General features: G+C 38.8%; 2 protein-coding genes across 12 annotated transcripts; one reads left to right on the forward strand and one right to left on the reverse strand.

The window, feature by feature from the left end:
• Nucleotides 1-7,797: 7,797 nt before the first annotated feature.
• SACS (sacsin molecular chaperone) lies at nt 7,798-74,063 on the forward strand. Of its 5 annotated transcripts, XM_054820093.1 has the most exons (11): nt 7,817-8,018; nt 26,295-26,839; nt 38,629-38,779; nt 41,738-41,825; nt 44,807-44,892; nt 48,533-48,644; nt 49,676-49,822; nt 50,947-52,429; nt 54,795-54,886; nt 57,590-57,616; nt 59,003-74,063. In XM_054820093.1, exons 2-11 carry the CDS (start codon nt 26,817-26,819, stop codon nt 70,561-70,563), a joined length of 13,770 nt encoding a protein of 4,589 aa, XP_054676068.1. In that variant the 5' UTR covers nt 7,817-8,018; nt 26,295-26,816; the 3' UTR covers nt 70,564-74,063. The 5 variants fall into 5 exon arrangements, with proteins under 5 accessions (XP_054676087.1, XP_054676068.1, XP_054676097.1 ...); XM_054820112.1 differs by lacking the exon at nt 57,590-57,616 and having other exon boundaries at nt 7,798-8,018; XM_054820102.1 differs by lacking the exons at nt 7,817-8,018; nt 26,295-26,839 and adding an exon at nt 38,259-38,354.
• A 328-nt stretch (nt 74,064-74,391) lies between these two features.
• SGCG (sarcoglycan gamma) lies at nt 74,392-228,225 on the reverse strand. 7 transcript variants are annotated; one of them, XM_054820197.1, is made up of 10 exons: nt 228,027-228,219; nt 184,270-184,357; nt 182,211-182,227; nt 152,675-152,872; nt 133,395-133,496; nt 128,867-128,954; nt 112,828-112,947; nt 101,605-101,677; nt 79,673-79,796; nt 74,392-78,088 (listed from the first exon to the last, which is right to left on the reverse strand). In XM_054820197.1, the coding sequence occupies exons 4-10, from the start codon at nt 152,867-152,869 to the stop codon at nt 77,915-77,917; spliced, it is 876 nt and encodes a 291-aa protein (XP_054676172.1). In that variant the 5' UTR covers nt 152,870-152,872; nt 182,211-182,227; nt 184,270-184,357; nt 228,027-228,219; the 3' UTR covers nt 74,392-77,914. The 7 variants fall into 7 exon arrangements, with proteins under 7 accessions (XP_054676172.1, XP_054676162.1, XP_054676153.1 ...); XM_054820187.1 differs by having other exon boundaries at nt 184,270-184,361; XM_054820178.1 differs by lacking the exon at nt 182,211-182,227 and having other exon boundaries at nt 152,675-152,869; nt 184,270-184,361; nt 228,027-228,225.
• Nucleotides 228,226-288,358: the final 60,133 nt, after the last annotated feature.

The raw sequence follows: 288,358 nt of genomic DNA on the forward strand, positions 1-288,358 counted from the left end.
AAACACCAGCCTTAAAGTTTCATTTTTTATGCTAAAAATGCAGTGCAGTGCTGCTAGAAGACACCTAGATACAACTGCGATACAAACCCATCAGGCAATCAGTGCCTGAGAGACACAGGAGTGAGAAGTACCTTTGATGGAAAGAAACTATTGGAGCAGCTACTAGAGATGGCGCTCCATGAAATCAGGTTTTTCTTGTGCACTTGTTTTAGATAACTAACAGAAAGAAAGCTTTTGGGTCTGCCATTTTTGATGGGATGGGTCTGCTAAGTTCACTTTGGGTCAAACCACAGGCTTGAAATCTCATCAAGCAGCTGTTGAGTGCACCTCAGTACAGTGCTACCATTGAGTCTGAGGGCTGTGACAGCATCAGAAATAGGTGCTGCTACAGTCATTTTATTTATTGTTTTATTTATTTTTTTATTTATTATTGTATTATTTATTTTATTTGAGAACTCCATCTAACATCTAATCCCTTAAGAGAATCTAGTCTTCCTGGTAAATAAAAATATTCCTTGACAATGAAAAGGAGACACATAGCATGACTATAACATTATAATGGAAAACTGTTCACTAATCAGAGTCTTCCCATGACATTTGTGCATGTCTTGACATGTGTTGCAGCCACCTCCTGCCCGTTTGTGGATATGTGCCTGGGTGGCAGACTGAACGTGGTGCAGGTGCAGAGGCACCTGGGGCAGCTCCATTTTGGGAGCAGCAATACCGTGGCCAGGCTGTGTTTGGCTCTATGCACTCCTGACAGAAGCTGGCATGAATTCAGGGCTCTCTGTGGTCCATGGCCATTGCGGTCATTGCCCGTTCCTTTCTGTTTTGCCTCCTACGTGTTTGTGTAGCCAGATGATAGGTAGAGGAAGAAGAAGAGCAAGGCTGCCTAGCAGCAAAATCCTAAGAGAAATCTTAGGGCTGAGACATTTCTGCAGATCATGGAGAAATCTGGTCTTCACCCCCTTGGGAATGACGTCCTGAAATAAATGCTTTGGACCCTCTAACTGATTTCAGGGGAAGGGAGAAGAGGAGACGGAGGGGGAAGGGTGGGCGAAGAGCTCCATTTATACTTGACTAGTATGAAATACTAGAGGTCAGCAATAAAAGGCCACTGACTTGTAGGTAAAGCCTATACATAATGAAAGCATAAGAAAAACTAAAAAATGACAGGCAGTAGCTCTTGAGCCAGGCAAAAAGCAGATAAGGGACGATGAACAAGATCTTCCCCATGAGTTATCTGATAGCGAAACCAACACACTGGTGCATGACAGAGATGAAATGGGAGGTAAAAGGCCAGGCTGGTTATCAAGATGGTTGTGAAAACTGATTTAGGAAGGTTGTTTGAGAAGTAAACACTTCTTAACCTTATGCTCAAGGATCAATTTCTGCTAAAAAAAGTGAAAACGAAATGCAGAATAAGCACACAAAAAAGGAAAAATGCATGAAGAAATGAGCAGAGCATTTCTGAATGAGAAATTAATACTGTCCAGTAGCTTCCAAATATCTTCTACTCACTGGCTATCCATGGGTATTGCTGATGATCAGTCATATTTTTTCCTTCGCCTTCCTTTGATAAACAAATTAAGCAGGTTTAGTCTCTTCTTTCAAGGTGAATATTGTTTTTCTAACTGAATTGCTAGGGCTTCTCCGAATCTGTTCTCTGCATCTTCTTGGCATCCTGCTTAACCAAGATTAAATCGGAATCATGTAGACTCTTCCAAAAAACTTTCACTCACTAATAACTGCCCATTTTCTGTCTCCTGTAGGTTCCACTTTCCTTCTTCATGGCTGTACCACACCAGCAGATAAAGGTTATCAACAACCTTTATGATAATGATTATGATTGTAAAACGATTTTATAGATTTCTGAAAGAAACATGAACAAAACACATAATAAATATATAAAATACATAGAATATATATGTAATATAAAATATATGCACATTTTATATGTTATTTTATGATTATTTATTATAGTAATTAATAATCTTTTCGCTGACTGCAGGATGGAGGCAGGGTGCAGGCTTCTTGACACTGCAGTCTGACTCAAACTACCAGTCTGTCTTCAAAACTCAGTTTAACACCCCTCATTTCACACAGCCGGCTCTTCTGTTCTGTCGTGATCCCCAGCGAGCCAGGACAAGAGAGAAAGATGAGAGATTCCTGAAATGTTTTCCATAGCTTTACTTATATCTGTTGGGGTGTGTGGAAATTGTTACATATGGGTCTTTTCACCTTTCTGTCCTGAGCGTATTTCTTTGGCATCTAAATCATGGCAAGTAATATGTTAAACATGACTCTGCTCTGACTGTTGAACATAATGATTAATGCTAGCTCATGCCTATCTTACACTCTGTGTGCTACCATGTTTAAGAAGATTTCACCATTGCTTAGGTGAAGCATCTTCTCATGTAGGACAATATCCTTTCATGAATAAACCAAGACTGGAAGCGACACAGCTCTGAGCTCATTACTGAGGAACAACCTGCAAAAGCACAAAGCTAATTCTACACAGTTTTTCAAACACTTCCCATAAAGTCCTTCCATGGCAAACAAAGAAAATAAGCCCATAGCAGGAAAAGCTGAATCAGTTATTTGCATCTATGTTCACCATAACAGAGCACAGGGACATCTCCATGCTGGCGTCTTTCCAGATGGAAACTACACGGAGTAGCTGCCTTGAAGTGAAGTATGTGTAGAAAGTAGATAAAATGAAGAGTAATGAATTACCAGGGCCAGATTTTTCACCTTGACATTTTCAAAAAGACGTTCATTTAATCACTCAGGAATGAAATACATGAACTTGTAACTTTTGTACATGCTTGTAATTTTTGTTTCAAACACTTTTGGTTCACAAAGGGCTGGAAAGTGACTGATGAAACCAGTTTTCAGAAAGGGTTCCAAAAGGGAGCTGAGGAACTACAGACTGGTATGTTCAATATCTGTACAGGACACTTTCACAAGATTTCTAATAAAGAATAAAATTTGAGGACACATGAATAACTATGACACTGGGCAAAAGTCAACATGAATTTTTTAAGTGCAAATTATACCTCACATACCTACTTGAATTGAGAGAATCAGCATATAAGGATATTGGAAATCCTGTCTACCTAGATTTCCAAAGGCATTTCAGTTCACTGCCAAAGGTTTTTAAGGAATTTTCAGTGGTCACAGGATAAGATCACATGGATATCTGGATAGTTGGTTAAAAGATAGGAAATAAAAAGTAGTGGTAATTGGTCAATATGCCTATATGAATATATATAGAGAGAGAGTACATAGTGTATATATATGTATATATATGAATCCTATCCTGTTCCTAAGAAGCAGTGGAGATGCAATTCTGAGTTTTACAGTCATGCTCTGAGCTCTACAGCCCAACTACCTGCTATGACATGGTTTCAGTCTCCTCTAAGTATCTGCTTCTGCATACCTGGTTCTTCATGGTCCCACCTCCCCAGGGAGCCTCAGCAGAGACCTCTTCCATGGCCTTTTCACTCTTAATGTAGTTTGGTCCCTCCATCGAAGTTGCCAGTATTAATCATAGAAAAAGCCCATCTCCTGAATTTGAACACAGTTTTCCCACCTCCCTCACGGAAGCGGAGAGGGCTGCAGTAGTTCATACATCTACTGCCCTGGGCAAATGGGGTCAGTGAGGCTGCACGGCTCTGGACGGGCTGCATGCTGGGGGCTGGCAGAGCTGGCATTTGCATTTCACTTAGCGGGTGAATACCTCATCGTCATTGTTCTAATTTCCCTGCTTGGAATTCTTACTCGATAATCTAGTCTTTTCATGACTTTTCCTGCCCAGACAATACGTTAAATTTTCCATTATCATGATGGTACAAATGCACCAAAACATGCTTTCCTCATGATTCCATGAATATTTGAAATATGCATATATATATTTTTCAATGATGAAAAGTACAGTTAATGAAAAAGCAGGACGGCAAGCTAATCTGAGCATAAATTAAATTCTCAAAGGACTACACAATTCCACACCATTGGTGGTGCTAACACTAATAGCCTGGGCTGGCAACATACTAATCACTCTGGCTCTAGAAGACCAGGCTGGTATTTTAATCACCCAAGCACTAATAGCTTGGCCTTGCCGGCATTATAATTGTTATAGCACTAATAGCCTGGGCAAGATGGTATTTAATCATCCTGGATCACAGCCTAGAAATGATAATTTTTAATAATTCTGTCTTTTTATCAAGGTTAACAAAAGGTCTACCGCAGATATGATCAATTACAAAATGCAGAAATCAATATTTTAACTTAAAAAATAATCAAACTTGGGAGTTTTGGCACTCACAGTACTGGACACTTTTCAGTTAGATCACTTTTTTCCCATCTTTCCTCTTTTTAAAAATTTTTTCTTGCAGCCCCTTTAAGCCACATGCGAGTCACTTGGGAGAGCTGGAGGGGCTGTGCTGAAGTGTTTGCTGTTCTGAAGTATTACAATGATCTTACTACAACATCCAACTAATGCAGTCCCAGATATTTGACCTCATACAATAAAAACCCTCTCACTATTGTTGATATTTTAAGAAATTATTTCAGATTGTCAACAATTCTGCTTATCTTTAAATGTCACTAATTAGTTATCTGTTGTACATTCATTGACTTCAAAGAGCCCACTTACTGTTTGCTGTTACATAGTGCAAGTCACTAACAGATGGATTTTGCAGGAAGGTTTTATGGCCAAGCTTCATTTTTATCCCCTTTAATTTGAGGTTGGAAGTGCCAGGGGCTGGGGAGACGGATTAAACAGGAAATTGCCAGTTTTCCACTAACAGCTGAGGAGTGTGATTTTGCAGTGCCTGGAAAAATTTAATCAAATTGTTGAGGAGTTAGAGGTCTCTTTATGAACATTAACTGTGGTTAAGATTTTGAATTTCATTTCGTATTTCTCATAACGGCTGGGTCACCTCTACTGAGATTTTCCACAGAGTCAAAATCAGTTCAAGCTCCCTCATAACTTCTGAAACAGGTCCATTACGCAAATGCAATCCACTGCCATTCGAGGAAGATTTCAGCTCCCCTCGTTACGGTAATGACTGTGGGCTGCACAGGGATGATGAAACCACTTGCTCCGCCTGGAGCGTTGCAGTGCCACGATGCACTGGGGCGGTGAGTGACAGGCGCGTGTTTTTGCCTGCCCAAAGGCTGCTGATGGCAGGAGTGTTGTGTGAGAGGGGGTGTCCCATCTGGGGAGATGGGAGGTGAAATAAAAGAGGCAGAGAAGTAAGAAGAATGGTTCTGGCTGAGGGAGGAGGCGGCTGAACTTTTTAAGGTGTCAGCCTCGTGAGCAGCTGGCTGCGCTTCACCAACGTCAGCGCCAATAAAAGTCGTACCAAACTCAGCAGTGGTGAAAAGCCTTCTAATTTTACTTGATTTTCACAGCTGGGATGGTGAATTCATCAGTCAAATACTTATTTTTGCCTTTGTTTTAAAATGTCCCTGGAGGGGAAATTTGCCCTTCACCTGCTTCCCAGGCGGAAGCCCAGCTGCTCTTTCAGGCTCCGTTTCCAGACACAGGGCTGCCCCCAGCTCACGTTCTTCTGTAACAAGATTGCTAATAATGCTAGCAGTTCTCAGTCTATTTTTTCACTCTAGGAACGGAATTTCAAAGGAGGACTCTTCATGCCTGCTGCTTAAAAAGGATTTGAGCACTTTGTGACAGAATATTTTTAAAGCGCTCTCTTTTCAATGTCCCGTCCCCCTCATTGCCCCCTGTCCTTGTGGTGCTTCCTCTGTCATCCACAGCTTCATTCCCACCCCCTTACATGGATTTTTTCCTGCTTTCAGGGTCTGACACTGATAAACAGGTCTGATGCCACCCTACTGACCTAGGTGGCCAGCACGGCCCCAGGCAGTTGCAGCCAACACGTGTGCCCTCCTTGGGAAGCCAGGCGCCGTTCTCAGCGTGCCACCGCATCGCAGCTGATGCTTTCAGCAACTAAACTTAGGAGCAACGCGACAGCTGTGTGAGATCATTGTGCTGCAAGAGCTTATCCAGCGGGGCACTGTTTTGGAGACTGGCACTGCATGTTTTCCTGGCTAAACAGTCTGCTCTGCCTGGTTACAATGTCCTTTTGTTTACTTGAACTCAGAGAGGATTTCTTACCATGACCGTGGTGAAGTTCGGTAAAGCCGAGATGTGATGATCAGAAAAATGTGTTTTCCCCGATCTCCATGCTACAAAAAGCAATATTGTAGGGCCAGTTTTGTTGCTTACTTATGCTCAGTACCTCTTGACCTTTCATGATCAGGACTCTAAATACAAGGATTTGGCCTCCTCCGGTAAATTGCTTGTGGTAACACAAATAATTTCACTATCAGATGCACTTTAACATGAAACAGACTTCCTTAAAGATTAAGATATCCTTTTATGCAGTGCTGCAGATGCCTCTTAGTGTTTGCAGTGTCACTTTAACCTTCAACATGAGAGAAGTCAGCCTCAGCTCCTTGGCAGGAAAACAGGATTTTTAACCAAAACCAGCAGAGTCATAGTAAAGTCCAGGAGTTCTCTAAGAAGTCCTCTGTACGAAGCTGCAATAGCACTGTGTTCTCTTCCTGTCAGTATTTGTTTTCCCTGCCACTGCAGGCATTGCCCTGTAGACAAGCTATTTCTAATGCATCTTCTGTGCAGCCAAGGACTGCAGAGGCAGAAGAGAGCTCCAGATTCCCTAGAAATCCCTAATTTCATACTTGTGGCCAGTCTTGAAGCTCTTGTGAAGTGCTGTATTACTATAGCATTTTAAATGAAGACTGACAGAGGTTGGAAGGGTGCATTTGTGGCGGTGGGGTGCTGGACCATGGGGAGGGACAGCACTGCACTGACATGTGGCATTCAAAGCAGGAGGACTGTCAAGATCAGAGGAGCTCTCAGAGGAAAGGTTTCTTGGTTTTCCTTGGAGGACAACCTGACAGGTTTACATGGGTGACTAAGGTGAGAGATCTAAGGTCTAAAAATGTTAGAAATGCCTTAAACAATTCAGTCTGATCTTTGCTTCTGTTCAAGATTGTATCCGAGATCCCTGAAATTCTTCTGAGGTCTGCTTTATGTAGAGTCGATCACGTGAATAGCAGTATGAATGTGAAGTATGTAAGGAGCTAAGTTCTAAAATGCATAAGTGCTAACAGCTACCTGTGCCAGCTTGGAAAAGAGAAACCGAACTCAGGATGCTACTGGTAGCACATGGACTTCTGAGTGTTGATGTAATCAGCACCAATGAAATTAATCTAAGGCAGTCCTCAAGAGTGCAAGCATTGTGCACTGTTGGTGAAGGAGAGAGGCAGAAGCAGAACGGTGAGGGTATTTACTAAAGCTGCTATAGAGACAGAAGTTTTCAGAGAGTACTTCTTCAAATCATGAGCAGTTTAAACATAAACATTCTTTGACACAGCTGGATAGTTCAAGCATGAAATAAATAGAAAATATGTTATTTCTATTGTATAAGCTGAAATTAATGCAAAAAGGGAATAAATAATGCAGCATAATGTCAGGAAGTAAATTTGAATGAAACAGAACAAAGCATAAAATTGGATCTGTTACAGGACATATTTACTTCAAATACAAGTTATGCCTGGAATAGCATCTATTAAAAATGTATTATTTCTGCCTTCTGTCTCAGTATCCTTCTCTGTGCGACGACCACTCTGTGCCCTCCAGAAGCCTGAGGTTAGTCAGGACCGTATCTCTTTAAAAAAAAAACCAAACCAACAACCCACACACAAAGAAAGAAAAACCCATCCTGGGAAGGGGGAGCTACAGCCTCTGCTGCATTGGGCTGTTCAGATACATCGCGGCTGCAGCAGAGCTCCCGCATCCCTCCGCAGCCTGCTGATTTTGCAAAAGAGGGGGAAAAAGGATCGTTTTGCGGTCCAGATGCTGTCAAACACAAGCAACCAATGGAAGAAATGGCACAATGAGCAGACAAGCATGTGGAAGCAGTTTATGAAGAAATAGTTAAATCCCGAGCTTTGTCCCGGCCGATGCTGTAAGTACAAGCTCAATAGCAGATCCCGTGGTCACTGCGGTTGTTTGTGGGAGATGTTTTACGGGTATCCCGGTGCTTTTAGCACTCACTGGCAGAGAAGGCCTCGACTGTGACATGTTCAATAGTGTATTTAGGCAAATAACTGTATTGTCTGTGTCTCTACAGGATTTTTGGGTGACTCACGAGCTGCAGTGCGCTGGCAGGGTGGGGGAAGCATAGGACTTTGCACATGAGCTTGTTCTCCCTTCCTGATGCCTTGTCTGGGCTCCGCGCTGTAGATGCGCTAGTGGCTTGCTGCAGTACCACCCTCCCTGTGCAAAGGCCTCTCTCTGAATTTCAGCGCTGCTTTCAAGCACTGGGATACACAATACATTTTTTCACGCTACAATGGCTGACTTAATTAAAAAACAATCCTAGAATCACTTGTTACACAAACTTAATTTGTGCCAAGTGCTCTATTCTTTATTTTTCTTATACATGCAGTTGTAGAAAGCTTATGAAATTCCAATAGCTTTACGTGTTACCATTGGGAGACTTTTTTTTAACATAGCTCTCCCAAAAAGAGTGCCAAGTATGATTTATTACTCAAAGGAATGAACATTTTCCTATCTTTGGACTGTTTCTAGTTGAAGGAGATGTATGTATTTTTAAATGTAAACATTTGCTCTTATGGAAATCCAGTATCTTGTTCCTTGGCAAATGATTTGATGCTTTTTATTATGCATATGCTCTAATGATCTAGTACAGCTTTAAAACCAAGTCAAAAAGCAGAGCTAGAGGAAGTTTACTGTACTGTGTTTCTCAGCAAATTTTTTTTTGTAATCAGGCAAAATTCTTTATTGTAGCTAAAACTACGCATGTCAGCAGAGTAAAAAACTAAGTAATAAGTATTTTCTTTGTTATTTTATGAGAGTATTAATTTCGCTTTCATCTCTCTAAGTACTGCCTAAGACCATGGTGATTTGCTCTAACCCAAAGAACATCACCTATTTGATGGCCTCTGCGGTTGTACCTTGGTACTTACCCAGCTGCTGCAGAAACCGCTGGGAGATCTCACTCCAGTAGCAGGGGAAGTAACAGCGGGGTAGTTGTGATGAGCAGCCTGTGCTGGCCAGTTAAGGAGGATGAGTAGATGATGCAAGGAGCAGTCTTCTTTTGTGCGTCTCTTTTGGGACCTGGCAGAACTGAGGCTCCTGATGCTGATGCCTGCAGGCCACTACATGCTTCTGCCCCCATCACGCTGATGACCTCGGTGGGGACGTAAGGCAGAGCCTCCCTTACATTGAGAAACCCACAGGGAAGTTTTCCCATCATTGCTTTTGGAGTTGCCCTCACCTTGTATTCTCAGAGGTGTTACAGCACCATCAGCTGTTTATTTGCAAAACAAGTTCTATTGCTTGCTACCAGATACTTAATTATAAAAGGCCAAATTTAGCCCTTAATGAGCTTATAACAAACTACTGTTACCTAGGGAGTGCTCCAGCAGTGAATGTGAATGCTGAGGCTGTGGTATTGTCAGTGTTCATTCTTGTCCCTTCCTCTCCTCTGTCAGGATTGTCACCCTCCCAACACCAAGCAACATCTCGGGTTGGAAACAGGATTTCCAAAGATTGAGAGAGTAATCGTTTGCATTGTCATGTAAGCATTATAAGAATACAAAAACTCAATCCTACATAGAGAATTTCTGTTCCTGTACTGAAAATGTGCAGGACCCTGACATAATTTAATTAGAGAAAATTGTTTTATAGGCTGCCTACTGTCATGCAAAGACAGTGGGAAAAGTTCAGCTCCTGTGTACGTCCATTGTTTCAGCAGAATTACAGTTTTCCTGTTTCTCAGACATGAATTTTTTCTGGCCTCCAGGGCAACAAGCCTAGATTAATAAAAAAAAATAATATGGAGGATCTAAGATGTCCAAGTTAGGACCATGCTTGCCTGTAAAGTCAATGGAAACACAGGGGCACTTCCAGGAAAACTGATATACCACACACCTGAAGTTGGCCAGTGGTCATTGCGCTTCAAAATGTTTGGGACTACTTGGACCCTACTCCCAAAAGCACAGTTTCTGAAACATTAGATGAGTTTTTATGTTAAAATATACAAAAGTATAGGCTTTATAATCTAAAAGAGCATTTTCTTGAAGAGTTTAAATGGTGTCTAGCTGCCCAGTTTGTATGAACTCTTGGAATAACACATGGTATTGAAAATGCATATCAGATTTTGAAGTATTTGATCTTTTGGAAGATTTAATCTTTTTAGAAATAAGTGTTAATTTGTTCAGCATTTTTTTTTTAATACACACAATTATTCAGCAATTATTTCTGCCTCAACTAAGAAATATAACAAGTCACACATTAATTAGGACTTCTCTGTACATTATATTAAGGTTTTTCTTATAAGTGTGTATTTAATGGATATATTTGCATTTTAGCAGTCTTGAACTAAATCTTTAAATATGGTGGTCTAGTTTATTAGCATTTTTCATCTTCTTTTTGATCAGCTCGATAGAATACAGTCATTGTTTGGAATTTTTAGCAATTATGTTGTTGGTTGTGATGGAGGTACACCAGAGCCGAGTGAGGAAGGAAGGTTTCCCACTGCCTGTGAAGACCTACATGTGTTTGCACACAAAGAAATGTGCGGCCATGAAGGTCAGACTAGAAATAAATGAGGCTTAGTTGTCTTCCCTAAGCTTACCTGTAGAAATTTTCTCCACCCAGGTGAAACCAAAATAAGGCAGCATTTCTGGTAGGCGGTGATTACACTCAGGACATGATGGAGCAGGTGTTTCGAGCTCCTCTGGTGACCTCTCAGGAGGGCATGAACGTGCCCCAGACTCCTCTCAGTGGTAAGGTTTGGCTTCTTTTTTCTTACAGGAGAATGATACAGCTGGTTGCGTATCCCAATCACCACCTATTTGAGATAAGACAGCTGGTGGAAAATAGTAAAGGTCAGAGCTTTAACATTCTGGCCTCCCATGAAGAAGGAAATAACAATGCTGGCATTTAAATTACCAGTTTTCATTAAAGCAAAAGGAACAGCTTGTACCTTGTTTCAGGACAGACTAACTTACCTGGCTGTTTCTTTGTTTGGTATATATGGTACACGGTGGAGCTTTACAGCATTAACAGCAAAATTATTGTCAGGTTTTAACTAATGTAAGCTGAGATCCTGGAGAACATGATAGTAGCTTCAGAGTGGTCTGATGTGCTTTACAAGCAGGCATCAGCTGTCGCCAAGTCCTGTTCCATAAAATCATTTGAACTATGAAAGAAATTGCTAATGTCAGGAGATGTCTGAAAAGCCGTTGGGAGAGAAGGGGAATGGCAGTACTGTGCTCTCAATCCTTGCTTATGCTACCTCCACTTTTTCCTTTAAACTGCCCCCTGCAAACCTTCCCCTTCCTTCTCAAATTTCTCCCTCTGTATTCTTCTTTTTCTCCATCCCAGGCCAGTTCCTACACGAATTACCCCTTCTGATCAACTCATGAGGTTTGTAACAGCAGCGTCCCTGGCCTTCCCCAGTCCTTCAGCAGCATCTCACATTTCTCCTACTCCCCAAGGGTGAATTTGGAGGCCCTGGCCATATCTGTGCTGCTAAATAAGAGAGCCAGGGAAGACAAATCTGCTCAGGTCCTTAGCGCTCTCCTTTGTGCCCAGAGGTGCAGCCAAGCCCATGCCTGCACGGGACCAGCACAAGCACGTGCTGCACCAGGATCTCTGTCCAGAGCAGTTCACGGACGGGAGATGGAGCAGGCTGTGCACTGGAGGGTGATTTTTAGCACCGTAGAGTGACGTGGAGTCTCTTTCCAGGCACTAACAAGTAATTTTCACCTCATTACGTTCATGTTCATACGGACTGACATTGAAAACACTTGGCTCTTGGCACAGGCTCATGTTAGCCCAGCAGTCCTGTGCCATGCAGTATCTCATCCTAACAGTGTTGATCCACCACAGCAAATCAGATTTAAGAGTTGAAGAACTTAGTGCTTTCTGGTTTCCTTTGGTTACCTCTGTCAATGCTAAACACATATCTTTAAATCATATTGGTTTTTTGATGGTTATGCAATGTATGTATATGTAAACGGGGACTTTCCCTGAACAGCGGTAGTGGTGTGGAAAGCTCATCACTTTGGGACATATACAATTATATACCATAATTTATTTGGTCGCATATGTTAGAGAGTACTCCCCTACTGCAGAAAAATGGATCATTAGACCTGAAAGAGCTTTTTCATCTCTTCTGTGATGAAAAACCTGGTTTATTTAAGTTTCTCATTAGCTGTGACAAGGATGATGTCAGACAAGTTGTGCATGCCCTGTCTTATAAATAATAAATGAGAAGGACTGTGGCTCCTCTTTCTCTAATGGATCAGTGTTACAGCTGGATGGAAAAGGCACCAGCTTGCTTTATGGAACATAATGGAGTAATGAAATTGCTCAGACTCAGTTGAGTGTATTGATCCCAGGGGCTCCAGCTTGCCCCTTCATCTTGATCTCTGGCATCTCTCTCATCATGTTGTAAAATACTAATTTGATTAAGAGGAATAAAAATAAGCTCTTAAAGTTTTATAAAAAAACTAGAAATAATAGAACAAAGTGCATGTTCTTTTTGGTCAACCTAAACTCTATAATATAAAAGTCTTACAAATACCCTTTCAGTGGAGCTTCATTTATTAATTATTAATTTAGCAACTACAATCTGAAATGTGCTTCTCATCTTTCTTTCTTTCTTTCTTTCTTTCTTTCTTTCTTTCTTTCTATTGCAGTGCTTGCAGAGAGAGCTTTGTTGTTATAAGCTTCTCATTAATCATAATTTTCACTAATAAGGTGCTGTTTAATCAAGTAGTTCAAAACACTCTGCAAACACTCATGAATGCAGCTTGATGTTATCCCTGTTGCTTAATATAGCTGCTTGTTAATAATGTTATTTCTGCTTCCTATGCTGAAATGTCTATATTCAGTCCCTTGGTCATTTTCTTTCAGTGTTAGGCCACCTTTTAAACCTTTTTTAATTAGAAAAAAAAAAAAAAAAGAGTATTGAAATATGTGGTTAGCAAGTAATATCTAGAATTAGGTATCTTGTGGAGCAACAGAAGAAAAGGAAGAGATGTCAAATCATGAGCACACCAAATCTTGCCAGAGTTCTTCTAAGAATATTTTTCGACAACAGCTGTTGTCATGAATGACACCTGCTAAACAAACAGGCTACACTTCAGTGCTTTCACATTGGTTTGCAGCTCCAGCAAAGGAGCTAGGTATTCTCAGCTTTGAAATTATTTTCTCCCCACTATCTTGGCATGCTGTATCCAGCCAAATCTCTTTGTTAATCTTCTTGCTTCTGCCACATTTGGCATTCCTAGATGAAAATTTTCAGCATAGTGTGTCCCAATTTAGAGATAAGCTCTCCTACTTACGGAGAAGAAATTTATATAGATAAATTCCCTGCTTAAAAGCATACTAGTCATAGACAGAAAATGCCATATCATTTGTCATCAATTTTGGCTGACAAATGGCATTGAGATGAAAATACTTCTGCTCATGTCTGTCAAAATCTATCCATACTTGTACAGGTGTGTAGTGATCTTAAGACCTTCTTCCTGCTGCTTTTATACAAAACTGGGCTTGGAGGAATAGAAGAGAAGAAAGAAAGTCTATTTATTTTCTATTAATATCAGTAACTGAAAATAAAATTTGGCCTTTCAACAAACACTTCAGAAGCATTTATCTGTCGGTCCAAACGACACCCTTTGCCAGGTAGATGAACAACATGCATCGGAGCTTGTCTCACTTCTGAGTCTGTCTGAAACAGCTCCCTGTGCTTTGCAGGAAAATTTGACTGGCTGCCATGTGGGATTTTTCTGGAGAAAGAAGACAGCCTGTAAGATATTCCCTGCTTCTTGCTTATGGACCTGTTTCTCTCCTTGACACTGGTTATGGAGGCATGCAGCATTAAGTCCGTGGTAGTGACTTTATGCTAAGAAAGTAGCATTTTTACACAACCTAACCGTCATTATTTCGGGCCTTTTGACCTAAAAAGAACCCTATGGTTCCCCCAAAACTCCCCCAAATCTGCCAAGCCCACAGGGATGTCAAATGGGGCACAGAGACCCAGGAGCAGGGGGGTGCACTGGGTGCGTGGCCCAGATCCAGCCTGGTTCTGACCTTGAGCACGTGAGGGTCAGCATGCACCGTTTAGACTGGGGACCAAGTCCTGCTTTTGGGGCAGAGGGCTGCAGTAGTGTAGACACAGTCTAAGCGCTGTATATGTTTCCAAGATGGAAAGAAAGACAGTGTCCACTTGGACATCTCTGTAAATGTAAGTGGTCTTTTATGGGCAGGGTGGGAACTCTTCTTAACCCTTCTGCTTTGCCATATGGCTACCTCTGACTTTATCTTGTTGCATAAAGTGAATTTTGTGTATGTCCTGGATCTTAAATATTACAGCATCCTTTTTCTGTGCTTTTGCAGTTACAGTCTTGCCCTGCTGATACTGACCCAGATGCTACTGGGCAAATGATTTTCTTGACTTTCCACTAGAATAAGGCTGCCCTGTTCTATGCTTTTCTTGATTCCTCTCTTTTCCTAAGCACCATGTGTAAGCTGCCTGTCCTTACTTTCAAAGCCTTTGCAGCCCTCATGCATACTCATCTCCAGCACTGTGAAGCTGACCTCCTTTTTTGGGTGGCTAGTAATGACAGTCTCTAATGTTCCCATGTTATTTTTTTCATTTGAACCTCTCAGTATTTTCTCCTACAAAAGTTCAGAGGTTGCTCCATGCTGATCTGAATCAAGTGAGGATGAGGAGGAGGCACTGTGCAGCTTGTGTCTGAAACCACATCGCGTAACGTGGCCATATGTCCCTACCAGCTGGTGCTAATGGCAAGGAAGGAAATTGTAGTTGCCTTTATCTCCTCCCTGCGTTTCCTCATTATTGTCCTCTTCCAAAAATATCTTAGAGAACTCTAGTTTGTCCAATACTTCATTACCAGTCTTTCAGCTACTTCAGTGTTATGGCAACACCATGTCCTGCTAACAGGTACTACAGGCTCTGATTGTAGGACTGCGATTCTGGTGTCGGTACTGGGGTGCTGTGACTGTCATTGATAGGGGACTGGGAACTGCCGTGAAGGGAGTTTTTGGAGACACCAGGCTTCAAGTAAGCCATTTTTTACTCAAGTACTGTAATAACTAAATACCAAGTATTAATCCCACATGCCAGTCAAGCCCTAGGTATAAGACTATAAATCCGATGCTGCCCGGTTGGCCCTGATGGCCACAATCTTTGATGGCTTAGTCTCTGAGGCTGAGATGGCCAGACTTGAGAGCTCTTCAAAGAGGGAAGCCAGAATTAAAGAGGGCTGCTTCTGTTTTCCCCAAGTGCCACTGGGTCTTGCTGGAGTTTATATACACTTTTCCAAAGGTCAGGACCAGTCGGGTCCCAAGTAATACCTATTCTCCTCACAGCTCTGGTCTGTTCGTTCAGGTAGCTTATGTATTTGCAGGCTGGTTGTGATTACGTGATTCCTTCTAATAGTTGCAGATTGAGTACCTTTATTCTAGTTTTGATACTGTTATGCAACTATACCAAACAAATAGCTATTACAAAATATTTTGCTTCCTGCCCTAAATTAGGCAGTCCTGTGATATGTCTGGGTACAAGGCAAAATGGACGTGTTTTACTTTTCAGCCTTAAATTGGGCATCTTGTGGTATGCCTGGGTGCAAGCAAACAGAACAAAATCATCAACATCGACATTGAAATTCCCTGCTGGCTGACTGAACAACAGAGCGAGCTCCTGTTTTAGGAAACTACACCAAAACAATTTTTGACTTAATGTATCTGTTTACTTTTGGTTTAGACCCATACAGTTAGCAAATCTGAGATGGATGAGTGAGCTTTCTTTAAAATAAAGCTTTGCTGACACTATGTTGACAACACTAAAGTATTCCTAAAACATAAACGCAAGAACATTTCATTTTATCCAGTTCTGTTGGAGAAATTAGGAGTGAATGCCGTGACCTGGTAACATGCCCTGTCAGCATAGATGTCCCATGTGATTCCCAGGGCTTGGCTGTGCACAGAGGAGAGCTGTGGGGTTGGAAGGGATCTCCTGGAAGAGAGCAGTGCTCTGATGTCATAGGCTGTGAGAGCCTTTTTTGGAAGAAAGCTGACACTTTTCTCTGCTTGCATCTCCTCTTGGAGGGCTGCCTGAGAATCTCATTATTTTATTATTCATTTTTCCCCACTGTAGGCTAAATTTATTCCAGAGTAATTTAAACCTACATATTTTTGTACCCACGGGATCTAATAGGTTAAAAAGACCTTCTTCCTTTCCATCTTATCCATCTAATAGATTTACAAAGAATAGTCTCACCTTTTCTTTGCTATCTTCTCTTTCATTCTCCTTGGCTAAAGGTGCCAGTTTCTCTTAGTCTCTGCCTAGAGGACAGGCTGTTGATTCCCTTGGCTGTCTCTGTGGTCTCAAGTCATGTCTGTGGGGAACTCTCATTAGCTTCTTATTATCATCTGCCATAGACCTGATTCTGTACCTACCATTATTGTAATTATTTCCATCTTTTCCTCCTTAACCAATAGTTTTCAATGTGTTCAGTGTTTCTAAACTTCAAGAGATGAGATTTATGCCATTTCCTTTATCTGGAAAATATTTTTTTCAATAGAAGATATTAGGTTGATTTTGCATATTTTGTTGTAGTTTAACTCATTTTGCATTTGCTTTCCTGTCTTTAGTCTTTCCTTTCTTAAGCCTTGCACACTGTTGATGTTGGACAAAGGATCTGTAGTTGCCCAGATGACTTTTTCCCATTCATATAATACTAACATCAGTTTGATTTATTAAAAACATTTCCTACTAAAACTGCAATTTTGTGTTCCAGAGTTCTTGGACAGAGATAATCTGGTTTCTTCCAACCAGAGTGAGTTAACTTGAACTCCTACCTCAGTTACAGTGATTTCAGTTTCTACGTGTTTTTTTCTACTAGCCTTGTCATCTTGGTCCCCATATTAAATGCCAAGAATAAATGGGAATGCTTCTTACCTCTGTGACATTACCCATGTTACAGGTTGTACATGAGGAGGCTATATCTCAAATTGTGCCCAGAAATCATTTGGAAGCTGTTGCAGAGTGGGAGACGCATCGTTCGATGAAGCGGTACACTGCGCACAATCTGCAGTCCAAAACTGCTGTGAAGGTCCCTGGCAGAGTGAATCACAGCTCAGTTTTGTCAGATGCAGTTATGTCAGCAATGCACACTTGTCTCACCTGGCTGGCTGCATATCTGATACCTCCCGAAGCAGAGAATGACTTGGCAGGCTGATGATGTTATCAAGATGATGTTATCATAAGCTTTCCAGTAATTCAATGTGAAAAAAGGTTCTTTACAGTAGTAATTGAGGACAGGGTAAGTCTTAGGAGAAGGCTTGGCTTCTTGAATGCCCCTTTGAGAGCTGCTAATATCTTCTCCTCCATGAAAGTATTGGGAATATTCTGTAATTGCAGACTTGAAATTTCCTCATCAGGCAGATTGCAGTTGTAGGACTGGGAACTTCAATCTGCTTCAAACCTTAAAGAAGGAGATATTGCAAAACACATTCATGCCATAAATAAATACATCGCATTTATGTATATCTGATACAGGTTAGTCTTTTGTGGCTATTGATCTTGCCTGAATCCAAATATCTGTAAACAAAAGAGGGAACCTCCGTATAATAATAAATACTTATTTAATCAGAGAAAAAAAATGAATTCAGTACTTGCAACAGCTTTGCTTCTCAGGACTTTCAGATTACTGCGATAAGCAGTTCTTTCCAATCTCCACTGCAATCACAACAATAATAATGAAAATGACCCTGAACTGTCCTGAGAAGACAGAAAGCCCAACTAAGAACACAACTGCTCCTAAGAGCAGGCTAACATCCTTCCCTCCTGGCCATCTGTGCTGCGAGGTGAGGGGAGAGGAAGATGCTAGGCCAGAGAAGGTAGTGAGGCCAGCTATGACATTGACAGCTGAGGTTACACAGTGTTCAGGGAATGGTAATGCCTAAACCAAACATCAATTCATTTGACTGATTGAAGACAATTTTGTTTAAAAATCTGAACCCATCTGCTCTTAATTTAAATGTTGAAGTAAGATCAGCAGGAAAATTTGAATATAGCTAAACCCTTCACTTAAAGGTAAAATAAAAATTATTTTAAAAACATTGTGTAAAAGGGTAACTTTCCATATACATGCATTACTTACAATAATTACTTGAAGTTTGATTTACTTAATAGGTAAGAAATTTTCCTGAGTGTATTTTTTTCTGCTTTACACATTTGAACAGAGACAAAGACTTAATTATTTGTGATCATCTAAAACAAATAACAGCACAAGCTGTGTTCTGATTCAGTATACTTAAGCCTGAACTGCTCGTTAGTAGTTTACAAGGTAGGAGGCAAAACAGATAAAGCTAGATTAGGTATTCAGAATTTAGAACATAACTGACTTTATGGTAAATAAATACTCTTCCTAACTGCTTTAAAAGAAGTTAATTTACTGTTTCATCTTAAGTGCGTTTCTGCAAAGTGCACTTCAGGTGCACTCTTAGACTTCATGTATCTGTTATAACAGTCTTCTGTGTACAGCACTGTAAAGTGCCTTTATGTAACCATGAAGGATAGTTGGTTTTCCTTGTATTTCGGCCACTAGTAACATTGCAAAACAATAATGCGAGTTTTCCAGGTTACTCTTGAAGGAAAGTGCTTGAGGGAGATATTTTTGTAGCTAAAGGATTCATTTTAGCAATCCAAACAAAATCTAATTAAAACAAAAACAAAGAGAGGGAAATCTCTGAAAGTACTCCCTTCCCGCCCTGGGGAATTGTATTTTCAGAACACTTGACCAACTACTTTTCCTTCCAGCCCTGTATCACTTACACAAACCGACTTTAACAAAAATGGCCGCTGGCATGTTTATTCTGAAATTTTAGAATTTTATGTACAAGGGCTCATAACCAGACGTCCTTCATCTGGTTTCTCATAGGGACTCATGAGACTGACATCCCACTGTTAGATAAACTCCTGTATTGGGAAGTCTGCACAGAACAGTGTTGCTACGGTGGATGGTCCAGACTAGCTCAGATACTAGAAATTATATAGCTGCATTTAGCCCAGTGTTCAGGTTGGATTTAATGTACCCTGTTTTAGAGCAAGCTCTGCTTGCTCTAAATATGGTCATAACCCATATTCGGGCTACTTTTTTCTCTGCTTAATAGCCCCATTGTTCATAGGTTTGTGACTGCAGAGCTCTTTAGGTTTCTGTATTACGGTTCATAGACAGCCTGAGTTTCCTGTTTCATTGCAAAATCCATTAAATGATTCAGAACTATCTCTAAGCACAAATGGTTCTCCTTCTGCTTGTCCTTTTGTGTGGCAGCCACTGCTTTCAGTTTCAGAGGAGGGGTCTTAAAAGCTCCATGTGTCTGGAGAACAGCAGTGAGGTTTTAAACATGTGGCGCTCTCCCTCAGTTTTGGGGTTTTTCTTAAGCCTTTTCCCAGCTGCCACATATTGTTGAGAAATCACTTTGAGATGTTTTCATTGAGTATCTCAGTTTAGTTCATCAGAATCTGATGAAAGGATTCTTTATGCATAACTCATCTGCACAGTCCCAGATGGTTACTATAAGATCATCGAATACCACAGGCTCAAGCTGGTGCCATAGCCAGCGGTTTGGCCTCGTAGACCATGGGACTCGCTTTGAGAAATCTGGTCTACTGGGGGTTGATGGGTCCATCTGTCAGAGAAGGGGAAGAGCATCTTTGGTCACAGGCTTGCCAAGCTGGTGAGAAGGGCTTTAAAGTAAAGTTTCCAGGGGCGGGGAACCTCAATCCATCCCACTCCTACCAGTTTGATGCCAGTGCCAGCACTAGATGCCCAGAGCCAGGAGAAGGATCACAGGTCAGCAGGAGAGCACCTGAAGTGCAGCACAAAGGAATTCCAGCCACTCCAGCCAGTCAGTCAGCTTCATCGGGGGCCTGACTGAAATTCCTCTATGCAAACGCACATAGCATGGGGAATAAACAAGAGGAGTTAGAGATGTGTGCACGCCTGCAGGGCTGTGATCTTGCTGGCATCATGGAGATGTGGTGGGATGGCTCCTATGACGGGAGTGTTGGGATGGAAGGGTACAGGCTTTTCAGGAAGGACAGGCAGGGGAGGTGAGGAGGGGGTGTCGCCCTCTATGTCAGTAACCAGCATGGAGCTCCACGTAGGGACGGATGAGGAGCTGACTGAGAGCTTATGGGTCAGGATGAAAGGGAGGGCAGGGACAGAGGACACTGTAGTGGGGGTCTGCTACAGGCCACCTGACCAGGAAGACCAAGCAGATGATGCCCTTTATAGACAGATAGGAGCAGACTCATGTTCGCAAGCCCTGGTCCTCATGGGGGACTTCAATCACCCCAATATCTGTTCGAGGGACAACACAGCAGGACATAAGCAATCCAGGAGGTTCCTGGAATGCATTGATGATAACTATCTTCTCCAAGTGATAGAGGAGCCAATGAGGAGAGGTGCCATGCTGGACCTTGCTCTCGCCAACAAGGAGGGGCTGGTGAGGAATGTGAAGCTCAAGGGCAGCCTTGGCTACAGTGACTGTGAAATGGTGGAGTTCAAGATCCTCAGGGCAGTGAGGAGAACACACAGCAAGCTCATTACCCTGGACTTCAGCAGAGCAGACTTTGGCCTCTTCAGGGACCTGCTTGGTAGAGTACCATGGGACAAAGCCCTGGAGGGAAGAGGGGCCCAAGAAAGCTGGCTAGTATTCAAGGATCACCTCCTCCAAGCTCAGGAGCGATGCATCCCAACAAAGAGGAAGTCAGGAAAAAACACCAGGAGGCCTGCGTAGATGAACAAGGAACTCCAGCACAAACTCCAACACAAAAAGGAAGCCTACAGAAGGTGGAAGCAAGGGCAGGGAGCCTGGGAGGAATACAGAGAAATTGTCTGAGCAGCCAGGGATCAGGTTAGGAAAGCTAAAGGCCTGATAGAATTAAATCTGGACAGGGAGATCAAGGGCAACAAGAAAAGCTTCTATAGGTAGGTCAGTGATAAAAGGAAGACTAGGGAAAATGTGGGCCCTCTCTGGAAGGAGAGGCATGCCATGGGCAGGAACACCCTCCACTAGACCACGTCGCCCAAAGCCCCATCCAGCCTGGCCTTGAACACTTCCAAGGAGGGGACATCCACAGCTTCTCTGGGCAACCTGTTCCAGTGCCTCACTACCCTCACAGTGAAGAATTATGATATTGAAACTGTATGTGATAGAGCAGGAAATCTCACGTTGTGCATAACAGTATAAATGCAGAGCCACAGACTTGGTTGATGGCACTGATTTATATCTGCTGGTGGCCTGGACTACTCATATCAGTTAAATTTGCTGCATGAAAACTGTCTAGACAATAAATATATTATGGACATATCTACCTTACTTCCAGCATTTCTAGCTTCCAGGCACATTATTATATTACACTGTATCAGGTCCATCTCAAATTTCTGCAGAACAGCTATCTCTGATAAGCGACTCTGTACATTTGTGTGGTACCTGCAGTTGTGTGATAGCCTTGAATCTAATTTAACCTTTGATAGAAATGCATTTTAAACCCAGCTAGTATACTTCTGCATTGACAGGAGTAATTTGTATTTAAGAGGTGTCTGACTTCTCAAATTTTTGATACTTAGATGGTCTTTTTTTTTTTCAAGGTTCAGCTGCTTTCTGTGGAATGCCAGCTGTATACAGATAGATCTGTTTCAGCTTGTCTTTAGTGTTTCAGTCATACTAGGTTAGAGTTTAAATTTGCTGAACAGTTACATATGTTAGTATTCATACAGATTCACTTCTATACAAGTTTCTGTATCCTATTCTGCATGTACACATAGAGTACTTTGTCCACAGTGTGCAATAGTGAGAGTGCCAGAGTTCACATTAACATAATGTTAAAAGTTGATGGTGTAACAGCACAAAGCTCTGACAGACCATTCTGTGCAGCAGTTCTTGTTATAGAACAGAATATTTCAGTTGGGAGGGACCTGCAATGATCATCTGACCACTCCAGGGCTGACGGAAAGTTAAATCATGCTGTTAAGGGCATTGTCCAAATGCCCCTTAAACACTGACAGGCTTGAGGCATCGACCACCTCTCTAGGAAGCCTGTTCCAGTGTTTGACCACCCTCTCAGTAAAGAAATGCTTCCTAATGTCCAGTCTGAACCTCCCCTGGTGCAGCTTTGAACCATTCCCACGCGTCCTGTCACTGGGTACCAGGGAGAAGAGCTCAGCACCTCTTTTTGCAGTTCCCCTCCTCAGGAAGCTGTAGAAAGCCATGAGGTCCAAAGTCCTCTGCTGCTCCTCATAGGACATTACTTCCAGCCCTTTCTCCAGCTTTGTTGTCCTTCTTGAGTACCTCCATGTCCTTAAATTGTGGGCCCCAGAGCTGCACACAGTGCCTTATAGCTGTGGTGAATGTGGGACTCCTTTAGACCTACTGCTGCTACTGTGTGGAGTGGGATTTTAATTGTGAGAATTAAACCTCTCATATGTTCCTGCCTAATAAATCCAGGAGAAGGCAGAATTTAGTGAAACAGTGGAGCCATTCTGTATTTATAATGGTATACAGGAGATTACAAATTAGCCCTGAGATGACCCCATACTACTGGAGACCAGAGGTTAGACCTCAGGCATACTTGGTTTCCAGCTTGTTCTGCCTCTGTTGGCACTCATTTATCAACCTTCTGTTTTGCTGGGTATCCTTGCTTTTTCCCTTTTGAAGGGGTGTTTCTCTCACACTCACAGGTTTAATATAGAAGAATGCAAGTTTTTAATTTTACAAGTCACATCTTCCTGTATTTGCTGGTAAAACTATTATTGGTAAAATCACACTTATGTCATATTCATGAGATATGAGTTGTACATTTTCATTCAACTTGCACTTCTCTAAGAAGGCATTTTGGGGGGAGAGCGAAATGTCCTAAACAAAAACAAAAGTGCTTTTCCTCCATCCCCTTTACACATGGACTGTTTGTATCTGAGATACAGCAAGGAGCCGTGGTTAGCTTGAGGTGATTGTGCCACTGCGTATCCTTGAACCTTGAAGAGAAGTGCTGGGTACAGCCAAAGTAACCCATGAGCAGCAGCAGGACACGGTACCTTTGGCTGTGCACATCCCACTAGTGACCTAGCCATGCTGCAGCTCCGGTCAGGTCAGCTTGCTCTTGTGCTATGCTGCTCACTATAGCTCTTCTGCTGAGGGTATAGACCTCCTGTTGCTGTGGTCTTGTTTATTCCAGCAGAAGTCAGCATAAGCAATAATGGTTTTGTGATCAAATTGTGCTTTTGAGCTGTATAAAACTTAAATTGAGGATTTCCTACTGCTGTGCTTTGTTCACAAATTTTCTCCTCTAAATTTTGGATTGCGCTCAGTAATTCTGATGGTTGCATGCTTCCCGTGCTGCTGGATGGAGTATTAACAGCTTTGATTTAGTTGTTATTGTCGAGGAAAGAAACTTGTGTAATACTTGTAGTTTAGACTGATCCCAATATTAAAAGGATGGATGAGGAGTGAACAGATAGATAGTCATCTGACTATCACTAACGGTTTTCACACCAGAGATTTATGAAATAGTACTCATATATATGTATCTACCAATTTGCAGGCAAAATTACGTATTTGCGTAGCTATGCGCTAGCACCCATGCCTGTGGCTTCATCCCTACAGCTAATCACAGGCATCCACAAAACTGAAGATTGTTTTTACAGATTGACTACTAAACCTCCTCCACCAAAATCCAATTACAGACACACATAAAATCCTCCAGCAAAAGGTGCTTCCTTTTAAAAACCAATAAATCCCACAGCAGAGAATTGGCGTAGGCAATGGTTGTAACTGTTTTTCCTCCAGGAGAGATTTATGGTTATGTCTATACCCATAAATTCAGTGACAGAATGTGCTCAGGTGCTGCAGCTCAATACCATGTAAGCTGTAAGGTAACCTATACGACCACCTCGGGCACTGCAGCAGTGTAAGGTCAGGAAGTTAGTGTGCCACGGTCTGTCTGTATCTGGTATCTGACAGCCAAGTTGGCTCTTTTTCTTAACCATGGGAGACAACATAGAGATGACCGTGTCAAAATCTTTCTAGGATTGTAATGTGATCTGGTAGCAAACTGACAACACCATTGGGTCACATCCGTACTGGCAAGACCAAGCGTCTTTGAGGACTATCAGAATGATTTGCCAGTGTAGAGATGTCACTTCATGCTGTGGTGTAACTTGCTTTTCTGCTAAGCAAACTATTTATTGAATTAATAATTCTTAGGCTGTTTTCAGGTACTTTGGACCTATCCATTTTCTGGACAAAGTGTCATTGTCAAAAATCCTAGAAGATATTTTTATTTTCCTAGGGTGTGTCAGTACCAAGAGCAAGTAACATTTGAAACAATGGCCTTTTCAGTGTCCACAGAGAAATACAGCAATTACTGACTTACTGAGATAATGGATTTAGCTAGAACCTTGCCAGCATGCAAGTCATGTACAGTGCTATGTGCGAAATCATGCACAAAATTGCAATGAGTTAAAAAGCTTCCCCGCAGCAACATAGTAAAGGACGATATTTGAAAAGCCAAGCCTAGAAATAGGATGCAGGCTGAGAAAGTGTGTCACTCACTAATTATGGAGAGGCTATCTCTTAAAGTCATAATTAGCTTTCTATTATAAACCTATTTTGCCTTTTTCTTTCCCAAGACAATTGAAGCTGCTCAAATAACTTTAAATATTTTTCACCTCTGATTTTACTAATGACTTTTTAGAGGAAACAGTATAACCTGACCTGGTCTTCCAACTACGGCTGCACCATGGTGTGCCAGGACCCCCTCGAGCCTGGCTTTCCTCTGCGGCCAAAATGCCTCCCCTTGGTGCTCCCCTCCCAACTGCAACAGTTTTACTCTACAGAATCATTCATATCCAGGCAAATGGGGCTGGATTTGCATGGCTGTTTGCTTAAGTCTGTATTACTTAAGTATGACTTAAGTGTGGAACTTTTTTTTGGATTACATGGTATATATACATCTCAGCATGTGTAGAAAGAAAAAATTATATTGAAGCCATTTCATAACACATTATGCTAAGTTAAATTCTCCGTGATGCTTTTCGTGGTAAACATGCATTCAGAAATCATCTTCAGTCTATATACTTCAATATTTCATTTACTAATTGAGTAGATAAATTCCTAAATATTAAAAAAAAAATATTCAAGCCACAAATTCTACCCTCCTTTCTTTCATACCATTTGTATTTCAATATCATACTTAAATAGTTCACCTTTTGCAATTTAGCCACAGTTGTTTCCCTTTCTGGGCCAGGAAAGAATGCCTCTGCATTACTGTTTGAAGAGGGACATACGCAACTGCACATTATGAAAGGACTTGCCAGCGCTGTCAGAGGCTCAGAGAAGGATTTACATTCGCACAGATGCAGAACAATAATGGAATACCACTGTCGTCCTCCCAGCTCTCTCAAACATTATCTTCCTTGGGTAATAATGTATATTGAATGAAACGTTTCCTGCTGCTTGACAGCACATGCTTTGCCTCCCTTATACACTATTCTGGCACCACAAAAATTCTGTGTGTCAGCTTGAAGGAAATAGTTCCTAAAGGTATGTGCAGCATAGGGTAAATGTTGACCTATATATAGCTGGGAGTGGGGATTAGCTGGGAAGACTTTGAATCCTCCCTATGAAAAGTCATTGCAAGCTGGTTCATCTCTTCCCCTAGCTGCTAGCCATTTGAATAGAATGGCAAAATCCTTCTCCATAAATGTTCTGCCCAGCCTGTTATTTTCTTTGATGGCATAATTTTATGTTAAGGCTGTAATATATATCCTAGGGCCTTTTTTTTTTTTTTTTTTGAGCAGATACGGATGCAAAGGAAGACACTGAAAAATTGCCCGTTTATTCAGCATACTTACAGCTACATGTGTTAGTTATTGTACTGATTGTACGATATTGTACTGGGGGAGAAGGAGGAAACCTCAGTGCTCTTTTTCAGTTCTCCATGTGCTTACAAGTACTGTAACGCATAAGGCAGTTTATAATTAGTACCATGACTCACTTAATACTAGTAACTGCAACTATGTCCTCAGAGGAAATGACTTTTCCATACCCTTCGGTTTAATTCTGTTTTGTATTAATGGCCCACCCTTTTCTCTTGTGTCTCTTGTTCCAGAACTCCTGAGCTGATGTTAAGAAGTGGCTTCTAGCAGGTGTGAGGGAGAAGACAAGTCAGACTTTGGCCCTCACAAATACTCTTCAACTGTGCCTGCTTCCAGAAAAACGGAAGACAAAGCAGAAACAGCAGCTTCCAGAATTCCACTCCTTCTCCAGAAGACAAATACAAATCAATTGAACAAGAACATAGCCTGAATTCAGTTAAAGAAACTAAAGAAGACCTCCTTGCTTTGAGACCTGTCCTATTAAATCTGTTCCTGATTATAAGAGAATGAACTTCTGTGAACAATTAAGCAAGAGGCTTTAAAAGAAAACTGGAGAAGTAGCAGATGGTGAAGCACACAGACATCTTTGGGAGTTCAGGGAACACTGAGTTGAGCTTCACATGCTTGGGCTTTCTTGTGTCCCCTGAAGACATGATGAGCCACCAAGCAAAGAAGATTAAAAAATAATTTGCTAATTTATAAATCCAATATCTGCTTCATGTTCCTATTGGAAAGATATCAAAGAAAAAGGGACAATGGAGATCGAGGATAAGAAAAGGTAAAAAAAAAAATCTCTTAAAATAATTTTCTGTTAGGCTGACATGTTCTTGCTCAAACCCCCATGGTCAGTAAGTTAAAGACCAAGTCTGAAACTTGCCTAGTGTTTGTACAAAATTGCTACTTTTAAAGGTGAAATTAATCTCTTAAGTTACAAAATCATACATAGGTGTCAAGGTGTCAGATTCTCCTGCATTTACTTATGAATTGTCTCTGTGAAATTAATGAGAACTGCTTGAAAAAAATTAATCATTCCTGTGAGTACTAGATTCATAGTCTTAACTTTCAATTTATATGTACAGTCTATATTCACTATAGCTTTTTTTGAAAACAAGTGAAAGTTTTCTTCCTGCACTAGCCTAACTGTGAATCCAACATATTGCTTTACTGGGAAGAATGTATAATCTCGCTAACAGCTAAAAAGCAAAGCAAGTTTCTTGTGTGAACAGTGTCTAAACAAATCTTATGAGCGAAATGCCTATTTGGATGTTAAATTGCAATTAGAAGTGTTCTTACTTGCTATCGATGGGCCTGCATGAAGACGACAGCCTCCACCCTCAGCCTTGCAGTCTGCAGAATCCCCCCTGATGTGCACCCCTCTAACGTACAGCCTCTGCTTTTTCCTGCGTGTTAAGGTTGGCTTTGCTTCGTGTTAGAAAGTCATTGATAGCAACAGCTGACTATTGTTTCAGGGTCTGTTCCGCTGCTTTCCTGGGAAGTTTTGTGAGAATTCATGGAAGTCATGTATTTCTATTGCAAGGTGACTGTGGGATAGAAAATTTGGGGGTTTGAATCTCTTTTTCTTCTATGTCAGGTACCTAGGCCCTTCTAATGCAAATTGTGTACATCTGGAAGTCTCTGAGGTTTAGACATTGCACAAATTATCCGTGCGGCAGGCTCGTCTATAATCCAGTAAGACATGAAGGTGTCTTGTAAAGACCTAGTCTGATGGTCAGCTTGGTTGGCACCAAGGACTGAAATGGGACCAGAGATGAAACTAGAGACCTGCCAGGGACAAGAGCTGGAATGTATGGATTGTCCTAGATTGAGCTGCAGGGCCAATGGTCAAGCTGGAGACTGTGCCCTGAACAGAGGTGGGACTGAATAAATCAGGCCAGGGAGTTGTAGCCAGGGAGAGGCAAACAGGCTTGACTTGACACATACTTGACTTTTACATGGGAATGTCTCAATCTGTTCTGCTAAACGCAGATTTCTTGCACTGAACATTATTCGTGCTGCCAACAAGTTAGAATTCTATATTTCAATCGTGACATCCTTGGATACTATTAAATGATGGGCTTTGTTCCATCAGGATCACAAATGACAAATATCTGGTCATGTCAGTTATACAGTGATTTCTGCTCATTTAGTTCCATGCAGTTTGTCGTGGGGTTTTTTTTTTGGTTTGGGGTTTTGTTGTTTTTTTTTTTTAAATGTAAGTCTCAGTTAAATTAAGTTTTCATTAGACTATGTAATGGTATTTCAGAATCCCCACTGGAATTTTTTTATTCCAGTATCAGTCAATTATAAAAAATTACATGTCTCAAAGATTTTGGTACAGCATTTTACCTGAGACTCAACTTCAATACTGATATCATACCTAGATATTTTTAATGGTAGTCAAATGTCAATTTTCAAATCTGTGTGCAAAATTAGGGCTTTAGATGCCTAACCTGAAGTAAACATCTCAGTTTTAGCAGACCCTTGTGCTCTTGTGATGTCACACCAAAGTAGTTTGTTTCTCGAATTTTGGTCCAGCATGTCCTTAGTCCACTGCAAATAGATGTTTTCTGGGGCAGGGACAAGCTTTTATGCTATTTACTTTTTTTTCTGTAGTGTCTATAATAACAAGACTGTGCTCCCAGTTGAAGCTTCATGGAGTTTGTGCAATATATATAAGAACAGTAGCTAAAGTACAGACTTCCAGTCCAGGTTTTGACTTTGAAGTTTTAGAACTTTTCTCTTAATTATATATACTTGGTACTATTATGTTAATTAATGGTAATAGGGGTGCAATTCCCTTAACTTCCCATCCTCATTCCTCTTTTTATTAACATGCAGATGCAATACAAATATTAAAAAAAAGCTTTTCTAGCTAATTAAAAATAACTTCTTTTCTATAAAGGCTTCATTGATTACATTGCAGATGGGTTTTGCTGCAATGTTAGTTTGCATTCAACACATGCTGCCTTTAATCTGGTTACTATGCATCCACAAAATTCTTTAGGTACTGAAGTGCTTTAAACTGGTCCATGACCGGAGGGAGGGAGTGGACTGCAGCTCTTGCAGATGGGATACAGTCACCTACAGTTTTTGTTACCACAACTCACCAGCTGCTGATCCAGTCTTCACTGACTGTGAAACTCTTTACTGCTGCTTTTTTAATTTTTTTTTTCTGCAGTGTGGCTACTTCTGTTCAAGACAGGCACAAGTGGGCTAACCGAAGAGAAGTTAACACAGGCTTTGTTAACTTTGCGCTTAAGTCATACCCATATTTAAATAGAGACTTTGCATAGATTATAATAGCAGACATATTGTGTCTAATCAGCTCTTTCCATAAGTGTGTATGTGTAAATATGAATACAAATGCATAATAAATAAGCATACAGTCTGTTGTACATTTAAAAATCTGATCTATGCCCTCTACAGGTGTCCTGTTCCCCATCTCGCTTTCCTTAACCATAGAATCATAGAATCACAGAATGATTTGGGTTGGAAGGGACCTCACAGACCATCTAGTTCCAACCCCCCCTGCCATGGGCAGGGACACCCTCCACTAGACCACGTTGCCCAAAGCCCCATCCAGCCTGGCCTTGAACACTTCCAGGGATGGGGCATCCACAGCTTCTCTGGGCAACCTGTTCCAGTGCCTCACCACTCTAACAGTAAAGAATTTCTTTCTAACATCTAATATCTAAATCAAACCTCCTTCAGCCTAAACCCATTATTACCCCTTGTCCTGTCACTACACTCCCTGATAAACAGTCCCTCACCATCTTTCCTGTAGGCCCCTTCAGGTACTGGAAGGCTGCAATTAGATCTCCCCGGAGCCGCCTTTTCTCCAGGCTGAACAAGCCCAACTCTCTCAGCCTGTCCTCATAGGAGAGGTGCTCCAGCCCTCTGATCAGCTTCGTGGCCTCCTCTGGACTCACTAGAAAAAACCTTTGCAGAAAACTCCCTTGACTTCTACATTTCCTGCTTCTCTTGTGTCCAAATATACAGAGGTATGCCAAGGGGCATACCATATCTGTCCTGTCACACTGACAGAGATGTAAACAATAATGATGGCATTTTTCAAAAGCACCCTGCCCCCAACTAGTGAAAGTTTTACCATCCACTTCACTGGGAGCAGTTAGGATGTCTTTATGTGTTTGGAGCAGTATTTCCTTGCAGCTGTTACAGTTGTGTGACTGGACTTGTCACGTAACCCAGGAATCCCTTTCACTTCTTCTCTGTGTTTTCCCAGAAGACGATGCCCTGTGTCGTTTCTTCCTCTTTTCCTCCCTTCCTCTCACTAGGCCTTACATATGGCTCATGTTTCTTCCTCTGTGCCACCCATCCTTCTGTTGTCTGAAGGATAAATTGTGGCTTGTATTTCTGTATGAAAACCTGTTATGAAGGAGAGAGAACTGATACAGAGCTGGTAAAGAGCATTATCTAAAGAGATATTACTGGGTATCATCCACTATCTGATGTACAGATACTTGCAGAGGTGCTTGAAGTTGTGGCTTTTCATAATTTAAGAAAATTGCGTATCTTGTATTTCCTTCTGTTTTATGTTCTACTTTTCTCCAAGTACATACAGCTCTGTTCACTGATGCCAAGAAAATATTATGAAGCTTTGGAGCATGATTAGATGCTCTATTCAGAAGCATTAGGGCTGGAGAAATACTTCTTAAAATGATTAATGTATGTATAATGTGGGGCCACTGATCTCATTCTAGTTATTGAGTGGATTTTCCTCATTTATGTAGAAAGATAATAGCTTCATTAAGCACTCTGGAATGAAAATAAGAAAAATGTCGCCAGGCAGTATGGAAAAAAAAAATACCTTTGATAAGCTGATTACCCTGTGTCCTAAATGGAGGCAAAACCCCTGGATTCGTTATAGTATTTAGGAAGCTACATTAGGCACTGAAATCAATTTTCAATTTTAGGCTCTGCTTTTTTGATGTTTCAAGGTTACAGTGGGTGTTCTAAATCTGGCCATTTTATTGGCACCAAAGTCTGTAAGAAAACACCACCAGTAATTTAACATTTTGCTTATTAAAAAATGTATGCCAACAGAAGTTCTTGCACCACTGTAGTCCCTCCTAATGCAATTCTCTAAAGAGCAATTGAGGAGTTTATTTTTATCACTGTTGTGGTTTAATCTTTTGCACATTTTGAAATGCCAAGCATTTTGTACTGGTATTGTGTTACTTGTACCATCTGGAATAGAAAACCTTGTGATTCTTAGCAATTCAAATTTGTGGAGTAATGGTTACTGTACTATAGTTAAGAGTGAGGTTAGGTCCTCTCTCTGAGGACTAAAAGTAGCCTTTTCCTAGAGGAAGATCTAAGAGGAGATTTTACTTCAGCCTTCCAGTACCTGAAGGGGCCTACAGGAAAGATGGAGAGGGACTGTTTACAAGGGCATGGAGTGACAGTACAACGGGTAATGGGTTTAAGCTGAAGGAGGGTAGATTTAGATTAGATATAAGGAAGAAATTGTTCCCTGTGAGGGTGATGAAGCACTGGAACAGGTTGCCCAGAGAAGTTGTGGATGCCCCCTCCCTGGAAGTGTTCAAGGCCAGGTTGGATGGGGCTTTGGGCAACGTGGTCTAGTGAAGGGTGTCCCTGCCCATGGCAGGGGGGTTGGAGCTAGATGATCTCTGAGATGCCTTCCAACCCAAACTGTTCCATGATTTGAGAAGATTTTGAAATTTTATCATTTATTTGTGCCTTCTTGCTCTGCTCTTTATTTGCAAAGAATAAACTAAAACAAGTTTTATGGGTCTTTTAAGTACTTTCCATTAACATTTGCTTAATGCCATCAGGAACTGGCTTGAACATTAAAGCAAATAACTGAGAGATCAAAAATCATTAGATGGAAATACATGGCTGTTCCTGGCCTCTGTGCCCTTAAATCTTTTGGGTTTTTTTAGTAGTAGTTCAAAAGCGTACAGTTCTTCTGATACTTGACATTTAGAAACACATCAGCTTGCAAAAGGAATAAGATAATACTTTCCTCCAGTTCTTTAATATTTGTCTAGGCCATGATAATACAGATATTTTGCTTAGAAGCTGCCTATAATGGTTTCACATGAGGAGTGCAGAGTAGGAGAATTTCTTTAAACTCACTGCACCAATCTATAATAAAATAGTTTCAGCAAATTACAGTGTGTAACAGATTTTAGGGCAAAACTAGGCATTTTGTGTGCTTCACAGGCCAGGCCAGGTTGTTTTGTTTTGTTTGTTTTGTTAGGGGTTTGGTTTTTTTTTTTCATTTGTACTAGATAGGTCTATAGCTGTTTCAGTGATTTCTTTTAAGAAAAAAATTATTTGTTTTCTGTTAATGGAGCTATTCAAATAAAATAGAAGCTTTCCAGTAAGGGGTGGCTTTCCGATGAGAAGCACATGTGTCATCAGCAAATGGCAAGTTTATTCTCAAACTTCTTGAAAAGGCATTAGTAAGCAACGATAAAGCAAGCTCCTGGCAGTGACTACAGACCAATGCCATCTGTAATCTCCAGCTAATGTGAAATATATACGATGTAATGTTTAAAACATCTGCTGGAAACACTTAAGGAATTGATTTAAGAATGAAGGTAAGTGCTTACTGTGTCATACAAAGTTTTGATTTTATGTTTGGCATGCACTGTCTCAAATCTAGATGTAGTTGTTGAGTCACTGGTACTTGCCTGCCAGCACTGCGGAATGCTATTTGCTGCACTGGAAGCTACGGTACTGCAGCGGGATTCCTCGTGCATGAGTGACCTAATAATGTGTGGTTCTTATCAAACCACATGCTCCTACTGCAGACTCCATTCTGTCTTTCTCAGCACAGTGGTAAGGAAGAAAGGGGCTTGCATCCATCTCTTTCTGCTACTGCACACTTATTTTAAATTACTAGAAATATGAAGTCATTCTGCAACACAGAATTTTCTGTTTTCAAGAAAATGTCACTATTAAAGTGGCTTTAATTTCATTTTATAAAAATACTTTAACGCTGCAGAGATTCTTTCAATTTTTTTTAATTGCATGTCCCTCCTTGTAAGGGGTTATATGACCTTATTCTGAACCAAACAGAACTCTTGTTTATAGCCATGGGACAATTGTTTATATGTATTTTTAAATCTAAATGCTGTTCTATTTGGAAAAGTGGTTATTAAAATGTTATCATAGGACTTTCTATATGTAGTACTTAAAAATTCTCAAATCACTCCCAATAATTTTAGATTTAAAAGACTTTTTTTTTTTTTTTCCTAAGTGCCACAGCTACAAAATTCCCACCTGGTCAGGTCTAATGGATTTTTTTACATTGTCACGTACAATCATTAATAGTAGTTCTGTACAACAAATAGGTACATGATACCTTTAACTTCACTAGGATGACACAGCTTCCATAGTTCTGTCTTCCAAAGGGATAAGCAAGATTAAAAATAAAAAAAAAGTTGGTTTTTTTTCCCCAAAAATCTACAAACTGGAACATGTACTTTCAGTCAGACAGTGTAATTTCTATATAGTCACTTGTCTCGGGTATTTTTATTTAGATATCAGGAAAAAAAATAAGGTTTACAAAGGTCACTGTCATAAGCTGTAAAAAAGACAGAGTTTGATAACGGATAACAGGATATGTATAAATCATTTGGTAATAAAATACAGTCCTTGCCGCATGAATGGTCAGGATGTTGCTGATAGAAATCAGCATTATAATTTATGCTGTAGGAGTGGCTTTACATTCCAATTAAGTTTCTGCAAATAGGTTTCTACTGAAACTGTACTTGGAATACTTCTACTCTTTTTTGGGTTTTGTAGAGTTTGAGAAAGGCTCGTTTTTTGCCAATCTTTGGATCTGGGATCAGCTAAATCAGTGCCTTCTCTTGTTAGGAGGCTATCCTATGAAGTTGGTAATTTGAAATTTTTGAACCACTGAAATCAGTGGGAGACTTGCTTGTTATCATCAATAGCAACATCTAGGCAATAAATAAAGTGGGACGGGTCCCCAGAGAAGGAACCAGAACTCAAAGGTTAAGTGGCATAGCACAGCTCATGTCTAAAAAACTGTGGTGGGTTGGCCTCGGCTGGAGGCCAGGTGCCCACCAAAGCTGCTCTGTCACTGTCCATCCTCAACTGGACAGGGGACAGAAAATATAATGAAAGGCTCCTGGGTCAAGATAAGGACAGGGAGAGATCACTCACCAATTATCGTCACGGGCAAAACAGACTCGACTTTGGGAAATTAATTTAATTTATTACCAATCAAAGCAGAGTAATGAAAAATAAACCCAAATCTTAAAACCCTTTACCCCCCACCCCTCCTTTCTTCCCAGGCTCAAATTCACTCCCCATTTCTCTCCCTCCTCCCCTCCAGCGGCACAGGGGGACGAGGAATGGGGGTTGTGGTCAGTTCATCACACGTTGTCTCTGCCGCTCCTTCCTCCTCAGGGGGAAGACTCCTCACACTCTGCCCCTGCTCCAGCCTGGGGTCCCTCCCACAGGAGACAGTCCTCCACCAACTTCTCCAATGTGAGTCCTTCCATGGGCTGCAGTCCTTCACGAACTGCTCCAGCGTGGGTCTCTTCCACAGGGTGCAGACCTTCAGGAACAGACTGCTCCAGCGTGGGTCCCCCATGGGGTCACAAGTCCTGCCACCAAACCTGCTCCAGCGTGGGCTCCTCTGTCCCCGGGGCCACAGATCCTGCCAGGAGCCTGCTCCAGCGCAGGCTTCCCACGGCGTCACAGCCTCCTTCAGGTGTCTCCACCTGCTCCGGCATGGGGTCCTCCATGGGCTGCAGATGGATATCTGCTCCCCAACATCCTCCATGGGCTGCAGGGGGACCACCTGCCTCACCATGGTCTTCTCCATGGGCTGCAGGGGGATCTCTGCTCTGGTGCCTGGAGCACCTCCTCCCCCTCCTTCTTCACTGACCTTGGTGTCTGCAGGGTTGTTCCTCTCATATCTTCTCACTCCTCTCACTGTCTACAAAAGCTGGTCCCAGGTTTTTTTTCCCTTCTTAACTCTGTTATCCCAGAGCTGCTACCACCGTCACTTATGGGCTCAGTCTTGGCCAGTGGTGGGTCCATCTTGGAGCCAGGTGGCATTGGCTGTATCTGACATAGGGGAAGCTTCTAGCAGCTTCTCGCAGAAGCCACCCTTGTAGCCCCACCGCTACCAAAACCTTGCCACGCAAACCCAATACAAAAACTTAACAGCCTTTGGCCCTAATCCAAAATGTCCTTGCCTGGTCTGCCTGTGGGGAGTTGTCCCTGGTTTATGAACCATGCCTAGTCATTGTCCTGAAGACTGGTGGTGGTTATGGGTCAAAGGTGTGCCAAGAAGCACGCCAACAATTAAACAGTGCAGATGATCAAAGGGTTGCATTGGAACACATGCCCTGGCCATGCTTGCTCTATTAATACAGAGGTACTAAGAGCATGAACATCTTGCTTCTATCTGGATGGATAGGAAAAAAACCCAAAAACAAACCAAAAAACAACCCAAAGGCAGAAATTATCAAAAGGGGTGGAAAACACATTATAAAGGAGAGGCAAATGAAAGGTGTCCCATAGTAAATAGGAATAGGACATCAATTCCTGCTAGTATGAAAAAACAGTCTCCCTTGTAACAAGAGGATCAGCTTTATGAGGGGAACACGTACGGCTTGCTTCCAGGAGCTCAGGAGCCCAACTCCTTTTTCCAGAACCTTGCACGCTTCCAGTTCTGTATCACCAGTTCTTCCCAACTCCTCCCCCTCTACTGCAGAGGCCACATACTACACAGAATCTGTGGTACTTGGAGTTTTTTTCCTCCAATATTAATGTTAAATCATCACAGGACATAATTTGGGAGTATTGCCTTGTCATGTGGGGAACTTCCATCAGTCATTGACAGCAGGATTGTCTGTGCCCTTGAATGTGTCCCTCCATTTGAGATGTTCAGCATAGAGAGGTGGCTGTTAGTTGAGATAGCTGTTTCTCTCCAGGGTCCCATTCAAACAATTGTGCACACTTCATAAAATGCTAAATCACTCCTGTGATCCCAGCTGGCAAGAAAGAATTCAATTTTGCCTGCATGGCTTGGTGGTTCAATTGGTCTGGAGACTGTTTTAGTAGCTGATATGGATAGGACTGCATCAGTTTTCAGTTCTGTCCACATTTGTGCCCCTCCTGCCACACCCTCCTGTGGGTTGTATATTACCTTGGTACCAAGACATAAAAAGACAAACATAGAGATTGGAACACAGCCTTCTCGTTCCTTTGGACATAGCATGAAAAAATCCGTGATGCCAAACTATGAAGAAGATGTAACAAAATGGAATGTTAATAAGATGAAACAATAGAAAAAAGAACAAAGTCCTAAACTAAAGCAAAGAGTTAGATCCATCTTGTTTAAGTTACAATAGGTTTTGTATTATTTCTGGTGAAGGCATGATCAGACCCACAAAATTTCTAACATTTTCTCATAATCCTGTAGTATTCAATACAGAAATCTTGCTGATTAATGAAATAAGATGTTGCAGCACTGGCAAAGCTCTACCTACCTAGATACTGTGTTGGATACTGATCCACCTGAACTTTGTTGGTTTTAAGCTTCCTTCCATTTTAGTGGGCTCATCTTTTCTTAGAGTGATACACCTTCTGCAAACAGGTTCATTGTCTTTTCCCCCTTCCACAGAAACTCTGCTATCTGTTGCTGCCAAGTGGCAGTTTTAACTCCCTGTCACTGAGTAAAGTCATAAATGTTTTAGTTTTGTCAGGGACTGGAATTGAGGAGCTGCTGGAATGAAATGGAATTGTTGGCTGGAGGTCTGTAGTCCATCTTCCTGCTCAAAGCAGGAGGATCACCAATACTGGATCAGGTCAGTCATGGCTAAGCCTTGAAAATATCCCAATATAAAGAGAGCCTCTAGACAACCCATGCCAGTACTGTGCTACTCTCCTAGTGACACGTTGTTTCCTATTCAGTGTGAACCTCCCAAGCTGCAGTTTGTTGCCATTGCCCCTTGTTAGTCTTGCACTATTAAGAAGAGTTCAGTTCCATCGCCTCTGTAACTCCCCTTCAGCTACTTGTGGGATGTTACTACATTGCACCTTAGTCTCCTCCTCATCAGACTATACAAGCCCAACTCCCCCATCTTCTTGTAGATCATGTGCTTTGGGTGCCTGACCGTGTTAGTAGTCCTCTGCCGGGATCTGGAACTGTGGAAGCCCAAAACATCATATTCTGGTCACAATAGCTCCAGCCTCATCGGCGCTGAGCAGAAACTCGCTTCCCCATATCTGCTGGTCATCCTCTTTCCAGAGGGAGCATGATGTTGCCCTCATATTCAGCTAGATATCCCCAGCTCCTTTGAAGCAGGGCTGCTAGTCAGCCCATCACTGATGCACAGCCTGTGGTCCCAGGTACAGAACCACATGCAATGACACTTGGAGGTTGCCCCCCTCCACTAGTTTCTCAAGGTCCCCTTATCAAATTGGGATCCCAGATAGACTAAAGCTGTTTTCAGGACAGAGAGCACTTTCCCTAAGTCTTGAATGGCATGAGGACTTACCTTACACCCTATGAGATAAAGTAGAAGATGCATAACAATAAATATTCATGATCAATCAAATTACTGACAGAAGAGCAGAAAAATGAGGTTTCCTTCGCTGTTCCACATCCTTGAGAAACGTAAGGTTTATCAGCTGTAACTCTGTGTGGTGGTGCCCCCTGAATGCTGGGAATTACGCGAAATACCAGGGTGCTTCCCTGCCGGCCTGCCCTGCTGAAGGAGGAATTTGCACGGCGTAACGTCTCTGGATCTCAGCGTTACTCACGACTCCGGCAGCCTCATGCCAGGCACGCACTGCCGGCCAGGGGAAGCTGCAGCCTTCCCCTTGCCCGAGGCGACCGGGCTCTGGCAGGCAGCAAGAGCGACGAGCCCCGCGAACGGGGCACAAGGCCGCGGAAAGCCTCCCCCAGCTCCGCGGAGCCGGGAAATCCCGTCTACGGGGCCTCCCTGCGCGGAGGCAGAGCCGTAGGGGGCAGCAACCGGGCCGGGCCGCCACCCGCCGCGGAAAACCCGCCAAGGAGCCAAGTTGGGCGCGCCTCTGTCCCACAGCCGCTGCCGCGGCTGCTTTTACAGCAGCTTCTCCACCCGCTTCCCCCCTCCCCCCCGCGCCGTTCCCCTTCCTCCGCGGCGCAGACCTCACTGCGAGTCCGTCCCTCTCGCCGCCGTGCGCAGCCCCACCCCCTTCCCCGTGTGGGGAGTGGCGGCGGCGGCGGCCGCGGCAGCAGCAGCTAACGGTCCTTTGTGTGCCGCGGAGGGCATGTGAGTGGCGGGACAGGACAGGACAGCACGGGTCAGGACGGGAGGCCGCGGGCGTGCGGCGCTGCAGGAGCGGCTCTGCTCGTTCACAGGCCCGGCGGCTCCTTCTCTCCCGGAGAGGGGGGCAGGCGCCCGCCCATCCCTGTACCCGCGCGGGCTCCGGCGCCTGTCTCGGGCCTCCGGGGTGCCCGAGGGGGAGGGCGAGCAGGCAGGGGGTGGGCGCCGGGGCAGGGCGCTGCGTGTCTCTCTTCAGCTGGTGTCTCTCGTGTTGTGGCAGGCTGGCCCGGGTGACCGTCCTCCATGACTGCCTGGGCTGCAGGACCTTCGAGCTGCCGCCTTCCGCGGCTGTGGGGGACGTGAAGGCGCGGATTGACGTGGAAGCCGGCTTCCCCCGCGCCGAGCAGCGGCTGTGGCACCGCGGAAGAGAGGTGAGGGGGCGCGGCAGGGCGGGCGGGGGGCGGCGGGGGCAGCTCCCCTTCTCTGGTGGCCTCTCACACCGCCGTGGTGCTGGAAGTCCCCACCCCGGCTGACTTCTGCATCTTGCCGGGTCTTCAGGTGCGTGGGCAGCACAGTGTGTGCGGCCTTAGGTGTGAGCCTCTCATGGGAAGCAAGGAGGTCGTTTGGACACGCGGCTAACCGTCATACTTCTCTTGATAGTGCCAGCTTTTAGCATTTGAGTTTTTGTGTCTTTTTCTGACATAATCCATGTGCTTTATTCTTATTTCTTTTTTGGGGGAGCAGAAGATTCACCTGAGAGTGCCGATGTACTTGTTCTGGCTTCCTTTTGATCTTTAATAGATTTTTCTACCTGCTCGCCAGCTTCAACAGCAGAGTTGACATCACCATGACAGGAAGCTCTTACAAGTTAAAAGCTGAGGTCTGGGTACGGGAGAGAGAGTCATATGAATGAATGACCTTGTTCTGTTGAAGGCAGCAGCCTGGGGTCACCATTTCAGTACTGCTTGCCATGCTTCTAGCCACACTTTTGGGAAACAGGAACCTGGAGATACTGGTGGGATGGGATGAGTAGAGGCAAGAAGGGGAGTGAGAGCAGGTTGGAAATTAGGCTAAATAGGGCAAGGGGACTTGCAAATGCATAAAGGAGAAGAGAAGGCTCCCGGGAGACCTTATTGTGGCCTTTCAATATGTACAGGGGGTTTATAAGAAAGATGGAGAGAGACAATACCAAAGCCTGTAGTGACAGGAGAAGGGACAATGGTTTTAAACTGAAAGAAGGTAGGTTTAGATTGGACATAAAGAAGAAATATTTTGTGATGAGGGTGGTGAGGCACTGGAGCAGGTCGCCCGGAGAAGTTGGGGATGCCCTATGATTGGAAGTGTTCAAAGTTAGGTTGGCGGTACTTTGAGCAATCTTGTCTAGTGAAAGACATCCTTTCCCACGGCCAGGGTGTTTAACGAGGTGATCTTTAAAGGTCCCTTCCAACCCAAACCATTCTATGATGCTAGGAAAGAACTCGATGTTAGTAGTTGTATTGTTCAAGAAGAGCAATTTTAAGAACCTATATGGGGAATATAAGTAATCTTCAAACGCTCAGGTTGGAAACAAACTGCTCATGTAGTTTATCTTTTGTTTTCTTGCCTGGTTTTGTGTGTCCTTGGTTTTGTTTTCTCCAGGCCTTCCTGTTTTGGGAGGAAGGAGATCTGTATATCACTTTCTAAAATTCATCTGGCAGTGAAGATCTGAGCAGCACTCTGGCACAAGAACATATCTTTTAGTAGGGAACAGTCAGTAAGCAGACTGTAATAGCTATTCTGATATTTTTTTTTAATATTAAACTAAAAGACATATGGGAATATTTGTACTGTAGCAATTTTGAAAATCTTTTGTAAACTTTTGAACTCCTGTTTACTGGGATAAAAATATTTTTTAATTTACTGAGGTAGTAGAATATTCATTTCTTCCATTAAGGCTGCTACATGCAATTTACATATGTTAAGTAAAGTCCAGTATCTCTTTCTCTCCTAGTTCCTTACAGTGTTAACCTATTAATTTGCACCTATTAATTCTCCTAGTTTCTACTGGTGTTTAGCTACAAAAATTCTACCTGAGAATATTTGATTATTCTATCCCTTTAATACTTGGTGATGGGTTACAGCATTCTGTGGATTCTTTTTTACTTTAGTGAGTCCTGAGCGGGTGGTATACCCACTTTAAGCTATTTTACATCTTGAGACAAGATCATCTCAAGTATAATGTTTCTGTAGGAACTAATGCACTGATGTTGTAAGTACTGTTTTAAACTGGTTTAAGTAAAAAGGAATACAATTTTTTTCTTATTAATATTTTAAAATTACTGCATACTGTGGACTAGAACTGTCTTTCACTTATTAAATGCGGTTAGATTGTAAGCATCTATGTCTGTTAAGCACCAACTTCTTTCTAGAGATTTGTTTTTACCCATCAAAGTGAGGAAGTAGTCCTGAACTTTGCTATAAACCGAGACTAATATAGTAATATAATTGCACATAATAAAATTCTAATACCGTTTACTATAAATGGAAACTAATTCGCATTGGTTAAGTTTCTAATAATCACAGCACAATTTCTAATTCTACATTTGTTATCGTGATTTGCAGGATAACATCACGTCATACATGACTATTTTAGCATCATATCGTATATGACTGGGACACACATATAATATGAAACTAGAAATGCAATGAGACCATAATGTGCTACAATTACTAAATAGTTTTCCCAATGGCTGCTAAGGAATTTTTTGCTTAGTTTGCCCTACTTTCTCTGTGGTGTTCCTGGTGAGTCCATAGGTCTGCATATAGAGGTAATAGGGAGATGAGGCTGTCCCAATTTTTCAGGGATGTTTCTATGAGATACTTTTATCTCTACACGTTCTGTATTACTAGCTGTTTTGAGCTGATACTACTTGGTTTAAAAGTCCTATGAAATTGCATATCCATATGTACTTTTTGGAGTACGCAGATCACGTACTTCCTGTATATGTTTATTTTCTTTATGGGCATGCATCTTAGAACAATAACTGTTTTAGTTGTGTGCTTGCAGGAGTTCCCAGAGCACAGAACTTCTCAAATGTGAAAACAGGAGGCCATGGCTTGCTCTCTGTATGCTTCTGTGGGCATTTTTTTCCACCTGCTTTGTTTATGGCTGGTTTTTTTTGGTCCTGTCACTGACAAACTGATACTTCATCTGAGGAGTATCATTAGACAAAGGAGGCCATCCTAGACCTCAGGGTCTGAAAGTGTTGCTCAAACTGGATACTGAATGTTTCAGAGTATTTGTATACTTTTAGATAAAACCAGACTTCATAGAGTATGTAGGAAATGAAGCTACAGTAATCTATGCTGCAGAATGTTCTGATCAAGATCTGTCTTATTTTTTATTTCAGTTATCTGATGGTATCAAGATTGTGGATCTTCAGGAGTCTCAAAATCAAGTTTTTCTGAAGCTTCAGTCAAAAGGATTGAAAGGAGGAGGTATGACAAATACTTGTGTCTGTTTATAAACTGGAAGGTCAAAGCATTTTCTACCACAGTCTGGAGTTAATTGAAATTATTTTCTCCTTTAAATAGGAAGCAGATATTTTTCTTGTAAATCCTAGGTATCCCTTCACTTGTTCTTTTCATTCTGCTCCAGGAAAATTAATCTTCTCTTTTTAAGTGCCTTGGTGTTTAATTTTTATCTTTGTAATTTCATGTGTAGAAATAAGAATCTTGCTGTCCTTTGGAATCGATAAGATATGCCTTGCAATAGCGTTAATAGCTGCCTTGTCTCATGTAAGCTTTTCAGATACTGAAAGGATATATTTTCAGTAACCACTGTGTAGAAAACTATACTATTCCTAAAAAGCTTTTAATTTCTTCTGTTTTTTTTGTTTGGTGTTTTGGGGTTTTTTTTTTTGATTCTGTATGTTTACTTACATTATTATTACAAAAATTGCAGGTATATCTGTATGGTATCTTAAATTAGATTATGATACCTGAATATCTTCAGGAATGCTCTATTTAAAATATGTAATGATTATATTACTTGGTTGCTAGCATTAATATTCTTTTAACAATAACTTTATTAGAAGGGAATGAAATAAATGCTAATGGGATGGTAGGATGAAGAAGGAAAGCCTTCTTTTCATGTAGGTATTTTATTTGGTGTCACAAAATGTTGTATTTCTTTGCCTGTGTAAGCCATGAGTGTACTGGCTGATGGTTTTCTAGTGACAGAGGGAAATGAAGCATTTGTATATTAGCCAGAAGTTCATGTGCACATTCTGTAGAACCTGCAATGGTTAGAAAACACCTATGGAAATGGACCCCATGGTTCTATGGCATCAAACGTTTTTCTTTCTCTCATTCTTGACTGTTTGCTCTGATAATTTTTTTGCTGGATGTACACTGTGATAGACTAAACAAAAAGGTTTTTTTCTTCTCCGAGCTTTTTTTGCCATGCAAGTATATGGAGAAGATAGTGTAGTAGCCCTAAGAAATCTTTCATGGGAAAAAAACTGTTGCTATTTTTTGTGCCTAGGAATGGACTATTAGGCTGTGAGATTTTCTTAGAGATACCACTCTAAGCAGGCCATGTCTAGATAAAGCACTTCACTTTTTCTGGCCCGCAACTCTGATATAAGTCAGTCTAAAAGATCTGAAGGCTTTAGTACCAGCCTTTTGTGTTCATTCTGGAGTTTTTCAGTGCTGAGATTTTTCCGTACAGCAGATGAATTAACGAATTCATCAGTAGAGCCAAGCACATTGGTTGCTGAAGTACTCTGAAGATCACCCATGTCGCCTCTGTGTTCATTCATCACTGGTGTCTATCAAATAATGCATCATCTTTTCATATGATCACAGAATAGTTCACATTGGAAGGGACATCAGGAGCTTTCTACTCCAACCTTCTCAGCTCTGAGGTCAGACCAGATTGCTCAAGGGTTGATCTGGTCCAGTTTGGAAAGCCTCCAAGGATGGAGACTGCACAGGCTCTCTGGGTTCCTCTTCCAATGCTTGACTGTCCTTATTGTGGAAAAAGTTTCTCCTTCAGATTTGTGGAACCAGTTTTGTGTTAAATATGACTCCAGAAAAATCAGTTCAGCCTTTGACAGGATGCAGTAAGTTGTGATCTCAAGATAGAGTAATTTTTGTGACATACCCAAAGCAGCTCTGCTCTTATGCGTAAAGAGTTAGAATAATGTCTATCTTCAGTCCTATCACTTAAAAGTTACTTGGCTGGTTTTGTGGTTCATGTAGTGAAACGTGTTGTTTAAACACTTCCGCCTGCCTGCCCAAGTTAGACTTAGAGAAGATCAGTTTCTTGGTTTTAGAGAATTTCTCATTAAGAAAAGAAACACCCAAACTTTCCTGCTATCCATCAGTTCACCTTATTTCGGAAGTTTGTATATTGCATGTTGACTTTCATATACTTCTATATACTGTAAAAATAGTAACAGAAGTTACAAAATACTTCTCACACCTTTAGCTGTGAGTTACAATTTCTTGGGGTTTTTTTTTTATTGATGCTATTAAGTGCCCTTAAATAAAGAGTGGTACAAAAATTTTGTAAAGACAAGATGTTTGATGTTTTTACTTGATGTTTTCTCAGCAAGTAGATTTCTCTTGTCTATCGTTTTTTCCACATTGCTGAGGACTCTGTTTTTTTCTTTGTCTAATTTTTTATTGCCTTATATAGATATAATGTGTGTGTATTTGAATCTGTGTACTTCATAAACATACCTATATGCAGAAGGGTAGGGCGAGAGACAATAGTTACTTTATTAATAACTTTAAGGGGAAATGATAGATGGGGCATCAGCAGAGTCTATTTTCCTTGTGGGGTTTGCATCTTTAATATTTGTTTGAAGCACATGTTTTTGAGGTTTGGATTTAGGCAGCTGCTCTTTAGTCTCAGACTGGATTTTGAATTTAAGAGTATTGATCCTTTCATTCTGTGATAGACTCTTTCTCATAGAGCAGAACGTTATAACGCTTGTTAGTACCTTTCTCTGACTCTTTTTCCTCCTGCGCTAAGCCCAGGTAACACCAAAGCTAGCACCAGGCCCAGCACCACGATATGCCAGAACAGGAAGTGTACTTTAGAGCCCTAGAATACTGTTCTGTGAGTTAAAAAGTAGTAGTCCTTTAGAAGTTGCTATATTTGAACATCCAGTAGTTGGAGTTGAGGTATAGCAAGTACAAAGACTTAGCCCCAAATTTGTTTCATCCATATACCAAACAGCATGCTGACATTAACAGCAAGACTGCTGTTTTATTTTTTTCGATAAAAAGATTTAGAATGTAGTATTTTTACAGTTGATTTTGGAAATAGAAGATTTTACATATCAGGACTTGAGTTAATTTAATTTTTTTTCCTAAATTCCCAGTAATTGTTTAGTTGTTGTTTGTTTTTTTTTAATCTGAAATGAAGTGTGTAATACACAGATTGTTTTTTGTTTATTTGTTTTTAGGTCGTTTTGGACAAACAACTCCACCACTTGTTGATTTTCTTAAGGATATTTTAAGAAGATACCCAGAAGGAGGACAGATTCTTAAGGTATACAACAAATGGTATTTTTAGCAGTCATTTAATATGCATGACATAATACCATTAGTTTAACACTTCCCAGCAAATCTTGAAGTTATCATACTTCATTAGATATTCATTCTAGTACAGGAGATACATGTTTCCATTTCTGTGGACAAGGCAAAGGGAGTTGTGTGGCTTTTTTTCGTGTGTGTGTGTTTAATGTCCCTGTGTGTGCTTATCACAGATGCCATTGTAATTTATTAAAACATAGAGAAAATGCAGATGTTTTAATTAAGTCAGAGACTTCATGATGTACTTTATGTGAGTGAGCTAAAAATGTTTATTTTGCTTTTTACTTTATTGCTCATCTCTGCTATAAGCTGTGGTAAAACCACATAATAATATATACAATTTTTTGGGAGGGATTATCTTAGTATAAGATTGAGATAAACTGGAGACTTTAATACAAGATTTTGCTGTAGAATTTCCTGATAGCTAAATATATTGTCCTCAGTGAACTTTGACAGTGTCACAAAGTTTTATCATTAGATTAAGAGCACTTTTAAGATGGGAATCTTTGAGTGGCTTTTGGGAGACTTACTCTACAGGGATAAGAATACCAAACCCATCAGTTTTGTATGGGCTGAAAAACATTTTTAGTCTAAACGTGGGTTCTTATAACAAATGAATGTCACAGGATTTTCTGAACTGAGGTTAGTGTTCTTTATGGTGCTTTGAAGTCTCCTAGACTAATGATAAAGTATGCAACAGTAGGGCATGTTATGTTGTGATGCTCCACATTTGAATATTGAATGTTATGTGTACAAGCCTAACAATGGAAATGATGACATTGATTTAAGCACTAAAGATTTTTTCAGTAAATAGAATGGTGAACTGGTAGAGTGGCGTTCACCTCCCCTTACTTTAGACATGGCTGGAACATGTCTCCTGTGAAGAAGGGCTGAGAGAGTTGGGTTTCAGCCTGGAGAAGAGAAGGCTCCAGGGAGACCTTATTGCGGCCTTTCAACATACAAAGGGGATTTATAAGAAAGATGGCAAGAGGCTTTATACAAGGCCTGTAGTGACAGGACAATGGACAATAGTTTTAAACTGAAAGAGGGAAGGTTTAGATTGGATATAAGGAAGAAATATTTTATGATGAGGGTGGTGAGGCACTGGAGCAGGTTGCCCAGAGAAGTTGAGGATGTCCCCTTCCTGGAAGTGTTCAAGGCCAGGCTGGATGGGGCTTTGGGCAACGTGGTCTAGTGGAGGGTGTCCGTGCCCATGGCCGGGGGGTTGGAACTAGATGATCTTTAAGGTCCCTTCCAACCCAAACCATTCTATGATTCTATGATCTGAAAAAGTACAGATCATTCTAAATTCATGAAGTCCCACAAGGGGAAAGGTAGGTACCTGTAGAAGATGATTTGTCTGATTTATTGTAGCTTCCTATGCTAATGTCTGGAAGTGCCAGTTTGATTTTTTTGAAGAGCATCTGGGGTGGTTAATTCATAGTTGGCTGTTAAACTTCTCATCCAGAATGCTTCATCACACAGATGTTAGGAGATTCATTTTCTTAGTGTATGGGAGTACTAGGTTCTAACTAATAGAATTTGGTACGGATATATGTATATATCTATCTCTATATAAAACACACCAATATGAATGGTGACAGATCATGAGAGTTCCTGCCAGTGCTTGGAAGGTTTTCTTTGCAACTGTGGAACTTGAAGTTAATTATTTTTAATGTGAATGCTTAAGATAAGCATATCTTCAATTGTTTTGGCAAGCTGCATTCCTGGATATTTCTGAGCAGTATCCGTTCATAGGATGGGTGCTTACATTTTTACTGTTTCCCAGTACTAGCTGAATCTGTAAGATGCATTTAAATCATGAAGGGTTCAGACCTTCTTAACAATTTAAACCAAACTTTTCATCCCAACGTGAAGAAATAAGATCATGTCATTAGAAATCAGATAGACAAATCTAAAAGTAGGAATGTTCCTCTTTTCATAGTTTACAATTTAGAATTAACAGACTTAGGGAGGGATTACTACCAGGAATTTTGCTTATCTGTTAAAATGGATGTCACTGGATTCTTGAAATACAATGCTGTTACAGCTGAATGTAGCAGATGCTCCATGTGCCACAGCGTGAATGCAGGTCTCTGAGTACATGGTGGTTTCCATACTTTTTATTTAATATTTCTAGAGGCTTTGGCTATCTTTCTGTATCCTCTTGAATGGTTGCAATAATTACTCTTTTGGAAGTATTGCATGTTTTTTGTAATTAAATACCTCCTGGAGATTCTTTAAAAACGTATTACGTATGCTGAACTGTGGGTATATTTCTTGCTGTCTCATCTTGCTTCAAAGTTATGTAGAAGTAACAATATAAACAATATATTTTGGTTACTTGTGTGATATGCCTTATAGACTGAACATGCTGTCACAAAGTGAAAAATCAAGGGGTTATAGTTTTGAAACCAGATATTAGATAACAGTGAGCTTATTCTACTGTCAACAGTATCTTAGAATGCAACCTAATCTGAAATACCTGCTGCTAGTTGATGCATTTCTAAAGTAAAGATTCATCTTACTAGCAAGTCTTATTTTTATGCATAATTGAATGAAATTTATGTTGTATGAATACATTGGATGTCATGTACTCAACATAGTTTTTCAGTTCAGCTGAGGTACTTCCTTATGCCACATTTACATATTCCCACACAAACATATACGCATGTGTACATGTGTATGTATGTGTGTATGAGTGTGTGTCTTTGGAACCCTGATACACTTTGATGATTTAGTGTAAATAGAGCATTGTGTGAAGCTCTAATCCTGTAGGTATTTATAATCATGCTTACATGTCTGCAGTGTATAATGCTATTGATGTAAATGGGATTAGATAGGCATATTTTATTAATGGTAGTGTTTACAGAACTAGTTCATTGACATTTTAGTTATTAGAATTTTCCATAGCTCTCACCACTACTAATACTATTTAACAAATACTCAACCTTAACATAAGCCTCTTTCTAGTCTATGGGCTTCATTCAACAGGTGAGCTCTGTTGGTTCATGATTTACAGAGTTACTGGTCAGAACTCTTTTGCAGACCTTTGCTGAAGAGGTGTTAGAATTGAGCACCATGGCTCTTGAACAGTTGGTTCACACTGTGAAATGTTAACTAAACAGAATTCAGCTGATGTAAAGAAGAGTGCTATGTATTGCCCTTCTGTGACTTGTTGCCTCAGTGTTGTCTTACAGCTGTTCCGTGGGCTTAACAGTAAACTTTGTTTTTATTTTTTTAATTTTTTTTTTCTTCTGCCATCTTGCATTGTTTTGAGACCTGTACAATTCTGATTTGGGTTAATGTAGTAGTAACAGTTTAGTAGCATATTTCTAAACTTTATGCTTGTGTGTGGTATTTGAGCTCCAAATTCAAATCACTTATAGTATTTGTCTGAATGTTCCTTTTATAATGATGTCTATTTTCGTTGAGGTAAACTGGATAAAATTATTTTGGTTGAAAAGTATGAAAACAATTACACTTGAGATAATTGCTTATTATTTTCTACTGTTTAAGTTGGAAAGCCATTGCTAGAATCTGTACATTACTTCATTATACTTTGGTTTTGGGGTTGGTTTTTTTTTCTGTCTCAGGAACTGATACAGAACGCAGAAGATGCTGGTGCCACAGAGGTTAGGTTTTTGTATGATGAAACTCAGTATGGAACAGAAACTCTATGGTCAAAGGACATGGCACAATATCAGGGTAAATATAATTTTTATTAATTTTGGCCATTATTTTTCAATATGCATGTGGTTCTGTGTTTTTCTCCTTGCTGTATGGAGATGACCATATAGGGATGAATGACTCCATTGCTACTTCCACCTTACTAGGTGCATATTTTGTTTATGTCTTAATGTTGATAATTCTTTTCCAAAGCCAGTGTTTGGTATTGAAGCCCTTACATTGTCTTCTTGCAGGTTGTCAGTAGCAGCTGATGATGTAAAGATCACCTTAGCCCCTTACATTTCAACACTCTCCAGGCAGTTCTGTTTTCTTCCCCATCTCTTATTCTCTCACCCTTATACCAAACTTTGCTCCATGCAAAGGTTTTTACATAATCTAATACGGCTTTGTGTGATAGAGGGCAGTTATGTATTTATCAAACAAATTAGTTTGCATAATCATCCCAAAAGGCATTCAGTTGTGATGTGAAGATTTCAGTGATGAATGATCTACTGCTACTTGTTTCTGTCTTTTTTTTCAGTTGTTAACCAGCCTCATTATGTCTTCTAATTTGAATTTGTCTCTTACTTTCTAGACACAGGTTACTGTTATATCTTGCCATGTATTCTCTTCCAGTGCAGGTATTAATAGACTGTAATTAGTACATCTTTCAAACACCTTTTTGATAGACCGAACAGATTTAATTTAAGCCTTGTGCCACAGGACACTTCTTCAGAAGTTTTGTCGTTTTCTGCTTTCTGTTCAGTTTTTCAGAATCATTCTGTTAAATGTGGATACCAGAACTAGATACCACATCAGAATATAAATCTCTTAAGTACCATATACAGAGGTAAATCCATCTTGCTTCTGGTTTTGCTGCTACTCTATACCTCCATTTCAATCACCAAATATCATTTGTTGTCAGCTTGAGTCATAGCTTCCCCAATTAAATTTGCACATGCTTACTTTAAAGAAATACTTTCTCAGTTCTGTAAGTCCATTTCCTAGAGATTTTTAACAGTAAATAGTTTTCTTCTGTCATCTTTTTAACACCTGCCTATTTATTATAGGGCCAGCATTTTATGCATACAATGATGCAATTTTTACCCCTGAGGACTGGCATGGTATACAGGAAATAGCAAGAAGCAGGAAGAAAGATGATCCCCTAAAAGTTGGAAGATTTGGAATTGGCTTTAATTCAGTTTATCATATAACAGGTACTCTCAGTAGATATTTTAAAATGAAAATGTCGAAGTTTTAAGTTGCTTAATTATTTTAGATATTCATCAAACATTTCAGATTTTCTTTGTAGTGCATTTTTAAATTAGATACCTGGCTAAGTTTCCTTAAGAAGTGTTCATATTTTTCTAAAACTATGTAAGGTACTCTTTGGATTTTGAAGACTTTTGGAGAAGATTTGTTTCCTCTAGTAACGTCATTATGTACTTAGTCCCTTATATTGAAATGAACATTCCTTTACACTATTTCACTTACACCTGCTGTTCGTTTTATAGAGGCCCATACTATAGGCAAGTAGAAGTTGCGAAGTTTACAGTAGACAGAAACTTTTATGCAGGTTTTTTGCATAATAATCAGTGATTTTATTTCATGCTAGAAAGGATATTCCATAATAGAGGTATATACACTTTTACGTATGAGAGAGATAGTACATACTCTTTCACAAGCTGGTAGTATTCAGTCTTGAAACCTACTATTCTGGCAAAGTGTTTTACTGTTGTACAGAAGAACCATATGGCATAAATAGCGCTTACAGTCTACAAAGTAATTAATATAGGATAAGAGGCAGATTTTTGATGAAATAACATTTTTCACTTGTGAAATAAGTTTGTAAGATGCAGGATGTTTTTTCACAATGTTTTACCTAGTAGAGCATGAATAAAAGTTTAGTTAATATGTTCAGTGGTTTGATAATTCTGGGAATTTATGCTTTTAAATGTACAAGATTACTGTTTGCAAGCCTTCAAGATCTGCAAAGTATGGATGTAATAGAATACATCTTTAGTAAATTAAGTTGGGTTTTTTCCTGAAAATATTGGAAAGATGAAAGTATAGAGTTGACAGAAAATATACTTTTTGTTGCTCACTTTTGCTAAAATTCAAATAGTTGTATGACTATTTATATATTTAATTGCAGAGTAGGGGTGTGCTTGTTTCTTCCTGTCAGTAAGCACTAAATTATATGTTATCAGAATTATACTAGGTTCATCACAGTTTTATAACATTTGGGTTTCTTGCCCTTTTTAAATTTGTTCCCTAAGACTGTATTTTGAAAGCATGTTGTTTTAGGATTATTAATAGTTGTTGTTTTTTATGTATACAGATGTCCCTAGTATTTTCAGTGGTGACCAGATTGGAATGCTTGATCCCCATCAAACCCTTTTTGGACCTCACGAATCAGGCCAGTGTTGGAACCTAAAAGAAGATAGCAAGGAAATCAATGAACTTACAGACCAGTTTGCACCATTCATTGGTGTGTTTGGCAGCACTAAGGAAACCTTTAAGAATGGAAACTTTCCTGGTACCTTTTTTCGTTTCCCACTTCGCCTGCAGCCTTCCCAACTGAGCAGCAATGTGTATGACAAACAGAAGGTTTTGGAGCTGTTTGAATCCTTCAGAGCAGATGCAGACACAGTATTGCTCTTCTTGAAGAGTGTTCAGGATGTTTCATTGCATGTTAGGGAAGCTGATGGAACTGAGAGGCTGATTTTTAGAGTAACTGCTAGTGAGAACAAGGCCTTGAAACATGAAAGACCCAATTCTATCAAAATCTTAGGAACTGCAATAAATCAGTATTGTAAGGGAGTTCCAAGCAATAGCATAACATGTGTGACATACCATGTAAATATAGTTCTAGAAGATGAGAGTGTTAAGGACGCACAGAAAACATCTTGGTTAGTATGTAATTGTGTAGGTGGTCGAGGAATGTGTACTGAACTGGATTGTTTAGCTGATGACTTGAAATTTGTTCCTACTATTGGAATAGCCATGTCTTTATCAACTAATGGGGAGGAAAAAGGAGCTGTAGTAGATTTTTCAGGAAGAGCATTTTGTTTTCTGCCTTTGCCTCCAGGTGAAGAAAGCAAAACTGGACTCCCAGTTCATGTTAGTGGTTTCTTTGGTCTCACAGACAATAGGAGAAGTATCAAATGGCGAGAGCTGGATCAATGGAGAGATCCAGCAGCTTTGTGGAATGATCTTCTTGTGGTGAATATAGTGCCAAAGGCATATACCACCCTTATTTTGGAAGCTATCAAACGAATGGAGACTGAGAAGAATTCGGATTTTCCATTGTCAGCTGAAAGAATTTATAGGTTATGGCCTGATGAGAACAAAATCAGGGTACCTTGGAAACCAATTGTAGTACCTCTCTTTAAAGAGCTGCTCCAGCATACAGTTATTTACTCAATGAGTAATCAGTGGATAAAAGTGGAACAGGTGCACTTTTCTGAAATGGATGAGAGTTTGGACTACACACAGTCTGTTCTCAACTACCTCCAGAATTCAGGGAAACAGATTGCCAAGGTACCAGCAAATATTGCTAGTGCAGTGCATCTTACTATTCCTACTGCTAAAGATGTGAAAAAAGTGACTCCTGCCATAGTACGGCAAGTACTAAGGAAATCTGGACACAGTGGACCTGCTGAAGAAAAGCTTCATCTTTTAGAATTTGTGCTTTCTGATGGAGTCTACAGTGAACTGATCGGATTGGAGCTTTTGCCATTACAGAATGGAAATTTTATTACTTTTTCATCGTCTGTGTCAGAACAGGATGTAGTTTACATAACTTCAGAAGAATATCCCAGGTACGCTTAATATTTTAACTACTGGGTTTTTTTAGTTTTAATGCTAAAACAGAGCTTCAGACTGTTATTTGCTTATCGTCAAACAAGATGATATGCAGTAGCCTGTAATGTAATAAAATAATGCATAGATAGAACTCAGTTTTGTGTGTATATGTACATGTTTGTGTGCATATGTCTCACTTGAAAAGTTTGACAGCTACTTGCCATTATAACTTTATAAAAAATCATGTGATCTCGGCTTTAGGGGAATGCCTCAGGATACATTTCAAATTAACTTCTGAGAAGTATAAATAGGAGGAAGTTAGAAACATGCATACTAGGAAGTACATTAAATTAGGTGATGATAAGAGATTTTATTAAATTTGGAGCTTGAGATTACTCCAGGCTTTTTTTTTTTTTTTTAACACAACGCTCTTACATTAAGTGAAGGGCTTAGTACTAAACACCTATTGGTTTTAGGAAGTAAGCAGATACTACCATGGAAAGAAGTGAGCCTGTCTTCTACATCTGCTCTCCCTTTGTTTTTTCCAGTCCCCTCTCCAATTATTTTTCCCCCCCTTGCTTATTTCCCAGCTGCATCAATGTTCCAATTAGGTTCACATTTCATTTGCCGAAAGAGCTTGCACTGACACTGGAGAGGGGATAGGAAAGAGCAGGCTAGCTGGAACAATCTCTGAAGAGGTACTGCTAGAAGTCACTCTGACACACCAGATGTCTTACCTGTAGCTGTTCCTACTTATGAAGTGTTACCTGTGTGTATGTTCACAACCACCCCTCCTTCTCCTTTCCCTCAGAATTCCACTAATTTTCAGATCCTCAACCTGAGAGAGTGTGACACTTGGCATGTGCTTTGCTGCTTTTACTGTCCTATGGACTATTTATAAGGGAAGTAGAGGTGGGTTGGAGTGTGCCAGTATAGATATTATTAAGGTAAAAAGTGCTCCAAGTAAGGTCCTTATGTAAATTGTGATTTGAATATATATACAGACAACACATCTTCAAGAAAAGCAGTTGGATGCAGGTAACTGGTCTTCCCATGTTGCTTGAGAGGAGTTTGTTTTTGTTTTTTTTCAAGTCTGCTGCTGTTCTTTTCCTATTATATTCTAAAACCGTAATCTTTCTCGTTCTAGACAATTCAGGTTATTTATCAGGGGACTAACACTACTCAGAGTCTGTGATTCTAGTGTTGTCTTTAAAAAAAAAATCATAAAAATTTTTTTGGCATCTGTTGTGAGATGATTTATCTTTTGCTATTCTTTTACTTTGTTTCTCCTTCTAGAAGTTAAGCCAGTATACTAATACAGAAAACTTTCCCATGACGAGACTAAAAAATTACAGCCCTGCTTCAGACTAGTCATAAGATACTTTATTTGGAATTTGATGATGCCACAATATCTTATTCAGCTCGTGTTCTGTTGCTAATGGTTAGTTTGGTTAGTCTTGTAAAACTGATACAAAAGCTTGTTATACCAGGCATAAATCTACTTGCTAGCTATGATAATACAGAAATTTGAAATAGTGATGCTTTATTTACCTCTCTTCTTGCCTACAGTAATTATTTTTAATTCTAATGTTATAAATATGATAAATGACTTATGCTAGATGTTTTAAAACACTTTCAACTTAAGAGTTTGGCTCTTTGTGTATTCAAATTTGGAGCCTGCTTAAAAAGCTGAAATAAGCTCTTATCAATTTCTTTCTGTTAACACCTGTGGAAGAACAAGAAGGATTCCCTGTTGGTTTATGTATAACTGACATGCCTGCTGTCAGAATTAAACTGGATAGTTACTTTTGATTTCAGGAAGACCAAAGCCCTGGAAAAACCTATTTAGTTTTAAGTGCTAACATAAAGGAAGGGGGAGGGAAGGGCAGGATGAGACTGACTCTTGGCTATGGTAATCTTAACCACTGTCTGCAGATCTTCTGGAATCCACAGATCTGTGTGAAGTCCTAGAATTAAATGTTGTATTTTTTATGTGCTTTCAAATAGAATCTTTAAGAGACATAGAACAGTAGGTGCTATTCTACTTTTTTTCTTTTTTGTTAGAATATGAATAGATGAAAATAATTTTCTAATCTCAGTTTTTCTAGCAAAACAAAACTTGCTTAGACCTGCTTTGAAAAGGGAGAGTAGTTGGAAAAAATAGCTTATTACTACTCTCTGCTTCTAAATGTATGATTTTCTCATTTATAAGATAATGCCCACTGAAAGCCCAGTTCTGCATATGTAAGTGATTGCTTCGCATGTGACTCTCTTACCATGATGATTACTGTGTTGCTAATTTCTGTGCAGCAACATAAATAAATTAGATGCTTTGCTAAAGTGTGTTTTGGGTTTTTGTTTGTTTTTTTATGATGTGCTTAGATCACTCTTTCCTGGCCTGGAAGGAAGGTTACTTTCTGATGACTTGAAGCCTGAGGTTTTAGCTGCTTTGAAAGAAGCTGCCAAAAGCCGAGGTAATATGTCTTTTATATTCTCATATAGTGAAACACATTGCTAACGGTTGAACGGACTAGTTCTAAACCCAAGTTTAAAGCCATGTCTTTTCTGAAGTGGAGTTCACATATGTAAGTTGGTCATCTAAAAAAATATGTAAGATATGATAGACTCTGTTGTTTGAATTGGAAATGACACAAATGAAAATTATAAATGAACAAAAAGGCAAAGGCAAGGGAAGAGGGATGAAAATTTACAATAAAAGAATAGATATTCATTTAGTAAAGTATGTATACAAGGTTCAGTAATTTTGTGCAAATAGTATACCTCCACTTAAGAGAGTTTGCATTCTATTTTGCCTTTGTAGTATCTGCATATGCAAAAGCTATGTCATGGTTTTGGTATTGTGGATCATCTCTTATTTCACAATCACAAGTGCATTTTTTTTAAAACCAGACGAAACTAGCTTAAGCATCTAGCCTCAAGCATACTGTAGACCATGTAATTTCATCAAGTGTTTCCTGAGTCTTAATTCATAGCTTACAGTTGTGTCAATGTGGACCTACTGAAATACTTCCAATCTTGGTCAAAAGACTTGGTGAAGAATTTTGCTGTATGTGCAGATAAGATGCTTATATGTGTAACTGCCTTCACAATTACATTTTTTGCCTCTTTTCTACTAAGAGTTTGTCTCTATTTACCTTTCCACCCTTGTGATTCATTACGCATTTGATTGGTAAATTTGAAATCTGAGTCTCAAAAGTCTTTTTGTGTAAACACAATTTGCAAACAAGTCACTCTTCAGCTTATTTTTAGATAGTATGAGTATATGGTGAGCTATTTTACTTTTTGATGTTTGGAAAATGTGCTTGTCAGAAAAAGATCCTTGTCTCTCTCTCCTTTAAATTGCTCAATTTATCAGAATTCTTTTTTAGACTGAAGACATTAGAACTAGACATAGAGTACTATAAATCATTGTGTTGATTTGCTTTTCTTGATACCCTTTATCATCAGGGTCTTCAGTCATTCAGTCACAGACTCTGTTTCTTCAGTTTGCATTCTTACCTATTTTCCCTTTCAGTTCTTTATATGTTCTCTGTTTATAATTCTTCCTGTTCAGTTGGAAACCTATTCTTTTCTCCGTGGTTTGATCATTATTTCATTATCAAAAATAATAGAAAAATTAGGTAATTCTGAGGCTAAGATGATAAATTCTTAAAGTATTGCAAAGCATCTGTGAAAAGATTGAAAGAATTGGGAGTGACTTATTGCACAGAGTAAATAATGTAAATATTTAAAGTAATATACATTATATAGAAGATATGAAATAAATCAGTGCTGGGACTTTCATTGAATATGAAGAACAGCAAGTCTGAAATTACTATAAAGAAAACTTTGTTCTAAAAAGCAGAATTGTCAAAGCCTTGTGGGCATATTATGTGATGAGTGTTGTGTCTATTGTTGCAGTAGAATATGCTTCTGTTAATTTTTTCTTATTGTTAATTTCCCCCAGTACTGTTTTTAACTGCCTTTTGTTTTAATACAGACAATAAACTCTTGAAAGTAGTGACTACTTTAAATTGCGTATATCCAAACTGAATATTCTTAATCTGGGCTGGAACCATAAACAAATACTGTTTATTCTAGTAGTAATTGCTGGGAATTTAAAAGAATGGAAGTATATAGGGATCAAGACAGCCACAGTGAGATTAGATAGATGAAAAATTATATCAAAGACGGGAATGTTAGCTTTGAAAAATACCGATTCCTTGTGAGGATACCTTAAATTGACTTTTAAGATGTATTGTCCTAGATAGTTTCCTCTAAGTGAATATCACAAAGCAGACAAAAACCATGCTTAAATTAAAAACAAAACCAAAAACCAAACCAGAGCAAAACAACCAAAACAAAATACCAGTTTGACAGACTATATGCCTGAATACATCTTAAACAGGAAAAAGCAGAGGTGACTAAAATTCAAAAAAAACCACTCTGTGTATTCATAGAGTAATCCCTCGCTGAGTTCTTCTAGGACATTCCTTCATTTCCAGGCTTGGTCTCTGACTTGCAAGAAAGTCTATCTAGTCTTTTTAGTTCCTGGGAAGATTTTTAGTCACATTGAGGGTCTTGCTTCTGTCTCTCTTCTTCCTCTGGCTGTTTCTTTGAACAACATTTTTCTAGGGACTTGTTCTTGGTTGGTAGTTTGCCTCTCATTGATTACAAGAATGTATTTTTGTAAATGAATATGACAAGTGTAATTCTTCTAAATCTTCTAGAAATGCTGAAGGACTTTTAGATAATCCTTTGCAAGATTGTAGTGGCCTACTTTTCATTCTACTTCCTCCTAAATTATTCTTCATTCTAAGATTTTGCATAATTGTAAAATACAACTGCAGTACCATCGAAGTTGTATGTTATATAAATAATTAGAAGGGGTTTTGGCAGGTTTTGAAACTTTCCCTGTCAAGAATTTTACTTACATAACTGTAGAAATATCAGAGGGAGTCCTGATACAGCTGCAGAAATAGAAACTTACTTCTATTATTTCTTCGAGAAGATGGGATGCAATTATTTTTATTGTGTTGTACAAAGACAACCAGATCTTATTTTTTCTCTTCTAAAATAAGTACTGTATTTTTCTAGTTAATAACTGTTTCTGTATTTAGTGTGTTAATGTGTAACTCACAAGATGTTTTCTAAAAATGGATTTGATTATATTCTAGCCCAGCAGCTTCTCTGGGGATTTTCAGGTATGGTTATTAACTGAAGATGTCCTGGTTTGGATTGAAGCTTGATATTTGTGTGAATTTGGTGATTAGCTATTCTCATTACCACAGCTTTTTGTAAACAAAACTTGGCAAATAGAGCTGCCAAAAGATAGCTACGAGAGGTAATTATGAAGAGTTCTAAATACAGTTGAGGGGAAAATGCATAGTGGTGAAGAAAATCTTGTGGTTATGTTACACAGAAATGATCAATATTTTCATTGTTTTTTAATATATATTTTTAATAAATTCCCATGCTGTAGGAACATTTCCAGTATTTTAAGATCATATGTATAGATTTTGAAACAGTATTTCTAAACTTCTGTGCTCAATTAATGGGATTTAAGCTTAGCTTTTAAGTAGATTTGTATCTTGCTGGCCCACTGCTGCAAGTGTTTCTCACTTTCACAAGGCTGCTGTGTTTACCTATGTTTTCTGTTCAATAGAACTAACAGAATGTGTAGCTTTGTAGGCATGAAGTGAAATGAAAAAATTTTTTTTTTCCAAAGGATGTCTTACTACCAGTTTCCAGCAGAGCAGGGACAGTAGATAATATCTTTAATTGGACTGTTGCTTTTAAGGAAATGACAGTGCTATCTAGGTGGAAGAAAGATCTGAAATTCAAATAGATGTCTTGCTTCCATTTCTGTCTTTGTTTTAGATGTCGTTGGGAGGTATTGGTATTTTTATATTCTGTACCGTTTTCTTACCCCCAGATATTCTGTAGTTTTTAAGTATAAGATGTCTTAATGATAATTAAGACATGATTGTTAACATATATTTCTTTTAGTGAGGACTTTGCTAGTAAGAATAAAAGCATATACATCTAAACTTAGTTTCAGTACTCCATGCACAACTGAGGTTTGTTGCTTGTCAGTTTTAGTCTAAGATCATCTGCACCTGAGCTGTTCTTCGCTATATCTAATAAATAATCTTTCAAATCTATTTGAATCTTTGCAATTATAGACGAATAAATAATGGATTAAATTCTTATTTACTGCTAGTTGAGTAGTGTAATGAGTCAACCTAACAAAAAAATATATTTGAACCTTCTACTTTGATTGTAAGTCCATAGTTGCTATGTACACCTGAGAACTCTTGTGTCAAACTAACAAATTCAGTAACGTATTGATAATTTTCAATTTGTTTTTATACTAATATGGAATGTATTTGCTTTTGATTAACTTCTAAAAGCAAGAGGAGCTGGTATCTGCAGTTCTCTTTAACAAATATTTTCCACAAAAAGAAAAGGCAAGGCATGTTAGATTAGATTTTTTTTTCTTTTTTTCTCTCCCCCCAAACAACCAAAAGCACTTTGTTATGTAACTCTGCTCTGATTTTCATGGCTTTGCCCTTTTGCTATAATTTCAGGAAGGCCATGCACTCAGCTCCAGCTTCTGAACCCAGAAAAATTTGCCCGACTCATTAAAGAAGTTATGAATAGCGTGTGGCCTGGCAGAGACATGGTGGTACAGTGGTATCCAGGTTTGGAAGAGAAAAATCACCCATCAGTTTCCTGGCTTAAGATGGTCTGGAAGAACCTATATATACATTTTTCTGATGACCTGAGTGTGTTTGATGACATGCCACTTATCCCCAAGACACTGCTGGAGGAAAACCAAACGTCAGTGGAACTGGTTAGATTCAGGAATCCATCACCTATCATTCTGGAAGACGAATCTGAGACTCAGCTCCCGGAATATTTAGCTGATATTATTCAGAAAGTTGGTGGAGTTGTACTTAAGAAGCTGGATATTTCTATCCAACATCCACTTATAAAAAAATACATACATCCACCATTACCAAGTGCTGTTTTACAAATAATGGAAAAAATGTCCTTACAAAAACTATGCAGTCAGGTTGCATCATTCCCATCAACACATAAAGATGCTCTTAGGGCATTCTTAGCTAGTTTAACTGATGCAAGTGAAAAAGAGAGAAGAATTATTCAGGAATTGCTAATATTTAAAAAAATCGAAAAATCATCTGATGAAAGTGTCCCTGTTTTTACTGGGCTAAAAGGTAGTAAGGTATTACACCACACTGCAAAAATTCCTCCTGGTCTAAGATTTTCTATTCCAATAATTGACAGCAGCGATGAAGCTACTATTCGCTTAGCTAACCTGCTGAAAATAGAACAGCTAAAGAGCACAGATTGCTTGAAGTTTGTTTTACAAGACATAAGAAGTGACTTTTATTCATACGATGAAACAACACAGATAATGCAATGGGTTCTTGAAAATCTGACTTTTCTGAAAAATGAGAATACAGATGTGATAGATTGGCTGACATCATTAAAGTTTATTAAGATTTCACAGGAAAAGATAATGTCAGCAAACGAACTCTTTGATCCTGAGGTAGAACTTCTGCAAAATTTGTTCTATGCTGAAGAGGAAATTTGCTTTCCCCCTGTTATTCTTACATCTTCAGATATTCTTCATTCTCTGAGACAAATAGGTTTAAAAAATGAGGCCAATCTTGAAGAAAGTGATATTATGAGAGTAGCAAATAAAATTGAAAGTTTGCATGCTAACTCTAATACCAATCATGATTTACTGTTAAGAAAAGCTAGAACTCTCTTGATGATTTTGAACAAAAACCATAAACTGCTTCACTCATCTGAAACAAAAGCTGCGCTGAAAAAAATAAAATGGATTCCTGCATGTAAGGAAAGACCTCCAAATTATCCAGGATCCTTAGTTTGGAAAGGAGATCATTGTAATCTGTGTTCACCACCAGAAATGGGTGATATATCTCATGCAATTTTAGTTGGTTCCTCAGTTCCTCTTGTGGAAAATGTGCTGTTGGATATAGAAAAAGCACTTGGCATCCCCACCAAGCCCAGCATAAAAGCAGTCTTAAAACATTTCAAGGTGGTGGTTGATTGGCACAGTTCTAAAACCTTCAGTGATGAGGACTATTATCAATTTCAGCATATCTTGCTTGAGATTTATGGGTTTATGCATGATCATCTAGAAGAAGGCAAAGAAGCTTTTAAAGCCCTGAAATTTCCCTGGGTTTGGACAGGTAAAACATTTTGTTCCCTCACACAAGCAGTGATAAAGTCAGTACCTGATCTTGATCTCCAACCTTATCTACATTATGTGCCAAAAACGATGGCAAAATTTCACCAGTTGTTTAAATGTTGTGGTTCAATTGAGCAGTTAACGCCAGACCATGTTTCTATGGTCATTCAGAAAATATATCTAAAAAGTGAGCAGTCTCTCTCGGAACAAGAAAGTAAACAAAATCTTCACATTATGTTGAGCATCATAAGATGGCTGTACAGCAATCAGATTCCTGCAAGTCTGCACACACCCATGCCTCTATACAGTGGCAAACTTCCGTATAAACTTGCAATGAGGCCAATTCATGAGTGCTGTTATTGCGATATCAAAGTTGATGACTTAAACGATTTGCTTGAAGATTCTGTTGAACCAATAATTTTGGTGCATGAAGACATACCAATGAAAACTGCTGAGTGGTTAAATGTCCCATGCCTTAGCACAAGATTGATTAATCCAGAAAATATGGGATTTGAGCAATCTGGGCAGAGAGAGCCTCTGACTGTGAGAATTAAAAACATTTTGGAAGAATACCCTTCAATTTCAGATATCTTTAAAGAGCTTCTTCAAAATGCTGATGATGCTAATGCAACAGAATGTAATTTCCTGATTGACATGAGAAGAAATATGGATATAAGAGAGAATCTTCTGGATCCAGGAATGGCAGCATGTCATGGTCCAGCTTTGTGGTCATTCAATAATTCCGAATTTTCCGACTCTGATTTCCTAAATATAACTCGATTAGGAGAGTCTTTAAAAAGGAGTGAAGTTGACAAAGTCGGGAAATTTGGACTGGGATTCAATTCTGTCTATCATATCACTGATGTTCCTATTATTTTGAGCCGGGAGTTCATGATTATGTTCGATCCAAATGTTAACCATATCAGTAAGCATATTAGAGATAAATCTAACCCTGGGATCAAAATCAACTGGAGTAAACAACAGAAGAGGCTGCGAAAATTTCCCAATCAGTTTAAGCCATTTATAGGAGTTTTTGGTTGCCAGCTGCCACTGACTGTAGAATCTCCTTACAGCTACAAAGGAACACTTTTCAGGCTGTCCTTTAGAACTCAGCAGGAAGCTAAAGTGAGTGAAGTCAGCAGTGCATGTTACAATACAGCAGACATTTACTCTCTTGTAGATGAATTTAGCATTTGTGGTCATAGACTGATAATATTTGCTCAGAGTGTAAATTCAATGGTTTTGAAATACTTGAAAATTGAGGCAGATGATCCTGGGGTGGCACAAGATGTTGTGACTATAAAAAAAAATCTGTGTTTTTCCAAAGCCTTGACTGCACCAAATGTAAGTGTTTTAAAGGAAGCGGCTAAACTCATGAAGGTCTGCAGCAGCAGTAATAAAAAGCTTCCCTCTGAAACACCAAAGTCCTCGTGTATCTTACAGATAGTAGTAGAAGAATTTCACCATGTATTTAGGCGGATTGCTGATTTACAGTCTCCACTTTTCAGAGGTACGGAAGATGATCCAGCTTCTTTCTTTGAAATGGCTAAATCAGGACAGATAAAAAGATCAGCTGATGAATTGCCACAGAAAACAGTAGATTCAACAACATGGCTTATATGTTCTTGCATGGACACTGGAGATGCTTTAAAATTTTCATTGCATGAAAGTGGACGAAGGCTCGGTCTTGTTCCCTGTGGTGGAGTAGGAGTGTTGCTGTCTGAAACCCAGGATCAAAAGTGGATTGTGAAACCTAATTGCAACAACATAGGTGAAGTATTCTGCTATTTACCTCTACGAATAAAAACAGGCTTACCTCTTCATATAAATGGCTGCTTTGCAGTTACTTCAAATCGGAAGGAGATCTGGAAAACAGATACGAAAGGAAGATGGAATACGATATTCATGAGGCATGTTATTGTAAAAGCCTACATAGAAGCACTTTGTGTTCTGCGTGACATGGCAATCAATGGTGAACTAGTTGACTATAGTTACTGTGCAGTGTGGCCAGATCCTGATTCAGTTCACGATGATTTTTCTGTTATTTGTCAAGGGTTTTATGAAGACATAGCTCATATGAAAAGCAAAGAAGGGATCAAAGTGTTTTCTGATGGTTTCTCATGGGTTTCCATGAAGAACGTAAGGTTTTTAGATGACTCTATACTGAAACGACCAGATGTTGGACCATCAGCCTTTAAGATCTTTCTGAAGTACCTTAAAAAAACTGGTTCCAAAAATCTGTGTGCTGTAGATCTCCCATCCTGGGTAAAGACAGGATTTGAAGAAGCAGGATGCAAATACATATTATTGGAGAACACTTTCTCTGAGAAACAGTTCTTTTCTGAGGTATTTTTCCCTAATGTTCAGGAGATTGATGCAGAGCTGCGTGATCCTTTGATGCGTTATGTTCTCAATGAAAAAGTTGAGGAGTTCTCAGGAATTCTTCGTGTTACTCCATGTATTCCCTGTTCCTTGGATGGACATCCATTAGTAACGCCATCAACACTGATCCATCCTGAAGGAAGAGTTGCAAAGTTATATGATGCTGAAGATGGAAGATTTCCTTATGGCACCACTCAGGATTATCTTAACCCAGTTATTTTGGTTAAACTTGTTCAGTTGGGAATGGCTAAGGATGATATTTTATGGGAAGATCTGATAGAACGTGCAGAGTCAGTAGCTGAAATTAACAAGATTGATCATGCTGCAGCTTGTCTCAGAAGCAGTATTATACTGAGTCTTATTGATGAAAAACTAAAATCTAGGGACGCTAGAGCTAAAGAATTTTCTGCAAAATGTCAAACCATCCCTTTCCTTCCTTTCCTTAGCAAACCAGCAGGCTTCACACTGCACTGGAAAGGCAGTGATTTTCAACCTGAAGCGATGTTTTCAGCAACTGATCTTTTCACTGCTGATCATCAAGATATAGTTTGCCTAATACAACCAATTCTCAATGAAAATTCCCACTCCTTTAAAGGTTGTGGTGCTTTGTCATTAGCTGTCAAAGAATTTTTGGGTTTACTGAAGAAACCAGCTGTTAACTTGGTCATAAATCAGTTAGAAGAAGTTGCAAAGTCATTTGATGGAATCACGTTATATCAAGAAAATATCACTAATGCTTGTTACAAATATCTACATGAAGCAATGTTACAGAATGAATCAACAAAAGCTATGATAGTTGAACAACTGACAAACTGTAGTTTTATTCTGGTTGAGAATGTGTACGTTGATCCAACAAAAGTGTCTTTTCATTTGAATTTCGAAGCAGCACCCTATCTTTATCAGTTGCCTAATAAATACAAAAATAGTTTCCGTGAGCTATTTGAAAGTGTGGGTGTAAGACAGGCTTTTGCAGTTGAAGATTTTGCTGTAGTTCTGGAATCAATAAATCAGGAAAGAGGGACCAAGCAACTAACAGAAGACAACTTTCAGCTTTGCAGGAGAATAATTAGTGAAGGAATATGGGGCCTCATTAGAGAGAAGAAGCAGGAATTTTGTGAGAAAAAGTATGGTGAGATTTTGTTACCCGATACTCGTCTTGCACTTCTGCCTGCAAAATCTTTGTGTTACAACGACTGTCCATGGATTAAAGTTAAAGACACAACTGTTAAATATTGTCATGGTGATATTCCAAGAGAAGTTGCAGTAAAGCTTGGAGCAATACCAAAACGCCATAAAGCTTTAGAAAGGTATGCATCCAATATCTGTTTTACAACCCTTGGAACAGAATTTGGCCAGAAAGAAAAATTGACAAGTAGAATTAAAAGCATTCTTAATGCCTACCCTTCAGAAAAAGAAATGCTGAAAGAGCTCCTTCAGAATGCAGATGATGCAAAAGCTACAGAGATCTGTTTTGTGTTTGATCCTAGACAGCATCCAGCTGATAGAATATTTGATGAGAAATGGGCACCGCTGCAAGGACCAGCACTGTGTGTTTACAACAATCAGCCTTTTACAGAAGATGATATTCGAGGAATTCAAAACCTTGGAAAAGGTACAAAAGTAGGAAATCCCTGTAAAACTGGACAATATGGTATAGGTTTCAATTCTGTTTATCACATTACTGATTGCCCTTCTTTCATATCTGGCAATGATATACTTTGTATTTTTGATCCTCATGCTAGATATGCACCAGGTTCAACATCAACAAGTCCTGGCCGCATGTTTAGAGATTTAGATGCAGATTTCAGAACACAGTTCTCAGATGTACTGGACCTCTACTTAGGAAATCACTTTAAATTGGATAATTGTACAATGTTTAGGTTTCCTCTTCGAAATGGAGAAATGGCAAAAGTGTCAGAAATTTCCTCAGTTCCGTGCTCAGATAGAATGGTCCAAAATCTTTTAGATAAGCTGCGTACAGATGGAGCAGAACTCTTAATGTTTTTGAACCACATGGAAAAAATTTCTATTTGTGAGATAGAAAAAACAACAGGCGCACTGAATGTGTTGTATTCTGTACAAGGCAAAATCACTGATGGGGACAGACTGAAACGAAAGCAATTCCATGCATCTGTAATTGACAGTGTAACTAAAAAGAAGCAGCTAAGTGAAATACCTGTGCAACAGATTACTTACACAATGGATACTGAAGACTCTGAAGGAAATCTTACGACTTGGTTAATTTGTAACAGATCGGGCTTTTCTGCCATGGAAAAGGTATCCAAAAGTGTGGTTTCAGCCCACAAGAATGAGGACATTACTCTTTTTCCACGTGGTGGGGTAGCAGCTTGCATTACTCATAATTACAAAAAACCTCACAGAGCATTCTGTTTCTTACCGTTATCATTAGAAACTGGGTTACCTTTTCATGTGAATGGACACTTTGCTCTGGATTCTGCAAGAAGAAATCTATGGCGTGACGATAACGGTGTTGGAGTAAGAAGTGACTGGAACAGTAGCCTAATGACAGCACTGATAGCACCAGCCTATGTTGAACTGCTAATTCAGCTGAAGAAACGGTATTTTCCAGGCACTGATCCTACAGTATCAGTGCTGCAAAACACACCTATTCATGTTGTGAAAGACACTTTAAAAAAATTTTTATCCTTTTTTCCAGTTAATAGGCTTGATATTCAGCCAGATTGGTATTGTTTAGTGAAAGCAGTTTACAGTTGCATTTATGAAGATCTGAAGCGTCTTCTACCTGTTATGCGAGCTCCAAATATTGACGGCTCTGATTTGCATTCTGCTGTTATCATCACGTGGGTTAACATGTCTACTGTGAACAAAGGCAGGCCATTCTTTGACAATTTACTACAAGATGAATTGCAGCATCTCAAAAATACAGAATACAACATCACAACGCGGAAGACAGTGGCTGAAAATGTTTACAGACTCAAGCATTTACTCTTAGAAATTGGATTTAATTTGGTATATAACTGTGATGAAACTGCAAATCTTTTCCACTGTTTGGTAGATGCAGATATTCCTGTCACCTATGTGACACCTGCTGATGTCCGCTTGTTTTTGATGACATTTTCTTTTCCAGACTCTAATTGCCACATTGGAAAGTTACCCTGTCGTCTTCAGCAGACAAATTTGAAACTCTTCCATAGTCTCAAACTCCTGGTTGACTACTGTTTTAAAGATGCAGAAGAAAATGAAATCCAAATTGAGGGCTTGCCACTCCTTATTACTCTTGACAATGTTTTGCAAATTTTTGATTCAAAGCGACCGAAGTTCTTAACAACATACCATGAACTGATTCCATCTCGCAAGGATCTCTTTATGAACACATTGTATTTGAGATACAACAATATTTTACTTAGCAGTGAAGTAGCGAAAGTCTTTGATATCAGAAGTTTTGCTGAATTGTTATCGTCTGTGTTGCCTAGAGAATACAAAACTAGAAATTGTATGAAATGGAAGGAAAACTTCGCAAGTGAATCTTGGCTTAAAAATGCCTGGCATTTTATTAGTGAGTCTATAAATACTAAGGAAGAGCAAGAAGATACGCAAGCAAAATTCAATGATGTTGTTGAAACTTTGAAGGACTGGACTTTGCTCCCAGGTGTAAGGTTTACTGTCTCGGCTAATCATCTTGTTGTGCCAGAGTGTGATGTTTTGCTGCCCCTCAGCATTATGCATATAGCTGTTTTTCCAAATGCTCAGAGTGATAAAGTCTTTCATGCGTTAATGAAAACAGGATGTATTCAGCTGGCATTGAACAAAATTTGCTCCAAAGACAGTGCTTTAGTGCCTTTGTTGTCAGGATGTACAGCAAATATAGATAATCCTTCAAGCATTCTGAAAGCCATACAATATATGGTACAGACATCAACTTTTAGGACTGAAAAGTTAGCAGAAAGTGACTTTGAGGCTCTCTTAATGTACTTCAATTGCAATTTATGTCATTTGACATCTCAGGATGACATTAAGATTTTAAAGTCTCTTCCATGTTACAAATCAATTAGTGGCCGATACATCAGCATTTCAAAATATGGCACGTGTTACGTCCTCACGAAAAGCATCCCATCAGTAGAAGTAGACAGATGGACACAGTCGACTTCATCAGCTTTTCTTGAAGAGAAGGTTCATTTGAAAGATTTGTATACTGTGCTTGGTTGTGTCTCTGTGGATGATCTCGAAGTGTACTTGAAACATCTTTTGCCAAAAATTGAAAATCTATCTTATGATGCAAAATTAGAACACTTGATCTACCTAAAGAATAGGCTAAGTAGCATTGAAGAAACTTCAGAAATGAAAGAACAGCTGTTTGAAAAGCTTGAAAGCATTTTGATCATTCACGATGCAAGCAATAGATTAAAACCTGCAAAATATTTTTATGACAGGACTGTAAAAGTCTTTGAAGTTATGCTTCCTGAAAAATTCTTTATACCTCAAGATTTTTTTAAGAAACTAGAACAACTTACAAAACCAAAAAATCAAGCTGCTTTCCTTCCATCATGGGTAACTTTTCTACGACATATTGGATTGAAATTCATCATTTCACAGCAACAGTTATTACAGTTTGCTAAGGAGATCAGCATGCGAGCGAACACAGAAAACTGGTCTAAAGAAACACTACAGAATACTGTCGATGTTCTCCTTCATCACATATTTCAAGAAAGAAGTGACCTTTTTTCAGGAAATTTTCTGAAAGAATTGTCATTGATTCCTTTTCTGTGCCCTGAAAGAGCTCCAGCAGAATTTGTTAGATTTCATCCTCAGTATCAAGAAGTTAATGGGACACTTCCTCTTATACGATTCAATGGGGCACAGGTGAATCCTAAATTCAAACAGACTGATGTGTTGCAGTTGCTGTGGACTTCGTGTCCCATTCTTCCAGAAAAAGCAACACCTTTAAGCATCAAAGAGCAAGAGGGAAGTAGTCTTGGTGCGCAAGAACAACTTGAGCAAGTTTTAACTATGCTGAATGTTAATTTGGACCCTCCCCTGGACAAAGTTATCAATAACTGCAGGAACATATGCAATATAACAACTTTGGATGAGGACATGGTGAAAACTAGGGCCAAGGTCCTAAGAAGCATTTATGAATTTCTTAGTACAGAGAAAAGAGAATTCCGCTTTCAGCTTCGAGGCGTTTCTTTTGTAATGGTGGAAGAAGGTTGGAAGCTCCTTAAGCCTGAAGAGGTGGTAATAAACCTTGAGTATGAATCTGATTTTAAACCTTATCTTTACAAACTTCCTTTGGAACTTGGTACTTTCCATCAGTTATTTAAACATTTGGGTACTGAAGATATTATTTCAACAAAGCAGTATGTTGAAGTTCTAGGTCGCATATTCAAGAACTCAGAAGGAAAGCAATTGGATCCTAATGAAATGCGCACAGTTAAAAGAGTAGTTTCTGGCCTGTTCAAAAGTCTTCAGAATGATTCTGTCAAGGTTAGGAATGACCTTGAGAATATGAGGGATTTTGCCCTTTACCTTCCCAGTCAAGATGGTAGGTTGGTCAAGTCTAGTATCTTAGTTTTTGATGATGCACCCCACTACAAAAGCAGAATCCAAGGTAACATTGGTGTGCAAATGCTTGTTGATCTTAGCCAGTGTTACTTAGGCAAAGACCATGGTTTTCACACTAAATTGATAATGTTATTCCCTCAGAAATTGAGGCCTCGCTTACTTAGCAGTATTCTTGAAGAACAGTTAGATGAAGAGTCTCCCAAAATTTGTCAGTTTGGAGCATTATGTTCTTTGCAGGGAAGGTTACAGTTACTATTGTCTTCAGAACAATTCATCACAGGACTCATAAGGATTATGAAGCATGAAAATGACAATGCTTTTTTAGCTAATGAAGAAAAAGCAATAAGACTTTGCAAAGCTTTGCGAGAAGGTTTGAAAGTTTCTTGTTTTGAGAAGTTGCAAACCACATTAAGAGTTAAAGGTTTTGCTCCTATTCCCCACAGCAAAAGTGAAACATTTGCTTTCCTGAAGAGATATGGAAATGCAGTAATACTGCTTTACATACAGCATTCTGACAGCAAAGACATAAATTTCCTGTTAGCATTAGCAATGACCTTAAAATCTGCAACTGACAACCTGATTTCTGATACCTCGTATTTAATTGCCATGCTGGGTTGTAATGATATTTACCGGATCAGTGAGAAGCTTGACAGTTTAGGAGTGAAATATGACTCTTCTGAGCCATCAAAACTTGAACTACCAACGCCTGGCACTCCTATACCAGCTGAAATTCACTATACGCTTCTTATGGATCCAATGAATGTATTTTATCCTGGTGAATATGTTGGTTACCTTGTTGATGCTGAAGGTGGTGATATATATGGATCATATCAACCAACTTATACCTATGCAATCATTGTACAGGAAGTAGAAAGAGAAGATGATGAAAGTCCCAGTTTCCTGGGGAAGGTTTACCAGATTGATATTGGATATAGTGAATATAAAATAGTGAGCTCTCTTGACTTGTACAAATTTTCAAGACCAGAGGAAAGTTCTCAAAGCAGGGATAGCACACCTTCTACCCCAACCAGTCCTACAGAATTTCCAGCACACGGACCGAGGACGATTCCACCTCTCTTCACTGGCAGAGAGAGCCACAAATCAATGCCCTCAAAGCATCATTCTCCAAAAAAGATAAAGTCAAACTCGTTGCCAGAAATATTAAGAGAAGTGACATCTGTGATTGAACAGGCTTGGAAGCTTCCAGAATCTGAAAGAAAAAAGATTATTAGGAGGCTGTATCTTAAATGGCATCCAGATAAAAATGCAGAGAATCTTGATATAGCTAATGAAGTTTTCAAACATTTACAGAATGAGATTAACAGGCTAGAAAAACAGGCCTTTATGGATCAAAATATGGACAGAGCCTCAAGAAGACCATTTTCATCCTCTGCTTCTCGATTCCAGTCAGATAAATTTTCATTTCAGAGATTTTATACTTCATGGAATCAAGAAGCAACAAGCCACAAATCTGAAAGGCAACAGTATAAAGAAAAGTGTCCATCTTCCACAGGGCCATCTTACTCGCAACGCTTTTTTGTCCCACCTACATTTAGGTCTGTTGGCAATCCTGTAGAGGCACGTCGATGGCTTAGGCAGGCCCGAGCTAACTTTTCAGCCGCAAGAAATGATCTTCATAAAAACGCCAATGAATGGGTATGCTTTAAATGCTACCTTTCTACTAAACTAGCCTTGATTGCAGCTGACTATGCTGTGAAGGGCAAATCAGACAAAGACGTAAAACCGGCAGCCCTTGCACAAAAAATAGAGGAATATAGTCAGCAACTTGAAGGGCTTACAAATGATGTTCAGACATTGGAAGCCTACGGAGTAGATAGCTTAAAAACCAGGTATCCCGACTTACTTCCTTTTCCACAGATTCCAAATGATAGGTTTACTTCAGAAGTTGCTATGAGAGTGATGGAATGTACTGCTTGTATCATAATAAAACTTGAAAACTTTATACAACAAAAAGTATAAGAGGTTTGAAGAGGTGAGGGAACTGTTTTGTCAAGAGCTTAGGTATTTCATATGACAGGATACAAATGTGATTGTGCAGATTACTGAACATCTAAGAGGTTACACGTTGCTAAGCATAGTGCACAAAGGTGGGTGGTAATGAAGTACTTAGAATTGAAATTTATTTAAATGGGATTTTTTTTTTTTTTTGTAACTGAGCCTGCTGTATAAGCAAACTGTAAAACATGAATATTTTTTAAAATTTGCAAGGAAATTGAGCTGCAAAAATTAGCTGTATGTACAATATTAATTGGCATATTATTGAATTGCACTTTATATAACCAAAGCTTAGCTTTCTGTTAGATGAAGCCTGTAGTTATAGCTCCTTATTAGATTTTATTTCATTTAATATAATGTTTCCAAAACGGTAATGTCAGTTTTCAATGTACTAATCTTCAGACTGGACATACTATGAAATGGGAGGTGGGATGGGAATTAAAATAACTTTGGAGGTATTGCTCCAAAGCATTTCTGTATTCTTTTGTGTTCTGTGGACATTCGTATCACTCATAGTAATACTCTTATCAGCTGGATCTGATTATAAATTTGCTGCAGCATCACATTGTGAACATTTAAAGGATAGTTTAGTACCTATGAACTGGTACAGTTATTTTAATGCTGAATTATGATACTTGATTTAACATGCAACTTCATGTCATGCATTGATTGCATTTACTTTATTATAAAATAATTATTTAATTTACTTTTTTTTCCCTAGAGCCTGGCATCTTTTGTTTAATGAAAAATGCATGTGGGTGATACAAAATTGGTGAATATTATTATACGGTGTTTTATGATTAATTTTTTCCCAACACCAAACCTCAGTTTTCAGATGTCTAAATGCTTGAGTTTCTTTTTTTTTCCTGCTTGCGTGCCTTTGTGTGTGTACATATATATATATATATTTCCACAAACAAACATTGATAATAGTACAATTCAGTAACCCATTTTTGGTGTACACTGAGCACTGTTTTTTGTTACATGTTCAAAGGTGCTGCAATGTAATGCTCTTTTTATTTTGTTGTTCACTACAGCCCTAGAGAAGTCTGATTTTTAGTTCACACTCTTTCTTTTATAGTTTGTAATACTTTTGGTAATGTCATGCAATATGTTCAATGTTAGCTATTTGTAAAAAAATTGAAAAAATAAAAAAAATATGGAAGGATAATGCTACATGGAAGGATTTTTCTTTGCTGGATCAGCCACATTTAACATAAATGTTAAAACATTTTCCAGTGACATGCTATTACAATTATTTAGTGACAGCACAGTGAAACTGTAATTTAACTTACAGAATACAAAGGAAGATAAACAACATTGAGCTTACAGGGCTGATACAGCTGCAATTAGTGTTGTAATCTAAAAATAAAAAATCACGCTGAAGGCCTATTCAGTTTTGTGCAAATTATAAAGGACTTGTTCTCTTCTGAAAAATCTTGCAAATTGTAGTGAGAAGAAATGTGATGTTTGGAAAATGATACTGCTTCTGATTGTGAAGCCCTATTATTATTTCTGATATTAAATATTAAGTGCCATAATTTTAATAAAGAAAAATGCAAACATATATTTCAGTCTGATGTGTTTTGGTTTTATATAGACGACTAAATTTACCTATTCTTTTATATAGGTAAATACACAATCTCTTTTCAAGTCATTCTAAATAATTATACAAATATTAAAATACTACTAAAAAGGAAAAAAAAATTTCTTGCAATGACAAATGTTTGCAGTTTTCTCAAATTGTACATTTTGCTGATTTTTTGCAATAAATAGCATGTGAGTAAAACACAAATCCTGGTGTGCCATGAAATAAATCAGTTTAGTTAATTCCCTATGTTTTTAAATAGATTCCTTTGTGGCTCTTCCTTTGTGCATTGTCAGATGAATAGTATTCAGGGTAAGCAAAACACTAACAGAAGGAAACAGTTCTTGTTGTGTTTTTCAGTTTAAATGGAGCTAAAACAAGGTAGCACAGTAGCATGAAAATAACAGAGGAGCAACATGAACACTTTCCCATTTTTAGGTGAGATCTTGAGGAAGGAAATCTTTTAAGCACATAACTGTGTTTTGTAAGGAACTTATGTTGCCTTCCCAATATTATTATGAACCATTAAAATGTCTGTGCAGAACTACTAAACTATTTTGTTATATTTTTATTTTGTATATATTGTTGAGTGCTGATGCTGTAAGAAAGAAAATGGTCCCAGTTCTTAGGAAGCCAGTGGTCTGAAGTAATTTTAAAGATGGAACCAGTGTGAGCAAGAAAACCTGAATGACACAGAAAAATTCATTTATTATATTATTTCTGGGTTGATACCATCAATCAGTTGCAATAAAATGTACGTATGGATGCAGAGAGACAGGCAAGAGTGGTGTCTCAACTGGAAGTCTCTTATTTTCTTTTTTGATGTGCTTAACACTCTGTAACAGATAGCCTAAATAAAGAGGCCCTATGAGACCAGGAAACCATATTGTGATAGAAACTGATTTCATAAGTTCCATTTAATCCCTGTTTAAAAATAAATAAATTTTAAAAATGCTTAATTCATCCTTTTGGCTCAGCTGGGAGCCTTGGAAAATGCAGAATAACATATTTGTTCTTAAGGTGGGCATGGAAGCTCAGAACAGTTAGTATGTAATGATTCCTTAGTAAGGGTCTGTAGAAGTAAATGTTAGCATGTAGGTTCCACAAAAACACGTTACAAGTAATTCTGCACATTACACATGTTCACATGAGAGAAGAGGTCTTTTCAGCCAGGTATATGTCCTAGTTATCTTCCACAGGTACCAGTAATGTGTCTAGGAAAAGTAGCTTCAGGATTGTCTCCCAGGATTATAGCTGTGAGGTTTAGCAAAGATCAGTGGTACAGGAAACTGATTTAACTGTACATTTAGTAGCTTAAATCTAAGGAACTGCAGTTGTAACAAGCCTTGGCAGGTTTGTTGCTATTTATCTTCTTGTGGAATCCTTAAAGGTTTTCGTCTAAAACAACAGCAATAGCACATGTTCTTAAAGGCACTGGTCACTTGACTCAGCAACTAGTGATAAGACTTTTTTTTTTTTTAGGAAATAGATTTTTGTGTAACCAGCTATCAAAAGAAAAATTATTCGTTGTATAAACAAATGCAGTTTTGCAATATTTGTACTCAAATCATCATCAAAATAAAGTTACTGTGGTGATTTGAAAACTAGGATTTAAGAACTGTTAGTATAAGGGTTGCATTCGCTTGGTACTTGGGTTGCTTTAAATGAGGCTTTAATGAAATCTATTGTAATTGCTCCAATTAAAGGATGGTAGTACCAACTTCGAGATTTCCTGTTGCTGGATCTGAATGCCTTGAGGATGGCTGGATTGGTATTGTGGAACACAGGCAGAAGTAATAGTTCAAAAATAATTAACCATGACAGCCAAAGTAGATGTTTTCATTTGAAGAAGACACACATTTTTGTCATATGGAGGTATTTGTCAATGAGCTTTTCATGAAAATTGTTTATCTTTTTGTTGATTTGCTTTCTGGATTATTAATTCAGTAGCACTGGCATAATTTTTTGCTTACTTTGACCTACTACAGATGAAGACAAAGGAATTCTAGATGTCCAATGAAACCTAGTTGTAAAGTATTTTCTAAATTCTGGAAAATAAATTTTTAGTTCGGGCCAAGATTTTTGTTCATATTTTACATATTGTACATTTCACATTCTTAGAGTGTTGGGAAGATAATTTTGCTTTAAAAATGAAAACATTCATTTAAGCTGTGCTTCATTTGAACACAAAAGGAGAATCAGACTTTTCAAAATGTATAAAGTTTATTCAAGAACTCAGTTTTCAGTTAATTCTTGCAATTTCCTTTTGCATAAAGCTATATAAAGATAGACGAATGTCAATGTTAAAGGACTGAAATGGAAACAAAGAGGGTTGTGTTTGGGCAATGAAGTTTTACTGCCATTTTGATAATTTTACTTTTCCACTGTGTAACAATCCCAACCAGTTACAAGAACTGCTGTAAATAATTCTTTTTGAGGGAAAAAATATGCAAACAATACAGTTCACTATGCTGGGTAGTGAGTTTTGGGGGATTTTTCCTCCATTTGGGTAACACTGTTGAAAATAAACTAGAGAAGTGCGTACTCTCACTTTCCTGTGCCATAATTTTCTGTTAATCTGTAACTATTTACTGAAGTTTGATTCAAGTAGAAACAATAATTTTGAAATATTAGAGATGGAAAGACATCCATATGGAGATATTGGAAATGATAATTTAGTGGCGTGCGAACTATATTGATATTAACAACAATTCAGATTATAGCATCAGCTGATTACACTGTGGTAATTTTAGCATGAACTTTGTTTCTCCACTAACCACAACTAAAAGACAAAATCCCAAAAATGTTCTTCAGTGAGAAGAAGTTGCCATCCATGCTTTATAAAGCCTGCGCAACTTATATAATGCAACTATATTTTCAATGTCAAGTCTGTAGCATAATGAAAAGAATAATTAAGTTTAAACAATGAAGAGGGGCCTGTTGGTGATTCGGATCCCGGCAGAGCTGAGGATACGGCAGACCTGTTTAGTTTTCTGTACTACTCAGAATCCACCCGTGAACTGAGGCAAGTCCAAAAAGATGATCTCCACAAGAAAGGCAGCAGCTATTGCAATGTCTAACTGAGGTGCCATAATGTGTCACCAGCCAGGGAACTGCACCCTGATTTTCCTGTATAACTTTGTAAAAATGTTAACTAAACCAGAGCAATTTCAATGCAAGAAGCTGCAACAGAAGTGGCTTCCAAATACCCAGTAGTTTAGGGGTTAGGTTACTCTTGCGGTCCCAAAAGTGGGATTGTTAACCCGGTGTGCAGTACGCCAATACGTGGAAAGTCTGGGTTCAATCCCTTACTCTGTATTAACTGGCAAATCACATTTGAAAATGTGCCTCCAAAACAAAAGCTTAAAATGCATAACTTAAAATGTTTTATTTCCATTGCCAGCCTAATAGGCAGATTGTACCTAATGTACTTATTTACGGTATCTGGCTAGCATCTAGGGATTAGATTAGGTGAATGAGTAGTTTGGTACCCCATGGAAGTGGGCCTTGATGTCAGAAACATGGGTATGATGACAATATAAATGCCTTTGAAACTAGGTAGTGGCTGAATCCTCTACGGACTGAAGTCCTGGTCTTGCTGTGGTACTACATCTATAAAAGACTCTAGCTGCTACAGCCCTCCAGGTTACATGTAGCAGCAGTTTTTAAGTATCTGGCATATGCAATGGAATTTGCTGTCCTTTATTTTAATACACAGACTTTCTATCCAATGAATAAGCCAAGACTGTTCGTAATTTGGATTGTAAAAACTTGCACATGGAGCTGGAACTACCTAAACTGACTTTAAAGGAATGCTGAAGACAGGTTTCCGTTTAAGCCTGTCTTGGCTGAGGGCTTAGTTGTAGAGAGAGATACAATTGAGAGAGAGAGTTGTAAAGAGATATATTCCTTTCTTTAGGGCCAACAGCCCTGGACTCACTCCTGAAAGTAGATGTCTAAGCCCAGGAAAAGGGAATTTCAGAAATGGAAGCTGTGTGGCTTTCTACTTCTCCTTGAGGCAGTATGTTACTAATCAGAGCACTCTCCAAATAACATGGGAGACCTTGATTCACTTTCCTCCTTTGCCTGAAGGGACCCAAAAGCTCACCTTAAGCATGTCTCCTACTTTTCCTATTGAAGCTCTTCTAATTTGCATGAATTGCTGAGGGCTCCACCCTGCTAATGAAGGGAAATTTCAGTATTGTAATTAGACTCATTGCATTAATTACAAAGGCAGCCCTTGAGGCAGGGACTACCCAGGGTTGTTTGTCCACCACAGCTGAAGTAGCAAGTTTAAAAAACGGCATAGTCTTAGTCATTCTTTTGTTCTGATTCTCTTGCCTTAAGGATGACGATTCTTTTCTCTGAAGGATGGACATTCTGGGGTTTAATAATCATCATGGGTAAAAATCTTTCTGTAAATAGACACCAAGGCACTATGTGATAGCAGCTCCAACCTGGGTAATAATATCAAGTATATACAAAACAGCATCAAAAGAGTAAAAAACCCATGAGGTTCAAACAACAGACTATTAAATACAAATCCTGCTACCCAGAAGTGTGCAAACAATTTATTTGTGTTCAGTGCAACACTGTACAGGGGAATGGGTCTGCAGTTGTGTTTCTCTACAAGGTCAATTAATGGTTTGTCGACTCTGGTGAACATTTACTTTGTATCCAAAGTCCTAATGTAAAAAATAATAAAGAGCAGATTTACTCCCTCCGTTTGTGATGAAGTCCCACTCTGACAGGATCCGAAATATCAGTCAACAGCTGCAGATGGAAATGAAATAGTCCTCTTAATTGAATCCTGTGGGCTGCAAAAAAGTATTTGTTTTTTCCCCACAGCCCAAACAGTTCCTTGTTTCAGACAATCTGGAGCCACATTAAGGATTTTTTTCCTTTTTACTAGTCCAGCTGGCAGAGCAAATTGCCTTGTTGAATTAGCATGTCCTAAAATATAAAAGGGTGTAAATGAGTATGATGGTACAGGCAGTACAACAAACTATTGCTATTATAAAATATACTAACATATTTCTCTGTTGGATAGTAAACAGATTTGAGACACAGGGAGGTGTAAATGACTCCTGGAGCTTTTTGTATTAGTTATTTTTATATGAATCTCAGTAATAAGCAAATCAGCATATATGTTGCCAAATTAAAATAGAAAGCTATTAGCAAATTAACACCTTTTACACAGAATTTATACAAATACCACATTTTTCATATCTTGTGTTATTGCAAGAACAAAATTGCATAGACCATTTGCTGGCACTTTCTGAATTCCCGAAAAAATGCTTTGTCTTAGCAGATAGTTCAAGTAGTTCCCTCAATTTAATTTCACCCACTAATGCAGTAAGTGTTTCCATGTAGTGAGAGAAAAAAACCGCGGAGCTCAAAAATATTAACAATCACATAATCATCTGACTGAATAGTAGTTCAGCAAGGAAACATATTCCTTTTATTTTTCTTATGCTTTCTGTAAGGCTGTTTTCAAAGTGTTACTGACAGAACATATAATATGATTCAAGTCATTCTTCTGAAGTTGAAATGTCATTTGTGCTCTTCTTCCCCTTTCACCCTGTAGTCCAGAATTGTAGATACAGATTTGTTTCCTAAACTGAAGTACTTTGTTTTTAAAATTCTGAAAGTTCTGCTTTTAGTAACTCTCTTTAGCAAAATATAAAACTCAGACTAGCAAGGGGATGGGCGGCCTTTTCTGGTGCCTCACTGGCAGACACGGCTGTATTCTTGGCAAGTGGAGCCCACTCCGGCCACTGACAAGTAGAGCTTTCCGTCCGGACACACGCAGATTTCGTAGAGCCCCTGAGAAATACCGGATGAACCCCTTGTACCCTCAGGCAATTTGGGCAGCCGCACAGTTTCAGCATCGAGCAAAAGCTGCATGGGAGAAAGCAGGAAAAATGGGCTCGTTAGAGATAATAATGCCATAGCGTGCCACGAAATGACTTTGCCTAGGCAGTGGTTGAAGAATAGCCACCTACCCAGACTTGTTACATACAAAGCTGCTCTGAGGCTTAGGCTCTTGGCAGACACTGGAACGTGGGACAGTGATAAGCTGGTGCCCATCCTCTTCCTTAGCAGAGACCTCATGAAGTTCAACAAGGCCAAGTGCAAGGTCCTGCACATGGGTCGGGGCAATCCCAAGCACAAATACAGGCTGGGTGGAGAATGGATTGAGGGCAGCCCTGAGGAGAAGGACTTGGGGGTGTTGGTGGACGAGAAGCTCAACATGAGCCGGCAGTGTGCACTAGCAGCCCAGAATGCCAACCATATCTTGGGCTGCATCAAAAGAAGCATGACCAACAGGTCGAGGGAGGTGATTCTCCCCCTCTATTCTCACGAGACCCCACCTGGAGTACTGCGTCCAGCTCTGGGGGCCCCAGAACAAGAAAGACATGGAGCTGTTGGAGCGAGTCCAGAGGAGGGCCATGAAGCTGATCAGAGGGCTGGAGCACCTCTCCTATGAGGACAGGCTGAGAGAGCTGGGGTTATTCAGCCTGGAGAAGAGAAGGCTCCAGGGAGACCTTAGAGCAGCCTTCCAGTACCTGAAGGGGCCTACAGGAAAGCTGGAGAGGGACTGTTTACAAGGGCATGGAGTGACAGGACAAGGGGTAATGGCTTTAAGCTGAAGGAGGGTAGATTTAGGTCAGATGTTTGGAAGAAATTCTTCCCTGTGAGGGTGGTGAGGCACTGGAACAGGTTGCTCAGAGGTTGTGGATGCCCCTGGATCCCTGGAAGTGTTCAAGGCCAGGTTGGATGGGGCTTTGGGCAACGTGGTCTAGTGGAGGGTGTCCCTGCCCATGGCAGGGGGGTTGGAACTAGATGGTCTTTGAGGTCCCTTCCAACCCAAACCATTCTAGGATTCTGTGATTCTAAAGAGACGAGGCCCCTGCCCATACACCTAATAGCAGAGCATGGGTGCTGCTGCTGTTGCTGGACCCAGATCTGTCCTGGCCTGAGTCCTGAAGCCTCGCAGCTGTGCCAGCTGGTTAAGGATGGACATACACATTGCCTGGAGTTCCTCTGTGGAAGAACTGGCACCATACAGCCTTGCAGAGGGGATAAATAGGCTGCTGCATGTGGCATGCTGTTGCTGACGAGGCAGCTCTCAATGATGTCTGTAGAGCTTCACTCCTTAATTTAGCAACTCTGGGCTGAGTGTCTACCTGTGGGCCAAGGACCCTGCTGGGGTGCGTGGGGATCACTGTGCTAGTGGGGAGCTGAGTGCTATCAGAGTTTTATTAGAAAGTATTTCTCTAAGTTAAAACAACATTATATCAATTGGTAGTATTATTTAAGCTGACCCATAAATAAAAGTCTTATTATTGGCACCATTAGTATCCTGTCTCCTAAAATCTGAAGAATTAAATTAACAGAACTTGAAAGAAGACTTGAAGTTATTAGTTATATTCCCACAGCAAGATCAACCATAGTTATGGAAACAGAAGGGCTTGTACTCACCACACCATCACTGCTGTGTAGTTTGATATCCATCTGGGAAAGAGCTTCAATATTCCCAGCTTGCGCTTTGATATTAATTCCTCGTGGTGCATCCATACTCAAAGACCGAGTCGGTGATTCCAGCCTGAAAGCAGGAGCAGGAAATCTGACAGTAGAGTAGCATTCTCATATGTTCCTTTATTTTAGAAAAACAAGTAAACTTTGAACAAGCACTTGAAGGATCTCGCCTGAAGTCACATAAAAGATGCAGCTTCTTTTTTCTTCAGGTGGACTTGAAAAAGGAGGTGGCTATTTAAAAACACCAAAGTATCCCAAATGAAAAATAGAGATGAATTCATAGTACAAACGCAAGGTATTATTTCAGAGATAACTTCAGATTATTTCAGTATAATGGTAATTTATTCTTTAAAAATGAACCCCATTTTTACATTCTGTAGTTTGAATTTACTTTCATTTTTGACATAATAAGAAATTGAAATTAGTACAATTAGTGCAGTCTGGAAGTTTTTTAATTAACAAGAATTTTGACACTGCTATCAGTCGGACCAAGATTTCACTCAGTGTGCATGTGTGTTGTTTAACTGGATGGCATCTGAAACTTAAAAACCAATAACTTCATTTGAAATAAAAATTATGCAATATAACAGAAAGTTGCAAACCCTGCAATGCCACAAGATGGCAGGAAGGTACTGTATTAGCTGAGTAACCACCTCATCGGGTCAGCTGTGCAGGACTAATGTTTTTTATTTTTATTGTCTTCAGAATTTTGGTATAATTTCCACAATAAGTAGCAGGGATAGAAATATTAATTAAAAATCATGAGAAGAAAAGAAAAAGCACAAGCTCAGCAACAAGCTAGTGATCACATTGCTTCTTTTGACCATTACCTAGAACAGCTTCATCTGGAGGCACTGGGAGCACTGCAGAATCGAAGTTGATACCTACTGAGTTTTGTTCCTGTATATTGGCTCACGCTTCCTGATGACACCAGTCTGAATTTTACACTATCAACCCACGTTAAACAGGTGAATATTAAGGCTAAGGAAAATGAATCAACTGGTGGTCCCAGTTTACTTTAGATCTGTGTTACCTTCTCTATTCTGTACATTCCCTGGAATGGGGGCTTCATCCATAATGCGGAACTCAGATATGTGTCCCCGTTCCCAGGTCTGCACGTGCTCACCCACTGGAAACGTGTGTATGTGTGTGTGCAGGCGTATGCACACACACTCCCAGCAGATGCTGTGGTGGCCCCATGCAGGCTCCACAGCCACTGATCTGGATGAGTGGAGGGCTGTGTCTCAGGACGTCCTTTACTAGGTATGTGTCAGATAGTGAGTCTAGACGCTCGCTGCCAATCACATGCTAAAGGAATGAAACAATTTCACACACAATCCTGATGTAGCTGGGTTTCATTTACTCAGACTGCTTCAGTTCTTCCTTTTTTTTTTGCAGTTACTTCATTAAAACTAGAATTTAAAAGCAGTCAGTTTGTGCTTGTGAGAAACTTCAGTTGTATCTTAGTTCTGAAGAAGCTAAATCCAGCTGATATCTTAAAACCTAAACCCATGATATATGAGCACAGTCAAACACAGTCAATGAAATGTCATTTTTTATCCCCAAATCTGAAAATAACTCAGGCAATATTGGCTTATCGCTGCTGTCCAGAGGTAACAGGAGATTCTATCTTCTTTGATCTTCAAAGGTCCCTTCCAACTCAAACCATGCTATGATTCTATGTTTCTATGATCTGCCTCTCCCCGACATCTCCTGGGTTAGTCACCTTCAATTAGTTTCAACTCTAGATTGGGAGTTTAAAGTCCTAGCAATGGGTAATTGCATCATGGTTGCATATTAGGACCATATCCATAAAATAGTTTGTTGCCTTATCCCATGACTCTGAGGTGGCACAAACTTCTGCCATGATCATGCTGAGTACAAGGGCACGAGTACAAGTCTGTTCTGTATCAGCTGTCTATGCAGTATTAGTACTCTTCATTAAGCAGTGTTTGTGATTTAACTTTTCTGTGACTTTTTGGTTTAGATCCTTAGATTTACACTTTTATGAAACTGGAAATAATTTTTTCCCTGAGTGATCTACATGGGAGGTCTGCTTCATGGGACTATTTTCCAATGCACATTTGTATGTATTATATGATGAAAAATTAATCAAAGTTTGTATTTTTAATATTTAAAATTTAATATATTTTCCTAAGTTAGTGTCAAGGTAGTTGAATACAACCGTTGCCTTTGTTTGTTTTAGCAAAAAGCTATAAACATTGAAATAGCTTATGTTTTTCTGTAAAGTATTTCATCTAAGTAATCTATGCATAGGCATAAATTTTTATTTTTAAGCTCTACTGAATATTACAAGAAGGCAGACTGGGACAGATTTTTGAAGAACACATCAGACGTGGAGTTTGAAAAGCAATCAAACACCGGAGAAGTATTTCATACTTTCTACCAAAATTAATGCTGGCAAGAAGCCTACAGACTTCGGAGGCATTTACAGATTTATGATATGACTTACATATAATTTAAATTACACGGCAGAATTACATTTGCTATATTAATCACAATCCTAAATTTCTGCTGTTTATACAGGTCCTATTTCTAGATTAACTAAGGGTAGATTTAGCTAATTAAGTCATTGGAGCTTCCTGGCAATGGAAACTGCAGTGAAGCTTAAGCAGTGATTTTAAAGCCTTCTGGAACTATTGTATGTGAGATTTTAGCAAAGGCAACATTCAGTAACACTAACGATATATTTCTTCATACAGCATTCAAGGTTCAGTGCCTCAAGTTGAGATGCAGCAAAAGGGAAACAGGCACCTAGTGTAGGAATGACATGACTGAGTCGAACCTTGACTTCGAATGTCCTTTCTCAGTCCCCACTTGATCCTGAAGACACATGACTTCCTCAGCCCCTTAAACATTGACCTTAAAGTCACCTAAAATTCTTCAGTGGTCCTGGCCCTTCCTGGTCCAGGCACTTCCAGTTTGACACTGGTGGGCAGTGAACTTCTGGTGAACTTCTCCTGTATGCTTAAGGGTCTGGGGACCACGGAACTGCCCTAGCAGAAGAGCTGATTGATGGAGATACTTGCATGAACTCAGGGTGTCTCAGAAAGATATGAATAGAGCACTGCAATTATTAACACTGGTTTTAACACTGATGGTGTTTTAAATAGACATTAATAAAGCAAAATGTGCCCTGTGAATGAGTTGGTCAGTCATGAAGAAGATACGTGAGTGCGTGCAGATAATGGCTGATAAGAAAGTTTCAAGATCTATTCCCTAGGCAATACAAGGAGGAAGAGCAGGCTGAGCAAAATGTTGATGTGCATCCCTCAAAAGTCTTGGCAAAACAAGAATTCAATTTGCTTGCAAATGTTGGAGGATGCATGGACACTCAGAGGACAGAAGTTGATTGTCTCAGAGGCTTTGGTCCTTTTTTAGTGTTTGTTTGAATTCTGGTAGTAGAATGATGAGGGAATACATTGCTGCCAGTCACTTTATCTTTTTTTTAGAATTACAGGCATATAAATTACATTTAACAGAATGGAGTGAGGACCTTTATCATCTAGAGGAATTAATCTATGTAATGTGCTGTCCTAAATGAGACATCTGTCACAGTCTGTATCTCATTTGGGAAGATGGATTCTGTACTTTCAAGTAGCTTCTACATTCTGTGGTAGCTATGCCAGGGGTCTGTTAGCAAGTGGTGTGGTGCAAGAGGAATTGATTGGGACAGCACAACATTTGCCAAGGACCTGACACCCCCATTATACGTGTTCTGAGGAGTACTCTGGACTAGCTGTTGCCTGACCCCAAAGACTGGATGCCCAGAAAGGTTGGAGCATGTTAGGCATTCTCCAGGAGAGCATAGCTTTCGGGTTAATTTAATCCAAGTGGAATCCCTGTTCATGTGCCCCAAACAGTTCCACAATGAGAACCAAGATTCAGGGAGCTCAGGCAGTTGGGAGATTTCCCTCAAGAGCATGTTCCTAATTTTAAATGAAAACACTCATGTAGATGTATCCACAGAACTGCACTGTCTCAGCTAATGAAGGGCAGGGAAGGGTGGGGGAGTACGTGGTCCCTGCTAATACTTTATAGCTCTGTCATCTGCTGGATATTGGTCCTTCAGCCATCCATTGCAACTAAAGGAACTGACTACAAGGAAGATAATATTTTTACCACTGTCTTCTTCCTTGTTGGTTAGATAGCTCCAGAAGTCAACTATGCTGTCTTGGCTGGCTACCAAGGAAATTTGGTGCTGTGGTGTGCAGAATAATTTATGAAGGACTATGTGAAAGTCTTCTGAGGGAATCTGGACATCATCCAGGCTCTGGATCTGATACCATCCCAACAACCTACAGGCTTGGAGATTTCCAGCCTTTCCTATAAGCATGTTTGTAACTCGTGGAGATACCAGATCACCAGAAATTGCGCAGTTGGCTCTGTTTAGAGAGGATGTGAGAGGAGTGTCAACCTGCTGTGGTTGTAGAGAAGCAGCTGAGTTGAACCCTGATTTTGAATGTCCCTTCTCAGCCAGTGCATGCTGCAGGAATATCGATCTCTTATTTCATCCTGTTCTGGCAGGAGACAGAAGGGTACCTTGGTGATCTTATAAGTACCACAATGCATTAGAAAGTTGGTTTTAGTACTGCAGAAAGAGTACCACAGTCTTCTGGAGCCCAAGTTTCCTGCTGCAGTGTGGGATTGCTTGACTCAGAGGAGGACAGAGGAACCAGCTTGCTCTTGTGAGTTTGGGGAATAGTTTATTCCTTCCTTCTGGCCACTTTTTGTCCTTCCCATCTTATGAGTCAGCATCTCTCCTGAATTCAGTGGGGATGAATTCCTGAGTATGACTTCAGATAAAAGTTCCCCAAATGTATGTATTCCTCGCAGCCCCTACCTGAGGAAGACCAGGGTTTCTGTCAGCAGACTGGATAGGCAGATTGATACTGCCTCTAAAATCGTGGTGCGCCCAACAACTGATGTGCACATACATACATACAGCTAACTGGGTTTCACTCCCCGCCCCCCCCCCCACCCCCTTGCTTTTTGGTTAAAATAGCCTCATCCATTTTAGCATACAGAGAAGATTTTATGAAATGTAAACCTGGCACTAAAGCGTTAAAGGTATGGTAAAGAATTCAGCAGTGTATAGTGTATGAAGTATTTGAGTTACATATCTTCTTGTATCAATAAGAGAAACACGTGTATTTTAGCCCTGACTCAGCTGTAATTAAAAACAGGGCCCTTGTACACAGGAGAAAATAAAATGTCAAATATACCGGACTTGCTTTATTTTACTTTATATCAGATTATTTCACAGTATGTTTGTTTAGATCATTTATAAGATATTGGTCTGGTGTTCACCTATATGGTGGGTTTTTGTTTGTGAAGTCCTTTTGAACACTGAAAGAACATGAGGTGGGTCCAGGCAGAACCTAAATGCTAGCTACTTCATAATGCCTTTTCATTAAAAGTTTTTCACAAAGCTTCCCGGTATTGATTTTTATGAGAGTTCATAAAATATAGTAATCCATCACTTCCACTTCTCTAATATGCTCAGTCTTCCTCCCATAGTGCTTCAGTATAATTAAAATAAAAGGATCCATGCAAAACGGCCAAATAAATTTCTATATTAAAGTTTGATTTAAGAAGAAAGTCATATGAGGGGGCAGAAGACAGTGAAAGATCCCACGCCCCTTTCCTTCTGCCATTTAGTCTTCATAGGATTGAAGATGCTGCTTCACATGTGTTCCTAGGCATTGATATGGGAGCATGCATGGGAAATACAGTATTAGAGAAAACACTGAAGAATATGAAGAAAAAGAGGAGATATAGAAAAAGTAACTCAGAGGTGCTGGAGCTGGAATAATGGTACTTTCTCCACTGGTGTGCATTTGCATATTGTTATTGTTTACCTTGAACTTGCCTGAAAATGCTAAAATCAAACTTGATAAGGATGTCTCCCACTCTTCTGAGTACACAGCTGTTTGACACACCTCTCAGTAAATGATCTCTATGACTTCTCAGAGTTAGAAAACATTAAAAAAAAAAAAAAAAAGTGCTTTGACTAAACTGTTCCAAGGCCAAATAAAGCCATTACAGTGAGTTCAATAAGGTTGCCAATAAAGCTATGGCACTGAAGATCAGACCCTGCAAGCCCGCATTCCTGTGAAAGTAATCATTGTGCAACTTTGCCTGTGCTTCTGTACTTCCAAGACGAGGCTCATCTTTTTCTGAGATTATGAATAACTTTTTATTCCTACTTTATTTCTTTGAGAGAAACAAGAAGAGTTAGGAGAGCAATGGCTACAGGTCTTATTATGGTTTATAAAGGCACAGAAGCACTGAGGTTGCATAGGGGACAGGCTGTGAAAATGGGGCATAGAGCATCAGATGCTGTTGGCACATAACCAAAACAGCTTTTTCACGTTGTTAAGCAAGGAAGAAACTCTCATATGTCTCTGGTGTGCAGAAAGGAGTCTTGCCATGAACACCTGCCCTTGAATTCAAATCTGACTTTGGAAAGGTGAAAGGGGAAAAGAAATTAAATTAGGCAGTGATTGGAGGTCATGGAGCAGAGGAAGAATAGAAAAAGTAAGAAATGAAGGGAAAAAATGAGGAAAAAAGGGGGAAAAGGAGAATCTTTAACCTGTCAAGGAGCTAATGTCTTGAAAGTCAAAAAAGCAACCTAGAGGATTCTGTGGGCTTAATTGGGCTTGGTTCTCTGTAGGTGTCTGCTTTCAGCTCTGCTCTTTGAATGAATGTTAACCTTTAAAAGGCAACAGGAGTATATTGGCTTTTTGATTAGTCTGAAAGCAGTCTAATTCACTGGCAATGCAGCTAGACATCGCAAGAGAGTAAACCATAGCCCGTGCATGCACTAGTTACACAGGAAAAAGAGATTGTCAGTATTTATTTATGCCCCAATATACGTAATTTCAAACCATATTCTCTTTTTATGAGAAAGCTGGATTCCTGTTGACACGAGCGGAGCAAAACTTAACCTGGAGTTGTAGAGGTGGATAGTGAGCAGCAGGCACACAGTAATGCCGGCTAACGGTTCCCACCCATATTCACTTATCTCCCAGCAGCTTGCTGGTTTGAGGTCAGGCAAGTGGGGAGGGTGATCGGAATGTAGCATGAAGAACATTATTACACAAAGCTATGGATCTTGGTGTTCTGCCTTGTGGCTTTTGGTTGTTTGCCAGCAGGCCCAAAGGCAAAGAAGGACAAAACAACAGGACTGAGATCTCAGTCTCGGTATATGCCTCATTTCTGTTTTGTTTTGTAAAATTATTTTCTTTGGAACGGCTCCTGGAATTACATCTTCTTGCAAACAGGAAAGATGAGTTTCACAGCATGTTCCGACAACCGTGTATATCTTAAGGACATGGAAGTATTAGTATTCAACAGTAAACTCTGATAGCTGTTACTGAATGTCAAAAAATACAAAATACTAATGACTCATTAAATCTTCTTCCTTGATCAGTTTCTGCACAGTAATGGAAAAATAGCAGTTACTTAGTCAAATCTTGGCACAAAATTCTGATTTGACATAACTACTGTAAATCTTTCAAATGCTGACTGATTTTTCTTTCTAAAATGTTGCATTTGGATCACACATACTGAATTTCTTCATTTAAAGGTGGAATAATTGCTTCCTACCAGGATGATGCTGTCTTCCATATTTCTTCCATTCACTTTAATATTCTTAAGTCTGAGCTTTGCTGAGTTAAACTAAATGTACTATAATGAAAAAAATTTGAAAAACAGCATCCATTTTCCCCTGTCAAGTCCATTAGTTGGTCAACGGTTATATAACATCATCCCAATTTTTGTAGTTTAGTTCAGAGAAACCATTTTCCAAGGGTTATTGCTCCTGGGAGTTGCCTGCTGTCCTGGCCTTGCCAGAACCAGGACACCTGCTTTAGGACACATACTCTGTTTCAGTAAGACTAATGTCAATATCTACAGCTCCCTTACACTGAATCCCAAGTTAGTCTATTATTAATGCCACGATAAAATGTAATATGCAAACCAGTACATTTTTGATGAATCAAAATTAAATAAAAATTATTTTAAATGAAAAAAGAACTTTTCTGCAGTTTCCTCCAAGTGCATCTGGCTATTTCATTGCAGACAAATGTACAAGAAAACTTAGAGTAGCACAAGATACAGCTTAATATTAGAACTGTACCTTCAACTTAAGTATGCCAAGGCTAATGCCTCTCCAAAATAAAGTGTCCTGGTTTCAGCTGAGATAGAGTTAATTTTCTTCATCATAGCTAGTATGGGGCTGTGCTTTGGATTTGTGCTGAAAACAGTGTTGCTAACACAGGGATGTTTTTGTTACTGCTGAGCAGTGCTTACACAGAGCCAAGGCCTTTTCTGCTCCTCACACCACCCACCAGCGAGTGGGCTGGGGGTGCACAAGGAGTTGGGAGGGGACACACGTGGGACAGCTGACCCCAACTGACCAAAGGGATATTCCATACCATATGACATCATGCTCAGCATATACAGCCGGGGGAAGAAGAAGGAAGAGGGGGGATGTTCGGAATGATGCCATTTGTCTTCCCAAGTAACCGTTACGTGTGATGGAGCCCTGCTTTCCTGGGGATGGCTGAACACCTGCCTGCCCATGGGAAGTGGGGAATGAATTCCTTGTCTTGCTTTGCTTGCATACGCAGCTTTTGCTTTACCTATTAAACTGTCTTTATCTCAACCCACGAGTTTTCTCACTTTTACTCTTCCGATTCTCTCTCCCATCCCACCAGGGCAGAGTGAGTGAGCGGCTGCGTGGGGCTTGGCTGCAGGCTGGGGTTAAACCATGACATAAAGTCACTGCGCCAGTAATAAAAAAGATCATCATCATCTTGTGAAAATACAGAAAAGTTGTCTGATAATATGAGAAGAAAATAAATAGGGTACAATTGAATTCAGAGAAACTTACTGTGAGGGTGTGTATTTAAAGGCAAGTGTACATACATAGGAACTGCATTAAACAAAACCATAAAGCACCTCATTTTTCTAGTAATTCTGGAGCATTTTTTTTAAATCTCCAGTGGCACTATGTTGCAATGTGGACACTATAAAATAATGGAGCAATTTGATTTTAAAAGTAATTTTTTTCTTGACTCCCTTCTGCTTATTGCTTAAATGCATTGATGAAAATGTCATTTTGGAAGGTCTATCATTTTGTCTTCAGTCACTTCGTAAAGTCTCAAAATGTGCTGGGCTTTGCTGGCAGTTTGTAACATCTCTGACCTCTAAAAAACAGACACAAATGCATGTTGTAATGCACTGAAACTCCCCAAACACTTCAATAACAGCAGAGCTACTCTGAAATAATTACACAATGATGTAGTAGGCTCTGCTTTTTCTGGTAGCCTTCTTTCTTGGGACAATAATGTTCTTGACATTTACGTACATACATATACTGACAGTCCTAATGTGTGAAGCACTAGCGGTTGTTACAAGAGGGCGACTAATAGCAGTACAGGACTTTTGTATGGTGTGTATAATATTGCCGCAGGATTCTTTCTTTTAAAAAAACTAATTCCTTTGGAAAAGAAAAACAAGATTAAGTCAGTTATTTTTGTCTGATATCAACAAGGTGTAAAGTATTAATAATGTATGGTTACTGAGCTTAAAAAAATAAACTCTCAAATCTGTGATGGATTCTGTGTGATCAAGGAAATATCTTTTAAAAAGCTGCTGTTACCTTTATAGCTAGATTTTCTGGAGGGCACAAAGTTTATTAGGTTCCCCTCCCAGATGTCTGCATTGCTAAGGGCTAGGAGCACTTTCCCCTCTCAACTCTGGAGGGGGAAAAAAGACCATTGAACCACTTTTGTATTTCCCTTTCTGCCAACTCTCAGGAGGGAGCTGTCATCATACATGACACAGCTGGGATTATTGTGCTTGGCTGGAATGAAGGGGAGCCACAGTGAAATGACCAAATCCCGTTGATACCAATGGAGCCAATATTTCATGAAAAGCCACTTGGTGGTGGAACGGAGAAACAAAAACGTCAGATCACAAATACTCATTAGGCTCAACTAAGCATAGCTCACCTATAGGAAATACATTTTCTAAAGCAAAAACAATCTTATAATGACCTTACAGAATCTTGAGCTGCTGCAGTAATGAATTCTTAGACTTTTTGTGTGTTTTACATTAGACCGTCGTTGGGAAGAAATAAAATCATAATTAATCAGAATATATGGATAAATTAATTTTTCCATAGATAAATTTATCCATTTATCCATGTATCTATATTTAAATGATTTTATCCATGGACTTATCATAATCTTATAACTCAAACAGCTTGGATATGGAGTCAAGTCTGTTACTTGCTCTACTGCTGAATCAGGGTGCCTAAATTTTAAGTATTGCAACCTGAGAGGTGAAGGACCCAAGAAACCAAACTGGATTATGTTCCTCTAAAGACTTCTTTATTAAGAACTCCATGAAAGAAAAGCACAAACAATATAAGGTTTTCATCCTCTCTTGTGCTTCAGGCTGTGGGCAATCTGATGATCTGAGATTAGAAGAGAGATTGTGCTGTTTTCCTCACACAAATTTGCAGATTTGTAAGCTTTAAGAAAGAAATAAATTGCAGGAAGACATTGGAGATGAGTGGTGCAGAGCAGTACAGCAAATCAGAACAGCCCTCAGAACAAGAATTGCTATAGAAGATAATAAATGTACATGTAAATACACGCATGGGAGGCTGACGCACAATTATTAAGATTAGTATAAAAAAGAAGTCTAAATTCGATGCAGAAGATATGCAGAAAGCTTTGAAGAAAGAAGGGTCTTTAGTGAGTGTAAGACTACCATGGATTTTTACCAACTTAGAAAGAAAAGACACTTATTTTAGGTAAATATGATGGTGTTATGACTTTCCTGAAAAGATAAAGTTCTAGCATGGCCAGGGCCTCCAGGCTAATTATTAGCTTGGAAGGACTCATTACTGCGTGCCTGATATCAAACAAGAGCCAGTAATTGGCAGCATTTGCTAATCCTAGTTACAAGGTTATATAAACTATGATTAACAATTTAAATGAATTTATGGAATATAGGGTTACAAGTGGAAAAGCTTTACTCTGGGATTTGAGCATTTCCCAGCACAGTGCGTGGCCTTGTTTCTCACGATGAATTTTCATTTCTTCAGAGCTTAACCAAACGTGGCGTAGTTGATAAGCACGCGACTCCTCTAAACAAATGTAGCTGCCTATAGTAAGGAGTACAGGTGATCCCCTGTGCACCCTTCAAAATGAATAGAGAGAAATAGGCACTGCTAGGGCATAATTAATCTGATCTATTTTAGATGTCTCTGTCAGGATAAAATGTAACATGCCCTAACAGTACCTGTTGCTTTCCTCCAAGAGGTGATGAAATCTGATGTAGATAGCTACACTCTAAATGTGTTGAGAGCAATTGCACCTGAATGTCTGCCTGAGCAGCTGTAAACCCCTGGGGCCATGCTTCAGGTGTCTTAGTCTCTCTGAAAACGCATCTGTGTGGGTGGTTTGTGGGAGGATCCCTTCCCACTTCAGTGAATGAATGAATGAATGCATGAATGAATGAATGAATTGTGAGTGTTTCTGCTTGTAGAGAGAGGGCAGTTCTAAATCTGGATGAGCATCATCTGAGATGCATCTGCTTATTCTGGATGCACAAAGGTCCTCTAGGTTAGGACTCTGTTCTATGAATGCAGCCTGAATATTTAAAAGCTGAATGGTAACCAGAAGTGTGTGCTGAATTATCAGCTGAATCACACACATGAACAATGAGAAATCATTTAGGATCAGCCAAAGTGTTAGGCAGATATCGATGAGGGTTTTTCTGTTTGTTTTCGGTTTTTTAACCCTATTCCATATGCATACCAAGTGTGGTTGATTTTTAAATAAATGTCTATTGGGTTTGTTTTGGTTTTTTTGTTTAGCTTATCTTGTCTTATGCTAAAAATGATCAAAAATAAGGGGAGATTACTGAGGCACTCCAGTCCTTTCGGGTGGTATTCTTAAATGTTGGGAGTATTTGCTGTTCTTGAAGATGTCAGCTGGTATTTTCTTCAGGATATTTTCCTTTAATTTAAATAAAAAAATTCTCATTGTATTTTTATTTCTTGAAATCGTCTGTGTTCCAAATTTGTTCTGTATTTATGTTCTAAATCTGAAATGAGTGGCCACAGTTGATTCCAGTAAAGCTCAGTTATGAGATTCTGGATTCAAGGGAATTGTTCAGCATAAGCACAGCAGGCACCGACACTGCTTATGGCTTAGGGGTGATCTCTGTGCACAAGCACAATTGCAAAGCCAGATTTGAATAACAGATGTTTCCAGTTCCCAAGGTTTTGGTTAACAGAACTTATTTTATGTAAGCAATATAAAAGAAATGTTCAAAGTTCTAGGACAAATGCACTTATGTGTTCTCTTAAAAAAAAGAATAAAAGCGACCCCAGTTTTAACGGTATTTTGAAAAGACTATAAAAGCAATTTAAAACAGCACTTATAACCCATTCAAAACCATAGCAGATATGATTATTACAGTGTAGTTATTTGTTTACTAGTTCTCCATCCATCTTAAATATCGCGGTGGTTTTGCCTGTTTGTCCACTGCCACTCAATGCAGAGTTGTTGAAGGAATGAAGACTAAAGATCAGAACTGAGATACGATTGAAATAGAAGCTTCTCTCAAGACTGACAGTTGTGATAAAGAGTGGTAAGCAAAGCTAATTCAAAAGAGGTCTCTGTGATGACCTCAATTTTATGATGTGCTGACTCTCCAGGTAATTAAACATGGCCAAGGCCTCAGTGAATATGATTGAATCTGGCACATCACAGATGTTTCCAACATGGCTATCTTTCTCACATGACTTTAATGATATTATAAAACAGCTTATTGTATTATAAAATTTTACTCTCATATAATAACACTTTCTGTATCACTGTTGTAAAAATCTGGTTAGTATTTTAATTATGAGTCTTTATTTTCACAAAATTATCTTCCAGGTTGAAATTTGCCATGCTTTTCTTTTATATACCTCAAGCAATTTTTTTCTCTAATATGCAGAAGCATAGAAAGATTTCAAGCAACTGGAATTCTTCAGTACGTGCTGTTCATAGTGTCCACTTGCTCTGCATGAAAAGAAACACACAAGTGAAGAGGTCTTTGCTGACAAGCAGTCATACCCTTCCCCTCTTGTGATTCATTAGTGCAGTGGCTGAATGTGCCACACTCTCCTCAGTCTCCACACAACTGAAGTATCGCAACTGCACACACGGGCTGAGGGAGAGGGGAAAGAGTGCGAGTAGTGACTGTGCACATGTACAATATATCTTGGAAGAATTACTGTTATTACAAAATGCTTCCCTTTCTTCTTCCGGTGGTTGCCATGTGCACATTCTTGTGGGTGACTCCTGTTTCATGCCTCCCCCTCCAGCTCCCTTAATATATGTGCAAACAGGTATGTAGGTGAAATATAATGTAAAGGGTGCTCTACCCAGCTCAACATTATGTCTTAGATCAGTGACAGCACAATCATAGACTTACAACTGGAGCTCCAGGTGGTCATCTGCAAGGTGTCTATAACTGCGACAATCATTAATGAAATTTTCACGGTAGCTTGCGCTCTGGTGGAATATGGTGTAATCACTAATGACAAGTTTACTTCAGCAATCTCACCGAGCACTGACATTGTCAGGTACCCAGTTCAAAGTGTAGGTGTAGAAATCATTACACCTTTGCACTACTGACATCTATGGATCTATGCACCTTTGCATCTATGGAAAACAGGTAAATGGCTTGGTCTCATACAAGCAGCAGAAACAACTCCTGTGGATTTTAATGTGTTAAGTGACATCTCTGAAAAACTGAGGTTTTAGGATCAACATCAGCCACCTGACTGGCTTCAGGGAAATTCAGTGATGACAGTGGGCAGAAACCTGGTATGTGTTCTCAGGGAGATCTTACCCGGCAAAAAGGCCACTGACATCGGTGCATGGACTTCCTCTCCTCCTGTCACTGAGGTATCTGTCTCTCACTCACTGGTTTCAGAGGCCAACAGTCCTTCGAAACAGGAAACGTGTTGTAGGTGCTCAGGAGAGCAGCTCTGGCTGCCAACCCATCTGACTGCCCACACAGGCTCACGAGGAGACCTGAGGCTCCGTTCCCACCAGTCAACAAACATCCCTCCTACCTCAGGTGGAAACATCTTCTGTGAGAGCAAAACCAAGTCCCTCTGCAGACTCAGAATTACAGAAAGGAGGATGATCTAATCAGCAGAGGTAAGTCTATCTCCTAAGGTCATATGGTCCATACATATACAACGATACATAAGCCCTGCAGGTGAAGCACTGTAGTTTGTAAGCTAAATTACAATGAACAACATTTTGCAAGAACATGAGTGCACACAGATAGCTAGTAACACAAGACAAAGAAATCAGATTGTATTTGGAAAAGTCTTTTCACTTTAAGATTAATATTTTCAACAAAAATCCCTGCTTAAAAGAAGACTAGATGTGAAGTAGTACCCAAGCCTTTGCTAATAAGCTATTTTAAAATATCTGAGTCAGAAATGTTTCTGAAGGATTGATAAACACCATGTCCTGTACCATCTGATCCTTTTAAACTATGACTTTTCATAGATTTGAGTCCCTCAGATGAATGGAGAGAAATTCTTGCTTCCAAAAGAAGTATTTGATGCTGTTCTTAGTTAACCTGAATGCAGTAAAGTCTATGAATGCAAATTTATATCTGGCAAATTAATGCCAGGGCTCATAAAGTTACATTGCAGTAGAAATATCTCACTAGTCAGGGAGCAGAGACGCTTCACAAATACTGACTCATAACTGTAGACTTACTTTTCCATTACATAATTAATTCTCTTCTGACTGACTGGGCTTTTGATTTGCATAATGAATGCAAATAAAAATAACTGTACTTCAATTAGTCAGATGGTATTTTTAGGCAATTAGCATGTAAGCATTAGTATTACAAACAAGATTAAGCAATGATTTAGCAAATGTTTTTACCCTGTTTGGCTTCTATACATCTCTTTCTAGATTTCCTTCATAATTCTTATTCGTACACCCATAAAACCCCACAACTTCAGTTTCCAGCCTTTCTCTCTGTCTTATTATACAATTTACCCTAGCAAATCTATACTTCAAGTGCAAAGAAAAATCATATAATGAATGGGGAATGGAAAGGTTAAAAGTAAGCTTTCACAAAGACTCAGAAAGAAGTAGAAGCCCTAAGAAAAGTGGAGCTATTGGATGCCACAGAACAGATGTCAAAATTAAAGGGGACATACTTATTCTGAATATATAGACAGGGAGGTCTACCAGAAACCCATCAGTACAGTAATTTACAGTAACCAAATACCTAGAAGGAGCATAGTTATGCCCTCAAATTATCAATATTCTATAATATGTAAGTCACCAGCTAGTAAATAAGTGTTTTGATGCTTTTCAGTGTTGCACATAGGTATTTGGTGCAACACGGACAGTGGGATCGAGTGCACCCTCAGCAAGTTTGCCGATGACACCACGCTGTGTGGTGTGGTTGACACGCTGGAGTGAAGGGATGTCATCCAGAGGGACCTTGACAGGCTGGAGAGGTGGGCCCGTGTGAACCGCATGAAGTTCAACAAGGCCAAGTGCCAGGTCCTGCACATGGGTCGGGGCAATCCCAAGCACAACTACAGGCTGGGTGGAGAAGGGATTGAGAGCAGCCCTGAGGAGAAGGACTTGGGGGTGTTGATTGATGAAAAGCTCAACATGAGCTTCAACAGTGTGCGCTTGCAGCCCAGAAAGCCAACCGTGTCCTGGGCTGCATCAAAAGAGGCGTGACCAGCAGGTCGAGGGAGGTGATCCTGCCCCTCTGCTCTCCTGAGACCCCACCTGGAGTACTGCGTCCAGCTCTGGGGGCTCCAGAACAAGAAAGACATGGAGCTGTTGGAGCGAGTCCAGAGGAGGGCCACGAAGATGATGAGACGGCTGGAGCACCTCTGCTATGAGGACAGGCTGAGAGAGTTGGGGTTGTTCAGCCTGGAGAAGAGAAGGCTCCGGGGAGACCTTAAAGCAGCCTTCCAGTACCTGAAGGGGCCTACAAGAAAGCTGGAGAGGGACTGTTTACAAGGGCATGGAGCAATAGGACAAGGGGTAATGACTTTAAGCTGAAGGAGGGTAGATTTAGGTCAGATGTTTGGAAGAAATTCTTCCCTGTGAGGGTGGTGAGGCACTGGAACAGGTTGCCCAGAGAAGTTGTGGATGCCCCTGGATCCCTGGAAGTGTTCAAGGCCAGGCTGGATGAGGCTTTGGGCAACGTGGTCTAGTGGAGGGTGTCCCTGCCCATGGCAGGGGGATTGGAACTAAATAATCTTTAAGGTCCCTTCCAACCAAGAAAATTCTATGATTCTATGATTTTCTTAAAATATGAATCAATGCTTCTTAAATGATATATTTAAAGTTTTGCTCAATGCCAACATTTTACATTTGTTTAAAATACGTCTGTTTCCCTGGAAAATGCTGAAATCTTTTCAGAATATACCCATAAACTCTTAAATGTTATGTTAAATGATAACATTATATATATATTTATAATCATAGTCTGACAAATATTGACTGTTTGGAACAGTGACATCATTCCTGCTATAGCGCTTTTCAAATGCAAGAAGGGTGGAATGACGTGGGTCACTTTAAACTTGGATGTAAACCGTCAGTTGAAGAACTGGCAAAATACCACAAACTGACTGTACTAAACGTGATTTCCCATGGGATTTGTGCTCAGCCAGCACAGTTGTTGGCTGTTGGACATTTAGTTATTGCAAATACAAGAACAAAGCTAGTACTCATCTATGAGTGTTATATTCATTATGCATAATATACAGTTAATAAATGGAAAGATATCACTTTTGTAAGCACATTTCCATTAGTTTGGGAAATACAAGTGCTCATTTCAGAAACATTGTTTTGAGATTTACACAGCTTTTCCCTCAGAAAACTGCAAGATGTGTAGATCACAAGAAGTGAACAGTATAAAAATGACAAAATTATGTATGAGTTACATGTTATTCAAGGATATGAAACATAGGAGGAATAGAATAATATGCTAAATAATATTCCAATGTGCTATAAATTATCAGAAAAATATTTTAGCATCAGACTGGAAAAATGTCTAAACTGAGACACTAGTTTTTCACAAAGAGATTGGTATTTGGTAACTGGGGATAAAGGGTATGTGTGCTGGCATGAAACTCTGGATAATATCAGAAGAGGCTACTTCCACTACCTAACATGGAACCTAGGGAGAAGCTGGCTTTTAGGGAATTGCTAAAAATGTCTCTCTACAATGGCTAGTTCCATTAGTTGCTGTTATACATTTTCCACCTAAATTTTGGATCACAAGTTATGTGCTGAACATGGGCTTCTGTAATTCTGTTTAAATTCCTTCTTTTGGAAAACAAGGTACCTGGTTTCCATTAGAACTTTGCTGTGATCCAGTTAGAGGTGGCAGCTAAAGTCCATGGAAGCCCCCCAGAGACCTGACTGAGGCAAGTTCTCAACATGCCAAATACACCCCAAAGCACATGGGCTGTGGCCACTTTCATGGAAAGCCATGGAAGAGGTAACACTTTCCATCTTTTTATAATATTCTAAATAATATATAAAATACATATTATAATATATATAATGTTATATTATATATAATACAATCCTATTGATTTTGCTGTTCAGCAAGGAATTATGATGCACCGGTTCAATTCCCTCCTCATCTTGAGGGGAATGAAACCTGTGTCTGTTACCTCTGTTTACCAGACTATAAAACAGCTTGATGGGAGTACAGAGCTGGATTATGGCCATCCCTGGGTTGAATGTCAGTCTTTGCACAACCAAGTAATCCGGCAAGAAACAGAGCAACTACAGAGGAGATAACCTAGTGGCCAGGACATTCATCTGGTTCTTCCAGGGTACTTTTTAAATAATAACTGCACACGCCATGCCTCCTCTGCTCTTGGCTGAATGCCCTAAACACAAGACTAACTTGCTTGCTCTCCTGTGGTCCCATGACCATACAGAAGAACAGGTTCAGCAAAAGGAAAGGAGATATGTCCCAATAGACAGGCACTTGCTGTCAAAGAAGCATTCCTGCACCTGGAAGCTGTGAAGGCACTTGCCTGTACCAGGCAACTGAATTGCAGAGGGAAGTAGAAGTCCAGACATGTTTCTGCTCTCATTAATTACAACTGGCTAATTTTAACCAGGTACTTCCTCAGTGGTGTTTGTCTGGGGAGGATATTTCCTGGATATATCCAAATCTTCTCATTGACTGTAGCGCTGCCATTGAGATGTTTTTTGGACGCTTCTTATACTTGAGACCCTGTTTTTAGGTGTCCAGTATGTCCTAAAGTCTTAATAAATTTTGTAAAAGGAAAATAGGTATTTAATTTAGAGAAGACAAGCTGAGAGAGTTGGGGTTGTTCAGCCTGGAGAAGAGAAGGCTCCAGGGAGACCTTAGAGCAGCCTTCCAGTACCTGAAGGGGCCTACAGGAAAGATGGAGAGGGACTGTTTACAAGGGCATGGAGTGACAGGTATAATGGCTTTAAGCTGAAAGAGGGTAGATTTAGGTTAGATAGTAAGAAGAAGTTCTTCCCTGTGAGGGTGGTGAGGCACTGGAACAGGTTGCCCAGAGAAGCTGTGGATGCCCCCTCCCTGGAAGTGTTCAAGGCCAGGCTGGATGGGGCTTTGGGCAACCTGGTCTAGTGGAGGGTGTCCCTGCTCATGGCAGGGGGGGTTGGAACTAGATGGTCTTTAAGGTCTCTTCGAACCCAGGACATTCTGGGATTCTATGATAAGAACTCCAGGAAAGGAATTCAAAAGTAGGAAATGTTACTTTAAACCTAGGAATGCTTCAATTCTGAAATGCAGATTTTGTTATTATAATTCTTCCTACCAGTTGGAAGTAAGTGCAAGCACATCTCTTCTTCTTTACAGGTGAGTCATGAATTCAATCTATTAAACTGAAAAGGACTCTGTATGTTTCCTTCAAATTATGGGATGAAAAGACAGTTACTGACCACAGTATAATTGCATTACTCTGTCTCCATTACTTAGCTATAAAAAGATATGTTCTAACACACTTATCTCTTTGGTTCCAGAAAAGCGGTCTATCTTGAAATTCGGCATCTGGACAGGAAAGCCAGCAGAATGTGTAATTCAGAAGGCCTTTTGTGTCAGCTTTGTTTGCAATACTGCCCTAAATCTGAATGACAGAGAAGGAATGTGGCCTCCGTTCATATAACACCAGCCAAAAAGTTATGAGCATTAACAGCTTTCCAGTCAGCTCCTTGAACCATACAACCACATTTGAAGCGGTATTCCCTATATTTAATGCTGCATACCGGGGCACTTTATATCACATTCACCCAGCTTATCACATTCACATGGCACAGCACAACCACTGAAGGAAATATAGGGGAAAAACAGCAGACGATTAATAGATGGTGAAACTGTGGAGATAAGGCTCGAGGTGACCAAATAGGTTATATTACCTATAACTCGATACTCATTAACTTAATCTGGAAAGGAAGCATATTCAAATTTAAAATAGAAAAGTAATACTTAAAATTGCATTTTAAATTTTCATATTGAAGTGCTTTTCAGTAGGTAGCTTCCTATATTTAACAGTGTGGAATGAAAGAGAATATTTATAAAGCATTCCAAAATTGCCATTCATTGGTAAACTTGTCTCAGCCCCTTCACAACAGAATGCATGAATTTTGTTTACACTGACATTTAAGGTTACCCTTGAAAATAACCTTTTTCCAGCATGAGCCTTGTAAATTGCTGTTCTCCGTCTACGTCTTAACTTAGCATCTGCACTGCAGACAAGCACATTTGCGTCTCGATCCTCCCCAGGTCCTCCATTGCCATCTTTGCTTTCAGACTTGACACTTATTACGAGTGGTAAAGACAGAAAAAACCAAAAATATTAAAGGAATGAGGCATTTTCAACTGCTCTGGGTAAGCTTCAGGTCTGCAGGGCCAGCCAGGACATGAGTGAGTGCTGTACTCATTGCACAGCTTTATGCCCCAATATTCAGCATTTTTCTTAGGGTTAAGCTAACTCAGTTTCTAGCACGCGCAGCTGTTTAGCAGCTCTGGATTTACATCAGATATTAATGTCAGTCACAAGTGTCAGGCCATGTAGGTACTTCCTTGACATTATAATAATAATTAGCATAATTTATGTAAATTCTGGAATAATCTGTACCTCCCACTATTTTAAGTTAATTGAAGACAGAACTGAATGGGATCTTAACTATTACACTCGAGCTCTGCTATCACATAGCAACATTCAAGATCAAAGCACGTGCTTATAGTTGACATCGTAAAAATCACTGAAGAGAGAAGCCACGAGGTAAACTCATCCACGCAGCAGAACTTTACAAACACTTTGAATTAATCTCAGTATTTTCTTTCAAATAATATCCTATTTCAAAAACAGATGAAAAATTTATAATAACAGTAGTTGCATGTAGTCTGAAACAGTGTAATTATTTTTAAATGAAGCACAGATAAGAAATTAAAATGTAACATAGCATAATGGCTGTAGGATGAAACGATTAGCTTTAAGCCTATTAAAATACTATTAATTGATGAGGCATTTGAAGCAAAGTAACAATCACAGAAAAGAATGGATATGTATCCAAATAAAATTTGCAGAGAGCTTCTTGGCTTTGTAATGACAAAATTTGATGTCCTACTTTATCAAAATTGAGATAATCAGAGGAAAGGACACATTTACCACACAATGAATCCACTCCCTCCAAAACCAGACAATACAGAATCCTACATATTGGTCAAACTCTGTCACATCCAAATTCTACCATAGTAGAAGAAACACATTTTTGAAAGTGGACATCAACATGTAAAAACTAATGTCTTGAGCTCATTCTGTCTTCAAATGCAAGCACAAGGTATCTTACTGTAATTAAATCTTAAATATCAAGGAGAAAATTGAAAGAAGTTATCGTAATAGTCTCCCTCTCATTTGCCATTCTCAATTTGAAAATTCAGTCACCAAGATACAGACAGTTCTCTTGAAAGCTTTAATTATCCACTACTCTCTGTAGTTATCCCTACTGGAGAAGAAACACTAAGAAGAGAAATTATGACAGAAAGTAGCGAACTGCCAAGATACGAAAGGACAGAAGTATAATTGTTAAAGAGATCCTCTTTAATTTCAAATCTTTCTTTGAGCTGGCTTATAAAATGAAACATAACATGTTCATGAACACAACATAAATTGAATTTATTACCTCATCATAACCAACATATTATAAACTAATTTTGGATACTCAAAATTACATAGAATAATGCACAAAGAAATGCTATTCCAGAGTTAAGGAGCTCTGAAACATACACAGTACTTTATAATGATTTTCTCACCCCAAACTGCTCTTTAGTTATACAGAGCTTTCCACATTTCCAAATTTTTCTTATTAGTCTGTTTCCTCAGATTGATACTAGCTTCTAAAAATCTTGACTATTACAGGTTGATGACCTGCTGCAGACAAGCAACTTCTATTGTCACACAGTAGAAAAAGTCATACTTAAGTGTTTCAAAATTGAAAAACAGTTTACAGAAAAACTTTCCATAGCATGTTATGTCACTTTAAATATTCACCATCAGCTATAAATCATTCATAATATATTTCAAAACTGTAGAGCAATGTATAATTTTCCTTCAAAACAATAATTTGTCCCATAAAATAGAAAAAAGTTGTTAGTAGTTCTGTAAATGCTGGTGAAAATCCCTTCAGAAAAATTTGCATATCTATAGCAAACAATGTTTACTTACTAGATTTATGCTTTTATGTATAAATTCTTACCTAAGCTGTTTAAAAGCTTCTGCCTTCACAAGTGGTGTTTCTACAGAATGTTCAAAAAGTGCTCCTTCAGGCCCTGGAAAAAAAGGAAAAATAATATATTGTAAAAGTTCAAATGTAAAAAAAAAATACAGTGATTTATATGGCCACTTTAATATCAGAAATTAACATATGAAAACATATATTAACAATTAATGAGACAAAATATAGATACAGTCCTACTATTACAGTATTGATTGGAACAAGACAATACACACGTAATATAAAAGTACAGGTCTAAATGAAATCTAAGAAGTCTGAAGACAAAGAAATTTTAAACTACTTGGGACAAAAAAATAAGTAAATAAGATTTTTTACAATGTAAGTTCCATGGGAGTTAATAGAGATAATTAAAATCCCACAAAACCTTTGCAAATATTACAGACTTAAATGATCATATATATTTTAGACTATTCTATTCATAGCACAAATTCTGGCATGTAGCTTCATCAAAGATCCCCCGCCTATTTTTAGGTAGACTTGCTGAACCTAAAACGGTATTTATGCATGTGAAATGGTAATCACTATGAGATCAGATAGTTTACCTCTTGAAATAAGAGTAGTTTCATCCCAGTGGAGAAGAAACTGATTAACTCTGTGTGGTGGTTCATGTGTAGGTGGGGCAAAGCAAGTCATCAGTACAAAAGGATCATTTGTGTTGTGCTGCTGCAAGCAAATACATCTTAAAGCCTGGACATCCAGGACCCAGATGAAGTTCATGGCTGCAGATTCTTGAACTGTTCATAAGATTCTTCCTGTAAAAGGGCTACTATGTACCCTCATCACCTTGATATCAAAACCCTCCTGAAAATCAGTCCATGGCTTTGTTGTCACATCATGATTTTAATTTGTCTTTGTAGCCTACCTACTTTTAACCTTGCTCTTTCTTCTTTGCATCTTGTGTTTTCTCCCTTGCAATGTACTCTTTCTTTGTTAATTTGTGCAAGAAATGCTATTATAATAAAGGAAGTAAATTTCAAGACTGGAATTCATAGCACAGAGTGCAGCATGCAAGAGATGCTGATCATCCTCTGGGAATTTATAGTGTGAAATAGCAGCAACAATGAATGCTTAGAGGATAAATCCAAAGAAGGACTTACATGAATTTTAAGTCCCAGACAGGTAACTTATTTAGGAATTTGGGTTGCCTATAACAGCACAACAGTCAATTTTCAACCCTAGGTCCAAGGTACTGAGGTTCAAGTGAGCAAATCAGATTGTAAAGAAAATCATGGTCAGGCAGTTAATGAAGTGCCTAAATATTGCATTTGCGCATCACCAATTTCCACACAGTAACACCCTCCAGTTCCTCTCCAAACATAGCTGCTGGCAGAAGAGAAGGAGGTAGCAGTACCTAAGTCTTGCAGAATAATGTGATGATGATGAAGACTATCTGTCTAGAAGGCAGGACACTTGGTTTGCAAACCCTCTTTATCAGTGTGAATATTGACTTGATAAATTCATCCACTGCACTGAACCAGGCAGTGGATCAGGTAATTGTTGGTGTAACTGTCCTGGTTTCAGCTGAGATAGAGTTAATTTTCTTTCTAGTAGCTGGTATAGTCTTGTGGTTTGGATTTAGGATGAGAATAACATTGATAACACACTGATGTTTTTAGTTGTTGCTAGGTAGTTGTAGTGCCAACACCAAGTCAAAGACTTTTCAGCTTCCCATGTCCTGCCAGGTGCAGAAGGAGCTGGGAGAGCACAGCCAGGAGAGCTGACCCAGACTGGCCAAAGGGATATTCCCTACCATACAACATCATGCTCCATATAGAACTGGGGAAGCTAGCCGCAAGGCGGGATCACTGCTCGGAAACAGACTGGGCATCGAGGTTTTTTTCCCAGGGGTGGTGAGCAATTGCATTTGTGAATCACTTGTTTTATATATATTTTTTATATATTTAAATATATATTTTAAAAGCATATATAAATATAATTATTGTTATTATTATCATTCTCTTCCTTTCTTATCTTATTAAACTGTCTCCATCTCAACCCATGAGTTTTTTTCCATTCTCCTCCCCATCCCACTGCGGGGGGGGGGAGAGGTGACCGAGCAGCTGCGTGGTGCTTGTTTACTGGCTGGGGTTAAACCAGGACAGCAACATTTTTCCCTTCTGCAGCGCCTCCTTGTTCAGTGTGTGCTGAGCTGCTGGTGTATATGGTATAGATGTGGTACTAGATGGTATTGGATGTGGTATAAAGGGAAAAGGATAATAAAAATTAATTGGGGCAACCACAGAGAACATGATAAAAGGAAAAAAAGTGAAATGAAGAGATACTGTTAAAAATTAATACATTGCCAAGCCAACTGATAGGAAGACTGTCATTTCTGGAAGTGTTCAAGGCCAGGTTGGATGGGGCTTTGGGCAACGTGGTCTAGTGGAGGGTGTCCCTGCCCATGGCAGGGGGGTTGGAACTAGATGGTCTTTGAGGTCCCTTCCAACCCAAACCATTCTACGATTCTACGATTCATGAGAGCTGTGGGAAAGTTCTCAGGATGTCCTAAGAAAGCAGGAAATGTGCTGCTTTTTGAGAAGAGCTCTAGCTGAAATCATGATTGCTTAGAATGAAATCGTATTAGCTTGAATGGAAAAGAAGTGCACAAAATGTAAGAATTATCGTACTGAATTACTTCACCACTTCAAGCAAGCATGGATTTCTAAGCTTTTATTTAAAATTTATTTAACTGTTGATATCCTCATCATGACTTTAAATAGATGAGTCTTTCTGGAATCTGCTAACTGGCATGGATATAACACTGGAAAATATAAAATTCATTAATTCAGACAGGACTTTAACCCTTCTTCATTAGCATTAAGATTATTTTGCAAGATAAAACGTAATGTCTGGTCGGACATAGTTAATTATTCTCCTGTTCTTCTATTTATGCTGGTGGGTGTTACAAGGTGGCAACCTTACACATTGGACATGATGAAAAAAAACCCTAAGGAATTAAATAAGTTTGTCAGAAAATGCTGATTTGGTACAAGTAAGATATTTTGCAGGAGTACACTGATCTGTCAAAGCTTCTGACTTAGTTTACTTGCCAGCTAGAGGTGGCAATGTATTCAAAGTTTTTCTTTGAGCAGAGACTGCCTCAAATGTGATTCTTCTGACGCTGTGGTCCTTTGAGAATACATCATGATCCCTCAGTGTCCTTCATTCCACTATGTCTGACCTGACAATTCTTAGCAAAGCAAGCATTTCACTGTGTTCCTCGCTCAGATTTTCAACTTGGATTGCAGGGAATGAGTTGTAATGTCAGTGAAGTATATACTGTGACAATACTACCTGTGCTAACAAAAGACTTATCTCATCAGTAACTTTGAATGATCTCCAAACACATGATTTATCAGGGGAGATGGCCTGATCCTAATGGCTTCCAGTTGTAGTTCTGGGAGGTCTTTGGGTATGTCTGCGTTAGGAGGTGCTGTGACCTGAAGAGGATGGATTTATAAGGTGACAGTGCTGAAGATCTGCTGCTCATACTATACAGATTTAGGGGATCTTACTTTGGACCAACTCTAGTCTCATCCTGTCGATTTAAAGCATATTTGCAATTTTGATGAAGGAAATACATTCTTGGAGCCCATTTCTCAGTTCAGTTTCATCCAAAAGGAATCCACTGCATTCACTCCCTGACTCCTGCATGGTATAAACCAGCAGGATGTGAGATCTGCAGCAAAAGTACAGTCCTGACTGAACAAAATACTATTGTGGATGCATTATTTTTGCTTGATGAGCTTGGAAGGCATTTTTAAATTTCCTTTATTTTCCCCTTCCTTTTTCTTACTCATACATGCATCTACTATACCAAGATACATTCTATGGTGTGCTCTTCCACTTGGGTATGGTTTGGAAACCATTTCCTTTTCCATTAGACAGTTGTTAAAATTTTTCAGCATTTTTCAGTACCAGCTTAGCTTTACTGTGTCATAGGATGAGGTATAATAAAGATATGACAGAAGGGAATTCCCATTCTTAGATAAGCTGCATAGCTTCTTATAATGCCAATTGTATCAAACTATGTAGTTTGAAATTTCATGCCTTGCTACATTGCTGCATATCCTTACATATGATGGCCATGGTGGTAGAATTTGACTTTGTGCCAGTTTCTTGATATCTAAATAACAGTGTCACATGGTGAGGATCTTGGTGCAGTTCCTGGATACAAGATCCATTTCCATCTTGTTTGAAGGTCATAGGAAAAGGTGAGCATTTGATAACACTGCTATTTTGGAGAGAAAGACGTATCATCACCTGGCTTCTTCCAGTTGTCTGAAGAAGGCCTCATCTGCTTCTTCCCCATGAGGTGCCCTGCAGTACACACCCACCACAACGCTGTCCGTGTTGATCTGCCCTCGAAGCCTGACCCATAAGCTCTCAGCTGGCTCCTCATCCATCCCAAGGCTGAGCACCGTGCATCCCCGCTGCTCTCACACATAAAGGGCAACTTCCCCCTCGCCTTTCCAGCCTGTCCTTGAAGAGCCTCTATTCTAGCGAAGTATTTTGAGTGGCACATTTGTAAATGTCATAGTGTGTTATTACTGCAGATACAATCCTCAGATTGAAAGCACTGAAACAGACAGTGCATACTGGAGCAGCTCCATGGAACCTAATGCTATGACACTTTTACTGCTATTAAAAATTTAATCTTATGTTTGCATTTTTATAATTTTTCCTGCTATGTCCGTGTGTAAAAAACAATTTTTTATTTAGTCCACTTGCTATAAACCATATAGTTTTAATTATTAGAATTATTAGGGAAGGAAATAATCTCATTAATATTTTGCAAAAGTAACATTAATGGCTATTTACAGAATCATGAAATGACATAGCTAGCTATCAGAGTAATAATCAGAGTAATAAAAGGCAAGTGAAACCTAGCAGTTTAACTACATGAACACAGTCTATTATCTGTACCACTGACAAAATAATAAATAATGACTTCAAAAGGAACAGATGTGTCTCTCAAACTCAGCTGGTGCATTATGTCTCCACATTAGACCTCACCAGCTTGGGCAGACTCTGAAAAGCTCTGCTCTGTGTTCTGCCTGATTTTCATGTAATTCCTCCGTCATCTTTAGGAATCCATACAATCACTATAGCTCATCATTATTGTTTTGTAGTTCCAAAACTGATTAAAGGTGGAATTAAAGGTTCTAAGTATAAGTATCATTGGCTTCAGGGAAAAAACATGAGAAGTTCAGTTGCACTCTTTCTCGTATACACTCAGGTGAAAGTCAAGAAACTGAGGTACCAGAGTATGAAAGGCAAGCACAATGTACTAAGGTCCTCCAGCAGATCAATTAAACACCACCTTCTGTTCTTCCTGCACCTTTTTTGTATGCAGTATAGTACCGGGTATGACATTATTAAATACATTTATATCTTTGAATTGTTAATGAGATTACAAGCTTGGATGATAAAGGTAATAGTATGGGTGTAATAAACTTCCATAGGCATTTACTTTGATGCCACATCACATTTTGATTAAGAGATTAGAGCCTGGAATGCATTACATGGATTAAAATTGACTGACAGGTCTTAGAACATAATTGCAAACAGAGAACGATGAGTGAGGGGACGTGTTACTTGTGGGACCAAATGTGATGTAACATTTTATCGTGGACTTGGAAGAAAAAAAGTAATTACTGATGATTTCAGATGACACAGACACTGCGCAAGAGGTGACAGGAATGAAAAGGACAAATCACTAATAAAGGGATATCTCAATTATTTTGCAAATATGACTTTATCAGGTCATCCAGGTTTAGTCTTACCTCTCTATACATGAGCTCCCTTGTCAATTATTTAAGCTGAAACTAACTTGTCTAGGAATATTTTATGATCCTGAATGCTTTGCCTTGACAACATTCCTAAACTTTATTACGCAGAAAACTTCTCTTCTAACTAACATTCAGAATGCCCAACTGAGTCTTGAGGTCACTTTTGAGGCCATCCTGAAAACTAGATCTGCAGCCTGCTCACGAGTGGGCTGACAGGCTGCTGGGGGCACCTCGCAGCACATGTGGGATGCCACGTACCAAAGGTGCCCTCATGATGTCTTGCTATGGGATGTGCAGAGCTGCAAGGCACAAAGAAGGAAAAATCATGGCTGTGAAGGGAACTCTTCTGTCTCACAGGCTTTCCTAATTTCACTCTGGGACCTTGTTTATATACAGCCTTTTGTATTTATCCTACAGCACCTTTTAGACAGAAGTTCGCACTTGGTGATATAAAAATGAATAGTTTTTGTTTGTGTTTGAGATGTAGCTTGATAAGATCATAAAAGAAATTATAGGAACCTGTATGTCTGTCTATGAAAGTGATGTGAGCTGATAAATCAGATGCCTCTTCTAGTCCAACTTTAACATTTTTATCAAGGTTTGGACTTGTTGCATTAAAGATGACCAGATATGCACAGAGGAATGTCACAAAGAGAGCCTGGCAAAACTGACAGGAGGAGGGGAGTAAACATCTATACAAGGAGAGATTTGTGAGGCCTCAGTGCAACCATGGTTGCTGAAGCCTTGTTTGAAATAAAGCAGATCCTTGTTTTAGGGTTCTGCCCCTGTCTCTTGGCCCAGGATGGCAGGTCTCTTGGTTTAAGTACCACTGTGGCTCAAAAACAAGGCAGAGAGAGCAGAGAGACCAAACTCTCCAGAGAAGCCCAACTGTATTGCTAGTTCTCAGCTTGTGCTAACCAAGAGCATTGGAGTCAGCACTAAAACCCAGCAATTACAGCATTTTAATTAAAAATAATCTTTCCGAATGCCTTTTTAAAACAGCATTGTCATTGGAGCATTCCCTCCTCACTGGAGGAGACTGAAGACCACGCTCAGCAGTGAACAACTCTGGGGATCTCACCCTCTCCTTCTCTTTCTGAAGGCGCACCATGAAAGAGGATGAAATGAGACAGCTTGTAGCCAGAGGCCGGGCTTCACTTTGCTGGCAGACATCAAAAGTGCTTGCTCCCAGCTGTCCTCTCATGCTGGGCACCTAACATTTTGTATGGCGTTACAGAGCACTGTCCTGGGAGGTGGGACTGCAGGGTTGAAGTCTCCTGGGCCAAGGAGAGAATTCAGCCCAGGTCTCTCACTCCCTAAAATGGACACCCTGCTCTGAAAGCAAGGTGGGTGTTGGTCTCTTCTCCTACGTAACAAGTAATAGGACAAGAGGAAACAGCCTCAAGTTGTGCCAGGGGAGTTTTAGATTAGATTTTTAGGAAATATTTCTTCACCGAAAGGGTTGTCAATCATTGGAACCAGCTGCCCAGGGAAGTGGTTGACTCACTATCCCTGGAGGTATTTAAAAGATGCATAGATGTGGTGCTTAGGGACAAGGTTTAGAGGTGGACTTGGCAGTGCTAGGTTAATGGTTGAACTCGATGCTCTTAAAGGTCTTTTCCAACCTAAATGATTCTATGATTCTGTAAAGACAGGTAAATGGTAACAGAGACAACACTGCTTGCAGGCAAATAGGGGCTAATGGGAGAAAGCCACCAGGAAACACCAGTGTTAATGCTCTAGAGAGAGGAGTGGTGGTGGTGTAAGAGGGAATGAAAAGGCTTATTTGCATATTCTAGAGCTGCCAGCTCTGAGCAAGAATAAAACCTTGCCTTCCTGTGAGAAAAAAATTCTTCATCAAACAGCATTGTTTGAACAGTATGACACTAAAAAAACATAACCTCAGGGCAATTTTTTTTAACATAGCCCTAATTTGATTTCTTGTCTTCATTACCTTATCTTTTAAACTGTAAAGAAATAACATTAATTATTATATGAATATTACTATATTTACTATTTTATAGACTATTGTTTATAAATATAATGTAATTTAATCCTAAAATATAGAAGATCAAGGTATTAATTTTCTTAATGAGAGAACTGAAGTCAGCAAGGGTCTTTAACACCCTCTCATAGCCTATGAAGCAAGGACTATCTGCCTGTTCAAAGTCTAACAGAATGTTTATTCATACCCTCAAATTGTCTCCTATTTAACTTACCTTCTGAGCAGAAGCGTTTAAATTAAACACAGATCTTCACATTGCACTTCAGCGTTAGCTACTCAAACTGAAAACCTTTCCATAGAACAGAGCACTAGAAAATCACTGACAATACTCAGCACATACTTTAAGAGATTATGAAAGACAAGCAAGCAGAAGGACAAGTAGTAAACTGTAGAAAGGGTGATATGATATGTGTCTCCATAAAGGTACTGACCCCCCTGCTCTGCCAGCTTTTCTTCAAGAGGAGTGGAGGTAAAGCAACTGCATTCTATTCATTCTTACGTACTCATCACCGAAATATTACCCTATACAACACTCATGATAGAGAAATTATTTTGTGCAATAGTTGAGACCATTTTTTATCTGCTGAATGCTAATTATTTTTCAATTGCATATAATTTTATTTACTTGAGCCTATATCTCCCTTCTATGAATAGCCTTCTAGTTTGCAGGGCAGGCAAAAGAGTGAAAAACAGGACTCTCATAGCTGTGGAATCTAGCCATTTGTGCATGAGAATTCTGTTTCCAGCCAGTGCTGTGACTTCACACCTTCTGCCGTGACAATATTGTTAGTCATAAAGCAATCAGCTCTTTGCCAGGCAATACACCATTACAGGGTGGGTTTCCCTGTCAGCAACTGGATCTATAAAACCCTACCAGAACAAAATGCTGATGTTCGATACCTCCGTAGCAGCATAATAAATGTCTGCAGAAGATGCAGGTCATTACTGAAATATTAAAGAGGATGTAACTGGCGTACATGCTCCTTCAGGTAGCATTAGTTGTCACGAAGGGTTAAGCTGAACTTCAGTTGCATACACTTAAATTTAAGTGTCTATGATGTAGGTGTCACAGATGAGCTAGAGGCAGAATTTAGTTGCCTAATCATATGTACCTACTGTCATCTAAAATACCCTTGTACCTTCTGCCTGGCCTCCAGCTGCCACGATCAAAGGAAGCGTCTTCTGTAGATAAAGTGATACCACGTGGTGTCTCACACACCCTAAGGTGTTTCAAACACTGCTGGATGCTTACGTTTTAGTGTCTGAACTCAGACACTATATTCAAGTGAGCCATTGATCTCATCCTAAAGTAGACAACTGCATTTGGTCAGCAGAAGAGCTCTCCATGTGTCTCCTTCACGATCTAGGCTGCATTGCTTGTGTTGACTGGAGGTTCAGTTCAGTTGTCTGAACGTGGGCATCTAGACCTGACTGTGACCGTGTGGGGTGTCCGGGACACTTTGCTGATCATGGCTTTCCCCAGGCATTTGCTCTTAGGAGAACAGAAAGAGTCTGCCACTATTTTATTCTACCACATGGTCCAGGAAATGTCTCACTCCAATAGTATGAGGTCAAACATACCAACTTGTTGGAAAACGACAATTCCTGAGGTGTTGGGTTGGATTAGCTTATTCTTAGACTTTTTCATTTTTCCTGAAATACTGTAAATCACAGACATTTGGTCTCTGTTACAGTATATTTTAGTTGAAAACTGTCAGGTTTTCTTACAAATTGTTACTGAGCTTTTCATAATTCACATAAATAAGTAAAAGCAAAATCAAATAAATAGTTCACTATATTGTACATAAAAGCTGCAAAATGTTCTTTGTGTATTTTAACCCTGAAGTAATCTGTTTCTTAGGGTATGAACTTTTCAAAATTTCTTTCACATTGATCTTGTTCTCTATCTAAAATGTTTAAAAAATTATCTCAGTATGCAAAGTACTACTAATTTATCCTTCATGCTAATAGTATCATTTAAATCACAATTTTAATAAATTAATTTGAAGCAAAGTAGACATGAATCTCCTCTCACTTATATTAATTTTACACTGAAATAACCTCATCAACTTTAATGGATTTGCTATTCAATTGTGTTACAGTGTAAAAAAGAAACAGGCAATGTGTCTTTCTACAATATCTCCTAAAGTAAACAATTATCCTTGCAGTGTAAAGATTAGTATTGGACGAGTCAGAATACATGTTTTACCATAACAATTTCAACTCGTGTATGAATGATTTTTACTTACTTTGAGCAGAGATAGACCTTTTCCAAATCAGTTAACAATTATGCAATTTTTCATATCTTTGTTAAACATGCTTTTCTATTAAAGTTTAGCATCCCTTGGGCAAACAATAATTATTCGATATGGTTTCCTGGTTAAACAAAGTTGTAATTTCAATTAGGTTAAAAAGTAAAAAACTTAAGATAAGACCCTTAGGCGTAAACAAAATTTATTAACACATTTATTATAACTTAACTTTGGCTGTGAAACACTAATTGTATAGTTACTAACACATTTGTAGTTTTGCACAGTGAAATAATATGAATATATCCATTCAAATTAAGACCTCAAGATTTCAGAGGACCAATAATTAGCAAAAGCTAAACATTATGATTGCAATCAGGTTAAAAATATTAAAAATGTAATTGAAAACAAGTTACAGGATAATTTCAGTATTTTCTTTGATGGACACTTCGGCTTAAAGAGAAATCACACCTTGATGTAACCGTTTTAATGCAACCTTACACCTGGAAAATGAAGGTTGGATTTATCAGGTAATATGAAAAGAAATAGCTGTTTATGTGATAACTTTGACATCTTACTTTGTAAATGAATACTTTGGTGATTTGCAGAAATAGCCTAAGACAAACTTGTCTTTTGACAGATGACATTTTAAATATACAACAAATACCATCCTGTGACATATGTGCTACACACAGAACAGAAATACAGTGGCTTTCATTCTGAAAGATAAAACCATATAAAAATATCAGAGAGAGTCTAAAAGGTTTTCACACATAAAACTCAATACAACTCAAAATGGAATATCTAGAATTTTTTCCACCTCAGTTAACAGTGTGCACTGGAAACGTTAAATAATTGGGAAAAACAATGCACCAGTTCAGTTCCAATCACTATTGGCTTTAAAATAAAATACAGACATACAGACATTTATATATATTAATATAGACATATTGTTATTTTGCTGTTAAAAGTTCTTACCGATTATTTATTGAAAAAGGTCAGAATATCTTCAGATTTCTATTTCCTAATGAGGTAAAACCAGAACTTGTGTTCACACACGATGACATATTTAAAAATGCCATTATTATTGTGCTTTTCTTGTGGCTATTATTTGGGTATTACTTAAACTCTTACAAACCTGTGACTCGAAGTTTATCTGTGCCAATTACAACCTCATTTTCATCCACTGTAAAAAGTGGCTTGCCATCCTTCGAGTTGATCTGAAATTGCTGACTGTGGAATTCTACCATTTTAGGACCTGTAAAGCACAGTACAAAAATGGAATAAGTACATCAGCTTTCTTCAATTTTCTACACAAATTGCTAATAATTTGAATTGTGGTCTTAATAATTTAATGATTCATTTAAGTACATTAAGGATCATGAAGCACCCAGATATTCACAGGATAGTGGCCCTGTAAGTACTGAAATTGGATAAGACTATTTACATGATCTAATTTCTTGTTCAGAACTGTGCCTGGAGTCATGCTTTCAAGTTGGGTTTCCAGGGAATTTAGGAAATCCCTCACAAATTGATCAAGACAAACATTCATGTTCTTGGTGTTGAAACTGCTAAGATTCTTTGATCAATATGAGTATTTCTTTTTTTTTTTTTTTTAAAAAAAAGAAACTAATTATCAAAGTCTTTGCAGCGTCACTCCTTTTGATTAGGGAGCCTCAAATGCTTTAAAATTACAAACATCCCATGTAAGAGCAGGACTCAGCTCTTCGTAACAAATGCCAGTTTAGCTCCACATATCTAGCAAATGTTACTGATCATGTTCTTAGAAGACTTTCAAAAAGCTACAAATGTATTTGCAATTGGATTTGGTACTCCAAAAATGAAAATAATTGTGTGCAAGAGTCTTTACATATTACCAGATCCTAAACTCAGTAAAACATCCTGTTCTACAGTATTGGCTTGGTAAGCGGATATAAATGAAATTAATATTAATCTTTCTAACAACCTGATCAATTAAAAATTCACATCACATAAGTTTGAATGTCTGTTTGATAAAGTCATCATCTAAATCTATGTTCAGAATTAAAATCACAGAGAATGGTCAAAGCAGTTAAGACTCCTTTTCAGCAATTTTTAATAAAGGTAATTCCCAGTCTACCCATGGGACTGCAAGGCACTGAGATGCTTCCTTCCCAGTAAGAATTTGTCTTACCATACCTACTCCTATAAATGTTAAATATATTCTAGGCAGTAATTCAAAAAAGAAATAGGATTTTTTTGTTAGATCTTATGTTAAAATGTCAGTAGGTGACAGATGATTGGTACTGCTAAGAAATACATTCAGGTGTTTCCTAAAATCTGCATGGTAGCTGATGCGAGAGATGCATACCGTAAAGTTCTACACAAATTGCTCACTGCTTCACTCAGCAGATGCAAAGTATTGCTTATAAGTACCCACCAAGCATGGAAAGGGTTATAGAAGCCATAATGTCCTAAACCAAGGCAACAATTTTAAGGCAAATCCCCCAGTATTGATTCTACTTGAAAATGGTGAGGAGAGAGGGCTGAACTCTGCAGTACATGATACTCTGTTGGACACATGCGCCCAGGCACAGCCTTACTGATCTCAGGTCGGCTCGTCTCTAAAGCTCCTCTAAAGCACATGACTTTATTTCTGAGTAGTGTATTGCAAAAAGCAAGGTCAGAAAATTTATTCATTTAATGAAAAAGTGTTAAACAGGTTTGGGTTTGCTTTTTTTTTTTTTTACAGCAAAAGAGGCAGTTCTGGGTAAGTAAGGCAAGGATGGATCCCTAGCAATGCTTTCCTAGAAAATCTTGGTTAAGATGTTTTATTGCTCCTGTTTCTGCCCAGCAGCAGTAATGAAACTACTCATTTTTGTAGTGTAGGTAGATCCTTGTTTACTCAAACGAATCAAAGGCCTCCATAAACTGGCTGTCATCAACTTGACTGGTGCTGCAGGGGCCGGTTCCTCATCCTTCCCATTCATCCAACACCATGACTACAGTGCTCAGCTTGAGTGTGGGAAACACAAATCAAAGCCTCTGCTCTACTACACGATACAGATTGGGTAACTCAGGCACACTGAGGGTACCACGTTTTTGCTGGAAGGGATTTAGGAGTGATTCTTTGTCTCTTTTGTTGAAGATGTTTTACACTGTATAGAAAAGGAAGGTACTATTTGGAGCCTTTATTTCCTACATAAGACGGGAACCCAAGTCTTCAGCTTCCAGGGTCAACATGTTGGCTGTAGGACTGCTGGAGAAAAGTTGTATTACCACCTTTTCTTCTCCTGATCCTGCTTATTGTCAGACCTCATTCTAAATAGCATCCAATAAAATATCTGCTGGACTAGACATAGAAGGTAAGATAGAAATGGGAATGCTTACTCTGTAGGCTCTAACAAGGTTAAATATTCTTCTTTTCAGTGCTGTCAATATTTTAGTAGGTCTGGCATGCTGGAAGAAAATATTTTTATATAGCAATAGAATATTTATTTATTAAAAGAATTAATAAAATTAATAACCGAATGAAGATCCTGAAGACTTACATTTTAGGTATACATACTTTAAAGGAAAGTAGGTGGCTCCAAGACCTTCCACAGATTTAGTTCTAAACTGTGAGGTTTTATAGTGTGGGTAATCTTTGAAATACTAATTAGAAACTTCTGTAAGTGTATTTGAACTATTGTGCAAGCCTACAAACAATATGCAGCAATATCTCTAAAAGACTCAGAAATGTATCTTGTTTATATGTAATTGTTAATTATTTACACACGATCACAGAAAAATACTTCAATGTGATGAAGATACTGTGTGTTTAGAGGGAATGCTATCTACTGATTTCCTTGGTACAAAGACAGTCATTTTTGAAAATAAATTGCTGGGCCTGAACAGTGGCACTTCTGCTCTTTCCTTCTCAGCACCTTGATAGACACAGAAGTTTTCATTGATCATACAGCATTGGGAAAAATGGGTTTGAACGAACTGGAGAAGCGTGACGTGATTTGCACCAGGCCAAACTTGATCTCTTCTAGGAATATATTTATCTTCTCAATTTGCTAATTTGCTGAATCTACTTCAGAAGCAGTCTTGTGAAAGATTTTTCATGTTTGTCATAGTAAGAACAGGAAAGACCTACCTCGAACAGTATGAATCGATTAATGTAATTTGTACCTCTGCATATTGCCAGAAAATTGATAGGTTTTTATTAATTGGATTGTTATGGAAAGTAGATAAATTCACAGAGAGATGTGACATGACAAAAGAAAATAGTTATAAGATATAGGAGCTGCTTTAACTGTTTGAATTTAGGATGAATATATACACACTAAATAGCATTTAAATACCTTCGACCAAATTCTGTTTTCTCTCACTTAACCAAAGTAAACAGGTATATATAACAAATGCATGTTGTGCAGGTGGACTTTCTTATTTGTCCTCTCCAACGCAAATTTCAGGCATGGTCTCCATACAGAACTTTATACTGAAACAACCGGAGATGCAATATGTACCAGTTTAATTAAACTGGTCCACGTATGCACTGACTCCATTCCAACAGTGACTGGAACAAGGCTGGGATTCAGCCTTCCCACTCCCACCTAATTGTTTTTAACATTAGACCACATAAGCACATTCCTGGGCTCTCCTCTTTTCTTCTACTCAATTAATATCTGATTATTCCAGGCAAGGCAGAACACGTTCAACATGAGAAACTGAGGGAGTTCTACCCTAAAATAATGAGATACAGAAAAAAAAACAGAGAAAAATCTCCTTAGATAGACGAGGAATGAGAGGCATAACAGGATTTGTAGAAAAGTGCTCATCCTGGCTGGGCAGTAAGTTTTGACAAGCTAATGAATCCATCTATATCGATAAATTAGAGAAAGCCAAGGCAGAGGAGACACTGTCAATTTCTCCTAACCTGGTAGCACGCGCATTGGCACCGTCTTGACCTGTGCCACACAGCAACCTCCCAGACACTGGCCCTGACCAGGGGCTGTTCCTCACAGACGAGATGGACGAAGCTCTCCCGTTCTGGAGGGAAGTGGGTCTAGCTGAGAGCTGTGCCACGTCATCTGCCCCTGGGGCAGGCTGTGGGTCCTGGGTTTGGTTGCTAATGTAGATGTAGTCTATCCTTACTTGCTAAACACTTTCCTACTTTAAATATTTCTGGTCATACTGTGAGTCATTCATTAAGGTGTTTAGTGATTTTTATTGATTAAGAAAAGTTTGGTGCCTATTGCTCTTAACTTTTCTTTTTCCTAAGCAAGAGTTAGCAGAATGCAAACATTCAATGTAAGCATGTAGAGGGCAGTTACGCAGGATCTAAGATGGGTGTATTGTGAACAACACCCATTATATTTTAAAGCTAGATTTAAATAAGAAAAAACTCTCCAAGCACTGAGAGCACTCACTGCACAGTATATAATTCCCAAAGGAGTCTTAACTGGTGGCTCTTTGAAACTACAACTCATGGCCTTGACCATGCTGGGTTTGCAACCAGATTTCTCTCCTGTTTGATCCCGGTCCTTGCATGCCTGAATAAATCTTTAACAAGAGTCTTTAAGTCCATAGTTTTCTGAACACAAATGACCCAGCAAAGTGGGACAAGGATTGTCCTATAGATAATCTTCATTATCAAAGAATGGTATGGATAACAACTGATGCATTTTAAATCTTTAGAGAGAATGCCAGGGTAAACCAAATTCAAGCATATGTTTTATTCATGCTAGAGATGAGACATCTCATTATATGTGGAACAAATTTCAAAAAGCAATAATAGGCTTTTAAAGAAATGGGAACAAATTTATGTAACCAAAAGTAGCCATTAATTTCTCTTAGTTGTATTTCACAATACACATACACTACCTATAGTGCAATAACACTAATTGTATTGTGATCCCAGTAAGATTAATTTTCAGCTCATAAACAACAGCCAAATTCAATATCTGAAATTTTAATCTCCTAATTCCTAAATGCATTTTGTTTACAACCCTAGTATACTAACTACATTTAAGTCAACTAATACTATCTAATCATATTTGTTGATAACATAACAGGACTGAATGCAGGTTATCGAGAGCATTTGAACTGTTTTCCCATTGCTGCCAGAGTTGTCACAGGAATTCCCATGTTGATCAGTTATCTTTGCTAATCAGGCTGACCAATAATCGCCCATTGTTTCTTTACACTTGCTCTGTTAACACATGTAGTTCTGATAGAGACCTTGTATGTGATCATCACATGACATCACATACCTCTTAACACTGCAGATGCCACTTTAAATGATGAAAAATTGTTTCAAAAACAATTGATCTATTGCCTGCAAAGGATTACACTGCTAAACAGTCTTCCTTTTTTGTTTCTCCTCCTCCCTCTTGACTCCCCTAGGTGGTTTTCCAGAGAAGGAAAGTCTTTTGTTTAGTGAGTCCATTTCAGTTGAAAAACATTTAAATAAATTCCCTTTTACTGCTACCCAACCTTTGAATTCCAGGCCAATACAAATGGAGAAGGACAAGATGGCAAAGAATCTCCTATCAAAAATAGGGCCTGCCATAAAATACATATCTACAAATCCTTAACATCAATGAAATTGGTAACATGTAGACTGACTCTTCAAATCCAGTTAGTTCTGCCAAGTACTGATCACTTTTAGTATGTCTTTAGATCTTTCAGAAGAAAAGGCTTTCCACCACTGAAGTTATTTATTTAATTTCAGATCTTTTCTTTTCTTACTCTCTTCTGCTATCCATCACTTCTGATAACCTATGGCTGTCACCTACTCTATATGCTTCACTCTTCCCCTACCAGCTAGAATCATTGAAGTGTTGAATATAAGCCAAACTCCTGAGTGTTTTGGGGTATTGCTATGCAATTTCATTTTGTAGTTAATTTTTATTATATTAAAGCACCTTACTTAAAATAAGATCTCATTAAAAGTGTATTAAAAATGTAATACTCCTACAGATTCAGTTCTAGTTCCATGAGTAATACAATACCAATAAATGTAAAGCCATTACTTTCAGAAGCATAAAATTAGTCAGACATTCATACTGAATGGTATGGAAGTACTTGCTAGTCTTTTATTAGAACCTATGCGTTATTACAAACAATATGCAGCACATTGCATATATACATTTTATGTCCATATCATACATCTCTCATCACCTTGAAAAACATCTCTAATACATGAATAGAACACTTGCTGCTCCTGTTTCCTCTTTTTCTCTCAGTTCTCCTTTTATGCAATGGATGCAATAATTATGCCCTTACAGATCAAAGTAAGGATGCCTTACTGTCAGCAATTCTTATACTTTGTTGTTCTCTATGGTTGAATACAAGTCTAGAGATCTTTAAAAAATTGGTTCTGAATGATCATTGCTGACACTGATCATGCAGACACTGGAAACCCAACCTAGTGTTAGGTATTTAGGTGGTAGTACTTTCCCCTCTCAGAGCTAATTAAATGACTTTGTCCATCTAGGCATTATCCTTATAAAACAGTCTATTCAAATATAAAAAAACCCCAACCATTAAATATTTCACTGTAAAATGGATCATCGCATGTAGAATCCATGGCAGTAATAGGAGATCGTGTTTCTCCCACATGAGTTGACAAATAGGCTATGGTGTCACCTTTTCTCTCAGGCCTAATGAATCCAGAATTTGTTGCATGATGAATAACTTCAACAGGAAAAGGTGAAACACACAATCCTCAGACAGGTAAGGTGAAAAGGAAAGTACTAAAGGAGATGAGGCATGATAATTTGAAACCCCGTATGCAAAGAGGACAGCTGATCTGTCTCTCATCCCTGAGTGAATACTTTAACCACTCTTCTGTATAATGGATAATTCTTCTTCCTCCAATTATTTTTTTTTTAAGGAAAGCCATGAGTGTATTTTCATAAGGTCAACTCCAGCACTGTGTTTCAGGAGTATTCTGTGCATGCCTACTGGATCTGGGCAGAGGACAATGTGAGAGGACCAATTAAACAGATGGGGCATGACTCAGTTGCCAACATAGCTGTCTAGTGCCATTATGCATGCTTTGGTGTTCCCTGCCTGGCCTTCAGCTTATTTCAGACGCCCTAGAGTGTCTAAGACTTCTACACCAGACTAGAAAGTCTGACATGGGGTCTGTCAGCAACCTGAGCCCTTCCAGAGTGTCAGCTGAAGACCGGGCAAGATGGATTCACAGAAGAATGCAAGTCAGAGGTCACCTCTGGAGGTCACCTAAATCCTACCTCCTACTCACAGCAGGGTCAACTTGCTTGGAAGTTAGATGAAGGCGCTCAGAGGTGGAATTTTAATACCTCTGAGGAAGGGGATTCAACAGCCTCCCTAGGTCACCTGTCCCCATGGTTAACCACTCTAACAGTGATATTCCCCCCCCTCCTTCTATTCAGTTGCATTTTGCCTCACTGCAACCTATGACCATTGCCTCTTGCCCTTTTGCTGAGCACCTCCGAGAAGAGTCTGGCTTCATCTTGTCTCTAGCCCTCCTAGTAGCAGGCTGAAGTTAGAAGCCCCCTTTAAGCCTTCTTTTCTGCAGGTCAAGCAAACACAACTTCTTCAGCCTCTTCATGTGCTTCCACTCCCTGACCATCTTAACTGCTCCCTGTGTGAGTGTCCTCACTTTGCTCATAGCTCTGTCATACTGGAGAGGGCTTAACACGGTATTCCAGATGCAGTCTCCCAGGAGTGGAACGATGCAGCCCAGTATGCTATTAGACCTCATTGCCACAAGGGTACACTGCAGATACATGTTCAAGTAGTCCACCAGGACTGAAGGGGGGGGTGTCATCTTCTGGAGACCTGCTGCAAAAAGATAGGGATCTAGCTCCTTTTTCAGCCACTAACTGCCATTGTGAGTCTTGTTAGCTTTAAGAAGAAAGTACTGTTACACTTGAAATTCTAGGATTTTAGGTGTACTTAATTATCCAAATTCTATGATAGATTATAGTTACAATAAATTTCAGCTATTTTAAGCTAACCTTCATAAAGTCATCTAGCATTAACCAATGCCAATAATTCAATCTTCTTATTACTTTAAAGGAAGGAAGTACAAGAACTGTCCTCACCTTTAGCAATAACTATTATCTTCAAATTACCATCCAACAACTTATGTTAATGATTACTATACCTTATGAACCAAAATATGTTTGGGATTGCAAATTTACTGAAGACTGTGAAAGTCAAGGTTATAAAATGATTAATAATTCCATTTTATTCACTTATTTTGAATTCCTTGCTCCCATTGAAATAAAGAGAGAATGGGACTACTCAGAGGAGTAATTGCTCTCTGATGAGAGACAGGTATCCACTATCTGGTTCTTTTTCCAAATAAAAAATGATTTCCCTAAAATTAGCCTTTTTTTCAGAGGTAAGCTCTGTAGACTTAGATGCATATTGCTTTTCTCTTTTAGACACAGAAGAGAAGTGACAGCACAGGATTCAAATCCCCTTGGCCAGGTTAAATTTCCCCTTAATTGTGATGCTGGCATATTTAAGCAAGTTGGCAATGCACATAACTACCTGATTAACTTCTTGAGGATGTTTAAAGTCTGGCTTAAGTCAGCATTGCTGACCCTGAACATTACCACAAACTTCTTCATAAAGATTATCATATTTGGGGACAGGGTGTGTAAATCTTGCCATGGTAAGCACCTTACTATACATGGTACATAGACATCAATTATTTTTTGGCAGAAGAGGATACTTTTCATTTGAGTCTAAATATTAAACTGTAGCTGTAATGACAATTACTTTTTTCATAAATAAGTTTTCATGTCGATATGTTTAGCTAGCTTTAATTTAAATGTATATTGATTACTCCTTACTTTTTCCTGCTATTTGTTTTAGTTCTTTTCAACATTATATCAATTTAAATACACAATGGTCTCACAAAAGACTGCTAGCATATGCATTTAATATAGAAGAAAAACACATCTGCTATGGATTAAAACAGGAAATTAGAAAATAAGATCGTTTAAAAAGTCTGTAGGATGTTTTAGCAGCCACCTGTCATTCTCTAAATTTTGCCTGATCTAAGTCAACTGAATTTTACTTTTAAATAAAACTGGCATGTATGTCTTGATATGATCATTGGTAGCTAAAATTTTTATACTTCTGGAAGTAAAAATCCCCACTTTAATCCCCTTGGAATAAATATTGTAAGTTCTTGATTGTAGGAAGATTTAATCACCTCAAAAACATTTCAATGAAGTTTCCAATTTATCTTTCTATTAATTACTCCTATGTTGTATCTTTCCTTCTTATAACCCAGCTGGACAGCAATTAAAGTTGTGCAAATAATCATCTTCCTGCAGTACAAAGATCTTCAAGAAATATGTTCTGGCTTTTATCTTAAAGATAAGAAAGAACTTATTTGGACAAAAATGCAGTTTTTAATGAAAGCCTTCTGGGAAAAATAAAGAAGGAAAAGCTAAATGATTATACAATGTCATTAATTATGTCAAGTTTATGAAACTGGCTTCAGGGTTTTCCCTGTAAAAACACCATCAAACTCTTCTTACTCACATCATGCTTCATTAACACTGTTTTCTTCCTCCGATGTCTCCGATGAAAAAATACCATCACTTGAAAATGAAATATCAAAATGCTGATAAGAAAATCAGAAATTATTTGACACTGGAGAGTAGTAGTTTATAGATGGCAATTAATGCTAATGAAGCAATATATTAGGTACTGACACTTATCTGTTTCCTTTGAATGTTGTTCCTGTTTGAAAAAAGAGGAGTGGGATAGCACAAATGCTCTCATTATAACAGCTGTTCAGATTAATGTGATGGACGTTAAAATAGTCTCTAGGCAGAATTTTGACTGTAATGCTGTTTTCAGAGTGCATAAAACATTTTGACTTTTACCATATTCCCATGCTTTGTGAGTGGTGCTGATTTCATGTTTCAAAGTGCAGAACAGCTTCATAATACAGCTATCTAAATAAATTCCCTCTAGCTTTAAATACTTTAAACTGAACCCCTGACCAGAAGCTACTGATGGTACTGTTCCTCGGTGTAAATGACTGAACTAGGAGGAGGACCAGCAGTCCACCGTACTGGAATCTGTTCTCACAGACCTTGCATGACTTTGCAAGTCCCTTTCCATTGTGGTATTTTTCTCCTGAAAAAGACATCTTACAAGCAGAACTTAGGGTCTTCTGCAGGTTGAAGCTTCCTTACGTGATCCTTCAGAAATAGATCTTTTCAAAAACTGGCCTTACTTTTCAATAAAGATAGTTGGAAACTATGCTGCTCTTCATCCAGTTTCTTAATATTCAGCACTGGAACACCACTGTGTTATATTCATCTGCTGGTAGGCTGTCTATGTAAGCATATGTTTACTTAGGTGAAGCTTCACCTACTGTTTGATACTAAAGCTGCTCTTAAGTATTTGATAAAAGACTATATCATCTATACGTTCTCTTATATATATTAAACATTTGTTAGTATTCATTAAAGTTTGACAATTTTTTACGCTAAGTTGCTTTGCTATGACTCGGTAGAAATCAAAGGTGCTACATTTCTTTTTTATTCTAGGATTGAATAAGGCTTTGAAGTAGTAAGAACAGGAATTTTGGACATGATGGTTAGCAGCTTTCTTCAACTGCTTTCTTGGATTGTAAAAAAAAGTGCTAGATATTTCAGTTTTGAATGTTGATGAGCAAGCTGTGATAATGACATCTGAATCTTATTCATGATTTTAAAGACAGGAGCTATTCTAAAGAAAATAGTTACCATCTGTTCTGTAGACATCCTTGCTATGCCTATAAGCATCTCCCTCCTTGTTCATATATGAGTTTTATATGATTTGAAATGACATCTTTGTCGGTGACATGGACAGTGGGATTGAGTGCACTCTCAGCAAGTTTGCTGATGACACCAAGCTGTGTGGTGTGGTCGACACGCTGGAGGGAAGGGATGCCATCCAGAGGGACCTGGACAGGCTGGAGAGGTGGGCCTGTGAGAACCGCATGAAGTTCAACAAGGCCAAGTGCAAAGTCCTGCACATGGGTCGGCGCAATCCCAAGCACGGCTATAGGCTAGGCAGAGAATGGATTGAGAGCAGCCCTGAGGAGAAGGACTTGGGAGTATTGATTGATGAGAAATTCAACATGAGCCGGCAGTGTACACTTGCAGCCCAGAAAGCCAACCATGTCCTGGGCTGCATCAAAAGAAGTGTGACCAGCAGGTCGAGGGAGGTGATCCTGCCCCTCTACTCTGCTCTTGTGAGACCCCACCTGGAGTACTGCATCCAGCTCTGGGGGCCCAGAACAAAAGAGACATGGAGCTGTTGGCACGAGTCCAGAGGAGGGCCACGAAGCTGACTGGAGGGCTGGAGCACCTCTCCTATGAGGACAGGATGAGAGAGTTGGGGTTGTTCAGCCTGGAGAAAAGGCAGCTCCGGGGAGATCTAATTGCGGCTTACCAGTACCTGAAGGGGCCTACAAGAAATCTGGAGAGGGACTGTTTACAAGGGCATGTAGTGATAGGACAAGGGGTAATACCTTACGCTGAAGGAGGGTAGATTTAGATTAGATATAAGGAAGAAATTCTTCCCTGTGAGGGTGGTGAGGCACTGGAACAGGTTGCCCAGAGAAGCTGTGGATGCCCCTGGATCCCTGGAATTGTTCAAGGCCAGGCTGATGAGGCTTTGGGCAACGTGGTCTAGTGGAGGGTGTCCCTGCCCATGGCAGGGGGGTTGGAACTAGATGATCTTTAAGGTCCCTTCCAACCCAAACCATTCTATGATTCTATGATTTTGAAGAGTAACTCAAACAAAATGGGTATCTTTGTCATCCAGAGGGATACTGAAGTCAAAAAAGAGTAAAGCACAGAACTGGTTTGGTTTTTTAGTTATGATCCCTATTATTTTGAAAGTATTCTTTTCCTGGCAAGCAGTTAAATTTATTTGCATTCAGTGAGGCTTCTGAAAGCAGTGTAATTATGGAACACATCCAAAACACAACAAGATCTACAGCATTTTTAAAGAGCTACAACATCCAGATAACTCCTATAAGAGGAATGTCATGCAGGTAAACTGGGGAGCATGTAGAACCTTTAAAACAAGAGTGCTCATGGTGGAAGTTACTTGCATTTGATGTCATTTTAGTATGCCTGTGGTTCAAGAGGAAAACCTTTTTCATTCTTGCGTAATAAATGCCTGTCATCCTCATGTGAGGAATTTCATAGAAACTCCTTAAGTAAAGATTTGTTTCATATCTTTCTTGTGAATTCTGTTGAAGACTGGGTATTTAAATCACTCTTAGTAACTTATATTAAAATATTTTAACGGAACATTTGAATCATAATATTTTGTGAGTTAAAAAGTATTTTTGTTATGATCTTTTGAGTGATACTATATAATGTTGTCAACCTTGGAATGATCCCAAACTTATCTACACAGCTCCTTCACAATGGCAACTATTCATATCTATAAGATGAATAGAGTTTTAAGACATAATTCCAGCATGCTGGCAACTGTGGAAGGCATTAATTTTTTAGGAAAAGCTTGTGCATATGAAATAAATCAGCCACACACCTATTTTTCACACTTCTTATACGGGAATATCATCTTACATGCATGCATGCTATGACTAGCTAAGGACAATGGCTAAAAATATTAAGCTATGTATAGATAGTCATTTACTTTAAGACTGTCACTTACCCCAGTCACTGTTGTTTGATCATATCTTTAGTTATTAACAGAGTTCTTTTCAGTTTTAAGTTTTTACTGCTCTTTCAGCACTTTTCTATCAGTCTAAAATTAGTATGATTTAATATTAGTATTATTTCATGTTAGTATTTACAATGGTATCAACTACACCACACAGCACATAAGACCAATTATTAATGAATTCAGTAAACAGAATTGCCAGTCAAAAAGAGATTACTTAAACATCAAATATTTCAAATAATATGCAAATGCACTTTAGCGCTACCTTTTAATGTAGTTTTGATTTTCCCAGGCTTAAATCATTATTTGACCCTCTTACCTAAGGTATTTCTTGTACTGCAAGCCAGAGTGCTGTCAGAACTTTCCTGCTTCAGTGCTGAATTTGAATTGCCTTTATATACTGAATGCTTTTAAAAGATTTGAGATGAAGATCTTCCAGTCTACATTCTGCTCCTTCCTACTGGTTTCCTCATATATTGCCTAAGCTAGATACAGCCTCTCCGCATAGTCAGGCAACTTTTTGTCTGTACAACAGTAAGTATTTGGCTTTCCCTTAGGAAAAGGTTAAAGACGCTTGAGACCATGACGTACAATAACACAGAACTGCACATTACTGGGAATAGGGCCAGAAAAGCCAGGTGATGAAAAGTGGAGAAACGGAATTAAACTACCAATAAGAAGGGAAAATACTAAATATGGGTGGTACTTGCTATAAATGAGTCACTACTGACAAGACAGTTCCCATCCAGAACTCTTCCCCCTAAACACCACAGTCCGTATTCTACCACATGGGTTTGTATTGACCCTTCTCTGTCTATCGGGTCTTCAGTTTACAAGTTTTCTTCAATCTAGAGATCTCTAGCACTACAGAGCAGACATTTTTAACTTTCTATTTATTTAACACAGCACATTCCATCTCACTTTTCTGTACTGCTTTTTGTTAACATTCTCAGAAGACTACGTTGTGACTGGGAAAAAGGAAAGAAGGAATGGCTGGCACAACAGCTGAAATATCTTTCCTTTCAGTAAAATAGGTCACACAGGCTGGACACAGCCTGTCAAACAATTCATCAGGCCTTTGGGCTACTGTCTGATATGATTTTACCTGTAAGTTTCTCAGATTTCAGCAGGGATCAGGTTGGACGTATTAGTGTGGTGGTCAATGATCTGCTCTGTGGTCTGCCCTTCCCAAAGGACCTCCTGAGAACTTCTTCACGTCAGGCAGGATAGGCACATGACCACAGTGCAGGTACACATCTGGTCAGTCAAACAGTATGGAGCAGAAAAAATCAACAGCACATATGCCATTTCATGGAAATTTTGACCACGAGATGCGTATGTTTTTGGTCATGTGGCTACTGTATGGTTAATTACTGCAAAACAGTTTAATAACTGTATTAATAGTAGGAAACTAGAACTTTGCATATTTCATACCCTTAATTATTATCAAAATGAGATATGAATGCTACTATCATGTTTTGATAAATATTTAGAGGCATTTTTTTAAGAGGAATTAATAGCCTGAATTAAATTAAAAAAGACATCTTAAAACATTTGAACGCCAAATCGTGATTAATTATATAATTACACATTTTTAAGGGGAACAGCAGGCTTTTTTATAAGTTATAAATTGTATTTTTTATTTGAAGTTTGTTTGAAAACAGTGAAGCTTGCAAAATGTTCAATGAATTGATATGATAATTCTTCAGACAGGAATTGTCACAGAAGTTACACAGTTCCATCAGCATGGAAAAGTTGCGCATCAATGCTCATCTGGGTCCCAGTCTAATAAACTACTTAAGCATATCAGGTTAGTCTTACAGTTAAATAAGTAGCAATTTATGCTTTGCTGCATGAATGGCATTCCTCAGGGGTCGGTACTGGGACCGGCACTGTTCAACATCTTTGTCGGCAACACGGACAGTGGGATCGAGTGCACCCTCAGCAAGTTTGCTGATGAAACCAAGCTGTGTGGTGCGGTCAACACGCTGGAGGGAAGGGATGCCATCCAGAGGGACCTTGACAGGCTGGAGAGGTGGGCCTACACAAACCGCATGAAGTTCAGCAAGGCCAAGTGCCAGGTCCTGCACATGGGTCGGCGCAATCCCAAGCACGGCTATAGGCTGGGCGAGGAATGGATTGATAGCAGCCCTGAGGAGAAGGACTTGGGAGTGTTGGTGGATGAGAAGTTCAGCATGAGCTGGCAATGTGCGCTTGCAGCCCAGAAAGCCAACCATATCCTGGGCTGCATCAAAAGAGGTGTGACCAGCAGGTTGAGGGAGGGGATTCTCCTCCTCTGCTCTCATGAGACCCCACCTGAAGTACTGCATCCAGCTCTGGGGGCCCCAGTACAAGAGAGACATGGAGCTGTTGGCACGAGTCCAGAGGAGGGCCACGAAGCTGACTGGAGGGCTGGAGCACCTCTCCTATGAGGACAGGCTGAGAGAGTTGGGGTTGTTCAGCCTGGAGAAAAGGCGGCTCCAGGGAGATCTAATTGCGGCTTACCAGTACCTGAAGGGGCCTACAAGCAATCTGGAGAGGGACTGTTTACAAGGGAATGGAGTGATAGGACAAGGGGGAATGGCCTTAAGCTGAAGGAGGGTAGATTTAGGTTAGATGTTAGAAAGAAATTCTTCCCTGTGAGGGTGGTGAGGCACTGGAACAGGTTGCCCAGAGAAGCTGTGGATGCCCCTGGATCCCTGGAATTGTTCAAGGCCAGGCTGATGAGGCTTTGGGCAACGTGGTCTAGTGGAGGGTGTCCCTGCCCATGGCAGGGGGATTGGAACTAGATGATCTTTAAGGTCCCTTCCAACCCAAACCATTCTATGATTCTATGAAGAAACAAGTTAATAAATTGTTACCTTTTTTCTTCAAAGTCGAGTAGAGGTTGAAAAATATTAACAAATCTAAGAAAAATTCTGTTGCATCTGACACACATTGTTACCATTTTTGCCTTAAAAATATGATTTAAAGAGTAAGGTCTGCTTATTCTTGCTGCCAAGATCTATCACCTACATCTTTCTAGATCTATTGATTTTACTCAGTAAACCGATGTATCTTACTGCTACCAAATATAGTAAAATACGTACATTTTTGAGTTGTGAACTGGCAGGTTTTTTAGGACATCTGCTTAAATGTATTAGTCTCTGGAATACTAGGAAATGAAGAGGGACATACAGACCTCTCTACCCATGTTCTCCTGTTGCGTTTTCTTAGAAAATGATTTGCAACTATCAATAGATATTTACACAAGAAAAAGAGTAACTTCTGCAGTGACCTTTCCTGCATAACTCTGAAATAAAAAAGTACTTCAAATATTATTAACTGACAAATTGAAAATATACTGTTGGTACTTATTGAGTGGCAGCTGGACTATTCAAATATGGTCATAACAGTAAAAAATAATCATGTATTTAGTGCTTTATATCCTCCAAGCTCCTTGCAAATATTCATTAAAATGTTTCCAAAACAGTGAACAAGGAAAAATCACTTAGACTTACCCACATTTAATCTGCCTGTGACTTCCCCATGTGAATTGCGAGCATTCACAGTCACATTGTGAGTAGACTGGAGAAGCAGTGATGAGTCCTGAAGTATGGAGAAAAAAAAAAAAAAAGATTCAGCAGAATAATCAGAATTGTAAACAATGAAAAACCCACATGTTCTCATGAAAGTTTAAGGGGATCATACTCAGTTCCAAAACTTTGTGGCTAGAAAATTATTTAAGGAAAGATATAAAGTCATAGGGTACAATAGGACCTGGGAAGCATGTAATTTTATGTTAAAACCTAAACCAAACCGCAAAACTACACACTTGCACAGAAGAGAATATGACCAACAGGAGGATGATTTGACCATTCTGTGCTGAGTCGAATGAGGTATGTAGTTGAGAGACAACTGCCAAACCCCTGGTGACACATGCCCTTGCTACAACAGGCTAATTCTGAGTTTGTTGTAGGAAAGCCAACAAATCATGCAACAACTTTCAATGCCTTCTCTAAGCCTGAAAGCACTGGAAAATAAACTTAGCCACATAAAAGGCTGACTATGGACACCTCGAACCTCTTCCACTTTCACTCACTTCTTTGCCTGGGCCCAGGAGAGTTCCAGTGAGTGTGAGGAGTACTGGAAGGAGCAGGAGGCAAGAGAAGATTTGGCCCAGGGAAGGGGAAGGATGTAGCTCACCCAAAGAAAGGATCCAAGAAGAGGGGCTGCAGCAAAGCATACTGCCCTTGAAAGGACACCCACCCCATGCCATTTATTTAAGTCCCTGTCAAGGCTTCTCATATCTCACTTCTCAACCTCTTTTCCAGCTCTACCCTTCCTCCCATACCACTGGCCTCGACTTCCAATCTTGCATCTGTCTGATAATAAGTATGTGAGATGGTCTATTGAGGCAGGGTAAGTAGCCAAACACACTGGGCATTAAGGTTTTGTCACAGATCGCATCATAGGTGGGACTTTTGCAGAGCAGTCAGAGCTTCATGCCTACCCATCATTCTGTGTCACTTACAGAGGCCAGGGCAAGCTTAGCAGGTGCAATTGGTATCTTTTTTGATCCCTACCACACCTCACCACAATCCAGGCTAGCTATGGTAGGCAATTCAAAAATTCATGTCATTCTTGGACTGCAGCCAGCATGGAATTACTTCACCAAAACCAAAACATCCCCTTGTGTTAACTCAGAGCTTGGTGTTGTGCTTGTTGAACTCCTTCCAGGTGACGTACCATTTCCATTACTTATTCCCAGACCTTCCACTCAAACTTTCTGTACTTCAGGCCCATTGGTGCCTCCCCACCCAGTGCTTCTTGTGAAGATCAGATGAGTAACTGTTTTGAAAGACCTAGCTGCCCATTGTGCTCCATCAGACTAGATATACGGAGAGTAATGAAACAGGCTTATGACAAGAGAACTGGGAGGGATCATTTGGAAGCATCCTAAAACTTTGTGAAGAGGGAATTGAGTGGGTTCTTCTTATGGTTTTCTTTGATTTACCACCTGAATTGTCTTTAAATGCAGCTGATTTTCAGGGAGATCATACAGGCCATTGTTTTTACCTGATCTTAAGTATCAGAAAATTATCTGGGGACAGCAAGTCCAATCCTGTTCATTTCCGTCAGCAAATTGTAGCCACACCGGTAGACTTATTAAAAGAGGGGAAAAAATTTTTGCAGTACAGGTTCTTTCATACTAAAGCACACTTTATAACTAAAGGACAGGAACCTAGTAACTGACAAGAGTGCCTAAGCACATCTCAGTTGCCGAAGTAGCAAGGAATACGTGACATGAAGAGGGTATTAGCAAGCTGCCTGCTTGTGAACTCAAAGGGGATATGCATTCCTAGATAAATAAGTGAGTTTCTGAGTACTGGAATATTGTTAAAGATCAGTCTCTCTCACATATATGGCTTCTGGTACTTTTTCTGGACTCAAGAGAGACTATGCAGCACCTTGAAGGGCTAATCCCTAAAAATCACTCCCAAATCATGTTCCTGTTGTAATTTGATGCTTAGAGTATGAGATAACCCAAGAATTTGAACACATTTGATGTGAAGAATTTTACTATAAAAACTTACCTAATAACAGTGGTAGAAGCAATACACAGTTTTGAGTCCAACTTACCAATTTTTTTTTTTTAAAGTATATCTTACAAGTAGGAAGATAGGCTATGTCAAAAAAGTGACTAAGTGAGCACAATAAATGAACCACATTTTGTAAACTATATCAGGAAAAAGTGAAAGCTAACAGAATTAACACAAATAATGAAAAGTCTTAGGAAAAAAGTAAGCAGCATGTTAAAATGAACATTAATGGTAACAAGTTAGTATGAAGTGGGAAAGGAAGGTCAACAAAGATCAGGTAAATATATTACATTTAAGTACATGTACTAAATGACCCACAAATCTGGGCATCTCTATTACAGTTATTTGACTGCCAGTGGTTGATTTAAAAAATGTTAGTAATCTGTAATACCAAATTTAACTGCGAATAAACCATATGCTAGATCTGCAGCTTCCACATGTGTGTTGTTGACTAATTAAAATCCAGTAACATATTTATAAATGGTCATCTTTTATCTTTCCATGAATATGTATTAGCTAAGATGCAATGGTATTGCCCACAACTCTGTGTCGGACTCATAATGAAGGCATAAACTTGTAACAGGCTCCAGAGATGAGGCACAGCAAGTAGATTTTCTGCTGCATATTTTCTTAGCACTTTGGAGACCTCATTAGGTGAGAAAAGCTGTTAGGAGACTGCAAGGAGAACACTATTAAGGCAAGGGAGAAAGCTGCTATGAAAGCTGTGAGTGACCTAATTCTCTAACAGACAAACTTAGAAAAAAGAAATCATAACAAATAAGCAACTTCATGGGAATAAATATATAGATGGTACTCAGGAGATCAAGCTACAGGCAATTAAGCCTCTAGAGAGTTCAAATATTTTAAAAAGCAAGCAAACAAACAAAAAACCTCTGATGAATTATCAGTTTGTAGGGGGCACAGACATGCGGTAGCCTGAAGGCTCCAATTAATGCATGCTACTAATGATCATGGTGGGTCATTAGACAGCTAAGCTTGTATTAGATGCTGCCACACCTCTTTGTTCCTATATTGTACTAAACATATTAAGAGCTGGAAGGAACATTAAAAGAACACGAATGGTAGCTTAACATTGCATAACGACTTTTGGGGGCATTACGTGTCTTATTGCATCAACAACCTCGAGGGAACTCATTTAAGCACATAAATAATTTTCCCACTGCCTATGAGCAGAAAAGAATACAGCATAAGAAACAAAATGGAAATATAGATTAGGAATGGAATTTCACCATCTAAGTATGAGTTCCTGCTGCTGGAAATACTTGTTGCAGAAAGAGAGAGAAAAAAAAAGGCTTAGACGTAAAATATGTTGGCATAACTTAAATTTCAGTAATCAAGCATTTTAACAACCTCATCCTAAATTCTCAATCAATCATGCCTTCTGATAAATTTATTTACATTTTCTCTTGCTATAGCAATACAAACACTAACTTTTTCCCTACTTTCAGAAAAGTCTCCTAACTGGCTATTTCTTTGTGGTAAGGATGATTACATGTTTGAAGTAACGAAATAGCCGTATTCAGCTTTTACTCACATTGAATAGTACTTTATGCAATGAAATGTCCCATTGGTTGATGACAATGTTCATAAAACATGGCTTTATTTTGTGAGAGTTTGGATTATAGATGATAGTTCTGAAAAATATTCATTTTCTTGGCCAGAAACAGATATTGCTCTATAAAAAATTCACTAGAATAAGTTTCAGAGTTCACCTGGATAATTAAAAACCAGTTCAGATTCTCTCTTCCTTCCTCTAAACCTACCATGCCAATTCTCAGTGCCATTGTAAAGTTAAACTGCTTGATAAATATTTTCTTTCACTAAGTATGTTATTCCTTTTTTACCTCAATAATAACAATAAAACAATTTTCTGTCTATGTAAACAAGATGAAATCCAAAAGTCTTTCTCTTTGGTCTGGTAGATATCATATACATAGATATATAAAGATATCATACATTTAATATTGCTGTCCTAGAAGTGACAAACCCTGAACTTATTAGAGAAATCGTAACTTTTCCAATAGGATCCACTATATTTAGAGATATTGAAACTATTCTGTAACGGATGAATAAACAAAACAAGCAGTTTCACAGGGAAGCCTGTGTTAAAAAACCAATCTCAGTAAAAATAATGAAAAACTTTCTACACTCTTAAAATTTTAGCATTACTTACATACAATGACCTTTATAATTCCTTTTTCAGCTACTTCTTATCACATGTCTAAGAGAAAAATGTTAATTCTGCTCTAGCATCAGAACATTGACCTAATGATCATGCTTGTAAAGTATACAAAAATATGTGTATATACACACACACACATATATATATTTCTCCATGAGAGATGCCTGGACTTTGCCTAAAGAAGTCAGCTGTTTGTAAGTGCTTTAATTTTATTTTAGCATTATTGAAAGATTATCTGCTTACCACTCGAGAATGGATTTCTTTGGCATAAAGAGGGAATAAGAATTCCGATTCCCCTTCTAGACGAAGGCCTTCTTTCGTAACACGCAGGTGTCCCATTCCAGTCTGAGGACAAGATGCAAGAATTATTCATATTTTGTTATAGTTGCTGTATTTATTTTTTGTTCATTTCATAAACTGAAAATTTCCAGAGCTGTCTGCCTCCAGTCTATTAATAAAGATACCCATAGTAATGCATTTAAAATTTTGAGAATTCCTCTTTCAGGAGTATTTTTCTTTAAGAAATTGTAACTTTCAAGTAAAAGTTATTAAAGTTGGATTATTTTGTATTTTGAGGAAAAATACAATATCACAGTCATTAACTTAAAAAGAAGGGCATTTGTATTGGCTGTGCTGAAATAGCCTTTGTACTTGCCTTCTAAAAATGTCATGAACTTTTACACGAGTACTCACATAAACCAAGCCTTATGTTAACATCTCAAGGTTTATTCTATCAATAATGTATTTTAGAAAGAACGTAATATTTCTAAGCCTATTGAAGAGACAAAGAGGGATTTTTATTTGCTTCCTTTTTCAGTAATTACTTCTTTCTTTTAAATTCATTTTTCATTCCTTTGTTTATTTTTTTCCTCCTTTAGTCATAGGTCAGGGCTCCATCTCTCACTCTCATCTTCCTCTCTGTCACCTGCTTCTCAGTTTTTCCCTTCCTTATTCTTAGTCACTCCCTCCCAATTTTAGCCAAGCTGTGCTTTCCAGCCAATATCTTATTTCATTCTTTTTACTTTCTCTCATCACTATTACAGAATTGATAATGCGAAAAATGAGTGAGGAATTACTTCAGTAAGTACATCTGAGGACTTGCAGACTTCAGCTGCAAGGTATTTCACAGGTATTTAGATAATTTGTAAAGGATTCACCCCTCCCCCTGCCATAAAAAGTGAGAGAAACCTTGGCAAAAAATACGCATCCTTACAGCTTGGTCACACACAAAAATATTTCAAGTCAATTGCCTCAAACTACAAGCAGTAGGTGGGAGGGCTAAATAAAAAACAATAAATCCAAAAAGTATTTCCACTCCAAATAATTTTCAGGTTGTTCTCTATGTACACAGAGAATAAGAGTCGTGTGACAGGCCACTGATGATACATTAACAACCTGTTCATCTAATGAATTACGCCTACCATTGAAAAAAGTTGTAACTTTAAGAGACTCTAATCATTTTCAAATATGGTATGTTCTCACCAAGGAGATCATATCTATTTTATATATATAACATTAAATATATATATAATCCTAAACAACAGGTCTAATCAGCCTTCAATGAAAAACTGTAGCTATTTTCTTTTAACAGGCTTGAAGAGAGACAAAGAGAGAAACAAGCTTTGCTTAAATTCCACAGGGTAAGAAATATTCATGTCAGCAGTTCACGCCACTGGAGAGTACAACTGTGATTCCTCCTCAGCAAGGATTTATTTCTGAAAGAGGCTTTTAGAATAGCTATTTATGGAATCTGTTATTCAGTGTCGAATATTTTACTGCTTTGAAATACATAATGTACTGAATTTTCTCAGTGGAAGTAGATACAATTTCTAAATTCTAGAGCATTGCAAGGCTTTTAAAAAGTACCTAGTATATACTGATACATCTCATGAGGCAAAACTAAAATAACACCTATGATGAGCCCCCCGTGGCTTTCATAATCACACGTCCTAGGCAGCGCCGAGTGACTTAGAAATACGATTTTCTAGTGAAGAATACGGACAGTTTTTTTCTAACTTGTAACACAAAACAGAGATCACTTCAACACCATAAAACCACATAGGTTTTAAGACAAACACTTTTGAAAAATATGACATGAAATATCAGGATATTCTATAAGAAATCCCACTAACAAATGGCTCTCACTGAATTAACTAAATTTAAGATCTCATTATTGCTCTGATCCATGTCTTTTTCTCATCAGGTGAAAGTAGATTATATTAGCCAACAGGTTTAAACACAGTTTGCATATTTTTCCTGTAATATAAAGAAATAAATAAACAGTATATTATAGAGTAAGTATAAAAATGACATTGACAAATCTGAAATTTAAGAAGGCAGAGGAAGAAATAGCAATTAATTGTTGCTCTGAAGCAGATTGGGGAAAATTAACAAACTCCTGGATGGCAATCTCTATTCTGCCTTTGGCTTTGCTAGGAAGAAATTTTTAGTAGAGACAAAAAACTATAATTGATGTTGAAACAGAAGATTATGCAATTTACTCAGCACACTCTTTCTAATGGATTCAGATTTTTCAGCAATGATTATTCTAAAAATGCTATATAGACAAAGGAATGTCTTTGACATCAAGAATAATATGCCATGTGACAAAACTTAGCACTTTAACTTGTCTCTAAGTTCTTATTTTTCAGTAATGCAGTCATATCACTCAGGATTACTTTGTATAAGTATGTCCTCAAGTATGTCCTATTTTCTTCATCAGATATTTCATGTAAGCGTTGACACAAAGCTCACATCCTCACATACTTGAATAAGAGCCTCGTTATCCATTCTCACTGACCAGCTGGGAAGTGCAAAAACATGGAAATTTAGATGGGTTACCTGCATAACTGATTATCTGTGATGACTAACAGTTAACCTCTAAAACATGCATGAGAACAACAAAAAAAAAAGTGGATTTCATATAGTGATCCTCACTTCTATTACCATTGTGACTGTAAGCAATTACTACTTTTTTAGTACCATGATATTTAAGCATCTCAAGATTGCAGAATCTTGAGTTATGCAGTACTGTGAGATGGGGAAATTCTATTATCCCCCTTTTATCATTGACAAATTTAAGTTACACGGAATATAAAAGAGAGGGATTTAGGATAAACAACCACCCTAATGCACTGAGACCCAATGCTAAGTTCTATAAAAAGGAAGAGTATAATAGTTACACGTAATGTTCTCTCAACAACCACTCTGCTGCTTACATTACTATTTACGAGATGTCAATTATTATTTATTGAGTATTGCGACTTCCTCAATAATGAACAACCTTGATGCTTTCAGTTTCAAGGAGTTAATTCTATTCCTATTCAAGTCATTGAATAAAAATATTTCTATTGACTTGAGGAAAGGGTCCAAATATCAGTTAGACACAGACTGTGATGCAGTTATACAATAAGGTATTGATTAGGGAAAAAAAAAAAAAAAGTGCTTCATTAAACATAGCAGATGTATTGCAAGTCTGGATTCTTGTTATCCCGATGCTGGTGACTGTCACTGCTTGAGTTTCTGGCCCTGAGCTGTAACGCACTGCTGTGCATATAACCCCGAGACTCATGTTTTCTAATTGCTAAAAGCCCTCAGCGAGGCAGGGACTGAGCTTTATAGAAGAGGAGGATGAAATGGTACCTCTGTAGACACTGAACAGATTTTGCTATTGCTGAAGGAGCTCACTGGCATGGGAACTGCTGGCAGCTGCCAAACCCTTATGCACCAAAGATGCAATTTAGCATTAGCGTTTACAAAGGTGTGACCGGTTTTCATTTCAAAACTGCTAGGCATATTCTAATTGGAGTAACAGGATGTCTTCAACCACAGTAGAAGCATTTTTCATCATCTGAAAATGCTCTTCAGGAGGTCAGTGCTTGTAGAAAAAGACAAAAAATTCAAGCTCTGAGTGAGTTCAAGCCTCATAAAAGGCTTTTTGATTCAGAAATCATGGTCTAAAGAATGTTTGACAGGTATTCAGTGAATTGCCTACATAGGGATACGCCAAACCACCTGAAATGAGTAGCCACCACTACTAGAATCCTAGGTAAGACTCATTGTGCTATGCAGCATCTGGATGGGAGTACCATCTGGAATGGGTTATCATTCTCTTAGACTCTAGACACAAAAACTGTAAAATATTTTTCCTCTGAAATAAGGGGAAGTAGTTCCATTCTCCACAAACCAATAGAGAAGTGCATCATGTCCACAAGCCATGGAAAGGCCCTTAAGTTTCTTACAGAGCACTGTAAGACTGAGTCCATCAGGACCAAAAAGTTCCAAAAGTCATACTGATGCCTCTGGTGCTATGGCCACCTTCTTCTGGCTATGAATATCTGTGTTGAGAAAAATGGAAAAATGACTGGATAAAGCAAGTTTGAGAGCATCGGTATGGCTAGCACTAAAGGCCTGTCTTGTTAAAACAAGATGTAAGAACTTTCCCTCTTTCACCCGTTGTTATAGTGGGACCTGCTGCTGTGGCTCATGACCAAGAAAGTCACATGGGAAGAGGTGAACATTGCACATTGCTGTGGGGCTACTAGGAGTGGAAACAAGCAAATGTTGCTCTAGGGCTCTTACACTCAGAGTGACTTGCTCCCAGGTAGCTGAGCCTCATCCTGTCTATGGCTTACGGAGTCAAGAGAACATCAGATGATATATTTGGGATTTATCTCCCAAGCCAATATAATAATATAGAGGACTACTGCTGTAGGCACATGGCCCTTAGAAATGAGGATGAGGCATGAGGAACAATTGTTCAGTTAACGATATTTCTAGTCACCTACATTCATTCAATAACTGTAACTTGCATTTTCCTTTCAACATAGAAACTGATACACACGGGGGCTCACTATATGGGGTCAACCACTCTTCATATTATTCCACACCATCATGATATGTCTGTTTACAAGGGCATGTAGCAATAGGACAAGGGGTAATGGTTTTAAACTGAAAGAGGGTAGATTAGATGTTAGGAAGAAATTCTTCCCTGTGAGGGTGGTGAGGCACTGGAACAGGTTGCCCAGAGAAGCTGTGGATGCCCCATCCCTGGGCCAGGTTGGATGGGGCTTTGGGCAAACATGGTCTAGTGGAGGGTGTCCCTGCCCATGGCAGGGGGGTTGGAACTAGATGGTCTTTAAGGTCCCTTCCAACCCAAACCATTCTATGATTCTATGATCATATCATCACTGTTTTTGCACCTTCTCAGCATTAGACTCAATTGTAGTCCTCAGACTCCTCTGAACAATAGAAATTAAACTTCTGGTCTATGTATCAGCTAATAGCTGCACAGGAAGATTTATATGTTCCTCTTTTTGGGAGAGATCAAATACTACAAAGGCATAGCTGTATGTTAGCAGGGTTACAACAATAAAATCTCTAAGTTGATTCAAACATTAGGTTTAACATGCACTCAATTCAAATCAAGTAGGTCCTGTCTCAGGAGTTAATAGCACGTTTGATTTGTAATATCTGCTCCCTGAATATTCAAATTTTCCAAATAATAAAAGTCCACACATGTTGTAGCTGATTGGAACTGAGAATGGTATTAAATTCAGAGTAGAGAAGATGCAGCATTTCCATTCAGATAACACTTTTTCTTACTTATAGGATACTTACATCCTACTTCTAGGCCAGCCCAGGGAAAGACCTTGGCAAGTTCAGACCAAGACATCATTTGTTGTGCCCCAAAGCTAGTTCAGTTAATGGCTTTATAGATCCAGCTTTCACTGCAGTACTTCTTGCAGCAATTACTATTTAGAGAACTTGCTTTGCAAACAAGAGCGTACTGTTTCATTGAGATAATAGGGCTGTGGGTAGAGATTGTTAAAGAGCAATCAGCAAAACAGGATTGGTAATGAATCTGATGAAACTCTCTGTTTGACTTACAATATCTATTTTGGAGCTAAGTACGTGCTTGGTATAATAACATTACGGATGCCTCATCTCATTTTCTGTTGCAAGGACTCTATTTCCTGGGCTCAGACAGAGAAGGTTATCCGACTCCTCTTCTTGGGTGACAATGGAGCCTTTTCTGTCAAAGACATTGGTCAAATCAGAGCCCTTAGCAACAGCAAGCACTCCTGGTATAGAAGTTAGTCTCACCTGGCTTAGGGCTGGATACAGACTGAAACACCCTTTGCAGACATGGCTAGAAAGTGGGTAGGTAATATTCCATGATTTAGAAGAGTAGAGGGCCAATTTGAATTCAGCAGTTTTGTAAGGAAATGGCTACAAAAGATGCAAATTCATCATACCATTGACATTTGCTTAGTTTTGATAAGATTTCTTTCATAAAACAGAATTAATATTTAAGATGCATACTTTCCAGATATTTTCAGGTCCCCTTTGTCCTGATATATAGAATAACAGACTTACTTAAGTAAAGAAGGTATTAATTATAACAAGTATTACTCAAGAGGAAAAAAATAGCTTCTCAAAACAGATTCAGTTCCAGCTTCATTTCCTTGTATGGCAAGGAGCAAATTCTGTCTCTGGTTCTGTACTGCACAGACATTTCAAAGCTGGATAATACTTGGCTAATAAAAATGGCATTACATCTAGCATTACATCTCCCGTGACCGATTTAATCAACATTAGAAAACCAGACTGCTACTCCCACCGCTACATGTATTTATTCACGAATTAAGTTTTTATAAATTGGCTAATTCATTTTATTATATTAACATTTGTAATTATACAACTTAGCTAAAAAAAATAGAATTCAGTCTTTTCCTTTGATTTGTAAAGGTTGTCAAAAGGATTTTCTTCAGAACGACAGTGCATGCTGTTTATTTCTTGAATTTCTCTGAGGAATCTGGGATATTTGCATGGCGTATATGATTACACAGACTAGGTATTTATTCAATATTGTAAATCCTATCATTTGTACTAAGGGACAATTCATCTTATGGTCTCAGTGCTCTGCGCCTTGTGTGAGCACACAGTGACACCCTGACAGAATTCGCTGTCTAAATAGTCAAGATGACAAAAATGTGAGATGAAAAAAGGACAAAGAGACGTTGCATCCCTCACACAGCACTGCTGAAGATGTCTCCAGCTCTGTGCGAAATGGATGAATTAAATATTTTACCTTACGTTTTGTCTTGCAGCTATCATGCAAGTTTATTTTAAAATGATATTATCATATTAAATGGCAACTACTGCAGTATATTGCAATTAAAACCAGATCACCTCCAATAACGAGCCAACCTCATTTTGAATAACTCAGCCTTCCCCTCATCTTAGTACTACTGATTAAATAAACTTGAAGAGCAGAGTTTTGGTTACCTTTGCTAAATGCCATTATGACCACTTTTTTATTCATGGTACAAAAATTTGTAGTGACCACAGAGATTTTACACATAAAAATATAATCACCTATGATGCCTCTCTAATGATATTATTGATAAGTGTATTTTCGTAACTCTTACCAAGCAAAATGGAAAACAAATCTTTTCAATTTTCCCCATCACAGCAAGCTCTACTCTAGCACTGACAATAATATCATCTTTAAAAGGGCATAAATATATGCTATACATCAATAAAATGGTAGCTTAACATGTATTTGTATAAACTAATTATACAATATACCTAAAAAATAACAGCAATGACAAAGAAATGAAATATAAAGTTGGAAAGAGTGAGAATTTTTTGCAATTCCTGTTGGATTACATTTAGAATTTTTGAAAATTCTCAATCTATGCCCTACTCCATAGCTAGGACCCGATCATACATTGTCAATTTTTTTATTTAGTTAAAGATGAAACAAGAAAATAAAAAAACCCAAACCAAACCAACTATTTTGCACTCATGTATTAAATTTTTCAACATAAAAAGTAAGGAGAAAGTTTTAGGGCAATTTGTGTATTTCCCAGCACAAGTAATGAGGAGTTTTTAATTCAATTACATTTTCATTCTATATTATTTAATTATTATTACACTTCATTCAATTGCATTTTCCCCACAACTTTATGTATACAGAAATGTATATTTGGAAAAGTTTAGTAAGCAGTCAGTACACCTATATATTAGGAAATTTATAATAATTATAATTTATAATAAGTATGAAGAAACATGAATTCTCATAATTGTTTTGTCTGAGCAGACATGAAGGCACAGACAAGCCTTTTAACTGGAAGACATTTTAAAAGTCAAAAAAGAAATAACTTAAAATATGTAAGACCATTGTAAGATGTACACAGAAAATATATGCAGATGTCACGTGGACACTCACTAAAAGGAAGTAGGATAACTTAGAGAAAAAAATGAGTAGACAAAACAGGTGATGGAAGTTTGGGGTCATTAAGTAAAGGTGTGAAGATCTGATACAGAACTGTGGAAGGCCTTTGAGGAACCGAGACTATAACGACTTTACATTTACTTCTGTGGACAGGGCAGGTAGGTTTCTTAAACTGAAGGACTAACAATGGGAAAATGTACGCTAGATAAAAAGGAATGGAAGAAATCATAGGAGTGGTCATGTGCTTCTAGAATTTACAGGCTCAGGGATTTGTAAAAACAGTAGTAAAGCTACTAGTAAGATCTTTATTACGTATCTGGAAGTCTTCAAAGACATGCAAAAAATCACAGAAACAATTGGATTTCTTGTTAGTTCACACCAAGGCAATTGTACGATTCTTCTGAAGAATGATACATCCAGTTCTGACTCTGCCTTCTACAGGCTGATCCTCTCTCCTTGAAAGACCTGTATGGAAACAGTTTCTGTGTGGGGTAAGAGAGAGAAGCAACAAAACAGCAGAACTCCAAAGGTCTAATTCAATATTAATAGTCCCTAAATTTTCTGGCAGCCAGATCTCTACATTTTAGGAGAATGGACTTCTAAGTTTGGATTAATCTTATCAAAGGTTGTATCTATTTAATGGGAAACTGCTTGTTACACAATATTTACTGTCCTTTCCTAGTCTTGTCGTGCTCTCAGGTCCCAATCTGGACGGAGGCCCTTTTGTGCTATACGTTGCAGAAATAGACAGAAGGTATTTATTAGCTGCAAGTACTAACACGACAGATAATACCTGAACTGGAACATGACATACAAACAATTTAAACAAACGTATGTTTTATGAAGCCATTTCAGAACAGTGATTACTTTTCTGTCTCACTGATTTCTACCGGAGCTTGGCAGGCTTAGGTCATTTTAGTGTCAGTCTCAAAAGAGATATGTCCTAAGAGTCCCCCATGGAAAAATGGCCGTTCAGAAACTCTGCATAGTAAATGTTTCTGATCAGATGGTTGGATTTCATGCATGAATGCGTATGTAATCACTTGTATATGGAGCACAGAAATAGCAATTAAACACAAGTTGTTCAATTTCTCCATCTCATGGTTATTTCAGTAGGCTGGGCTTGATCCTGGGGCTTGACCCTGGGTACTAAATTGCAGAGTAGGTGCACACCATGGTGTGTCCGCCATCACCCAGGTCAGCACCCCTTTGGAAAAGTGGATTTTGCACAGGAGAGGGCCTGCAGGTATCACTCCTGTAAGCAGGACAGGACTCCCGGACACCTGAAATCAGGGGTGGAGCTCACACACACGCAGGGCACAATCAGGATGTGCACTTGGAACCAGGCACTGGGAAGTGCCTGGGTCTCACATTTTGGAAATGCTATGCATCGGTGTCCTCAACCTCAACCATTCTGTGTCAACTTGTATTATTCTAAGGAATGTTACAGTAAATTTTCACTGGCTATGTGAATCTCTGTAATAATATTGTTGAGTAAATGATGATCTAAAGAGATATAATACGTCTTTAGGGAGTTTTAACATCTTTTATGAAGTCAGCTGATAGCACTATAAAAAATAGACTAAGTTTGATGGATAGAGACCTTTTTCAGGTCACACTTGAGCTACTCAAATTGTAAATTTTGCCATTCCTACTTCCTACATTAGAACAGCTCTGCTTGCTCCTGGGAGCAAAAATACATGCCAAAACCCCAAGAAAATGTGCATTTGAACATTACTGATTGTGTCTGGACTCAGAAAAGAAGATGGTACATCAGACCATGAGATCAGAACATCTGGTTTTCTTTTGGCAGAGGATTTGCCAGGAGCAGCTTCATTTAAGTTTCCCCAGCTTAAAACTAGCAAAGCAGAATCAGGAGCTGCAGCCAAGCCCTTATGAGCTCACCTGTCCACAGTTCCTAAACTTGCATGTACACTATAATCTCACTGTATGCAGATTTTTTAAAAACTCTTTATCAATACAAATTATTCCAACAATTATTTTAAGTAAACTTAGATAGTTTTCACTTAAACAAGTGTTCTTCCACACTCTTTTACATATACATAAATTCATAATATAATTCAGATGAATCAAATGCTTTAAGAAAATACATTATATATATATGTAAGTATATATCACTACTGAGAAGTCTTAATTTCTTTGATAACAGATTTTCTGCAATAAGTATCTCAATATCTTTCTTTTCAGCTATGAATCTTTGCATAAAATATTTAAATATTCACTGTCTGATAGAGACAATGGGAATGACTGTGGCCTGGTTGGAGACAAATTATATTTAACTTAATGGAAAAATAGCAAAATACAGCTGTTCAACATTATTCAGAGTAGAAACTATGGAATACGTATGTCCTATGAGGACAGGCTGAGAGAGTTGGGGTTGTTCAGCCTGGAGAAGAGAAGGCTCCGGGGAGATCTAATTGCGGCCTTCCAGTACCTGAAGGGGCCTACAGGAAAGATGGTGAGGGGCTGTTTATCAGGGAGTGTAGTGACAGGACAAGGGGTAATGGGTTTAAGCTGAAGGAGGGTCGATTTAGATATTAGATGTTAGAAAGAAATTCTTGACTGTTAGCGTGGTGAGGCACTGGAACAGGTTGCCCAGAGAAGTTGTGGATGCCCCATCCCTGGAAGTGTTCAAGGCCAGGCTGGATGAGGCTTTGGGCAATGTGGTCTAGTGGAGGGTGTCCCTGCCCGCAGCAGGGGGGTTGGAACTGGATGATCTTTAAGGTCCCTTCCAACCCAAACCATTCTATGATTCTATGATTTTATGAATACTGGTGTTCCGACAAGAAAATATTTTAGTAAAGTTTAGGATGAGAATTTGTTAATAATTAAATAAATATTTTATTTAAAAATGTAACATTCTCAAAATGGCAACTAATTCCACGGAGCATAAACTGTTACTGATAAAATGCATGGAAAGGCTGTACAAGTCCATTAGTGTGTCTTTGCAGTGAAGGAGAACTCTTGCTGTGAATGAGTGTTCTTTACCATACATTTTTATTGCTGTCTAGTCTGGTTTTAAATGTTCCAAATGATTGGGCATGTCCAATTTAATAAGGCATGCTATTACACAGTCTAGTAAGTCTCACTGTCAGAAAGTGCAACTTGATTTTCAGCTAAAATTTTGCTTTCCTAATTCATAACATTCCTAGTTTCATATTTATCATATTTCCCGAAGTAATCCCCTCCATCTTCAATGCTTGAATTTTTCAAGTGCTTACATAGTTGTTTACATAAGCATTTGATTATAAAATACATATAATATTTATAGATCTAGACCAATGTAATTATCAGCCAACTAATGTGTATATATAGCCATTGGTTGTAAGATTATATATAGGTAGATTTTCAACATTTTCTTATACAATTAAATATAAATGAATTGGCATTGCCTTATAGAAAACTTTGGAAAATAATTAAAAAATGATTTTTTTAATACTTTTTTCCTATTCATTATTAATTGCCCATGAGAATCCAGGAAGATTAGCAGAGTGGTATGTCTGTGATAAAAGTTTCTGGGAACAGGTATATGGGTAGAAGCACTCCCTAATTACAAGTAAGCCAAAAGAAGAAAATAACTGTGAATAATATTTGGAAAACCCTGTGTTTGTTTGTCCAACTGTAGCAATTGTCCTAGTTATTTCAGTGCCAGAAATAACTGCACGTAAAAGACAAACTGGAAGTAAAGACCATACTCTAGTCTAAATGCGCAGAGAGCTTCCCAGTTCTCCTTGCCTGTGTCTGCATGTCCAGCTGAAGTGCAGGCATGAGAACAGGCACCACATTTGTCCTGTTCTTAGGAAGAACCATGCTTAGAATATGCATCGATGGACTGGACATTGTGGGCTTGGCCCTCCATATACAAAGTTCATTCCTGTCATGATAAGATGATCCAAAAGTTGTTCTAAGGCTTAGTATTAGGGCTTAGTATTAGGGCTTGCCTTTCCTCTTGTTAGTGACTCAAACCCAAGAAAGGTTTAACATGGATGGCAGAACATGGGAATGAGTGCAGATTCGAATCACGTTGACTGGCAGTGCATCTAAAACCTGTCTGCCTCTTACTCACACTGTGCTTAAAATTTTATGTCAGAGAAAAACCTTCACGCCAAACTCCAGATTGGAGAAAGGCAACTAATTATCCTAGAAAACACTCCTCTTTCATTACTGGCTGTCCTTATCAACATGAAACAGGACAACTGTCTTGACCTTTCTTATTCCAGGAGACTCTGATAGCTGTGGTATCCATGAAAACCCAGGGAAACATGGGTTTCTCCATCAGAAGCTAAAAAAAGTTAGGAATAATCTTTGGCACATGACTGTTCCTGGCATTACAATAATGTAGCATAACCTCAATGACAGCATAACTGAATTAATGTGGGGTTTCTCAACAACATTACCTATTGCATCAGAAATGGTAATCATCTGATCAGATGATTCCAATGAGATTCACACATGAGTTTTAGAATACTATCATGACAATCTATAGAATCATAGAATCATAGAATACCCTGAGTTGGAAGGATGATCGAGACCAACTCCTGGCTCCGCACAGGACCAGCCAAATCAGAGCTGGGAAGACTGAGAAATTCAATAGTGACCTAAAGGTTTTGGTCCAAGTCTTCACTGATTATAATGTAGACACAATGGATCAGTATTACGGGTGAAGTTCTGAGGATGTGAGTACTAATTCTCTGTGTGACAGCAGGATAGGACAGCTGAAGCCTGTTATATTCAGGAGAAAATGTGAAATCAGTCTCATGAACTTAGTTTTCCCTAAGGAATATAAAGATAATGGAAAAGTAAAAATGAAAAAACCCCAAACAATCCCACAACAAAGCCCTCAGAAATCACTAGTCTGCAGCAATGCAAGCGAAGGATTATAGTTGTGAAATCCTATCAGTTATGCAACAAACTGAGAAGCCAAATATCTCTTGTTAATGTCTCCTACTGAGCAGCTAATCTCTATAAAGCTTTCAAATGCTCAGTGTTGTATAAAACGTTTTTATACAGATTAGCCAAACACGGTCCAACTTTTTCCAAATTGTTTGCAGTCATGCAGCCTTCCACAATCATATCAATATGGAATTTGTACGTTGGGCAATTAGTATGGAAGATAATTCAGTAATTTAAGAATTAAAGTCCAAAATACAGATTGTCAGAAGTCCTCCTCATTTGTCCAACGGATCTAGGCATACTAATATTCTTGCAGTTAAATTATCTCATCACTATTGGACACAAACAAAATCAAAATTTCCTAAGTGACCATCTTACGAATAAAGTCTACGAGGATAAAGAGTGGCCATGCAAAGAGGTACTGATGTCATTCTACCTAAGAATAAGTGTTTGCAGGACTCAGCTGGGTTGTTGCGCTCCCAGATTAAAATTCCTCCTTTCCCTGGGAAAATCTGTTCTCATATCTTCTGCCAGAGATCCATGCTCTAACTAACATATGATAGTACATTTGATGCTGGGAATCTTTTCTCTTTTCATGTTTGTTCTATTTCATATAAATTCATTAAATATTAATTGGAGCAGAAGCTACAACAGAAGCTTCTGTCTCCAAGGTGAGTGTCATAATCATCTGACAGCTAAAGCATGTGTTATCTCCAGCCCAATAAAAAAATCAATTATTTGATATAAATTAAACCAGTTTCAATTAAAAATACTGAGAGATGCCCAATTTATAGTCTATATGAAAAAAGAATTTGGAAAAGAACAATGAGAGTAAGGAATATTCTTGCATTGAATATATTAAGTATTTTTCTAGTTAAATATTTTAGGATCTGATAGTGTCTAGAAGGATGAATTTTCATCTCATATGATAGTGTCTAGTCTAGTCAAAGTGACGGCCTTGAAAATGTTACTAGCTGAGTCAGTGGACCATTTTAAAATTATGCAGTGATTTAATCAATTAAAGACAACAAGGTAAAAGGAAACTAATATATATTTTCCTGTGAAGCATTTCTCTTCTCTTTGTCAGAAGCATAAGAAAAATTAATAGTAAGATATTAAAAATAACAACAATCATTTCAGAGGAAATCACTAGTGGAATATTATTTGTAGAAAAAAAAATATTCTCTCTTGGCAACATGGGATGGCCAGCCACAAGATAAAACTTCTTCAAGACAAAAATGATTCTACAGTTTGTCAAAATCTCTCTTCTGTTGGGAGGCTCAAAACTGGAGGCAGTATCATATGTGCGCTCTAATGAGTGCTTTGGGAAGGGAGATAATCACTTCCCTCAGTCTCCAGCTCTGCCCCTGTTCACGCAGCCCAGGATGCTGTTGGCTTTCATTGCTGCCAGGGTCACTGCTGGCTCATGCTCAGATGGCCGCCCACCAACCCCCAGGGCCTTCTCCACAGAGCTGCCCGCAGCCAGGCAGCCCCAGCCTGTGCTGGTGCCAGGGGCTCTTCTGCAGTTGTCCTTGAATTTCATAAAGTTGGACCATTCCTCCCGTCTGTCTAGGCTCCTCTGAATGTTAGCCTGAGCTTTGAAAGTGTTGAATGGTACCCCCAAACTGGTATCATCTGCAAAGTAAGCAAGCATTCTGCCACCTCTTCTAAGTCATTGCTAAGTTGTTAAAAAGGACCAGTCCCAGGATAGGCCCCTGCAACACTTATTACTAGCCTCCATGTAGACCTCAACACATTAATAACTACCATTTGAGCCTGACCATCCAGACAGTTTTATTTTTACTTGTCTGGTTGTTCACCTGTCATGGCTGTAAAGTCTAACTAGGGTACAAGAATATTGTGGGAGAGTGTCAAATGCCTTGCTAAAGTCAAGGTAAATGACATCTTGTGCACTCCCATTGTCTATAAATCCAGACATTTTATCACAGAAGGTAATCACATTGGTCAGGCATCATTCACCCTTGGTAAATCCATGCTGACTGTTCCCCATTACCTTATTGTCCTTCATGGGCCCTGAAATGTCTTCCAAGAAGACTTGCTCCATCATTTTCCCAGGGACCTAAGTGAGGCTGAGCAGCCCATAATTCACCAGACTGTCCCTTTGGCCTCTTTTTTTGAAGACAAGTGCAACACTTGCGTTCCTTGTATCATTGAGGATTTCCTCAGCCTCCATAACCTTGCAAACATGGCAGAGGGTGACTGCAAGGGAATCAGACAGTTCTCTCCTCATGTATGGATGCAGCCCATCTTGTTGCCCTTTGTCCCTCTTAAGTCTTAAATAAAGCTGAGCCTTGGCTTTCCTGACACAGGAAACCTGACACATTTCCTGGCCCAGAGAACGTTTATGAATTTCTTCTTTGTAGCCTGTCCTTGCTTCCAACTCTTCGGTACTGCTTTTTGCACTGGAGCTCTGTCGCAAGTAACCTGTCTAGTTAAGCCAGGCTACTTATCTTCCCAAGTATCAGGATAGATCATTGCTATATTTAGAGGATACTGTCCTTAAACACCAGCAAGCTCTCCTGAGTAACTTTACCCTTCAGATCTTCCTCCCATGAGTAGCAGATCCAGCTGTGTGCTACCTTTAGTTGTCCCATCCAGAAGTTATCACTGACACCCTCTAGAAATCATCACTGCTTCCATCCTGCCACATTTGTCCTTTCAGCAGATGTCAGGGACGTTAAAGTTCCCCTCTTTCAGACCTATCGGACCCTTCAGAATTGTTCACAGGACTTCCGACATCCTTGCCCTGTTGCAGCCCTAAATTCCTTAAGATTCTTAGTTGCTAAACTCTTTGGAGTAGTAGTCTCCTTTAGTTCTCAGAAAGCCTCAATGTGTTAAAAACAAAACCTGGAATTTCCATTTCATGCAGAATATTGATATGTTATGTCCAGGGGAAAAAAACCCCAATCTCCATTTTTTTCAAACTTTTTAATTTTCATGCAAAACTAACTGTAGTTTTTAAATTACTCTATTTCACCTTATCGACCAAGCTCAAGGCATAAATATTTGATCCTATCTTCTCTAAAACAGCCGTATATAACAAATCCACAGCCTGATTCTCTCACACCTCAAAAAAAACCTTGAGACCCTGTCCCCCCGCCCCGAACTTTGGGAGAGAAAAAGAAAAACAAGAGAGACATATCCGATAGCTGTGAATCAATCTGCACAACTTGCGGATGCTCATACGTTATGTAATTGGGGCAGTATGAGAAAAGGAATATATTCTCTGTTCAGGTTGTTCCCTTATAGTTCAGATTTTATAAAATGAAATGAAATTAAATTCTGTTCAATTTAGTCATGTTCATTTAATGCTGAAGGCCTAAACAATAAAGTTCTCTAAACAATAAAGTTTTCTAAACAATAAAGTTTAGAAAAGTCTCCATGTTTCACCATCCTTCCAAATTTCTACAAGGAGATTAAAATCTATTCATCTTGCAGCATGTCTACGCCTGGCTCATGTTCTCCTTTATCAGCTTAGCTTGTTTGCTAGTATTTATCACACTGTCTGGTTTTTTGGATTGAGACAGGAGATGTGTGCATGGATTAATTCTATGCCAGACCTTGTTGAAAGTCTGTTCATAGTTTCATTATTATTTTAATTATGAATAGACATAGCATGTGATTTTTGTATACTGCAAGTTATTATTTAATGAAAGATTTAAGGAAACAGAAAAAGAAAACAATTTTTATCTAATAAAATAAACTTTGAGGTCTAAATAACAATTTTGTCACCTTTGAGTGGGCTCATGAAAGGACTGTGCTACAGAAATATGTCATTCAATTACTAAAGCACCAATACCCCTATGCACTATGCTGCAAAACTGTTTTCCTAATAAAACTACATACTACAATCATGTTATGTTTAAAGTTTTCTTTGAGCATAAACTCTCTTCAGAATTGTACTATAAAAATACCTTTTAAAATGTTTATCAAGTTTTTTTTTAAATGTTTATCAACCTTAGTAAGAATACAATTTGCTGCTGGTATTGTTTTACAGAGAAACAGTTGTTAATACTTTATTAGCTATTAATATTCTAATATTGCTAACAGGGATAACATTTTAATGTATTTTTTTAAAACTAGGGCCAAATACTTTTAAATTATTAGCTAAAAATACAATATATATTATTAATATTAAACATAATAAGTAGTATAATCTCTACATAATATACCTAGAACACATAATTAATAAATATAAAAAGTGTCATCACAGCTGACAGACTAATATTTGCCATATGATTTGCCTGATGACTGCACAGGATATTCACAATTACTTTTGAACACTTCCCAATAATGGGAATGTTTAATTGGATAAGTAAGATATATATGAATCAACTGATTTCCTAAAAAGCATATACTTGTCAAGCTTGGAACTCAAGAACCACAAAAACTATTTCTGAGAATATATTGTTACCTCTCTTTTCCAAACAATAACCAAAAACGTGGAGGCATAAATGCTTAATTCCATCAGGAAAAGACTTTGATGATAGTGTTGGTTATTTCTATGACTGTTACCCTCATTCTTTACAAACAGTGTTTCCTTAGACACAGGAAAGGACTGTGATGCTTCAATTATGCTTCCAGACTTTGAACATGCAGTTAACCCCCATATTCTTTCTTAGGCTTTCCTTAGAGACTGGCAGTGCTTCTCTGGATGCTGTTCCTGTTATCTTCAGAGTTACTTCTTGTCTTGACAGATATACTCTATTAAAACAACACCCAGCAAAAAAAAGTTCTCTGGTCTTAATGACCTCACACATACTTTTGCTGAGGATTGTGACATACGCATGTACTTTGCACAAATGTTCTTACAGCTGATATTTAGCTGAAAAACAGGTATTTCCCTAGAATTATCTCAAACGCACAAAGGCATTACAGTTAAATCACTATTTAACTGGGTATGTCAGGAATACAGATTCTTTAACAGAGAATTAGGAAGCCCCTTATAACCACGGCATTGAGAGCCCACCCTGTGACAGGATGTCAGCCTGCACTACGTGAGCTGTCACCCCACTGCTCCTGTTGCCAAGGTCACTGTGCCTCAGCAGATCAAGGCATTCGGTGCCTTCCTCACAGATAACTACTAGGAGATAGGAGTTTCTGATGCTATTTTTTTAGTCCTGACTGATATTGGAGAAGAAATAACCAGTTTCATACAGTGAAACCAAACCAACAGAAAATAATTTTTCAAACTCCTTAAAAAAATATAAACCTGAGACACACAGAAAACAATTTTAACAGTTATTCATGTTCTCTGTGATTCACGATGTGCAGTCACTAAGTGCACATCTTCCATGTGAACTGCATAACAGAAAAATTACATGTGAACTAAGATGTTCTGCCTTGTAATCTGTATGACAGTAACAGTGCTGAAAAGAATTTATGTGGAGGAAGAAACTTCATGGGAATTCAAGCAGTAGTAACTATATTAGTAAGTAGCACTTAAAATTAACCTACTTTCTTTTTAGTAAGAGAAAGCAGAGTATAGAAATGCTTCTCTGAAGATAAAATGCCCCTAATTTAGGGACAGAGGCATAATAACAATAGATAATGGGAACTTTAATATAACACTTTTTTCAGTAGCAGGGGCAGAGCTGTAGGAATTTACTATTATTGTTTTTCTTGTAACAAGTCTATTCAAATAATCTGTGTATCACAACTGCATGTTAGGAACAACTTAGCTTAGCTTCAATATTCACCGATGCATTTTATTGCATTCTGACTAAAGCTACATCTTGCAGACTTCTGAAAGTTACCCTTTAATCTACTACATGCAAAATTACATTACAAATATTAAAATATGTATGACAGTTGAAAGTTATTAAATTTATTCCTGAATAATATAGCTGCTTACCCTCAAGCATGAAGTATTAATAATTACCTCTGAGCTATAATTAATTGGGCAAATAAATTGTTAAATTTTAGATGCTGATAAACAGGAGAAGGAAGCTAAGAAAAACCAGCAACTGTCAGCAATATTTTAACACTAAGGAATTCTGTATGAGGTAAAATTACAGCAAACATTTATAAAATATAAACTAAACAGAGACTATGAGACAACAGTAAAATACATTCTCTTAGAATGGTTAGAATTCACTTCAATGTAAGGTATCAACCAACTCAGTATTTTAAAGATTATTACCAATACAGGAAATACAGATCAGTAACTATGTTCAAAGATAGATATTTCTTATATACTTTCAACCAAAGTACAAACTACAGTTGAGAAGGAAGAAAAAAGAACCACCTATTACATACAGAGAAGCTGATGTACATATGAAATCAGTGAAGTGCTGAGGCAGAGAAGAGAATATGAAAAGAATGGAAAATTAAAGAGGACACTTACTGGAGAAAACCACATCACTTTAAGAATCCAAATTGTCAAAGAAAAATTCACAACTAGGATGATAAGCAGGAGGAGAACGAACAGGTAGAGGCAACGCTTTCTCCAGCCATAAATTCCAATTTTGTAGACGTATTCATTCTTCGGCCTCTCTAGGCTAGTGCCTGGTGTTGTTGTAGTGTATTGTTCACGTACCATCTGCTATGTAAAGAAAAAAAAAGGGACTGCTTAGATGTTTGAGTTAAATTAAAAATATTTATATAAAACCCCAAGGAAAAAATGAAGATATAATTGTAATAACAAGTTACTAGAAACTAGAAACTTTTATTAAGTTTTACCTGGAAAGCATTTTCATCATGTCCCATTCAAATTACACTTACATCTTCCCTTTTGGTACACACAATGTGATGTTTTAATATATGAATTGCATCAATTGCTATTTTCAGGAGGCACAATTTTATTTTATCCTATATAGAATGACAACACTTTCCTCCCATTTTTCACAGTATTCAAATTCTCCCATCACAAAATATTTCATAGGATCATAGCATAATCTGCATCTCACAGAACAATATTATTTTGCTGTAAAGTAGTTGCAAGTGGTAATGGTACCTTGTAAGCACAGGTTTAAAAACACTTCTATATATTCTTTCCTCAATTCAGTAAGAAAATGCATTCTTTGCATTGCAAAACTTAACTGTGTATCACTGGAATGCCCAAATATGTTAAGCTTCAGAATCTGTATATAAAGAAGTTAAATGGTTCTTAATAATGTAAAGGAAATAATGATGCCTCAATTGATCAGATATTCATATTTAAAGATGTATTAGCAATAAAAAACATTACTTACTGGGTTTAAGCAACTTCTTAAAAAACTTTATATTATAGTTCTTAAAGAAGCATTCTTTGAATTTAAAGAAATCTCACTAGATCGCACTTCCTTAACACACGAGGATATTCACTAACTTTCACCTTAACAGCACAGAGATCACCAACAATTCAAACCATTCATTAAAGCTTACAATTTCAGCCAAGAGAATAAAATCTCAGCAGCTGAACCTGTTTATCTAGAACAACAGTGGGCAGCACCTGTCTCATTTCCACTGATATAAACCAAAATAAACCAGCCCAACCACGGATGTCAAAAAGAAAATACGTATTGCAAGTTCCAGCACTTCCCATGAGCCAGGTATATCTGCAGGCATCTGACCAAAAACCGGTCAACTTTCCTACAATATAACGTTCCCAAATGAGAGTGCCTTCAGACAGGTTTCACACAAGGTCCCCTCTCAATTCTGGATTTACTCCTGGGAATGAGATCACTGGGCTCTGCACACACAACTTTCAAAATGTGATTAAATTACATCCTTGCCCAGTTGCTGAATTACTCTAAGTTGTTAAAAAAGCTTTTTTCCAAGTCTCTTGCAGGCCATCCTGTGTCTGTAATAAGCTTGTGGCTCTCAGTTCTGACCCTCAGCTTTAGAAAAATGTCATCTTTTGTTCCTTTAGCTCCCTATCAAACCACAAGGCAGAGAACGCAATAGAACTTTACAACTGAATAGAAGTTCATGCATTATCTCTTTGCACATATGCAGTATTCATCTTACTTCTGTACTTCCATTCAAAAATCTTTTAATTTGTTGTTTATTTATATTAAAAAATGAGACTTGACCATCAGCAGTTCATAATGAAACTGTGCTACAGCCATTATAGGACAATATTCTAATTAATTTGTTGCTATCAGTCTCAGTTGCTCATGATACTATGTATATAAATCTTTTCATCTGCTGAAAATACTTAAAATAGTATAATGATTTATTAGTGGAGAATCATAGATTCTGAAATAACTTGGCTTAACATTACTGCAAAACATTGCAGATTTACAAGACAGTACTTAATATTCACCACATGAACTACATTTGTTTAAGCTATCAGATTATATTTTTCAGTTCCATGTATTCCTTAAGCACCTAGTACTGATTATAGGATACTGTTTATATATGAGTTGCTACTATTTTTTTCCTATTTTCCTGCTAACCATTGTAAAACAAACCATATCACTCACAGAAGTTGCCCTTTATCTTAAACTTACTTTACCATGCTCTGCCAAGTAAGACAAATTGGGACATTTATACCTACAATGGGCTTCATAAAATGCTTAGAAAAACCTTTACCTGTACTTCCACACAGATTTTTCCTGAACACTGTAACTTACTGCACAGGATGCAGCAGCAGTTATCTGGTGACACCAACAGATACACTTTGAGAAATAACCCATGCAGTTCTTGCTCAGGTGTAGTACAACTATCTAGTAACCTAACTTAGGGTATCCTCTCCATTTCATACTGTTTCCTTCATTACACAGACTTGTTAAGTGTCAGTATAACTAGATAGATGACAGCTACAGAAATTTCTGTAGTAACAGAAGCCCCCTTCACCAGATAGATTGCTTTTTTTGTTTTTTGAGACAAATAACATCCACTTCTAAGAACACTTAAGAGGTTATTTCAATAGGGCTGTGGGAAAACGGACCATTCTTCAGAAACTGCACAGTCTCATGAAGTCAGCTGAGCCTTCGACAACAACATCTCTAGCTGTGGCATCTCAGCTTCGCCTGTTCCTTGTGTGGCTGTCCGCTACATCTTCAAGGTAAATTTTGCAGTAGAAACTAAAGAGTAAAGGAATTCTCAGATCTTCATGTTTTTATGTCAGCCTCATCACAGTGGTCTCTGAGGTTGGGATTCATCTCACAATGTTAGATACCAACAATTTAGCCTTCCATATCTGAGCCAGTCAACCTGGGCTCCCTTTATGGTCAATGGAGATAAACCTACCCCTGCTGGGAATTATTTATCTCACTTTAGATGTATATTTTAGACATCCAGTGAGCTGCACCTTAGATGTGTTTAACTTCTCTCCATAAAAAGAGAAATAAAGAGAGCCTGAGACAAGCCTACATGTTTTAGATGTAAGCATTTGGTCAAATTAATTCCAACCAGAATGATGTCCAGAAGCACGTAATTTAACAAGAAGACAGGATTCTTTTGATTCCTGTTCTCCTCTGTTCCATTTTTAACCTGTTGTAAAATGTTTATCGTGTGAGTTGAGAGTTTTATACATAATGTATTATGTACTGCTGTTTAATGAGATGAGGTCAAAAGCCTATGAGTTTTGTGGTTGTTTTCAGACCTTCAGAAATTCCACATGGGATATCTCCCAATGCAGCACTGTTCCCTGCACAATTTTTTTTTTTTACTGACAGAAAAAAGTTCTGTTGCTCCTGAGCATTATTAATACTGCCAAAAATTGCTTTGGTCCTAGCAACTGGGTAATACTGGCCTAGACAACTGACTGCTTTGAAAAGGATTAAGCTTTTCTACTTAATATAATATTTCATGATTTTAAAGAGAATTAGTGGCCCAGTAGCAAGTAATTGCAGGGGAAATCCTTTAGGAATTTATATGGTTGGACTGTTTCTTCTGGAAGAATCAACCTACCGTATAAGTAAGTTATATGTATACCTTCACAAGCTGAAATTACATAGGAGAATAATCTCAGACCTGTCTGGAGAAATCAGAGAAAAATTCTTTTATAGGTTTGGGCTGGTTTAGGTAGCTGGGCTGAAAGGAAAGCCTTAGACAGGCAGATCTCATACTTGGCTGGTGAAGTCTGCCAGGATTCAAGAGAGACTCTTAGAAGGAAAACAACAGATCTTTAGTACTATGATGAAAAATGTGATTTGTAAATGGAATAACCATGAAACTGTAAGTTGGTTGGGTAGGAGCGCACTAAACAGACACCAAGAAGGAAATGGTTACGTAGACACCTGGGTGTGCACAAGTTAGCTGGAGAAGCAAGAAGTCTGCACAATGAACAGTGACTTCAGTAACTGTTATCTTTATATTGTTTTACAGGGAGGCAGCACACAGTGACGAACTGCTAGTTCTAGTAGTAGTGACTACTACTAGAGTAAGAACAGTCCTGGCAAACTATAGTGCAGATAAAATGGCAATTTAGTTTCAGAATGAAAATTCTGACATCATTCAAATGGGCCATGAAAACATGTATTATTTGGTTCATGTCAGCAGTACCATAATAATAATAAAACTACTTAACTGGAAGTGGAATTTCTTGGTGTTCCTACTCAAAGGCCCACACAATCAGAAGTCAAATAGGATTAAGGTTAACTACTCACATATTGCTTATGGATTTTTGTATATGTGGCCATAATTCACGTGATCGAGCTCAATCATGGTAACTTGCTATTTGAAAGCATTTTCCAGTTGTCATCATCTGTTTTACTGGGATACACTTTTATCTAATTACTTCTTGCCCATTTGCTGATTTAAACCAGCTGAACGCTAACTGGCTGCCAAAAGACTTGTCATAGATTCTCAATGATAGATATAACTTGTGAATTACTTGTATACTGCAGACATTTTGACCACGCGAGATTTTCTCATGTGTTCAGGGGTTACTTGTAAGTGTTGCACATAAGGCATGAAACTCCTGCCTACAGGAATACGCATATGAGCCGGCAATGAAAAAGCTGTATGTTCTTTACACTGTTACTAAAGCTGCCCTTTAAAAATATGTAGCCATGACAGAACATTTCCTTGGATCTACTCCACCTTTTTCCATGCAAGACTTGGAGACTGGCCTCTGTGATTTGCATGATTCAGAGGTCCAGGAGATTTTTATATTATTACCTAGATATTGAAAAACTGTCCATCAATAATCTTGCTGTTGGATTTAGGTTAGTTTGGGCTTCAAGTTCAAAAAGCTATTCTGATGGCTCTGGAATATTCAATTAAGACAGCTGTGTTTTGAAGAAGGAATCTGCAAATTTATCAGTAAGACTGCTTGGGAAAGCAAGCCTGAGTACAAGCTTGTTAATTGTATTATTTTCAGGAATTATTTATCTGTAGGAATTACTTAAGACAGAATACTATTTCAATTAAAATAAGCAATCTCACTTTATTTCAACTGTAAAAATACGTTTTAACTGTTTTTATTCATAAATAGCTATGCTATTTTCTTGAACGTAAATAAAATTCTCCGTAATGCAAGGTTCAGAAGTGTATTACTCAAGTACTTTGTCATGTTGTCATAAAGCAACTAATAATAATAAACTATTAGCATAATCTAAATATAAAACTACTTAGCTGGTTAATACTAATAACCAACTATAATTCCAGTAATAATTATATAATTATTAGCATTTTATATTCTTGAACTGTTTCCAACTGTGTTGGGATTTTCAGCAAAGACAAAAAAGCTTAGCACTCATGAGAACCTTTTCAAGTCAGAGTTAAGATGAACTGGTGAGGTTCCATGAAGAAACTTGCACCACTGATGCTCATACTATGCATGTTCTTTTGAAAGGGAACTTCAGTCATCAGTGCTTCTACTCCTCTCTCTTTACATTAAGCATATTCATTCACATGCAAGAAAATTCACAGTATGTATGGGGATGAAAGAGGTGATAGTGCTACACTAAAACAATTCAGTAGAAAGACTATTTTAATCATTTAAACTAAATTCTTGTGCCATTATAAACGAACTGTTAACTGAAATAACCTGTCAAGTCAGGCAAGTGAGAACTACTTTTACGATCTGCATATAGTATCTTCATGGAACATTACGTTCAGTAATGTTCTTATATAATGCATTGAGCTAGATGAGTATTATTATATATATTATATATTATTATGAGCATCGGAAGTACATTAAGACTTCACACTTTTGTGACGTTCAGGCATGCACACTTTTGTCTTTGTGGAGGACAGAAGCAGGAAATAGGTGCAGCTGGAGTATTTTCCTGACAGAAGAAAAACAGTTGATGCAAACCTGTTGTTCAAAGAAAAAAATTAGAAAAGAAGGGAAACTTTTGGAATCCATATGAAAAAGCTTTCAAGACAAAATCAGAAACACAGGGAAAACTAAAACTCTCATGACTAAATAAAAATTTTCTAATTCCTTTCAACCCTCCCTCATTCCAACATACTGTATTTAGCTCTCAACTAATACAAATAGACAAAGTAGAAGGAGACTGCTTAATCTGCTTTTTTGTCCTCTACAGTATGACAGAAGACAGGAGTTTGTTAAGGAATGATGGTATACCTGTGTTACTGTGTTCAGTTGTTCATGAGGTGATGAGAGGTAATCTCTGATTTATCATGTAACAGTTTTCCCAGAACAGAATCATAGAATCACAAAACATGAAAGTTGGAAGGGACCTCTGGAGATCATCTAGACCTATTCCCTGCTCAAAGCAGGGTTACCTTTGACATCAGAATTGGTTATTTGTTAGAAAAAAAGGTGCAATCATACATTATCAGGAATTTATTTTCTTCAATAGCCTTAGTGTCTCTGAATAGTCCTGCTAAACTTTGTCTAGAGTCTCTCTGGCAGCCTTACATGCAATTTGAAAAAATATTTATGTTCTTAAATACTGCTTGGAATCTATTGTGTTGTTACATTTAGCCTGTTGGAATTTTGATTCTTTTTACCACATTTGATACAACTAACATGTTTTTATGAACACCTTCCTGCTTCTAACAACTTCTCTTGTCCTGCTTTTTAGCTATACTGGTTTGGCCATGTCTTTTATGTATATATTCCTATATATTAATTTCAAATACAGTTTGAAATAGTCACATGCAGAAATTTGTTTCCTTTTCACAGGCTGCTTCCTTTTTACATAGTGCCCTTTTTTTAAGTTAAGAACAATGACTAAGATTCTTTGGTTCTCATTACTCCATCAAAGATATTTACTCTAACATCAACATGGCTGATGTTACAATACACTCCTTGACAACAACATGAAAGAGACCTTGTGCACTGCTCAGAATTAAGCCAGGAAATGACTCTGCTTCCTGAGAAACTGCTCCCCAAACCAGTCATTTATGAGATCTAAAAATGTGGTCCGAATGTTGGACCTAATTACGACATTTATACTAAAAGGGTAAAAGAAAAAAAAAATACAGTTTCCTCTCATAGTGTTTCTGATCCACAACAGCAAGTCACAGTCATTGTAATCACTCTGGTCAGGTCATTGGCAATACAGTCTTTAGTATTATCAATCATATTTATACTATTAATAATATTATTATGTTCAGATTGCACATTTCAATCCATGAGCGTGTTGATATAACTGTTGAGTTGTTGATACAACTGCTTTATCAATCTGTCTTTACAGTAATCTTCTGTCGACACATGGCACCACTTGCATGTCCCACTGTCTTTCCTGTATGTTTTTAACTTGGTGTTACCCAATGACTGTTTTCCTTCTGTTATGTTTTCAACATGACTATTCAGGTTCATTTAGTTTCTTAGCTCCCTTAAAGCGAAGCATTTTAATTTTCCTATCTTATTTTAAGGCTATAGAAACATGTATTATAACTTTCTTTAATTTCCCAGTTTTCAACCTTCTATTTAAGTGAGACTTTGAATGTTCATCATATCCTGCTGCCAGGTTCTTTTTTATCCTGTATCTGAGGATGTATATTTTTTATGATTTCCCTCTTCATTCATTCCAAATGTACTCCTTCACACTATTCAGCTTTCCCTCAACCTCAAGTATGAAAAGCTCTAATCTTTTTAAACTGTCAGGTGCCTGGTTCTAGTTCTGTTAAAATGAAGATGTCATTCCTATTATTGGTTCCCTCTAGTTCAAAAATATTCCTAGCTCCTAACGAATTTGAGCCTTTTCCTTCCTCATGTTCTTTCCACATGGTCTTGCATGTGGTAGTAAAAATATTTCAAAGATTGCTACCATGGAGGTCCTGGTCTTCAGTTACCCATGCCTCAGTCTAAGCTTTGTCTTCAGAACCACTCTGCTAGTCTTCTAGGCTCTCAGTGGCTTCAGTGATTCCATCAGTTTCAAGGTTGCAGACTTGCACCCTCTCCTGGGTCTAGTTGACTGAATCAGCAATTTTCCACAAAACACTGCTGCCTTCCTTTACCTATCAGCCAAATAGATAAAGTTTCCTAAATACCGATGCTAGGTATAAATTATCACTAATGTTAGTCAACTTACATCCAAGTTACTTGCTGAACAGCGGGTGCAACTACTTCTGATACAGCTTCCCCTGCCTTGCATACAGTGCTGGAATTACTGGTGCTATAACTGCATTCAGAGTTAAGAAATGTGCTGCTTTCTTCCATCTTTGTTAAAATTCTAGATATATGGATCCTGCAGATCTGAAATCCAGTTACAGTAGCTGGATTTGGGAAGAAAGGAAGGGAAAAAGATAAATTAGCCAGCTATGTATGGAGCAGAGTTTAAGATGTGGTTTTGTTGCAGTAACAGAGGGATATTTTATTCCTGTTCACTTGACTAAGATTCTATGCTTAATGAGAAGCTCTGCTTCCAGCATAAAAATATATTACATTTCCTGGACCTGCAGAAAGTTTCATTCTACTTAAATGTTACCAACATATATACAGATGAGAAAATGGTGATTTCCAGTTTAGTATATCAACTTAATTTTTCTTCAATATGACCTTCACTCTCCTAAAATTTTCTTTCCTTCCCCCCTTTCTCCTCCCATACCCCTCAACTTCAGGACTGTACTAAGGAAGTTATAGAATCATAGGATCATACAATCTTAAGGTTGGAAAAGACCTCTAAGATCATCAAGTCCAACCATCAACCCAACACCACCATGTCTACTAAACCATGTCCCGAAGTGCCACGTCTACACGTTTGTTAAACACCTCCAGGGATGGTGACTCCACCACCTCTCTGGACAGCCTGTTCCAATGCCTGGCCACTCTTTTGGTGAAGAAATTTTTCGTAATAACTAATCTAAACCTCCCCTGACGCAACTTGAGACCATAAAGTTTGTTCTCTATCCCAAGACGCTGCTTACTTTAACTACTGTATTTGATTATATTCTTGCCAAAATTGCCTTTTTGCAGGGATGCAACTTGTTTCTTTAAACACTGACCCTAGTAGCTGCCTGTCTAGGAAATTAAGAGGTTAGAAAAATTAATGAATCAGCCAAGATAACACATGCAGAACTTCCCTGATATCCTCCTCTTTCTTCCTCCCCTCCTAATAAAGGACTATTTTAATTTAAGGTGCTTCTACTGTCTTGCAAATTGAGTTGGGATGAGATTAAATCATTCCAGCTCTCAGTAACATTTAAGCATGCAGAAACATTGCAGTAGGGACTCTGGTATCAGTAATATGTGTTAAGCCTTGCAGGACTTCTTAGTATAACTTTCACTTCCTCTTAAATGGAGAAGGAGGAAACCAGGGATCTACACTTGCTCAGTTCCCAACTACAGAACATGCTATACACTGGCACCACCTCCCAGACTGGAATTCTCTACCTGTGCAGCTTCCAGAGATTTCTGCTCTTTTGCAACTTGTCTGCTACTCCATGATTCCTTTTAATAATATTTTAGGGAAATACTGCTTATAGTTCACCAACCTGAAAGAAGGTCAATTTAGAGGTCACCAGTGGAGCAAATTTTAGAAAACTGAAATTAAGAATTCTTGTCTTAAAGTATTTGGTCAGTATGGGAGAAACCCAAGGGACTCTGGTGCAGTCTATTGAGACAATGGGAGTCAAATTCAGGATAGCAGTCAAGCTCAGATCCTAAAAAGCTCCTTAGCTCAGGATCCAGCAACAGTTCAACCAAAAGCAAACTCCCAAGCTTGAAATGGCTTTCCTATGTTCTAGTCTAGGGTAGTTACATATAATAGGTGCAAAAGTCATGCAAAAGCTGATAGTGGCAAGCACATAAAGACTGTTAATTCCACTGCCATAACTTCCATCCTTTACTCCCTGACTTGGTGCATCTTCTCCCCTTCCCTACTCATAATGATGAACAAGTCAAGAAGGGAAGAATTAAGATTTCTGCTGAAGAAGGAAGGATGGTGTGAGGATGGTGCGACACAGCTTGCAGGGTAAGAGGGAAAGGCAACTCCCATTGCTCATGCTGGGAAGGGATGCCTGAAGCATGGTGAAGACATTCCCTTAGTCACTACCTCAGCTACACCTGCTCCACAAATTGAGGGCTGAAAGGTAAACATAGCAATTCACATACATTTACTATTTTAACAGATAAGAGTTGTACAGACCTGCAACTTAGCAGTGCCTTCCAAATACTAGAATGAATCATAGGGGGATGATTATCCACTCCTTTTACTCATGTATGAGTGGAAATAAGAATGAGGGTAAATAAGAAAGAAATATGAATGCAGAAAATGCTACTGTTTGAAAAATCTTTCTTGGTAGTGCTAATAAGCCTGTTTTCTGTAATTAAAACCTCAAATATATTCCTGAATGATAAATAAGACATCATAAACTTTAAAAATCCCACAATAAATACTCTTCTTAATCAATAAACAATATATTTTGACATGGAAGTTACGAAATAAAAACAATGAAAGAAAACTAAGTGGACTGGAAGAGTGAGTAACACCATAATTAAATCCAACCCTAATGTTAAGAATTGTTTAACTGGCTATGTTTATATCAACAAGTCTTTAAATGATTATCTTGAGCTCTACAGCACCTATCTTGAGATAGGTGGAAGAAAGCAACAATTTTAGGCAAGGAATGCTGAGACCTAGTTTGTCCATATAGAAACGCTAGCAGAACTGTTCTTCTTCCTCTCCTTAAAATTTAATTAAAATCTTGTCTTTATGGAAAATAAGAACAGTGCGTATTTAGTCTACTGTGTAATGGGCTTTCTCACTGAGAAGGAGAAAACAAAATTAAACACATAAGGATGACTTGAGGATCTAATAAGTTTTCCATCTATAAATTATAACATGATAGTCTTTACAAGATTAGAAATTACACTGAGAGCTGAATACCGCATTCTCTCTTATTCTGATCATTTGATCCTTCTGGGTATCAAAAGGCTTTTCTTCAGGTGAAAGTGGAAGGTTTCACTTCGGGTTGTCATTCTTTGCAAGTAATATAGCTTTACAATGCAATCTAGGTATTATCTGACACTCCAAGAAGAGAAATGCAGAGAAGATGGCTGGCAAATTTACAGAATTTTTACTGTAATCTACCAGAGGTAGTTTTTGTTCACCAGGATTTTAGTTCTTTTATTCAGTGACAGCTAAATGATTCCCTTATTCAGAACAGACATGCACATTACACTGGATGCAGATAAGACCTTTCTATTCAGTCCTTATTATAGTAATTTACTGAAAAAGTCTGGCATTGAATTCTTAAGGTAGTTTGCAAGTAACTTGATGGACAAAATTCTGAACAAAATATCAAATTACAGAATTTTGTATAATTTTAGATACGTGAAATCAAACAATTGTTTTAATTACCCAACAAGATTGTGATAGTTACTGTCTATAGTACATAAATTATGTTCTTATGATCTGTGATCCCAGATATCCAATTTAAAATTATTTAAAAAGAAGAAAAAGAATTAAATCGGGCAACACAAGAAAAATCAGAAACTAAACATGAGAATTAAAACCAGATATTTACTCGAACCAAGATTTAGCAACATAGTTCTGTATATCTAACTACCCAAGTCAGCCAATAATGCAAATTAGTAACAGTACCAGAAGCTGTGAACACAACTTGATATAAAAAGTTGATTAATTTCAGTACTTACGAACACCTTTGAAAGTATTCTGAATGTTTAATAATTATAGGGATTAAAGTTCAAGGAAAATATTTTTTTAACTGGTTAACATTCATGGCAATAGAGAAAAAAAGAAGAAATAATTCATCATGAACTAAGAACTACAACATGCTTCTAATGAAAAGATACTTATTAAGATACATGCAGTTGTATCATTACAAAGTCTTGTAAATTGTTAAAGTATTATATAAAAATTAGTTGGTTTTTTTTTAATTTATTGATTGGCTTCTTTATACAGAATCACAGAATCGCAGATTGGTAGGGGTTTGAAGGGACCTCTGGAGATCATCTAGTCCAACCCCCCTGCTAGACCAGGATCACCCAGAGCAGGTTGCACAGGATCCCGTCCAGGCGGGGTTTGAATATCTCCAGAGAAGGAGACTCCACAACCTCTCTGGGCAGCCTGTCCCAGTGCTCGGTCACCCTCAAAGTGAAGTTTTTCCTCATGTTGAGATGGAACTCCGTGTGTTCCAGTTTGTGCCCGTTGACCTTTGTCCTGGCACTAGGCACCACTGAAAGGAGTCTGGCCCCATCCTCTTGACAACCACCCTTTAGATATTTGTACGTGTTGATAAGATCCCCTCTCAGTCTTCTCCAGGCTAAACAGACCCAGCTCTCTCAGCCCTTCCTCATAGGAGAGATGCTCCAGTCCCCTCATCATCCTCGTAGCCCTCCACTGGACTCTCTCCAGTAGTTCCCTGTCTTTCCTGAACTGGGGAGCCCAGAACTGGACACAGAACTCCAGATGTGGCCTCACCAGGGCAGAGTAGAGGGGAAGGATAACATCTTAAAATGTCACTTCTTCTTTAACCCTCACATTTATTGGTAGCTCCAGTCTCTTTGTTACATCTGTCCCTAGCATTTCTTCCAAATCCAACACTCTTGGCTGACCAGGCTTAGTTCTAGTTTCTCTGGAGGACTGCCACACTGTCTCTATCTATTTCTTTCCTCTCTTTGTTTGGCTTTTATTCCCTCTGCTTTAAAATAAATTCTTCCTCCATCTCCCTTGCAGACACCAGGAGAGGCACAGGAAAACATCTCACTGAGAGCAGAGATTCTTATGGGAGACAGGATCTCATCTCTCATTTCCAATTTCCAGACCCAAAACCATAGCAGGAGAAACTGTGCTTCATCTCTATATACCCGACAGTAATAGGAGGAGTCATTCTGTGGTGATAGCACATAAATCTGGTCTGGAGAAAAGTTGTGAAAATACTAAAGTATGAGCAGAAACTTATCAGACTGGCTGAAACATTTCTCTCAGGGATGCCAAACTAACTGTGATTTTTAGGATTTAAAAATTAGTTACAGTTGGACAGATTTTTACAGAGTCATAAAACGCATACTTTGGTACATACGGTCCTTGATTTGCTGACTCGGACCGTTTTTTATGCTAAGCGTTTTCCTACCTTACATCTAGGACAGTAAACTAAGCAGGGTGAAGGCATGTGCTGTGAGCATCCGTGCTGTTTCACTGGCAGCACGCATCCTGGGGACAGCCCGGCCAGTACCACCTGGCACTCTGCCAGATGTGGCCGCAGCTGCTTTATGGCCTGGAGATAGCATAGAGGAGGGCTCCCAACAGGGCACTCCGTTTTGCTGGGGATGAGAATTAGTGACACAGATGCAAGCTGTGTCATGCCATTTGCTGTGGATTAGCCTTTGCTAGCACGTATGTGGCTTACCCCCCCCCCCCAAAAAAAGAAAAAAAAAAGATAAAAAAGAAAAAAAAATTCAGCTCTGTTCAAATGAACATTATCCCATTATCCTCATCTTCCACTTAAGCAAACTATTTCTCCTCCATTAGTTTGTGTTAATAAGAGCTTGTGATACCATTTAAGTGGTCTAAATTAAATATATGGAACAGAATAGTAATGAGTTCTAAAATAGTAAGCAACAATAATTTTCCTATATAGATTAAATTTAATTGACATTTCACTACCTTTCTTTTGAGGAGATTACCAAGATTATAAAATCCCTGTGTGGTGAACAAGAATGCCATCTGTTACACAGTTTCAAACCTACTCAGAAAAATGTTCTTCCTTTTATAAAAGGGAATAATTCCTCATTTGAAATAGAAAAAGTTTTATCAGCTTGTGACAGTCCAGAGGAAGTGAGCTATTTTGCACCATGTGGTAGCTCCATCGGGCTATTTAACATAACTACAATTTATGTTTTTACTTAAATTTGCATGTAATTTGCACAAAAAAAGTCACTGTAACTGACAAAAATTCTGGAATATGCTCTTGTTATTTATAGGTTCATTTTTCTTTCTTCCCTGCTACAGCCTTTTTAATAACTACACCAAATTGTAAATTATTTGAAAATTCTACCAAAGGTAAAACATACTTGTGCTCTTCAAAGATGTATTTCTGTGTTGTATTTGAAATTGGAAGCCTGGCAAACAATTTGACATTTCAGACATTTCATGAAGTTTAAATTCTTACTCTTGATACCATATTTTTACACTACAACCTGTTGTACCTGCAAAAGCAATACATTCAGATCTGGAAGAAAGTGCCAGACAAAAAATAAGGACATGTGAGTCTGCCATTCATTTCCAGACTGCTCTACTGAACTATTCCTGTATTCTCAAGTAAACATTAAAATCTCTACTGTCCTCCAGAGAAAAGCTCTTTCATTTGGATTTACAATATCATTGGCAAGTCCAGAAAACTACAGCACTTGTGAAACAACTACAGAAAAAATGTGGTTTTAAGACACTGACTTTGTTCTTTAAGTAAAACTCCTTCATATTGCATTACAATGGACTAGGAAGATGTCCACAACACCTTCAGAAGTCTAAGCTTATGGGACATTATCCTCCTATTCAAGGGCTGTAATTTAAAACATTCTTCCCCAATTGCTTGCAAACATCTGATGGTCTCTGCCTACTTTACATTTTACTTATTCATAAGAGACTATTCCTTTAAAATCCCTTTATAACCATTTATAAACAGAATGAAGGTCACATTTTGGCTTAAACTGACATTATTGCTCTTTTATTTGTTCAAAATATCAAGGTAGGGATAATCTGCCTGGGGTATTTTACCCACTCTGACAATGCTGAAATTCTCTCTGTTTGCATACAAAAATTAATAGGAATTGCATAATATTTGAAGATTTATTTGTGTTTGTCATCACTATTCAACACCGTACTCCAGCTCTTGGAAGAACAGACAGTGGGAATATATTGTTGAAGCAAAGCTAGAATCATGCAGTTAGCAACACCTAGATATATCGGAAGCTCTTGGGGCAGAAAATGAAGATGAAGTAATGTTTGATGCTATCTTGCTTCTTTTATCGGAAAGGCAGACAAAGAACTTTTTTCCTTCATAAAATGAGTGAATGCCATCTGGTCCTGGTGACAGAATAATTATTAATTTTATTCATTTGTCCCAAATGAATATCTTCTACTGTTATTTTCATTTGGGACATTTCTTCAGAGTCATCCTCCAGAAAGAAGGGGCACATACAGGGGAACACTGATGCTAACTCCTTTAGGATTTTCTTTTTGATATCTCTGTTCAGGCACATAAAATATAAATCTTCAGTGTATATCAAGTACCCAAATGTACATTATTAATATACACAAATAAATACAAGTCAACAGAAAAAAACTACCAAGGAACTGAATGCATACTGTGGACTGCATAAACATACTTCAAAACACTCCTGTAAAGTATCAGGTTAGCTACTTGCAGTATCAATCACCAAAAATATTATCCCCCATATTTGATCATTTTTAACACTGATTGTGACAACTGATTGTGAGAAGGTATCTAACCTTGCACATCTGCTCAAGAAGCTACTCAGGTCTACCTTGACTGGCCATTTTGCTAAAATGCATGGAGAAAAAAAAAAAAATCACTGTCAAGACAGTTATTCAGGTATGGCTATGTACAGAGAAAGTCTTTTAGGAAGAACCACAAAGCAGAACTTGTATCTCTGTGGTCCCCTGATGAACCAGTATTAATTTAACACTTAATGAAGCTGACTTGTGATACCCCAGAGTGATCCAACACAGGAATTCTTAGATGTTACAGCCAGCCACAAGACATGAAGGACTGGTCCTCACTACCTCTGATCATGAAGCAGTTCAGACACGGTATTCGAACAGACAGTTCTTCTTTTATGATCACAGCAATAATATTTTGAAACAAACTCAGAATTTGTGTTGACAGGTAAGTGTTTCATCTAGGAGGAGTGCTGGGAAACAGCAAACTAGGAAGCTCAGTTTATGCTTACCACTTACATCAGCAGCAAAGATGAAACTGAAATTAGCAACAGTGTACAAAGGGAATAAAAAGAGAATAGGTATGTTTGCTGTTGCTTTCAGTTGTGCCTAAAAATTCATTAAAAACAAAGAAAGCTTAATGATTTGTACTATAAACAAAAGAAGTAATGAGGCTTAGTTTTATACAGATTTGTACCGTTTGTTCTTCAAGTATCTACATCAATACAGTAACCTTGTTACTTTTGCTCTCTCAAAGCCCTTTATAAAAATTTCTTGGGCAAAAGATAATACATCCCAGTACCAGCTAGCTTGAATTGTCTGTTCTGACCCAGTAGATACCATTCACATGCCAACAGAATCTACCAGGACAGTTTTCCTTTAATGAGGGCATTACCTCATAAGAAACTTTCACTAAACTTGAAAAAACTTAATTACCCTGAAAATCTCTATGCCTTCATTTTATCGTACTCCAATTCAGCTGTGTCATGGTTTAACCCCAGTCACTAACTAAGCACCACAAGGGGATGGGGAGGAGAATGGGAAAAAACCTTGTGGGTTGAGATAAAGACAATTTAATAGGATAACAAAGGAAGAGAGTCATCATAATCATAATTATATATACATACACACACACACAAACACATGCACATCTACATCTACATCTATATATACATCTATATATAAAACAAGTGATGCACAAATGCAATTGCTCACCACCTGTGGAAAACCACCCTGATGCCCAGTCTGTTTCCGAGCAGTGATCCCACCTCCTGGCTAGCTTCCCCAGTTCTATATGGAGCATGATGTTGTATGGTAGGGAATATCCCTTTGGCCAGTCTGGGTCAGCTGTCCTGGCTGTGCTCTCCCAGCTCCTTCTGCACCTGGCAGGACATGGGAAGCTGAAAAGTCTTTGACTTGGTGTTGGCACTACAACTACCTAGCAACGACCAAAACCATCAGTGTATTATTGACATTATTGGCATACTAAATCCAAAACACAGCACTATACCAGCTACTAGAAAGAAAATTACTTTATCCCAGGCAAAACCAGGACAGGATGCAAAGTCAAAAAAAAATGGGGGGGGTAGGGGAAGGCTAGCAACTCTGAGGTGAACAAACAGTAAGTAGAACTCCATCAGTTTAATTTAAAAAACAAAAAAAAGAAAAAAGAAAAAAAAGAAAAAAGAAGGAAAAAAAAAGAAAATTAAACCAGAAAGAAATACTGATAGACAGAAACAATTAACAGGGTAATATTTTACATAGCTTTTAGAAACAGGTTTTATTTTAAAATGCATACTTTTCCTACAAGAACAGAACATGTGATAAAAAATAAAATTAAATCAAATATTCAAAAAATATTAGGAAATGTAATGACTGATGTAATTAAAAAAAATTTTCAGAAGTATTTTTTCAATTTTGTTTCAGTTGCTTTGTGTTACTACATCCTATTCAATCAATAGATCCCATTTATTACAACAAATTGACCTACACAAATAATCAAAGAACATTTTTTATGTTTATTATCTTATATATGAGGTTAAAACCATAAAAGGGACTATACCAGAGCAGACCAAAGTCCATTTAGCTCAATAGCCTCTCTCTGATGATACATCTAAAATATGATACTGATGAAAGAATGGAAGCCTTCTTACAGACATCCACCATATTGTTCTCTTGATCCTGGTCAGTTCTTTTCTAGCTTGTATTGTCCTTGTACAAAAGCAGTGCTATTCCTTTGGCTGTACTTATTACCCTCCTCTTAACTGACTCAGTTCAGAGATGGAGGAGGAACAAAACCAGCACATAGGATTTGAAAGGCCGGTAGATTATAGAGTTGTACAATGTACTCTCTTTTGATCTCTATCATTCCCCATGAATTCCAAATGTTTTATTTTCTGAAAACTAGTGGGCACTTTGCTGGTGTTTTCAGTGAATCATCCATCATAACTCCATGATCTCACTATGAAGTTGTAATAGTTCAGATACCATCAATTTGGATTTGAAGGCCTTTTTTCCCCATGTGCAAAGCTTCACATCTACCTAGACTGAAATTTATCTGCCATTTTAATTTCTGATCATTCAGTCTTGAAATGCCCTTCAGCAAAGTCAAAAAAGATGGAGAGTAGCAACCTGCACAGGCAACTGGTAGGTGACAGTCACTGAAGACTTCCTTTACCGGGAGACAGAGGCACCAATCCGCTGACCTGACTTTGATGTCTTGGGAGTTCTGCTGCTTGCTGAGTGATCAGACACAGCACATTGCAGAGACTTACGAGGCTTACCCAGCCCTTGCTGCTCATCACATGGACAGCAATGATACTCCTAAAGGTGAGCACATGAAGAGTGATGAGGGAGCTCTGGGGAGGGGTAAAGGGTATAAGGGCCAGCTGTTTTTTTTCCTCAATCTTTCCAGTAAAAGAAAGGTTCATATAGAAGTGGATATATCCAGCATGTTAACACCTTACTACTTAGCTGGTGTCAGGGGCAGAGCTTTGGCTTTTATGACCACAGGAGCCTCTTTAAGGAGTGAGAACTATTGAGAAGAGATAGGATCCATCTGACCAATTTGGGTAAGAGCATCTTTGCTAACTTAGTAAGGAAAGCTTTAAACTAGGTACATCAGGAGAGGGTTGCTATAGCCTTACAAGAAGTGAATGCATGGGGGGCAGCAAAGAAGCATCCAGTGGGACAGCATGATGGAGAAGGCTCTTTCCCTTTCCTTATACAAGCGGCATGACTGGGGTCCATCCGTCTCCAGTGTCGGTACATGAATGAACACAGCATGGGAAACAAGAGTAATCCATGCACAGCTGCAGAGCAATGATCCCACTGGAATTACAGAAATACATTGGATAGCTCATGTGACTGGAATGCTGCAATGGATGGACACAAGCACTCAGGAAGGAAAGGCTGCGAAGGCAAAGAGGAAGAGGGTTGCGCTGCGTGCAAAGGGCTGAGTCAAATGCATACAGTTTTGCTTTGAAAAAGAAAAGGAGACATTCAGGAGGTTATGAGAAAGATCAAAGGACAGATCAAAGGACAAGTGATGTTCCGTTAAGTCTGCTACAGACCAAGTACAGCTGGAGGGTGGACTAGATGATTTCCAGAGGCCCTTTCCAATCTAAATTAATCTAGGATTCTGCAGTCTTTAGAGCTGGCCTTTTATCACCTTTAATAGTTCACTTATTTTATTCTTGAGTACCTTCCAAGGTCTTTGGTGAATATCTTCTAATTTTGAACATTACTATATATTTTACCTACATCTCCCCTATAGATAAGCTTCTTCTGTAGTCCTTTTATTCTGAAATAGATCCTTTCATGAGTAGCCCAGAAAGGGCTCCAGCTTCTTTCACAATTAACGGAAACACAAATAATTAATTTTGTATACTTCTTATATCCTTCACTTCTCTGATCACTCTCTTTAGAGTCTGATCATCCATTTACCATACAAACTACCTGGCAGGTTTTAGTCGTTGTCATATTTGAAGAAAGGTTTATCGTCCCTTATGATTTTCATTGTTCCTTAAAAATTTTTGCCCAGCCGTATTGTTTTTTGATTTAACCTGCCAGCATTCATGACCTTTTCTATTTTGTTCATTTGCACACAACTTGAGATTTGGGAAATACAACTTCTTGGTTCTAATTATTTCCCTTAGTCTGCTGATTTGCCATGCTGAGTTACTTTCACCGTGTCTCAAACTTTTTTTGATATATCCATATATTCAATCTGTCCTTCCAATATAATACTCTTAAACATTTTCTGGGATGCTTTCAGCTTACTTTTTGGCAAGCATCTTCATCCTTATGCAGTTATTTTTAAAGCTGAGCACAAGTCGGGTGTGGATTTTTTACTTGAAATGTACACACTGAGTACATTTTACATATTTGACATGCATAATGAATTACCTTATTCTGTGTTGGAAAGAAGGTGAACCTAAGTTAAATCTTAGATTAAGTTTTGCCAATATAAAATACTGATAATTTTGTATTGCAAGAACACCTTTCCATGAAGAATAGGTAATCTGTATTATGTGTAATTTCACAAAAATTATTTTGCCTATAAACTTCAGAGTTTACTTATTTGTCCAAAAGACAAACAGAATCATAGAATCATAGAATCACAGAATCTTTAAGGTTGGAAAAGACCTCTAAGATCATGAAGTCCAAACGTCAACCCAACACCACCATGTCTACTAAACCATGTCCCAAAGTGCCACGTCTACACGTTTGTTAAACACCTCCAGGGATGGTGACTCCACCACCTCTCTGGACAGCCTGTTCCAATGCCTGGCCACTCTTTTGGTGAAGAAAGAAACAGAATTTGCTATGTGTTTTTGATCGCAATTTAAAGTGCTTCAAAGGAACTAACTTGTTTCTAATACGCACCATTGCACCAAGTATTTCTGGTAGTAGTTAAAAAACCCTGTCTTCTCTAGATAAACATAGTAAAGTCATACTAATTTGAATTGAAATGATATTCCTTCATAAAAAGGGAAATAAAAACAACATCACAATTTTAAGAAATAGGAAATCTGGATAAATAGTTCAAAGAATAATCTTAATACACTTCTTTTGCAATACAAGGTGTACAGTTTTTTATCCATTTCAAGCGTATTTATTTAGCACACCACTTATTTGGAAAGAACATCTAAGAACTCTCCTTAAGTCATCACATTCAAACTTTTGTTATATCAGGTCAGCAGTAATACTCCTAACCTGGCTGATTAAATAGAATTCTGGCTACTTTAGAGTGGTTTGTACGTCTCTGGGTATCATGGACATTAGGAGAAGTTGTTTATTTGAGTAGTTGACAAAATGGATACATCCCATGCTGTTTGCATTGATATTTAAATTGTTGCTCTCAATTACTTTATTGCTTGGATGCTCTCAATTACTTTCATTTTCTCCTTTATCATCGAGTACACTATCTTAAGCAAAGAGTTAAACTTTGCAGACAGGATCTGGTATCTTGTTGCTTTGAGTTGCATTGAAGATTAGGTTTCTGTGTACAAAATTTAATTTAAGGACCATTAAATACATATAAGAATTGTTTCTGTGGCCTTCAATTTTCCTTCACAGAAGACACCACCAGGAATCTCAAAAAACTGCTAGGCATAAACTTTTTACAACCTTTTTTGTCATTTTTCATGCTTTTTCTGGTTATTTACATAGTTAGGGCAAGTGTGACATTTGCCACAATTGCAAAGCTAACTCAGGGGGAGGAATGGGGAAATAATCTTCGTTGGAGTTACTGAACATACTGAAAGGCTTGAAGTTCTTTATAAATGTGAAGGAAATGAAAGCAATCCCTCTGATGGAGACAAATCATGAAATAATCTCTGCTATCATAATCTCATGTGGATGTCTACCAGACAAAGAATAATTTTAGATACTTTTAAAAAATACTTAAAAAAAAAAGCAATTACATCTTTTTTCTATTTAAAAATACTTTTTTAAAAAAAATATATCTTTTTATTTTCTAGGTCTGTGATAGAGAAACCTTTATATCATACAAAAATGATTATCAGCAAGACCAAAATGTATCCTGTAGAAATATTGTTCCTAATGCAAGTGCTACTTGGAGAGAGCTTTTAGGAAAAGTCCTTCAACATTATCCTTAATGTTGTTCTCAGGAAAAGTATTTCATGTCCCTAGTGCTGGGAAGAGGTACTCTCTGTGACAGCAAAAAGAAACAGCTCTATTTAAATACGTAAAGACGTATGCATTGGCATAACCTTTTCTTTTTTTTCTGTTGTTGCTGCTGCTGCTTTTATGAAAGTGCTATTTCCAGGTAGCATGCTGTTATCTCTTTAGAGGCATACCTCCAGTTCATAAAGTAGACTTCGGCACAATTACAAAACAGGTAACAACTCCCTTCTGTGGTGCCTTCCTAAGTTGGTTGAGGACCTTGAAAAGCTGTTTATTTAGCCTTGCTAAAAGATTTCACATGGTAAATGGAGTTATACTGCTATTCTGTGAAGCTTTTTTTGAATAATGAAGTGAAAATACACCAAAGAAACAAGGAATGGAACTAGACACAGAGGCTAGAGCTGAAAATTAATCCTCATGTCTTCCCTCTCTCATTCAAGTGATTGATCACAGACACGTTTCAAAAAACATGAAAGAAGAACAATTTGACCTTGCATTTAGGAAGTCATAATGGTACCTTTATTGAAAAGTCACATGAAATGAAATTAAACATTCAAAATTCACTTTCTTTTTCAGTAGCAAGGGAAGCAAAATGCTTTCCTATGTGTACTGTGTCTCATGATATATTTTAAATTTCTGCCCTTATCTGAGGAATTTTAAAGGTCAATGAACTCAAACTGATCTGCTTCTGTTGCACTGCAGTCCTGGTCATACCAGCTTTATTGCTCATTTTTACTTACACAGGGGAAAACCACATTAATTTAAGTGTGTATTAAACACATAAGGAAATCATCAAAAGGCATGTACTACAGAAGCCTTTTTTGGTGATGTTGACTTCAACTGTTTAGGCAGCAACCGACTCTAAGTTTTTTCAGCGACCGTGACAAAGCAATAATGCAATGCAAGAAACACAGAAGATGAAGAACATAGCGAAATGTATAAATACTGTTTTTGATCAGCATGCCACTTCTTGGATTAAAACCAATAGGAAAGACATAGCTGATCTTTCAATTAGCTGTAAAAACAAATGAAGCACAAACACAATCCAGAAGTACATGTTAAGTATCTATGCATTCCAAAATAAACTAAGAGCAAAATCTCTCATTCGACATAACATATATACTCCTTGTATCTCAAAGTAGAAAGTATTTAATCTGGAATGGAAATAAGCAGTTATTATTAAAATTCTTAACTTTCAATTAAAGTTGATTTACTGATGTAACTCAAGTACTGTAATCTGAAAAATAACAGTTATTTTTGGCATAGTTCTTCATTTTAAAGATCCTAATTTGGGAAACTGGAAAACAATTCCTATTTGGATCAAATAACAAGCAAAATACATTCTCCAGGAAGTATGTCTGTAGTTTCTAAAGTTATTCTTTGAGCATACACAGGAAAAGATATTCATAGAGCACAAGTATAACTTGCCTTTTAAAACTGAAATTAGACATTATTTGCTCATCAAATATAGACAATAGTACCTGACATGTCAATCGGTTTTTGTAGTCTGAGATCTTACCAAAGAACCAACCCAGAACATAAAAAAAAAAGGAATATTGTAACAGGAAAATCTAATGACAATCTCAGTATGCTATTTGCTACCTATGCATCCACTGCAGTATTATTTGCAGTTTTGACCATAAATAATGAGCAACAGACTACCTCCAGAGCTTTGAAATTTTTAACCATAGTTTGTGAAAACAGAATTAAAGACATTAAGACCAATTCCCTAAACTGTTCCTTGTAGGTCCAAAGAAAACTGCAAATTAGGCTTTCCTAAACTCAAAGTCTGGGAAGGTCTATGCAGGTTTCTAATGGCGAAATAAAGATAAATGATGCTGATCTTAGTTTCTTCAGGTTCACCCAGTCCAGGTTTGCAGGTGGTTTGGACTGTTTTCTACCATTTGAGCAACTAAACTCTGCCTAAGATAGATTCTGAATCCTTAATTGGCAGTTGAAAAATAACCTTACACACATTTCTGGAAGGTAATCCTGCACCAGAAAGGCTTTAGTTCAATATAAGGACAACTGAGAGATTTTTGTTAGCCTCTAGTGTGCAAAAGTAAAGAGTATCTTCATAGCTTCAAAATCTATTACTTCAATCGAGAAGAAAAAGCTGGATAAAATTCAGCTGAAATTTAAAATAATCCACCACAATGTTGAAATCTATTTCCAGATGGGAAAATTGTCTTGTAAATGTTTTCATTTCTTTTTAGCTGTGAATCTGTAGCAAAAAAAGATAGGCCTGTAATGAAGGCCTCCTTACATGTGTTAAGAAACTATTCATTACTACTTTAGGTAGAAGGCTAACGATTCTTAGAATGAGCACTTGCTACACATCATGATAAAAAGAAGGAGCTACAAGACACTTCAAGGCCCTTATGTACATACTTTTCAGAAAGGGAGGACACTAATTGCCTCCAGGAGCATCCTTATCTTCCTGAGGCATATAGCAAACAATTACCAACACCGAAGTATTGAGAAACTAGGGGAAAGGTAATTTGGGGCAGGGTCCCCATGACCACCGACCCATAAGCCCCCTACCCAAATTATACCACCTACTCAAAAGATAGAGGCAGAGAAAGGAACTGAGCATGCGTTCTAGTTTGCATACTAGGCGAAGAAATATGAACCAATTATTGTAACGGGGAGTGTACCACTTTGTAATCTTTGTAACATTTGTGTATAAATATGACAAGTGAACCAGCATTAGGTGTGCCTGATTAGAGGAACTATCCTCCTGACACCCAGCGCTGCAATAAAAGGAAATGCCTGCTTCTTAATGATAAATTGGTGTTAAGGAGTTTTCTTTTATTCCCGAATTTTGGTGACAAATTAACAAAATATGAAATCAGACATGTAACAAAGAAAAAGCCTCCACAATATAATTTAAGTACAGTAAATTAAATACTGTGAGTAGACTCTTGGGGATAAGAGAAAAAGTAGTGGGTACACTCAGAAAACAAACATGAGAAACATAAATGGAGATTCTAAAATATGGGGAGAAAGTGCCCGGGGAATGCTGAATAAAGTAACGAAGAGAAGGGAAAGGTAGCGAAAGGTGGAATCTTCTGATAAAGCAAAGTAAGAGAATAATTTTGCTTTCTGCTGCCTTTGTTTTCATTATTTTATGTTCTATCCATTTATATGCTTCACTTACTAAATAGCCCTAGATTAAAGCTTATTTCTAGATAATTTTTTGAATGCTGGCTTTGAATTTTTTCCTGAGTTAAAGTCATATGTTACTAGGTACCTAAGGATTTCTGATAGAGAAAGACAATAATTTTAATATTCTTAATTTAAATAGCAATTCAGATGCTTTCAATATGGCTAAGGGGATACAGCTTTGTCTTCCATAAACATGACTAAAATCAGTTAAATCACCAAGTGTGAATCACAACACTATCAGTTCAATAGATGTTTAACTAAAGGCAAAATTAATAAAATATATGAATCTAAATGTAAAAAAGCAAGTACTTTTCACAGATAATGAAGATTGTTACTAACAGAATTTCAGTGAAATATACAATTCAAAAAGAATGTGGGGTACTCAGATAAACACAGTGTCTTTATCAGATATAGCTTACAAACTGTTTCTTCTCTGTTATGACAATACATTAATAAAGTCTTACACTACTTCATGAATATAAGAACTGCATTTCTAGTTGAAAGCATTATCTTCACACATGCATTGAACATAATTATTAAATGACTCATGAAATCATGCAGAATGAAATATTCTATTTCATAATGCAGTTCTGTGTTTAAGCAAGATAACAGTTTTCAGAAGCCTTCTTCAGTACTTTCATTAAATGGAAAACACCTACCATAACACAACAAAACTAAAAGTAGAATGTTGCAGGGAAGAAAAATTTTGTGCGTAAAATAAATATCTTTTATTATACCAAACAGTATGACTGAAAAAGCGGACAAGTTTTTTGGCATATAGGCCCTTCACTAGGTCTATCTGAGCATCTGAGACCAGGAAAATAGTCTGAAAAGTAGCATGGGCAGCACAGGACTACCATCTCCTATCCTGGTCTTGCTGCCCATCCTACAGAAAGTTTGGCTCCATCTCCATAAAACTATACTACATCCATCCATACTACATAAAACTTGACTCTGGGTGCCCTCTGGGCAAACTATCACCTCTTTGGACCTCAAATATGACCGTCTTTTTGTAGAACCAGAATATATGATAGAAATCTTGGGGTGCGATATGAAGGTACAAAGCTTATCAGGATACTATTAAAGGAATGTGGAGGGAACCAAACCTGAAGCAGCCTTGTCTGCCCCATCTGTGCTGACTTTTGGAAGTGTTCATCATGTTCTCTCTCTCTTGTTTGGCACTCAGGTCAAACCCCAATCAACCTCTTCCTCCTCCACATACTGAAATCTATCTTATCATTTTCTTACCCCTACTACGAAAACTTTCACTCAGGCAAACAACATTTTCTGCCAGTCTCCCAAATATACTCCTGTGACTTTTCAGCTCATAGGGAGTGTTGATATCAAAATAATGCCGTTAATTTTTTTACTTTAAACTCTGAATCCATCCATTTCCTTCCTCGTATTTCCAAGTAAAATTCAAGTCCAATATTATAGTCAGTTCTTACTGATATAGGAACTTCATGCAGGTCCAACAGGGACTTGAGAATACTGCTATCTACCAATCTCCCATGACACATCTTATTTGGTAAACTGTGATACTGAAAGTAGACATAAAATCTGAAACTCTGACGATTGGATCAGCTAGTAGGACAACCAAGAGAGTAATCAAGACCAGTAGGTAAATAATAATAGATGGAATATTCAGGAAAATTTTTCTGAACAAATTCTGAGAATCCCTGAAAAAATTAGGCTGCAATGGACCTCTGCAGATCATCTATTCCAGTTCAAAGCTGGACTGGAACAGACCTTTGGATGCAGCTTGTCATCTACAGCCTCGCTAATGCAGCCCGGTCTGCAGTTAGGGTCCATTGCCATAGCTGCCCTCTGCTGACCCAGCTTCATTCCACAGCATTTCTTTTTTAAGAACCACTTCCATTTTATTCTGCTTTCAGCAGTATGGAGTCACCAGAACATGGTTTTTATTTACTTATTACTGGTCCTCACTTTAATCTCCTTTTCCTCAAAACTGAGAAAATTGCGTGCAGTGGAGCTTTGCAGACACGTTTCCTTCCACCAGCAGCCATGACTGGCAGAGGCTGCCTGCTTCTCATAGCCAGGTCTAACAGCTTTGAAATTCAAACCAGGACCTCCTTGAAATGGAGGTTGATATACCCTACACAGCCAGCCTTTTCTGAAAGCCACTACCATCCAGAACTAATAAGCCAATGATGCAAAGTCTGTATAAAATTTATTATCTGCCACTCACACTACTGGAAAAAGCTAAGGCCAAGAAAAGGTACTAAGACTTCTTTTGTTCCTCAGAGCACTGACCACACAGCAAATAAACAAGGAGGAACTGGACAGTTTTAACAGGCATTACTACAAGACGATTCTACCTCTACATCCCATTATTGAAAATACAGATATACATGTTTCTCACAGACAACCTTCAGGATATATGTATGCACACACGCAAATAAACAAACATATTATATGTCTTAGTGAAAAACATGTGTCTTATGGCTAATACCAGTAATATCGAACACTTAGCACATACTATTGTCCATTTTAAAAAATATTGATGTACTTTAGTTTATATTCCTCTCCACATTCTTATACAGAAGTAGTACTTCATCCAGCACAGAAACATAACCAACCACGGCATGAAATACAGCAGCTGTTTAACAGCTTTTGGTAGATATACAGAAAGGTTTAATGAGAAGACTGGCCCAAGTAGCCAAAGTTTCAGATGAATTAAATAGTGAGAATATTGTTACCCAAATTGAAAATTTGACCAGGATATTGAATTAACCTGTTACCTAACTGCCATGATGCTTTCAGTCTGGTTTAATAAATAAAAAAGCAATCACACTCTATGTCACTGTCTAAATCATCTGTCATTTTCCTCCCTCCTACAATAGCTGTTGAGTTTCTTGGCCAATTTCAACCAAATTCAACAAACAGAGGTCTCAGAAATATTACATTCCTCAAAACTTTCTGAAAGTGAGACAGAAGAGAGAAGAACAAACCCCATTTATGTCTCCACTGAGAGACCACAATGGGCAAGAAGACCTTATTAGGTATCAGAAAATCTGTATGAGCAAAAGACCTCGTAAATGTCTCTGTTACAGAAAACCTTCAGTCACTGCTCGTTAAACGTCTAACACAATCAACTTTGAGAAGTAAGTCCACAGGAAATCCAGCTTACTTAATTCTAAGTCATGAAAATAATTAAAAACTGTAAGAGGTCAGGACCTGGGATTTTTATCTCATGTAAAAGGCATTACTTTCACAGGAAGGAATAAATCTCACAAGTTTATTCAACCAAGAGGATCTTTGTACACCCAACTTTTCTGTGCTTTTTGACAGAGGCTTGGGTTTGTATGATACATTATATCCATTTCTGTCTTTCAACTGTTCCTCCAAAACTCTTTTCCCTTAGGTTAAAACACACATTCTTGCATGAGTATTCTCAACACTAGGTATAGTCACACATATCTGTATAATTACAAACCTATTACAGTAAGGATGAATATTGCAGCTTCAAATTGTTACTAAAGCCTTATGATTATGAATAAGAACTAAAATATATCCTGCTTTTGACCACTGATTTTTCAACCAGGAAAAAGTTGCATGTTATCAGCAAAAGTGTAAAGATTGAGAAGAGAGATTTTAAACGGCTCCCTCTAATGCTGGGCTTAATTTAGATCCTTTTATTTTTAATTTAACTCACGCAGTGGTTCTTACCCTTTGGTGGTATTCTAGGACCATTTGCTCTTCCTTACGTAATAGAAAGGAGGTCTGTATCTAATATATGACTATCACATTTCTTTAGAAGATAAATGGACATTCAACTCAACCAAAGTGGCATCAGTTGTGACTATGCATCACAACCAAAACTTCCAAAATCTTAACTCACTGCAAACTTTCAGAACTCCATGGCACAAAGTTACTATAGTTAACTCATGTGGATTACCCATTTGGACGTGGCTATGCAAGCCAGAATTCATCTCACCAAACACAGATAACATCGACCATACTTCCCTAGGCCCCCTCCACAGACAATGGAGACAGGCAGACACTTCTAGGACGTGATTCATCTCCTCCTGAAGTAGGAGGAGTAAGATAGATGTGGTGAAACCACCCATATCGCTATAAAAGTAGCCTAGTTGACTGGTGTTGATACAGTGGAATTCAACATTCCTACACTTTGGCACTATCCTGTTTTAGGAATTCATGTGCTCATTCTTATGCATGATTAAATATTCAGTGTGAGCACCTGTTGGTGGAGAGAATCCAAGTATCATCCAATAAATCATTTGATAATGAGTCAGTAACCCACTGATACCTAGTTAGTCATTTTCTTTCAGTTAGTGAAATTATCCAAGACAAAAAATATTTGAATTTAAGGAGATTACAAACTTCTAAAAGGAGTTCTGTATACACATAGTTGGATGCATATTAATTCAAGTTCTCTTCACAGAAGTTAGAACTGATTTTGTTAACAGTTCCTCAGATGGAAGGTTATTATCACACTGTCAAGCCAAAAAGAAGTGTTCTGCAGAAGCATGGATCCATTCTTGACTAAATTTAACTTTCAGTATGTGATAGGTAAACTCAGAAAAATTTAGAGCTACCAACATCAGAGTTTTACCACTGCAAATCAGATATTTATACAAGTACAGTAATATGATATTGTAAAAGATTTAAAAAGTACTAAAAGTTATCTTCTTAATATTACAGAAGTGCAAGTTTAAACTATGCAACTTAATACTGCATTTAGTTGTAAAAACAAGTATAATTAAAATATCAGAATCTAAAATAATAATTGTATATACAGTAATAATTGTATATAAAAGTGAACACTTAAATTTAGGTCCTAAAATAAATCAAAATGATCCTTACATGAGGACAGAATCAGCCTGAAATGTTGCACAGAAAATCAGATGGGGGAGAAGCTCAATACATCCATGTAATAAGTAAAGAACAAACAAAAAACAACTCAGTTAATAATTTGCTAATATTTTAATACAGATATAAAAAGAAATTTTAAAAATTTGTTACTTACCTTAGAGATCTGAAACAATGTGGACTTCTGAATAAACTACAATCAGTCTCTTCCCAAGAGAGATTGTCTAACTTTTCCACTACTTTCAAATCTGGAGTGGAAGATATTTTAGGCCTGGCCAAATACCACTGGAAGAAAATTCGTTCACATGTTTGGCTGTGTTTTGCATTCCGTCCTGTTGCTTTGGCATACAGACGCTGCTAATTATAATCTGTGACATAAGCGGCTAATTCTACTGCTAAAATGGTTGTGTACTGACTCCAGAAATGAACTGACCCACTATAAGACATAACCAATCCATAATGCATACTAAAATGGCCCAACCTGTCACATAATGCCAACAGCTTTATTAAAATCTGAGAATATGCAGCGCATCATAGAATCTGCACGTAAAAAACTACTAACATAGTTAGCTGCTAACAGCACGCAATGCAAAATTAGAAACAAAAGAGTCTTCTGGTTTCTCTTCTGAATCCATATGTAACAGCCAACTGAATTCTAACAATAATTTTTCTGAAAACTTTTAATTTTCATGCTAACATTATTGTAACTATAATCTATATTGGCTGGTATAGAAAGTTTCTTTAAAAAAAAAGGACACACATATAGTATAGTATACCTAAAATAGCACATACGAATTTTATACAATTACCAGCCTTTCAAAAAACTTAAGCCATTCTTGGTATTGAAGAAAGATGCATATAAATACCAAGAGTTATATTAAAAAAATTTGCATATATTACATATTTTAAGATGATTACAGAAATTACAAGACATCTTTTTTCGGTGCCATTTAAGCTTTGAATTTTCAAATGCAGCAACAAGAATTCCAGCCCAGCACTGCTTACATTAGACTGACTATACAAACACTGACCAACAGACTTTCTGTTCAACCTACCTACGATATTTTAGAATATGTGCTGGTAGCTGTCTGCAATCTAAAAAAACATTAAAGTATACATTTGTAAGATCTACAGAATAAAAGTTTCGTGCTATGTGAAGCATTGCAATCATCATCCATATGTTTGGACAATTTCATTTCTCAAAGCACAATGTTTCCTTTTTTCTAGCCATGCACTCACACTGTTATCATGCTTCAGAAGATGAAGCTCCTAGCAGACATTTAACAGCTGCAGATCATAAATTTAGGACTGACACAAATCCAACTGATCACAGGCTTACAAGATACTTTTTTCCCTTTATGAATTCTGTGGCCATTAATCCTTTATCAGACTCTGTTTACATATACAAATGGAGAAGTTCTTTTCTATAAAAAGGAATTAATTCACTGGTATCTGGCAAAAATGACAAATATTTTTCATAATAAAATATTTATCAATACTTTTAAAACAGCCTTTATATTTAATCTCATGGATTTATAAAAGATAAACTGGGACAAAAGCATTTGTACATTGTGTTAACACCAAAGCTTTTCTTTAATTTAAATTCTCTGTAAGTATTACAGGAAGAAACCTATAAATGCCAGATAGTTTTGAAGGGTTCATTATTTAGTCATTATTTAGGCAATTGAGTATTCATGTCCAGGGATTTCCTGCAAAATCTTTTGTCCATTCTTAGAGAAAAGCAGAGGATCAGATACAACTGGATAGAAGACTCCCCAAAAGCGACATTTTAACTGTATTTTAATGTTTCCTTTTGTCATATTTGTAATTATTCGATTTATCAATTTATAAAAAGATTGACTACACAGTGCCTAGCTACAGAAAGAGATTAGATTGAATCAGCCAGTAGCTCTCCTTATGGACAGAACTTCCATATTATTTTCCACATATGATCATTCTTCTTGGTCTAGATTCATGATGTCTTTTGTCTGCTCTCCTACCTATCTAATATGTGCAAAGAAAAAATAAAAAAAATGAAAGAACAAATAAATACCTCAGTTAGTATCTTCTGAAGTTCTCATGAAGTAGGACTGAAGCAAGAGCAGTTGTCAGTGAATTCTGTATCATCTGAAGGCAGCTGTCTTCCTTTTTAAACGCAAAGAATGGAAAGAGAAAGGAAAAAAATTCATGAGTATGGGGAAAGAACACAATACATTCCTGAATTGCTCTCCTGACTACTTTAACTGACAACATCTTACAAGTGATGGACCAAAATCCACTGAGATTAAAATTGTGGAACACAAATGAAACACTGGACACTCAATGCCTGTTTGGACTACAAATGTTCATGACAGCACAGATTACAATAAATGAGAAATAAATATTAGTCAAAAATCTATGTGACAAATAATAAAAAATATTTCTGTTGCAATGTTAAAATTCCATCTAGCGTTAGAATGTATTAGTATAATGAACAATGACTTCAGTTAGAGGGTTTCTCTCAGTCAAGTAATTATCTTCACAGATCAAGAATACTGATGTCCCGTTCCTCACCAAAAACTGCCAACCTCCTTTTCAATTGGATTTTGAAAGTCAATGACTGACAACTTTGTCCTGGAAAGGTAACCAAGCAAACATACTTATGTTCCACATTGTCAAGAGTCCACTCATACCGGCACTTGACTAACTAGAAGTACTTGCAAACTTATGCCATGAAAAAACAATGGAAAAAGATACGCAAATTGTGGTTTGAATATTCTGCCATTAAAAAATGTCACTAAAAAATTTCCAGAAATTCTGTGTATACCTACAAGATTTCAAGAACATCTGCTTATCCCTTAAAGTACAAGACAACACAATGGTGGAGAAGACAATGACTATCTGTGTTGGGTTTGCGTGGCAAGGTTTTGGGTAGCGGGGGGTCTACATGGGTGGCTTCTGTGAGAAGCTGCTAGAAGCTTTCCCTGTGTCTGACAGAGCCAATGCCAGCCGGCTCTAAGACGGGCCCGCCGCTGGCCAAGGCCAAGCCAATCAGCGCCTCTGTGATAACATATTTAAGAAGAAGAAAAACACTTAGAGAGTGAGCTTTTGCAGCCGGAGAGAGGAGAGAGAAGATGTAAGAAACTCTGCACACACCAAGGTCAGTGCAGAAGGAGGGGGAGGAGGTGCTCCAGGCGCCGGAGCGGAGATTCCCCTGCAGCACGTGGTGAAGAGCATGGTGAAGTAGGCTGTCCCCCTGCAGCCCATGGACGAAGGATGAGGGGGTGTAGCGATTCCACCTGCAACCCGTGGAGGACCCCACACTGGAGCAGGTGGAGGCACCTAAAGGAGGCTGTGGCCCGTGGGAAGCCCACGCTGGAGCAAGTTCCTGGCTGGACCGGTGGACCCGTGAAGAGGGGAGCCCATGCCAGGGCAGGTTTGGTGGCAGGACTTGTGACCCCGTGGGGGACCCCACGCTGGAGCAGTTTGCTCCTGAAGGTCTGCACCCCGTGAGAGGGACTCCATGCTGGAGCAGGGGAACGATGAGAGGAGTCCTCCCCCTGAGGATGAAGAAGCGGCAGAAACACCATGAGATGAACTGACCATAACCCCCATTCCCCGTCCCCCTGTGCCGCTGAGGGGGGGGAAGGTTGAAGCCGGGAGTGAAGTTGAGCCTGGGAAGATGGGAGGGGTGGGGGGAGGTGTTTTAAGAGTCAATTTTATTTTCTCATTCCTCTACTCTGTTTTGCCTAGTAATAAATCAGATGAATTCCCTCTCTAAGTTCGGTCTGTTTTGCTCGTGACAATAATTAGTGAGTGATCTCTCCCTGTCCTTATCTCGACCTACAAGCACTTCGTTATGCCTTTTCTCCCCTGTTTAGTGAATGAGGGGAGTGAGAGAGCGGCTCTGGTGGGCACCTGGCCTCCAGCCAGGGTCAACCCACCACACTATCATGTATCAATTTAAATAATTCATCTAAAACAGACATAGAAGCCATTTGGTCCTATCTATATCAACTTCTCTAACTGATTCAGATATTTTCCAAATCTGTGACATGTTTAAAGAGTGTGGTAAGGATTTGTTAAGCAAAGGGCATTTAGGGCAAAAGAAGAATATTCTAGCCTCTACGGAAAACAGAGTTTATCTTAGAAATAAAGTACTACACAAGAATTTTACAGTTAATAATCAGAAATTTTAGGAATAGAATAGAATAGAATAGAATAGAATAGAATAGGAATAGAATATTTTGGTTGGAAGGGACCTACAATGATCATCTAGTTCAACTGCCTACTCCGGGGCTTATGGAAAGTTAAATCATGCTGTTAAGGACGTTGTCCAAATGCCCCTTAAACACCGACAGGCTTGGGGCATCGACCACCTCTCTAGGAAGCCTGTTCCAGTGTTTGACCACCCTCTCGGTAAAGAAATGCTTCCTAATGTCCAGTCTGAACCTCCCCTGGTGCAGCTCTGTGCCATTCCCACGTGTCCTGTCACTGGGTACCAGGGAGAAGAGATCAGCAATTATTAAATTAAAAATTTAATTCTCCATGATAGACATTTTCTGACTATTTGTCAAAAGGCAGTATGTGTCCACAGAGGCTTATATATTGTAGTCAGAAAACAGATTCTTAGATCATCTGTGCAGTCAGAAGAGTATCCGGCTAGTACTGGAATCATGATTTTACTTCATTTGCAGTATCTTTCTCTTTGTGGCCTAAAATCAGTCAGTCACACTCCCTCCTCAGAAAAAAAAAAAAAAAGAAAAAAAAGATACCCCAAGCCTCTTGCATCCCCAAAATTGCATTACAGGAGATAGTAACGAAGTTAACTAAGAATAGAAGTCCTCTACTGCTGAACAACTGTAATTATGTAGCAAATAGTAAATATAGCTAAAATTAGGTTCTATGGATGTGTAACACTAGATGAAACAGAAGTTTTGCCATATGAAATATTAAAAGATACCATGATAAAGTTTCAGAAAGGTCAAGTATTACAGCAAAAGCAATTTAATGATAGAACGGCACATACTTTGGAAAAAAAGTAAAATTCACATGACAATATATACCTATTAGAATTGCTAAATGTAAAAAAAAAAAAATCACATAGAAATATTGATCTGTTAGAATCACTGAATGCAAAAATCAAACCCAACCAAATTCTCAAGCAATTAAAGTGGGGGTAATTTTATTAATGGTCAGAAAACATAAAAAATAATTAGTTACTAGACAGCTCTGGACTTCCAAGATCTGAGGGGAAATGTCTAAGTCTTCTCAATTCTTGTTCTTGTGCATGTTAGTCACTTGTGAGCTTAAATAACGATGCAATAGAAAAATCACCTTTTCAAAAAAGATTTTTTTCCAGTTCTCCTGAATTCCCACTGCTGTTAGAGGCTCTAATATGATATGAAACAAGAACTGTTGGAAACTTTTTTTTTTTAGTGTTTCCCTCCAAAGCATTTTGAGTTGGCTATGTTTGATGTGCTTTTTAAATTTGTAAGGGATAGGACAGCAGACCATTTATTGATAGACTGAGACCTTGCCCCTTCCTAAGAATAGGGCTATGGTGAATATCTAGAAAGGGATGTCATCTTCTAAACCTGAGCAAAACAGTGAGCCAAAGGAGGACTTAATCCTTCACATATAAATAGAAAGAAACATTTGAAAATTACTGTTGTGCCTATTAAAGCTATAAAAATGTAATTGTTTTAAATAGTTACTTAAACACGGTGGAAAATACTCCAATAGGAACCTTTTGGAATACAAACACAGAACCCCTGAATATACAAGATTTTAAAGGAGATCTGCCTAGACCATTTAATTACAAAGATATCTATAAGGAGGTTCAAAACAGCTCTGAAAGTCAGAATATTTGCATTTTGCTAGAATATGAACAAGAAGAAATTAAACCATAAAAATGTGAAAATGACTATGCAAGATAAGACAAAAATAAGAGGACTTACAAATAAGTATCCAACTGCCCAGCATGTCAGTGCACAGCAGGTCCTTCTGTCTGGTTTCTAGGAGTTTTTTCCATCTGTGAGCACGAACAGCTGGCTGTGGGTCTACTGCCTGATCATCTCAGCAGTACTTCAATCTCTGCTTCAGCTGCTATCTCCCAGCTCTTTGCCGCCACACTCCTCCTTCTCTATCCCTTTTTTTGCCACATTCTGTCACCTGGACTCTCCTCCCCAGTACAGGCAGTGGCTCCAGAACAGGAACCTTTTTCACCTCCTGTTCACCTGCTCTACTCACTCTCTTTTCTAATTAACTCAGGCACAAAATAAATTTATATAAAACAGATTCAATCTGTCACAGAGGGCTAGTTGTTTGGTTTTTTTGGGGGGGTGGGTGTTAAATGGTATCTTCTGCTTGGATTGCATCTTCACAATTTGATTAAAAACTATTTAACTTCTGTGGGTTTAATTCTGTATGACCCTTTAAAGAGGTTAAGTAGTGAAGCAGCAAGTGAAAAGCTGTGTGTGTACTTTGTGCTCGCTGCTGTACTCTGTGTGAAGATGAGCCTGACAAGTGAACTGGAATAGATGTAAGATGGGACAAATTGCTTTTCCAAGAGCAAACAAGCAAGCTCAGGTTTGTAGACCCTTTCAAAGAGTCCAGTTGAGGAGGGAAAGACTAAATTGGAGTCTGTGGCTCGTGTGCAGACTGGAAGACACAATGGAGAGACCTTGCTGTAGTAGTATCTTAAAAGCAGAAGATGTTGCTTACCCTAATACTGGGGAGAAAAAAACCCCACCAAACGTTAAATGTCCAAGCAGATTGGGAACGATTTTGTCCTTTTCAATGGTTGGTACAATTCAAGCATTGTCCTAAGTATGAAATTCAACTGTTGTTGGCTTGAGGAAGTTAATTAGCTTTTTCTCAGGAAGAAAACCAGAAATGTGTACTTCGGTTTATATGAAACTCTCCTATATTCCGGACAGGAGAGTGGAGTAAAGCACTTTTTAATAGGTTCATTACTTTGTACATTGGGATTTTTATTTTAGGGTATGATTCACTACTCACAGCTCCACCTGCAAGCACTCTGTGACAGGCAGAATAGTATATTTACAGTTGTATTCTGTACAGTATGTCAAAACACTTCTACAACAGATGTCAACAGCACTGACAATCAACAGAGAACCCACTAAATGTCCAGAGCAGGACAGTCTAGTCTTCTGCCTTGGGATATCTGAACTCTGAAGAATTCAAGTGAAATACATGGATATCACCCAGTATAGGTGGCTGTATAAAACAGAAAACTGAATGACTGTCCCTCCATGGTAGAACAGGTTTAACAGCTACTGGAAGCTCTGCATCTGTATCTGTATTCTCATATTGCATAAAGGTTTGTACAGCTACAAACCTTAAAGAATATGTCGAGTTTACCACTCTCTTTTGCTTTCTTCCTATTTCTTTTATGTCCTTTAATTTTTCTTGTTTCCTTCCCTACTCACATATATATCATAAGTATAGCTGATCGAGAGATATAAAAGCCCTCCCATTTTCTTTTATCATTAAATGTTATTTTTCAGTAACATAATATATATTTAATCCTGACATAATAAAGCAGGTGTATCTAATCTGCATTTGAAATAAAAGCATCTAAAACTCTGTTTAAATCCTGTGACTCAGTGATTAATTCATGAGTTAGAATAGTTTTTTCATTCAATACCAACATGCATCCTCCCAGAAAAGAAGCATCAGAGGAGAAGAAAAGAAAAAAAAGAAAAAAAAAAGAAAAAAAAAAGAAAAAAAAGGAAAAGAAAAAAAAAGAAAAGAGTTAAGGCACACAACAAAAATGTTTCCTGTTCCAAAAGATTTAGAAGTGGAAATATGAAAATTACAGTGCTCTGGACAGGACACTGCAATAGAAACCATGGTCCCAGAGCTCTTTCTGACAGACTCAATGCCCAGAAAATTTTAGTGGATTGCAGTTTTATATTTGGAACAACTGACTATTGAATTATTTTCATAGGAGGAACCTGCATTAATTGAATTTTCTTAAAACTGCAGTAATTAATAATAGTGATAAAAAGATGGAACACTAGTTAAGTATTTAAGAGAAAAGAGATAGTGTTAATAAAGTTCTTCTTCCCTGTTAAACAACTACAAAAAAGTATTGTGAGATGGTCTACTGCAGACCAGCATGTTTGCTCAAAGAGAGAGAATGAGTAAGACTGGCTGTTTAGCTAGTGTAAATTAAATGAATACATTCTTAATAATTTGTTATGAGTCCTAAAGAGAGCTTCTTTAACTTCTTTTGTTGCACAGGTTCAGCTTTCAAAATCTCAGAAGTACTTCCAAAAATGAACTAAAATTTAAAAGCTGACAGAATAAAACAGAAGAAAATTTATAAAATTGAAGGAGGAGTACACCCAAAGGTATGTTTTAGCTAATATGTAAAATGTGGTCATTTGCCTAACTAAATCTTGTTCTAAGAGAAATGAAGATGCTAGTATAAATCAATTAATGAGCAAAAGAAGCATATACTGAATCTCTATCCTGAATTGTATTTAGCAATAATCTAGACAAAAAGAAGTTTTAAATATTTTCATTTTACACAATTGCTCGTGTTCACACATTGTGATGAATATTCAGTGTAAAAGACAAAGAAAGTTACATGAGTTTACATGATCTATCTCTAAACAATTTGTCTTTATATCTACACACATAAACCAGAATTTTGAAGTGGATCTGCTTAAAACTTTCCCTTACAGTGAGCTCCTCCAAAGTAAACCAGAAATTTTTAAATCTCAATTACACTACAAAATATAACTTTTTTTTTTTTTAAATAGAGAATCTGGAAGCAGACAGGTAAGGTAGAATATAAATAGAATAAAGCTTATAAAGAAGTCATTTCCTGCCCATTTCTCTTTATTCAAATAGAATACTTGCTCAAAGAGAATCCTTGCTTTCAGACTCCTCAGTAATTTTATGAGTTGCAGAAAACTGTGCAGTTTCCTCCAGAATCAAAGAGGTTTCCATTTTATCACCTGTAAATCTGACTTACAGCTTTGTGGCCTTTGCAGCAATTTCTCCTCTTGATTGTTCCTCTGGAGCTGCAGGCTCCTAGACCCTTGCTGTGTTTCTCTCTGCCTTTTTACTCCTTGGTAAATTTGTGTTTTCTAAAATCGTCTTTTCTGGAATATTTTTCAATGCCCTTAAGTAATGAACAACCTTCTCTGCTTCTGTGAGGTCTTACCTGATTCAGTCACTCTTATTAATGGCACACAGCAAGTAAGAAGAACAAAAAGCCCCCAAGTTAGGCAATCTGCCATACCCACCTATGTTTACATTAGCATGGTATGCAGTAGGATGAATTAGTGAATGGACAAAAGGATACATTTTTCTTCAACAGTTTGCACAGTATATGCCACATTATCACCAAACCACATGTGCTTTGAAATCAGACATACTTCCACTGTTACTGAATGAAATAATTCCTTGCAGACAGTGTAGGAAAACCTTTTATCCAGTACTGATTATCTCCTGTGTTTTTTTTAGTAGGCAAGAAGAAACCATGTTCCCAAAGCATTTTACTTTTCCTTTAAAACTATGCTATAAAACACTGAATAATGATTTTCCATTTTACAAGTTGCCATTGTAAACCTGTTCTGAAGTAGATTACTCTCAATTTTGCACTCAAAATCATACTACACCCTATGACTCACTAAAAGAATGTCACGGAAAAAAGCCTTAACATTTTAAAGTATCAAAAATGGGGGAGGGGGGAGAGAAAAGGCACAATAAAAAGCATTTTTAGTGCTATGAAGTAAAGCAGCCTAAACCACATAGATATTAGCTATTATTTTGGAAACTAGAAGTATACAGTATTTTGTAGCGTTTCCATTTTTCACTCTAGAACTGAGCCTGAGTCCCTCACTTCTGAACTGCTAAGGTCAGTTTAGATCCGTACCACACGGGTAGAGAGTTAACCCAGCAAAACACTTCACAGAAAGAATTCCTCACCTTGAAGGCCTGGACAATCTTTGGTTAACAAAGTGCAGTAACATTTAAAAATATTATTTAATTGATGACTTCCCGAGATCACTCCATGCAGACTCTGTACTGAACCACATTTAAGAATGCCAGACTGATGTACTTCATCCAGAGTCACTTTTCTGGATCACGATGATCCTCTTCATCAGGCAGACAATGGAAGCTCAGCATTTAGCTGAGATCCTCAGGAGTTTTTACCCCTTCTGATGTTCAGGAAGACAAAAGGCAGCCAATGGAAAGGAAGCAGAAAAAGGACAAACAACTTTTCTCACCAACGATTGTAATAAAACAGCAATTCATGCTCCGACCTTCTGTGGAAGAAACTCAGACAGCCTTTAAAGAGCAAGAGTAGAAGTGTACAGAAAATAATTTTTAAGGATGTGGTTTGAAGATCTGAACTTGTATAGAAGTAGAGCCTTAGTACCAAAGGTTAAGTCACAGCCCTTGACCCATCAGATCTTTTTTGAGCTACCATTCACTATGAAGACTGTAAAAATAACAATTATTAATGTTAATAATATACCCCAACAATCTGTTGGATCTACTGAGATTTTAGCTTTGCCAAAATGCAAGCAGAAGAATTAGGCACATCAGAAGTGTATTTAATTAGGAACTTGCCATCTGGCATAAGCAAGTAAATTGTAAGTGTAGCTCTTTTAATACAGAAGAAGCTATAATCAACCAGGGAATAGACCATAAGCTATCTCTTGTTTGATTGAAATGCGTAAATTAGGTGTGGGAATAGTGTAATTATTTAGTATTTTGAAGGGTTATCCATGAGGCTGAGCTGTGGGCAAGCACGGCAGGCAGAGTAACCATAGTAAAAGTGTTTACTTCAAATTGACAGATATAAATCGATAATTTTTGCAGCCTTTAAGAATCTGACACCCTTATTAAGCAAAGTTAGAATACACTCGGAAAATAAATAGCTGAATTAGTTTAAAAAAGAAATAAAAGCATGCCTAATATACTTTCTGAAGTACTATCTGCAGCAATGTTTATTATAGTTGGGCATCCCATTCTGCCTATTTTGAAAAAAATAAACAAAAGCCAAGTACAGAAATGGGCAACAAAATGAAGTAAGTTCTACTCAGCTGCTCTCATTGTGCAAAACAGGAGAAAATTAGTTTGATTTTAGTAATAAACATCATCAACAAATGCTTAAGTTTCTCCTTTAGTGAACTTGTGATTCAGCAGTTTCAGAATTACTAGTCAAAGTAACAGAAGTTATGGTTAAAAGTCCTTTTCCCTGTTATTTGGTCACAACATTTTACTTTACATCTTTACTCCTCACACTTAGTTGGCTTTGCATCAGCTAACGTGAGAACAGCTACATCCTACTTCGTATGATCATCTCATTTACTGTCTGGATAACTACACTACCCAGGCAAGCTGCTTCATTTTTAGCTGTGCAGTCAAACACCCAGTCCACCACAGTTGTAGTACCAAACATAAAGCCAAGTCACAGATCAGCCCCTCCAGCAAGAAACAATTTCCAGAAATTCACTGACCATTTCCTAAGATAAAGGTGTCTGACAGCCTCTGACCTACTCTGTTATGGGGTTTTTTTGTAATCCATGAGAGCACATAAGCACCAGAATCAGTGTAAAAGTGTGTTGTCCTAGTCAGCTACTGGACAAAACAGAATGTACCCTTTTATTCACAGTATAATTACCTGCATACCCAGTTTAACCACGACTTACAGTATCTGTACTATCTCATAGAATCCTAGAAGGGTTTGGGTGGGAAGGGACCTCAAAGATCATCTAGTTCCAACCCCCCTGCCATGGACAGGGACACCCTCCACTAGACCACATTGCCCAAAGCCCCATCCAACCTGGCCTTGAACACTTCCAGGGATGGGGCCTCCACAACCTCTCTGGGCAACCTGTTCCAGTGCCTTGCCACTCTCCTTTTCTAAGGAAGTATCCTTGATGTTTCCTGGAATATTGATAGGAAGAGCCCTTGAAGGATGACCAGTAATGTATAGTCAGTGCCAAGCCTTTCAGATTTTCAGAATGTGCACTTATCTCTGGGGATCTCTTTCCTTGATTGTGGTTGTTAGACTTTATAATTAACTGATTTTACCTGCCTCATAGGATCCTTAAAATTTGATTCTGGGCTTGGGAAAAATATCAGACCACTTAATTTTTATATTCTCAAACAAACCTTAAGGTACTTCTCTTTCCCAATTAACTGTGCTTGATGTGCCTGGATTTTAAGCTTTTTCCAGAATCAAGGACATACTGGTTTACTATCAATAGCTAATAGTTCTTATTTCTTACACAATTCAGTACTCCTTGGCCGCCTCCTATATAATAACCCCAAAAGAAGAAAAAAAATGAATGATGTTGCATTTTAAAAACAGACATATAGCTCGATACATACCTGGGTGCATGTGACAATATATACAGGTATCTCCCAAAAGTCCCCCACAAATCTCTACTGGTTGCCACAGGACAGAGCAAACAAAAAGGATGGTGTTTTTTTAAACTACTGAAATAGTTCAGGAAGAAAAGTTCTGGCCAATACTATATTCAGATTTTCTCCAGAGAATGGTACAGGAAGAGAAGCATTATTTTTGGATACTTGTGTTCTCCTTCAATTTTTAAGACTGAATCAAGGAGGGATTGGCACTTTGACACCCGGGGCTAGAAGAGAAGTTGCCTCCAGCCATACTAATTTTCATGATGGGGTCCCTGAATATGTCATTAGCTGAAGACTAGGAAGTCAGGAAGTCAGAAACCGAGTGTTGCACTTGTGATATTCAGCATCCAGCAGCACAAAGGAATACTCTTCCTGGAGCAACATGGATAGCCAAGTGACTGTGAAAAAGTGAAGACAATGACTCACCTTCAGGTTACGTATTCAGAAACTGTTTGGAAGGAGTTGAATGAAAATGTGTTTGGACTGTTGCTGAGGAAGCTGTTCGATCCTTGGGGCAGATTGTAACGGTGCCTCATGTGAAGGCCATACATAGACAGACCAGGACAAGAGCAGGTGGTAAAGTACTGCTGGAAAATTTGACCTTATTCTGAGATCAACCAATGGAGGTAATCTCACTGCCACAAGAGACAGACTCTGAACAAAGGAGCATTCTGAGGCTGCTGGTGTAGTAGCCAATCTGCTATAGGCAGAGACCGCTTCTGCTCTTGATGCTTAACATGGATGTTACAGGATGAGGAGAATGGCCTTTAAGATTTGGAAGACTATCTCTCTGAGCAACAAATCTGTACGCACTGAATATTTTCCAGTAACGCGTTCCCCAAGATGATACAGGAAATCAGTACATCCATTTAATCATACAAAGTAACCTCCACAGCAGAGGCCAAAAGATAAAGAGAGATTCTTCTGCATTTAATTGCATGTCTTTGCTCAAACGGTATTTTATATCTTCATATATTGCAAGGATCTTGTATCCTTCCCTTGTCTTTCACTGCAAGAGAATAGATTAATACATCTCTCATTGACAGTCAGTGGTTCTCTGGGGAGTACCAGCTGCTGTATTCTGTCAATGAAATTGGTGGTGGTGATGGTGTTTCTTCACTCATGTTCAAATAATCTGAGATAACTATGCAGGCAGTCTTGGGTAGATACTTGGTTAATCCTCAAACCGTGACTTAGAATGGACAAATCACATAAGGATCTATATATTGGATCTATATATTTTAATCAAACAGACATGGATCAGGATACAGAGATATATATGAAATGGTCTGCACTGAGCCTTGTGATATGTAGGCATTGTGATATGGACTTTAAAGAAATATGCAATCAATTTCTGAGTAGCTAGGCTACATTCCGTTTGCTTCAAAAAAAAGAATAAAATAAAGAAAACATCTACTTTATGTGAATACCCTCTAAGATTTGAAGCATTCTGTTAGATTTTTCTAAATAACATAAAGAAGTCTGTCTATCCATACTGCATGCTGGTACTTCACACCATAGGCCGGACAAAACACCATAGATCACACGCCTTAAATTTTAAACAGTTTTAACATTCGCAGATGCATTAAATAATTTCAAAACTAAGTAGGCAGCTTTTGTTGTTACACTGTGTTACTCCAAATTACTCACAGTGACAAAATTAATTTCTCAAGCCAGTCTTGTAGAAATACGCATGTGAATGAGACTATATATTTTTGTACTTCCTAGACTGCAGTGGGATCACTGGCAAACATAAGCATAAATTTAAATTTTCACATAACTGCAGTCCATTTAATTATCTGTTTGGTCCATATCGGGCAAGACAATTTTCAAAAAGATACACCAAATATATTAGTGTGGATTTGTTTGATTACATCAGTGGGTTTTGGTTGTTTTCTACTATTATTTCTACTTGTGGCATATTCTTAAAGTAAGCCTGTACCTTAGATGGCTTGCTCTCTTTTCAAGCAATCATCAACATTTGGAATAATGACTTGCATATTGTCTATACATTCTCAAATAGCTCCACTTTAAATCTTCTTCTTAAACTAGTAAAGATAAGCAGGTAATTTGCATTTGTTAATTATTTTATGGTTTACCAAAAAATATGGAGGAAATATGTCAATGTAATTCATATTTACTTACAGCATGAGTGTTATACACCCATTTATAACACAAAAATCAACATAATTAACAGAAAATATTTTTGGCAATATAAATTTTTAAATGGCATATTAAGAAAATAAATATGAAAAGCAAAGTTAGTAAAAGGTAAAATTAACATGCTTATTTATACTCCTCTCTGAAAAATATAACTACCTTAAAATCATTTTTTTCAAATGCTCTTACTGGAAATGCCACATAATATCAACTGCTTGTTCTGTGTAGGCCCAGGAAAGAGATCCAGAGGAGGGCAAAGGACCCAATTAGCAAGATGAGCTAAAAAATAGCAAGACAAACAGATGGACACATATGGCAGCTCATACTGTGTCAATTTCTTATGAACTAAAGTTTAAAAAAAAAACCCTTACACTTATTTATTATTCCCAAAAGATAACTAAGCATAAATGAGCTGTGGGTATTGGGGTTTTTTTGTCTTATTGAAACAGTAATTTTAAATTATCAATATGGTGAAGGTTCTGTGTCACTCCCTCAGAACCAATAATCATTTCAAACTTTGAGATACATATTTAAAGTGTTTGGTGCAGAAGTACTACTGTGAACTGGCTACCTCTGAAGGATGCTTCCCTGCATTCAGTAGATTGCAATGCAGCATCTGTAACAATGTCAAGTAGTAACAAATCTCACACCTCATTCCTAAACCAATCCCATGCAATTAATTACAGTTCTTGGTTTTACCTGCTTTAGTAAAGATTCATAAACATTCAATTGCCCAAATAAATGCTTTCCTGAATGTGAATACTGTAAGTTTTTCAGGGATTTGGGTCCATCTCAGTTACCACAGATCTGAGGACCTGCCTTTGGAGAGATCTGTAACTTTTCTTTTATTAGAGATGGATGCCTTAGTCATTTTGCTTCTTTTTAGCCACTGTGAAAGTAATACTCAGTCTTAAGAGAAAAGATAGAGATTGAATTTAAGGCAGAATGTTCGCAGTCATTATAAAATCCTGACTTCTACAGAACTGTTAACACAAATAACTCTAATAATAATAAAAATGTAAAGTATAATTTTGTGAGTGAAATTACCAAAAGTCTGCCTAGTGCATTTGTGTTAGTCTGGGCTAATAATCAGAAACAACAGTCTTTTGTATAAACTATGTAAAAATCTCAATGTTTCACATAATAAATTAAATAATAATTAAAAGGAGGAGGGTATTGATTTTATAAGGAAGGAAGCTTATAAAGCCACTGAAAATTTACACTAAAAAAGTCTCTGAAAGAAAATTTTACAAATTAGCATATGTTGAAAAATTTACAGACTTCAAAGCAGTTAAAGCTAAAAATTTTCATAAATTACTCAAACTATAGCAATGCAGAGAATTTGGCTGCTATACACCATTTGCCGCATGTTTTCCATTTTCTTTATGTCACTTATGAAAACAAGATGAAAGCACAAAAGGATTTTATGACCGCGAGGCAGTCACAGAATCTCCCATCAACAACCCTAAAGAAACAGAAAGGGCCCAAACAGAGAGAACTGTGCATGTGCCAGGTGTTCTGCCTGGAAAGAGCAACTGCAGTCAACCTATAAAGTAGAAGGAGTAACTATAGACAAGTTTAGGGCAAAAAATTAAGTCCTGGTGTACCACATCAATCCTTCTGCCAGAGTTCTCTCACTGCCTTAATAGCTACTAAGCATGTGGCTAGAATCTAGGTCCCTAGGAACAACTAAAAAAATTCCAGGATCCTACATAGCTACAATATGACATCAAGCTTTTTTTTTTTTTAAAATAATCAGAAAACAAGCAGTCTCCTTATAAAGGTATTTAATTCTTAGAAAAGTTTCTTTAAAAAGTGAGTTCACTGAAGTTTCCAAAATTGTAAATAGTATATTATCTTCCACCGTCTATAAACTAAATTTTACTTTCCACATTAAAATCTGATTTGATGAGTAGCTATTGAACTCCATTTGAGATAAAATTTCCTCACGTCATATTTACGCTTCAACTGCTTCAACTAATTTACAAAAATATGCAAAAAATCTAACATAAAACAAAAATATTCACTATCTACCATGCATCTGTCACTAAAGTAAATGATTTTACAGCTTCTTACCATAGGGATTAACTCAAGACACAAAAATAAATTCTCTTTTCATCAAGCTCCTGTCTGTGAAACTCTAATTCAGCATTACATATGGGAATTCTCCCATCAGGATTCATAAACACAGCACATTGTACCTAGGCAAAGAAAGTTTATCTCCAATGTTGTTTTTACCCTTATCCAACATCTTCTATAGCTTCTTGACTGAAAGGGCTGTTATATCTCCAATCCCTTCTTTACCCTGATACTCCTGCTTAGTTGCATTTTTGAAGCTCCTTCTTGTGACTATAGTTTTCAAAACCAAGGGGGGAAATTCTCCTTACTAGTAATGGTGTTCCTTCCTTGGATAGTTCACATTTTAACAAAGGGTGTATTTATCCTAATCACAAATGACTGAAGCAGTGTCCACAGGAAATACGCTCTAATCCCTCCCCCGCTAATATTGCGTAAGACAGAACATACCCACTGCCATTTTTGTACCACTGTCACCTTCAATCAGTTCCTTTCAGAAGCAGAGACATATGTAGAAAAGACTTGCCTTTTCTATCTAATGTATGTGTAGACTAGAAAGCACTTTCTTCAAGGGGCTCATGTAACTGTTCTAACGACAGCTGACAGCATGAACTACCCAACCATCAACCAAACAGTGGTGGTGGTTCCATTATAAAGTTCCATTAAAAAGTTCCATTATAAAAGTGACTGTAGACTTTGGGAATGGTGCAGTGCTTGATATGTGACCTCATGGCAAGATGTCTGAGATGAGATGTTAAAGAACACAGCTACTGAGGTCACTCAAGTACCAGTAAAATGCTGGTATCATAACAGGTCCAAACATAACAAACAACACGTAAGTTAGAACAAATTGCTACACTGAAACAACACAACCCACTTCCCACAGTGGAAATGAAGAGTTTGGGAAATTCTGTACAAAGGTAAAATAAGAACATCTTTTTGATGTTGAGTATTTAACAATCCAGAGCTAGCTCAAGAAGCAGAAGGCCAACAAGTAACACCAGGACGTGAATCTCCTGGATTAATTTAACAGCATTTTGATGCAACGAAGAAAGCATCAAGAAATCACACTCAGGGACTTTCTGTCTTTCAAAAGGACAACATAGCACTTGGACTAGATAATAGTTGAAGGTTCCTTCCAACTGAATTATTCTCTTCTATCATTTCTAACACACCTTACATTTCTGTAACCTGGATTTCATTTGCCATTCTACTGTCTCATCATTCAGCATCAGAAGGTCCTTCTGAAATTATACAACTGATCCTAATTCTTACTTCTTTTGAAATATCAGACCTCCAAACTCCTACATAGCCCTTTTTCCAGGTCTTTTCTATGACAGTACAAGTCACGTGCATTGTTGCAGATCTCCAAAGACAATATTCCTCCTCCACTGCAAAAATTTAGCATATATTCCTACTCTCTGTTTTTTAAGTTTTAGTCATCTGTTTATCCTTTCAGTACCCTTCTACTTGTGCCACGGCTGCTTAGTTTCTTAAATGTCTGGTTAAGGAATCTCTTTAAAGCTTTCTGGAAATCTATGGAACCTAAAATCAATGAGATAATTTTTACTGACGTAATTTTCCATGTGCAGGGACACATGATGTCATACATCTAGAATGAAACTTAAACTGGAATTGCTCAAAAGGCTGATCTAAAGTTTGAAAGCAAAAACATCTATGCAGATTTCAAATCAAAAGTATACAATACTTTACTTTATCTGGTTCTTTTCATTGCTCCTTTGCCTTCATGGCACATACTTCAGAAACTTAAGAATTTATCTCTTTTTTTACTTCTTAGGGTACAACAACAACAAAATCAATGTCAAAAACTGCATCTAAAACTTCCAGATGCATCAAAGAACAGAAATTACACATGACAATGCTAAAGACTGACAGAATACAAAGAAGCTTTTATTTTAGCATGCAATTTTCTGAGACTTAAAGAACAAGTATCAAAGTGGTAGCAGTATTAAAATGAAGGTTGAAAACTGTCAACTTTTGATAGGAAGATTATTTCTAAAGTGTTAGAAACTAGTCAGATGTTCCAAAATCAAATGAGAGCAAATTAACAGCTTAAATGTTCAGGTTTACATGGAATGGGTACACACTAAAATACAAAGAGAAAAGTCTTTAAAAAGAAGCAGCTTACGGTTTACAGAAAGGCAGAAGAGGCTATTATACCAACCAAAATTCCAGAAAACTGAAATAGCTTCTGTTGTAACGAGAATTATTAATGTAAAGGAACATGCTATTTTATTCAGGCAGAGTTAAGTTACCTATTTCATGAGCCAGTGCAAGGAATTCTGAAATCTACTTTGGCAACTATGCATGGTGTTTCAGGCACTCATCATTCTTTTAGCAAACAACTTTGTAGATGATCTGCATGGCTTTAGACTCTATCCAAGCATTATGTAACACAACTTGGTTTCAAGGGAAAACAAAGGAAAGACAAAAGAGAAGGAACGATACATCTTCAAGAGGGTTCTGGGTAGTTCTACTGAAAATTAAAGTACTCTCAGAATTATTTAGAAGTCCTGATATAGAAAAATGGAAGGAAGCTATAAAGATGTATTCCGAGATGTAAAACAGTCTCTAAATATTCCTGAAAAGAGAATGTTTCTATCAAGGAAATATATCAGGTAGTTAAAACTGAAGGCTCTTATTTTGTTGGCTATACCTTTTAACAAATCTTTCCTGACTTTCAGTGTTTTTTCCCTATGAAGCTTTTTTACCTCCTATTCACAATTTTTTTTTTGCATATGATGAAAGAAAAATTACTCACATGTATATTTCTTTGAAATAGGATGCTTTACATTCACACTGTGTGCACACTTTCTGTGTGTTGGTATCTGCATACAGATGTAGGTGAAGTATCATCATTGTATTCTGAATTCCTTCTAACCCCATGTCTCCTAATAGGAGGAATTCTAAACGAGAGGAGGAGAGGTAAAGGAAGGCTAGTGAATGTGCACTTAAGCAATACATACATATAGAGCAACTTTCTCCATTTCTTTCTTTTAGGTACTTTCTAGATGTACATTCAGAATGTGAGCAAGCTCACAAAGCTCTGCCATACTTAGTAAGTGGAAGTTGATTTTAAAACCCTCTGAGGAAACCTGCTCTGCCAAACAAATGCAGCATCGGTCCTGCATGCCTCCGCAATAACAAACTGGTTACTAAAAATGTGAATGGAATTAACAATAGCCATTCTACAAATCTTGGGTTTAGTATCTTTTTTAACAATTCCGCTGATGTGGTGTGAACACAGCATAGACTCAAACTGACAGAGCCGCTTGAGAACCTTTTAACCATTTGGACAGCCTGTGAACAGACATGATGACGCCCTTTTGATTTCCTGGTAACAGAAACTGCTGTGGAAAATAATCAGAAGGGTCAAGTAATCCTATCCTCCTTTTGTTGTAAAACCCAGACAAATACTGTATGAGGAACTGTTTTCCCATCTCCCCCCCAAAAAACCCAACCCAACCCACAAAACCACGAACAACACAAACTTCTGAGGTTTGGGCAAGAAAACAGATGTATTAACATCCTGATTCCAATTTCATCCTGTAATTCCAATGCAGCTTTGCAACTTTGAAGGGATTCTGAGAAAATCCTGGCCAGGGAAAACTAATGAATACAAAGGATGAGGCGTAAGAGATCTTACATACCTCTAACTCATCCTGATACAGAAACTGAAGTTCTGTAAACCAAACTGAAACCAAATTTCAGTTGGACATGGGATTCCTGATAGGTGGAAAAATTAAAGCAATTGTTTACACAACTGTAGCTATAGTATCACTCTGTTCACTCCTTTTCTACTTTACAAGGCTGCCATAGCCCACGAGGGAGGTCCTGATAGCATGGGGTTGTAGATGTAGGGGTTACAGAAGAATATGAAACTAGATTTGCCATTCACCGCAATTCCAGAAGCCATGTAATTCACAGCAAATAAAGCTCAGGTTTTGTAAAAACTGACATCATCTGCTTCAAAAAATGATGGAGAAAGAGCAGAGAGAAAATGAAGCAACACAGAAAGGAGGTCAACAGCCTATCTTTTTGTCACAGACTGTGGTAGTCTATCTCTTTAAAGAAGAACTTCACAGGTGGAAAGAGATTAAGCTACCATCATGGCTTAATCAAAGACCTACACTGATAAAATGTTCATACACAAATAGTTGGCCAAAGTAGGTTGATGATAAGTGGGTATACTGGTTTTACCTGGGATGGAGTTAATTTTCTTCAGAGCAGCTGATATGGTGCTATGTTTTGGATTTGAGACCAAAACAGTAGTTTGGTCTGTGTTTCAGCTATTGCTCAACAGTGTCGTGGCCTTTGCTGTTTCTCACACTGCCTTGCCAGCAAGTGGGCTGGGGGTGCACAAAAATTGGGAGAGAACACAGCCAGGACAGCTGACTCCAACTGAACAAAGAGATATTCCATACCAGATGGTGTTATGATCAGGAATAACAGCTTGGGGAAAGAAGGAGGAAAAGGGGGGGTATTTGGGTTTATGGCATTTTTCTTCCCAAGCAATCGTAACGCATGATGAAGCCTTGCTTTCCTGGAAATGACTAAACATCCACCTGCCAATGACAAAGAGTGAATGAATTCCTTATTTTGCTTTGTTTGCATGCACAGCTTTTGCTTGAGCTATTAAATGGTCTTTATCTCAACTCACAAGTTTCCCCACTTTCACCCTTCTGATTCTCTTCCCCATCCCACTGGGGAGAGGAAGCAAGCAGCTGTGTGGTGCTTAGCTGCCTACCGGGACTAACCCATAAAAATGGGAAAACCAGTAACTCCTGGATGGGATAGCCACTCTCAACTATTTAGGGAGAGGTTTCTTTTTAGAAACCACGGCAGTACCCTCTGTCCTGTACATGCTCTGCCTTGTGGCTAGCAGCATTGTTCTTCCAGTAGATACTGGGATAGTTAAGAACCCCATGAGTAATTGGTTGTGTGATCATGTGGCTTCTCCAGCTGTTTATGTAGAAATATAAAATAATATTCATACCTTTCTACATATTGTAATTATTTGTCTGATCTTCTGACTGCAAGAATGCATTACTTATCTTTACATCACTAGTTCTCTACTATACTGCAGCTGTTAATTCTGAATTGTCAGGCAAATGAGACAGTATTTTATATCCACAGATGTGAAAATACTTCAAAATGTAACAATGGCCAGAACTTCATAATATGAGAATATCCAAGTGAGGCGAATGAAGGATAAGAGAGAAAGGCATGTAAGCTGGCTGCAAGTCAGCCACAAAACCTCAGGAAACATCTACTCACATTTCTATGCTCTGAGGACTTTCCCAGAGCCAGTCTTGTCTCCAGGCATGATCTGGTCCAGGGAGTGATAAGTTCACACTGTTGGCACAACCGACATTTTAGGACAGGGTGACGGACTTTTCTGCTAAGCAAAGAGGAATGGCACTCTACTGCTCATCTCAAGGGCCTGATCTGTTTTCCAAAAGACATCTAAAACACCACAACTTTTTGATTTACTCAAGGTAGACTACAAAAATACAAATGACTGTTAGACCAGTGCCTCCCAGACAGCAGACACAAACCAGTTCTTTCCTTCTCTTTTCTTCCTTCACCTGCAGAGTTTCAGAAGAAAACCCACCTCAAACTGACTTCTGCCATCACTCTCAGGATCATAGATGGACATTTACCACCAGCTGGCATGCAGTCCTGGTCAAAGCAACGTCCAAGTTATCATGATTTATATACGTGATCTGGAATGACTCCAGACTACATATCCACATAAAAAACCTGCAGCATTTGTTCTTTCACTGTGCGTGCTTCAAGGTGTTAAGCCTGGGAAACAGAGTCCAGCTACTCTGGACTGAAGTGTTTGATATCATTGCTTCCAGCAATTCTGATCACATTTCAGACCATGGCTCACCAGTATCCAATCTCTATATGCTAGTCCATCTAGCAGAAGATACTTGGCAAAGGACTTTAGGCTGAATTACAGTGTAACTTCCAGGGGAAAATTTACTGACTAAAGGAGGATTCTTTGACTGAACTTTAGGCCCAAGGCAAGGAGGAAGAAAAGGACTGGGCCTGACTTCCTTCACTGTGAAAAAAACCCTAGTGAAAAACATGTCACAGTACAGTATTATTTCGGAGCTAAGAGTAGACGCATCAAATACAATGATGCCTCTAGACAGTACATATGCTAAGAATTTAGCCAGATTGAAAAAGGAAGGTGGACAAATTCCTGGAAGAGAAATCTGTCTAAAACTCACATACAAAGGCATGGCATCCAGCTCTGATAATTCAATACAATGTACAATGATAATACAATGTACATTGAGCTGATTGAACCAGTCGGGGAATCCACAAGTCTTTACTGACATTCAACAAATCTCTGTAGAGAGCTATGCAGTGCAATTGCCACCGTTAATGAACATTATGTAGAGAAAGCCATATAAACAGACCTCATCTACTACCCAAAGAGAGATGGGAAGTCCCTTTGAACATTTTCACTATAAGCTTGGTTGTTTTCAATACGGATGATTTGCGGACATATTTTCTACAATTAACTATGAAAAGACTCATATTTGACTCACTTAGGCTGAAGTCATTCCCCAGGTATGAGCTGGGGGTTGGCACACTCCAAAGAAAAGTATCATGCTTCTATTCAACAGAGACAGGTGCCCAGAAAATGGAAGAGCATGTGTCCGATATCCTAGGCTTCTACACAGAAAAATTCCAGACCCAACCCTGATCTCACCTCAATAGCACAATCTAGTTCAATTTTCTCAACCAATATTCTGTGCAGCGATGGCTGACATTTGATGAAAGCAAACAGGCAAAGAGAATCATCCTTTGCAAGACAGCCATTTCCTCCAAACTCTGCAATACAACACCATCACAGTTGCCAAATTACAACATTTCATGTTACTCATGCTGCTGTTCCCCATGAAACAGAATAACCCTAAATAAACACTCTGGGATCACAGCTTCACCAACGGTGACCGTTACAGCAACATCATGTCTAGGCAATTACTGCAAACCAAAGGCTTGTATAAACATACTGATGCCATCACGAGGCATTCAAGAACAAAGAAGTCTATGTTGTGCAAATCCAAAGTGTTCTGAAGTAGCTGCTACACCACGGTACACTCCTGCTTAGATGCAGCAGGGATGCAACTTAATCTCTCCAAAGAGTCTCAGACTCGAGAAGAATGGATATGAGCCAGTCCCCACTAATCGTCTCACGGAACAGTAGTCATCAGTGGACATATTTCTCTCTGAAGTTCTTTTCTGATTATATTAAAACATATGTTTCCTGTTACTTATTCTCTGTTATATCTAAATGTTTTATTCTTTGCCGCACAATGATCCAGCATGAACAGTCTGGCTTGCAAGTGAACCTATCTAATATTAGTCTACAGTCTGGCTGTTAGGGCATTCTCTTGGAAGATGAAGTAGTATGCTCCAATAGCTAGTAACTTTCTGAATCTGGTTTCCCACTTCCCTGTCCCTTTCTCTAGCCTATGATCAAAAAGGTGCATAGCTCATCAACTACACCTTTTTTCAAGCTATATTAAATAAAATTCAGTACTCTCCAGTGTAAAATAACTCCTTCTGTTCTGGAGAAAGAAATTTTGACTTCTAAGATTTATAGTGACTGCACTATATATGTCTATTTTACATTAACCACATGTGTATTATACACCAAGTCATATATTATTTTAGTATTTGAACTATGTTGAACTATGCACAGTAGGTCATATTTAGCAGAGGCAAATGCCTCCCAAAATATTATCAATAAGAAGTACCCTTGAAAAAAGGGATACCTTGCGAGTAATTCTGAAAAGATAAGCCCTCATTATGAGACTGTATTTGGTTTTCTATATACGTTTGTATACAAAAAGCTCAATGTTACACATATCCTTTCTTATAATGTAGCAAGATTTAGATTGTATTTAGTGTGGTTTTACTTAGCTTGCAGTGGGTAAATTGCAATTCTTTGCGGTACTCATATTTAAAATCTTTCAAGAACTTTAAGAAACATAGTCCATAAATACCACTTAAATTCTTAACATAAAATCCTGAAAACAGTCTGCCAAAACACATCAATATAAAGAAATTTACATTCATTTAGTTGCAATCTAAAATTTTTCAGGATTAGAGCTTGGGCATGTGATGTACTTGCAAACATCATGTATTCCTCTCTCAGAAGCCCAACGTCCATAACATTTAAATTGTTCTTATCATAGAATCATGGAATGGTTTGGGTTGGAAGGGACCTCAAAGATCATTTAGTTCCAACCCCCCTGCCATGGGCAGGGACACCCTCCACTAGACCACATTGCCCAAAGCCTCATCCAACCTGGCCTTGAACACTTCCAGGGAGGGGGCATCCACAACCTCTCTGGGCAACCTGTTCCAGTGCCTCACCACCCTCACAGGGAAGAATTTATTTCTAACATCTAATTTAAATCGACCCTCCTTCAGCTTAAACCCATTCCCCCTTGTCCTGTCACTACACTCCCTGATAAACAGTCCCTCACCAGCTTTCCTGTAGGCCCCCTCAGATACTGGTAAGCTGCAATTAGATCTCCCTGGCGCCTTCTTTTCTCCAGGCTGAACAAGCACAACTCTCTCAGCCTGTCCTCATAGAAGAGGTGCTCCAGCCCTCCAGTCAGCTTCGTGGCCCTCCTCTGGACTCGTGCCAACAGCTCCATGTCTTTCTTTTACTGGGGCCCCCAGAGCTGGATGCAATACTGCACGTGGGGTCTCATGAGAGCGGAGTAGAGGGGCAGGATCACCTCCCTCGACCTGCTGGTCACACTTCTTTTGATGCAGCCCAGGACACGGTTGGCTTTCTGGGCTGCAAGCGCACACTGCCAGCTCATGTTGAGCTTCTCATCAATACCCCCAAGTCCTTCTCTTCGGGGCTGCTTTCAATCCATTCCTCGCCCAGTCTACAGTCGTGCTTGGGATTGCGCCGACCCATGTGCAGGACCTGGCACTTGGCCTTGTTGAACTTCATGCGGTTCTCACAGGCCCACCTCTCCAGCCTGTCCAGGTCCCTCTGGATGGCATCCCTTCCCTCCAGCATGGCGACCACACTGCACAGCTTGGTGTCATTGGCAAACTTGCTGAGGGTGCACTCGATCCCACTGTCCATGTCGCCGACAAAGATGTTGAACAGTGCCGGTCCCAGTACCGACCCCTAAGGAATGCCACTCGTCACTGTTCTCCACTTGGACATTGAGTCGTCGACCACAACTCTTTGAGTGCGACCATCCAGCCAATTCCTTATCCACCGAGTGGTCCATCCATCGAATCCCTGTCTCTCCAATTTAGACACAAGGATGTCGTGCAGGACAGTGTCAAATGCTTTGCACAAGTCCAGGTAGATGACATCAGCTGCCCTTCCCTTATCCACCGATGCTGTAACCCCATCATAGAAGGCCACCAAATTTGCCAGGCACAATTTGCCCCTAGTGAAGCTGTGTTGGCTGTCACCAATCACCTCCTGATTTTCCATGTGCCTGAGCACAGTCTCCAGGAGGGTCTGCTCCATGATCTTGCCAGGTGCGGAGGTGAGACTGACCGGCCTGTAGTTCCCTGGGTCTTCCTTTTTACCCTTCTTAAAAATGGGGGTTATGTTCCCCCTCTTCCAGTCGGCGGGAACTTTGCCAGACTGGCAGGACTTCTCAAATATGATGGCAAGTGGCCTGGCCACTTCATCCACCAGTTCCCTCAAGACCCGTGGATGCATCTCATCAAGTCCCATGGATTTGTGCACCTTCAGGTTCCTTAGATATTCTCGAACCTGATCTTCTCCTACAGCGGGCGGTTCTGCATTCTCCCAGTCCCTGCCTTCTGTGACCTGCGCAGTGTGGCTCAAGCATTTGCCAGTGAAGACTGAGGCAAAGAAGTCGTTGAGTACCTCAGCCTTCTCCATATCCTGGGTAACCAGGTCACCCGTTTCATTCCAGAGGGGACCCACATTTTCCCTCATCCTCCTTTTCTCACTAACATACCTATAGAAGCTTTTCTTGTTGTCCTTGACATCCCTGACCAGATTAATTTCTGTCAGGGCTTTGGCTTTCCTAACCTGATCCCTGGCTGCTCGGACAGTTTCTCTGTATTCCTCCCAGGCTACCTGCCCTTGCTTCCACCTTCTGTAGGCTTTCTTTTCTTGTTTGACTTTGCCCAGGAGCTCCTTGTTCATCCATGGGGGTCTTTTGGTGTTTTTGCTTGACTTGCTCTCTGTTGGGATGCATCGCTCCTGAGCTTGGAGGAGGTGACCCTTGAATATTAGCCAGCTGTCTTAGGCCCCTCTTCCTTCCAGGCTTTGTCCCATGGTATTCTACCAAGCAGATCCCTGAAGAGGCCAAAGTCTGCTCTCCTGAAGTCCAGGGTAGTGAGCTTGCTGTGTGCCCTCCTCGCTGCCCTGAGGATCTTGAATTCCACCATTTCATGGTCACTGCAGCCAAGGTTGCCCTTGAGCTTGACATCTCCTACCAGGCCCTCCTTACTGGTGACAACAAGGTCCAGCATAGCATCTCTCCTCGTGGGCTTCTCTATCACTTGGAGGAGGAAGTTGTCATCAACACATTCCAGGAACTTCCTGGATTGCTTGCGCTCTGCTGCGTTGTCCCTCAAACAGATGTCAGGGTGGTTGAAGTCCCCCATAAGGACCAGGGCTTGTGAGCGTGAGGCTGCTCCTATCTGCCTATAGAGGGCTTCATCTGCTCGGTCCCCCTGGTCAGGTGGCCTGTAGCAGACCCCAGCTATGATGTCCCCTGCTCCAGTGCTCCCTTTAATCCTGACCTACAGGCTCTCGGTCAGCTTCTCATCCATCCCCAGGTGGAGTTCCATGCACTCCAGCCAGTCACTGACATAGAGGGCGACGCCCCCTCGTCTGCCCTGCCTGTCCTTCCTGAAGAGCCTGTACCGTTCCATCCCAACACTCCAGTCATAGGAGCTATCCCACCACGTCTCTGTAATGCCAGTAATGTCATAGCCTTTCAGGCGCACACATGCCTCCAGCTCCTCTTGTTTATTCCCAATGCTCCGTGCGTTCGCGTAGAGGCATTCCAGTTGTGCCCCCGTTGAGGCTGACTTATTGGCTGGAGTGGCAGGAATTCTTTTGATGTATCTTCCCAGTGTTACCCTGTTGGTTCCTGCTGCATCTGGGGCCCCTGGCTCATCTCCTCTAGGCTTTGAGCGTGCTGTAGTGCGTCCAGCACGTCTCTGAGCAGTAGGCTGAGGGCCCTTACCAGCACCCCATCCCTCCAACCTGGGCACGTCGTCCCACAACATGTCACTGGCAAGCCTGATGTTATCCCCCTCCCCCTTCGAGCCTAGTTTAAGGATCTGTCGATGAACCCTGCTAGTTCCTGGGCAAAGATCCTCTTCCCCCTTTGAGAGAGGTGAATCCCATCAGGGTTCATCAGGCCTGGTGCCGTGTAGGCTGTCCCATTGTCAAAGAACCCAAAGTTATGGCGTTGACACCAGCCACGGAGCCATGCATTTATGGACTGTGTCCGCCTGTTCCTCCCAACATTGCTGCCCTCAACTGGGAGGAGGGAGGAGTATATTACCTGCACTCCCGAATCCTTCAGTGACTGTCCCAAGAGCCTGAAGTCCCTTTTGATAGTTTTTGTGCTATATGTCTCTGCTTTATCCCCACCCACATGGAGGAGCAGCAATGATCTGCTAATGATTATTACATCCACTGTTACATATATATATATCCTGTACCAAATATTTTCCATAAAACTTTAAACAGGTGTGATATATTTTAAGAATATCAGTATTCCTAACTTCTAATATTTACAAATATATAAGATTTGTTATAAGACTGTGACTTTCATTGAACTCAACAATAGAATTTGTCCTTTTACCTATGCAACGTATGTGAGATATCTGCTTTTACAATTTCTTGTAAAGGGTGCTTGCTCATTAGCAGTGCATGAGCATAATTCACTTGATACTTAGCCTTCTGTCAGCTACACTTTTTTCCAGAGAACTTTCAGTGCATGGCTATAGGATGAACTAAATGTATCAGCAATAGCAGGGCCAATCCACTTCTGGTGATTTCTTTTCTCATGATCCTTGGGACAGAAAGTGAGGAACACTCTACTGGACAAGCTGTTCTGGTGGTGACACACTTTCAGTGGGCTGATTTTCAAAGGACCAAAGAGCCCACTTCCAGTGACAGTAGCAAATGCAATCTCATGCCAAAGGAGAGGTGATAAGTCTTCAGAAAAAGACAGTGACTGGAACTCGACAGCCATCACAGAATGATCCACAGCCTTTTCCCTGCTATTGTCCCACAGAGATTTTTGCAAAAAGAGTTCAGGAGTAGGACTAATCAGCTGATTTTAATGGCAGCAGCTCACTCCAAACTACTTGGAGTAGCACACATGGAAGTCTACAGTGAATATGAAGTAAGCCTAATATTTCTGGAGCGGGGAAAAAAATTTTTTTTAAAGATGACTCTACTTTTTTTTTTTTTTTCAGTTTTGCAGCAATATAAGGGAAATGCTTAGGCCTGAGAAGTTTGGTAAATGTTCTCCCCTTGGCCAGTTACTGTGACCTTGTTTCTTACTTATAAAGCAAAACAAAGATATGGTATTTTTGCTCAGTTGAAATATCTGAACCACCTGCTAGGATTGCTTTTGATTAGTAATCACACACAAGGTCAAGCTGCTTTGACATGATGCAGTTTTAGTAAGGTGCTTACATGGTTAAGCTACAAAAACCACTGTGACCTTAATGTTACTATCAAGTTTAACATAAATGTAAAAAAGTGATTTGTGTAGCCAGGAAACATTAAATACCAAAATGTATCAGCAAGTCTAGCTGAGAGTAAATATGTAAATAAATATAAAAAAGTATATGTGTGTGGTTTTATATATATATATTTAAAAATATTATTTTATATATACACATAACAAAAAGGGTGTTGTTCCTTGAAGCTTCTTCTGAGGTAACGTTTACTGTATTACAGGATTCCATTCTGCCATACCTTGCTAAAGGTAAACAAGATAATAGGAAGGACTTGTGATAAAACACAACAGCTTTTATTCCAGTTATAAAAACATTCATTCTGCCACCCATCTGCTGAAGTAAGTCTGTGAATTCTCTTTAAAATTTCAGCATGGCTGGTCATAAAAAAAAAAAGTAGCAAAAGTTAAAAAAAGATAATTGGATTCTTATGTGATTGCAATATAATCTGACACTTCTAAGTAACACTATACTTTCTGCCAGTGAACAAAAGGTTACATGGCATGGCAAGTGTCTCCTGTCACTAAATAAGCTATAAGCTAGATCTACTTGGAAAACTGGGCCCTATTTAGTTTGTTATTTACAGAAGTTAGAACATTATGATTTTATTATAAAATTAGACACATAACCAGAGTAAAACTTCTCAGTAACATATTACTATGTATTCTCTGTATTTATATCAAATTTATGTTAGATCTGCTACTAAAATGTAAGGTCAATATTCTGAGAGACACGAGGCACTAATGGCATGAAATAGTTCCGTGTCTTATTTGAGTATTTACTTCTATAGACAAGAGTGAACTATTCAACGTCATATGAATGTACCCCCATCACAGAATGCCACCAAATTTGTCAGGCACAATTTGCCCTTAGTGAAGCCGTGTTGGCTGTCACCAGTCACCTCCTTATTTTCCATGTGCCTGAGCATAGTTTCCAGGAGAATCTGCTCCATGATCTTGCTGGCCACAGAGGTGAGACTGACCAGCCTGTAGTTCCCTGGGTCTTCCTTCTTTCCCTTTTTGAAAATGGGAGTAACGTTCCCCTTTTCCAGTCAGTGGGAACTTAACTGGACTGCCATGACTGATGATGAATTCATTTTCCAGACTGTCCTGGTTTCGGCTGGGATAGAGTTAATTTTCTTCCTAGTAGCTGGTATAGTGCTGTGTTTTGAATTTAGTACGAAAATAATGTTGATAACACACTGATGTATAGCTGTTGCCAAGCAGTGTTTACAATTAAGTCAAGGATTTTTCAGCTTCCCAGGCCCTGCCAGTGAGGAGGCATGAGCCTTCTGCAGGAGGTGCACAAGAAGCTGGGAGGGGACACAGCCAGGACAGCTGACCCAAACTCGCCAAAGGGATATTCCATACCACATGATGTCATGCTCAGTATATAAGCTGGGAGTTGGGTGGGTAGGGCCATGACTTGGGAACTAGCTGGGCATCAGTCAGCCGATGGTGAGCAACTGTGCTGTCCATAACTTAGTTTGTATATTCTTTCATCATCATTATTGTTATTATTATTATTCTCTTCCTTTTCTGTCCTATTAAACCATTTTTACCTGAACCCATGAGTTTCACCTTTTTTTGATTCTCTTCCCCATCCCACTGGGCAGTGGGGCGTGAACGAATGGCTGCATGGTTGTTTTAGCTGCCTGCCAGGTTAAACCACAACACAGTTACTCAGAGAAAGTCAGGGCAATCTCACCAAATGTTATCAGGGTCAAGCAACTTCTACGTGATGTCTGTGGCAGCTGATTGCAGAGACAGCTTGCTACTACAACCAACTTCAGTCAATCCACCTACTGACAGGTATGCGTTTTCTTCTTTTTTCACATGACTGCAGATAAAAATATTCTCACTGACTGTTTTAGTTAACTTACTGCTTTCATATAGTCATTGTCTTTGGAGAATACTGCAGTCTTTCTACCACAACTACCGGCCAGATAGGACACCATAGGGCCCAGATGCCCATCTTCAGTCAACTGAATTGTGCCCTAACTGTCTACATTTAAAGTAGTCTTGAAACTCTTTTTCTGAAGTTATCAGCTACAAACACAAGCACAGTGTTTAAAGAATCTGCATATTGACAATTATGCTATTCCTCTGCTAAATAAGAAGCAAGCTGACAGGAAGATTATTTGTCAGAAAGAACACTACTGCAGATCAAACCTGAAGACAGTATGTGTGATAACCTTTGAATCTTTCCAAAGTTTTAGCAGGTCTCAATAGGTTGATATTGGATTCAAAATTCCTTCAGACTAAATTAGCAATTCACAGGAAGGATCCTGTTTGTGCAGACAGTTACACTGGTTAAGAGATGAAGTTTCAGTATGATCTTTATCCCTATGAAAAATCCACATATGGCAGACACATCAAAAATATTTGTAGCTTCTTTAGCCCCTGTTAATAGTATTAGTCCAATTGTTGCAACTCGTAAGTAAGAGACAGAAAAGCCACAAAGGAGCTCAACCTGCCACAACAAATTCAGGTTCCAAGGAGTAATCCTCTGCTAACTAATAAATCTGTATTATTGTATTGGGTTTGCGTGTCAAGGTTATGGTAGCGGGAGGGGCTACAGGAGTGGCTTCTGTGAGAAGCTGCTAGAAGCTTCCCCTGTGTCTGATAGAGCCAATGCCAGCCGGCTCTAAGACGGACCCGCCGCTGGCCAAGGCCAAGCCAATCAGCGCCTCTGTGATAACATATTTAAGAAGGAAAAAAAACAGTTAGAGCTTTTGCAGCTGGAGAGAGAGGAGTGAGAAGATGTAAGAAACTCTGCAGACACCAAGGTCAGTGCAGAAGGAGGGGGAGGAGGAGCTCCAGGCGCCAGAGCAGAAATCCCCCTGCAGCCTGTGGTGAAGACCATGGTGAGGCAGGCTGTCCCCCTGCAGCCCATGGACGAAGGATGAGGGGGTGTAGAGATTCCACCTGCAGCCCATGGAGGACCCCACGCTGGAGTAGGTGGAGGCACCTGAAGGAGGCTGTGGCCCATGGGAAGCCCACGCTGGAGCAAGTTCCTGGCAGGACCTGTGGACCCGTGGAAAGAGGAGCCCATGCCAGAGCAGGTTTGCTGGCAGGACTTGTGACCCCGTGGGGGACCCCACGCTGGAGCAGTTTGCTCCTGAAGGTCTGCACCCCGTGGAAGAGGCCCACACTGGAGCAGTTCGTGAAGGACTGTAGCCCGTGGGAGAGACTCACGTTGGAGAAGTTCATGAAGGACTGTCTCCCGTGAGAGCGACTCCATGCTGGAGCAGGGGAACGATGAGAGGAATCCTCCCCCTGAGGATGAAGAAGTGGCAGAAACACCCTGTGACGAACTGACCGTAACCCCCATTCCCCGTCCCCCTGTGCCGCTGAGGGGGGGAAGGTTGAAGCCGGGAGTGAAGCTGAGCCCAGGAAGATGGGAGGGGTGGGGGGAGGTGTTTTAAGAGTTGACTTTATTTCTCATTCCTCTACTCTGTTTTGCCTAGTAATAAATCAGATGAATTCCCTCTCTAAGTTCAGTCTGTTTTGCTCGTGACGATAATTACTGAATGATCTCTCCCTGTCCTTATCTCAACCCACAAGCTTTTCGTTATACTTTTTCTCCCCTGTTTGGTGAACGAGGGGAGTGATAGAGCGGCTCTGGTGGGCACCTGGCCCCCAGCCAGGGTCAACCCACCACAATTATATTTTTATAACTTTTTGCCACGTGAATAAAAACATAATTGCCAGGAAAAATGAATGAATCTTAGACATAGCTGTGAGCTAAGTTTGTAGCAAACCCATCCAAAGCTGTATTCCTAAAGCTCCACTAGGTATTCCAAAACCTCATGGAGCTGGGATTCAAATGAAAACAGGACTTTTTATGCAGCCATAAAAATTATTTTAGTCTAATAACTTCTGCTGCTAATTACGATTTTCTTCACACTGTGCAAAAAGACTCTTTGAGCCTATGATCATCATTTACACAGTAAGCTGGAAGCCGCAGTACTCATGGTAAAGAGACTGACCCCGAGTCAGAGATTATACCTGAAAATGACAGTACAATCAATAAACCCTAATGATGGATAGATGAAAAGCAGATTTCACAGATGGCCTCAACTCTTGGATATTTGCATAAGGAGCTGATTTCTGGATAGGCATGGACCTTGAAGTAAGCCTGCCAGCCAAGAGTGGATGCAGCAAATGTCTGCTGGAAACATGGGCTGGAAAAATGAGAAAAATTTTCTTGTTCACTAGCTTGATGATAGGACTACAGAAAACACATGAATCAGCATGCATGTCCAAAAATGATTATCTGGCAATATAAGGTCTTAAATCAGTTTTGCATTCATCACAGACAGAAGTCTGGCATGCTCAAAGACATATATGCAGGTGCCAAGTATATACGCAACCTGAGACAAGAATTCACTGGCATGCTTAGGCACACTTGCATTTTTTATTGGAACAGGGGACTGAATGGATTTGTTATTAGCACATTTTTGGACTCAGCTGAGCAAACAATAACAATAGATGCTGGTTTTGGGTTACTGACTGAACTGGCTGCAAGTTAACCTATCATTCGGACACCAAAAAAAGATAAAAAAAATCCTGAATACAGATCCGGACAAAAAATGCCATAATTTACACATACTTTCAAAATATTCCAAAGAATATCATTAAGTGTTGTGTAAGAGCCATTGTATAATGACAGTAACAATTCCAAGAAAACATGTTAGATACCCCCTGTGTCTTAGAAAGATTACCACAAGATAATCCCGAAACTGAGAACAGTTCAGCAATTACTAGGTTTAACCAGAAGATAATACAGATACACAGCACCATACTTAAGGGGAGGGAGGGATGTTTTCTTTTAGTATAGATATTTGATTTGTCTCAGATTTAAGATTAACCTTCACTTAAGGAAATAAAGCAATTAGAGTGAAAATTCTGTAATCATCCATACTACTACCTTTATTGCTCAAAAGCTATTGTTTCAAAAAATACGATATATTCCTATTCTCATGAAAAGAGTCTCTAAGTAGGGATTGGAAAGGTAGGTGCAAGCTGGACAAAGAGCAGAATCATACATATATCATAATTATACAGTATTAAGAACCCAATAACCCATGTTGATGGGTTACCGCAGATACTTCAGAAGTAGTATAGTAACTTCCCCTAAAAAGGCAGGTCTGATGAGACTGCTATTCTGCTCTCAGCCATCAGTCAAATTTGCTGTTAAGAAGACAGCATATGCTAACAAAAGGGTATTATTAAAGAAGAGAAAAAAGACCCTTTCCCCTAAATTTATGCGTTTTCCCTGAAGCCCTGTTATTTTAATTGGGGGGCTAGAGGGGGGGAGGGGGGAAGTTTCACTGCTGGCCTGAGTAAAGTTGACTTTAACTTTCTTTTGAGAAGTTAGACTTCAAGATTTCAGTAGCCTCAAGTTTGCTATGATCCTAAACATGCAATGCTCAATATTAACATGAAACCAATTATACTTCTTAAAATGTAGTATCTTTAATAGCATTTTCAATTTCTTAATGTATGCCCTTGCATTAGAATCAATAAAGACCCATGCAATACTATAGTATTGTCATAGATTTCAAAGCAATGTGCAGTTGCCTCAAGAACTGAAGCACATCTATCATGCCGAACCTGAAATAATCTTTTGAAACAGGGAAAGTCCTTATCGAAATCTTGGGTAAATTCTTTGCAAAACTTGCCTGAAACATCCTGGTAATTCCACCCTTCAAAAAGTGTCTGCTTATTCCCCAAATCACAGCTTTTTTTGGCCTTTTTTAGTGGTATTTAAATCAACTAGTACCACAACTTAATGTCGTAACTATTAATGATGTTTTAGTTCAAAGGAGTAATAAGTGATTCTGACCATCTAAATTTCGTGCTGTAACTTTCTCTACACGGACTGAACAAGAAGAAAGTATTGAATGTTCTTGAATTAAAACACTACATTTGACAAGATAATTTAATTAGACTTCAGTAGAAGACTATCTGAACACATTTCTTTGAGACAGATGTCCATTTGCAGCTGAACACAGCATCCATAGCATAGAGCTGAACACAACAGTGGCTAAATTTTGTATATCAAGTCGCTATTTTGTTTCTGATAAAAAGGATGCTTATGAAAAAAAAAGCAAGAAACAGGTCAAGGATTGACACTTCCATCACTGGCATGTTCTTCTACCTCTCTGCACCTGAGACTAGACCTCCTAGTGCAGAAATTGCCTCTGGACCATCTTCACCTGATGGCTACCCGCAAACTCACAGCATTTATGCCCACTATAACATCCTGTGGCAATGAGTTTGACAGCTTAATTACTTAATAATTTGTTTTCTTTTATTGCTGACTGATAATTGCACTGAATGTTCTCACACAATGAGAAATGGTGGATAATGAGCTCATCTTCACCTGTTTTCATGCCACTCAATGTCACTGACTTCTGTCACATTACATTTTAGCACCTCTTTTACAAGCTAAGGAGCTGTAATCTGTTTGATATCTGTCGAAGAAGGTATGGCACCTCCCTGACATGTTTTCTGCCTTTCCTTAAATTATTTATAAACTTGTATCTTTTTTTGAGATAGAATAACTGCAACTGCCTACCTTATTTAAAAGTAACAGAAATATATAAATTTTTTCCATTATGTTTTTTATATTGCTCGTTTCCTATTCTACTAATACGTAATACTCCATTCACTTTTCTGATCATCACTGAGCCATGAACTCACATTTTCAGAAAGTTATATTCAATAATTCCAGTATTCCTCTTTGAAGATCCAACCGTATGCAGAAACGGCCGGCTTCAAGACAGACTTTCTGCTGGCCAATGCCAAGCCCAGCAGCGATGGTGGTAGCGCCTCTGGGATAACATAGTTAAGAAAGTGTGCGGGGGGAAAGACCAGTAGCAATTGCAGCCAGAGAGAGGAGTGAGAAGATGTGAGAGGAACAACCCTGCAGACACCAAGGTAAGTGAAGAAGGGGGAGGAGGTGCTCCAGGCACCGGAGCAGACATTTCCCTACAGCCCATGGCGAAGACCATGGTGAGACAGGCTGTCCCCCTGCAGCCCATGGAGGACCCCATGCCAGAGCAGGGAGATGCACCTGAAGAAGGCTGTGACCCTGTGGGAAGACCACGCTGCAGCAGGCTCCTGGCAGGACCTGTGGACCCGTGGAGAGAGGAGCCCACGCTGGAACAGGTTTGCTGGCAGGACTTGGGACCCCATGGGGGACCCATGCTGGAGCAGTTCATGAAGAACTGCAGCCTGTGGGAAGGACTCACGTTGGAGAAATTCATAGAGGACTGTCTCCCATGGGAAGGACCCAATGCTGGAGCAGGGGAAGAGTGTGAGGAGTCCTCCCCCTGAGGAGGAAGGAGCGGCAGAGACAAGGTGTGATGAATTGATTGCAACCCCCCCATTCCCCATCCCCCTGTGCCACTTTTGGGAGGAGAGAGAGAAAACTGAGAGTAAAGTTAAGCCCAGAAAGAAGGGAGGAGTGGGGGGAAGGTGTTTTAAAACCGCTTTTTTTTAAAAACACCTTATTTTAAAAACACCTTTGGTTTTAAATAAAAAAAAACAAAAATCATTTTTTAAATTAAAAAACCACCTTTTTTGTTTTGTTTCTCATTGTCCTACTCTGATTTGGTTGGTAATAAATTAAATTAATTTTTCCTCAAGTCAAGTCTGTTTTGCCTGGACAGTAATTTGTCAGTAATCTCTCCCCATCCCTATCTCAACCCACGAGCCTTTTGCTATATTTTCACTCACCCATTCAGCTGAGGAGGGGAGTGATAAAGCGGCTTTGGGGGGCACCTGTTGTCTAGCCAGGGTCAACTCACCACAAGAAGTTACTGGGCATCTATTGAGAATGAAAGTTACACACTCAGGAAATAATGCTGCTGTTTCATCACAGAATGGTTTGAGTTAAAAGGGACCTCAAAGATCATCTAGTTCCAACCCCCCTGCCATAGGCAGGGACACCCTTCACTAGACCAGGTTTTAGCAGCAACCACCTCGATTAATTCACTATTATTCAGCTAAAGCTCTCATCTTCCTACTAGCTTTCTTCTTCAAATAATTTATGAGTTCGTTGAACAGCATATGTTCCAGTATCTCTTATCCCAATACCATACTCGTAATCTATCTGAGGAAAAAAAAATAACCATTTATTCCTACTCTCTCTTCACAGGTTTTTAAGTAACTATTTGCCTTTGAGAGAATCTTCTCTCCTACAACTCAGGCTCTTTGGGAGTTTTTGGAAATAAATATTTTAATAACTTCAAGGAAATAGTTCTTTTTATCTCAGGAGATAAAACCCAAACAATTATCTCCTACCACACTATTCAAGAACTGTTTATGACATATCATATGTCAAGGAATAGGTGGGTATGCTGAAGCTTTTGACAAAGAGACTAGGCATACACATAAGTATATTCTCATTGCTAGCAAAGGAGACCTCAATCACATTTGATACAGGCAACTTGGAAAGCCTATTCCTTTAAATTTTAAAGCAGGTCTTTAAAAGCATACACTCATTGCACGTATGCAATGGAAAAGGAGGAAAACAGCAGCAAGAATCAAAACCACCCTTTATACAATAGAACTTTCAGCAGAGAAAGGGGAAGCAATAGATGACAACATGACAAGGGGCTTCTGTAGGGAATTTGTGTCTACAAACAGTGCCTCTAGAATGTACTGATCCTCCAAAGTTTTCAAACCACAGCATGGAAACAAAGAGTGCAAAGTCCATAATACCAAAAGATCTGAATTTTCACAATCAGTAGAGGACCTAATAGGAGCTGCTAAGATTCATCTTCCACTTGGATTCAAGAAGTTTTCGGAGTGCCTCCTGCTTTTTTTATTTTAAACATCCATTTCTCCTGTCTATTATAGAATAACTGGAACAAAGATGCTCACCATCCTTCCTGCTGAGGCTGGTAACAATGTAAAGCAGAAAGTGAGCTTCATATAACCAGCAAATGATTCATAAATACGTACGAGGTAGTTCTGCTCTGTCAGCTAAAAGTGGAACCTCCCTTACAGCATATATTTTTCACTTAGAAAATATATAATTTATTTATTAAAAACATTAAACAGTCTTGAAATAAAAGGATCCTCCCTCCTCTGCAGAGTGTCAGAATTGCTCTTCATAACTTAAATTGTTTAGGAAACTGGGTGCTGAAACAAAAGCATCGAGTGCTATGCTAAAACTAGACGTATATATACTTTTACGATTGCAATGATAGTTAGTTGCTACAAACATCATGAAGTGATCCATAATGCTTGCACCATTCTTCCAGGTAACAACAGAAATTATATTATTTCTCACCTTTCTTTTTCCAAACTAAGGCTTTACTGTAGACTACACTTTCCCTAAAGTGAAATCATGAAAACATGCAAAGTAAATAAATCATTTTTGCCTGGGACAAACTGCTAAGGAAATTAATCTTTCTTTTCTTGTAGAAAAATTGTTCAACTGTATTTTGAATATATTACTACTTTTTTCAAAACAACAAACTCAAATGATCTATGGTCTTTCTTTATAACACTTCTTGGGATGGAGGAGAACTTCCACAATTTCCATTAGCTCATTCCACTTGCAAACATGCAAATAGCTGCTCTTTAGAAAAGCTTTTGTATGCTCAACGACAAAATTGGTTTCATTTTTTCTAGCCTTTTTAATTAATATTTTTATTTAAAATTTTAGAATCTCCTTTTTAAAGAATTAGCCTGACTGCAGACATCTAGCTCTAAGTATTTCCAGACTGGTTGATCTCCGATTCTTTCTGCGGGTGGAGATCCCAATATATGTGACAAAATAAAATTTTTCCACTTTGGCAAAAACAGTAGGAGGAAATAAAATCCTGTGAGGAAAAAAGCCGTAACCAAAATAAGGTAGTTTCCAAAGACACATGATTATAAAAAAAACCCCAACAACAAAGCAAACAACAAACTCAAAATCCTGTTGAATTCATCTGTAAGAGTTTGAGAAACCAGGTAAGCTAACTGACAAAAAGTTAATTTCACTGGTGATATATCCAAAACACCATCATGTTTTCTTGACAGAGGAGACCAGGTTCCTTTTGCTTTTTGGTTTACATAGTACACAGTACCATCAAGAGCTGCTAATTCCTATCAGCAGTTCCTGAAGTTGATGTAAGAATGATTTGCATGCATTTTGGACTTCCTGAAACTCAAAACGCTGAAATGAAACAACTGCTTCTCTGAACACCATTGATCTTGATTCAGGTTATTCCCAACCTATGCAGTAAGCATCCATATTTTCACTCAATGCTCAAGCAGCTGCCATCTGAGTAAATGTACTATAAAATGTTAGCTGGAGAATATGAAGCACCAGGAATATGTATGCTATATATGTATACAGTACACCTACCAGACACTATCATATATACCATACATACATATATAAGTAATTCCCCAACCATAATGTTTTTTCCCCACCAATGTCCACTGGTTTCAAGCCACTACAATGAATTTGGTGGAATCACAATATGGGTGTCTGTAATTGCCTCAAAGAATTTTATACACTGATAGGAACAGGAGCACACTGACAAGACCATTAAGGCTGTTCAATTTGACTTGTCTTGCACTGCCCAAAGGAATTAAAGTTGTTCCTGGGATGACCTTGCATTACCCAACCAGTGAACTAAGGGAAGAAGGAGATCCCACTGTCTACAAGGCTTAGTGAACTCACCACATGCCTGAAAAGATCCTGAGGAAGACCTCTAATCATGTAGGCAAATGGGCTTGACTGCCTTCTAGGTCTGTGAAGAACACAGGTCATCCAACAATGAATGTTCCAAGAGAAGTAATAATGTGACCTTGCACTTCAGACAGAAAGATGGCTCTGGCCAGTGCCAAGACACAGTAAATGGTCTTCCAAAAACTGAACCTTCTTTCTAAAGAATAGAAGGCTTTAGAACACAGTGTCAGCTCAAATAACAAGAAAGAGGTGGCAGGCTGTCTCTGGACTTCCACAATGGCTGCTACCATACTCTTTTCAAGACTGGTTACAACCTTCTTTCTCAAATGATTTTGAGGAGTCTGTTTTTGAGAGTAGAGTGTGAGAATCCAGAAAAAAAAATTGTGTAATCAGCCAGACCTTTCAATTTTGTTTCTCTTTTCTTGGTGTTTGGTTCAAATACTTGCAGGTTTTGAAATCAGCACCAGGAAAAGACTGAGTACTTTTTATTTGTGTGCATGTGCACCTCTGTGAAAAATATATATAAAAATATAAGAGTCTGCAAATCTCCTAGCAAAAATCTTCATGCAAAACTTCACAGCCTGAAGAAGTGTTGTGTCTAAAGAAAGCAAGCCAGGGAAACAGTATTATGCTATGATTTTTTCACATATTACATTTTTCACAAATAATGTTGCAAGTAAGTTTACAATTCCTCATTAACAAGGAAACTTTATTTTGGAAAAATTGCCAGACATTTATGCAAAGAATTTCCTTGTTTCTGAAATGAAATAAATTGCTACATTTAACGTAAACTTATATATGTGCTATTTTGTCATTGTTTAAATTAGTACTTTTTTGTTTTGTACACATTGTACAATTTCTTGAATCTTGAAACTTTTTCCTCAAAACTGCCCTATTCTACAAGCTGTCTACTTTTCTACAACACAGAGAAATATGTTTTTACCAGTAAATTTTTTATGATAACAGAGTAATGGTATTCACTATACAAAATCCAAATTCCACAGATCAACTTCTAGAAACCAAATAGGAGCGCTCTCTTCAGGTTTATACAGACACAATATGATGAGGTTTTCAGAACTGTTTATAAGAAATGTTAATCTTCAGAAGTAGTGAATGCTTAATGCACAACTACAAGTTAGTAATTTATTTGGGTGTTGTTGTATGATTTACATATGTTGCAGTTTAAAAAAGTAATTCTTCAATTTCAGAGGCTGATACGTGTTATGTGACTTAAATTAACAGCAATATTGACAAATATATTAATTTGGAACATCATGGTGAGTCTCGCCGCTGAAGTGGAAAAAAGATAATTAGATGTTCAGTATCACTCTGTTAAACCTAAACCTCCACGTATTAGCAGAAAGCAGGTAAATTTAACATCAAATTTAATATAATGACAATTTGTTAAGAGACATTAGTTTGCTAAGATTTTCAGGCGCGTACACCCCTAACAGTAAAACACTATTTTTGATACTATATGTAGTTTTTCTCTAACGTTTTCATAAATATGTACAAATGTTGACCTTGCATGACCTTTAAAAATTATGTAAAACAGAGTAGTTAATCAAACAGCTCAGTAATTTGACATATTATTCCCCATTATTTGCTGACTAAAGTCACTTACTATGAATAATTGTCAGAAACTAAAAAGTAAAACTAGCACTTACATTACCTTGGTAATGTTAATGAGGTTTGTAGACAGCATTTTAATTACAAACAGTATATATATGATATGATTGCAAGGTACATTGCCCAGGAGTATTTTGACCTGACATTCAGGTAAAGGTATTAGGTTGCTCAGTGAAAACTATTGTATTAAAAAGAATATCTAAACTAGAAGCCTCAAAAGCATTTTCTTTCCTTGAAAGCTGTGATGTTTTGTAACAAAACCTTTATAACAGAAATACATACTACTCCTGCTTTGGGCTTTATAATAGTTGGTAGGAGACAATAATATCCATATTTATGCACTCATATAGTGCCTACAGACTGAAACCCGTTTCATTGATTTTATTTTAAAAGTAGGTTACAATACCATATTCAGAGAGTAATTATTACCAATTCACTGACAAACTGGAAGACTTTCTTAAGAGGGGCTCCTCCAGTCTGTACTGATAGATAAAATTTATCGCTTTATTAATAACTTAAATGACAGAGTATACTTGTTAAACTTGAGCATGACACTAGCCCAAGGAGAGCTAGGAGCCAGAGTATACAGGACTAAAACTCAGAATGAACATGCTAAATTGAAGACATGATCTAGGAGAAAATTAAGATGCAATTCAAGAAGGTCAATAGTTTAGCTAAGAATAATCAACTGAGAAAATACAAGATGAGGACAAATAATATGTAGCTATTTTTCCAAATGGTATTTTGGTGGTTAGAGTTATTAAGAGTTAAAAGTGATCAGCAATAGAATATTCTTGCATAAAAGACAACACGCTGCCTTGAACTGTAAACTAATCTTTACAGTTGGTAAAGCTACAGCTTTAGTTTTTTATAGAGGGTACTCTACCTAAGGAATACAGAAGAACTGAAAGGAATTCAGCAGAAAATATTAAGTACCAGAGGTCTAGAAAAGGTGACATAAAAGGAAAAATTAAAGAATTTGGATTCTTTCAGTTGAGAGGAGACTGAGTGGAGATGCAACAGAAGACAGGGAAAAACACCCAGAATGGACATGCAAAGTGAAAGTTCACTCTCCTCATTCCGCAGGAATACTACTTGTTTGTGGCCACCAGAAGGAATCCTTTCCCAAAAGGTAGCCCTCACTTTCTACAGATTTATAGTACGCACTCCTCAGTGCCTGGGTGTTGAACTTGTAACAACGATGGAGTTTTCTTTAATCAGTATTCTATTTTGTATCAGTCTCTTACTTCTACAGAAACACTACGCTCAGTTAACTAGTTTTCACCATGATTTTATCTAGTCCAACCACACCAGAGAGGTTTAACAATGAAGTAAAATATTTTCTATCATGGTTCAAGAGAAGCCTTCTAGAGAAGGCTTTAAAGTATAGCATTACAAGGTTTGCAAACAGAAAAATGCTGTATATGCAACCATAGTTTTCAGGTAAAAGCAAATACCTCAACTGTTTGTCCAGGTATACCTTTACTCCAAATCCTCAAGGCATGGATTATCTTTCAAAGCTGGTAACTTAGTTTTTATGGCAAAAGTTCATGTCCAAAACACTCTCAATTCCTAAATTCCTTTTTTTTTCCTTTTACCAAACTTCCCACACTTCCATACCTTAATGGCATTTTATATGCCTCCCTTGCTTCACCTGGCCATTTTCATTGCTTAAGATTTCACATGCTGTAAAAGAATATTTGTTCAACACACAGTTATATTTAAGCTCCTGACTTCTAACACGAGCTCAGCCTTTGATTGCAATAGCTGCATACAATTTGGACATGTTATCAGAAGAGAAAGCTTATTAGCAAACAAAGCATTTTGTTTCAGTTCGTTATAAAACGGCAAAATTCCACACTCCACCTCTCCGTAGCTTAAGCACTGCTGCATCAACATTACTGTTGTGAGTTTAACTGAGATGAATATGAAGAAAATTAACTCACATACCTGTTTACAGAACTAAGCACTAAATCCATAGGCATCCAAATATTAAATCTGTACTCAAAATCTTAAATTAGACCCTGCATCACTACATTGATTTGTTCTTATCTCTTAGTAACATCCTACCAGTCATTTTATAAGCAATATATTCACTTTCACAAAAACACATTGAAAAGTTAGTCAATGACAGTTTAGAATGACACCTTCTTTAAATGCACTACACATGCTCGCTCCTATGCAAACCAAGTTTTAACTGTCATGCTGTCAAGAAAAATGATAATTCCCTAGTCTCACCTATCTTTTTAAGGAAGTAAGAACTACAGAACATTTTACAATAGAATTTTTTAAATGTTTAATAAAATCTGCCACTTGCATGAAAGTGCAGAGAAATGTTATATTTGAAGCTGACAATGGAAAAAACCCAACAAACCCCATCACCAAAGAAGAAAACACACAAAAGTGGGAAACATTTCAAGTTTTATACATGCTTATACTTCTCTTTTCTCAGCCCTCTCTCAGCTTAATGAAATATGAAAGTCCATTAATGAAAAACTGAGCATACATAAGGTAGTCTCCAAGCTGCATTGGGTCATTAACTGTGCATTTATTAAGAAAAGTCACAATCTGAAAATCACCATAAGTATAGTGCCTTATCAATGTCCAATGAACAACCATAGGCATTACCTGCAGAAACAGATTTATGTTGTTCAATCTAGTCTGCTTTTGAATGCCCCCCTAAATGTGATTCCAAATTTGTTATATTAGTAAAAAAAAAAAAAAAAAGCCCCCAAACCAAAAAGCTATACAGGCTTTTCTGATCTAATGAAATTAAGCTTGTTGCGTGTAAGTATTTCCTTTGGCTTTTGCAACAAAAATTGTGGAATTACCTTGGTTCTTGAAAATCTGAAAGTAAAACAGAACTGCAGATGATCATTCTTAAGGTAGATTCTCTGATTTAACCAAGGGAGTTAGTGCAGAACATTCTCTACGAAAGGGACTTTGCCTTATTTGAAATTACTGAAATTTTTTCACTCTCAGGGCAGTTTGCAATGTACAGTTCTTTGTCTGGGCTGGTAAGGAAGGGGGCTTTTGAAGGTGTACAATTTTTTTGTTTGTTAGTCTTTAAGGTGGTTCGATGTTGTTGTTGTTTCACTTTGTAGCAAAGGTACCTAGAATCTCTGTGGGGCACTCTGTTCACTTTTTATTCCTTAAATAATTTTAGAAGAACTAGACAAAAAATACAAATCTGACTTATTGTCCTTTATATAAACTATGAGCAACGGGGAAAAAAATAATTGTGAAATGTTTAAAGTGGGATTTAATCTCCAATAGTGTTAATGACATCCACATATTTTATTAAAAGTTTATACTTAATCTACGAATGTTCAGTTAAAAAGCCCCAGCAAAGTGTGATTCAAAAAGAACAGCACTGCATTTACAGTTATGTCACACAACACATACGCTGAAGTCTCAGGTGTACTGCTATGCATTTCTTTCCGGTAAGATTTTGCTATTTGTTTCCTTTTCCTAAACATATCTAAACCGACACAAAGATGTAAGCAAATTCCACGGGAGAGACTATTAAAGATGTCAACGTTACACCTCTACGGATACTTAATCCTTCCTCTCCGTAACAAACGGCAACTGAGGATGCAAGAGTGAAGCAAGTTCAGTGAACTGCTCGCGAAGGGAAGCAGCGCTGCAGACCTCTCAGCAAAACGCTGCGCCCCCTCCCCACGCTCACCTCCCGCGGCGATCCTCTCCCGCTTCTCTCTGCCCCTCACTCCCGCTGGAAACTTTCTGCCGGCCGCAGCACCGCTGCCGAATCGCAGGCGCTGAGCAAGGGGATCCCAGCGGCACAAGCGCCACGCTTCTCAGCCCTTCCCCGCCTCAGCCCAGCGGGAAAAGCATAGCCTGAGGCACCCGACTGAGTTTCTAGAGCACGAAGCTGTCTGTAATAAACCGACGTGCAACCCTACACCGAGGACTGCCTCCTCGCCTTCCTCCTCTGCCCTTCGCCCCCCGGCAAGCGGTGGGAGGATAACTTTTCGGAGACACTTGCCCTCTCCCTGCACTTCAGGCGGGTCGGCTGAGGGGGAAGGCGCGCGGGGCTGTTACCTGATGTCCCCGCTCGGTTCCAGGGCAGGGCAGAGTCCCCGCGGTCCCCTTCATGCCCGAGGGGCCGGCCAACCCGCCCTGAGGAACAAGTCTTCATCCAGCTTCCTCCCCGCAGGCAGCGCCTCCCTCCTTCGTCCCGGCGGGGCGGCAGCCCCGGGCGCTGGGCGGGCGCCGCTCTCACAGCCTCGGTGATGCGGCGGGGAAGGAAGGAGGGACAGTGGGAGGGAGGAGAAGAGGCCGAGCAGGGGGCGGGAAACGAGCCGTGCCCTCCCTCTCTCCTCCCCACGCCGCCGCGGGGAAACACGCCGGCCAGGGAGAAGCCCCTCTTCCCGGGCCGCCGGCTCTCTCCTCGCCGGGCCGCCCTCTGCCACACGCAGTTCCCGCCCTCGCCGTCGCAACAGGCGCCCGGCGCGGCCCCGCCGCCCCACCGCAGCAGCTCCATGGCCCTGACAGAGCCCGGTCACGGGAGGTGCAGGGGACTCCCTCCAAGCGCCGCTGCACCGCCGCCTGCTTCACCAAGTCGCAACCCGGTCTTCCCGTCTTTCGCGGGCGGAGAGTCGCCGCCGGCAGCGAGAGGAGGGCAGGGCAGGGCAGGGCAGGGCAGGGAGCAGCCAGCGTCTCTGGAGGGCGCTCCCGCCCCGCCTGGCGCTCCGGAGAATGCGCCTGCGCCAGGAGCAATGGCTGGGAGACGTGGCCCCGCGGCGGCCTCCTCCTCTGCTGGGGCGTGAATTTGGGGTCGTGGCGGGGCAGGGCGCCTTCGGGGACAGTCTGGGAGGTGCAAGTTTGGGAGCGATTTTCCTGCAGGGCTCTGAGGTGTGTGGTAGGAGACGGGACAGGACAGAGGTTGTGGAGGGCCCAAAGGGAGCAGGGGATGGACAGCAGGGGAGGTTGGGGGAATATGGGATTGGGAAGTTAGGTAGAAGAAGAAGGGATCTGGGAGTTAAAGAGGGAAGTTTTTCATGACAGAGAAGAAGAGTGACTTGCAGATTGGGAGGATAAATGGTAAATACCTTTTTTTTTCTGTCAAATTTTACATCAAGGATGTCCAGAAAGGCTGAGAGGAGTGAATACCTATGGGATAACTGAAAAGGAGAAGGAAAAGGTTGTCGGGCAACAAAGGAGAAAATGTGTTATGTAAGTGGACAAAGGCAGGGTTTAGAGGGTGAAGAGAATGATAAGAGGTTTGGGGAATGCAAAATTTTACAGAGCTTGAGAGGAAATGCATGTGAAACTGAGATGGTGGGTATGGAGGAGAAGTTTGGCTGCCTTATCATGGACATTAGAAAATGAGCTGTTGAGGAACGGATTTTAATTTGTAAGGCATTTTAATTAGGGGAAATATGCATGAGTGAAAGCATTGGAAGAGTAGGAAATAAGCACTGCAGGAGTTGTTGGACAAGAAGGGAATTGGAGATCAAAAGAACAAGTTACAGCTTGAAAGAGCTAGCAAATCTGACAGAACTCATGGAAGTATTTGGCTGAAAGGAGTGAGAGTATTGGTTCTACATGGAATAGACATTACACTATCCAGAAACTTTTGTTTGTGGATTTGTAAACTTTTTGTTTTGGATTTGTAAGATTTGTACAGTGAATCTTGCCATTTTCTGGCAAATCATCCCAGCCCACATGCGTAGTGGAGAGTTGGATTCCTGCTCTCCAAACTGAACTCACCTTTACAACCAGCATAGCAGAGTAGCAGTAAAATCAATATTGCCTGCAGACTTGATGTCACCCTAGCCCTTGGAGAGCTGAATTAAGTTTAAACTTTTAGTCAACCCAATTTGAAGCGTGTATGAACACGTAGATTCATTGCTTCTAATGTTTGCTAATGGCAAGAGGTCATGCTGCTGGACTGAACTGATGATGGCAGTTCATGAATGGCTACTGTCCCTAAAATGGAAAAAGACTGAAATATGAAATGGAATACACACTGTGATTAATGAAACAGGATTACTGGTTTTACACTGAAGTGTGTCATTGAAGTATTTACTGCAGAAATGAGACGAGGAAATGCTGAACATCACATTCATGTCTTCATCCAGATTATCATTTATGTGTGGAATAACCTCGTCCTCCATTGACTTCCTGCAACTTTTTTGGCATAACCTACAACACTTTAAAGTGTTTCTCTTTTTTTTGGTCAGTCTCATTCTGATCTTTTCCAACCCCTTGTATCTCAGCTATTCTGGGACAGCTGTAGTGAACTGTGGTGAACTTGTGTCTGGCACAAGACTTGTGTTGTATGAGTGATTTATAATAATCAAAGCATTGTAGGCACAGACTAGTCAGGGGAGAGATTGGATTAAAAAAAACAAAAACAAACAAAAAACCCCCCGAAAAGCTAGGCTGCTTTAGTGTAAGACTTTGTAATCCATATCTTTCCCTTTGGTTTTCTCCATTATTCTTCCTGCCCTCTGTTGTGCAGAATCTTCCTTCTTCTTGTGGCTTATCAATCCTATCACTGTACCAATGTCTAAAAATAATTTTAAATATTTTGTATGTATAGACATTTTTACGAAAGTTGTTACCAGAGATCTAGAAAGTGATACTTCAGTAGCCATCTCTTGCATAAAAAAGGTGTGTCAGTCTGGACTTCCAGGTGCTGTTGTAGTATTGGTGAAAATAATAATGGTTAATAATAAATGTTTAGCTGGTTGTTCATAGGAGTTGGAAGGTCCCTGGGAGTTCCCCGTGGAGCTGCTGCTCAGGACTGGTGAAAATTCTGTACATGTGAAAGAACGAGAGATCAACATTTTCAAGTTACTTCTGAGATTCGTTGTCCTTGTTTTTTTGGTGGTCATTATGAAGCAACCAAGATCCGTAGCTAATTGTGAAATCTTCTGTGAAAGGCTGCACTCAGAGGTGCCTTTTGCTACCAGTTTGTATTGTGTGTAAAAAAATCTCTTCTGCTCCCTTGAACTGCTATGTGTCTGAATTTGAGATAACATACTGCAAATTATTTTCTTGGATACGCTAGTGAGTTAAATCAAAATCAGTGGAAAATTCAGTCATTTTCTTAAAAAATAATTAAGAAAATATGTGCTTTATATCATGAAAAACACTGTTAGTGATCAAATGAAATCTTTCTTGCAGAAAAGGTTATACAGAACAAGAACGACATGCTGGTAAGTGAAACTAGTTTAAGAACATTTGACCTCATAGAAAATGGAAAGTTTTGCATATATATATTTAGTGTATATTTTCAGGTAAATATACCTTCATAAGCTGTAGTTTCTCATAGTTATATACAAGAATATTTTTCTACAAGAAGCAAGTAATACTTCATTTGCTCTAGCTTGTTTCAAAAACTATGTACCTGCTAGCATACCATAATACACATGGATTTGTGCATCCAAAATATGATTTTAAAAATAATTGGTGCAAGTAAAATGTTTACAATATGTTTTAATCACTGGGACAGCAGTAGAATTTGATATGTTGATCACCTAGACTTAAAGGTAGTAATAACTTGCACATAAGGGTCTGTTCCATAGAAAATAAAATATCATATTATTGATAGCAGCTATAAAATCCCAGAAGAAAACTCATTTCTTTTGAGCGACTGTGTGTTCACTTGTTTTTGAAGACAGCTTGCTTATACAATAGAATAAGCAATGAGTGAGATATGAATGTAAAGATATTTGGGTTTGTAATGAACTGGCTAACATGTTGATTGATTACGTTTTGTGGCATCTATACCATCATATAAACAGTTGAGTTCACCTTCTCCTTCCTCACCTGTCCCCATCCCCCATCCATTGGCCGTGTTGCTTATGTCTTTTTTTGGATTCCTACTCAGCTGTAACAGAAGCTAAATGACTTTCTCAATAAAGAAACTGAAGGTCAGAGTTGGGCATAGCTCATGCTGACAGCATGGATCCACCTGTACTCAGCTGGCTCATGGTAGCTTATTCATCGTGCTCCAAAGATACAGCCTTTAGGTTATTGCATGACTTTTCACTGTGCCATCATGCACCATGCTACCATTAAGCTGCCAATGTAGCCCTGCCCTGAGTGCCCAATTTCAAAAGTATGTATACTGGACTGTCAAATAGCCACGTTGTTTCTGGGAAGTCACTCTGGATCACACTATATATCCAGTTTGAGCGCTTTGAAAAAGAAAAAAAAGTGTTCTTAATGTTTTGAGGGATTATGCCTGAGTGATCAGCTCTCCTCTGAGAAAAAAATCTTACGTAGTTTTATGCGGCCATCTTCCTGGACACCATCCAAACTGTGTAAGTTCAAGGTCCAGAAAATTCAAAGTGGTCTACCTCAGGACTAGAGTGTGCAACAATTGTTCTGAGACTATGTATCATCACTTGCTGCTTCTGTGAGGACCTATACAAAATGTAAAGCAGGTGCCTTCTAGCAACCTCTTGACAGCATATTATTCTCTCCAGGAAAGACAGAGCTTTATCTGAGCTCCATGATTAGGCATCAATAATAGCTCCCCTCTTGAGATTAGAGGACAGAATGAGAAGGTGTTTCATTACATTCATATCCAGTATCGATGGAAATGACCCAGCTTAGGTGTGAGCTCCAGCGGACTGAAGCCCTTGGGGGACCTTTATAAGTACACTGACTTCTGTTATAACCCAGTAGCAATGAGTATAACACTGTGGAGGCTACCTTTCTCCACTGGTGCTAGGGCAGCACAAAGGTGTGTAGGCTCTGGCATGGGAACTTTTTTGTAATTAAACACTAGTTGGTAATTAGACACAGTTGGATCTGGCAGAGGATGTAGGAGCTGTGGTGAAACATTTCTCAACAGCTAGGTTGGTTACTTGAACATTTTAATTTGGAGTCCACACAGTTGTACCTGTGTTCCCATATTTTTCTGTAGAATCTTTAGTTTCTGTCCCTCACTTCTGCTGTTGCACTTAGATTATAAGTTCTTAAGGACAAAGACTACTCTTTTTTGCTCATTGTACAGCATCTAGCACAAAGTGGTTGTATTGGGTCTGGCTGAGATGGAGTTAGTTCTCCCCACAGCAGCCCTCATGGTGCTGTGCTGTGTATTGGTAGCTAGCAAACTGTTGATAACACACCAGTGTTTTGGCTACTACTGAGCAGTGCCAGCACACATCAAGGCTGTCTTTCCAACGTTTCTTTTTCCCCAGCAGCAGGCTGGGGGTAGGCAAGATCTTGGGAGGGGACACAGCTAGGACAGCTGACCCAAACTGACCAAAGGGATATTCCATACCATATGACGTCTGCTCAGCAATAAGAAACTGAGAATAGGGGGAGGAACAGGGCGGGGGCATTAGTTGTTTTTTTTTTTTACGATGTTTGTCTTCCGGAGTAAGGGGTACGCATACTGAAGCCCTGCTTCGCAGGAAGTGGCCGGACATCGCGTGCTGATGGGAAGTAGAGAATAATCTTTTGCTTTTTGCTTTGCTTCCGCACGTGGCTTTTTGCTTTAGCTACATTAAACTGCCTTTATCTCGACCCATGAGTTTGGGGTTGTTTTTTCCATCCTCCTTTCTCCCCTCCCTGCCTTACTGAAGAGGGGAGTGATAGAGCAGCTCTGGTGGGCACCTGGCCCCCAGCTAGGGTCAACCCACCACAGTGGTTCTGGTTTCTGTCTAGGACTCACAGTAACTATGGTAATAAAATTATAATACTGATATTATACTGTTATGATAGCAGTATTTATACTACTAGAAAATTATATGGAAAGCTAGAAGATACACGATTTCTATCATTCAAAGTTCTGTGACAAAAAAATAATAGTTTTTGCTCATACTAGCAACTTGTTGCACACACATTTGTATATTATGATCTCTTCTAATAGTTAAAAGGATAAGCATCTGAACTTATAGTGAAACATCCCTTCTTTTCCAAGCATCAATTTGGTTTCGCAGCTCAGTAGTTATTGGTAAAAATAGGAAACAACAGACAGTTAAAAAAATCTAACTTGAAATGTCTTTCAGCTGTCATTCTTTATTGTACTTGATGTCACAAATATACAAGTTATCTTGGAGACTCTCACATAAGATTTTAAGCGATAGCATTAAAACACTAGATCCATCCATCTTGAGCACACTTTTTGTCTAAAGAAATCAGATTTTCAACTTAGAAAAGCAGAAGGGAGCAACATTTTCTTATTTGTTCCATGGTTTACATTCAAACTGTAACCGTGTAAGCTACAAAAAACGTGGTATCACCTCTGAAGAAGTGTCATCATTCAGAACCCTCAGTGGACAACAGATGCCTAAGGCTCTGTGAAGCAGGCACCAAAGCTCCTGAGGCCTGTAGAAATTCGGACATACTCCTCCTCAAGTTTTTGGTTGGCCATTGTATTCCTCACACAGCATCTGGAATCCATGATTGTCTCTCACAGTCATTTAAGCTCTTTATGTAGCCTGCAAAAAGCTACGTGTATCACTTGAGCATTCTGGAGAACGTTTTTGGAGATTCCTGTATACAGCTGTTAAATCTATTGGAGCTTAGGCAATAACTTGAGGAGTCATTTTTAAGTAACTGGTTTGCAGCTTTTTCTGGCACCTTCTCCACTGAGAGGCCCCACTGTATAGGTACTGGTTCAGTCCTAGGCTCCTTTCAGTGCAAACCTACTAGGTCCAACCAAGAAGAAACGCAGACAGGTTAGCTTCCTTGGTGTTCATTCCTGGCAGGCAGTATGGACGAGGATCATTCCTAATTGCGTTCCTCTGTCTAGAACAGTTCTTCCAGATTATCCCTTCAGACTTCGCATGCCTTCTTTGCTTCTTTGTTTTCCTTCATTCCTCTTGCTTTTTCCCCACTAATATTTTTGAATGTGCACTTTCAAAGATTCCCGGCTTCAATGGAATTTTACTATAATTAATTCAGACTACATATTTTGCTTGTCTTTTTATACCTTTTAGATCAGTCCAACATGAATGCCCTGTTAGCGGAGCATACGCAGTTCTCATTTCTACCGGTTCTATACCAGTTTATATTGTATTATTTTCTTCTCAGTTGCTATTTTATCTTTTCTTTTTTTTCTCTATCTGTAGAGAAAGGGACAAACTAATTAGGTTTTAAATGCCATATTGCAGTTCTAAATAAGGAATTGTTCATTAAAAATAACCTTTTATTATGACGTGTCTTGTTACAGTAGGACACATTGACTGTAAGTTAATTTTTTATTTAAATGTTTTTAAATTTTTTTGAATTCTATCTGTAAACAAAATCAGTCAGTGATATAGTTAGATAAGTGTTTTGGTAGTATGATAAAGGTGGTTCAGAAGCATGAGTGTTATTGTAAAGCGATTGTAGTAGGGTGTCAATTGCTTGAAAAAGTAATTTTTTCACAATGATATATGTTAAATACTGTATTATATTTAAACTGGCTAAATACAATAACTAAGACTTACTTGTCTTTTTTTGGAAAAATGGATTTATCTCCTGAACTTAATAGAATCTTTATTTCTGTGGTTGTACCAAGAAGATAAACCTATTTTATAGGTATTCTAGCAGTGGTTGTAAACAAGCCTTTTAATGTCCTTCTGAAAAGTGGGTTTACAACATTGTTAACAAGGGGGTTTTGTTTCTTTGGTTTGTTTTTTTCTATCGAAATTGTACTCTGCGTCTTGCCAAATTGCTATGGACATGCATGTGGCATAACAATTTTATTTTCAAGTCTTTACTGTCAGCTTAACAATGTCCTCCCAGGACACTATATAGGGAAACGTGAATTCCTTGGGGTCTTCATAGTGGTAATCAGTACTTTTGAAATTCCTTTTGCGCCATTATTCAAACTTTAGCAAGAACGTCATATAGTCCTGAAGAGAAATCGTTTTGTTAACTCACTAATTCTTGTGTCATCCACGTGAATGCATGCCCACTGTACGTCTTTTGAATGTAACAAGTAATGGGTAAAAGTAATGGTAATAATAAATCTAGTGCTTCAGCTATGTTACTACATTGAAATGTTATCTTACATCATTCTTTTACTGTGCAGTAGTTGTGCTGGAATTACTTCTGCTATCATGTGTTATATCTGTCATAAAATTTTAAGTTTAGTTTATATTGTTATGTGCATCTATGTTTCACTTTTTACTTTTAAGAATATAGATAATACATGTCTCTGTAGGAGCACAGGGAAAGTGAATAAAAATAAATCAAATATTGTTCATTACAACAATTAATACAGAGACAAATTAATACATAGCAGTACCAGCATGAACATGTCACGAATTCTACCATATTTGTAGGCTGTTAGGAATATATACAACTCACTTCAGCTGTTCTACTGAATGTGTTGAGTTATATACATCATTAAGTATTTACAGAATGGACCATTCATTTATGTACAGTGATGCACAGAGAAGTTCTTTGATAGTACCTAAAGATAAAAGGATTTAGAATAGTTTATGAGAATCAGTATAGGATTTGTTACAAGTGCATCAGGTCTTAAGCACAGTCTCACATGAGGAATAGCGATGTGCCATCTGTCCTGTGCCATTGTTTCTGACCTGACTAAAACAAGAAAAATTTGGATTGTTATGAAATCCTCCTATGATTTGGGCTCTTTCAGAACTGATTATACCTAATTAAAGCAACTTTCACCTTTTAATCTACAGGCTACACTGATATTTAGAGGTGTATTCTTCCATGAGAGGTGAGTGACACAATACACTCTAAATTTTCCCTTACGTGCTTATAGAAGAATTTCTACTATATGTTTTTACAGAAGTTCAGAGGGATTCCAAGTCCAGATCATGACTTGAAGGAAAATATACTAGCTTGTGAGAGCCCTCAGTCTTGTGTTTCTGCTGTTCTGAAACACAATAGACAGACATATTTTCCCAATGAAAAAGAAGGAATAGTAGCAAATGGCAGCCAGAATAAAATAGCTACTTTAGAATTGCAGCTACCTCTGCAAAATTAAAGCCCAGTTCCAGGAAAATACAAGAATTTTCAGTAACAGTAATTGAGATGAAATAGTCATGAGGAGCGCCACTATTAAATCACAGAATTCTTTATCATATTTTCTCTGCTTAAAAAAAAAAAGTATCTCAGCTTTAATATTAATATTAAACATGTTTTTTCTTAAACAAAAAACAGTAAATGACATCAAAAAGGACAACCAAATAGATTTTGCTTCTGTGTAACTAGCAGGATATAAAGTTTCTTTGCAAAATATAAATTCATTTAGGATGAATATAATAAAAAAGGTAAGAGTTGCTTAGATAGGCATAAAGTCGGAAAAATGTTTCAAAATCTCCTATAAACCCTCACTACTCCCAGTTCTGCTTCAACTTTTCAACCTTCAGTGTTATGAAGGGCATAAATGTAGTTCCTCATTAACTTGTTATTTCTAGGATCTGTATTTCTAATGTTGAGTTTGTGAGCACATTAGTTTCATTCTTTACAACTGGTGAACAGTGAAGGAAAGAAAGGTTAGTTACCCTTCTGTGGGCAGTGGTTCTTAGCTCTCTGCTTAACCTATGTGTTATTTTGGATTTCATTATGGGAATCCTATCTTTGATTGTACATTGTGTATAACTTAGATACCTAATGAAGGTTCCTGTATTTCAGACTGGGAACTAGGGTCTCCGTTAGCTATGAGGATTAACTGAAATCCTATGCATTCTAGTGGGAATTAAGTAGATGTATATCTGAAGCTGTATGCTTAAAATTACCTTCATAGAACCATAGAATAGTTCGGATCGAAAAGGAGCTCTGGAGGTCATCTTAGTCTGTTCTCTGCTCAAAGCAGGTCTAATTAGGTCAGGTTGCTCCGGACCATGTCAGTCTGAGTCTTGAACATGTCCAAGTCTGTAGACAACCTCTCTTGGCAACCTGTTCCAGGATTGCATAACCCTCAAGGTAATTTATTTTCCCTAATACCTAATCAGAATTTCCCGTGTTCCAATCTGTGTCTGTTTCCTCTCATTCTACCCCCCGTGCACCTCCAAGAAGAGTCTGGCTCCATTTTTCCTCTATCTGCTGATGAATTCAACTTTATTTGCATAAACACATTATTGTATATATTCCTAAGTGTTTAGGGAGCCAACTGTCCATTTATTTCTATAAAATACTGGTAGAAGCAGAGCCACCGCTTTTCCTTTGTGCCTTTAGTAGCAGCACTCGGAGTGCTCTGTGCAGAGGTTCCATCTTGGGCCCTTTGGGCTGCTGATTTATTTCACTTCAGCTCAGGTGGGATCTTGACACTGAGCTGTGGAAGCCAAGTTGTTCTGAGTACGTGTAGGCACAGAATTGTTGGTGACTAGAGAGCTTTACATCAAATCAGGAACCCCAGAAGGTTCGTGCACCAGAGATACTTTTTTAGTCACAGTTTTATTTAAGGCACCTAATACCATGCAAATGTTGTTTGAAGAGTCAGGTCAATTGGCTATCTGTAGGGTCCAGTGCTCTTTGACGTGCCCTGAGGGTATCTTGCCTGGCACCCAGCTGCCGCACCAGCAGTGTGCAGCTTCCCTCTGTGTCCTTTGTCATTTTGCCAGCCACATACGGATTTCCTGGAAAAGCTAAGACACCTCAAATGACATTACACACTTGTATGTGGGCATATGCTTATCCCCATTATTTGTTTTTTGCTCCTATTCTAAGGGTGGGATTCAGTTTGAGATTAAGAAACCTTCATGCAAGTGCCCACATATATCTAACTGTAAACTAAAGGTTTAAGCTTTCATTATCATCAAAGGGGAAGTGTGTTGTGGTCTAGCATGTCCAAGACAGCCACCGGATCTAGCAGATGTGAGGTAGGATTTGTGGGAGGCCACTGTCCTTTTTGGGCGGCGCATGGAGGCCAGTTAAAACGCCCTGCAGGATCTCAAATTGCAGTAAGTTTCCTAGTTAACTGAAAACTTGTTACATGCTTATTTCTTTCTTCATTTCAGGATATATAATGGAAACTTTTTCCCCTTTCTGCTGCTTCTGCTTCACTGTGCAGTAGTATGTCACCCTGCTGTCACCATTCAATTATCACTTAATTGAAAACTGGCTTGATTATGAATTGCATGCTTTATTAAAATCAATTTAAACAGAAATTGCAGTTCAATAACATACTTTGATGTCATTCAGTGTTATTAGCAAAGATGCTATGCTTTTTCCATACTTCACTGATGCTTATTTCAAACCAATGAATAAATATTACATTACATATTTTATAAAAATGTAATGAAAAGTACAACTCCTTCCTTACACCCAGTTTTTGTAGTACATGAAATGTGCTTCGTAGATTTTTCTCCAGTTTTGTTAGGTGTGGTTGCTTCTTGTTTTCCTGTCTTCCTTTTAGTCATCTTTCTTTGAAGTCGCAAATACATATGTATAATGCATCTACTTATATATAGTCATACATTTCTCTTTCACAGTGTATACAACAATAAATCATCTCATTAAGTAATTTGAGGGGTATATAATGAGCATCTTTGGGATATAAACTTTATTGTATATATGAGCTGAAGTCTTCATAACTATTCTTGAAAGTCTTCTTTGACTAGTGGGATTAATTATATATCTCACAGATGCCTGTCATGCACTCTGTTTACACTATAGGGAAATGAAATAGGATAGTTAATTTTCTTTTATTCTGTTAAAATGCCAAGGTTTAATTAAACTGCTTCAGCTTAAGTATTGCACAGCTACTTTCAGCTGTCATGAAGCATACTAGAAATTGATTTGCCATTGCCTACATGCCCAAGAAGGCGTTCAGCAGGCATTGTAATTTCACTCAAAATTGTTTTTATTAATCATAGCTGCTTTCCGATTTCTAAAATTTGTATGAGAAACAGAGTGTATTAAAATAAGTTTCATCCATATGTTCAGGGAGTAAAAACAATGCAAGTGCCAAGTATCTGAAATTTACATTCAGTTTTGAATTAACAGCTGGGTTTTGCTTTTATATGAGATTTTTATAATATTGAAATTTCATGCATTTTTGAAGATTTTATGTAATTATTTCAGTTATATAATAACAATTAGGCAGTGTCATAAATTAGCGAGACAATTGCAGAGCAATAAAGCCACCTTTGTTACAATTATGAGAAATAAAAACATAGCAACAGACAATTGAAAACTAAGTACCTGCTTGAAGCAATACATATTTATATGTAATGTATAATAGCCATGATATAGAGGATTTTCAAAAATGTTGGCAAAAATCACATTAAGGTTGCTCACTTCAAGAGCTCCACACCCAGCCTTCAGTGATCTGAGACAAACAGCAACCGTTCTGAACAAGAGCATGCAGCAACTACTGCATCTGCATTTCCATTAAAAAAAAAAAAAAGTACAAAGCCAAAAGCTAGATATCTAAGGAGGCCCTTAGTGCTCTCTTTAAGCACTCAGGCAAAACTGGTGTTAACAAAATCCTTTTTCCCCTACCACCCTTATCGCATAGGCTGAGCTTCTGGTGAAAGCTCTAGCTGAAGCGTGTACGCAGCCTGCACAGGACTGCCTAGGATTTGGCAGTATTGAGTTAAGTGTTGGCTTCTGCACTAATGAAAATGTAATGATTTCACATGAAATGTAATAATTTGCATAGGAATAATTGCATAATAATAATAATAACAACATCATCTAGTACTGTCTGCATGGAACTTACTCCCTAGGTTGGGATCCTGTATTAGGCCCATTATTGGGATTTCCGTTTTGATGCAACCTTCCTGTTTTCCATTCCACAAGGGTAGTTAATTTTTGTTTTGTTTTTGTTTGGGTTTTTTTTTTTTCCTGTGGCTATGATTAACATGGGGTCATTTGGAAAGTTCTGTATCTCAGATGCCAGGAAAGTATAAAAATTCTGAAATTTTCAGTCAAGGTACTGATGGGTCTTGATCCTAACCTGTAATTTAACTATGGATAAAGTGTTTTCTTGAGTGGGAAAGTGAGGTTCAAATACCTGATTCAAATCAGAGAGAAGCTGATCTGAAGCTGTTTCCCAGCCAGTTCCTTTCAGCACAGTTAGAGACATCTAATTCTTTTTGAAAGGCTGAGCTTGGATTCACTTCCCTACTTGCAGTTTGTGCTGCCTAACTTAGTTTGTCTCTTGCTTGTCGTATAAGCAGGTCTTTCTTCTTGACTACTCCTTTCTTCCCCAAGCATTAAGCAACTGATCTGAGGACATGATTTACAACTAGCAACAGCTTCTTAATTGAGCATTGAGCTTTTATGCACCTCTTATCAGGGTATGCACATGAGGTGAGAGTGCATACCTCTGAGAGTGATAAGGACAACTGCAAATATAATAAAAAAACTACATTGTGACAATCTTATCAAAATGTGGTGACAGACCAAATTAATTTTAGCAAACAATGTAGGGCTCTAGGATACAGTTAATGATATTAACCGTTAAAGGAAAGTAAACTGAATCTTAAGGGACTGCAGTAATTGGCAATTTTATAGTATTTTAATAAGGTAAAGGGAAGTAATCTAATATATTCCATGTGTGGCCTCCACCATTATTTTTTTTTTTTTATATAGACATTGAGATACTAAAACAATCACAATTGCATAGAAATCATTGTATATTTTTATTTGGAGAATTAAGTGGAATAAGTGGTTCTAAATACCCAATATAATTTTGGGAAGAGGAGTGGGAAGTAGATCATCATGTGGTGCAAACTGGCATAGATCCTTTCCTCTTGTTGGATGTGATGCTGATGAGGATCCGGACTACAGACTTTAGACATAGAGAGATAAATCAGAAAGAAAAAATTTCCTTTCGTGCACACCCATCAAGCACTTTAGTGATATTTCATTTAAAATAAAAATCTTCAGCTGACATAACACACCTTAAGATCTCTAAGTTAATTCTCATCATAGTTGTGTGGTTTCTGGAACAGTAGAGATTCTTGCATTTTAATTTGCCAAGGTTTGTCTACCACACTTGGTTTATTCTAAAAGCACACACTGTGAAGCTGAAAATACATTTCTGGGAGATTACCTTCACTTTTTCCCCTTGCTTCAACTGTCGTCTGCCTCACATACAGTAAGTGACATTATTTCATACTCGTTCATGCAGGGATGCACTTAATAGGCTCACAGGAAGAGTGATCATTAGTTGATTGACTGTAGCTTGATTGCGTGTGGATAACTCTCAGGTTTATTCATTTCAGTGAGAAATGGAAGCTGCTACACCTCAGTCTGCAGATTTATGAATACAGCTTTTATTGGCATGGGGAAACACCCATGCAATAATAAAATGGCCAACGCAAAATGTACAGCTCATGATACCTTCAATAACGCATGAGTAATAGTAGATCAACCCATAGAATCACAGAATGGTTTGGGTTGGAAGGGACCTTGAAGCCCATCTAATTCCACCCCCCCTGCCATGGGCAGGGACACCCTCCACTAGACCACGTTGCCCAAAGCCCCATCCAACCTGGCCTTGAACACTTCCAGGGAGGGGGCATCCACAACTTCTCTGGGCAACCTGCTCCAGTGCCTCACCACCTGCACAGGGAAGAATTTCTTCCTAATATCTAATATCCATACTTAAAATAAATAGAGAATAGGGCACAGGAGAAGAAAGCATTGGACAGTCAGTTAGTGGTTGGTTTAGGCAATAAAGCTACAGGTAGTTCCAAAGTTGTAAGCAAGTACTGTTTGATATTTCTTCAGGAGCTAAATGCCATTGAAGAGAAAAAAAGTCTTTTAACTGGGGTATGGATAAGGAGGGGGGGAAGGATGGTAGTGATGGGGGGAAAAAGAATGAAAGTGCACTGAGGTAAATAAATAGAAATTACTCATCCAAATACAAGATTATTTTTTTAGTGGACAAGTAAAAAATTTCAAAAACAATCTTTAGAATGAAAATATCACTCCCTTAATAAAATGCAAGTGATTTAATTAGTATTTAGTTTAATAAGTAGTTCTTAATATGATAAAATAGTCAATGGATTATATCTACATTGTTTTAACTATTGGAAACATTAGTAATGTTTTGTTTATATGCTTTTTTTTTTTTGTAAATTAAAGGAATTGCACAAAAGCACTTGATTTATCTATTGTTGCTTTGTATCATGTGCACAAATCCTGACATTGAATAAAAATAACATTTTCCCTACCATTAAGTTAGGAAAGTTTCCTGAAGTTTCCTAATAATGGTCTGTAAGATCTGTATTCTCGGTGTCATTCCCATACCAAATGTCTCAAGAATATGTGTAGTTTTGGATGACTGTCCTAGATGTTCTAGAAGAGTGAAAAAAAGTCCTTTTATTTTGCTTTATAATCAATATTTTAGGAGCATAATGAAATAGAGCATGTAAACTTTCTTGCAAGAAGGGTCCGTCCAGGGTGCGTGGTTTGGTGAAGAAGTAAAATATACAAGTGGTAACTTAAGGTGCTCAGGATAAAAACATCTATAAAATATGAAAAATAAAACAGCTAGATCTATCAAGAATGTTGAGGAGGCTGTTTTCTGAAGATATATTAGACAACTTGTTAGCAGGATTCAGCAATATTTTAGAACTTTGTTTTCAAAGTTCCCCGGGAAATTTCTAATCTTTGGGAGAGGAAGGCAGGCCTCAGAAATGCTTCTTTTCAATACTAAGTTCAGGGAAAAATTGTTAAAACCCTTAACCAAGTATAAATGATCCTAGAACAAGTGGGTAGAGGGACGCCGTTTGTTCTTGGCGTTGTGACAAGCAAAGACACCTCGCTTGAAAGTCTCCTTTCAGGGGTAGCAGCCCTCTGTCACACACGCACAGCCCTTCTTATCAGTCTGCCTGCCCGTCAGCGCACCGACATGTTCATGGTGCTTCTCTGCATTAACAGGATTTGTGAAGAAGAGCAAATAGGTTTAGTCTCACATAATAGATGTTAGGAGCTATGTATTCCCCCCACTGCTCTTTTATGAATCAGTCCTGGAAGTTTCCTTGTGCGTATTTCAGTTTAAATTTCAATATACTTTTATTATTTCTTACTAGTTTGCAATAGATCTTTTCACAAGTTAAAAGGGTGTTTTTATCAGGTTGCTGATAGAATAATTAATTTGGCTTGAGCAGAAGGATAACATTTGTGTTGCTTTTATGACTCAGATGGAATGAAGTAGCAATAAAAGGGGTGAAAGCAGCAGACAAGCTAGTCTGTAGATGTGTGTAATGTAGTCAGTCATTTCAGAGTGAGTAGCAAACAGCCATCATTCAGAAATGTAATTTTTAACAGTTTATTACTGTGGTGTTAGTTTTAAATTTTGCTGTGACTCAGCACAAGTGCTTGTGTAATTAAACCAAACAGTGCATTTTTCTTAAACTGGTAGAATTAGTTGCTGCTTTGTGCAATTAGTATCTCTCTCCCTTGACTATAGAGAGGGCCTGCACTATGTAGAGGTCTTAAATAAGACTAGATGAGTAATTGGGGATAAAATAAGAAAACATGAATCCTAAGCAGTGTATCAATTTTTTTAAGAAATTGTTTCTACTGACAATATTTGAAAAAGCAAGGCCTTTTTATGCTGCATAAAGTTTGCATGCATGTTAACATATAGCTCCGTAACATGTCCTCAACATAACTCCAGTATGTTTACTTGCAGAGGTGCTCCCAATGATGCACTGATGTTATAAGGACTACTTAGGTATCACAAAAAAGTAAACTAAATTACAGTATTTTGTGCTGTTCTATCATGCCCATTCCCACCAAGACAAAGTCTGGAGGGAGTAGGATTACTAGCATTATAATGTTAGTGGTACAAACAGTACCTGCAGCATTACTATCGCTAGGGACACATTGCAACCCCACTAGTTTTATCTTCCCATGATTGAACAGGAGAGCTCTTGTGCAGATAAAATTGTTCCACATATGCTTTGTCGGGTAATTTGGGCATTCTGAGTAGTGGTTGAAGATAACGGGGGGGGAGTACTGTGTTTCAGCTCAATACAGTTATCCTGAAGAAAGTATATCATGAGGATTATCCTGACAGATGCTCCATCTCATTAAGTGTAACAATCTAATTAAATGCATGCAGTAAAAACAGACTTACAATCAAATGGTCACATAGTAACTCTCGTCTGTACAGTCTCTCTTCGGAGTTGGCTCCAGCTCAATTATGAGAGTTGTGGAGCATTGATGCGCAGTACAGTGCAGTTGCATCCTCTTTTCCCAGACCACGTTATCTTTCTCTTAGTGTTAGTTTCATTCGGATAATATCATTGATGTGTCTCACCAAAGGTCACCACAGAAGCATGCTGCCACCTGGCTGTTGTTATGACACTAGATTAATTTTAAGATGAACTTTAATTTATTATGAAAAGTACTATCTGACTGATTACTGAACTTCATGGCCTCAGAGATGCTTTTTTAAGCACATCACTTCTGTCGCAAGGTTCCTCATAGAACATCGAACGCTTTTCTGCATCACAGTGCCTTCAGAGATGTTGTAATGATGCCAATCAGTGCTGACATCTTCGTTCCCTTTCAGTTTTCCTGTAATTAATGCATGTGTAATAATTAATCTTACAGCAAAGGTCTCCACATAACAGACTTTATTTGCTTCCCTAGACTTAATGAAAATCATGTGCATGGTACGTTATGCTGATATCTTGTCCTTTATCATTTGGAATTTATACAGGTAATGGTGCATAATATAGCAGAACAGACTGACATATGGATCACAAAAGAATAACGGCATATTCCCTGGAGAATATAGAGGTCATTTGGTCTTTCCATTTATACTTCAATTGATTTGAGAAAATAGATTAGCCTATATTGAGGATTTAGTATGTAGTGAATGAAAAATATAAAATGAGATTAGCAGGTCATACAAATTGAATACAACATATTTGCTTGATGAAGAGTAACATGTCTTCATGCTTTATTTGGACTCTTCAGCTTCTGAACTATAAAACTCCTGTTTTGAATCTTGGTTTGCACTGTGGAGGGGCCAGTTAGGAGAACAAATTCAGAATTGATACAGTATTTTTGGCAATTTTCATTAAATGTAAGTGGGAGTAATGGAACTTCATATTACTTGGAAAAGGGGATACTAACTAATTCTGATGCACGGATCTGTCCTAGTTTTTAAAATTGTTTTGGGTTTACATGGAGTAACTGAGTACAGAATGCATAGATCACAGAGAGCAGACAGGGAGCTTGCTATTTGGCAGAGGTGCATGTAGTCTCTGCCTCCCAAATGACAGACACAATGATTAGGTAAAAGGAACAGGGTGAGTCTTGTAGGAAAGGAGGCAATGTAAGTTATGCAAAGAGCAACTGATTAATGTAAACACATTGTAAGTAAATGATTAACTAATAGGCATGACTAATACATGAATTAAGTCATATTTTTCAGCTGCAAACACTATGGTCTCACATTTTAAAACTGTATAATTACAGTGATTATGCATGCAAATCAGAAAATGACACATACAAGTAGCCACTTAGATGCACAACTGGCCATTTGCATATAAATTTGCATGCAATCACATTATAGGCTCATTAAGTACAGAACTTTGATTAATGTTGTGGGCACTGTCATTCTCTGAATGAGGTTGATCCTCAGAGAAAAGTAATCTATGTCCATACAGTTAAATAAGGCGCCTAAGCACCTGAAAACAAATTTAAAGTTACACAGGCAAACCTTAATTCTAACATTTTCTAATATCTGCATGGTTAATTTTGCAGCCTTAATGTTTCTGGGGGTTTTAACATTGCTTTTAAGATTGCGTAATTAGCATTCAGACTGAGCCATACATGTAAGCATTAATTTTCATATCTAAACAGATTTTTAAGGTGAGATTACTATCCCTGCGATTTCAAAATCTAATGTTCTTCAGGCTACTGTGACCAGGTTGGGTAAATGTTAACTCATTTTCAAAAAGAGCGGCCTTTTCAAAAGCACATAAGTAACTTTGAAGCCTGTCCCATTTTCACAAGGTGACTTAGTCATTTCGAATCTAAGCCCCAGAGACTGCCATTGGAGTTAAGACTCTTGAATCACTTTGGTGTTTCTGGATATCCTATCCAAATCTCTTTGTTCCTAAATGTCTAAGGAACATATTTTAATTGTTGTATAATTACCTAAAATATTTATGGGTGAACAATGAGAATTTAATGTTAGTTTGTTATTTGACATATAAATTGCTTATGGCTGGCTACCTCTGTCTCTAAATGTCTTTGCATATCTGGCCTTAAATCACTTTTGAAAAAATTGTGGCTTAAAATTCCAATTAACTTAGGTACTTTACAATGTTGACTCAATATATTAACTCTCCAGATTATAGCATTTTTCATCAATCATCCATCAAAAAAATAAGTAACAAATTAGTTTGAAATCTTCATCTTTAATCCTTACTGTAACCACTGTGGCATGAAGACCTTTGGGGGAAAATCTGGAGAACTGAGGTCTGATTTTCTAATTGATTTTTCTTTAATCCATAAATATTCCCCATTGTCTGTGATTGTAAAATGTTATTGTAAAATGTAAAGTGTTATTGAAGAAGAGCACTCCCTAGGTTCTTAAAGATACCTGCAAGTCCCATGAACAATAATATGTTGGTTAATCAAGTACCACTTTCACTTTTTAAGTACTTTTATGACAAATTTTATTTTCTGCCATGCTTGTGATAAATTTTTTGAGTTTACAGTTTCCACTTTAAAAGTGGAAATGTGTGAGACTTCTACAGGTGCCTGGAACTATTAGGTTTAGTGTCATGTCAGTTTGGATATTCTTGCCTCAATTAACAATTAGAAAGGGCTATTGGATCAATAGTCTTTCAGGGTTCACAGCTGTGATATATAATGTCTGAAACTCAGTGAACCCTAAGCCCTCTTTGCCAGCTGTTGCCTTTAAAAAGAACATCACATTTTAAATCTGAAAAGACAGATTTGTTACCTTTTAGTGATGGATTAAGACTGAGAAGAACAGAGCAATTTGTGTGAACTTTTGTCTGTGAGTTTATTTCTGATGAACTTCACTCCTTTTCACAAAGGAAACCCCTCCTTTATTTTAGTCCATGAAATATTCAGTTAGACCATATAGTTTGGCTTTCTTTCAAACTTGTGATTGCTTTTGAAAGGTGGCCCAGTGTTTGTAAATATCACTGGGCTACAGAACAGCTGAGGTTGGAAGGGACCTCTGGAGATCATCTAGTCCAACAGGGATCAGCTAGACCAGGTTGTTCAGGGCCATCTCCAGTCAGGTTTTGAGTATCTCCAAGGATGGAGACTCCACAATCATTCTGGGAAACCTGTGCCAGTAACTTGACCACATTCATAATAAAAAGGCTTCTTCATAAGTTTGAGTGGAATTTCTTTAATTTATTTCCTTCCCATTGCCTCTTGTCCCATCACTGTGCGCCACTGAGAAGAGTCTGGCTGTGTCTTGTCCTTATAAACATGGATGAGATTCTCCATGAATATCCTCTTCTTGAGGCTAAACATCCCCTCTTGGTCATTTGTATATCAGATGCTTCAATATCTTAAATCCTTTTAGTCATCTTTGTGACTCTTCACTGACTCACTCCAGTATGGCCATGTCTTACTTATACTGGAGAGCCCAGCAGTGGACACAGCACTCCAGAGCTGGCCTCACCAGTGCTAAACAGAGGGGAAGGATCACATCCCTCAACTTGGTGGCAGCGTTCTCCCTAATGGGGGCCAGGATGCTCCTGGTTTTCTTTGATGCAAGGATGCATCACTGCCCCATTTCTCCTGCCTGTTGAGGTCCCTCTGAATAGCAGCACAACCACCTGGTGTATCAACCTTTCCTCCCAGTTTTATATCTGAGGGTGCATTCTGTCCCACTGTCCAGCTCATTAATGAAGTTGTTAAAAAATATTGACTCAATACCAGCCCTTGGGGTACTCCACTAGTGGCTGGCCTCTAGCTGGATTTCCTGTTGCTGATCACAAGGCTTTCAGACTGGCAGTTTAGCCAGTTTTCAGTCCACCTCAATGTCTACTTACCTATCCTGTACTTCATCAATTTGTCCATGAGGATGGTATGGCATACAGCATTGAAGCACTTGCTAAAATCAAGGTAAACCATGTCCAATGCTCTCCCCTTGTCCACCAAGGTAGTAATTTTATGATAGAATCATGATAGAATCATAGAATCATAGAATGGTCTGGCTTGGAAGGGACCTTAAAGATCATCTAGTTCCAACCCCCCTGCTACAGGCAGGGACACCCTCCACTAGACCACGTTGCCCAAAGCCTCATCCAACCCGATCTTAAATACTTCCAGGGAGGGGGCATCCACAGCTTCTCTGAGCAACCTGTTCCAGTGCCTCACCACTCTAACAGTAAAGAATTTCTTTCTAACATCTAATCTAAATCGACCCTCCTTCAGCTTAAACCCATTACACCTTGTCCTGTCACTACACTCCCTGATAAACAGGTCCCTCACCAGCTTTCCTGTAGGCCCCTTCAGATACTGGTAAGCCGCAATTAGATCTCCCCGGAGCCGCCTTTTCTCCAGGCTGAACAAGCCCAACTCTCTCAGCCTGTCCTCATAGGAGAGGTGCTCCATCCCTCTGATCAACTTCATGGCCCTCCTCTGGACTCTCTCCAACAGCTCCATGTCTTTCTTTTACTGGGGCCCCCAGAGCTGGATGCAGTACTGCACGTGGGGTCTCATGAGAGCAGAGTAGAGGGGCAGGATCACCTCCCTCGACCTGCTGGTCACACTTCTTTTGATGCAGCCCAGGACATGGTTGGCTTTCTGGGCTGCAAGCACACACTGCCAGCTCATGTTGAGCTTTTCATCAATCAATACCACCAAGTCCTTCTCCGCAGGGCTGCTTTCAATCCATTTCTTGCCCAGCCTATAGTCGTGCTTGGGATTGCGCCGACCCATGTGCAGGACCTGGCACTTGGCCTTGTTGAACTTCATGCGGTTCTCACAGGCCCACCTCTCCAGCCTGTCCAGGTCCCTCTGGATGGCATCCCTTCCCTCCAGCATGGCGACCACACCACACAGCTTGGTGTTGTCGGCAAACTTGCTGAGGGTGCACTCGATCCCACTGTCCATGTCGCCGACAAAGATGTTGAACAGTGCCGGTCCCAGTACCGACCCCTAAGGAACACCACTCGTCAATGTTCTCCACTTGGACATTGAGTCGTCGACCACAACTCTTTGAGTGCGACCATCCAGCCAATTCCTTATCCACCGAGTGGTCCATCCATCGAATCCATGTCTCTCCAATTTAGACACAAGGATGTCGTGCAGGACAGTGTCAAATGCTTTGCACAAGTCCAGGTAGATGACATCAGCTGCCCTTCCCTTATCCACCGATGCTGTAACCCCATCATAGAAGGCCACCAAATTTGCCAGGCACAATTTGCCCCTAGTGAAGCTGTGTTGGCTGTCACCAATCACCTCCTTATTTTCCATGTGCCTGAGCACAGTCTCCAGGAGGGTCTGCTCCATGATCTTGCCAGGCGCGGAGGTGAGACTGACCTGCCTGTAGTTCCCTGGGTCTTCCTTTTTACCCTTCTTAAAAATGGGGGTTATGTTCCCCCTCTTCCAGTCGGCGCGAACTTCGCCGGACTGCCAGGACTTCTCAAATATGATGGAGAGTGGCCCGGCCACTTCATCCGCCAGTTCCCTCAAGACCCGTGGATGCATCTCATCAAGTCCCATGGATTTGTGCACCTTCAGGTTCCTTAGATATTCTCGAACCTGATCTTCTCCTACAGTGGGCGGTTCTGCATCCTCCCAGTCCCTGCCTTCTGTGACCTGCGCAGTGTGGCTCAAGCATTTGCCAGTGAAGACTGAGGCAAAGAAGTCGTTGAGTACCTCAGCCTTCTCCATATCCTGGGTAACCAGGTCACCCGTTTCATTCCAGAGGGGACCCACATTTTCCCTCGTCCTCCTTTTCTCACTAACATACCTATAGAAGCTTTTCTTGTTGTCCTTGACATCCCTGACCAGACTAATTTCTATCAGGGCTTTGGCTTTCCTAACCTGATCCCTGGCTGCTCGGACAGTTTCTCTGTATTCCTCCCAGGCTACCTGCCCTTGCTTCCACCCTCTGTAGGCTTTCTTTTCTTGTTTGACTTTGCCCAGGAGCTCCTTGTTCATCCATGGGGGGCCTCTTGGTGTTTTTGCTTGACTTCCTGCTGTCAGATTGGTTAGGCATGGTTTTCCTTTTGTAAATCTATGCTGACTACTCCCAGGCACCATCTTGCTCTTCATATATTTGGAAATGGCTTCCAGGAATACTTGATCCATCACTTTTCTAGGGATTTGAGGTAGGGCTGACTGGCATGTAGTTCCCGCCCTTCTTGCCTTTCTCAAAGGTAGGAGTGACATTTCCTTTCTTCCAGTCCTCAGGAGCCTCCTCCAAGTGCCATGACCTTTCAAAGATGATGAGTGGCCTTGCAATCATAGAATCATAAAATGGTTTGGGTTGGAAGCAACCTTTAAAGGTCAACTAGTGCACGTCCCCTGCCATGAGCAGGGACATCTTCAACTAGATCAGATTGCTCAGAGCCCCATTCAACTTGACCTTGAATGTTTCTAGGGATGGGGCATCTACCATCTCTCTGGACAACCTGTTCCAGTGTTTCACCACCCTCATCATAAAAAATTTCTTCCTTATATCTAGTCTGCATCTACCATCTTTTAGTTTAAACCCATAACCCCTTGTGCTATTGCTACTTGTCCGATCCCACGGACCATGCGTATGCCCGGTTTGTTTAAATGCTCCCTAACCTGATCCTCCTCTATCAAGGGTAAGTCTTCCTTGCTCCAGACTTTTCCTCTGATCTCAGTGTCATCGGATTCCTGAAGAAAAATCTTACCAGTAGACACCAAAGTGAGGAAGAGACCAAGTACCTCGGTCTTTTCCAAGTCCTTTGTCACCAAGTCACCTGTCCCATTCAGCAGCTGGACTACATTTCCCCTAGTTTTCCTTTTGCTGCTAATATACCCATAGAAATCTTTCTTGCCCCTCAAGTGCTTCCCCACATTCGAGTCCAGGTAGGCTTCGACTTTCCTAACCCTGTCATTGTATGCTTGGACAGTGTCTCTAGAGATTCCTGGTCACCTGTTCCTGCTTCCACCTCTTGTCTTTCTGATGTTTGACTTTAGTCAGGAGCTCCTTTTCCACACATGCAGGCCTCCTGCCACCATTGCATGACTTCTTGTGCATGGGGATGGACCTTTCTGGAGCATGGAGGAGGCAATTCTTCAAAGTCAATCAGCTCTCCAGGACCACGATCTCTCCAGGATGGTCTCCCATGGGATGCTTCCAAGCAAATCCCTGTACAGACTAAAATCTGCTCTTCTGAAGTCCAGGATTTATTTGCCTTGTTTCCTCTTCTCAGGAGGAATCTCTCTCCCTCTCTCTCTTTTCTTTTTAAATCCTCTTTTTGTTTGTTTGTTTTTAAATAACTATTATATGGGTCTGAAAGTTCAATTATGCCTGTAATTATTTGTAAGTAATGGCAGAATGTTAACTGTAACAGAAAGTGTCTATTCTTGAAGACAAAAAATATAGCATACTTAGTACTTAGATTGTAGTTTGGCTGAATCTTAGAAGACTTGTGATTAAATCATACAGCAGGAATACTGAAAAAAATAGTAATAAACTAGGGGAATAGATGTGTTGGAATTAAACATTATTGTTGGCAATGACTTTTAAGCTTATAATAATTCATATTATCTCCATGTGCAGTACAAGAAGGAAATATCTGAGGCTTTTAAAGGAGACAGAAAAGGTTATTTTACTTCCCATGGATATCAGTCCTTAAGAGAAAACAAATGAGAATCACTTGCTACAAAAATCAACATTTAAAATGCATTTCATCTTGTGGTAAATAGAGCAAAACATGTATGATAAACAAGGCCTCTTCTTCTGTTAGCTCTTCAGAACAGGACTGTATATATATTTAAGGTGATACAAGACCTTGAATATTTTAGTGGCAAAATAAAAACTAAAAATAATAGTAGTAATTAATATTAAACATCCATGTTAAAACATGAACCTAAGAAAATCTCGAAAACTCTACAGTGATCTCCTCCAAGCCATTTCCCTGTGCTACACATAGATACCTATAAGCAACCTACATTCAATATGTAAACTGCATTTATTTGTATCCTTTTGCTCAGTTCCAATGACATATGAAGCCCATTTTTCCTTTCCTATGCATAGGGTACTCATACATTCCTGAAGCGTTATGATAGTTCCTGAATTTATTTAAATTACAAGGTTTTATTTAAAAGTATCCATTGTATAATAGAAACTAATTTGCATTAATATAATGAGGTATTTAGTCTAAATTATTCTAGTGAGAGTAGCTATGAAAATTGTTTTGAAGGATTTATTTTCCACTTATGAGTTTCTTTCTTAATGAGGATTACATCCTCAAAGGAGAACAAGTAATTGATAAAAATATTTTTTGCTTTTCAATAATATTTTCACTCCCATTATCTTGTTCTAGAATAAGATGTTAAATCTTTACAATTTGAGACAATAAAATAATAACCATCCCTAAATCCTTACTGTAGTCAAAGAGTTTTAAATTGTCAGCTACCTGCATTATAAAACTCACCTAACATAGTTGCTCAAGGTCTCAGAATTTTCTTTTCTGCTTTGTCAATTGTATGGAAGCAATTCTCATTTGATTATATTCTACAATGAAAACAAATCTCTGGATTTGCCACATGCTAGTGGCTTTATTAATACTGTAATAAAGTAATTTACAATCCAGTGATGGGATTTGACTACTGCTGAAGAGTCATAAATTTGAAGCAAATACAAAAAGCAGCCGTTTTGTGAATGTATGCAATACTCCTTGGGTACATCCACGGACAGTTTTGCCCACATCAGAGCTGGAGTGCATACTCTAACTTGTTTGCCATCCATCTTGCAGGTACCTCCCAGGAGGGCAGAGAAACACAATTCTGGATGAGATCAGTGGTGCAGGCTAAGGAAGACAAAGGAAATCATTTTCATGTTTTGCCTTGTTTTTTCTCCTTCTTTAACCATAAAGTAGAATACTGTTTCTTTTGTTTTAGTTCAAGAGAAGGTGAAAGATAATTTTTTCAGATCTGAAGTTCAGAATAAAGGCCTCCAATGGATTTGGCTTAGTGCTATATTGGATCTGGTATTGTGAGCTAATTAGTGTTAGTATTTAGAGAAATAATTTATTTTGGGTCAAGCCTTCTAAAATAATATAGTTGATTAAAGAGTACAAATAGGAAAGGTTTTTTGCATAGATTCTGTTTTGCTTTAGTCTCCAAGACATCAAAGCAACATTTTTTTTTCATTAATTGTTATCTAGTTAAAGCAAACAGCAATTAAAGATAATCGCTATTAGAATATATGAACTTGGCAAAATGGGGTTTTTTTAATAAATATATCAAAGTTTTCCATGTAGTTTATGAGCTACCTGTGGCTGTTTGGCCTTGGCCTATGATTTTGACAGATGGAATCATACTTGATGTGTGCACGATCTAGGAATGTATGTATCTGTCATGGAAAACTTATGTTCCCAAATGGGAACATATTAATGACCCAGTAGGCAGTTCTCTTTTGACTGAACTCGTAGCGTTAGAAAGCACTGTGATGTCCGGGTTTTCAACCTTCTGATTAGTTTGGATGTGTAAGACCACCTTTAGGTAAAAAAAAAAAAAAAAAAAGTTTCATATTATTCTTGCAAGAATTCAGGTTCTAAACAGCATAGTCCAGAAAAATATAAATTAACTTAGTAATGTCTTCCTAAGCTTTGCATTCCTATATTGACTATTCAGAATACTGTTATGTTGCTGTGTTTTTTGAACTAATGCTTTAAATCTGAATGCTTTTTAACAGGAAGTAGAGTGCCTCACACTTCAAAACACATGCCTACAAAGTGTTCAGCTTTCCATTTAAAACTCAGGAACTTTCAGCAAAAAACCTTCAAGTACTCATAGCCTTTTTTAGATAACATATATATATATACACACACATATATAAAATATTTACTGTATATTTTTCAGGAAAACTATCTGCAAGTAAGTATTTTATTAGCATGCATCTAAGTAGGATTAAATAGGTTATTTAGTTATTGTACTGCAGAAGTTTCTTGGATAATTCAGATTTAACCTTATTGCTAAGAATTCTTTTCTTTGTATCCTTGGAAAAATTGCAAGACTTTCTATGGAATCTAGGTTATATTTTGTCTCAGTTTTGAGAAGGAACAATAGATACAGTTCTGGGAAGGGGCAGAGTGAAGTTAGATGAATATTTCAAAGACATCTAGAATGTCCGTTTTGGAGAATGGGATTTCTGAACTGTGGAAGAAGTCCAACAACACCAGCAATTTATTAAGTGTCCTAGAGATATGTAGCAGGAAATTACAAACTGCTGAGTTTATCATCAGTTGTAAGAAAGGATTAAATATGACTCTAACAGATAAAAAGATTAAGATAGAGGATCTTGTTTAAAAATAGTTTCACCACCATCAAATGGCCAACATTCCACAAGGAAAACAGTCACAGCTTTCCCATCTATAAGAAGATTTTACATGGGTAGAATCCAGAACAGAAAAGCTGGTGACCAAAAATAAATGCTTATTTCTTCAGAAAATAATCTTAATATTACAATAATATTTGAGTAAAAAGTGCTAATTTGAGCATGGAAAAGAAACATAAAAATAGAGGCTGTTGTAGTTTCTGAGTCTCACGTGAGCAGAGCTGTAGTGGGAGTCTGGGGAAGATTTCTGACTTTGTTGATGATGCCTACCAGAGCCATGGTTCTGCTGCTAGAAGGCCAGATAGGACCATCATCCAGGTATCTTCAGAATTCTTGGTAAGCAATTCTCTTATTCTTGATGGAACAGGTCCCAAGTCTGCACAAGGAACAGAATGAAGAAAAGTCCTGCTTCTTTCTTTTCCTGAATACTGTTATTTCTCTTGGTGCATGGTAATGTAATTGTACATAATGACCTCGCTGTAGTCTGTATAATTTCAAATAAAAAAAAAAAAAAAAAAAGCCTTTGTCTGAAAATACCCTCTGAAGAGAAAATGAACTTCATTGGGGAACTTTGGGTCCATTCTGAGCCCAACTTCAAGAGCAATTTTACATTAAAAGATATACAGTTATGTATATATATGCGTGCAATCTGCACGTCAAAAAAGAAACTGATTCATTGTAACAGGTCTGTTGCTAGGAGGCTTTAGGTACAATGATCTAGGTGACTAAAACTGGAGAAAAGATAATTGTGATATTATCATGTGACAGAACAGTTGTAAAAATAGTCTTTTATCTCTGAGCATGTCAGAAAGATCGTTTGAGTTCCTGAGCAGTAGTCCCAAGCAGCAGCGCAGTAGTGTTTTACAGTATCATTGTAAAACTACAGTGGGAGAGGGTGTTTCCAGGAGAGATACCCTGAGGACCTGATTGACAAAACTGGACAAGTCCTTGTTCATTAGCACATTGCTGAGTTAGGAGCTGGGAGAGACCAACTGAACTGAGGCCAGTTGTTATTCCAGACAGTCGTGCCTGACAGGTCTATTTAGAAACTTAATAGTGTTGATTTTAACTAATGAGAGATTCATCCCACACCAAAGCAATCTCTAGCATAGTTCCAATGCAATTAATTTTACTCCCGTTTATGGTCTGATTTATTGAATTACCAACACACTTCTGACAGAACTGGCCTTTTGTTTCCATGCTGTATATCTGTAGGTCACCTCATGTATGCGACTGTAGACAAATAATAGATTATCTTTGGGATTCTTTGGAAGCCAAATTTGACTGAAGTTACGCAGCTCTACGCAATACAGCCAGCCTAAGTACTCTTGATAGGTTTATTTTCAGCGTGAGTAAGTTTTGCCTGTGGTTGTACTAACATTCATTCCGGCACAACAGTAAGACAGAGGTGGTTAAGTGTGGCTGTGGGCAGAGTAATACTGTTCAATAAGTGTAAGCTGGTGGTAGCAGCCCTGCAGATACATGTCTAGGCAGAGCCTAAACTGGGAGTTGGGGCATTCAAAAGATTGGGCAAAGCAAGTGGGAGATGGTAAGATATTTTCTTTACATAGACATGGCCTCTGGGTCTGGCTTTTCTGTGAATAAAGCAATTGCAGTAGATGCTCCTTTTCAGGACTTAAGTACTAGCTTCTTTTCTATGTTCACATTACAGCGTGTGGAATGTCAATACTCAGGCTGTAAACTGTTGCCCAGTATTTCAAAACAATCCAAGCTCAAGAATTGGAGTCATGCTTTCAGCAAACTAGAGGACTTTCAGGCAGAAGCAGCTTATTTTTAAAGCAATTTTTAGAGTACCAGAGTAGGGTGAGGCTGTCCTGAAAAACATGGATTATTTGAAGCCTACTCCTTTCTGATTTGTGTAAGGAATTTTGTTGATAACTTTCTTTTGAATGTATTCAAAAGAAAAAAATAGCTGAAGGTGGTGGTGGTGCTATTTAAAACATGACTGCCCATTTGAAAAACTAATTTGTCTCTTGAGCACAATATGACGTGCATTGGTCAGTGACTAAGCCTACCTATTTGGTAGCAGAAGTTAGGTACTAATGAACCATTCAAGAAGAAAGGAAGTGAATACACACACGCGCGCGCACGCAAACACATGCACACACACACACAAAAGCCTGCAGGGATGAACTCTCAGTATTATCCTGGCATTTAAAGAATTTCTTAATGTATAGAGTAGCTAGTCTTTTAGAGAACTTCATGCTCCTCAGTTTCACAGAATCACAGAGTGGTTGAGGTTGGAAGGGACAACTGGAGGTCATCTTGTCCAACCCCCCTGCTCAAGCAGGGCCACCTCAAGCCGGTTGCCCAGGAACATGTCAAGACAGCTTTTGAACATCTTCAAGGATGGAGAACTTATAAGCACTCTGGGGAACCTGTGCCAGTGCTTGATCACCCTCCCATTAAAAAAGTGTTTCCTGATGTTCAGACAGAGCCTCCTGTCTTTCAGTTTGTGCCTATTGCCCCTTGGCCTGAATTTAGATTTGTTTCTTAATATGTTCACTTTGTTGTTGTTTTTCTTTGAATTGGTGGTTGAATTTTCAAGCCCAACTTGAATGCTGTAAAACTGAAGAGAACTTTTCAATTTGGCTTAGATGTTTCTTTCTTTAATCTCAACACTAGAGTGTTATTCAGCCAAGAAAACACTCTCCTTTTGATTGGACCTAGTGCATTATTCTATACTCATCACATTAATTATAAATCCAAACTAATCCATGTTATAACCCATATTTCTGGGTGAAAGTCACACTTTTACCAAAGCGATCCTATTTTGAGGATTTTTAACATGGTGCATAGGTTTTAGCTGGCCTTCAACAGAAAAGACCTTTGCATTTAGAATGTGTATTTTACACATCTGTAAATTACCAAAATATCCTACCACTGAATATATCAATAAGTGTGAAATCTGTGGTCACCTAAACCCAGTTGGTTTTTGCAGTTTCCATTGGGATAAACATGAGGAATTCAAACTAAGTATCTGTGATTTAGTAGCATGAGCTATTAACTTTCTGTGGGATTTAGATTTGTAAGTTACAAATGTATTTGAGAAATTTGCTGAGACCTCTATGAAATACACTGTGGCTAGATATAATAAAGTAAGTAATTATCAAGTGTAAATTTTTTCTGGAATATGAAGTATTCTATAATAAACTACTAATCCAATTGAAAACTGTAATTACTAAAAACTGTTTGCTTCTTCCATCAAATGTCATCAAAGCCCATCTTTGACCTTATACTTTGCTGTCTGATACTTTATTTTTGTCACAGAATGATGGTACAGGCTTATGAAAAGATGACTCATTTAACAAAAGGAAAATTAAATTAAAAAGTAGGACTTCATACAGTCTTGCTTCCTTAGACTTCAAAGATGAAGTGAAACTGTTTCAAAGCTTTCAAATAGCTAAATTATTCTCATTGCAGTTTTTACTGATTCTTTATCATCTCATCTGTGAGGTTTACATTAATCATAGCTGGAGGCTTAGGTTCCAAGATGTAGCCGTGCTTAGTAACATGGAGTTCTGAGGCCAGTTCTTTAAACATTCAATTCTACCCTAAAATAGTTGTTTAGCCTCTTTCTGTGGAGTAGAAAGGTTGCAGTGGGTATCATTCCACCTATTTTAGGCAAGGAATGAAAGGATTGCGTGTCCCTTCCTACTGACCTAGAGGGAGTCCAGGAAGCTTGTTTAGATAGAACATACAGTTACTGCAGGTTTAGCATGAGACACTAATCCCTCGCAATTGAAATACCATGCACCTTAACATCTCCAAAGGGTCTCTGGCTATGCTTCTGCAGAGGAAACACATTTTCTCACTTATGTTTATCTCCTGTTCTGCTCGCTGTTAGTGGTATAACCTCTATTGATACCAGCTGTACTGCCTCAAGTCCACACAAAGCCTTGTGGCGTTTTTGTCTGCTAAAGGATCAGAAGAATCCAAGTACAAGAGAATAGCATATTTCCCTGAACCTGGCCCATCACCTCTCTTCCTCCCTGGTTTTGTTGAGTCAAAGCCTCACTTCAGTCATCATGCTGCTTACACAGGGGTTAGAAGAATAAATAGCTTTTGCTATTCCTTAAGAAACAGAGCATGGATAAAGACAGGATAAATAAAACACTGTATGATGTCCTTGTTCTCAAGGAGAAAGTGATCATTCTTTTTTGCAGAAAGTAGTGGCTTAGATTGCTTGATATCATATGAAATATGTAACGTGAGTCAGTACTGACTCCATATAGCTGATTGTGAAAATAATACTAATTCAATACAACTGCAAACCGAAACAGCTTGTCATTCAAATGAAACATTCTGATATTGATAGTACCATGTACTGAAAGCAGAGCAACTTGTATAATATTAAGGCATGTATAAATAAAATAATTAATAGTATTTTTATACAGAATTTAAAAAAAAAATAATTGTGATTTAGTGAGCTAAGCACATAGTATACATCTCTGAATATTGCAATTATTAACAATGTTTGGATTATCCCCCACAGCTTTCAATGGCAAACGAGACAATTTTGATCACTGATCTGACTGACTGCCCAACCCAGATCACGCAGTTCTACAACTGTACCTTCAGTCCTGCTGCAAACTGATAACTTCTCATTGGAAACATGTCCTTCCAGAAGGATCACCAACCTTGATCCCCAAAATTCAAATCACAGAGTACCACCCAAACATCTTATCAGACCCTTCCAAACTTGTTAATTATCTTTGGCTTTGATAACATATGAATATGGAACTGAGTCAGTACCCAGTATGTGAGGCTTTGATCAGGTATAAAGAACAAAACCCAAAGTAAATAAAAATTATATTTTTGCTCCACTTAGCAAATTTCTACCTTCTGTCAGAATACAGATATTGGAACTGTTTTCTAGAGTTCAAAATATGGAAAAATAGTCTCTACAAAATATTGTCAACTCATAACATCATAACATATAGCCAGATATAATGTGAATTTATAATTACAGTTACCAGATGACAGTTTCATGTAATAAGAGAAAGTCTCTTTTTAAAAGCTGGTAGGTTGCTCAGTAATAAACAGAAGACTGCCAGCTGCAATAGGAAAACATTGTCAGAAATATCAAAGTATTTGTAAATAAAATAGGACTAATTAATTATAAAACACATACTAATACAAAGTGCTAGCCTCATCTTCCTTTCTCCCTGTACCATTAATCATGTAATTTAATTTTTCTTCCTTTGCTAAAACAAAAAAATCTGTCATTTTCTGTCCCAACTTTTGCAACAGACATGGGTCTGAACTTACTGCCTGAATTAAACAAAAGAAAATCCAAAGTTCTAAAAATTCCTTACATGAATCAGGAAAGTTCTTCATATCTGTAGCATACACACAAATCAAAGTAAGCTAAATCTGTTTTGCTAACAAAAATTAATTTGCTGCTGACTTCAAAACACATAATGACTAATAACTGCAGTACAACCATAAAATCTGTTCCTTTTTTTCGTACACTGGAACTTTTTCCACTGCTGCAAAACCTAGGGAGTTTTGATAACTTTCAAAGATCTGTTAATCTTACCTCTTGCAAAACTGTGATGTTCTGGTAGTAGCTTCTCCATATTTTGAAGATTCCCAAGAATACATAAACATTCAGCATTCCCTATTTCTAGTTTAGCCTTTTTCATGTTCCAAGTGTTAGTCATATTATGCCTTTTTTTTCCTTCTAAAGTTTAACTTGAAAAAAAAAATAAATCAAACCTGGTGCACTATCCCTTCAAAATGGCAAATTAGATACAGCAACTGACCCAACCTCAGTATTTTTACATTTTCAATATACTTTTAAAAATAGTTCACATTATCAAAATAACATGGATTGGTCTCCAGTTTAACCTTTCAGGGTCTTGATCTAACAGCATGCTGTTAGAATGATAAAGCATCAAGAAGTCCTGCAGACATCTGCAGAGCTCTGTAAGGACGCAACAGTCTGTTCACACATTATTAATTGCAGGATGGGTCTCTAAATTACTTTATCAGGCAGGTTAACTGGCAAGAGCAACCACCACAAAACCTCAATTATCAAAACTTCTTCCAGGTAGAGATTAAGAATAGCCGAAAATCTGAAAATTATTTTGCATTACAAGTAGACAAATTGGTAAGTAGAGAAAAACTTACAGGTATCAGAAATGAAATTAAAAACTGCCTGTATGTTTAAATGACAAAAATTAATGTTAGCTAGGTTATCTATCCTACAGTCACAATCATTCTGCTGTGAGTGAAATTTCTTATAAAGAACTCATTTGAATGTAGGAATGCCTCTATATAAATCTTCTTCCTCTGGAAAGAAGAAAAATGACTCAGAATTGTCATCAGTTGCTCCCAGTTAAAATTCCACACTGTACTTTTGTGATATCAATGCTGTTTCCCAAGACTCTGATGTTGAAGTGAATTAATGGCATCTTATTTTATTCCCATGTCACAAACTGTTACACATCTCCTGGGTTCTCACAATGAGGTCCAAAAATGAAGCAGAAAGATTTTTTTTTAATAGAAAATGAAAAAGTGTTACTGCAATTATCGAAAATAACTAAAGGGGGGCTAAAATGAACCAGAGAACTTGACCGAACCAAAAGAATCAGCTGGGAAGGTGGACTGATTACATTTAACCTGGATTGCTCATCACTTTCTGTCAAAGAAACAAACAATATTATCATGTTGATGTGGAAAAGATTTAAAAAAACCCAAAAAAACAAGCAAGCAAGTACTGTATTATTCCTACCTCTACAAGGGATGATTGTTTCCCACTGTTTCTGTGCTTGGTTTCTTTCCGGGCTTACTGAGAAGAAGAACCTGTGCCAGTGTAATCTTTCTTGAGTGCAGAGAAGTGACCTGGGGGTCAGAGTCCTCTGCCCTGTGACTCAGTGCTCATTCTGTTACACTGACTGGAATTTGAAACAGATGGCTGAGAGAGTTGGGGTTGTTCAGCCTGGAGAAGAGAAGGCTCCGGGGAGACCTTAGAGCAGCCTTCCAGTACCTGAAGGGGCCTACAGGAAAGCTGGAGAGGGACTGTTTATCAGGGTATGGAGTGACAGGACAAGGGGTAATAATGGCCTTAAGCTGAAGGAGGGTCGATTTAGATTAGATGTTTGGAAGAAATTCTTCCCTGTGAGGGTGGTGAGGCACTGGAACAGGTTGCCCAGAGAAGTTGTGGATGCCCCTAGATCCCTGGAAGTGTTCAAGGCCAGGTAGGATGGGGCTTTGGGCAATGTGGTCTAGTGGAGGGTGTCCCTGCCCATGGCAGGGGAGTTGGAACTAGATGATCTTTGAGGTCCCTTCCAACCCAAACCATTCTATGATTCTCTGATTCTCTGATTATTATATTATTCTTCTACAGTTTAAAACTATAAACGTAGACACACCATAGGAGTGTGACCACATCATGACCTGCTGCAGCATGTGTTTGCCATCCTGTATTTATAGGAGAGAAATAGTGGGGTCAGGTATTAAACATGGGTAGCTGTAGGCAGTATATTAATTTCTCCATATATTCTGTGGAAATGCCACTGCAGCTGTGAACGCCAGTTACACTACGTGAGGAACTGTGCCGGACTTGCTGTTTCCTCTGTGGCAGAGGATAATGTTCTATGTATTGTGGTCTATCTGCTAAACAAGAAGTTTCTTCTAAATTATGTTTCTTTGTGTTGTGTTTCTGCTATTTAGTTTTTCGTGGACAGTATAGACAAATTTAGGGGATGGGGGAAAGGTCTGTGGAATTATGTCTGTATGCATTTACTTCAGTAATTAGTCTGGCTTTCAAGAGCTGTGAGAAGGCTGCTGCCTACTCGTGGAGACTGGATCAGTGACAAATCAGCTGTTTAATTTCACTGGACCGTTTAGTATAAAGTGTTTCTTGTGCTACTTAATTATTTCTGTAATAAAATGCAAACTGAAATCCGTAAACAATTTTTAAAAAGGAAAAGATATATCATGCTAGTCATCAGACACTAATGTATATCATAAAAAAGAAAATACAAATATGTATAATAATGAAATATTAAAATGGATGTAGAGACAACTGGCTTTTTTTAACCTATGCATACCACATATTCCTCATTGCATGGGGAGCAGACTTGAAGTCTACACTGCGTAAGAACATATTTTCCTAGGAAATAAATTCTGACTCCATGTCACAGTTTGTTGCTTGTTTTCACGTCTCTGCTTAAAAGTCATGTAGTCACTGTCTCTACCAGCAGATAAGCTGTTAATTCATCCCAATGGCTCTGCTCTACTAACTGGAGATCTAGGAGCATGGCAGAAATTGTGCTAACAAGGAAACTCATACACCAGGAGACATCTGTGCCTCCCTTTCTTGCTGCAGAGATGAACAGAGCTTTTCTCCTAATGGGAGGTAGCCTTCTTCAGATCCTTTCTAGCCCTGAGGTGGACCCTTTTCAGGTGACACGGAAGACCAGAAATCCATCTGTTTCCTGACAAAGACTTTGGATTCATCTTCTTGGTTGCAGACCTAACAATCTTAACATCAGCATCTGCACAGGTTTCCTATTAGGAGCTATGGAGCACTATGCTGACTTCTCAATAAAACAGGTTTACTTGCCAGAGGTGTGACTCGGAGTTTTAAATGGATTTAAAACAAAGTAAAAGTGACATAGAGCAGGAGGGGTTCATGTGATAAAATGCAGATAGCTACAGCTGAACTAGTCACAATGTCTTCATTGTCAGACAAGAGACATGGACCTGTCTGATCTGAGGTGATCTAAAAGCCTTTAGTTCTTCCTCATAATTTTAAATGATCCAAAAGTAAGCAGCTTAGAAGTAAGTGTGCATGTGTAGTCATCTAAAGTTAGACAACGTGAATGTCACCTGTTCTGTCCCACCTACATCAACTTCCAGTCTGCTTGCCACAAACGGGCAGCTCAGCCTTTCTGAGCTGATGGCTATTGCTGTGAGAGAGAAGTCCCTCAAAATCCTTCCCTTTGTAGTTGTCATCTGGGAGTTAACAGTCTTCTCCTTTGAAGCATAGTCATCAAAACAACCTATGTCCATCTGGATAGATGAGGCATTTTCTAATTAACAGATTCTCCATTTTTTTCTCCAAGAACTTTTAACTGCATCATAGATTTGTCTCCTTGGTCTCTTCTACAAATCCTCTAGATGCAGCTCCATTGTAAATTTGCTAGTTTTCTACTATAAAAACCACATGGATAGGTAATATGACTTTAATGCAAGACAATACTGAGATTTCCCACTTGGTTATCCATGAGCCAGAAAAAATTTCATACTCGTTAGCAAATATATTTTCAATTTTTGAGTGAGTAGTCTATGGCATAATTAATTCTAAGCAATTCAAATTCCAAATACACCATTGTACATATCATGTTTTGCTTTCTTGTCACCTTTCCAATTATCTTTTTATACTTTAGTACTAAAGAAAAATTTTTAGTGTATCTGCCTTACTGGTTCACCTCATGCATTTACAACCACTGGGAGCAATTACTGATATTAAAATTATTAGGGAGTGTGTGCAATATGTGTTATAATTATTTCAACATTTTTACCACTTTTAAAATAAAAAAGTCAACATTGTAAACCTCTTAAATTTTCTTCCTTTTATGTTTGTTTACAGACTATTACAAGCAGTGTTTTTAAAATCTTTTTAGTTCTATAGTTTTTGGGCTATTTGTCATCCGCTGTTTTTAATATTATGTCACTTTATCTCACATTATTTATCTATCTATCTATCTATCTATCTATCTATCTATCTATCTATCTATCTCCATTATTGAAAATAACTCTGGCAGCACTAAATAAGAATTGGTAACTAGGAAAATCTTTCTCATGACTTCGGACACAGAGGTCCCTTTTTAATATCTCTGCTTAGATAATAAAAGGAGAAGAGTCTTAATTTGTTTTCTCTGGTGTCCATTTGTTTGGAAGTTTTCTTTATAAGTACTCCCATAAGCAGCAGTAATGTCTTAGTGCACATAAGCCTTGTCAGCATCTTTACTTTTTACAAGCTTTATTTGGAGAGGCTTGTTAGAGCTCATGTTACTTAAACCTGATGTAATACCTCTTCTTAGGGAGATAGTATAGATATAGATATAGATATAGATATACATATAGATATACATATACATATAGACAGATATATCTGAGTTCCATCACCTTTGAGAGCCTGTGACTCAAGCCCTGCTTCATTCTAGTAAATACATCTGTGTTTTCTCCGAACAGGGCAATGCGGAACACTTCAGAAAACACGTGCCTCTGAAGATAATACTTTTGGAGACTGTAGTGATGGGAGAACAGAGGATCTACCTTCCTCCCAGCAGAGCTCCCTTTTTAGCTTGTGAAATTGGCCATTTGGGATAGAAGTTGCTCATTAATGATGAAAAATAACTTGATATAAAGTATTCTTTTTAATCCTATGTATTACTTTTATTTCCATAGCACTTAGGAGCTGTATCCATAAACAGACACCTGCATACACCAAGCCCTGTACAAACACAGGTTTAAAAAAAAAAAAAATCGGCCTCCACCCCCAAATTTCTACATCAGCATCGAAGGAAGGGCAACAGGTGGGTACAAACAAAGGCATAGTACAGAAACATTGAGGCTCTCCAACTCAGAATCACAGACCTTAGCAGACGTCTAAGCACACTGGCAGTCTAAATCATGTCAGTGTATGAACATCACAGTAAAGGGAGGTTTTGATGGAGAATAAGGAAGTGGTTTTGTGCCTTTTTATATGGAGCTCCTTCCAAGTATGGTGGGTAGAGTAGGAGAAAGGAAGATGATGTTTGACTTGCAAAAGGCTGCAGTCAGTTTAAAACACGTTGGTTGGCACAAGGCTATTCTGCCTCCAACTTTGTGTCAGTAGGGGTAGGATTTTTTCCACCTACCCGTAACACTTAGACATGCAGTCTATCCATCAGTAGGCTCCATCAGTAATCAGGGAGAGAAGCAGGCAACCTTTGGAGGAGATGTATCCCCTCCCACGTCAGCTGTCTGCGATGGATGAGCGGTATCACTTGTTCTGCAGGGCTGCCTGCCTCCTGCCCTTCATGCCCCTGACAGAGCTTTGTTAACAAGCCTTACATATCCCACTGCTAGACTGAGAGAGCTAGGGAGCTTGGCCTATGGGTGGCATTTCTTTTGTCTTCATTTAGCAATTTACCAATTAGGCAGTTCAACTTACTTTTGAATGCTTTAACTTTAAAATTATTTGAACAGTCAGACGGTTGCTCTTTATACTAAGACTTTTAGCATGCTTATCTGTGAAGGTGTACAAAAATAAATCAAGGTTTTCAGAGGCTTACCTGAAATGTCTGCAAGTTTCCATAGCATATATTAAAACCTCAAACTCAAAGCATAGTATATAGATACATTATGCAGGTTAGAGCATATTGTTCTTCTTGGAATTACAACAACAATGAACTGTTCAGTGAATTTATGCTCTAGATTTGAAATGTTTAATGCCAGGCAATCAGGGTAATTTAGAATGAAATATCTTTCAAAGCAAACCAGACAGGTTTTCATATTTGACAATATTGTATGTCTAGAGCTTTTCTAATACCAGAGTGAAATAAATATATCAGCCTGTACAATTAAATATTTTAAATATGGTCTAAGATACATAAATAGTGGCAGAGTGTGTTGGGTTTGTGGGGCAAGGTTTTGGTAGCGGGGGGGCTCCAGGGATGGCTTCTGTGAGAAGCTGCTAGAAGCTCCCCCTGTGTCTGACAGAGCCAATGCCAGCCGGCTCCAAGACGGACCCGCCGCTGGCCAAGGCCAAGCCAATCAGCGCCTCTGTGATAACATATTTAAGAAGGGAAAAAAACAAGTTTGAGAGAGCTTTTGCAGCCGGAGAGAGGAGTGAGAAGATGTAAGAAACTCTGCAGACACCAAGGTCAGTGCAGAGGGAGGGGGAGGAGGTGCTCCAGGTGCTGGAGCAGAGATTTCTCCTGAAGCCTGTGGAGAAGACCATGGTGAGGCAGGCTGTCCCCCTGCAGCCCATGGACGAAGGATGAGGGGGTGTAGAGATTCCACCTGCAGCCCGTGGAGGACCCCACGCTGGAGCAGGTGGAGACACCTGAAGGAGGCTGTGGCCCGTGGGAAGCCCACACTGGAGCAAGTTCCTGGCAGGACCTGTGGACCCGTGGAAAGAGGAGCCCACACCAGAGCAGGTTTGGTGGCAGGACTTGTGACCCCGTGGGGGACCCACGCTGGAGTAGTCTGCTCCTGAAGGTCTGCACCCCATGGAAGAGACCACGCTGGAGCAGTTCGTGAAGGACTGTAGCCCGTGGGAAGGACTCACGTTGAAGTTCATGAAGGACTGTCTCCCGTGAGTGGGACTCCATGTTGGAGCAGGGGAATGATGAGAGGAGTCCTCCTCCTGAGGATGAAGAAGCGGCAGAGACATCGTGTGATGAACTGGCCACAACCCCCATTCCCTGTCCCCCTGTGCTGCTGAGAGGGGGGGATGGAGGTTGAAGCCGGGAGTGAAGTTGAGCCCGGGAAGATGGGAGGGGTGGGGGGAGGTGTTTTAAGATTTGATTTTATTTCTCATTCCTCTACTCTATTTTGCTTGGTAATAAATTAGATGAGTTTCCTCTCTAAGTTCAGTCTGGTTTGCTCGTGATGATAATTGGTGAGTGATCTCTCCCTGTCCTTATCTCGACCCATAAGCTTTTTGTTATACTTTTTCTCCCCTGTCTAGTGAAGGAGGGGAGTGATAGAGGGGCTCTGGTGGGCACCTGGCCTCAGCCAGGGTCAACCCACCACACAGAGTTTGCAAAAGCATGTGTAAATCAGATGGTTCAGGATAAAAACACATTGAGCGTTTAAAAGGGATATTTCTGTTCTTGATCAGATGGCCAAATCTTTTTGAAGGGAGGTGTTTAACTGATTTGTCATTATTTGAGTATCGATAGGGAGGAAGATCCCACGTGCTCTGCTCCATCTGCTGGCATAAAGAATAGAAACCAAAGTTTGTATTGTTATTTGAGAAAAGGCATATATATTTAACTGGACTTTTTGAAAGAGGAGATTAAATACTTTTATCACATTAAGTAGGCTGAGAGAGTTGTGGTTGTTCAGCCTGGAGAAGAGAAGGCTCCGGGGAGACGTTAGAGCAGCCTTCCAGTACCTGAAGGGGCCTACAGGAAAGATGGTGAGGGGCTGTTTACAAGGGTATGGAGTGACAGGACAAGGGGGAATGGGTTTAACCTGAAGGAGGGTGGATTTAGATTAGACATTAGGAAGAAATTCTTCCCTGTGAGGGTGGTGAGGTACTGGAACAGGTTGCCCAGAGAGGTTGTGGATGTCCCCTCCCTGGAAGTGTTCAAGGCCAGGTTGGATGAGGCTTTGGGCAATGTGGTCTAGTGGAGGGTGTCCCTGCCCATGGCAGGGGGGTTGGAACTAGATGGTCTTTGAGATCCCTTCCAACCCAAACCATTCCAGGATTCTATGACCTAGATCTTCCTCTGGGCCTTGTCCACTCTGGTGTGCAAGTGGTACTGCTCCCTGCCATTCACACCTGGCTCTTACCAACGTGGTCCCACAGCAGCAAACAGCTGCGGGGGGGCAGCAACTCCCTTCTCCAGCAGCAGTGGGTGACTGGGTGAAGCAGAAGCTTTCTCCGTGATGCCTCTGTCCTTCTTGTCATGTCCCTGGTGATGTGTCATGTTTCTTTCAGCACAGACAAAATGCACTGGGGAATCCAGACAGAACTTGTGAGGGAGATGCGTTATTTGAATTGTGTTCTTGTGCTGCACTCGTGCCTCATTTCATTTGTACTGGTTAATTTAAGATAGCATACCTGGAAAAGGGAGAAAGCCACTGAATTTCCATGCTGAGCAAGACAAAGACAGTCTTAGGCAGAGGGTAATTCTTCAGCCGCATTTTGCAACTAAATAGTGCTTCCTACGCTGCAAAGTTATATTTATGATTTCCTCTATAATCTTTCTTAAATAACACAGTATTTGGAGAAATTTACTGATGTTCCTGGACTGGCTGAAGCTACTGATGAGGAAAGATAAAATGAATGTATTTGTGTGTTTCAAAATATCTTCATCAAATCAACTCTGCAAAGGTTTTGCTTCTCAGGAGCATAACACTCCAACAGAACAACTGTTACAGGGAGAAGAAAATAATTTTTCACATTTTATCCTTGTTGATGTTTCAATTCTATTACAGTGGCAGTTGCTAATTGCTAAATAATACAAGTCACTTGTCAGGAGTTTCTATTAGCATAATATTATCTTTGCCGAAAAAGAGAGATTAGCTTAGCATTTCAGTTACAGGACCTAGGCAGAATTTCATACAGAAGAACATCAACATGCATAGCAAAAGTTTTCTCCTAAGTCCAGATAAGTATGGGAATTTTTTTTGTGATTGTTAATATGAAGTAGCATCAGAATATAGATACAAAGTCTGCAGTACTGAAACATTAGCTATAAAGTTACCAAATTTATGAATTTATGGATTACAGATATTTCTTTCCTTTTATTTCTAATTAATTTCAGAGTTTTTTGTTTGCCTTTTTTAAAATGTTCACTCATGCAATAAAAGCTCTCCATTCTTTTATATTAACTGATTACTAGATGAAATTAATGTTTGAAATAAAATTTGTTGTCAAACTCATAGTACACAATATTATGTTAAAAGCAGCATGTAATTAAGGTGTTTCTCTTAACAGTAATGAAATAGTTCACCAATCATGAATTCATAATAAAAACTGTTGTCTGTGCTATTTATTTGGCAAGTATGATGTTTTCTACTCTTTTCTTCCCATTTTGTAAACATTCAATTACTCTGAAAAAATCTGACTGTGACACTAGAAAGACACAGTCCTGCCCTGAAGAGTTTATAGTCTAAAAGGCAGAAGACTGCAAAAAGGATTAAAGCACACAGGTATCTGTGTGATTAAGGCTATGGTTCACCTCTTTAATGATGGTGTCTTCTATAGATTCCTAACTAGCTGTTAGTTTTTCTTACTTTTTTATGTATCCTGAATCTTTTTGACTGCATCTCTCATTTACCTGTTCATTCTCTACTTCTAACACTTATTCTCCACAATGTATCCCCATCTTTCCAACTCCCTTAACATCCATCTTCCCTACCTTGTCTTTTGAACAAAAGAAAATAACAAAAAAATGCCATCAGAGAGAGACCAAAACCCCAATCTTGACTCTGAACACGGAAAATATGTTTTTTTATCTAATAATTTGAAGGAATCTCTTTTCTTCAGATGATAGCCATATGCCATGAAGAGCACATAGCTTTGTTTTGGGGCAAAAGATATGGGAAGCAGAAAGGGGCTGTCCATAATGATGGAGTTTGTTCGTAGTCCCCAGGTTATATGATTCATTTCCTAGAGACCGAAGGATTTGAAGTTTCCTCCTGGTATGCACTTCTGCAAAAGCAGATCACAGGCTGGCCATCTGATAGCGAGGTTACTGCAGCGGCATGATAAACCGCTTCTGTTCCCAAGTACGAAGGAGAGACAGCCCTCAGAACGGCAAATCCAGCCAGAAATCATGAGCTTCATACACAGGAGGCTTTATACTTTTTATTGTCATTTTTGTCTAATCTTTATCCAATAGCCGAATACATACAGGATTTTATTTTTAAATTACAGACTGCTTTTTTTTTTCCTCTTTTTTTTTGGTCAGCTCAGCAACCCAGCTGAAACAGATTTTCTAGATATTTCAGCAACCGGCAACTCTCATTCCTGTGTTCACTGACAGATAGTCAGAAGAGCTTAGCACTGAAGGTAAGATTTCCTTAGTCATGGCAGCCAGTTCTCTGCCCTTCCAGGCAAACAGGGCAATCCCCTTCATAAACTTATTAAATTCAATTCTAAAGACGTGAAAATGTTTTATTCCCAATACTCTTTCTGTAAAGTTGTTCCAGACAGGTCTGTGGATAGATTTGTTTCAGTAGCTTCAGTGTTAAAAGATACTCATGCCCATTTTATTAGCCTCAGTTGTTCTTGTGCAATCATTGCTCTTTAGCAGAAAGAGTTTTATTTGCTCTTAGCATTTAACCCAGCGTATATTTATAGGCAGCCATATATTTACTTAGCCTGCATTTTGCCAGGCCAACCAAGCAAAGCCTTTCACGCTCTGTCTGATCCCAGCGGTGCTATTCTGCACCTTTTTCAAGTCAGAAGTCACTCTTCTTGAGCGTTGGTGACAAGCGCTATGTGCCATACTGAAGATGAGGTGTCATGAGCACCTTCTACAACAGCAATGATGCTTCACTACCTGTACGGCTAATACACGGTAAACGTTTGTTAAACAAGGTAAACAATACAGTGTTAGAAAAACCTTGCTGCAGAATCTGCAAGTTGAGATGGCAGCTCTTCCAAAGCTTTGGAAGACAACTGTCTTTGGTCAAAATTCACTGATGTCTTGAGGTTTTGCTTCCACTTAAGTTGAGATAATTTCCACTCCCATTATCTGTCCCGCTTTTGCCCCCAAATTCAACATCATTATCTGTATTGACAAGTGAAGCAAGTGCTCATTTAGTTTTGAGGACCTTCCAAGATTATCTTTAATCTTGACCTTCTCAACAAATTTCTTTTTTCCTTGCTTCATTTTAATTAAAATGGTTGAGAAATGTTTGTTACTATTTCAAATAACCTTTGAAAGCTCTGGCAGAGCTTGACTTGCTGTCCTCTTGAACTCTTGAAATATGACTGTTTATTCTAGCATTTCAGTGGGAGGTGAATGCTAACCTCTTCTGCAAATCTGGCTCCAGGAGTGAGTTCCAAGCTCATAAAAATTATAGCCTGAATCCTTTAAGTATTTTCAAAAGCATGCAAGAAATGAAGAAGGTTAATTACCAGTGACTTCCATGTAAGTCATTTAGATATTTTTGAGATTTTTATCCAGGGTGTAAAGTGTGTCAGTCATGTAATCCGAATCTTTTGTAGTTTGCTCATGTTTTATACAATGAAGAACTACTCATTTATACCTTCTGTATTTTCAAGTATAAAAAGGCTGAAGTTTTTGAGAAACAGCTTTGCATATGTACTTATGATCAGTATCATTTCACTGCACATGTTTCTTATTTACCATTTCACACTTTTGTTTGGAGTTAAAAAAATTACAACATATCAGCTTGTAACATTTTCACTTGCTGGTTTATCTAAGAATTGTCAACATTTGTTTATTACAAATTAGTAAAAATGATCATATTTTAGAATCAAGAACTGAAAAGATCAAAGCTGCCTACCAAATCTTTTGGGGGTTTGCACTAACAATTATAAGACTGACTATTTTGAGGTATTATTAAAAATGAGATACTGTTTCATGATTCTACATTCTGGGTTCTTACCAGGGAACCATCTGCAAATGTTCTGTCACTTTTAATATAGCCAATATTTTTTACTTCTGTTTCATATATAACTACTGACAGTAAACTGGAGATTTAAAATGCTTTTTAAAATGAGGTCTCTTGGTATTTCTCATTGAGTATATACTCTATGACAATTCTGACAGCTGGATAAACACTAAACAGACATTTCCTAAAATACAATATCTTTATAGAAATTAGAATGTGAGAATATGACATACTCTCAAGGTTATATAAAGACAAAGCAATTAAATACCAAGACCGCGTATGTAAAGACCTCCTGTCTCTATACTTTAGACACAACCTGCATGTACTGGGATGGAGAGCACAGATAACTATTCTGCCAGTACCAACACACATGCAGGTGCTACGGGTGCTGAAGTGTTGCCCTTATGGCAGGAGCAAATCACTAGTTTGGGTCACTGATCTTCCATCTGTTGGCATAGAATAAAAGTGACACAGAAAAGATTAGTTTGACAGCTTCCATCTTGTCTGGGAGCCAAACTTAGGAATGGAATGGTTATTTTATTAAAAAGTAGCAATTTCTGCACAAGCAGAGAAAAGTTTCATGTGCAAATCTTTTTTTTTTTTTTTTATTTGGCATCATGTGAATATGACATATGGGAAAGCTGCTCCGTGCTGCCTTTGGGAGGTGCCCCGTTGTTCCCAAGCCATGGGACATGTTCTGTGTGTGTCCCATACTCCTGACACCTCAGTCTGCCTGGTGAAGATGCTTGACCGGCACATGACAGGAGTGGTTTCCCTGCTTTGGCTATCCTGTAATCCTTGTGTCATGACAACATTGACGCCTTTTAAGACATCCTACCCTGAGTGGTCTGGATCACACCCTGTGGGGTGGCACTGGTGTGCTCCACGCAGGGGGAATCGAGTCTGACACGGCCAGCCCCTCATCCCTCACTGACGTCCTTCCGCCTCCTGCCACCCCCGTGGGGCCGGTGCCTGGGTTTGTCTGGACTGGGGTTGTTGGGACCCTCTGCATCTCACAGCACATGCCAGAGATGGGCACCAACCTGCTGCTACACCAAGCCTGGTGTCAGGGATCTCACCCCACTCCTGGAAGAAAGGTGGGGGGTCCCTACCTGTGTGCTTCTCTTTACCCTCCCCACACTCCCAGATGTCAGTCAAGGCTGTGGCCATGCCACAACTCCATTTTACCCACACAGAGATGCACCTTTAGCAGAGGGCCACAAGTGACTATTCTGTAGGTATAGGGCAACCAGGCATATCCCTTATCCAAACCTACCTTCTTTAGTGCAAAGAGGGCACATTCCTAGATCCATACAGATACCTGGCAATTGCCCAGCAGCACCAGAACAACTCCTTCTGAGGCCCCACTTCCTTGGTCAAGAAGGTCACCATGGTCCTGCACTGCCCAGTCAGTCCCACTGATTCACTTAATCAGATTAAGGTGAGAACAACTCTTATTGGCTTGAATGTAACCAAAGTACAAAGGCAAATCTCTCTTTTAACTCTAATTGTAGTGTTTTGCCAGGCATAGTAGTCTGAAGCAACAGGGAAGCAGGGATGGCAAGCAAAATACAACATGACCCAGGTACCTTCCATATTGGAGAGGTAAGCTCGGGGAGGCTTGTCCTACCTTCAAATCCCTAGACGTGCCAGGCCACCAATAGCTGACGGACAGTGTAGGTTTGGTAACTCGTCATCTGCACATGTAAAGCACCACTACTGATTCAGCAGTTCCAAATGACACAAAGTACCTTGACGGGGAAACCCAGTAGCAAGATAGTTTTAAACAGGAAGTGATTACTGGAGGCTTGATCCTTTGTCTTACGCATGTAGGGTGTGATGTCTTGTGTCTCAGTGGCTTTGTAGCTGGGATGCTTGAGGAACCTGAGCAAGTATTATTATCCGGTCACTGAGTCACATTTGGCTACTGATGGGACAGGAAGATGGTCCAAGTCCAGCGGGGAACTTCTGTATTGCAGACAAAATTTCCTCAGACACAATTGATCTTTCTTTGCCAATCAGTTATTAATGGTAACTAATACCTCTATTTTTACAAGCAAGGGAAGGATCTGTAAAAATATATATTTAAACACTCACAGTGACAAACTGTGGATTATCTCTATTGCCTATGGAATCAGTGACATCTGATGATTTATCCTGGATGAAAATCTAAATTCTGGTACCTACAAGTAGCTCCATGAATGCCATTAAATTCAGTAGTCTCCTTCTCTTTCCTGTGCCTGCACAGGAACTTGAAGTATGGTACCAGTATAACCATTGGTCTTATTCTTTATTTCATGATCTAAAATTCTAGGCATTTGTATGTAATTTAAATAAATGTTATTGCCTTTATTGTCAAGTATCAGGAAGTGGTTTCCAGTATTCTCATGTTATTCTTTCAAAAATTTTTAGGGATGAAAAAGCTTCCAATTTTACTCACTTTTTACTCGTTAAAAAATGTGGCTAACAATTTTTGTGCTCTGAAATAACCATGAAAAGAAACAAAACCAGCAATAGAATAGGTATTTCATTCTTTCTGGTATTTTGCTCTGAAAAACTAATTTGAACCACTGGAAAATGTTATAGCATCTGACCTCACTGAATAGTAATTTACCATGCAAATATATGTAATTTTCCTTAGGCATAGTAGACTCAGGGAGAAAAAAAAAGGTATGCAGACCTGCTCTCTAAACACACAAGGAAAACTGCCCCTGAAACTGCAATTCCAATCTCCTTTTTCTTTAACAACTCTATTTTCATTAAGATTATATTATATTGTTGGTTTTTAATGACTGTACTGGCAGTCTTATGTGGAGACTTTAAACAATAGTAACCATGAATAAATAACTCTTAAAATTAAGATCTCAAAAAGCAGAATAATTGATTCCTTTTAACAAACCTCTAAGTTTCAGTTCAAAAGGAAGAGGCTTATATTATCCCTCATGCTTCAAGACGTGGTGAGGAATAGATATGTTGATAATTGAAGGTCTCAGCGTCTGTCCCAGCGGAATGACAGCGCTTTGCTTTTTTGTGTGTTTGCTGTGAAGTGGTAGAAGGAAGGAAGGAGGACCAGAGGGGAGGTGGTAGGGTCCATGGATCTGCTTCCATGGGATCACATGAAAGAAACGTGGCTGTAGGAACTAACTGTGAAATATGTTTTCTTACCAGCCTCCTCTTCCCACCCGTGGAGCTTGGCATTCCTCTTGATGGTTGGACTTGATGATCTTAGAGGTCTTTTCCAACCTTAAAGATTCTATGATCTCTAACTGGCTGTATGCAAGAAACTGGAAAGCATTTTAGCAAAAATGTTACAGTCTGTGGAATTTTTCTTGGTGATCAGATTAATTTTTTCCTTTCATTTCTACTCATCATTGGTGCTAGTATGTGTCTTGACTATGGTGACTCTCGGACTTTCAAGTTTTACAGAGTTATGTGAAATCTATAGTTGTCACACTGAGTAATAACCCAATAAAGTATCTCTCTGTTCTTTTCAAACCTAAGGCAGATGCTTCCAGTGGCCTTCCTCCCATTCAGAGCCTGTGGCTTCATCTCCATTAGGGCTTTGGGTGGGAACAACAGCATGAGCTTGAAGGGAAACCCTGAGTGTCCTCATTTCCCATGTCTCAGAACTTGTAAAGCAGTTCTGGGGGCTGGGGACTGGATTTCTTTTGGAGGAAACTCAGTGGGAAGCTCCCCTCCCAGGTGAATTACATGCACTGCAACCGCAAACACGTGAACGTAGGAACTGGAGACTGACCCTTCAATCAGCTTCAAGCTGCATGCTTCGTGACAATATTCAATCCAGGAGACCAGAATATGTCTAGCCAGGTAACATCCCCGAGCCACAGGTTATGTGGGATTAGAGGGATCAGCACCACCCTTTTTGTCTACTAATCCACTCCTTTAATGTAAAATTAGGTGCTTGCATAGACATGCTGTGAGTCTTACAGCTAGATTCCTCTCTTCTCAGATGAGCCATTTTATATATATGTAAAAAAATATATATATAAAAATATATATATATAAAAATACTGAGTGTAAGCACAGGGACTGTCAGCAAAATTGAAATTATATCTTTTTTCTACTTCCTAAAAATGCTGTAATGTTATTATCCATGGAAATGCAATGCTTACAGACTGTGATTTTTAGTGAGACTCTGTTATTCATTCAGTTTTCCAGCAGGACTGATTGATACTGAGTGGGTGGCAATCAAGTAACCTGCCAAGGTCACACACCGAGTCGCTGCTTTCCCTATAACCGCAGCCCAGCATCCTGCCTGCTAGCAGTCCTGCTTAATACAGGCAGCCTCCACCTATTAGCAATTAATACAAATGGCCATATAACTACCAACCACTGAAGAAAAATGGAACAATATGTAATGGTCCCCGCATTAATGGATCTAGTTTTCAGGTGAATATGAAACAACGGCAGAAACAATTTTGTTGGCCGGATTACTGAATAGTGATTTCTTCTGCGGTGATCACAGTCACGTTATTTTGTTGGCCAATTTAACATGCCCAATGCACTTTCAGAGTGCATTCTAAAATATTTTTTAAAGGTTAGTAAGTATTTAGAATTAAAAACATAGCCCTGTGCTCTTCTTATTCTTGACCTACTTTGCTAAAGATGAATGTTTAAGTTGCCCTGTGTAAATTATAATGTGTAGAGGAGTGACATTCTTTTGTCTCTGCTTCTTGTGATGAAATTTTTTCCTGTATTCTTAGTGATGCCTCATCTCCTGCTGCCCAAGTATGCCATTTTGCTCCATATGAAGTCTAAATCTGAAGAAAATTATACTTTTGCAATTCAGACCAGAATAACTGCAAGTTGTTCTTTTTACTCAGAATTACTGGAAATATTTCATGCCACTTGATTCTTCCTTGTGCTCGATAAATGGATGAGAAAAGGGTAGTGAAGTCTGTCAGCATGTTAAGAGAAAATAATTATGAAATGCTTGATTATGTCACTCAGTGGCAGTGTAAGCATATTTTGAAGGTCAGTATCAGCCTAAGGTTCCAGAGGTAGAGAAAATGAAACCATCTCTCAAAAGTAGAAAAATAAAACGAACTTGACACAAGTTATAATCAGTGAATGGCTTGGATAAAAAAAATAAATATGTTGCCAGATGGCTTTACAGCCATCAGAAAACAGAGAGATACAAACTTAGAAAACTCACCCACCAACTTAGAGAACATCCTCTTCAGTGCACACTAGCACCTACAGAAGCAGGACCCTTCCCTATCCCTCCATTATCCCTGCACATGGAAAAGATGTAAAAGAAGCCATAAAAAATATTGTGATCGGCAATAGTCACAGGAAGCCCACTACTCCTTGTTCTGGGTGTTTTTATGCTGTCGTAGTCGCACTTTGCATTGCATGGGGAGCACTCCATCTCGGGGGTAATGTCCAAGAGTCCCCCAAACCTAGAAAACCTCCAGCCTTACCTGGAGACATGTCCCTCAGCCAGATTTGGGTAGCACCACCACAGCCCATCGCCTCAGGCAAGTGGGACCTGAGCTGTGTCCCTACCAGGGGATCTCTGCTCCGAGGTGACTCTGCTTCTTCTGAGAATCCTGCGGACCTGCCAGCCAGATAGTGGAAATACCAGTCATTTCCATGAAACCAACCTGTCACTCAGTGAAAAACAACTGCAGGACAATGTTCAGAGATAAACCATAGGTTTTTATTCTGCTTTAATTCATACACTTGTCTATTTAAATGGCATTGACAAGACCATAAGAATTGCTTTATGGAAAGGAAAAGCTTTCTCCTTGTTAAAAAAAAAAAAAAAAAAAAAAAAAAAGCTTGGTTCAAGCATAGAATAAAGAAAGTAGCCACTTTAAGTGTTTAAGTATTCAAATTTTTTTACATATGTGATCTAAAAATATTATTTTAATTTTTTTTTTTACCTTGACTAATTAAACGCAATACTTTCAAATGCAAATAGGCAAGTAAACAATGTATCTCTCAGTGGAATTACCAAAATAAGAGCTTAGGGCCCCAAGTTCAGGCAATGATCTTTGGAAATGCTGACTATAAAACGTCTGTTTGCCTGATATTCAAATCACTGTACTGTGCAATCACATAAAAAGCATTCACAAATTGACAGGTTGTGCCTGACTAGTTTTGAACATCTGCCTGATAAGCAAATCCTTATTAATCTTAATCATCTCTTTTCTCAGTGTTCTGCTGTTTTAAATCCAAATCACCAAGAGATACTACCTCAGAACAAGCATTTAAAGTAACTATTATGGCACGTAGTATGTAGTGACTAACATCTCTCTTTCTCCAGAACAAGAACTAAATATTTTCTTGTTACTCCAAACAATCTCTAGCAATTGCTGTAATTTAAAAATACCCTGCACTGTGTCTTTGAAACAGATTATTTAATGTTAGATCTTATGTTGACACTTTGTTTTCAATCACTCTTGAAGTTTGCTATGCATGTTCTTAAGGAGAATTCATACGCATGGAACAGAGTTTTCGCAATTCAAGGCACGCTCTGTAAATTACATTGTCGCTTTAGAAATTCCACTACAGACGAACCCGAATTAAGAAGAATATGGTAATCCGAGCTGTGCAGAAAAACCTACGTAAGTTTCAGACTAGCCTCATCTAAGGGACGTTTCAGACACCACGGTGGAGTGTTCCTAACCAGCTATGAATGTATGCAGTTTTACCAGCGTCGGCTAAAACTAGTTAACCATGAGAGACCATCCTCTCAGGAAGATGAAAAAATAGAAACAGACTCTTTTTTTCCCCCCACAAGCCTTTCCCTGTTGGGCTGCCTAGCAGTACAGGAACTGCAGAGATCCCTCTCGCTCCAAAATTGGAGAGAGGGATGAATAAAGCTGCCTTACCAGGAAATCTTTGCACGTGGTGTGAAGGGCCGTGCATGCCCCTTGTCATTCACATTGGTGCTCCAGCTGCTGAAGGTCTGGGGTGGTTTCAACTCGTTTGCCTTGTTGTTGCATTCAGAACTGGTTTGTGTGGACAAAGAGCAGGCTCAGATGCCTCAGAGAAAGACAAAGTCTGGAGGCCAAGAATTTTAGATGCTGTCTGGGAAAATTTTGCTGGTCATCTGCGGTCTAACCAATTCCAAAACCAGCCTGCCTAGTGCACCGCGTGCTTTGCTGCAACGGGGTATCAATCTAAAACAGGATGCTTTACAGTGTTTACTGGAGCCTTTGTTTCCTCCCATATAAACAGATAAACTGAAACCTGACCCTATCAAGGAAGTACAGATAATTTATTCATTAATATAGCTAATAAATACGAAGATGTCCATGCAGAGAGCTATCAATGAGAATCTCACCCCCTAAAATATTTCAGTTGAGAGAAGGAAAATTAGCCTGTCGTGTGTGTGGGTGCAATAATCCCCCCCAAAACAAGCAGATCAAAACTGCCAATGAGAAGCAGAAAGTGTGTTTGAAGTTACTTTTTTCACTGGAGAACTATGATACAGGTCTTGCATCATGGTTAAAAGACTAGTAGCCTTATAAATCTGGGGTCAATTAGATCATTTACCAAACACCTAGTTATTAGATACAGCCTAATGGGATGCTCAGAAGTATGCCTGAAAGTGCATTATTGTTAATGCAGTAGATAATGTTCAAAAAGAGTTTAAATGAACTAACTTGCTTGAAAAAGACATATTCAGATTCTGAAATATTTCCAGAGCTTTGTTCATTCAAAGACAATAGCTGGCAGGCTGCCTAAGAAAGCGAATGTGATAAAGAGAAAACTATTATATCTGGCACTTCTTTTGCAGCAAACTGTAACTCCTATGCCTCATTTTTCTGCTCTGCTTGATAATGTAATAATTCTCATGAAAGGAATACACAGAAATATAATGAAAAATGATATGATTGTGCAGTGAAAGATAAAGCTATTTGAAACTCCGTGGTTTCAAAGTACCACACAGTGCTTTAGCTGTGTGGCTGTCTGTTGAAGCCAACACGACTCATTTCCCTCCAGATATTCACAGTACCTTGAAAATTGAGTTGAGTTCAGTTGAGTCATAGTCTCTGTCTACCTGGACATAGGTCTAAGTGAGTCACTTCAGGCTCTGTGCATGTACAGGGCGAGTGCCACAGAACTGCATCTAAATTTTACTTCCAATCACAGGCAAAGCCCATTCAGGGGGCGGATGGGGATACTGCAGCGTTAACAGTTCAACTCCTATTTCCTGTTCCACAATAAATTTGTGCCGGATCTGATTCTCTTTAAAAATATGAAATATGAATAGATACAAAATATTTCTAAATAATAAAAAAGTACAATCTGCAATTGATATTGGGATATTATTATCAATGCTGTTGTTATCAGTCAATCAAATACACGCAAACTGCAAGTTTACTTGCGGCATTCCTGGAAAATAATTCATTCATGACTTAATCCAAATTGTACCAAGTTCATCAGCAGTTTTTGTATTGACTACAGTAGTCAGCTTTTGAACAAACTCTTAACATCTCCCGTTGGATGAGTACATTGAGAATCTGATCTACCTGATTTACTAAAAGAAGCACTGAGCATTTTTTTTTTTCTTATGCGGTATCAGCACGTAGCATTCAAATCTGGAAAATAACATCAAGTGTCGGAATATCTCTGTTTCTCAAAACACAGAAGCATTTGGAAACACTTGAAAGCCTCCGTACTAATGAGGGCAGAGTTTGCTCTTTGCAGGCAAAGTGTCACCGCTGGGGAACTCGGCCTCCTGCCTGCTCCGCTGTGGGATGTGCTGCCCAGTCTCCTCCACTGGGTAAATAAAACTCTCCCACTGGGTTGCAGGGCTATGCGATGAATGACGTGCTGCAGAGTCAGAGCGAAACAGAAGGAAATCTAAGAACTGCGGAGTACTCCTGCCATAATGGAGCACAGGACCCAGGTTCAGGTGTCAAAGATTGATTTCATTTAGACACATCCTCAGAGTGCTCAGGATATAGAGCAGCCTCAGGGCAAAGCCCTTCAAAACAACTGCTATCTGCTACTGAACCCAAGCATCGCTCTTCAGGAGATAAACCAAGTGTCTGTAGTTTTGTGACATTATAGCTACTAGATTCATTTTAAGCTAATCTGGCAAGTTCAGAAAATAATAACAAAAGGAACAGATCAAAGTCGTCTAAAGGTATTCCCAAACCCATAAATAACAGTTTCTTGTACAGATAGATGACATTTGGGGACTGAGTGAAAAAGATCAAATCAGAATCACTAATATATGACCCCGAGGAGCAACAACTCAAGAACTTATCCTTGAGGGACTGCTTCAAGGCTATAAGCAGCTTCAGATCACTGGTCTTTACAAAATAGTTATTTTGTGTGGACCTGATGAATAACACTTCAGCCAGACTAAGGGCAGCTCTGGTACATGCTTATCCTATTACTTTCAGCTATGCTGGCAAAAATGATGCTTAAATATCAAATAAAGAAATATATTTCTCTATGAATGTCTGTTATCTTAGGATGAAAAAATGTCAGTCATGCAAAGAGTGGCAAAGATAATGCAATGTGGAGACGTAAGTCAAAATATTGGAACATTAAAATTGCATTAGTAATTGTATTAGCAGTAGAATAAGTTATAGAATGAAAGCACTTTGCAGCTGCCAGTAGAAAAGAGAGAGAGAAGTCACTGCAACAGAGACAACAGCCTGACCTGGGACAGCACATCCATCAGCATCAGCTGGACAAGTAAATAGGACAACTGGGAAATGGCAGTTATATGAGCAACTTTACTTTTAAGGCTTAAGGATAAAGAAATTTTCTATTTTGTAAAGTTAGAGATTTTTAACAAACCTCCTTACTTCAGAGAAACGTATGTTAATGACTAGAAGTTGCAAAAAAATTCTCATTGAATAAGGAGGTTAGTCATAAAATGAGTAAAAGTTGTGGATCCAGCTTCATGTAACACAGTGGAATCAGCCTAAAAATTATAATTCACAATATCATTATAAGTATAATGAAATGTGAGCTTGCAGATCAGACAAACTCATCATTAAAAGGCATGAATCAAAGAAGCATTAAAGCACAGACATATTTGACAATGTGATGCAGATATTGAATTTGGTATTGGGCTAATTAAAATGTTCACTAGAATACAGAATCTTTTAAATTTAAGTATGTTATCATAAGCTGCCAAAAATAAAGATTTAAAAGGCAGATAAATCAATTCCCTAAATGACTTAAATCCCTTACTCTTTCCTTTTAGTGTTTTGGGGTTTACTTTAAACCCAGCATAGTGTTTAGAACTGAGTAAGGAGATGTTGCATGGAAGAAGATGCTTGTTCCAAAGACTGATTTCAGAGAATCACAAAGTGGTAGAGGTTGGAAGGGACCTTTTGAGATCGTCTAGTCCATCCTCCCTGCTCAGGCAGAGTCAGCTAGAGCAGGTTGCCCAGGACTGTGTCCAGTTGGGTTTTGAATATCTCCACAGATGGAGACTGCACAACCTCTCTGGGCAACCTGTTCCAGTGTTTAATCACCATCATAGTAAAAAAAAAAAACGTTTTCTTGTATTCAGATGGAATTTAATGTGTTGTAATTTGTGTCCATTGCCTCTTGTCCTGTCACTAGGCAATACTGAGCAAATTCTAGCTCCCTCATCTTAATTCCCTTCCAGCAGGTATCAGAACACGTTGGTGCCTCCCTGCTCCAGCTTTTTAATCCAAGTAGGATTCCCAGAGTTTGTTCCATACCAGATTTTATGGGGCATTTTGAGAAATCTTGGAGAGACTTTCTGCTCTTGGCTCTTTAATTGTAATAAATTGCTAATGGAAAGCTGTGAGCACAGTTAACTTCAAAAAGGTCCGTTTTCCTTTGTTGAAGAGAGGATCCTAAATAGTGTCTCTTTGTAGTGCTGTGTCTGTCAGGAAAGAAACATTCTACCCTGAAATCCTTACACAGATCTAAATACATAAGGCTATAAATAAATGAGGTTATAAGCTAATTTACCAGAGGGGCCATAGCTTGGCCTTTAATTATACTCCCACAAAAAAAAAAAAATTCTAGTATCAGTCAATTGAAGGAAAAAATGGATGATGCCCTGTGTAATATGAAGGCACAATTTGCCTTTTTTTCTCAGGAAAAAATAGCTCGGGAGTTGCACCATGTCTCAGTTCTAACGTTTATGTCCTCAAATAATTGTGCTTGAAAAGTGATACGTGCAATTAATTTCAAGCCCTGTAGATGTTGTGGATCCACATGGCCATCTCAGAGTTCACAGGAGAACGGACAGAGGGAATGCTCCAACCCCTCTCCAGAGGATCCTGTATCCTGAGGATCCCCCTTGCATTTGACCCCTCTCAAAGACAAAATACGTAGACAAGGGTCCTGTACTGCAAAATGTTGTGTGAGGGTGGGTCATGTCCAAAAAAGGTGACACAATACCCCTGAACCCTCGTATAATTTTGGAGGTGCGTTGGACACCAAGGCAAGGCACCCATTCAGGGTCCTTTTAGTAAGCAGTAGTTCACTGTCACTTGAAATTAGTCTTGATTTGCAGATTGAAAAACTCTAGGAAAAAATGAAGTATACTAGACTTCTTTAGTGATCAGAAAGCAATTAATATTCTGCAGATCTCAGTGCTGGATACATACTGTGTTTTCTCTGTTTTCAGGAGAAAGAAAAAAAAAATTGAACATCCCAGTGAAAATATTAAGCTGTATGTGTTACATTGCCAGACATGCTGGAAATACCCTTTTGTTGGAGAGGTTACCTGGCAGTTTATTCAGCTGCTTTGCTGGCAGGAAGAATGCAATGGTGGTATTTCAAAGTGGCTGAAAAACAGTCATAGCAGTTTCACATAGGTGAGTATTCAAAATGAGATAATAGAAATCTTGGCATTTAAATCTTTGAGCATATTGGTTGGTTTTATTTTTAACTGCATTATTAGTTGTTCATTGTAATTTTGAAATCTATATGTGTTGAAGTAAACAGTGACATTAAGATCCCTCCAACAAAATATTCAATGATTAATTTAATTTCTTTAAAGTCAAACTTCATATTTCTGTACCTGATTTGTCCATCTGAGTCACATTTTAAAAGCAGCTATCAGAGCATTTGAGTGAAGGTGCTCTTGGTTTAGCTTAAAGTGTTAATTATAAGGAAGGTAAGGCACTCAAAGCTAGTAATTCTCAGAAACAAAAAGGAAGGTCTATTTTGGGCAAAATTAAAGACTTAGGAACACTAAATACATTCTTTTGTATACCCTTACACTCACTGGTTCAGAAAAGGCAGCAAACAGTTTAATAAGTATTAGAAATAGTGCACAGTCGCTTAGTACATTAACTGTAATGTCTACTCAGTGTGAATATAGTTTGCATTAGCTGCAGACATACCAGGGAAGATTATTCATGGAACAGAAATCACATTAATTAAATGTGAAGATGATACCAAACTCAGAGCTTTTCTTAATATTAGGGAAGAAAGGAAAAATGACATGAGAATACAGAAGTGTTAATATGTTCGGTAAATGAGAATTCAGAATTCCTATTAGAGAAAGGCAAGCTAACAGATCTGCCTGAAAATCGTCTGTGATAATCAATATGAGAGAAACATGAAAAGCAGAGGAAATAGTGGGCATCAAATGATATGTTAATTTGTAACATGATACAGCAGGAAAATAGATGAAGACTGCCTGTGCAGCTGCATTAAGCCTGCATTAAGCTAGTGATGGTCTCATGCTACGCAGCTCTATCGGAGCACTTCCTGAAATATTGCCTTTATTGCAGAGATTCTCTTTAAACAAAGGGAGTAATCAAAATGAAAAGGAGTTCAGAAACAACTGTGAGGAAGGACTGCTCCAACAGGAGCTGCCAAAAGACCTTCCTATGCTCATTCTGACCAGATGGTTACTGAAGTGGGTCTGCAGTGCTGTTAGGTCATGGCTCAGCAGAGTAAAGCGACGCGTGGTCATTGTAAGATATGTGTGTATCTGTGCACGTGGTTTTATGAGGGCTACAGACAGCTGTATCTGGAAAATATACCTTTTGGTTCTTGCACAATATTAATTACTTTTCCAGTTCCACGTGCCTGACACAGCCAGTAGTTTCACCAAGCTGGACAGCTGAATGTGGCACGTGGTGTTGCAGACCTGGAAAGAGGGTAGGGCCCAGTTTTATAAAGCTAAGCTGGGGTTGAGGCAGGATCTGAGGTTTTCTACCCTGGTAAACCCTCAACAACTCTCTGAGCACTGGGAAGCACTCTGAGCTCTCTAAGGAAGGTGAAGATTTTTTTAAATTTTAAATGGACATCTGAGAATGAAGAACAGTAATGGATATGAAAAGGAAAATATATGTTGAGAAGCCAAAACTGGGATCTAATACACTGCAGAGGTGACTAAAATCCATGTGGAAAGAGCAGATGCAAATGGACCATATGGAACCATTTTAAAATGAGATTTTTGAATGCTGTTGATAATCTTTGATGCCCACATTTAATGTCAATACCTAATGTTTGTAAATGATCATCCTGCATCATCACTGTTACCATTATTGTTGGTATCAGTACAGTAAGATTCTGACTCAACATAATAGGTAAACACACATGGGATAGTGAGCCCAAAGTCCAATCTTAATACTCAAACTGCTTAAGTATATGCCATTAAAGTCAATACATGTTTTATAGTCAAGTACTTTGGACCTTAATACAGTTTAATGACAATTCCAAAACATTTCAAAGTCAAATCTTAGTGATCCCTAAAACTAGGTTTCAGTTCCTAATTCTGCTACTCTGGTTCTCTAAAATCTCTTGATCTTTATCAGAAGAAAGAGTGCTTGGAAAATAAATCTGGTAGTCTTGGGAATAAAAGACAGGACACCAGCTGTGTTCTGTTAAAATAGAGGAATGCATATAGAAAGGAAAATATTTGAGGTTTCCTTTATGTAGGTCAAAAAACAATTACAAAATTTCACGTAATAATTTAATCTGCTTTTGGATAGAAAGCCACACTGCAAATGATCTATCTGAAACAGTTTAATCTTCTTTCTTCGTAGCAACAGGTGAACTACGTGCATGCCTTCAAGTGAATGTGTTAATCCAAGGGTTATTTGTACTCCAGCCTCCCCCTCTTCTCTGCTCTGGAGAGGGAAGATCACCAGATTACAAATTTTACAGTCCTCCCTGCTATGTTAAGTGAGAATAGAAAACGCCAGCCAGATCTGCCCAGGACACGTGGCTACTGAAAGGAAACCTTGGAAAAGAAGGGAAAAGGTCTGCTTTGGAAAATTGGAGCCACAGTTAGAGTGGCTATGCAGATTATTTTTCCCACTAAACACTTATGACTCTTTCTAACCTTGTTCTAACAAAAAGCTGAACATGAGTCAGCAGTGTGCCACTGCAGCAGCAAAGGCAAGTCAATCCTGGGCTGCATCTGCAGGGGCATTACTAGCAGAGATAGAGACATGATCATCCCACTCTAGTCAGCGCTTGTCAGGCCGCACCTGGAGTACAGTGTCCAGTTCTGGTACCCACAATTAAAAAAAGAAGCTGACAGACCGAAGACGATCCAAAGGAGGGCCGCAAAGATGATCAAGGGGCTGGAGAACCTGCCCTGTGAGGTCTTCTCTCCCTGTAGAAGAGAAGGCTCAGATGGGTACAAAGAAGATGGAGCCACTCTCTTCACAAAGAGCTGTATGGAGAAGACAAGAGGCAATGGGTACAAGTTGTATCAGGGGAGGTTTCATCTCAACAGAATAGCACAATTTTCCACAGTGAGAATAACTGTTCACTGGAACAACCTCCCCAGGGACATGGTAGAGTCCCCATCACTGGAGATTTTCGAGCAGTGTTTGGACAGGGTGCTGGATAATCTCATCTAGGCTGCCTTTTCCACAAAAGGTTCGACCAGGTGGTCTTTTGAGATCCCTTCCAACCTGGGCTGTTCTATGATTCTAACCTAGTTTAGAAGAACTGGCCCAGGTAATGGCCAATGCAGTTTCGGGGCAACCTCTTGAATGTGATTAAATGCTGTTTTAGGAAATGACTGTGAAAAATACCTTTGAGAAGCACACACTGAATTTAGTAAAATTCAAACATAATTAATTTTCACTGAATCCAGTTGGGTAGTTTATGTAGCTAACATTAAGTACATTTTCTTGACTGGGACCTTTCCACAGAAATAAATGACACTATTTATTCATCTGACTTTTCCTGTAACAGAAAGACCGAAATAGACCAAAGGTGAAATCTTCAGCTCAGCCTCAGACAATTGTTATGGTCATGTTATTTAAAGCGACCTAGGCACTTAGAAGACCAAGTATCATTGCAGAAGATGTAGATATGAACTTGCAAATCAGAACTGGGAGGAAGGAATTGCATTTCATTTAAGGACTTTAGCTTAGAGTTCTGGGCTTTTCTCATTGTTCAGGAAAGATGATGCCTACCTTGAAATTTTGGGGGTATAAATAATGCAGGCTATTACATCTGCTGGCCATAAGCAATGGAAATAATATCTAAAGATCGATCCTGTCAGACAGAAGTATTTCTAAAAGTATAGTTTTGGTTGGTTTAAAATAATCTTGATAGTATGAAATATATCATAGTGGGTGAGGTGGGGTTTTTTTACAATTCTAGAAGGAATTATACAGCAAAGTAAAGCATGTGAATAAAGACTACACATATTACTAGAGATGCTATTTTT

Source organism: Grus americana, chromosome 1 (genome assembly GCF_028858705.1).
Source record: "Grus americana isolate bGruAme1 chromosome 1, bGruAme1.mat, whole genome shotgun sequence".
NCBI lineage: Eukaryota > Metazoa > Chordata > Aves > Gruiformes > Gruidae > Grus > Grus americana.

Bases quoted from the DNA above. Each gene is read 5' to 3' on its own strand.
- SGCG (XM_054820178.1), bottom strand. From the start codon at position 152,869: ATGGTACGTGAACAATACACTACAACAACACCAGGCACTAGCCTAGAG. The intron at 133,497-152,674 runs GTAAGTGTCCTC...TCTTGTCCTCAG, and splicing joins AAGTGATGTGGTTTTCTCCA to ACTGGAATGGGACACCTGCG. The intron at 112,948-128,866 runs GTAAGTCTAAGT...TGTGCTTTACAG, and splicing joins CACAGGCAGATTAAATGTGG to GTCCTAAAATGGTAGAATTC.
- SACS (XM_054820093.1), top strand. From the start codon at position 26,817: ATGGAGATCGAGGATAAGAAAAG. The intron at 26,840-38,628 runs GTAAAAAAAAAA...GTGTTGTGGCAG, and splicing joins GAGATCGAGGATAAGAAAAG to GCTGGCCCGGGTGACCGTCC. The intron at 41,826-44,806 runs GTATGACAAATA...ATTTGTTTTTAG, and splicing joins AAAAGGATTGAAAGGAGGAG to GTCGTTTTGGACAAACAACT.